Source organism: Pyrus communis, chromosome 15 (assembly GCF_041283825.1).
Source record: "Pyrus communis isolate YQ-2024b chromosome 15, ASM4128382v1, whole genome shotgun sequence".
In the NCBI taxonomy this organism is placed as follows: Eukaryota; Viridiplantae; Streptophyta; class Magnoliopsida; order Rosales; family Rosaceae; genus Pyrus; species Pyrus communis.
The window spans coordinates 34144280-34386240 of NC_142579.1; the positions used below are offsets into that span (position 1 = coordinate 34144280).

Here is a 241961-nt window from a genome sequence, read left to right on the forward strand (position 1 = left end):
TTAGGTTTTATTCACCCCAACCCAACTCAACTCATGCTAAATGTGTGGGCTAAAAGCTAAAAAACCAAATTTCCCCCTATGATTTAACCTAGAAAATGATGTGGGCACCACCAACGGAACTCCATCCACATGGGCATGTCTTACAGGATTTATTGAATCCAACGGCTGAGATCGAATCTAATCAAATTTAATGGTAAAAAAATTATCTAACGGTCCAAATTTAAATTCAACAGCTAAACTAAAAAATATATATATATTTAACTTAAAATTCATCCAAATTTAGTAGTTTTTCAATATTTATCGGAATTTAAATATTTTTAGGTTAAAATGTTCATAAAATTAAATTATGATAGTGTACATAATTAAAAAAAAAATTACTTTAAAGAAAAACTTAGCCTAAATTTATTTTTTAATATAGGCTCTTTAAGGAAAGCCATTAGATTTAACTTTAATGAAATTCTGTAGTTGAGATTAAATTACAGGCCATAAGATCTCAACCACATGATTTCTTTAAAACCAAATCTAACGGTCAAGAGGGTGTCCCTATTTTTTTTTTTTTTGAAAAATGAGGATCCCTTCTCTTAAAGACTTCATTATTTAATAATCTCAGGCTAAAAAATTTAAATGATAAGAGTTGGAGTAGAAAAATGATTTATGAACTAAAAATTTTAGGTTGTAGAGTAAAGGTTAGAGATGTTCCAAACGAAAAGTTGTGCAATTGTGCCGCATAATTCTTCAGAGGGACCATTTTTTATATAAAATATAATATGGAGAACGCTACATAGATTGTGAAAGTACAGTTTTTCTCTTCATCCTTCGTCCTTCAGATTCGCCTGTTTGAACTCACAAATTTTGAAAAAAATACAATAAAAAGAAATGAATTGAAGAGGCGAAAACAACATGTGGCAATCTGCTGTTGGTTGGTAGATTGCCAAATTTGCTGCGGTGTGACGGTTACAGACAGCCACCTGCCGCCGCTTATAGAGCGTTTCATTCTGCTCCAGAGAGGGATGGAGGCAGAGGCAATGTCAGTCGGTTACTGTATTATGTCATTGGGAGTGAGCGAGTCAGTTACAGAGTGACTCAGGCCCCTGGGACCGAGTTAGTGAGTCAGTGAGCGGCTCCACTGCCGGAGTTTGGAGTACTGAAAATAGAAGACGACTTTTTGATTTAGGGACCCGAATGGATCCATTCAGTTGGATGGCGGAGCCGAGTCCTGGTTCGGGTCCGAGTCCGAGTCCGAGTCCTGGTTCGCGTCCGATTCCGAGTCCATTCAGAGGAAGCAGCAAGCGGCCGCGGTCGAGGAAGCAACAGGATTTTGATTTGGAGGGGTGGGGGTCGAGGCGGCTGTTTCAATTTCTGGAATCGATCGGGAGGGACACGACCCACAAAATCTCCCAATACGACGTCGAATCGATCATCACCGACTACGTGAAGCAGCATCAGCTTCAGCACCCGACCAAGAAGAAGAGAATCGTCTGCGACGACCGCCTCTTCCTCCTCTTCGGCCGGAAAACCATCGGCCGCGTCAAAATCTACGAGTTGCTTCAGCAGCATTTCGCCGACAACATGGAGGACGATTCCTCTTCTGACGACGACAGCGACGGTAACGACCGCCCCCTAAACATTAATCTCAATGTCAGTGCAGAACAGGTAGAAGAAGACTACGGCGACGGCAATCATCGGAAGCAGAAGAAAAAAAAGGCCAAGAGATTCACGGAGGAGGGTGGTTTTGGATTGGGATTGGGAATGGGAGTGGGAGTGGGAGCGGGAGCGGGAATGGGACCCCCGAAAAGCTGCTTTGCGGCGGTGATTCCGGAGAACATAAAGTTGGTGTATTTGAAGAGGTCTTTGGTGGAGCATCTTCTCCTCAATGAGGAAAAGGAGAATGAGGGTAAAGTTGTGGGAAGCTTTGTGAGAATCAAGTCGGACCCCAATGACTACTTGCAGAAGAACTCTCACCTGCTACTCCAAGTTACTGCTCTCAACAAGCCGCCCGCCCCCTCCTCCTCCTCCGGAGTTCTTCTGCTTTGCCTTTCCGGCCTCGCCCTCGTCAAAGAGGTCCCAATCTCCCAGCTTTCCAATGATAACTTCACGCAGGTATTCATTTCTTCATAAAGTTCCGGTCTTGCTGAAAATGTAGGAAATGCTAACAGACAATCTCCGAAATGTTTTATTGATCATTTCTGTTGCAGGAGGAATGCGAGGATTTGCGTCAAAGAATAAAAGAGGGCTTGCTCAAGAGCCTTACAGTGGTAACTTTCATTGATTTTTCCCTTTAAAAGTTTATGTTCTGTTGGAGTTGATGAAAATGTAGTCAGTATTCCGGAAACATTGAAGAAACAATGCCCATCAAGAAGCATTCCCCTCCCTCTTCCCCCGGTTAAAGGCCCCATGATTTGCCTTCTTTCAATGCCCCAAAACAGTTGTATTCCTTTGGTTTAATAGGTGTCGCTGGCATACTGATATGAAAATCAGTTGGTCAAATGTACTTTTATCATAGATGTCCCTGAAATCAGAGAATGAGTTGGGCAACATGTCTCGTGTTTCATATTTTTGTCATGTTTAAGTTTCACGTGTATTTAGTGGCTTGTAATAGTCTCGTCTATCTCTAGTCTTGTAGCCTGGCCCTGATGAACCGGACATGGAAACTTTTTGGAAACAAGTGTTGAATGCGCTTAAGGGAGAAACTAAATCATTTATTCTGTTTGGTTTTAAGTGAGGTTAGATGGATGCAAACTGTGCTGAGGATCTTACTAATAGGTTTTTTCATTAATTTTCTGTCTGTCGGAGATTCTTTTATCATTCACTGCAGTAGTTTTTACCACAGTCTTTTGTGGTAAGCTGTGCGTTTCTGGTCCTAGTGGCTAGGAAGATACATTAGAGCTTTTGAACGGTATAACGCTCCATTGTAAAAGCGAAGGCTCATATATTGAGGTGGCTGTTTGAGTGATGAATTAGGGCACCTCTTTTCTTAGCTTACTTTTTGTTAGATTTTGTTTTGAACTTTACCCTTTTGAACTCTAATAGTTTTCTGTATAAGGGAAATTTTTTATTATCCTATTAAAAAGGAAAGAAGGCACTGAATTGGCGAATAATAAAGTTTCTCCTACGAACGCTTCACTATGACATCGAGTCTGACAAACATATTCTCTCTAGTTTTTTTCCTTCTATTCTTTATGTTTCACTACACGTGTAATCTTGTTAATGAGCTTGTTCTACTTTTGACAGGTGGAGCTTCAGCAGAAGGTCCGGATATTGCATGAGGATATAATGAAGCATGTAAGTATTCAATTATAGATAGATTTATGTGTGTCACGGTGTCACCAAGTGAATCTGTCCCCATGAATTATAGCCCATGTGCCACTTTGCCCCATGAATGAATTTGGACTCACTTTGCTCTTGAAATTTTCACCCCATGTTTTAAGTTCTCCCTTTTGTAATATGTCGAAGTTTCCGACAATGTTCATAAATACCCTAAATAAACGATAAACAATAAATACCCTAAATAAATGAAACTCTCCTCTCGCTCGTCCTTCCTTTCTCTCTTTTTTCTTAATGATAATAGATACTTGGGGGGCAATGTGCGCACTTGGGGGCAATGTGCGCTGGTGCACACTTTTGGGCAACCTTATGGAGGAAGAAAATCTCTCCTTCAATGCACAACTCACGAAAAGTTTCCATTTTACACCTTGCAATACCCTTTATTTGTAATGAACAAATGAGGACATCTGATAATGAACACCCGGTTTCCACTAGTGAAAGTTGTGAAACCTAAAAACGGTTTAGATCGTTGGACAAAATTTGTGGTTGGGTGCTAACAATGTCCCTTGTTTTAGCCAAATGAAGGAATCCCTTAATAGAAGGATATGATATACTGTATTCGCATAATAGAGGTTCTAGCATAGCCCCATTAGGGGCAGTCGATGCCCATTGAAATTTTTTAGCGTGAGCTTTTGCATTAATCATGAAATTGTAACATTTAACTATGTTATTCCTACTATTTGTAATACTTTAAAAAACATTGAACTTAGATGGATCAATTCATTGAACCCATTGCAGAGTAGTGGCAGTAGCCCAACAATACAATCCCCTTTGACCTGTTAAGGGACTCCACATACAAACTCTCTCTCTCTCACATACACATGAGAATGTTCTCATGGCGAAACATAAGATTCTTATGAATTTTAGGTTGCCAGATTATGTAACCACCTTTTGTCTCCATACTTTGAATTTGAATCGTTGATCAGGTTGAGTTTTGTCTGAATATGTGACCTAAGCTCGCAACGTCTTTGTGGGTCACACTGTCAGAGCCACCTGAAGTCCAATGTTCCAGGCTGTCTAATGTTTATATCTTTATTTAAGAACCATCCTTGCAAAAAGTTAGCATATTGGAGATTGTTTGATCATCTGATTGTCATCCTTAATATTTATAAAGATTGTGTTCTTCTATCTATTTGTTGATAATTAAATGACTTTGTAGTATTCGATCCTTGAATAGAAATTTAACAAATGCACGGTTCATATCATTGAATCGTATTGATGTTTGAGGTTACATACATCTTTTGAGGTTTCTATGACTATTCTTAAATGGTGGATTCTATCTAAATATATAGCAAGTTGCTGGATATGAATGAATAACCCAGGCTGCTTAACAGAAATTGTGTTTGTTTAATAGTGTGATCTAGTATTCTGAATTAAGTAATTTGGTTGTTATTTAGTTTCAGATTGTGATGAGACTTGTATTCCATATAATTTACCATTTGTTCTAAGGGATATATCTGAGAATGTCTCTTAATTTGGACAATATGTGTTCTGTATATATTAGCTCTACAAAGCATTTTTGCGGTTCTGCTGGGTTCTTATTTCAGCTACTATTCAAAGAAGACTTTGCAGTATTTGATTACCTTTTACTTATTTAATATTGGTGCCTCCTTCGACAAAAAAAAAAAATATTGGTGCCTCCATTGTTGTGCTAGACACTACTCACCTTGGACTTTCTTCTGATGCCTTTGATGTTAAGTGGAGGTTGATTGTGTGAAACTTTCTTCATCTTGTGGTGGATTTGTTTCAGTGGCTTGCGAGAGAACTTGCATTGTTACAGAACCAAATTGATAGAGCCAATGAAAAGGGATGGCGTCGAGAATATCCTTTCAAAATATCTTCTTTTATATTCCATAATATGTTACCTAATTTGCAGAAGTATTGCCCAATCAACCTTTTAACATTGAAATAATTTGCTGATTGAATCCTCAACTTGGTTGATATTTACGCTGTTTGAGTACTTGGAGAGAAGGCAATTGCTTCAGACTCCAGATGAACAGGCACGGTTGTTGCGAGAGGTTCCAGAAGTCATTGCAGATGAACTAGAGATAGAAGATGCACCGAAGGATTGTGCAGATGAAATACAAGAAGAGAACCAAAGTTCAACAAGAGATATCATACAAGGAGCCTCAGAAGCTCCTGTTTGTGATATACCAGCAGAGAAAAATCTATTAACTTGGACTGCAACTGGCATAATTTCTGAAGGTGCGTTCTCGAGAATATGAAAACTTTTATCTTACGTATTCTAAACCATGCATCTCAACGTATCAACTTCTGGGCATCTGCACCCATGGCCAATTGGCTTTGGATTGGATGCTCCAAGTTAACATGGTATAGAAGCAGGCAATTCATCAATATGTCAGGCCCAGATTGGCCAGACATGCCCCACATCTCTCAGTATAACATAATGTTGGACCCATGAATATTAATTTTTAAGAAAGGCTCCAGAAAGTTTGGATCATTTGTTATTGCAATGTCCGGTGGGTTTTTTTTTTTTTTTTTTTTTTTTTTTTTTGGACTAGGAGGCAGATTTATGTTGGTCCATACTGAGACCGTGTAGGGAGCTTAAGTTTTTTGGTGGAAAGAAAAAAGGGGGTAGTGCTAGGGAGGTGTGCTAGGAGGTGGAGTGCTTATGAGAAAGGGTGCGATTTTGGGCTTCTTTGTGCTTTGAAAAGTTATCTTTTCTATTATTTGGTTGGAAAGCCTCTGTACTGTAGGAAAGTGCTCTTTTTCTAGTGGATGCAGTTATTTGTGCACAGCGGTTCTAATCTTTGGCTCAAAGAGTGTTTCCCATCTATCTTTTTGTCACTGTATGTAATTATTATTGGGTGTAGGGTTCAAAAAAGAAGCTAATATTGATAAATATAAGGAAAAAAAAACATTTATAAAAGCAATTAATCATTGATCTTTATCCTCGTGATTATTCTGCAGCAAAAGTGCATGGTATTTCCTGGCAAGAATGGAAGGAACAACCAACAGAGCCCATAAAGACGAGCAACGGTGAGAACAAGCATGGAACTATTGACACCAAGGGCTTTCAGGAACTGGTGGGTAAGCTGGTACCGACATCTCAAGAACAACCAACAGAGTCCATAAAGAGGAGCAATGGCGAGAATAAGCATGGAAGCATAGACACCAAGGGCTTGGATAAGCTGGTACAGGCACCACAGGTAATTGATTTAAGTGACGATGAAGATGAAGAGCGATGCGACGGAGAGAGGATCTTTGCTGACCAGCTGGGAAGCTCGATATGGCATTATTTCGATCCCCAAGGAAACATACAGGGTCCATTTTCAATTGCTTTGTTGAAGGCCTGGAGTGATGCGGACTACTTTCCTCCCGACTTCAAAATTTGGAAGGCAGGTCAGAGCTCAAATCAAGCCGTATTACTGCAACACATTCTTCAGCAGAATTATCCAAATAAAGTTGCAAAATATTAAGATTTGGATATCCATTAGGTCATAGTTCATTTGTTAGTCGTGGTCTATAAGGCATACTGTCACTGAATAATTTAGTTTTGTGTTTTTTTCTTCTGATTTCATGTCATGTAGGGAATGTTCATTAGCAAATTAAATTGATGTTCCAATTTTCTATGCCTTGACATGGTAAATTTGGTTGTTGCCTGTGATGACGATAGAAGGAGCTTCCTGGCTGTCGTCGTGGGTGATGAATTTTTGGGTTTGGATCCTTGTTTGCTGGATATATATAACTGATGACCTTTATGCACTGGGAACTTGTTGAGATTTCAGATGATTTAATTTGTGCGGGTAAAGGTTTTGAATATGCAATGCTAATTCGTTCTATGGAGTTTGACTACAGTACAGTGCTGCATTTTTTTATCATAAGTTTTTTTTTTTGTTGTCAGATTAATTTCGTAATTTTTGTTGATAATTATTGTCCAAAAGGAAATAATTAAACGTATATACTAAGGCCTGGTTTGGTATTGAGGTGATTCTGAAAAAAGCTGGTATCAAAAAAAGTTGGGAGCTGTTTTTGTGTTTGGTAAATATTCAGCTTCAGCTTTTTTTCACAGTTTTGGGTGAAAAAAAGTTAAAAACAAGAAGATGCAAAACCCAGCTTTGAAAAACTGGCTTTTTTTTCACATTTGTTTTACATAAAAGTTTACCAAACACTATAATACTGTTTTTTTTTTTTTTTTCAAAAGCACTTTTACAAAAAAGTTTACCAAACACTCTACTACTTTATTTCACAGCTGCTTATTCTCATAGTATAGCAGAAACAACTTTTTTTCAAAGCACAGCAATACCAAACCAGCCCTAAGTATGGTTTGTTAAACACGCTACGTGATTCAAGAAGGGGGTAATGGCTAGTGTTTTACAAAATGTCCCTCGAGGCGTGCCTAGGTGGCTTTGGAGGCGTGGTCGAGGCACGCCCTTGGGCGTTCTGAGGCGGTTGTAATCCTTGTTTAAAATTTTTAAAGGTTGGACCTCAGCGTTCTGGATTTTTGTTTTTGTTTTTGTTTTTATTTATATATATATTTTTTAATCAATTGCAACGGCAACGTCTTCACTAAAAAGACGATTGCGAAAATGAATATTTTTCTTAAGACTTGACCTGAAACAACATTGTTTTGGCCAAGTCTTTAACTTTTTTTTAAATGACTTGGTCCAAAACGAAGTCTTTCTAACTAAGTCTAATTTTATTTTTTTTATTACCCACAGCAGTCCCTAATTGTTTAGGTCCCCTAAAGCTGGGCCTCAAGCCTGAAGGCTTTCGTTTAGGCGGAGTAATCTATGAAATGTCTTGGTTTCGTTTTTTAAAACATTCGTAATGGACACCAGGATTAAGGGGGTTGAGCAAAAACAGACTATAATTGAGAAGGAACAGAATGCTAAAAGAGAAACAAAAACTGAGAAATTAAAATGACAAATAATTAAGTTGAAATTAAGCATATAAATATTATATAAGGAAACTAATTGTCATTCGTTTTGACTTGATTTGGGAGATGTTAAAGGGAACAAGGTAAGGAGTTCTAGTGGCCTGCCCCCTCTAGGTGATGGATGCATGTAAAATCTCCTCTCTTGGATGGCTTTCTCTTCTTCTTTTTCCTGTTCTTGTTCTTGATGATGAGCATTCATTACTGCTTGATGATGATGATGGTGGTGGTGGTGATCCGACGATCCAGATGTCATCTTTAGCGTCGGTGACGACGACCCTAATAACAACAGTTTGTTTTCTTCAAGTTGTTCCTGCTGCAGAATGGACAGCTTTGAGAACATTGCACTTGGGCTGAGTACTGATGGGGACGGCGGTTTGGAATGGAAGGTGGTGGTTGTGGGTTTAACAATCTCGAGTTTGGGCCTCATCTTCGCACATTGCCTTCTCTCATGGAGTTTGCTTGTCGAAGAAGAAGCCGCCACCTTCCTAGTACTACTGTTATTAATCGTATTGTTGGTGGTGGTGTTCTTGTTCTTCCCTTGTACTTGTGGTGTAGCTGTTTCATGATGATGCTCCCCGCCGCCGCTGCTGCCGCCTGTCAAACGCTGCACTATTTCTCGGAAAGTGTTTGCGTCTGTTTGGACAAATGTGGTCGATGGACTGGTGGTGCTAGTTGCGCGTAATTCTGACGTGGCCATCGACGCCGATGGACTGGATTTGTAAGAAATTAACAATGTTGAACAAGTAGGAATAAAATTAGGGAGAGATTAAGGAGATGTACAGAAGTTAATGTATATAATTATTATATATAAGAAAGAAAGAAATTAGTTGAAGGAAGAGTGCTAAAAATGAAGGCATGGTGTGGCTGGCCTACACTCTGAACAGAAGCCAATTAAGGCAGTGAGGGAAGGAGGACAGGCAAGGCAAGGCAAACAAAACTATCTACCAGATTTGCCTTTGCTTAATTTGTTTTAACATTTTCCATTTTTGGAGGATTTTCCCACTAATCACTCTGTCATGTTGACTATTGACTTGGTTTTTTTTTTTTTTTTTTCATAACCAATTGTTGACTGGTAAAAGAGCAAATGAGTCATGCTTGTTGGTTGGTTCCATTTCCTTTTTTAGTCTAATTATTTACGAAAAATGGACACCAAGAAATTTACGTGATTCTACAATACTTTTGTCCATGGAACAACAATAGAAACTTCTTCCACAATATCAAATAACGGGTACAACAAGAGCTACCCTAGACCCGATGAACATAGGAGAGTACAAGGACAACAATCTCACACACTTATGGCACGTTTGCTAATGCGTGATCGGAATGAAATAAGAAGTGAATTAACAAAAATCTAATTTAAATTAAAATTGTTTACTTAAATTATGTGGAATCAAACTAGGATGGAATTGATTTTATTTAAATTGTTTGCCAATTCACCTTACTCAAAATGGAAACAAATATGATTGCTAAATTGTCGTTATTATATATGGATGTTAATTAATTATTTTATATAATAACTTTTTAGTCATTACATTACATAGTAATTAATAGGGAAAAAAAATCCCATATTAAAATTGGGATAGGAAGAGCTTTAGAGCATATTCAAATGAGATGTCAAAAAGTCTACATCAGCAATAACGGTAAAAAGAGATATCATTAGTGTTTTCCAACCCAAATGTCAATTTCTATGTGGCACGACATGGAAAGACGGCATATGAAGTTGCTGTCAAATTTGATAGCAGCTTCAAATCTATTTTTAGAAATTAATGAATGTTTTTAATAAATTTTGTACTTATCTTTGGTTTTAAAATACTAATTACAAAATTTACAACTATAAAAAGTAAATAATGTAATAAATAATTGTGACGACCTGTCCCAAATTATAATATATTTTATCCTCGAGTGCACTGAAATGACTATTTTGCCCTTGTGGGCCTTGTGACGTGGATATATGTATATGGTCTTCAATCAATTTTCCATCGACATGAGTAAGTGGTATTCGACGTTACGAGAACGTGGATGCAAATTAGGGCCGAGTCGAGTACATAATGGAGATGTTGTAAAAGAATAAAGGAATTAGATTAGATTTAATTGCATGAATCCAAAGCATGTAGCCCAATTAGGGCTTGAGGCCATTTTAATATGGCCAACATGTGGCCACACACACATGCACACACGTGCAACCTGCATCCTCTCTTTCTTTCTTGAATTTTCTTCCCCGTCCGTACAACTGAGAGCATTCACCCTCAAACTAAACCAAAACTCTATGGATCGAACTTGGTGTTTCCAGATTCTTATTCTTCTCGAACCCTAGAACACGGTGATACCTTTTGTTAAGTGGACTTCGCCAACCCGAGACTCCATAAGCTCCGGCGATGGGTGTAATTTTCTCCGACGTGATCGAGAAGGTTTTAGCTAGTTTTGGGACTTAATAAGGTACTATTCTTGCTCCACTAGCAATTTGTAACAATTGTAGAGAAATTTTGACGTTAGGAGACTCGGGTTTATCGAGTTGCAGATTTGGCCGGACTATTGAAGAATTTTCCGACCATATAATGTTGGTTTTAGGACTCTAAACAGGCAAGAACATGTTCTACTCGTTTAGAGCTTCATTTGGTAAAATTTTCATGAAATTTGGTTGAAAAACGAAGAAGATATTAAGGTTTAAGAATTTTCCAGTTTCCGATGACGGAATCCGACGAACCACCAGAGAAAACAGAGCATATTCCGTCAACTTTGACGAAATATTCTTAACGGCGTTAGGTATATTTAACGGAATATCCTATTATTTATCGGCATATTCCCTAACGGCGTTAAGGTTACTGTCAACGTGCCAGGCACGTGACAGCGCGTGGCTCGCATGTATGGCCATGCCTTAGCCGGTGCGTGGGGGTGCATGGGATGTTGGAAAATTATTCTAAAAATATGAGGATGCTCGGGGTGTTGAGTAGGCCACGATAGTATATTCAAACACCCCAATTGAGCAACGTATAAGAAGTTATTTCATAGTGATGGTTATGTATTTAAAAATAACATTAAAATAGTTGTTTCATATATAAGTGAGATGTTTTCAGAGGACAAGTGCAGCCAAGCGAGACTTGGGGGTTACGACCCGGCTACATGTCACATCACGGCCTGGGCCCCCACCACATCCCGATCGACTCCACCGTAGCACGATATTGTCTGTTTTGGGCCCCGATCACGCCCTCACGGTTTTGTTTCTGGGAACTTACACGAGAACTTCCCAGTGGATCATCCATACTAGGATTGCTCTCGCTCGAACTCGCTTAACTTTGGAGTTCCTACGGAACCCGAAGCCAGTGAGTTCCTAAAAGGTATTGTGCTAGGTAGAGATGAGAATATATATATAAGGCTTACATGATCCACTTCCTTGGGCGACGTGGGATGTTACAGTCTACCCCCTCTTAGGGGTTTGACATCTTTGTCGGCACACTTCTGGCCAGGGATTGGTTCTTATACCAAATTGTCACATCCCGCCCTGGGCCCCCACCACATTCCGGGTTCGACTCCACTGTAGCACGATATTGTCCGATTTGGGCCCCGACCACGCCTACACGGTTTTGTTTCTGGGAACTCACACGAGAACTTCCCAGTGGGTCACCCATCCTGGGATTACTTTTGCGCGAACTCTCTTAACTTCAAAATTCCTACGGAACCCGAAGCCAGTGAGTTCCCAAAAGGCCTCATGCTAGTTAAAGATGAGAATATACATATAAGGCTTACAGGATCCACTTCCCTGTACGATGTGAGATGTTATAATACATACCAGTGAGTGGGCTTTTGGGTTATATATATATATATATATATATATATATATATATATATATCTATGTATATATATAAACACACACATACATATTTATGCCTTATGTTTCCCATAAACTGTTTAAATGGTTTTTACGTTTTAAATGCCATGTCGTATGCATTACATATTAGAATATGCTTTAATATAGTTGTGCATATTACTACTCAACGTTGTGGACGCTTAGGTAAGGTTCAGGTGAGTATATAGCGATGGTTGTGATGGTAGTGTATATGATTATGATGAGTTACTTTTAGTGATTTATATCCTGCACCCTGGTGTTAGTGCTTCATCCGAGGGTAGGGCCTAACCTTCACGTGATCGTTCACCTCCCACACCATACACTCACCTTGGATCCAAGGCAGATGCCAGCCTGTCGTACAAACCACATTAGGTGGTTCCGACTCGTAGGTGACTTGCGATACTTCGCACAACCTTCACATGATTGTAGCACTTGAGCGTACTTATTTATACCTAGCCTAACGTACAGACCACATAGGTGGTTCCGACTAGTGTACAAGATTTGATTTAATTGTTGAGTTATAAATTCAACCATACAGGTCGCGTTAGGTGACTCCGGCTGATATGTCACTTTATATTAGTGCAATTCATCTGGCTTACTTATTCATGGTTGAGATGATTGTCATGGCATACACATGGTTTGGTTATTCTCGAGTATAGTTTTCATATATTTTTACAGTATTATTTTTTGGGAAACTTATACGGGTTTTATAGTGAGGGGTTATTACATTTGAAAAGATAAATGGTTTTGAAAGTTTTGTTTTTGCCCACTCACACTTTCTAGTTTACACCCTTCCAGGTTCTAGATAGAAGTTCGTGTCGGTGGCTCTCGAAGACTTCATGACAGTTCTGATAGACATTCACCAGTGTAGGGTTTCTTTTATGATCTGTATTATTAGTAATTAAACTTCTGGACTGCATTCTGATACCTACGCTCTGGTTATGTGTGTCATTTACTCTAAACATTTTCACTCGCACTGTTATGTTAGTCTAGTGTAATTAATTAGCAAGTTTTTATTTATCCGTATTTTCACATCACGTTCACTTTCGCACATCGCACATGGCTATGTCACTCTCACGTAACGGCCAACATGCCTCGATTAGGGTCGGGTTGTGTCATAATGATTTAAATTTGACATATCGGTTAGAGAACAAAATAAATAAAAAAAATCAATGTGCCACATAAGCCTTCAAATTTAAATTTTATGTTTAAAATTTGACATCTTTTTTAAAAATGATCTTATTAATCCAATGTGCATTGTGCATGATGCATCGACCAACAAAAATGCATGAACCAGCCCGACTTCATTCTCCAATGACGCCAATTCTTAATGAAGGAATTTTCCACCGAGTTACTTTGAATTGTTCACGTGTTCCAAGCAGAAACCACTCTTTTATTATCATTCATGTTCCTAGATGAAAAAACAATTATCATAAATTACTAGCAACAGGAACAGACGTAATACGTTAAAATTAGTTTCGAAAAGAAATACCAAATATTGAATAGAGAAACAAATATTGGATAACACTTGCATCATTCATGGGGTAATGCACATATCTCACAATTTGCGAATTATTTATTGACCGTATAAATTTCATATTTTGAACCTTTAAATCTCGTAACTTTTATTTAAAGATATTTTTTTATATAAAAAAATCATTTAAATAAAAAATCATTTAACCATTAACATGTATAAAAATATTAGACGGTTGATGATGTTACTTAGCACTCACACTTTTAATCTGTTTCATACATTTGAATGTATATGCAATCTCCAATTCAAATGTTTATTTGAATTTGTTCAAATAAAAATTAAAAAAGTTTAACAATCTTGATTATTAAATATAGGGAATTGTTTTTGACATTCTAAAAATTTCATTCTACACTCCAAACTTTCTATATTAGGAAAGAAAAATACACTCGTGATGAGGGTAGAGTAAGATTTTTAGAATGCCAATAACACTTCTCTAAATTTATAAGGTGAGAATATGATACAACAAAATGTGAGATACGTATGTTCTACGCGATTATCCAAAAATATTTATAACAAGGAGTCGCAGTTCACGGGGTCCCCAGACAGGTTTTTCGGGAGTTGTTGATCCCTCAATCGTCTCCCCATGTTGTTTTAAAGCGCCCAAACCCAAACCCTACCCTCAGACCAAGGAAGGAAGCAGAGATAGAGATATGGCGACTCCGAGCTCAGCCAACAAGTCGTACGAGAACGCCAAAGCAGAAGGGAGCCGTCGGTAACATGTTGAAGAAGAGAGGGCAGTAGGCGGAGGCCCTCAAGTGGCCAACATCGACCACCATCTTTCTGTCAAGTACTTGTGCCAAAAGTATTTCCTCCCCGCCTGGCGCTTGTCAGTCTATCGGCGAGCTCTATCTTTGCCTCGAGGTTTTCCACACGCTCTTCTTTTTCAGGTATACAATTTTGGCTTATGGCTTTTGGCTTTTCAGTTGCATTCAATCTTCACATATTTTCAGTTATTGAGTTGGGAATTTTGTGGTGGTTTGCGTGCTAAGAAATATGGGGAAACAGAAATGTTTTTAAGATCTTGTAGAGCAGCAAAGAGCGAGTACTCAACTAGGTCGAACCTGTCATAAAATGTTTTTAAGATCCGAGGATGGTCATTACAATGTTCACATCAACGCTCAAATTTATTCTTCATGTTTAACTGCAAATTTATTACCATGAAATATAACTGTATTCTTCATATATAATTAAATTTGTTCCTGCCTTTATTGTGAATTTATTTTTTAGCTCTGTGAGTTTGCAAACATGAAGAAGATAATAGCAAGTGAACTTGATGACAAAGAAAGGGTCAGCGATTCATTTTGGTTAATGAAGAAACATACGAGAAGCTAAGAGAGTTCGAGAAAGCGCTTGAGTGGTACAAAATGAGTTGGAGAGTACCGGTTAATTGGTGACTTGGAGGTACGTTGGCATTTTCGATAACATTGTACAACACGCCTTGTGTTTTGTTCTTTTTAACAAAGAAATATCATAGGTAGGATTAACAAAAATGCTTTTATAATTTTCTTAATGTGAATTAACATGATTTGTACTCTTTTCTGTTTGGTAGATGCTTACGCTTACGCATAATCGCTAATCCTCAGGGGCAAACATTAGCTAAAATTAATACAGGTAATGTTCTTGACAGCACTGACAATCGGCGAGGAACGTTAGAGGCGTACAAAGAAAGCTGCAGGTATGGTTTTTCTAAAGAGTTACTGCATTCATGCTTGTGGTTGTGCATATTTGAAATTGTAAAATACAAGTTGGTGTCTTTCTTTTTTTTATCTGACCTTAGATGTTTATTGTATCAAAAGCTTGTATTTTACAATTTCAAATACGTACAACTGCGAGCACGAATGCAGCAGCTCTTTAGAGAAAACATACCTACAACTTTCTTCATATGCTTCTAACGTTCTTTGCCGATTGTCAGCGTTGTTTAGAACATTATCTGCATCAATTTTAGCTAATGTCTGCCCTAAGAATTAGCGATTATGCGTAAGCGTAAGCATCTACCAAACAGAAAATAGTACATATCATGTTAATTTACACTAAGAAATTATAAAAGCATTTTTGTTAATTCTACCTATGCTATTTCTTTGTTAAAAAGAACAAAACACAAAGCGTGTTGTATAATGTTATCGAAAATACCAACGTATCTCCAAGTCATCAATTAACCGGTACTTTCCAACTCCTTGTGTACCAGTCACAGGCTTTCTCGAACTCTGTTAGTTTATCATACATTTCTCTAATAACCAGAATGAATCACTCAACTTTTCTTTGTCGTCAAGTTCACTTGCTATTATCTTCTCTAATGAACAGCTTGATTCAGGCACAATGTCTCCTCTGTCAGATTTCGAACACCAATCCTCTGGCACATTTTCTTTTTGAAGCTCTTTATTTTTTTGCCGTTTCAATTTGTCAATTAGCAGCTTCACTCTCCCACATGGAGTTACTTTCATTAATGGTAACAAATACTTACATCTTATCGAAAATGAGTATTAACCGTTCGTATTTAGTTTCCTTGGAAGTTAGAACATAATTCCGCTTTAATTTATATGATCAAACGCATGCATCAAGGAATCTTCAACTTTATCAAATCTTATCATGTAGCTATGGTGCGTATTATCTAGACTGGTGATGTTGCTGCTGTAACCTGTTGTTGTGGGCACAATGGTCTCTCGACTTCCTTCATTTCCACACTTCATCACATTCACTGTTTTACAGCGAGATGGTGTCTAGATTGGTGACGTTGCAGCCCGTGTTGCAGGGAGATTTGATAGCAGGCTACTGCAATTCAAGTTGGGCTGTTTCTTGCCATCTGTGAGAGCTCTCTCGGGTCAGCAACTATGGCGTTCCTTTCTGCTGCTCTGAAAACGATTCTCTTCAAGTCAAGAAGAGAGGTAACATGTGCTTATTGAAACCTCCAGTTAAAGAAGTCACCATACTAGCCGACCTGAAGCTCCACAGTGACGTGCGGATGACAGAGCGAGCTGAGTTTTACCATCACATGATATTTAAATACTTGAGCCTTAAGAATATGCATTTTTTCTCTATATTTTCAACCAGTCTCTGCTCAATTGAAAACGGTGATCTCTATTCGGAATATGGACTAACAACTTACATGCAAGAACTAAAACGAAATTAAAATAGTGGAAGCGTTGCATGCACTCCACTTTTGGCCAAGCGAGGTGCTTGGCATGTGTTGGCCCAGGAAATCTTGTAACTAGCTCCGAGCAATTGTTACTTTATCTCCATGGATCAATTGAATAATGGAGTAGCCAGCAAGTGGTGTCTACGTATTTAATTCATTTAATGCTAAAGCGGTAAAGGAGATGAAATCTCAGGATTTTTGGGGTTCACTAAGAGGCTACATAAGAGGGATGAGTATCTTATATAAGCGATCAGACACACAAAAGTAAATTTACATCACACTGTTGTGGAGCATTTTTGCAATCCACGTCAAATGTATACCATTGATGCAACTCAATTTTTAAGATGAATCACTTAAACTTTATAGTTTCTTATTTATTTAACCTTTACCCCGAGTTCCATTGAGGGTTGACTGTACTGGTCTTTTGACTTCCCAATTTTGAGTATTAACAAGAGTACAAAAATTTGTGAATTAACATATTGTATATAGGAAATTTTTTTATAACTATAATCATAGGTTCAATCTAGAATTTCAGAATTTGATCCTAATTTTTGGTAGCAAACATATCAATATGATAGAAGCAAAATCTGTAGACAATGACATTTTAGAATGAACTCACCGGACACCACATAATTTACAAGTAAAATAAAATAAACAACTAAATAAAACACAAATTTATAACACTCACTCAAGAGAAGCAACAGTTAGATTTAGTAATTATAAACAAGTTAATTTAGAAGATGATGAGAGGGAAATTCATTAAAGTGTTAGAATGCCTTTTGATAATCTAGACATTAACATGGTTAAGCAAAATTTTGGTCAAAGTTTATAGAAGATATTGATAAACTGTTAGGATTACGTAAAATATCAAATGAAAAAAATAATTTGAACAAAAGTATGGAACATACTGTAGGAGGAGAAAAAGTATAACAATATTTAGAATTAAAAATAGAATATAACACAACGCATGAAAGTTTTGTAAACAGTGTCCCGATCTAATGAAACTTGTTAATGAGAACTCTTAAATTAAATTTTTATGGATAACGAGTTCGATAAAACGTTATTAAGGCAAACTTATAATGTGGAATAGCCTAAATTTCTTTACAACTTAGTGTAAAATATCATTATGTGAGAGGAATTACAAAAAAAATCATTAATAGTAGAAAGTGGTACATCGATGTAGTTACAAATAAGATGTTTTAAGTTTGAACCTACGAGGAATGCATTTTGGTTTTATGTTTTACGGAATAAAGATCAAGTTGGTGTGTCGTGTGAGCGTTTGGGGTCCGCAATCAAAAGAGGGAGTGGAATTAGAGATTCGCCGAAGCACTATTTCCATGCCCACTTTTTCGGCAGATCATCAAATAATAAACAACTACAAATATCTCTCTCACACTCCATCACGCCTCTACTTCGATCTCACCGATCTCTCTCCCCTCTCCGAAACCTAAACCTCCAACTGAGAAGGAGAAGAAGGAGAAGAAGAAGATGGCGCCGCCAGTGGCAGCGGCAGCGGATGGTCAAGTCCAAGGAGGACAGCAGCAAGGAAGAGGCGGAGGGTTTGGTCAGAGCATCACTGGAATCATACGGATGGCTGTGTTTTGGTACTTCGCTTCCAAATTCTTTTCTCCCAAGAAGGCTCCTTCTGACCCCTCTCAGCTCAGCTCCAATCTCTTCCAAAAGGCTGAACCCCTGGTCTGCATCTCTCTCTCCATCTCTCTTTGTTTTTATTCTTCTAAAAATAAAATCTCTCTTTGTTTTCACCCATCAATTTCAAGTTCCGGCTTTGTTTCCTCAAGAAATTTACAAATTGAAGTTAATATTCATTACTTGCCGGTTGTATCAGATACATATTTGTAGCAGCTAGAGATATGTGTGTGTGTGTGTGTGTGTGTGTGTGGACGTTGAAGTGGAAAGGAAATGAACACATACGTTATGATTGTAGAACCAAAGTGGATATACAGGGAAAGATATACACCCAATGAAAAGTTTTAGTCTTGGTGATTGGTTATGGAAAAGAGAGCATTTTGGGTTTAAATCTTTGACAGTTAAAAGGGTTAAGTCAATACTGCTGCTAAGTGTTATTCTTTTCTGGAGTATGCCTGATTTTGCCTTAATACTATTGTTACTTTTCTTATTATTAGAATTATATTTATTGTAATTTATGTATTCTCCTCAGGATATGTGGTTGTATATTTCCGAACGCGAAAAGTTCAATGAATTCGGCAGTGAACGTGAACTTGTGTGGCATGAAACTAATATCCCGTATGCTGTCTGGGGGCCAGAGAGTACCCGGACTCTGTCTACGAAGTACTATCCATCTGAGGTATTACTTTTAAACTTCTGTAAATTTGACATGGTCCATGTGTTTTCTCGTGTACTAGTGTTTGGTAGGCTGCCAAATTCAAAGGTATAAGTAGAAATATTTATTCTTTCAGGCCTTAAAGCACAATGGAAGTCTCTATGCTCATGTTTTCTTTGCACGCTCTGGATACCCTCCAGACCCAACTGATCCCGAATATCAGCCTCTTGCTGCATTTGGAAAGACACACTGTAAGATTGTCTCCTAGATTTCATTTGTTCATTTTCTTTTCAAATTCTTCCATCTCATCATGAATACTGGACTTAATTTCTCTTTTTGTTGCTGTCAGCTATTGTGACACACCTGCCAAAGTCAAAAGCTGATAAAAAGAGGAGTTTGCTGGGGGGCTCGAAAGATTCTGATGAGAAGGAACCACTTGTTGAGGTACGTTGTATTCTTTTCTATTTGCTATTTACAGAAATTGTTTAGATTACTACGTAGCACCAGTTGCTTCTCTTCTTGACCATTTTTTTATTTTTATTTTTTGCTCCCTCTAGTGCTATTGTTTGTTAGCAATAAAATTGTCTGTATCTCAAATAAAAAGAAACAAAAAGATTACTATTAATAAATGAAATTTGAATACTAGAATCTCTATCTATATGTTTGGTCTTTTTCTTGGGAGAAGAAACAGTAGTTTTATAAAGAATTACACCCTGAACAAGGGGTTGGGTGGGCTAGAAGAGTCCACCTGAAAGGGTCGAAAGTGATATTTGCTGATTTTTAATGGGAACTATGGATACGGATGTAGATATGGACTATTGAGTTCTAGACTTAATGGACCTAGAAAGAGCTTCAACTGTTGGCTTTATCTCATGGTTGGTTGCTAATTTAAAAGTTTTTTGGTATGGGTCACTGTCCGAGTCCTCTTTCTCACTTAAAAGTGGTTATATTGAACTATGGAGATTGGAACATTGTGGACCCAGGGGGTCCCCTGTTTTGGGGGGGGGTGGGGGGGTGGGGGGGGGGGTGGGGGGTGGGAGGAATATTTTTTAGTAGTTCAAGGCTAGAAGGTTGGTGATATTCGATCAAGGGAGTCGGATACTGTGGCTGTTGGTGGGGTGATTGGGAGAATGAAGAATAGCCTAATTTGTTTCTGAACTCTTACAATTACTTTAAGTTTGGTGTCGATTGGTCCTTGACCAAGTTCTTTGTATCTTTGTCTTGGTTTTCAATATATTTGTATTTAAAAAAAAAAAAAAAAGATATGGAGAAGTCAGAACAGCAACTTCAAATTCTCATGATAAGAAACATGAGTTTCCGTCCTTTTTTTATTCTTCTATAGTGCTATGGTTATTTATCCTGATGAAATTTATCTTGGTTACTCTAGGTAGTTGATGATACTCAAGGTGATTCTGAAGATGATGGTCCTGTGGAGTGGGTATCATATTGGAAACCAAATATTACTATTAATTTGGTCGATGATTTTACACGGTATGCTTTCTGAGTATGATGCAACTGTAAGGTTTTGCAAGTTCTTGACAGAATATCTTATTTAGCAGAACTTGCTTCCGAATTCGAAAGTTAAGATATTGTAGGCTAATTTCAATTGTATTTCATTTTGCCAAGTTCCCAAAATAAACTATTTATAAAATTGCAATTGGTGTATTATATTTTAAAGAGAAAATGTGCCTATTTCATATTGCTAGCATTTCTTTCTCCCACGTACAAGCATATTTTTCTCAAATGAATTTTCCATTTTCCATTTTTTGATTCTATTTTTTCCTCTGTAGGTACCCTCATAATGCTGTTCCACCTAATGTTGCCCCTTGTATCCTTCTAATTTGCCATACTGTCTTTCACAGCCATACTTTATGGTCTTTCATGAAATTTGTTTGGCAAAATATCTGTATTGGAATGTTTGTTAATGCAACAGTTCGTTGCATTACATGTTTCTGTGGTGTATACTAATTTGACTGTGAAGTACGTTGTGTTTGTCTATGTGCATGTAAGTACACTCACCAACAAATATTGGCATATTATAGAATCTAGTGCTGTACACTTTTCCCTATTAATTTGGTTGCTGGTGATGGGGATCGATTGGACTACACCATATCATTGAAATTTCTGCATGATTGGTTTCATGATAACACATCTTAGTTCTGGACATTGGCTGAGTAACATGTTTCCCTTATTCATTGTGTCTAACTACATGCTACAACAAAGTTATGCCTGGTGGTTAACAGATACCAGTTAAAAACATCTTAGTTTTCTGCCACTGCACAAAAACTAGACACGTACCAACATTATAATTTTCTTCTGTTTTTTTATTCATTCATTTCTATTTTTGGTTTGCTTTCTGAGTTTCATGTTTTTATGACAAATTACAGCTCCCAATATATATTAAATCCCTGCAGGGGGATGAGGGTTTTAGCTGTGAAATAAAAATTGTATTCTTGGTGGTTGTATGCATAGGTATGGTGCTTTTCAGTATGGAAAAAAATAATTTGGAATTTGTGTTTTTATTGTTAACATCGTCGATTGAAAATATGTGATCTTCATAAGTTCTTTGATTTATGTTTGTCACCTTTGTCTTTTGGTTGTATCAAGCATTAACTTGACTAAAATGTGGGGTGTCTGAGGTAAAACATCCTAAGACTGGAGCTTTGGTTTTCTTAACTTTAGATTGGCAGACTTGAATGTTGAGCCTAGTTCAGGGGACTACTTTCCAACTATTTTCTTCAATGAATTTTGGTTACTTCGAGATAAGTTGATACCAATTAATGAGACGGTGAAAGAATTGCCTCTAAATCTGGAGATAGGTCCCATAAGCATGACCAAATGGCAACTATTCCTGCAGATTGATCAGTCTTTCCAGATTCACCGTAGTTATGGAAGCATGCTCGAGGGTGAGGCTGATGAACTGAAGGTATTGCTTATTTTTGTTACTGTAGGAGATTTCTGGCATTTGCCTTTAATAAATTCAGTTATCATATTTTGATATACTTCCTACAGTGCTTGAAAAATGGTAAATCAGATTATTGTTTTGGTCGATAAAAAAATTGGGGAGTTCAAAAAATAAACAAAAGATATGCAATGTATTGTAATATAAGCATTGTATGAGTCTTCATCCTCTTTCCTATGCACTGATGTGGAATTCTGGGTTTCATATGGATCTTAGTGATGAGGAAATGGGGGAGTTTCCTTTTTTTATTATTTTTATTTTTTATCACAATTAGTGTTAAACTGCGTCCTTCTAGGCAATCTCGGAAGAACTGGAAGTCGGATTTTTCAGGGACATTTCTTGTAAATCTTACTTATGAAGGTTCTTTGCTAAGGGAGGGTGCTGAGAGTGAAGATAATTTGTTTCTGCACTGCCTTGGCTGTTTTGTGCTTATGGTTTAGGCGGTTTTGGTAGCCAAATTTGAGCTGGGTTGTTCCAGGATTGTGTGGCTTTGTAATGCAAGATGCATAAGTTATTTTGGAGGGAGGGGTGTGGTTCTGGGGATATGTGCTGTAGTGTTATTCTTTTTCATGAATCTTGCTGCTTGAGGATGAATTTGTGATATTTATTGGTTTTCTTGTTTTTTTCAAATGCTAATTGATTTATTATGCATTCCAGAGAGTATTCTTGGAAGGAAACCCCTACCTCCTTGTAATCACAATGGTTGTTTCTTTACTTCATTCAGTGTTTGACTTCTTGGCATTCAAGAATGGTAAGTATTGTTCTCTTTTGTTTTTGCTTGCTTAAAAACATATTGAGGATATGTCATGGATTTTTAGTCTAATTTTTCTTTCTCTGCAGATATTCAATTTTGGAACAAAAATAAATCTATGGAAGGACTATCTGCAAAGTCTGTTATTGTGAGCTTCATATGTCAGCTCATTGTCTTCCTCTATCTACTTGATAATGATACTTCATGGATGATACTTGCAAGTTCTGGAATTGGCTGCTGCATTGAGTTTTGGAAAATTGGGAAGGCCATGCACATAGAGGTATCGGATTAAATTTGCATAATGTCACAGAAGTGATTAGGCCAAATAAATCACCTCACTTTGTTTTTTGTATTGTTTCTCCTCATTTTTTGACATTCTAGCTACTCTTTTGGAGTTAGGCTCATGAGTTTGGAATGAGTGTGTAGAACGTTTGTTTGCATCTTCTTTTAAATTTATTCCTGCAAAAGATCAGGAATCCTCGATACGTTTGAAACTCTGCAGATTTGAAACTCAGTCACATAACAAAGCTATTTTAAATAATGATCCTGATCTCTAGCTTATAAGCTTAATATTTGTCTTTTCCATCTCCAGATTGATAGAACCGGGAGGATACCTAAGTTGAGGTTCCGAGACCGTGAGTCATATGCAGGGAATAGGACAAAAGAATATGATGATATGGCAATGAAGTATTTGTCATATGTGCTCTTCTTCCTTGTTGCATGCTCTGCTATTTACTCGCTTAAGTACGAGCGTCACAAGAGCTGGTATTCTTGGATTCTGTCTTCACTCACAAGCTGTGTCTACATGTTTGGTAAGTTCTCGGTTCCCCCCATTGTTTTTATATGCTAATATTTCTCCTTACTGTAGTCGAAAATTGCACAACTTGGTCATCAGTTTAAACCATTTCAGTACTCTGTATGATTGTATCAAAGACGGTATGAGGGACCTCATATTGAGGCTGCACTAATCACTATAATTTATAACTGTATTTCGGGATAGCTTTATATTTTTCACTCTCCAGTGAGAATTAAGTTAGTACTACCATTTTCATTAACTTTGGTAACCCTGGTTTAATTGACTTTGAAAAGAGTCTGCACTTCATAATAATGAGTTGACGACGTAAATGTCAATCTTCCTATATTGCATATATTGGTCGTTAGTCTTATTTGTGGTTAAAAATTGATGATTGCTGGTGTCACACTTGTTTTTAATACATTGTCACTGCAGGTTTTATTATGATGTGCCCTCAATTGTTCATTAACTATAAGCTGAAGTCAGTGGCTCATATGCCATGGAGGCAGATGACATACAAGTTCCTCAACACCATCATTGATGATCTATTTGCCTTCGTCATAAAAATGCCAATGTTACATCGCCTTTCGGTCTTCCGTGATGGTGAGTTGTGGTTTATTTTCTGCAGTAGTCATATACCATAAAATCTGTGCTCTTTTTTGGTCCATAACCTGTGTTTGGGATTAGATTGTTACCTTGTTGAAATTTGAGTTAGTAAACATTGGTTGCAGTATCCTGTTTAGGTTACCATCATGTTGATATGTCAATCAGTGTGACGTAGCTCATAAAAAATAGTTCATCCTTAAAAGCTCTGTGTTGGACTGAAAGCCCAAACAACCCGTAATCTTCTTGTTTGGGAAGCAGTGTGCAGATGCTTAGTTATGATATTTGAAATGCTGTTAAGATTAATCTTTGGAGGGTAAATTGTCAGTGATTTGCATTTGTGTTCTGGATTCTCCTTTTGTAAAACACTGCTACTAAGCTAGAAATTTGTGTCTAGCTTTTTCTTTCTCAAGTTTGAGCGCTGGGAACACGGTGCGGTAATACCCATTGTAATAATAAAATTAGTTGAACACTTGAAAAAAAAAAAAAAGTTTTCCAACCAATTGTATGATTACACTTGGTGGACCGGGCTGTATTCCCGGCACACTGAAAAATTTCTCCTCAAGTTCGCCCATTCTTGCGCCTAGGTTAGCGTGTTACATTTAAGCGACTATCTTATTCTGAATGCTTATTTGAAAGTAGTACGAGAGTAGCTGATTCTGTGTTTGTTTGAATGCTGGTTGGACTTTGGTTCGTATATTTATCTCCCCGTTTTACTGATTTTCATTCTTGGCTGGCAGATGTCATATTTCTGATATACGTATACCAGAGATGGGTCTACCCGGTCGACAAGAAGCGTGTCAATGAATTTGGTTTCAGTGGTGACGATGAGGGCACGGGTGGTGCAGAGGTCACGGATGGTGCAGATGTCACTGCTGTTAAGGAAGAAGAGAAGAAAACCAAATAAGCTGTGATGTTTTATAGATGATTTCGGTTTTGTACAACGAATTGTAACTCAATTAGGGTAAACATTATTCTCAAAATCTTGTTTTCTCCTTTTTGGTTTACGTATTTAAGTTAGGTCTTGTTTTAGTAAAGGTTTGGTTGCAGGCCTTGGCCGGTAGGGTAAGCTTTTCCGAGTAGGTGATCATATTTTGGTCTGGTTGGAGGGAGTGTTCTAACTTGGTCCTTTGTTTGAGCATGTTCACTTTTCTGTCCTATTGATAATGCCACATTTTGAAATTTCATTTTTTTCTGTAATATTTTTCTTACTGGCTCTGCATAGAGTAGTGGAGCATGAAATATTTCATCAATTTTGTGGCATGACTATTAGGTTGATAGGCAAGTTGAATTATTCGATTTTAGTTGTACTTTTTGCCGTTTAGTACATTAGTCTAGTGATATTCCTCTTAATTTGTAAGTGAAAGGTTTTAGGTTCGATTCTCATTGAAGGTGAATTTGAACCACATTATTGCTAGCTCTATGTGAGGTTAAGCCCACCTCCTTCTCGATAATATTGTTTGTTAAAAAAAAAAAAAATTGTACGTTTCAAATCCTTTAGGGTTGCTTATTTTTATGCCATCTTCAACCAAGGGCTAGTCAGAGGGTTTGTTTTAGCCCTCTGGTTCTATAAGATATTAATATTTTAATGAACAGTACAATGTCATATTTGTCTCCATCTCCAACTGAGGGCCAAAGCACCATAGGGTCCGTTTTAGCCCTGTCACAAAAAACCGTATTTAGCCGAGGGCCATAGGGCTAAACATAATTTATTATTGAAAAAATATTGAAGGAAATTTTTGAAAATTTGAAAGAAATATTGCAGATGAAGGAAATATTGAAAAAAATATTGAAGGAAATTATTGAAAAATTGATAGAAACATTGTAGATGAAGGAAATATTGCAGATGAAGTGAAGAATTGAAAGAGCTTCACCATATATTGTGAACACGAAAAATTCCTGAAACAAGAAACAAGAATACGTGTACAAAATAATATTTTTGTGTTTAATGATTTTGGGGTTACGATCTCTCTGAAATTTGGTCCTCTGATTCTATCTTCGTAGGGTGTAGGTTTGTGGATGAGTTGTTGATCCAAAGGGCCGTCGGGGCTTGATCTAAGGATGAACAGTTGATGAACGGATCTTCAAGGGGGCTTTTAGGCTTGATCTTGAAGAATGGGTGTATGGGTTTGTTGAGGTTGTTGATCCAAAGGGCCGTTGGGGCTTGATCCAAAGGGACGTTGGGCTTGATCTTGAAGAATGGGTGTATGGATTTCTTCAAGGGCTTTTGGGCTTGATCTTGAAGGTTGATGGATGAGCAGATCTTCAAGGGCTTTTGGGCTTAGTCTTGAAGAACGATTGGATGTGTGGATTTGTTGAGGTTGTTGATCCAAAGGGCCGTTGGGGCTTGATCTTAGGATGAACGGATGATGAATGATGAACACTTTCTTCAAGGGGCCGTCGGGGCTTGATCTTGAGTTGGTGGGAGTTCTTCAAGGGCCGTTGGGGCTTGATCTTGAAGGAGGATTTGACGAAGAACGAAGAGTGTTTTCTTGATCCTTCGGGATTTTCTTGAGAGCTTTAGAACTTTAAGGCTTCAAGGTTTTGGTCCCCCTTCTTCCTCTTAATGGAGAAGCCTATTTATAGGCTTTGAGAGTGAATCACCACCATCCATTTTTTTGGTGAAGTGAGTGGAGGTTGTAGGTGAAGTAAGTGGAGGTTGTAGGTGAAGTAAGTGGATGTTGTAGGTGAAGTAAGTGTGTGAGGTTGGTGAAGTAAATAAATGTTGTAATTTTAATACATTGGTTAACATTTATTTACTGAAATTTCGATGTCTACATATATATAGAAGAAAAAAAAAGGTTTAAATTCAAAAAAAAAAAAAAAAAAAAAACACGGCTAGCTGCAGTCAGCTAGCCGTTGTATTCAAATTTTTTCATACTATTTATATCAGTTATAACCGACACTATTGCAATTCAAATTACTATTCATGTCGGTTATAATTGACATGAATAGTAATTAATAAAAAATATTCATGTCTAGCCGTAATATTTAAACCACTATTCGTGTTAGTTATAACCGACACTATTGAAATAATCTAAATTATTCTTATCAGTTATAACCAACAGGAAATCCGACACATTTAAGGCCATCTCTAACCGAGGACTGGCCAGAGGGCTCGTTTTAGCCATCTGGCCCTCCAAGATTCTCCAAGATATTAATATTTTAATGAACAGTACAGGATCATATTTGCCTGTCTCCAACTGAGGGCCAGAGGGCTTGTTTTAGCCATGTCACAAAAAACCGTCTCCAACCGAGGGGCAAAGGGTCATAAGGCCAAACATAGTTTATTATTTAAAAACTACAACTTAAATGTTGTTTAAGTTTCATGTTGTTAAATGTTTTTTTTTATATTGTATAATTTTTATGTTGGTTAATGTTATTAATATTGTTTAATGTTGTTTCACTTTACTTAATTTAATTTAATGTTGTATAATGGCTTAGGAGGTTATAGAAAAAAATAGAATTAAAAAAAATACGAAACAAATTTTGTGAAATAGAAGTTATAGGAAAAAATGAAATTTAAAAAAAAAATGAAACAAATTTGTAAAATAAAAGTTATAGGAAAAAAATAGAATTTAAAAAAAAAATATGAAAAATAGAAGTTATAGGAAAATTTTTGTAAATAAAAAATTATAATAAAACTGTTAAAAAAAATATTCAAAGAATTCATATCGGTTATAACCGACAGGAAATCCAACATAAGCAAAAAAAAGATAGCCAGCCCTCTAGCCCTTTCCGATTCCGTGGGGCCCTCTTAGGTTCCAGAGCCCTCTAGCCCAGCCCTCGGTTTGAGACGGTTTTCGGGCTATTTTCGACCCTTTGGCCTTCTGGAGCCTTCAGTTGGAGATGGCCTAAAAAAATTATGGCCAGCCTGGGCTGGCTGGAAGGGGCCAACCCTCTAGCCCTTGGGCCCTTTTAGATTCCGTGGGGCCCACGAGCCCTCTGGCCTAACCCTCGGTTGAAGACGGTTTTCACGCTATTTTCGACCCTCTGGCCCTCTAGACCCTTCAGTTGAAGATGACCTTATTTGATGTCGGACTACCATGTATCGGTTTTTAGAGCATCGAGGGCGTGTCGTGTTGGGAACTCCAATTATTATTTTTATCCAATCTGAAAATTTTGAAAACCATTACTGGGGGAAAAAAAAACAATTTTAGACAATTTTGAATGTCCATGAAACCGTTTCTTTAAGTTCTTAATCCAAACTTTCTTTTTCACAGTTGTAATTTATATTTTCCATTTTCAAATTGCTAACAAATATAAATCAAAATTCCCTTTCTTGGAACCTAAAAACCCCTTCATCTTTGGAAAGGTTTCCCGTCGGATCCTTTTCCTGGGGATCCTAAGGATTCTATAATCGTCATCGTTCATCGTATATGGTCAGTTTTCGTTAGGTACTATTTATATTTAACTTTAAATTTTAAATTTTGAAATGATTTTTTACCGCACGATGTATGATGAACGGTCACGAACCGAGCGAAATTCCTTGGATCCACCAAAAACCCCCATCTTTAACCCCTTCATTTCCTACTCCCATCCCATCACTAGTAAATTCCTTGGATCCACCAAAAACCCCCATCCAAAGTACAAGGAAATAACAAGATTATGATTTATATGATGCGTATGCGACACTTATCATATTTTTCATATCGTATTTCTACCTATTCTCTAGTAAGAGTATAACTCACCGACACATATAAATCTCATCTTTACTAGAGAGGTGTGATGCAAACATGGTGAAAAAATGGGATAAGAGTAGCATTTTTGTTGTACAATTAGCCAAGGAAAAAAGAAACAACACAGAGATTCAAAAACGAAACCACAACAAAAAAACCTAATCAATTAACTCATCCAATTCAAATATCCAAATATCACCACAACGACAAGTTCAATCTACTTAACAAAAGAATAAAGAAGAATTTACATAGGAAGTTACATATTACAAAATAAATTATGTACAACCAAACCCAAACTCGACAAACATTCCAACAGAATCCCTGCCCTCCATCTGAGAGATGCGAATACGAACATCCGAGTATGTGCCAGACGAGCTTTCAGTAGTTATCTTGCATCTCTTCATCAGGCAAAATCATGGTCAGCAGAGAATACTTGACTCGTAGAGATATTTTACCATTCTCAGCGATAAGCCTTGCCCCCGACACAACCCAATACCCAGGTGAATCCTGCGGTCCTCTTGTCATTTCGGTCGTATCCACAAACCTCAATAGTTTAGGTGTCTGTGTTGGCACTGGAGGTCCCCCAGGATACACAGCCGAGTTTATGTTCACATCAGCAGGCTGAGGAGGTGGCTTCTTAGCACTCGAGAAACGGGTGCTAATAAGGGTTGAAATTAATCCAGATTTCTGCGCCAAGCCAGGGGAACCATCCCACTCAGCCTGTCTAACATTAGTCGCACCTATTACTTTAGAAAAATGAAGCCGTAAAAATAAAACTTTCTTCAGGCCAGAGTCTCCAACTTCAAAGTGAGCGCCAGTGACAACGGACAAATCATCATTAGCCTCAACAGGAGCTGTGCAGACATGAGAGAAGCTCTTCCATTGAACCTTTTCGAAGTATCTACGGTCTGATGAAAGTCGAGAGATATTTCCATTCACTGCATCCTGGAGCTGGAAGGTCTTTGGCAGCGTAGAGAGATGCTGCAGGTGAATTGCCAAGCAGTTGCTTCTTTTTCCCTCCAAATACAACCGGAGGCCAGTCACCGGCTTCTTACCCACATCAACCTATTATGTAATTCATCAAAAATCAATCACCATGATGCTAACTAAATGCATAATAAACCATAATCTACCAACATAAGAACTCTGCAATGTCATTTCCTGTAAATTATTTAAACACATTTTCCCGTATCATAAGGAGATAGGGAGGGGGGAAGAGACTAACCGCAACACTCAAGTTTTTGGTATTTTAACTATGAATATGCATTGTTGAGAGAGTGAGGGTTTGGGCCTAAATAGCTGCTAATAATGTAGAGGAATCACCAGTAAAATATCATAATCAAGCTTATGCTAACAGAAAATAATGATCATACATTCCCTAAATTGTTTGTGAATGCTTAATGCTTAATCTATCATCTTTTCGGTCAACTTTAACTAATGGAAAATCCAGGACAATACATCCATTTTTACATGCATTATTAGGACAAAGATCCAAAGAAAACACAGAAAGCTTTTCTATCTTTAAGAAAACACAATACTAATACCATTACCGGATTTTTGTTAACATAAAGCTTAGGACCCATGAAGCTAAACTGTAAAGATGCACCGCTTTGCTGCTGCCTCTGAGGACCAAGAGCAAGCTCACCAAACACCGGTGCCCATTGCCTTGGAAGTTGAAACTCCAAAAATTGATGCAGCTCTTCAATTGGCGGTTTATCTGTGCTTGATGAAAATTGGAAAAGGTAAAACACTTGTACTACATTTTCCTTTATTTCTCGTAAGTTTGTACAAAAAATTAAACAGAAATTTGAGAGAAATTTGGATTAGTATGAAAATGGTAGATTGTCGATTTGCTACTAAGAACCAGGAGAAAATATAAGATAAAGAATCTACCTCTACAGAATTGGATGTTTATACATTTCTGGGATGGAGTCACTAACATAGGTTTAACCTTTATTCTGAAGAAACTCGGCAAATCACAGGAATAAAAATCCAAACACTCGGACTATTATTTATGTCATTCTCTAGAAAGTGCATTCACTAAGATAGATAGTCTTATGTAAAGCATGCTGTTGACAAAATTATGAATACAAAAGCTATTCTGTTATCACAGCTATCCAAGCTTAAGCTGTCAGGAGGAGAACCCGACAAAGCACATGAAGATTACCACAAAACAGGACACCTACATACTCGCCCTCCAATGAGTATTGGATTCAGATGTAACTCACAAAAAAGGACACCTTCATCGCCCTCAAATGAGTACTGGATTCAGATACAACTCACAAAAATGGGCATTATAAAAGCTAAGCATAACTAGGAGAATTTTGAAACTGTAGGGCACAAGTAAATTTCATAAAAAGCCTGTTGTGTTGTGTCATATTGGATATTATTTTTAGAGGATATTAGTTCCCTCGGCAAGCAATTAGAACTTTATAAATAAATTAATTTGCTAAGGAAAGTAGGATTCAGCTTACAACGAAGATAGAGATTAATAGCATGGCTCAAAAATCCACTCCCATGTATCCCACTCAGTAAGGATTGGATAGGAACTAATGACATAGAGATCACATCAGGTTCAGTCTGAACTGTTTGACACCAATCATTGTGAGGCAGATTTTTATACAAGCTTCCACCCTTCCGCTTGCACATGAATTTAATATCCTGAAACTGAATTACAAACCCAAGATTTAAGACATTAAACAAATGAGGCTAGAAGGACATCCCCTGCATAACTGCATACAGTTTTAACCTCTGCACGCTCCAAGATTTAAGATGCTGATGGTATTTGAATTTTATGGTTCTATAACCAGAAGCCGTTACCAACTAGAAGCAAGAAATTATATCAAAAAGCTTACAGCAAGAAAAGATAAGGACATATAACATGTTATGGGTAAACCCAATATGAAAAATATGATTTTGGTAAGCACCACAACATGATGACAATGACAGCATTGTTACTGATACAGATGGTTACAGGAGTGTTCAATAACAATCAGAACCTGCAATGTACACTTGGTCTAAGTTGTACCAAGAAGGATCTTTGACCCAACAAAAGTCCAATTTAAAAAGAGATCTTTCTTATCTTTTCTCACCTCTACAGTAGCATAAGAACTGGATGGGATATTATCCATGATAGCCCTTGACTCCTTGACTAACTGAAACAAATTAAAACAGAGATTAAGTAAGCTATAGAATATGACATGATATAAATCTGGCATTATTTTCATTGTATGAAGGCACGGTAGCAAAAGAAATGCATCTGCTAAATCAAACCAATTCCATTATACATTCAATAGTGTTCTATATTGAGTCTCAGTAACATAATATGTTTGAAACTGTACTCAAATTTAAATTAAAACTTTAGTTTTAAGAAAATTATAATGAACCACCATAAAGAACCATCACAAAGTGACAAGAAACGACCTCTATAGTGAAATCACACATGAAAGCTATTAAAAAGAGAAATGGACAAAATTCACGAATACAATTTGACAGGTTTGAGTAGATATCAACTTAATTAAGTCCAGGCACATAAACATGGTCCAAAATAAATTTCAAGAACCTTCTTACTGTTACAGGTGAAAAAAACAAAGGATGCACAAAACAATAGTCTGCATCTAAATTGATAAACAAAATGTAAATTGTACATCTTCCTCAACAGTGAAACACGAAAACCTCTAGCAATCCAATGATAGGAACAATCCTTTATTCCGGTTCTTCTTCAAGGATCATAGTTTCCACTAGGGTTTCTGACAAAATGGTTTACATGACCTGCAGAAGCATTACTAGTAAAAGTGCTAGGTTTGCTCCTGAGTAAAACCTTCTGGCACAGAAACACTCCCTAAGTGGTTTCTTAGGAAGCACTTTCAAGAGAGTATGTAAAGGCATGTGCGGTTTTAAAAGAAGTTTCTATGTGCTACAACCAAAAGCATGTTTGTTTGAATTGAGTGGTATTAACCGTAGCATAGGATCGAATTGTTCAAACCTTGTCTCTCTCATTCAACTTTGCGGAAGTGAGACTAGAGTGAGCAGTTGCATCTATATACATTTTATCAGCCATGTCCTTCAATTTTTTCTGAACATCAGCAGGTTGGAGAGGCGAGGAGTGCTGCTGCTTGGCATATATGGTATCCTTTCCACCCATTTTGATCCCAACGATGACATGTGTGCCATACTTGTCAATAAACCTGGAAAGAAAGAAAGAAAGAAAGAATGGATGAATGAAATGTTAAATGAGTTTGTTTGTTTGTTTTGTAAAGTCGTGTGGTATGAGCATTCGATGGGAATGGGAGGATTAAGCAATAACCTAGCAAGTGCGGCGGGATCCCAGGAGGAGGGGACAGCGTGTTTGATATGGTCACACAAGGCAACCTGGGATTTATCGAGAGCAACACTGTAGAGGGTGATGGAGACTCCATCAAAAGCAAGTGTTTTGGTGTTGGCAGCGTCCTTTTGCCATCCTCCTGTAAACTCAAAAGCTGTATTGAACTGCCCTGTTGGTATTTTACCTGACACACCCACTTCCTGGTTGAATTGCTCCGACATCTACAATCAATTAACAACTAATTAATTCTCACAAATTCTTATCAAGGGGGTGTATTTAATTGGATTTATAAATCCATGAATTTTGATTGATTTGTAGAGTCCATGTAAAATTTTAGTAATCTTGGGGGAGATGTGAGATTTGTGAAAGCTTAACCTACAACACAAAATCTCTCCAATTTCCTCAAATTCCTAAACCTTTTAAAATTGAATACACCGGAATGTTATAAATTTCTTCAAAATACTAATGGAATACAGGATTTTAATAAACTATCTTATAATCATGATTGAATACACGTTAAATTTCAGAAAATCACTTAAAATACTAATTGAATACCCCATATTTATTAAAAAAAAATCACCAAAATTTCTAAGAATTTTAATAAACTGCCTTAAAATCATGATTGAATAACCGTTAAATTTCATAAAATCACTGATTGAGTACCCTTATATTTATTAAAAAAATTAAAACACCTCATAACCCCAACTGAATACACACCCATTTTCGATTTTCAATTTCTAATTAAATCTCAAGTAAAATGGTGAATCAAACCTGTTGGAAGGAGAGGACATCAGAGGCGAACCGCATGCGCTCGCCTTTGTCGCATTTGATGGACTTTGGGACATTGGGTATGCAAACGCCGCCTGCGCCCGGAACCGCAATCTCTCGAACTTGATCATCATCGATGACGATCAACCGACTATCGAGCCCTGACTGCTGCCTCTTGCAGTACTTGAGCTTCAAGTCCACGGTCAAATCATACCCCAACCCTATCGACTGTATTGCAAGCTCCGCCTCCGCCGCCGCCCTTCTCTTCCCACTCGTCCGACCGCTCATCTCTCTCTGTGTATTTTTCCCTCACTTTCTCATCAACCAAACACCTTTAGCAGGATGGATGGATGGATTGCCAAGCGAACCGGCGGCCGTCTTGTTCGTTTTTCTTCTCTTGGTTGCCTTAGTTTTATCAAAGACTGGTCAACACAGATACAAATATTATTACAGCAATATAAAAATGCATTAGTTATTTATTGGTGGTGTTGTGCATTTGTGTTCATGCATACAGGGTGGGCCCGGTGGGGGCCGGGGTGGGTGGCGTTTGATTAGGTGGAGGCTAGACTAGAGACACCGGTGTGGCTTTCGAGAGAGCAAGTCAAATGTTTTGTGCTGGCGTCTGCTTCTGGGAAGATGCTGCTGCAGCCCAATTAGCTGCCTTTGGAGTTTTCGAGCGGGTCTATCGTTTTGGTAGAAGGAAAGACCATTCATATGTCAAATCTTGGTAAATCAAATTTGAAGGTAATCAAATTTCTCAAAAGAGAATAATTGAAGGTAGAAAAAAGTTTCAATTGGTATATCAATTTTACGTGAATTGACATATGAAAGCATCTTTAAAGTAGATGTTAATTTTTTTTTTATTTTTTATCAAACGATAAATTTTGTTATATTAGGTGTTAGATTAGTCACCGATAAAGTTCAAACTTATGATGTCATGCAAGAGAGCAACATCTTTCCACCACTGTGGTAAAGGACCACTTGCTAAGTAGATGTCAAATTTAAACATCAATATGATATTTGATGGCTTATGTAGCAATTTAACATTTTTTACAATTTTTTGCTCCAACCGATATATTAAATAATAATGTCATTCTATATTTTATTTTTATCTTTTTTTAGAGTTCAATTATTGAGATAACTAATCAAATACTTATAACACACAAAATTTAGGTCCAAATCATCTCTAATGAATGTATTTTGGGATGATAAAAATAGAATTTTGGGTTTAGGGTAGGTATTTATGTCTTTTACCCATCCATTTGTTCTCTAATCCATAAAAATTTAATTTTCTCAACAATTTTTTTGTTCAAATTTTGAATTTTTACATCGAAATGTTTGCAAAAATAAAACAAGATAGATTTTACAAAAAAAATAAATTCAAAATTATTAGAAAAAAAAAAATCAACAAATTGCAAAATCTAACAAATTATAAAGTTGAGGGTGGGAATTATAGGTCCCATCCTGTTAGAGGTAAATACAAGACTAAAATTTGGAATTTCCCACTCTTAGCTTCGAGATAGCCTTGTCCTGGACTCTTGTCTTTTTCCTGCCATGCTTCCACCCTTTTTCCCCCCATATTTTTCTCATGGCTCCTCACCTGCTTTCTATGCTCTAGGAGACTTATTTGTTATCCCACTTACGATTAACGAACATTTATCATTTAAATGGAAATTGTTTGTTCTCTTTATCATCATCTAAATTTTTTTGAATTTGGAAGTCATTTAATCATTTATGTGTGTTAAACCAATAAATTGTTTTGGTAACAAGTAGCATTTTCATGATAAACCGTCAATTTGTTTTTATGCATATGAATAGATAAAAGATCTCTAAATTAAATAATTTTTGGATATATGATCTTTATATAATAATAAAGATAATAAATGATTGTTGGGATGAAGGACATAAGCATTATCCTTCACTTAGACCATCTCTAACCTTTGACTTAAAACCTAAAATTTTTAACCCATAAAATTTAGGTTTTAACTCACAAATAGTTTTTATGTTCCAACTCATCTGGATTAAATTTTTAGCCCAAGATTATTAAATAATGAATTCAGGATAATTTTTTTTTTTGCTTAAAGTAACTTTAAAAAAAAAAAAAATTTATGTAGACCATCCAAATTTAATTTTATGAACATTTTAACCTAAAAATATTTAGATTCCAATAATACCAAAAAAATCACTAAATTGACACCATAAAACTCGTGGAACACAATGAAAGAATATGAAACACATCAAAGAATTTTTTTTATATAATTATTTTAGCAGTTGATTTTAAATTTGGACTGTTAGATCTTTTTTATTACCATTGGATTTGATAATATTAGACCTTAACCGTTGGATTCAGTGAATTTATAAATATAAAAAAAATACACATATATAATGGCCCAACCCACTAATCCAGGGAGAATCTTGGCCTAAATTCGTCCCTAATGAGTTTTAATTTTGGATTAAAACTCCTATTTGACCCAATGGTTAGCAAATTGGGTAGGTTTACAACCTAAAATTTGAGTTTTACTTCAATGATTAGAGTTAGGTATGACTCAATAAAAAAATGAAGCCCAAGAAAAGTTAAATAGCCCATTATTTTTTAAAACAGAAAAAACATAAACATGTGTTAAATTCCATTGGACAAAATCTAAAAGTGAGTAATCACTAATCAGTGTTCAAGTATTATCATAACTTTCTTTGCAGAAGCATGTTCAAGAAATTTGTATGTGTAAATTGTCTTATTTGCAATGCTAGTAGTTTTTTTTTTTTTTTTTTTTTGAAGATTTATGAAACTCAAGTGGATTATCCAGAAGTCTACTCACTTAATCGTAGTGTACTTTTTTCTCAACGATCAGGATTATTTTGTCTCATTAGATTTTTGTTGCCTTCTAGTGCGTTCTAAATACGTTTAGTTTTTATTTGGGTGATGCTTTCCACACACCTATTTTTATCTTACACATACTCCTATCAATTTCTACCCTTCGAATCTAATGAATTCAAGAAGATTAATAGACAAAAATTAACCACTACTCTTTTGACTTAATTCATCTTCTCACTTTTTTCCTTAGTTTATGAGTTTTGTCCTGCCTTGAGTTTTAACACATTCAGGTTTTGTGAAGTTTCCTTCTATATGCATTTTTTCGGTTTGTTTTGAGACTCACCTTTACTCAATGTGCTAATTAGATGAGATGACTTCATCAATTGCGTATACATTATTCAAGAAAATCTGATGCTAAAACTACTTGAGTAATTACACATTCAAAATAAATGTTATGGTATTACTGCCGTCTCTTCCTTCAGCAAAATAGCCCATAACAGTAATAGTAGTATTACTTTGATAAGATTCTAGGAATCCTCAAATTAAGTTCGTTTATTGTATATCGTATGATTAGTTATTTATATTCAATGTTAAATAAAAAAAATTTACAATAATTTCTAATTTTCCGATATACGATAAACTGACGTTATTGGAGGATGCTCTTTCTTACTTTGACAAGTGTAAGAAGAGTAACTTAAATGACAAGATCGTAATAATAAAATAAGAAGGTGGATAAAACCGTCCACATGGCAATGAGCGTGGTCAGCGTTCCAAGTTTGACTATTGACCATTTCTCTGTCTGACTGAAGTTTCACAAGTCTGAGAGCGAGAGAGAGAGAGAGAGGGGACTAGACGGCTGCTGAAATTCGTCTCCTATGATGAATTTGAGTGCGCTGCTGTACCAAATTCTTATGCATTTATTTAATCTTGTTATTTCAAACTCTAAATATAATAATTTAAAACAACAGCCAAGGCTCGGCCTGCTTCTTTGGCTGCAGCCGCTGCTTCTACTTCTGGGCTTCGGCTTCTGCTTTTGCTTTTGCTTCTGCTGGCGGTGGTGGACTTTTTCTGAATTGGGGTTTCATCATCATCAATCACTTGTTCATCTATCAAAGTCCCAATCTCTGTCGTTGCGGTGGTGATCATTAGGAAATTAAGAAGATGGGAGCGGTTTGTTCCAAGAAGTCGAGGAGTACGAGCGTGAAGAGCGCCGGTTGGGATATCAATCGGCAACAAGTTCAAGTTGATCAGCCCAAGTCAAGCCTGAAGACCAGTGGCGGCGTCACTCCGTCCTCGCCTCAGACTCCGCGCACGGATGTGCATTTGCAGAAAGACAAAGAGGAACAGTTATCAGACAAGGAAGACAATGAGATTCAGATTGATAGAATTAATCCTCTTGCGTATGAGTCTGACGATGAATTCTACGACGGAATTCCGCGCTATCCCGCCTCCTTGTCTCAGAAATCCAGCTCCTTTCGCTCTAAGCAGGCCGCCACTAAGGTTACTTGTTCTTCCATTTCTCACACTCTGATATAATACTTACTATTTGTACTGTGTGTGTGAGTTGTAATATTGATTGCTTGCGTCTCTGCTGCCCCTTTTTCGGTATATAGTGAGTAGGGGTTAAATTTCCACTTGAAATTGGTGTTAATGCAAAAAATGCTGCAGGTTTCTGAGGTGAGTTCGCGTTTGGGCAGAGCTGGCAGTGCTGGCCTTGGAAAGGCAGTCCAGGTCTTGGACACACTCGGGAGCAGCATGACAAATTTGAATTCCGGCCCTGGTTTCGCTTCCGCAGCACCTGCCAAAGGCAATGAAATTGCAATCATTTCGTTTGAGATTGCCAACACTATTGTTAAGGGTTCCAATCTAATGCAATCCCTTTCCAAGCGATCTATGCGCCAGTTGAAAGAAATGGTGCTTGTTTCACAAGGTGTGCAGCATTTGGTGTCCAAAGATATGGATGAATTATTAAGGATTGTTGCAGCTGACAAAAGGTGGAAGCTCAATCTAGTGCCAAATTCTTACCATCTTTTTTTTTTTTTTTTTTTTTTTGTTTGTTTCTGCCGATAAGTGAGCTTTATTTTATAACTCATTTGTACAACTTTACCTTTGGTTTATAGGGAAGAACTACAAATTTTTTCGGGGGAGGTTGTTCGTTTTGGAAATCGATGCAAGGAGTCTCAGTGGCACAACTTGGACCGATATTTTGACAAGTACTATAGACTTGCCTTGCATTACTTATTTTAGGAATGCCGTTTTCATTTCTTGTATACCATGACTTTACTTGGTGACGTCTTATTTTGCTCTACAGAATCAGCAGGGAACTTACCCCTCTGAAGTATCTGAAGGAGGATGCAGGTTCGTTGATGCAGCAACTGATGAGTTTGGTCGTGTTTACTGCTGTAAGTATCGTCTTGTTTGAATTTGAGTGGAACAGAGTTCTAAGAATATTCAGATTCGTACATTGTTTCTTTGAGTGATCTTTCTTCAACTAGTTAATTGGATCCACGCTTTGACCCATATAAGTTGTTCTGCGAGTTTGGTTCCCCAAATAAAATGCCACTTTTCATCTGGTTGGTGGTTCATGGGAAAATATTTACTTGTGACTTCCTCCATGAGAAGACCTGTTGTATGTTGTCTTCACAATGGTGTGAGTTGTATAAATAGGAGGGGAAGAGCTGTGACCGTACATTTTTACAGTGCAATTTACTAGGAAAATTTGGGCTGCATTCTTGGAGGTTTTGGATTGTTTGGTAGGAAATGCTTAAGGATCTTTGAGGAAATGGAGTAACTTTGGGATGTGAATAGGATTAAATATTTTATCTTTGCATTGGCGTAAGCATTTTAAAGACAATCTTTCTGATGCGATTCTTCTTGATTTGGGAGTATTGTACTGAGTCTAATATATTTTCTTGTTTGGGGATCTTAAATTAGATTTGACTAAATTCTTTTCCATCTTACCAGTATATTCTTCTTCTCTTGTTGTACAGTTGCGGTCTTACATGGAAAAATAATTAAATAGATGTTGCCATTTTTTCCTAGAAGTGTTTGTTTCCTTTCTCTTGAAAGATGGTCTTCTTTGATTTAGTTATCTTGTCAGAAACTAGTTCCTCATTACTATTCATCATTTGTAAGAGATCTGTTGTGAGTGTTGACTGCTAATCATCTAATTTTTTAAATTAAGCAATCTGATTATTTGTAATTACTAATTACCAATTAGCATAAAATAACAGAAACCATATTTAGTTGTTTGACTGACTAGTAGTAATATTTAGAGCATCAGCTTTGATTATAGTTGACCCATAAAAGCTTAGGAGAGTCCCTTATGAAAGTTTCTTCCATTGTGTCCTCAAATACTGTATCCAACACTGAGCTCAGTGTTCAATTTAAAGTGATCTGACTTGAAAATCAAAACATTTATATTCATCTCTCCGCAGGAATTATACAATGAGTTTCATGCGTTGGACCGATTGGAACAAATCTATGCACGCAAGCGTCAGGAAGAAGGTAATTCAGTTTCCACACAAAGAGGGTGATGAAATGATTTGTTTTCTTTTTTAGGACATTTCTTTATACAGGTTGAACTGTAGGCAGAACCAACTAGATGTATAGACCATTTGAGGAGTGAACACTATACAGGCATTCGAAAATAATAGAATCCCGAAAATGACAAAATATTGCAAGGCATTATAATTGAACCTTGAAAACTAAGTCCCCAAAATACTAAATAAGAAATGAAAATTTTATCCTTATAATTATATGCATGCCTAAAATAAGTATAAATTTCTGCATGCCTAAAATAAGTATAAATTTCTTTGTTGTGTCCATCACAAATAGGATATTGAACGGACATAAAATCTCCTTTTCACATAATTTATCGTCTTGTAGTTCTGTCTTTCCATTTATTTATTATTTGACCACAAAAGTGACTGTAATAGATTTTCTTTTTTTTTTGTATTACGTGTATAGTGATGAACCTTGAGACCCTAGAGTCTATCACCATGTGCTACTTTGTGCATTCATGTGAAAAAGTCGTGATTTATGGTCTGATGTAGAGTAGTCATTATTTTTCCATATTCATTAACATTGCATTAAGTAATGCATGTTAAATAAAGGAACTTTCATGAAAAGGACTTGGGTTAAGTTTAAACTTTAATAAAAAGGACAAAAAACTTAAAATTTTAATGAAAAGGACATAATTTTAATATTAAAAAAAAATATGACTCGTGGGACCCGCTCGTCATCACACATACCGTTTATGAAACTTAACGGTACTACACTGTTTATGAAATTTACTACATTGTTTATGAAACTTAACAGTGCTACATTGTTTATAAAACTTAACGATACTGCATTGTTTATGAAACTTAACGGTACTACATTGTTTATGAGACTTAATGTGCGCTGGGCACACATATTTATATTTTATGTTTTTTTCTTTTTGTCTTTATCATTAAATAAAGTTATTAGATGGTTTTTGGTTAAAATGCAAAGTTTTGAAGCCCTTTTCATTCATTTTCCTGCTAAATAATTCAGTGTTGCTGTTCATCTCATAGGTGACAGCCTTGGAAGCTTGAGGTCAGGATTAAAAAGCCAAAGGAAAATAGTTAAATCTTTAAAGAAAAAGTCGCTTTGGTCCAAAAGTATGGAAGAGGTAAGAGGTAACCATAGGAAAACTTCATCAAGTTTTATTTTTAGGCATTTGTCTTTTCCTGTTACTGCATTTATATATGGCTGCTTTCCTATTATGTGCTGTCTACCTTTAAAAGTTTAAGTCTGTGCAATAGGCAAGATAAATGATATTGCTAATCCATCCAGTGCTAATTAATGTGTAATATTACGAAATTTTAAGTTTACTTTGTAAAATATGTTCTTTTGTTTGTCAGAAATTAATAAGTTATTCAGTACTCTAATCCCCAAAATACAGAGGATGAGCTGGGGCGCATTTTGTAAATGAAAACAAAATAATCTGTTGTTTTTGAATTTGGTTTTTAAGTAAATATAGAAGACATTGATGAAGTTGTCCTTGAACAAAAACTAACATGTGAGGTACGTGACTTAGTTAACAAACAGGAAATGATATCCACACTCTCTTTTTATCCCCTTGCATTCCCCCTCTTGTTTCTTGCAACATGATTGAATATATCAACATTCAACAGTGAATGAAGGGACAAAAACAAGCACAGGAGTGCAGGAGAAGAAAAGAGTAGTGTTAAAATCATTTCCCCTAACAAAAATGTTGATAGGAACGGGACCTAGGTGACATGTTGCAACAAATTTTGGGTCTTACATTGTTATTTTCTTTTTGGTGGGTGGTTGGCAATCACATACCCCTCATATTTCAGGTGGTATGCGTGCAACTTGCCCAAAAGAGAGTATTACTTATCTATTAACATTTCTTGTTTTAAACTATGCCCTCTTTTAGGTAAACTCTGATATGTTTTGCACCATAACTTTAGACTGCTTGTTGCATTCCAGAGCGCAGAAGAAATGTGGAAAAGCTACTAAGGACAGTGAAATAAGTATAAAATTGAAAATCTTAACACATCCAAACAATCTGTCTTCCTGAAAGATCAATTACATGGCCTAGGTTTTTTGTTTCATCTTTTTGGCACTGTATTGTTAATAATATGTTTGCTATATTATGTATCTTTTTTTTGCTATAGATAAATAATTAAAATAAAACCTGAAAATTCATTAAAAAAGGAAAGGCATTTTGTAATTTGGAAAATTTGACATTTTGGAATACAGGTGATGGAGAAGCTTGTTGATATTGTCCACTTTTTACATCTAGAAATACATTCGGCCTTTGGTGGTGCTGGTATGTATCTGTTATGGTTTTTAAACTATGCATATGCCTGCCTTGGTTAATGATTCATCTTCATCTTTAAAGAGCCTAGTGTTTCAGGCTCAAAAGGTTTTCTAATTAATGAAATTCATGATCACATCTAAAAATCTAGAGTGTGTGAAGCGCCACTACAATTTCTCTTTTATCTTGTTTAGAAAATATATTTCACATCGGGTACTTTGCACCATGATATACACTATCCTGGACCTATCTACCCAATTACAATTAGGCGTGCTGAGAATATAAATGTCACTTCAAGTGTGTCAAGTGTTGCACCAAATATGTTATATCTTGGGTGTCCCTACCTATATCCAATTCGTCTGGAGTTGCACAAAGAACTATTAATCACTCTTGCTTTAATAGTTGAGTTTGTGGTTCAACTTAATCTTATTTTGCATATAATTAATCACTTTCTTACTACTTAAAGAGCCATTTTCTTTTTAACTTAAATAAATTAGCTTAAACAGCCTTTAGTTTAGTTAATAGCATTTCATGCTTGGTGTACTTACAAAATAAGAAAGATATCGATACAAAGAATAGATGACTGTTCAACAAGCTTGTTCAGAAGTCTTATTAATAGATTAGTTTGTAGGGTTTAGTCCATTAGCCTATAGATAGGTGCTTAATCCCTTACCCATGCTACTTTTGAAGCTATTTAGAAGGTAGTTTTCTGCCATCCCATAAATTCTCAAATACTCTCTCCCAAATTATTTTCTTCAACTCTGTTCTTTGCCGCTGATAGTCATCGCAGAGATGTTTTATTAAACTGTAGGAATAGTTCTTCAATGAAAGTGAATTGTCTTTAAAGTGTTCTATATAATTCCTCTTCCTTTGAAGAGAGCTGATGGAAACGATGCTTCTTCATTACATATGCAGATAGTCATGAAGCAGTGGAGGGACCTACAAGCAATCATCAAAGACTAGGACCAGCTGGACTTTCTTTACACTATGCAAATATAATCCTCCAAATTGATAGTCTTGTGAGTGTACTACTCTATTCTGTCCTTTTCTTGCATTTCACATGATACTGATGAAAATAAAGAGTTTTACCGTTGCATCATTTACTTGTCTGTTTTTACTCTTTCAGACTTTATCTGGGTGTATTAAACTAATATGAACAATGTTTAGGGTAGCAAATCATAGATATTGGGGGGATTGTTGATGATTCCACAAAACTCAGGCATGAGATGGCCTGAACTTCTGAATAAAAGGATATGCTTTCAATATGAATGTTGAGGGAGGAAATTATCTTTATTATTGTTTGTTCGGGGGCTTTGGCCCTCCTTAGCAATGAGAGAAAACAAAATGTTTCATCATGTTTTGGAGGGAGGTACGATAATTTGGTGCCATATTACTTAGAAAGGTAGGTTGCTTAATCAAAGTTGGTAAGTTGAACAAGGAGACTTTTCTCTTTCTCGTTCTTTCCTCTTTCTTTCAAAAAAAAAAAAAAAAAATCCATTTTGGTCCTTTTTGTGCATGAAATTTGATGGAGTACATTTAGAAACTTGCTTCAGCTTTTCAAAGGCATGTGGAAACATAGAATGGTGGTGCCTGTTACAAACAAAATGGTAGATACCCAGTAATCTGGACTTTGTCTTTGTCATCAAATTTGGTACATACACCAAGGTCATTAGGTCTATACCATTTTGTCTGTATAACTTGTGTCAAAACTTATGCATGACTCTCTAACATATAGAAACATTATCGGTCTAACAGAATATATAATACATTGTAAAGTCAAGATAATATGAAGAGATACTCTGAAGTTCAAACCATAATGTAGACGTCGTTTTTGTTGTTAAAATTTAAATATAGTACACCATAAAGTCAAAATAATATAAAGAGGTACTCTGAAGTTCAAACCATAATATCGACGGCATTTTTTTTTTTTTGTTACGCCTTATATAGTTGTCTTTACGGACTATTATTGGAGATATTTGGTGCAGTCCTAACTTAGCATTCACGCTCCAAGTGGCTTCTTTATCAGGGTTCGAGCGTTGCACTTTCTCATGGTGACCCTAGATGTTTCTCATTGCACTAATGACATATGCATAATCAAACAAATAGATTATGGGGGTTTTATAATCAAGTTATTTAGTTTGGCACGCACTGACATTACGCAATTTATGTAGATTAAATTATGGTATTCTAACAGGTAACTTCAGATCTTTGGGCTCAGCTGCTCAGGGATAAAATTATGGGTATTATCTATTGCAAAAGATATGTATGTTTTTCTGAGTCTGCTTCGGTGTATATAGGTAGCCAAGTCAAGTTCTATGCCTCAAAATACAAAGGATACATTATACCAGAACTTGCCGCCTAATATAAAATCATCCTTGCGCTCCAAATTACAGTCTTTTCATGTTAAAGAAGAGGTAATATCTCATTTCTTTATCTTTAGCTATAAAATATATTCCTAGGCCAATTTTCTCTTGCCTATCAGGTTGGTTCTTGTTTGAATGTGCGGTTCAAATTCAGTTAGGTAAATATGTAATTGTATGGCAAGAGAACTTTACTCTATTTCTATATATATAATTATAATAATGCACCTTGAATATGCATAACATAACTTTTGACTGCTTTTGGTGGACAGCGTTTTGGTACTTTGGTTCTTTTGTTGTTGCAAATCATTCTTGGGAGAGATTTGTGTCCACTAAATTGTTCGACTGAATTTTCTTCTGCAGCTTAGTATTACAGATATCAAAGCTGAGATGGAGAAAACTCTACACTGGCTTGTTCCAGTTGCTACAAACACAGCAAAGTAAGATGGCCAGCTGTTCTGCAAAACATACATATCTTTTGTATCTGTGAAACTCTTTTTGTAGCTGTAAGCTGTAATGTTTCTATGTTATTGATCATGGTTTTGTTGGTTTGGATGCAAAAACTAATAACAGAGCGCATCATGGTTTTGGCTGGGTAGGAGAGTGGGCGAGTTCTGGGTGAGCAACAATATACTGCTTGTTTCGAAGTTTGGCTTTTACAATTTTTTTCATTTTTGTGTGTTTTGAAGGCTTTCACTGTTTCCTTAGTAATTTATACTTCTGCTTTTATAGTTCCCAGTCAAACCGAAAGCCATTGTTGCAGACTGAAGCGATTCGAATTGAGACATTCCATCATGCAGACAAGGAAAAAACAGAAGCCTGTATACTCGATCTAATCTTATGGCTTCACCATTTGGCTTGTCAAACCAAGTCTAGTGCCGATAACGGGGGCATGAAGTCACCTGTCAAGTCCACAACCAGTACAACCCTCGTGAAGACAAATAAACAGCTGCCCACCGGTGTTCAACCAAGCATGCTAACAACTGAAGACGCGGAGATGCTGCAGGATGTGAACAAGAGAAAACGGATTCCAGGTAATAGTAAGAGTCAGGACTTTGACAGTGCCAGCTCCAGTTCAACAGAGGGCCGAAAATTGAGTAAGAGTAACAGCTACTCACACGGGCAAGGAAGTGACAAATTGTTACATTTGAGTAGGCCCTCTTCTGGCGTTGATTTTGGTATCGATAAGGAAAAAGCACTGGATGTTATAGATAGAGCGGACGGACTCACAATCACATAGCTTACAGAATGTTATGTGTTATAGACGTCATTTGGCGGAGACAAGTCAAGTGGTACGTGCGGCAAAGGGGGAGAAATTTACTGTGCATATTTTCACCATGCTTATACATCGTGAATGTTTCGACCAAACATGAAAAAAAAAGGGGAAGGAAAATGTACAGTGTGGATGTAGTGAGTGGTGAGTGACTGATTTTCTGAATGAGGGTGTATAGAGCTCAAGGATGGGTGCTTTTGGGCACAAACATTTATATTTGTTTTGTAGATTTTATTTGTTTATTTTTAAATTCTCTGGATATTGATGTATCTGTGTGTGTTATATTGCACTATTACTAGTACAGTAATTCTAATAGGTGCCATGTTGTTGGGTGGTTTTCAGTATAATAGCAAATTAAACTATTGCGCAAAAATCCTCGACCGGCTTTAATAAAAAAACAATTAATTCATATGACGATGTTAAAGTGGAAGCGAAAAATGATATGTGATATTTATATTCACTTGTAAACTCCGACTATGTTAAGTGGAGGTGAAAAATGAAATGTGATATTTATATTCACTTGTAAATGTCGAGTTGGATATTGTAGCCTAGACTGAAGGAAGGAGAGAGGGTTTGAGAGTAAGTCCGCCGGTTGTGCCATTGGAGGGCAAGGGCTTCGGAACTGCCCCTTGATCCAAAAACATGCTTCTAGTAGGTCATTTTGTGGAGGGCAATTGATGGGCCAACACATGCCCGAGCAATTTGAGCCTGGCCTTATGTCAGCGGGTAAAGCTGACGTCAACATGATATCTGTCATGTTTTGTTGGCACATGTAAATGTAATACACGCGCGAATTGGGTGAGTTGGCTGACAACTTTTGCTGTTGTGGCCCCATTGCTAGAGCTTCAAGAGAATTCCTAACGGCTGCATGACGTGACACGAGGAGCTATTGGACTTCCAACGGTCTGAACCATTAGAAAATTTTTGAAAAAGTTATTATTATGCCATGTGACGCGTTCTGGAACGTCAGATTCAATAATAAGAAAAATCAAACGATCAAATTAATTCAATCGTTAAAAATGATAAAAAGGGTAAAAATAGGAAAGAAATTTAATTTGTTTATTTTATAAATATCCATCTTCTTCATTCGCCTTTTATTTTTAATTAATTATGCTTTTATAATGCTATGTTTTTCTTAACTTTTAATTTACATGCTATTGCATTTGCCTTGTTTTTGTTTTGCCCTTACCCTCCTAAAACGGGGGGCCTTACTCTTAGTTACACAAAGAATAAAAGAGGGTTTGAACATGAGAAGTAATGGGCCAACGAGGAAGAATGTGCATAATTTTTTGGTTCAAGTAAGGAAGTACATGCACCAATTGCTAATGGTTGATATTTGATTTGAATAAAAAGGACGAGAAGAAGAGGTAGTAGAAGATAATGATCTTGTCCTTGTCTTGCCTTTGCCTTATCTTAGCTCTCGCCCTCTTAAAATTGATGGACTTGCTCTAAGTTACAAGAAAAATAAAAGAGCGTTTGGACCCGACAGCAGTGGATTAACCAGGAAGAATAATATTATACAATAAAAGTATAATTTTTTTAGTTCAAAAAAGGAAGAACATGCATGCACCACTTTCTAATGGTTGATATTTGACTTGAATAAAAGAAAGACGAGAAGATGATGCAGCAGAAGATAATGGTTGTTGTTATCAGGTTAAAGCACGCAATAATAACGATTAGTGGGATATGGGATGGGATGCCATGATTTTGATTTGACGGATTCGAATTCTCATTCCACACCCACATCCACACACCCACACCCCCACACACCCAGCAAGCGACCAGTAGCGCACAACTTCATATTCTCTCTACTCTCCAGTCTCCTCTACTCAACCAAATCCCCCTCTTCTTTTTCTGATCGATCGATATATTTTCCTTTTTTACTCCAGTGGGAAGGTTGTGGACCAACCTTTGCACTAACAATCATGATAAGTTATTTTAATTATTGCTGTTACTGGATTATTGGATTATTTAACTTAAGGGAGTACTTCCTCGTCCTTGTCCTTTGGTGTTTCCTGTGGTCTCCTGGTGTGCCACGCCCACGCCCATGCCTGCCTGAAACTAGCAAGTTCTTGTCTTTCCCTCCATTTGTTTTAGTTTTTTATATTCTCTTTTCTTTTATTTATTCATGTTTTGTGTGCGCCATGCCTCTCTTGTTGTTTTATTTCTCAGGTTTTTAGTGGTTGTGTTTGTATTGGGAGGACTACTAAACTACTCTCTCTCATACATATATTTCTGCCTTTTCTTTTCACCCAAGGGATGATTAATTGGCATTATCATCTGATTCTTCTCACCTTAGACAAGGAGGAATGTTTTTTACTTTCTCGATTCTTATTGGCTCGGTTCGGTTTGGTTGAGTTCTTACTTAGCTAAATGAATTTTGATTCTGGTAAACTAGTTGGAAACGTACATGAATTTGAAGGAGAATTATCTAACTCGGAAGAAAAAAACGATCAAATTAGACCTGGGAAGTGGGAACACATACATAATCCTTAAACACAGTTGATTGCAGGGCAAGCAAGCGTCAAATTAGTATCACAACATAATAAGGAAAATTAATGAAAAATGCTTGAAACTTTGAGTTTTAACGATAAGGACAAAATAAAGGGTAAAGTGAATAGTACCATGATTGACTTTTAAGTGTAAAAATGTGATTTTTGAACAATACCGGGAGCTTTTCGTTCAAGTTAAGTTTCTACTGATTCTGGTGAATTTTGATTTTCCCTCTCTGATTGATTTGAACTCTAGTCTGCTCAAAAGGAGGAGGCTAGAGCCTAGAGGTGAAGTCGGAGACATGTCTCGTGCATTTTCTGGCTCGCATCCTTTCAAGCCAATCATAAAATGGTTAATCTTACTCCTTTTGCCAACAATCGGGTTTGCATCTACGGAGCCAGATGTGGAAGGTATATATGCAATGCTAGTGATATACTCTTTAAGCAAGATTTTTTGGTCGTCGGTACATGTTCTGACATTATCGATATGCATGGATGTAGTTTATATTTAAGAACTGCATTCTTCACTTTGATAATGTGCAGTTGAAGCATTGACCGATCTGCTCACCGCGTTGAAAGATTCGAGTGGCCGAATAACAGATTGGAATGATAATTTCGTGAGCCCCTGTTTTAGCTGGTCTCATGTCACTTGTAGAAATGGAAATGTCATATCCCTGTAAGTGCATCTAAATGTAACACATGATTTCCCGGTCTTTAATTTTTGTGATCATTGCTGTATTTGAAAGTGATTTTTCTTTGCAGGAGCCTGGCTTCAAATGGATTTTCTGGAACACTTTCTCCTTCGATTACTAAGCTGAAATATTTGGCTAGCCTGTAAGTAAACTTGTCGACGCACATGTATGATTTTCAGAAATTAAGCTTCTGAAACTTGAAGGCATCTGGAGCTCACTCAAATTTGTGATGGTATACTTTTTTGGAAACATCATCGACTACTATAAATCTGAGTCATGTTCCTCGCCATCACAGAATACATTGCCTATACATCCGAGCAGCAACTGTTCATATCTCCTTTTTTTTTGTGTCCCCTGTAAATAAACCTTTCCTAATTCTCGTCACACCGAGTTCTAAGCCAAGACATAATCACTGACTGTCAATATCCTATTTCCCCTAAATGGTGTCGTCCAGAGTGTGCTAGTTTCTCTTAAATAATCTTGCAATACCAACACCTTTATTATTTAGTTGTTTGCTTAGTTCTGAAGATAGTGTTTTTGCATCGGAGTCATGAATTTTGATAAAACAATTTCGTTTATGCAGGGACTTCCAGAATAATAATCTAACGGGCCTGTTACCCGTTTATCTTGCAAACTTGACACACCTACAGAATCTAAATCTTGCAAATAATAATTTCAGAGGTCCTATACCAAATGCTTGGGGTCAGCTTTCCAATTTGAAGCATTTGTAAGAGCTGCAATTTCTGTTCCTAGTGAGCTTGTATATCATATGCGCAACATTACGTTCTTGTATGTATTCTGTTATATCCGAGTGTTGCACATTCCTGTGTTTGACTCAACTGTAAGCAATTCTTGGTTTAGAACCCTGCTGTTGGTCTTATTCTTTACCGATTCTAAATCTTCTTTTGGCAGGGATCTTTCATCGAATGAGTTGACAGGAAGAATTCCAATGCAATTCTTTACCATTCCAAATTTCAAGTACGATTCCTATCACCAACCCTGATTCTCGATTCCCACAGCTGCATTATACATTGTTAATGCCTCGTTATTAACTGTTTATTTTTTTTTTCCCATACAGTTTCACAGGATCACATCTTGATTGTGGTTCTAGCTTGAAGCAGCCTTGTGTTTCTGGCTCTTCTCTCCGAGGTTTATGCTTTGTTCAACTCTACTGTTTCGGTTTACCAATTATGTTTGAATTGCCTAGGAATAACCTAATACTTCAAAATTTGGCAGCTTCAAACAGGAAATCAAAACTTGGAACAGTTATAACTTCGGCAAGTTGCAGTGTATCAGTAATTCTGTTGATTGGGGCTCTTTTCGCATATCGATACTATCGCATGCACAAACTAAAATATGATGTCTTTGTTGACGTCGCAGGTAAATTTTCCTTACCTTTTAACTTTTGCGATCACTTTTACTCTCTACTAAGCATCGTTATGGAAAATTAAATTGAAATCATCTCAACCGAATTAAGTTAGAACCTATCATGTCCCTCTCACAAGGTAAGAATTGATTTGTACGAGGTTAGTAAATCAGATGAATAAATATTTCTTACCGATAAACTGCATTGAACGTTCCAAATGCATGAAATTCAGGTGAAGATGAGTGCAAAATTTCCTTTGGCCAGTTGAAAAGATTCTCTTGGCGTGAAATTCAGCTCGCCACGGATAACTTTGATGAAAGCAACATAATTGGACAAGGAGGCTTTGGCAGAGTTTACAAAGGTGTCCTCTCAAACGATGTACATGTTGCAGTGAAACGCCTTACTGATTATAACAGTCCTGGTGGAGAGGCTGCATTCCTTAGAGAAGTACAACTCATTAGTGTTGCAGTTCACAGGAATCTTTTACGGTTGATTGGATTTTGTACAACCCCATCTGAGAGAATCCTTGTTTATCCGTTCATGAAAAATCTTAGTGTTGCATATCGCTTGAGAGGTATGTCCCCAAATGAGCACTGCGTTAGTTCAATTTTCTATTTCCTTGTTTCATAAATGAGTGGCTTGGAACACAAGCATGTTTTCAGCCATAATTTGAACTTCTATTTGTGCTTGACTGTTTAATATTTTGATTATACATTTTATCCCTGATATATGTTTCAGATCTAAAACCTGGTGAGAAAGGGTTGGACTGGTCGACAAGGAAGCATATTGCTTTCGGTGCAGCCCATGGTTTGGAGTATTTACACGATCATTGCAATCCAAAGATAATACACCGTGACTTGAAGGCTGCAAACATTCTTCTAGATGATAAATTTGAGCCTGTTCTTGGAGATTTTGGGCTAGCAAAGCTGGTTGATACAAAATCAACTCATGTTACCACTCAAGTACGCGGAACCATGGGGCATATTGCCCCGGAGTATTTGTCCACCGGAAAATCGTCAGAAAAGACCGATGTTTTTGGATACGGTATCACACTTCTCGAACTTGTCACTGGTCAGCGTGCAATAGATTTTGCTCGGCTGGAAGAAGAGGAGGATGTTCTTCTGCTTGATCATGTAAGATTTATTGTCTCTTTTTATAATTTCTCGAACTCTTTCGCCATATGTACAAATACTTCAATGAGATTTTTTTTCCTGTTAAAGTGGTACGTTTTATGGTTTAGGGTTTAGGGTAAATTGTCGTTTTAACTTCAAACTTATTCGGGTTCCAATGCAGCTCTCGATATTTTGGGAACAAGTTTCAACCACATTGAACTCTTTTTTCATATTTAGTGCTTTAATTGTTGCTACTTTCTGTTTATTGTGTTGAATGACCTATATACGATGTCGACAGATCAAGAAGTTGCTGAGAGAAAATAGGCTTGACGACATTGTGGACAGAAACATGAAGATGCATGATCCAAAAGAAGTTGAGACAGTCATTCAGGTTGCGTTGCTGTGCACTCAAAGCTCACCAGAGGACCGTCCAAAAATGGCAGAAGTTGTTAGATTGCTACAAGGAGTGGATCTAGCAGAGAGATGGGCTGAGTGGGAGCAGCTCGAAGGTGTAAGGAATCGTGAATTCTCACTCTTGTCTCACCAGTTTGCTTGGGCTGAAGAGTCTACACATGATCAAGAAGCTATACAGTTGTCCAAGGCAAGATAGTGTTCCTTAATAATTAGATGCTCTAATCTAAATTAATCCAAAAACTTCACTTCATATCTCGAATATTACAAATTATTAATTGTCTCATATCTTAGTAATAATTATATAAATCTGTGTGTAAAGATATATAAGAGAGGAGAAAGGAAAAGAAAGGTGTGGGATATCATATATGCGTTTGGAACATGTTCTTATGGATATGGTCTGTATATGCATGAGATATTTCTTTAGGTGTTGAGTCGGATTGAACCAAGAAACTTGATCATCCATTCATCCTTCCAATAACATCCATTATTCGATTCGATTTGGAGGCAGTTGTTTCGGAAAATTCACTTTTGTGTGTTCGGAATCGGAAACAAAGTAAAGTTTCCCCAAATTGGCATTTTGAAAGAAGATAAATGCTAGTTTATTAACAGTACTAGCTTCAGTTGAACACCTTGTAGTTAGCCACACGTAACAAGTTTCGTTTCGTTCCGTTTAGGTCCATTTACAAGAATATATTAGTCGTAATCCAACTTTTTATTTATTTTATTTTATCTTACATTGATTTTAGAAACTTCAGCGGTACGAAGGAATATTATCGTCGTAAACGAACTTGATCTGTTTGGCTAAAAGTCAGAAGAAAAAAGTTGGCAAACCATCATCACCTTCAATTCTCTGTCAGACTCTTATCTCTTACATGAAACGCATAAAACGAATTTGTCGTTGTAACGCTTGATCCTAATTGAAACCCATAGATTGGGCCGTGTCGCTCTATATTGCGCCAAGGCGCCATATTGCCCCATATCGCTATTTCTGCCATGCAAAATCTTGAAAGCTCCCTTGGTCTATAGCCTATGCCCAAAATGACAATGAGCCAGAGTTGATTAAAGATAGAAATCTTTTTAGGGAGACTGAATTCGGATCCTAGAATCTTGTGACTAAAATCTTAATGGTTTTCAATTTTTTGATCAAAGCAATGTCATCATTAAGGATGTGAGCCTAATTTCCTCTTCTTTTTATCAACACATAACAAATTTCGGTTTCCGAAAGAGGTGGATAACTGTGGCTTGCCACTCGTTGTCCCGCCTTTAAAAAAAAAAAAAATTTTCAACACAACAATTGATTTAGTTACATCCATACCATAGGTGATGCCAATGCAAATCGAGAAAGCAATGTACAATTACAAACAATTTATGGGGACTGGCTATAGTACTTACAAGTACTTAGGGCCCGTTTGTTTGACAGGATTAAGGAGGACTGGACTGGACTGGACTATAGTCCCTTGTTTGGTCTGCTGTAGGATTAGGTTTAATGACCTTATGTGGGACTCGCTCGGATTATACACCTCCTTACGAGGTCTTAACGAGGATCCCCAATTTCGGGCGGACTCGTAAGCCCAGAGAAAATCGTGAAAGAGTGACTTCCTGCTTCACTCCTACCCCCTTCGTCCTCCCATATACCTCTTCCTCGCGTCCCACAACCCATTTCAAACCCAGATCCTGCCAAATCCGAAACAAAAAAGCAACAAAATTTCCCAAGGTTCCCTTTTCAGAACCAGATCCAACTCCCAAAATTCAAATCCAGATAACCCAGAAAACCAAAAAAGAATTTGCAGTGGGATGAGCTTGAAAATTTCACCCAGAAAACCTAAACCAAATCCAACCCTCATCTTCTACCTTCGAGCCAATCACACATGCACCTCGCCTCCTTCAATCTCTTTCTTGCTATGTGTTTTGACTTTTAGATTTGCAACCGATTTTGTGAGAGGAAGTGAAAAGGCACGAGGCAGGAGGTGGAGAGGAATGAAGAAGCATAGAGGATTTGCTTTGGAAATATCGGTCTGTTCTTCAAAAAATAAAGGTTGTTCTTCTAAAATAAAAGTAAAGGCAGCACATGAAACATTAATTAGGTTTTTAGAAGTTAAATAACTACAAATAATATTTTAATATTTGTTGTTTTGTTGTTTTTGAACGCAAAAGTAAATAAATAATAATAAAAAATAATTAGTCTGTAGTTTAGTCCGATACTGCACCAAACGCTTCACTAAGCTAGTCCAGTTTAGTCTAGTCTAAGCCAGTCCAGCTTAGTCCCTAAAGCTAGTCCAGTCCGAGATAGTCCAGTGCAACAAACGCACCCTTAGTACCATCGTACAAGGGGTGATAAGTTGTGAAACATAATTGTAATTCCCTTCAAAAGAGAGAGAAGATATACATAAGGGAAATGTTCGAAACTATTACAATAATTTAAGAGATGAGAGAGTTTCAAATCACGGATACATGAGTAGAAACTCAACACACCATTCACCAGTATAATGCCCCACATGCAATAAGAAAGCTAGACCACCTGAGTGGCACCACTTGATGGATAGTTATGAGGGTGTGACGTATCATCGGAGTAAAGCTCATGCTTGGTAGCATCATACTTCTCACCGTCACCCCACAATGCGTACGCCTCTTCTCCATGCACTGCGTCGTCCCCGATCAGCAATTGTTCCTCCGGCATGCGCAACGGAACTACAAACCTTAAGACGACGCAAATAATGGAGGTGACCACAAGGTTCCATCCAATGACAAACAGCCCTCCTACAATCTGCTTGAGGATTTGCATGCCTCTTCCGTAAACCCCTCCGCGTGAGTTTGTGACCGGTAAAAAGAGTGCACACAGTTGGGGCTCTGCGAAGAGACCCGTTAAGATGCCGCCAAGAAAGCCGGCCACAGCGTGGGTGTGAACTACGCCGAGGGTGTCGTCAACTGCGGTTAACATTTTCCACCTCTTGTCTACGATCATCATCGTGAACCATGGCACACTGCCTGACATAATTCCCATCACTATAGCGGCCCATCCTTGAACAAGACCTAATTCAATAGCATATACATGCGACAATTTTCTATTAGTACTCTATGATAAAAAATAAAATAAGAAAAGAGTATATAAGTCATGGATGCAGGGGGATAACAATCCTAAGGTATGCTTGGGTGAGGGACTTCTAAATTCTAAGACATTTAGGCAAAATGAACAAGAAACGAATCACAAACACTTATGTAGAAGGAATTAGAAAATGCATTATATGAGTATTACAAAGGGACCCGACTTCTTTGCCCTTCTAGTTCCTATACACTCTCATCCCCTTCTATTTTGTACGATCACGGTTAAGTCACGTTAACATTTTATATTGATTTTTTTTTTATAGAGATAATAAGACAAAAAGCAATAGTTATATAAAATGTTGACGTGGCTTAACCGTGACCGTACAAATAGGAGAGGATGGGAGCGTATGGGAACTCGGAAGGCAGAGAAGCCCGGTCCATTACAAAGACATGTAGGAAGAATTTGTAAATGACTCATTCTAAATAGTCATATGCAAATCCCTCTCATGTACCTATTGTAATGCTCATATGATGTATTTCTAATTTTTCTATCATTTAATTTTTTGTGATCTATTTTTTCATCACTATACTTATATCCATTAGAATTTGGAACTTCCTCACCAAAACATTGTACATTATAATCATGATTTTCTTTTTCTGTCTTTCCGCACACACTAACCTAATAACTATTTGATTTAATTACGTTGTGGACTCTTGTAAATAGCTCCAAACCCATAGAAGTGCAAAGTATAAATAGGAAATATTTTAGTTTAAATATTAAATTCAAAGAAAACTTTTAATTAAAATATCATATTTTTAGTTTAAGTACAGTTGGAAAAGTCAACCAAAACAATTCTATACATATTACTATAATGCAAAATAATTACAATGATTGCCACTCAATCCTATTACATTTTCCGACTGCTCAAATATTTTTAGCAACTGAACGATCAAATTTTTCAATCTCAAGGTCACGGTCCAAAAATGACTTAAAAAAAAAATTAAAATGATGAGTTTTCTAATAAGTTATGTAATTTTATTATATATACATGTGAAATACTAATAAATTCACACAACAAACGTAATTGAAGATGAAACAGTTGCACATATTGTTATTTTTTTATACCACTATTGCACAACGACTTAAAATTTTCCGCCAATTGGAAATTTTGTCAACACCAATGACGTTGACTTGCAACAATTTCCGTCATTTGTGCTGGTGGCATATGTGCCATGTGCAATGGGGCAAAATGTATATATTCATATGCATAGGTGTTGGTCTACAAATTGTGACGTATATAATCCAAATAGAATGAGTTGGACTTGATAATTTCATTTTTCCTTAAAACCTATACAATGAATTGATATTTAATCTGAATATTTTTTTTAACAAAGGATGTAGATATGTATGAAATTAGACGAAAAATAAGTGTCAACTTTGCTTAACTTGTTTTTAAGGTGCCTCGCTAGTTATATAAGACATACCTGCACCAGGAGTAATGCAGACGAGGCCAGTGATCATTCCCTGGACAGCTCCGATGACGGAGGGCTTGTCGAAGAAAATGACATCAAGCATAGTCCAGACCAAGAGGCTCGTTGCAGCGCAGATGTTGGTGTTGAGGACGGCCATCGACGAGTCCGTGTTTGCCGCGTACGGATCTCCGCCGTTAAAACCCGCCCATCCCATCCATAGCAACCCGGCTCCTGCCAACACCAGCAGTACATTGTTTGGTGGAAATCTCTCCCTGTCCTTCTTCACTCTTGGTCCTACCTGCATGTCGATTCATACAATACAACCTTATATTGTCAACTCTTACAATACAAAGTTACATGTCCGTCCACATCTCTCAATACTATATTACACATAAATATAAAAAAATTATGACCACGTCCAGGGTCCACCCTTATAATGCTGGTATTAATCTAAACCCTAATTAAGATTCAAAATTAGCACGCAACATCTTAAGCACAAAGCTTGCAATTACGACATATAATACTAATTCATATAGAAATATTTTCTTTTTGTCTATTTGCAATTAGATGTGTTTTTATTATTTTGATGTCCACGTCCACGGTCCAGCAGGGTTAAGTAATTTTTAATCTAAACCCTAATTAAGATTCAGATATCGACATCCAAGCACAAAGCATGCGGCTACAACTTCAAATTAACGCAGCATGATCTGGCCTTCATTCTTTAAGCTCCTAGTCAAATCAATTTTGTCCTTCCAACACGTTATACCATCCATATAGACAATTGTTTTTTATGAGGAGAAAGAACAACTTGTATGATGGAGTTTTGAACATATACTCATTAATTCTTTATTTTTTTCCATGGTTACATGAACATAGCTAGAATGGAAAAACTTGTTGTAATGGAACAGTCTGTATATCTCTAGAGAGTTTGACCCGGCCCATTTTCTTGAAACAGTCTGTATATCTCATCGCCATTAAGATAAACTTGTTGTACAGGAAAAAATGGTTTTATTCTAATTAAGTGCGTAATGATTTTTGAATTTGATGAATTTTTGCAAAGATTAATGAATTAAGAAATAAATATTCAACGGTTGAATTGTCAAAATTCATTATAAATTAGGCCCCATAAGAAATCCCTCAAATAAATTTATTTGCTGAATCCTTCGACGGAATGACCCACGTATGTACAGGAGTCTAACATGTGAAATGACAAACTGTTAATGTGATTCAACAACTATCACTATTAAAATTAATTCTTATTTGAATACAGTGCATAATTGCATGTATGAGAAAGGGAATAAGATTCTCTCTCCCTCCTTTTTTCATCATCTTCCATTTTCTCTTCTTACATTCTCTTATTTTGTCTTTCTTTTGTTATCTTTACTAATTAATGAAACATTTTTTGTCAACCAAAAGATGGTGAAAAAACAAATTAGTTTTATATCACATAAAAAAAAATGATGGGTAATAATATAATTTCACATGTCCAAATTTTAATTTTTTTTTATTAAAGCATCACTACAGGTGATGTTAAAATACCTCTAATATTAAAAAAAACAAAAACCTTCCGTTCCCCCACGTTCTCTCTCTCATTCTCATTTAAAAAAAAACATGTTCATATACATAAAATGTGTAGACAAATACTAATAAAAAATAATATAAGATATTGACGTGGCTTAATTGTGATTGTTCAAATAGAAGAAGAGGAAAAAAGAAGGGAAAGAAAAGAAGAGTGAGAATCCTGTTTCAGGTCAAAGAACTAGTGTGATTGATAGCTATCTAGTGCAACAAAACCTAAAAGACACCGAACGTCAAATCAAATAATTAATAATTTTTGGAAGATACAAAAAGAAATGAACATTTAAGTCTCAACTCAATCATACAAATTAAAGAGTAATGTTACGGAAAATAAAATTTTAAATTAAATAATTTATCTTTAATAGAAAATAAATACGTTAATTAATATTTAAGTAATAATTCAATCATCAATAATTACATCATTTGATTTATAAATTTTATTTAAATTTTTGATCTTCCTAACATTAGTCAAAATTAAAATAAGAAAACAAGTTAAAGGAAAGCCACTATTTCCTGAATGAGATTCTTTTCAGATTCTCTTTGTAAGGATCTTAAAGACCTTTAATTATATCTAATCATCGTATATCGTGTGATAAAAAATTATTTTAAATGTTATATTTAAAATTAAATACAAATAATATCTGATAAAAATTAATCACATAATTTACGATTAAAAGATTCCCTATTCGAAAAAGATCCTCGTTCCATTTTCCTAACTGAGGGAAGGATTAATGGACAAATAATTAATTTAAATAAAGGTAGCTAGACTTTGACTAAATGGGAAGAAATTGGTAAGTTGTGGAAATTTGGTTTTTACAGTATCAAATTAACGTACCCAGTACGCAGTGGTGAAGCCGGCAATCCCGGAAGAAAGATGAATGACGTAACCCCCGGAGTAGTCCATGACACCCCATTGGAACAAAAATCCGCCACCCCACAAGCTGAAAGCACCCACCGTGTACGAAAACGTCAGCCACAGAGGCACGAACATCATCCACGCCTTGAAGTTCATCCTCCCAAGCACCGACCCCGCCAGCAGAATCAGTGTGATGGCCGCGAACACACACTGAAACCAGACCATCGTAGCCATCGGATACCACGGCTCGACCTCAGGGGTTTCGACGCTATGGTTGTTGAAGTAGTGGGTGCTGGCGGGGAGAGCTGCCCGGTTGATGAGGAACTTCTGGCCCAAAGCCGGGCCAGCTTTGCCCCAGAACGGGACGAGTTTGTGCCCGAAGGACATCTTGTAGGCCCAGCATACCCAGCAGAGGACCACAGCGGCAAAAGCGTAGAGAGCCATGAAGGCTGAGTTAACCGCCCATTTCTTTTTAACGATGCTGCCGTAGAGGATGACGAGACCCGGCACACTCTGCAGACCAACGAGGGTGGCAGATACCATTTGCCATGCGTTGTCCCCTTTGTTCAACCATTCTGGCACTGCCACGCCTACCCGGTATGCAATCGGCACTGGGTTGTATGGAGGAGGACTAGCCATCATGCACCAACTGGATAAATCGAGACTACTCCAGTATTTTTGTGTGTAGACTGAAGGGGTTTCGATTATTCAAGATAACACTACAGCACAAGGAAAAGGCGGTTTATATAAATGTAGATACTGCAGATTCTAGTACAATTCGACAAATAAAAAGAATAAACAAAACTTGTAGATAAAGAAGTGGAGATGGGGCTATAAATCATTTTCATAATTGGTGGATGACAATGAAATGAGGAAAAGTCAGGCAGTGTAATTTCGCACAGAAGTGTAAGGTTCTAATTTAAGATACCAATTAGGACGGTTTTTGTCGTATTATTGGGCCATTGGAATTTCTTTCTTTATTAAAAATCAAAATAAATTAAGGACAACTGGTATTGAAGATGCAAGTCGTACCGCGAATCGTCCCGCGAATCTTTGCTCAAAAGTAGCAGAATCTCGTCGCCTGTATCATGAGCTGACACCTGAATATTCAATGAGATATCCCCTTTGCTCTCGCTATGTTAGCGCAAACTAAGATCGCCTACCATGTTCTTTTATTTGGCCAAAAGCCTACCATGTTCTCACGTGAATCATCCTATATGATGCTTCCCATTCTACAATTCTATTTCACATTTTTAAAAGAGCCAATACATTCTTAAAGCAAATAATTAAAGTTTGAAAGAGCTTGAAATTAACTCAATGTATCTACGAAATTTTCTTGATGAACATTATTTGAATTGTCTTGATGAGTAGTTTGATTATGTAAAAATATGACTCCTTGTATTAATTTGTGTAAAGTATTACAATATGTATATATGTGTGTGGTTATGTCAATCTCTATTTAGTATTGAAGTAGGAATCTTACACTAATTCTCAAAAATAATAGGTTGTAAGTTTCTTTTCATTTTATTACATCGGCTTTGTAAGGAGCTCTTTATATTACAAACTATACAACTAATATCTAAAACCATTAACGACATGTTTCCACCTCACTGGACAACATTTCTTGTGAGTAATAATTAACATTGACAATTGCCATGTCCATGTTGACAAACAGCCAGTGGCGGAGCCACTTTAGGACCAGGGGAGTTCCTGGCCTATCCTGGAATTTTTTATTTTGTAGTTTATGTTTGTGTGCTTTTAGTTGGATACTCTGTATTCTTCTATTTATGTATGTTTGCTCTCAGCTAGCTTTATTGTGTTTCTCTATTTAACAAAAAAAAAAAAAAAAAAAAATGTTTTTACAAGTATTGTTATGAAATCAAAGACATATATCAACTAGCCTTCCTTAGTTAGTTCCTTATTTTGCATGATAGAGTGTTGTTTTACAGTGAAACCACACATATTTAGAATAGAGGAAGAATTTGTCTTGAAAGACAATTTTCATAGCTGGTTTTTTGACCCATGGTTATTAATTTTTGTTCAACTTCATTAGGAACTTATAAAGAAGTTCGGTGCTTATGATATAATTATCTCTCAAAAAAAAAGTTTGTGACTTTATTACTCTCTTTTGATTAAAATTTTTTATTCCACTACAAAAAAATGAACCTTTTCCCCCGTTAGTTATATTATAATTTTTTTTCAGTTTCTTTCATATGGCTTAGAGGCCCTTCTTAGCTTCAATTTCTGGCTCCACCATTGCAGACAACAACTTCTTTTGTTGACAATAACATCAGCTCTTGTTGACACTCCCCCTCAAGTTGGTGCATAGATATCATGAATGCCCAACTTGCTTAGCGAGCTGTGAAATACTGTACTTGTGATTGCTTTGGTGAAATGTCTGCTAATTGATCTTCAGATTTTACGAATGGTACTTCAATGAGTCTTGCCTAAAGTTTTTCTTTAATAAAATTTAAATGTCTATCCACCTCCACATGTTTGGTTCGATCATGTTGAACTGGATTGTGAGCAATGTCAATAGTAGTCTTGTTGTCACAATGTAGACGCATAGCATGCTTGGTTCTAGATCCCGAATCTCTCAGTAAGTTCCTTACCCAAAGCAATTCACATACTCCATGTGCCATGCTCCGGTATTCTGCTTCAGGACTTGATCTAGCAACGACCTTTTGTTTCTTACTACGCCAAGAGACTATATTTCCTCCAACAATAACAAAGTATCCTGATGTTGATCATTTGTTAGTTACATCACCAACCCAACCAACATCAATGTAGCCTTCAAAATCTAGATGATCATGTTTTGAAAACATTAATCCATTCCCAGAAGCTGACTTTAAATATCTCAAGATATAGTTTACAGCATCCATGCGTGTTTCACTTGGTGCATGCATAAACTGGCTCACCATGCTAACTGCATATGTTATATCTGGTCTAGTATGTGCAAGATATATTAATTTACCAACAAGTCGTTGATATCTCTCTTTGTTGATAGGTATATGATCAGGATATTCACCAAGTTTATGATCTAGCTCAATTGGGATATCTGTTGGTTTGTTGGTAGCATCTCGGTTTCTGTCAAAATATCAAGAACATATTTTTGTTGTGATAGAAATATTCCTTGTTGTAAGTAGGCCACCTCAATGCCCAAGAAATACTTTAAGGCACCGAGATCTTTCATCTCAAATTCACTTGCTAGATACTTTTGTAGTGTTGCCTTCTCTTCTAGATCATTTCATGTAACCATGTCATCCACATCTACAATAAGAGCAGTAATTTTACCTTTCTTATGTTTTAAGAAAAGATGATCTGAGTTGCTTTGCTTGTATCCCAAAATTTTCATTGATTTGGTAAATTTCCAAACCAAGCTCTTGGTGATTGCTTTAAACAATACAACAACTTTTTTAGTTTAGAAATGTGTTGGTCTAATTGGGATCCAACTTGCATCATAGAGGAAGCTCCATATAAACTTATTTTTCTAAATCTCCATGAAGGAAAGCATTTTTGACATTGAACTGTTGGAAAGGCCAATCAAGGTTTGTTTCTAAGGATAAGAGTGCACGAATAGTGCTGATCTTAGCTACAGAGGCAAAAGTCTCTCCGTAATCAATGTCGTATGTCTGGGTGTAGCCTGTTGATTGTGTTCAGGGGCTGATTGATCGTGTGGTACTGTCGAAGAAGACAATTGCAAGCATTCGGTACTTAATGTTGTTGGATGTGCTTCCATGTCTGTTATTGGACTCGATGATTATGTTTCTACACGTATTGTTTGATTATAATCGTCTGCTGACTTATCAGCATTTTTCTCAGTTTTCGAAATTTCTGCAACAATTTTAATGTTACTAATGTCTTAGGTATCATCTTTAAACATACTATTCTCCCCCTGAAGAGGATACTCAGTGTCTCCCGTTGAAAAATATGTCTATCCCTCTTGAAACTAGACATCCGCAGTGAAATACAGAGTTTAGGTAGGAGGATGAAAGCATTTGTATCCCTTTTTTGTATCAAAATAACCTAAGAATACACAACGGAGGGCACATGGATCAAACTTCCTTCGTTGATGTGGATAAACCTGTACATAAGCCACACACCCGAAGACACGTGGTTCTAAGTTTAGGATAAATGGAATGGTGAAAAGGTGGTTAAGTGTTTGGAATGGTGAGAGTGTTGGATGATGTCTGATTTATGAGATATTTTGCCAAACACAGTGCCTTTCCCCAAAACTTATGATGCATGTTGGCACCATATAAAGATACACGAACCACTTCTAAGAGATGTCGATTCTTCCTCTCTACCACACCTTTTGTTGAGGTGTATAGACACATGTGGTTTGATGAACAATACCATGCTCCTACAAATAGTTGTGCAAAGCATGATTGACATATTCTCCTCCATTATCAAATCTGAGTGTCTGAACTTTTTTGTCAAACTGAGTTGCAACATATTGATGAAAAATAGTGAACTTGGTAGGAATTTCACTCTTGTGCTTCATTGGAAACACCTAAGTCATTCTAGTACAGTCATTTATAAATGTCACAAACCATCCAAAGCCAAAGATGGTAGGAATTCTGGCATGACCCTAAACATGATAATGAACAACCATGAATGGCACATAACTTTTATTTAATCTTAATGGATAAGAAACACGATGACTTTTGGCTAAAATGCAAATTTCACAATGAAAATCCAATTCTTTGAATTGGGAAAAAAGTTAAGGAAATAAAAATTTAAGATAACCAAATGAGGGATGTCCTAATCGCCTGTGCCATAACCAAATCTTCTTCATCCGGGTTGATTCACCTCTACTTACATGATGCACTTGACTCAATCTATTGTTGCATTCTTCCCAAGGTTCTAAAAAACACTAGGCGCTAGTCGGGCATCGGGTTAGCGCCTAGCGCCTAGGTGGTCTAGGCGGATTTAGGTAAATTTCTTGTAGATCTTATAAATAAGTGCATATTGACACTTACAAAAAATTATACTTGTATGAAATCCATGGATAAGATAATATAAGAATGATAAAATGCAAAAAGAGTATCCAACAAGTCCAAAATTTAAAAACACATTTAGCATATATGCCATATAACCGTAGTGAGAAGTATTGTAGGATGACACATGTACAACAAGTTCACAATTTAAAACAACATAAAATGGAAAATAGGAGGAAAATAAGAAAATTTAGTAATGTAAAATACTTATCTTTAGCATCCCGAAATTTAAGTTGATATACAACACACCTATTCTATAAAATTAACAAAATCTCAAGGTATAATTAGAACTTAGACTTCAAACAAATTTCACAAAAAAAAAAAAAAAAAAAAAAAAAAAGCGCCACAAAGCCGCCTAGGGCGTTTTTTAGAACATTGATTCTTCCGTTAAGTCCAAATAATATAGTTTGCCTCTTCTAATACCATAACCAATCACGACCCTGGTGACCAGATCTTGGAAAAGACAATACAGTGGCAAAAAAGAAACAGAGCTGTTGAGATTTGATGATGTGAGGAAAAGTTTGTCCCACATCGGTGAGGGATATGCCTTACTATGAGCTTATATGATCTTGTGCTACTCCTATATTGCTAATTGGTTTTATGGTGGAACCCCAATTTCAATATGGTATCAGAGCATGTTGTCCTACGTGTGAACCCAAACGGCCACATGTGCTTCACATCACCCCGTTGTGTTGTCCACGTGTTAGGGCTTGAAAATTTGCCACATATGAGGGGGCATGTTGAGAATGAGTCCAACATTGATGGGAAGAGGGACCTTGCATGGGCTTATAAGAGGTTGGGCTACTCCCCATATTGCTAATTGATTTTATGGTAGAATCTCAACTTTCTTCATGGTATCAAAGTAGGTTGTCCCTCGTGTGAAAGCCCAAAGGCCACACATGCTCACACATCCCCAGTTGTTGTCTATGTGTAGGCTTGAATAGCGGCCTCACGTGCGGAAGTGTGTTGAGATTTGATGATGTGAGGAAAAGTTGGTCCCACATCGGTGAAGAACATACCTTACTATGGGCTTAAATAGTATTGGGCTACTCCTCATATTGCCCATTGATTTTATGGTGGAATCCAATTTCATCAAGAGCAATTAAAGGAGTTAATAATTCGAGAAACAAATAAAAGATCGTAATCTAGGGATGGTACAACTAAGACATGAACAAGATTGAGTGAGGAAGTTAGTGAAAGAGAGTCGCCTCCGGTAACCGGAGAGATTGAACCAATGGCATTGGTAATAAACGTCTGGTTGCTTGTTTTTAATGAGTGAAGAATGTTAGCATCAGACATCATGTGATCTATGGCACCTATATCAATTATCCACGATCTATTACAAGTATTACCGGATGTAGAATTAGATATACCTGAGGTGTTCAAGGCTTTTCGGACATGGCTAGATGAGCTAACATCCTGAGAAGACTCAGAGGTAGTGAATGATGCTCTGCTGGATTCATTCTTTCGTCCCTTCTGAACCCACCCTTCTGGATAGCCAATAATCTCATAATAGCCTTGAATAGTATGATTTTTCAGTCCGCATTTGGTGCACTGCATAGGTGGTCGATTACGAAATCGATCAGCTGTTGATGAGTTTATATTCTGAAGTTGAGGTCCTTGTTGAGATCGAGAATTTGTGGTAAAGAGCACGGTAGCTTCAGGCATGATGGCACTTTCTGACATGGTTCTTTGTCGGTTGCTTTCACGTTTGACATGAGAGTAGGCTCCTTCAAGACCAGGTTTGGGCTCCATCCTCAAAATCTCACCACAAATTTGATCAAACTTGCTACCTAATCCTGCAAGAAAAATATAGACTCGAAGTCGCTCAATTTCTTGTTGCCTTGATGAGATATCATCTGGGTCCTTCATGTTTGTGGGACTAAGTTGATCAAGTTCTTGAAAATCTCGGTGAGATTGCTGTAATAGTCAGCAATAGGAGCTCCATTTTGCTTCATGGTAAATGACCTTTTATGAAGATCATAAATTTTGGCATCATCAGAGCCATTTGAGCAAGTCTTTTTTATGGCATCCCATGAAAAATTTTTAGTTGTGACAGGAATACGGATGGTACACCACGTGTTTTTATGCAAGTGGTGGAAAATTTTAATTTTTAAATTATTAATTTTTTAACACACATAACTCACTATTTATATAAAAACACATGATGTACCACCTTGTGTGACGATTATACTAAAATATCTCTCGGCATCCCATACTTACGTGGTGGTGTCATAATGGATGAACCGCTTCATCTGATTGAGTGTCATAGCATCAAATAACCAACTTTTGACTTGGCAATTTTCGGCTCGCCACTTGTTATACAGTGGATCTGTAACTGCAGGGTGCTTGGTATCACCGCAAAGATTGCCCGTGTTTTTCTCGACCAGCAATTTTCATCTCTATGACTTGATGCCATAGAGAATAGTCATCATCATCAAGTTTAATTCCTGCAGAGAAATTGGAATTATCACTTTGAATGGTGACAACTTGTGTGGTGGAGTTTGATTCACCTAGTGTGAAGGACTGATTTGGTGGGTTTGATACTTCATCATCACTAGCCATTGTGTAGGCTTAGGATCAGTGAAGTTGAAATAACAGATAAAACTGATATGAGAAAAATGAAGAATAACTTGCTTATGATGGTGATCGAGATATGACTATGGCGGAAGCTTTTTCTGGTTTTGAGGTTTAAGGGTCAGTCATGATCGACTGCTCTGATACCATCTCAGAAATAATGGGTTGCTAGTTTGTTTTCATTTTATTACATTGGCTCCGTCAGGAGCTCTTTATATTACAACCTACACAACTAATATCTAAAATCATTAACTACATGTTCCCACCTCACTTGACAACATTTATGTGAATAGTAATTAACATTGACAATTGCCATGTCCATGTTGACAGACATCAGTTTTTTCTGTTGACAATAGCAGCTCTTGTTGATTAAAAATTACATTCCTATAAAACAAACCATAATTACAGAGAAGATTTTGAATTATTTAATTTTTATTCAACACACACAGCTTGATCAGACAAGTGTAACAAAATTCATCATGCCAAGGCTGATTGATGGAAGAAATATAACAAATTCACCATGACGAGGTTGATTGGTGGAAGAAATATAATTAACTCGATAACTGCCATAAAAAAAGTTAAGGTTTCATCGTAAAATCAATTAGCAATATGAGCTATAGCCCAATTACTTATAAGCATATTCAAAGTCCCTTGTTTCTTCGATACGGAATTCATACTCTCAACACGTCATCTCACATGCGAAGAGTTTTCAATCCTAACACGTGGACAACACAAACAGAATAACGTGGAGCTTGTATGAATGTTGAGCTTCACACGAGAGATAACTTGTTTTATAACGATGTAGAAATATGACTCTTTATGAATTTTGGTAAAGTATTACCATATATAGGGTTACATCAAATCTCTGTTTAAGTAGGAATCATACATTAATTACAATTACAAATTGGATTACTATAATACAAACAACGATTGCGAAGAAGATTCCAAATCAATTAACTTTAGTTTAAAAGATTATATCGAGTAATTAATATAGAGTACAAGTTCAATACGGCGTATTCAAATTTATAAAGGAAAACTACTGAAAATGACTTGAAAACTTTAAATGTTAGCCAAAATTTATCTAATGATTTTATTTAATGGTGAGAACAAAATTCAATACTAAACCAGTCTAATTAAAATGGTCCCAACACTAAGTTCCCAATTTTACCTTGATGGCAAGCTTTTGTCCGATTAATATCCCTCTTCATTTATGAATCTCTCTGTTATTCTGTCTCCTCCATTTCTTACGAAACGACAAGGAAACTGAAATCCCGTCGGCCCTCCCCTTCCTCTCGTCGACTAAGGATCAAAGTGGAGATTTTGATTCTTCTTCTTCTTAGTTAATCTATCAGTAAACAGAAGTTTGTTTCGGCCGTTGATTTCAGCAGCTACTAGTTGGGCGTCGTGGGCGAGCTAAGTTGGGATTCGACAAGATCGATGGCGATAGGGCTGATAACTGACGGGGACTCAGAGATCAACCGTCGCATCTTAGCCACGACGAAGAGATACGTTATCTACGGTGATGAAAATTAAAGAAAATAATAATTTTCAAAAATTCAGATTCTAGAAAACGTGTAATGGGTTGTAAAAGGTATTTTCTGGATGTGACTTTTGGAAAGCATATTTATGTTGCATACCAGCTTGTAAGGTCATCTCCAACCAGGGGCTGACTAGAAGCCAGAAGGCTCGTTTTAGCCTTCTGACCCTCAGGATATTAATATTTTAATGAACAGTATAGGATCATATTTGCCTCCATCTCCAACCGAGGGGCAAATGGCTAAACATAATTTATTATTTAAAAACTACAACTTAAATTCAAATCCAACGGTTAAGTGACGTCAGCTAGCTGTTGGATTTGAATTTTTTTTCTATAAATAGGGTGGATATTGGGTTATAATTCACACAACTTTGAATTCAATCTATTTCAATCTCTTTCAATTCAATTTTGTAATGAATTCCAATTAGGGGTCCTCATCTAATTCCAAATTGGAAGAAAAATGGGCGCAAATGAGACGAGAAGATGAAGAGTCTGATGAAGAAGTTCAAGTAAGGCGCAACAAACAAAATAGAGCAGCAACTATGGCTGCGGTCATGGTGTGTCAACCAACTGAGGAACAACTTCAATGAGGTAGCTCTATTGCTGGTTGCTCTTATAAACCACGAAACAAAGCGATGACGCATGCCAATCTGATGAACAACTACTTCAACCCCAACTCGGTGTACACATAAAAGGATTTCAGACGTCGCTTCCGGATGAGGCATTATGTCTTTGAGCGTTTACTTCGTGATGTCCAGCAGGTCAATCTATACTTTCGACAGAAGCAGGACAGAGCAAGCCGCCCTGATTTCTCACCTCATCAGAAGGTTACTATTGCACTCTGAATGATGGCCTTTGGCTCCTTAGCTGATTCGATGGATGAAACCCATGGTATGTCTAAGTCTACATGCCTTGATAATTTTGAACAATTCTGTAACACAATTGTTCAGGTTTACAAAGACGAGTACCTCTGCAAGCCAAATCAAGAAGATCCAAATCGGCTCATTCGCAAAGCTGAAGACTGTGGGTTTTCGGGCATGATAGGGTCATTAGACTGCATGCATTGGGATTGGAAGAATTGTCCCACCGAATCATAATGAGGCTTTAGCGGAAGGTCGAGAAAACCAACTGTTGTGTCAGAAGCGGTTGCCTCATATGACATATGGATCTGACATGTTTTCTTTGGAGTCCCTGGATCCCAAAATGATATTATAGTTCTTAGGCGTTCACCCATCTTTAATTGCCTAACGGAAGGTAAAACACCTCAGCTTAACTACTACATCAACAGTCGTTAATACAATATAGGGTATTACTTGGTAAATGGCATCTACCCAAAATGGGCGACACTTGTCCAAACAATTCCAAATCCTAGGAATGACGCGGAAAAGTTGTTTACCTTACACCAAGAGGCATACCAGAAAGATGTTGAGATAGTTTTCGGTATTCTACAAGCACGGTGAAAAATCATCAGCGAACCAGCAAGAGGGTGGAGTCGAGAAAATTTGAACTCCATCATTGTAACATCCCACATCGCCCAGGGGAGTGATCCTTAAATGTATATTCCCATCCCTACCTAGCACGAGGCCTTTTGGGAGCTCACTGGCTTCGGGTTCCGTAGGAACTCCGAAGTTAAGCGAGAAGGGGGCTAGAGCAATCCCAGGATGGGTGACCCACTGGGAAGTTGCTCGTGAGTTCCCAAAAACAAAACCGTGAGGGAATGGTAAGCCCAAAGCGGACAATATCGTGCTACGGTAGTGGAGCGGGCCCGGGAAGTGGTCCCGCCCGGGCCGGGATGTGACAATCATGATGTCTTGCATCATATTACACAATATGATAGTGGATGATAAGTGAGATGGGTATATTGATGGAGAGTCCGATGACAACCAAGACGATCCAAATAGGTCAAGAAGGGCTTGTGCAAAAATATATGATGTGCCTAATTTGCCTTTCTATCCAAGAACTGGTAGTATCTCTATAAATGAGTACATGAGGCGCTATAGAATGATACGTTCTCATGCCACAAACAACTACCTATAACAGGATCTTGTTGCACATCTTTGGGCCAAAAGAAGCATGAAATAGGCGTTTAAGTTTTATGTTGTTAAATGTTTTTTTTTTATGTTGTATAATTTTTATGTTGGTTAATGTTATTTAATGTTGCTTCATATTGTGTAATGTTGTTTCATGTTACTTAATTTAATTTAATGTTGTATAATGGCTTAAAAAGTTATGGGAAAAAAAATAGAATTAAAATCTAAAAAAAATATGAAGCAAATTTTGTGAAATAGAAGCTATAGGAAAAAAAAAATAGAATTTAAAAAAAATAGGAAACAAATTTTGTAAAATAGAAGTTATAGGAAAAAAAATAGAATTTAAAAAAATATGAATTTTTTTTTTTTTTTTTTTTGTAAAATATAAGTTATAGGAAAAATTTTGTAAATAAAAAAATAAAATAAAACTGTAAAAAATAAAAAAATAAAAAATAACGGCTAGCTGATGTTAGCTAGTCGTTATATTCAAAATTTTCCATGCTATTTGTGTCGGTTATAACTGACAATATTTCTTTATTTATGTCGGTTATAACCGACAGCAAAACCAACAGTTTTTAAAAAAATTCCAGCCAACCCTTTGGCGCTTTCAAATTCCGTGGGGCCCACAAGCCCTCTGGCCTAGCCCTCGGTTGGAGACGATTTTCGGGCTATTTTCGACCCTCTGGCTCTCTGGACCCTTCGGTTGGAAATGACCTAACTTTTTGCACACGCACATTGATTTCCATATATATGATCGATGTATTTAGTGTGTGTGGCATGGTTGATGTATGCATAATCTTAGTTACTAGCTAGGCCATCTCCAACTGAATAAGGATTAGATGGTTCTTTTTGTCCTTATAGCCCTCCAATAAATTAATATTTTAATGAACAATGTAGGACTATATTTCTTACTATCTTCAACCGAGGGGTCATAAGCCAAATATAGTCCTGTGAAAAAAAATCATCTTCAACCGAAGGCCATAGGGCCAAACATAATTTATTATTTTAATTGAATTACTATGATTACTTAAACTAAATTACCTCAATCATTAAGGAACCAGCAATAAGGTGGAGTCAAGAAAATTTGGACTCCATCATGATGTCTTGCATCATATTACACAACATGATTGTGGAGGATGATCGAGATGAGTATATTGATGGAGAGTCTGATGACGACCCAGATGATCTAAATAGGTCAAGAAGGGCTCGTGCAAAAATATATGATAAGCCTAATTTGCCTTTCAATCTAAGAACTGGTACTATCTCTTTGAATGAGTACATGAGGCTGTAACAACCCAAAATTTATTTCGAAAGATAATTACTAAGATATGCCTGAAATTAAACCCTTGTTTATTTGCTACCAGTCACAACAATTCTTTTATTTGAATTTGATTATTCACAAAATCTTTAACCAAATTTATTTACCAATAACATAAGATTTATTTTTAAATTAATCACCAAATTTCTTTTCTTAGACAAATTTTCAATAAAAGATTATTCTCAGTTATTTTATGGCTACATCTAACCTTCTTGTTAGACTGCCTCTGTACCTTACGAAGGGATCAAGCCAATCGTAATTCACAATTCATTTTTAATCCATTTCCGAAAATATTCAAATAACAAAAATATCCAACATTAGTTTTAATAATCGAAACACATAAAATGGATACCAAATACATATTTAGAATATCAAATTTTGCATAAAAAGGCAGAATCGGCCTGTTAGCCACGCGCCGCCGCAGGTGGCGGTTTCCGAAGAACAGAAATCCAGTTTTCCGACGAACTTCAAAAATTACCAAATTTTATAGGGTTATAGAACACAACAAGGGGAAGAGTTTTTATACCTAGGCCGAAGGATAAGTTGACCAGGAATTACCTGAAATCCGGTAGGGATCACCAGAAAGCCTCGAAATGGGTTCCTTTTGATTCGACAATTTCTGAGCTCCGATGCCTTAAATCCTGGTTGGGATTTGTTACTGAGTTCGAGGTGAATGAACTGATGATGGTGGTTAACGACGGAAAGCACGGAAACGACAGAATCGATGCTGTGGCTTTGAGACACCCATGACGCAAGTTCGTCGTGAAATAAGACCAAATCAGCTCAATTTTAGGTGGAAAATTGAATAGGGAGTAACGCCGTGATGATTGGTGGTCGTAAATCATCTCAATTCGTTGGAAAATCGACGAATTTCACCGGAAAATATACCGTGTCGGAGTGGGGGAAACAGGTCGGCCCGATCACTTGGTTTCCCCATTCCTCATTTCCCTCCTTTCTCCCTTCCTGATTGGCCCGTCCAATCCTTCATTTCCCACATTTCTTTCCTTCCCTCTTCATCACAGCTACACATGTGGCATCTTAGATTTTGTTGGATTTGTAACACCCCGCCTCTGAAATACTTATTTTCGGGAAATAATTTCGATGATAGGCCTAATTTAAACTCTTGTCTAATTTACTACCATTAATCGTTATTCTTTACTTCAATTCCTTAATTCCTCACAAAACTATATCCCTATTTTAATTATCAAAACATATGATTAAATTATCAATTGAATTCCCAAATTTCTTCTATTAAAACAACTTCTCAACAAAATATTAATTGTCGATTGTTTAGGGCTGCATCTAACCTCTATTAGACTACCTACGTACCCTTAAGCGGGATCAAGTCCTTCATAGTTCACCATTCACTTCCTAACTCATTTCCGAAAAACATTCAAGTGACTAACAATCAATAACTAGGTTCAAACAAGGGAGTCACACCAAATGCATATCAAATATGGATTCAGAATATCGAAATTAGCTTAAAAAGACGGCATCAGCTCACTGGCCACGCGTCGCTGCAAGTGGCGGTCGACCGCCTCGACTCTCTGAAAAATTTCACTATTTCTAAAAATTTCCAAAATTTACAGAAATACAGAGAAAGTGAAGGGGAACAACTTTTATACTTGGGCTAAAGTCCAATTCGGCCGGAAAACACCTTAAATTGCCCATGAACCGCCGGAAACCCTTAATTTTCGGTGTTCTTAATTCGACTCCAAAACAGCTCCTACACCTCAACCAATGCTTGGGCCTTGCTTACGGGGTTAAGGGAAGTCTATTGGTGGTGGGGATCGACGGTAATCGTTATCGGAATCACCGAAAAATGGTGAAACCCGCCAAACAAACCGGAATTTTGTGGCTTCGAATTTTAAAATTGGGTTAGAAATTTAGAAATATAACACCTCAGGGACGTTGGGCTCGTCAAGATCTTTCCATGGACACCAAGATCACCCAAAACGAAGATCAGATGAGGGAGATACAGCTGGGTCAAAATTGATGGTTCACGGGTCGAAAACGACCCGTCTCCTCCCTCATTTCCCTCCTTTCTCTCCTTTCCTGATTGGCTCTCTCCCCCTCCCTTTTCTCTCCCGCACTTTCCCTTCCTCCTTCTCCATTGCTGCCATCTGGAAGTTTCTAAAGCTTTTTTTTTTTTAACCTTATTTCTTCTCTCATTTTCTTCTTTTCTAATTGGTACCTTTCCCAAAGTAATGGGAACCCCTAAAGTATCAAATTCCTATTTTATTTAAGAAACTTCTAACGTCCATAACTTCTTTTTTCTGATCTCGATTCACGAACGACATTTGTCTACGCGCTCGTGGTGTCGAGCTCAATTCGAAAACATTAAGAGTGACACCCGAAGGTCTACGGATTTTAAATAATTAATTTTCAATCTTCAAACTTAGTAACTAGTTTAATTAAAATCTAATTTCAAATAAATTAATATAAATTCTCGAAACAAAAATTTAAAATTTCTCAATTCAATTTTTTTTCATGACCATAAATCGATTATTTTCGATTTTCTTCATATATTCATATATTTAAATTTTCAGGCTATTACAAGATCCTTCCATATAAGTGGTCAAATAACCATTTTGCCCTTAATTTTGCTCGTTTATATCTTCTTTGTTATAACTCCGTTTCATGAACGGTTTTCGCCTACACGCTCATGAGATCGAGCTCTATCCAAATATGCCAAGAAATATGACAAAACCTATAAGGATAAAATACATCCTTGTATAATTAAGTTTAGCCAACTAGGGGCATTTTCGTCCTTTCACTTTTCAAAAAATTATTCGCCGTAATTATAAATGTGTCGTAACTACAAATATGACAACCAAAATACTTAATTTAATAATAACATCTAGGAATGAGATTTCACATTTTCCCCCCATTTAAATTTCAATAACCAATTACATACTTCAAATAATCAGGATGTTACAGAGGCGTCATAGGATGATACGTTCCCATGCCACAAACAAATACCTACAATAGGATCTTGTTGCACATCTTTCGGCCAAAAAAAGCATGGAGTAGTCGTTTAAGTTTTATGCTGTTAAATGTTTTTAAAAATGTTGTTTAAGTTTATGTTGTTAAATGTTTTTTTTTATGTTGTATAATTTTTATGTTGTTTAATGTTACTTAATGTTATTTAATGTTGTTTAATATTGTTTAATGTTTTTTCATGTTACTTAATGTTATTTAATGTTGTTTAATGGCTTAGGAAGTTATAGAAAAAAAATAGAATTTTTAATAAAAAAATTTGTAAATAAAAAAAAAAAATCAAATATAATGGCTAGCTGACGTCAGCAGGTTACTGTTGCATTCAAATGTGTTTTGGCCCGGTGGGGTCCATTGGATTGGTTGAGATTTAATCTCAACCGTCCAATCTAAGTTATAGGGTTTCACACTCTCACTCTCTCAAATTTCTCACCGAAGCCTCAACCCTCAACGCTATCATCTCTCTCGAGTTCTCACTTCTTCACCTCTATTCTCTCATCTGCCTCTACATTTCTAAGGTCAGTGGCTATGACTATTGCCATAACAGTTGCCTCTTCATGTTCTGCTGTTGTTGCCCTTTCTTCCCTCTCTTCTTCCTCCTCATTTGTATCTTTTCAATTCCCAAAACCCCAAAATAGCTATTCTTTCATCTGCGTAGTCTTTGCTTAACCCAAATCCTCCATTCCTCGCTACAAGCTTCGCCCACCTGCCATCGCCGCATCGGAGCAAAAACCATCCTTTCAGGTCGTCATGATTAATTATGTGGTTTTTTTTAATGGGTTGTAGTCTTTTCTCAAAAATAAAATAAAATAAAATAAATAAATAAATAAATATAATAATAATAATAATAATAATGGGTTGTAATTTGATTCTTTATTTGATTTGAATTTTGTTTTGGGATCTGTTTGTTTGATCATTTTGAGCTTTTTACAGAATTTTTATTTTTAGTTTTGTTTTGAATTGTAGAGTGATGGTGCAATTTGGCTTCGTATGAATTGGATTTGGGCATGAAGGATCAATCTCGATCCGTCCCAATATCTCGAAACAAATTTTGGGCATCCCGAAGTTCGGGAATCTTAGAAATTCGGTTCGGTTTCGGAATTTGAAATCCAGTTCCGAAATATTTCGGTTTAAAAATCAGGATGGTGGTTTCGGTTCGGTATCCCATATTGAACCAGCCCTAGTCACGTACAATGTCAAACAAAACTCATAAAACTATGGTTTTGTAAAATATAAAATAAAATGAAATATTTTCTTTCTAACGAATACTACTTTAAAAGGTTCCCACAAATTAAAGCATCAACTTAAGAATCTTGCTGGCAATTTTGTCATGGGACAAAAGATAGCAAGCAAGAAACTTGGTGTGTAGTTTAAACTTTAAGGTCTGGCTTTCCTTATCAATGTTGTAATTGTACCACACATGCTTAAATTAGTTTTAGGACATACTTTACAAAAATGGTTGCTATTGTTGGAAATATTCACATCAAGTTTGTGGCACGTCACCTCAAAGGTTTGTTCATGCATATGTATTTCATGTTTAACATATGATGCATTTTGACTAGTGACCTTGTTGCGTCAAAATTTCTCGTTGTTGTCCAGCTAACTGAGCACGCAATTTAAGATAGTCCACACGCAAAATTTCTCATTGTTTGTAGAAATCAAAGGTTTTGTTTTAATAGGGTTAGAGGATTTCATTTCCTTTTTAAAGAGAAAGTTTATAATTTTGTGAGGGTTTGTTTTTCCTCTCCATCTTATATCTCCCTAGGAGCATCAAGCATTCTTTCTAGGTAATATTCTTCTTTGAATATTTATACTTCTTTGAAAATGCTTGTTTAAATCTTCTTATATGCTCAATTGTTTTGGCTAGGAAATTTTACATTTTCAAAGAGTTTTTAAAACCTTGGGTTGCCTCTTGTGTTCTTTATCAGAAACCCTAGCCATAAAACCATCTTCATGCATTAAACACCCAATCATTGCAGAATAGGGTTGCATTGTCATTCATGGTTTTGTTTTAATTTTATGGTCAAGTTCTTCAAGTTTCATCTTTAAACTGACCCGTTTTTGGATTCTTGTGAGTTTCTTCTTTCAACTGTTTGACTGGAGAAACTGACTGGTCATTGAATCCAGATTTGATTAGATCATTATCATCATGTCATTTTGCATTTGTTGGTATTGGTCTCAGTGCCACAAGGTGAAGAGTTCAAGATGAACTGTCATCTTGTGAAGACTAGAGACAACTCCATTTCGGTGCCACAAGGTGATGACCTCATGAGGAGCAACCACTTCGTAAAGACCGAAGGAATCCTTAACTCGTGCAAAATAAGGTTGCACAAAAGTAAAGCTGATCTGTCAATTAGATCTAGAAATTGAGCTTTGTGTGGATTTTTGTATAAACGTTATTTGCATTAGTGTATTTGACTCAATGGAGGATCCCTCATTTTTTTACCTTCCATCTGGTACCAATTTCACATGGTTAGATTTTACCATAAACCAAATGAAATTTAGATGCAAAAGTTTAATTGAGGATGTGGGTTTTTTTAGATCGAACATGAACATGAACATGAACTGTTGGATTTTATGTTGGAAATATTGGCGATACGGATGCTACTTCTCCAACAATAAATCACATAAGATAAATATTAGTTTATGATACTTTTCGTAGCCGCTGTTAATTACTTAAAATAAATGAATACAATAAAATACTCATCTTTTATAGGGTAGAAACCGTTCTTTGTCAATCCTTGATTAGAACAAGATTTTTAGGTTCAAAAGTGTAAATTCATTGTCTTTAAGAGTAGATTTTACTACCCTAAGACAATGTCTCGGTGTAACAGGTTATGGCGCCCATTCCTTCCAGATACAACAACCTATGATCCTCACAATACTTGGATCAAGTGAACGACTTGATTCTTTCCCTTGGCATATAAGAGGTGAAAATTATAATAGCATTTAAGAGAGTACAAGAGATTAGGAAATGAGAGGATGGTAGGATTCTTTTCAACTTGGTGAGGTTTGTAGGAAAGAAAAAAGATTGCTCCACACTAATTCTTAGCTTAAGCTTCAGAGAGAGGATTACATTATATAGGACAAAGTAGGCTATAATTAACAAGGTCACGTTGGCCAAATAATAGGAATTCGAAGAGCATATCGCACAATCAAATGCCAACATTATAAGCCCCTTTAAATGCATCAGTTTTGATTTTACAAATAAAAACTGAAATTAGGACTTTAAAACAAATTGAATAATATTAAAGTGACCAATGACAATGAAGAGTTGTATTTGAAATACCCAGTAAAAAAATTCCAACATTTTATCCTCACCACATACTATGAGTTTTGTATCCAGTGATGAACATGAACCTTTTTTTTAGATTGGAATTTGTGATATTACTAAATTTGGATATATGGGTTTTGTTTTCTAAGTAAAAAATTAATGTGAAGTTTAGTTTTATTTGGCTTTTTGAGCATATATCAAATGATTTTTTGGTTTTTCGAGATTGCATGACAGATTAATCAATGAAGTTTTGGAATTTTTTTTGTTGATATGTTAGTCCCTTGCAACTGCTATTACATTGCTTGTACTCGTTTTTAGGTGAGTGAAAATATCTGCAGGTTGGTTCATTGGAACTGATTATTTTGGTTCTGGCACAATCTGAAATTTAATTTAGTAGTATGTGATACTAATAACTCACACTATTTTTGAAACTAAATCAAAATAATCTACTTTATTTTTAGAACTAACAAAATAACTCACACTATTTATGAAACTGAACCAAAATAATCTACATTATTTTTTAAGTTAAAGCAAAATAACACACACTATTTTTGAAATTGAATCAAAATAAACCATACTATTTTTGGAAGGAAACAAAATAAACACTAATTCTGAAACTATAACAAAATAACAAACACTAATTCTAAAACTGAACCAAAATAACTTATAATATTTATGAAATTATAAAAAAATTACCCACTATTTTTAAAAACTATACCAAAATAACTCAAATTATTTCTAAAAACTGAATCAAACTAACTTATACTATTTTTGAAATTGAACCAAAATAACTTATACTATTTATGAAATTATAGCAAAATTACCCACACTACATCTAAAAATTGAATTAAAATATCTCACAATATTTATGAAATTATAGCAAAATTACCTACATTATTTCTAAAAATTGACCAAAATAACTCACATTATTTCTGATATGAACAAAATAAATAATATTTCTGGAACCACATCAAAATAACAAATACTATTTTTGAAACTGAACCAAAATAATCCACACTATTTCTAGAACTACAACAACATTACACAATATTTTTGAAACAAAATAACCCATAATATTTCTAGAACTACATCAAAATAATCCACACTATATGTGAAACTAAACCAAAATAACTCACACTAATCTGAAACTGAAAGGGAACAAAATAAATATTGTTTCTAAAACTACAACAAAATAACAAATACTATTTTTAAAATAAAACCAAAATAACTTGCCCTATTTCTAATGAAATAACCGGTCTTCGATAATGAAAAGCAAAATGAAGTAAAAGCAGAAACTGGTATTTCGGCCTAACAAAACCTCTCCACACGTAGAACAGCATGAAGGGGCATCTAAATTCCAATCCCGACTGGATGCAAGTGTATCTTAGCAAGCATGAAAGCATACAATGGGAACATACTACCACAATTCTCCCTTTTGGTAGGCCATCACCTAAGGCAAGGTCTAATGTCAAGCAGCTACTAGGAAAAATTTCACAGAATCATTCCTCTTAATTCATAAAATTTAGAGATCTGGATCAGTAAAATTTGATCCAACAATTAAAATTATTATAATTTTTAAAATGATCTCATTTTTGTAACCGTTTAATTAAACTTCAATGATTTAGATCTCTGTACTTAATGAATTAAAAAGAAGAAATGCGGAAATGATCATTTTCCAATTTCACTGCAAAACCACAGAGTTTGAAATAATCTACGTTAATAGCGATGTGATATGACCAGGAGATGAGGAAGCACATAGACCACAGCTCCACCAACACTCCCTTATCCTGTAACCAAATAAACCAAATAAGCTATTTATAAGGAAAACTAATAAGAAAGACTTGAAAACTTTAAGTTTTAACGATAAAGATAAAATAAAAGGTAAAATGAATAGTACTAGGATTGACTTTTTAGTGTAAAAATATGGTTTCTCGTTATAGTAAACAATACCGTGAACTTTTTGTTAAAACTTCTCCATTTATATGATATGACATGATGAATAATTAATGAAGAGATTTTCAATTTTCAATTTTATTTGATATTTAGGTTTTAATGAGGTAGTCACATAATTATAAACTAGACTTCACGCATGTGCTCATGCGCGTGCAAAATGTATTTTTTGAATCACAACGTGTTATGCACGATTTACACGTTTTAAATGTATTTATATATGTAAATTGACAAAAGGAAAATTAAATATTTGAAGTAAATGAATAATTTTCGATAATGCTAGAACAAATCCCTCATAAACCAATTAAAGTCGTTGAATTAACATAATAAAATCGGTTTGTATAAAATTTACATTAGGAATAGAGAAAATAATATTTAATACACAATTGATTGAATTACATTATTGTTAGCTCATTGTGAGGCTAAGCGCACTCCCTCATCTTTAGTATAGATAATATTATTTGTTAAAAAAAAATCATTTGACAATTAATTTAATCACATTATTATCCTCATGTGAAAGATTTTTTTATAAAGAAAAAAATAATCATTTGACAACTAATTAAATCACATTATTATATACGTGCCAGAAACTTTTTTATAACCGGCACTATGCATCTCTTAATTAAAAATTGAGAAATAATATTTAGGGTTAATCTCTATTTACTACCCTAAAATTCCGTAATTTTCAACATTTAGTACATGAAATTTTTTTCATCTTAGAGTCATACCTCAAGTCTTAATTTTGGAATAATTTCATACATCCATTAAGTTTTTCGTTAGAAATTCTGTTAACTGATGACGTGGTGTCGATATAAATAATAATTAGGAACCGCGTGCCAATATGGGCCCATTTCAATATTAAAAAATTCAAAAAAAAAAAAAAAATGAAAAACCATCGTCTCCTCCCTCATCCTCCTGGACCCTCTCCCTCCCTTACCAAACCCCCCACCGCCCCCCCCCCCCCCCCCATCTGCACCCGCCCTCCCCGCCCGCCCGCCCATCTGCACCTCATTTTTTTTCTTGAACTCGACGCCGCCGATTTGCAGTCGGGTGAAGAGGTGAAGCGCAAATCCCTTTATCCGACCCAGGAGCTGGGTGGGACAAAACGATGGCATTTGACTAGTGGAGGACTCCAGATCTGAGAAGCAAATCGAGGTCGCGAAGCTGAATGGAGAGGGAAGACGAAGCCATATCGAGGTCGCTCTGCATCAGGAGCTTCCCGCCGACGACTCGGCGTCTGTACATTGGTCAGCGACGGCAGTGAGGAGCTGGAGAGGAATTGAGGTAAGAGGGTGCGGAGGAGGGGGTTCTGGGCCCGTTGGGGGGAGTCGGAGATGTCAGCTTGGAGTGGAGGGCGGTCCAGCGGCCGACAAAGGAGCGAACGGTAAGGGAGGAGCAGAGGAGGAGGGACAGCGTGGAGTTGATGAGGTCGAGGAGGGTTTGGAGTGGGTTTGCGGTGGCGGGGCGCGATGCATTTGGGAAATAGGGGGCCAGATTAGAACCGGGTCGGGAGGGTGAGTGCGGGGGTATGAGGGAGGAGACGATGGGTTTTTTCCTTTTTTTTTTTTTTGAATTTTTGAATTTTTGAATTTTTTTAATATTGAAATGGGCTCATATTGACACATAGTGCCCAATTATCTAATTATTATTCACGTGGGTATCATATAATCAGTTAACAGAAGTTTTAACAGAAAACTTAACGAATGTATAAAATTGTTCCAAAATTAAGACTTGAGGTATGACTTTGGAATGAAAAAATCTTCATGTATCAAATGTTGAAAACCATAAAATTTCAGCATAGTAAATTGAGATTAACCCTAATATTTAATAAACAATCGTGTGCAAAATGCATTTTTTCAATCGCAGCGCGTTACCCGTGAACTATACATTTTAAATGTTTTTGTCATTTGATTTTTTTTCTCTCTTTCCTTTCATTTTTTTATTCTTTTCTCTCTTCCCACTTGTATTTATATTATATTTTATGATAGTCAAATTATCAAATTACCCTTACTGCATTCAATTTTGCTGTTGTATTTTTTGTGGCTGAGGGGCATTTGGGTCCAACCATGTGTGACGCCAAAATTTTGGCTGCATGTGCACTGTTCATCCTAGTTAAGACAAAATTATTTAAAAATAAATTTACCAAATTACCCTTGGATTATTTTATGCATTCATATTTCATGCTTTGAAATTTTTTTGGCCAAGGTGTATTTTCGTTCAATTTTTTTTGGTCGAAGCCGGTGACACCAAAGTTTTCGTCCGCATGTGCACTGTTTTGCACTGTGCGTTTTTCCATTGGCTTTCTATATATATAATATAAGATAAGATAAGTGCAGGTTTATTTCTAACGGGATGAGGTTTCTGTCAGGGACATGGGTTGGAGAAAAAAATTAGGTAGTACTGTTTATTTTAAAGAAAAATCATATTTTTACACTAAAAAATCAATCATGATACTATTCACTTTATCCTTTATTTTGTCCTTATCGTTAAAACTCAAAATTTTCAAACTTTTTTCATTAATTTTCCTAAAAAATTATTGATTGTTAGGTTTTTAATTCAGCTCGTGTCTTTTAATGTTTGTTGGGCATATGACATATGAATAGTTTTGTTCTTATGATTAAATATTACATTTTTTTTGTTAAATAATAGTTTATGGTGATTTTTGGTTAAATTTAACTTAGTCCAATTTTTTTTTTTATTAAAGCTCCCAATTTAAAGAACTAATGTGAATATTTACTATAATAGGGATGTGCTATTCACACACCCCTTTTTTATTTCTCATACACTTCTTATTAATTTATGTCCTTTAATATTCTTCAATTCACTCAATCCGATGAATAAAAATTAAAAGAATTTGTGAGAAGTAAAAAGGGATGTGTAAATATCACACTCCAATTAATATTAGTCAAAATAACATTATGAAAACCTAAATATATATACAGATGGATGACTTTGTGTTACTAGCTCTAACTTTATGTAGTATACAAATGACTGAAAACAAGAATACATCATTTCGTGATACTATTCTAGTATTTTCCTTAATTATCTATAGGCTAGAGTAAATTAGGATATATCAACGTTGACCAGGCAAAATGAGGACTATGTTTGTGGGCTGGCACCAAATTTTAGTTAGGACTTAGGAGTCAGACAAACCTATTGAATTAATTGTATGCATGAGAACCCCAAAAGTGGTCTATCCTGGATTAAGAAGAATATGGCAACCAAATTAAGCGGAAAATTATACGTTACGGCTAGCTTAGCTGCAGCTAAACAACTAATCAACTAACTGAACTAGTTGCTAAACTCCCGAAACTACAATATTATCATTCAAGTGTACTTCCTATTTAATTAGTATTGAGCGCTTATCTTCGATGCTTTTTCTTTTTCTTTCGTTAGTTCTCTGTGTTTGCTTTTGCCTTGGACCAGTTGCAAAGGATGAAACCCTAGCTAGCTAATTAATCTCTTGAATTTAATTAGAGAACAGATTTCATAGTAATTAATAATGGATTCTCCGGTTCAAGAACATGGGAATGGTTGGGTGGTTCTGGAGGCAAATCTAGAAACTATAAGGGTCTGTTTTAATAAAACGTTAACACACACCACTAGATTGTGGAAGGCTGAAAAAATGCCTTGCTTTCAACTCTTCCTCTCTTCTTCATCCAACAATCTGTCATCATGTCCGTTTGCTACCTTGTCAAGCTTCTCCTTCCTCCTTTCCTCCAACCTCGCATCATTTCTCACATTATTGTAAGTTGTAATTCTCTCTTCTTCTCAATATATTATCTCTACACATGTATGTGTGTGTGTGTTTATCTCTCCTCGATTTTTTTTTTTCTACTGATCTGCATTCACTCTAGATCTGTGGCAGCCGCAAGCTACCAATCTGCATCATTACGTATTCATGCATGCACTTTTCATAATATTAGAGAGATTAAATTTGGAAATTAAATTTGCAAATTAAATGATGTGTCACCAATAGGAATAAGCACGTTTATCAACATTTAAGTAATCAACTAATCATCACCTTCCATGTCCTTTAATTTTCAAAAACTTTGTCTCCAAATTTAATCTCCCTAGCATTACCTTTTTTTTTGTTATGTGACATGCTGATGCAGGTAGTATTATTGGTGCTACCACGTACTTACGCTATCAAAAGATTTAAATTCCTTTCGATAGAAAATTAGCATGTATATAATTTAATGAAAATGAATGAATATACTAAGCACTCATTAATTATATTGAAAGGGTGGTGTGATTTTGGGTCCATCTGTGTTTGAGGAAACAACGTTCTAATGCGACTGTGTATTTCCATTCAAATGCACGATGACCACATATATACTTTTATTTTACGGCGTGCCATGTGGTACATTTTAAGGACTCAAATTTAGTATTTCTAGTATTACAAAAAAATCGATTACAAAGAACCGCATCTGTTTAATTTAGTAAGTTTCACAACAAAGATAGGTTAGGACAGATCAACGTCTTCGTTGACTTGGTAAAATGAGGAATGTACTATGTGTACTTGCCTCTTTAATTAATTTGTATTAAGCTTTCATTAGCTGTCTTTTTGTTTGCTTTTCTCTTCGATCCCAACTAATAAGGAGCTGGCTACGATGAGGAAATAATATTATGGTTATGGTTGGGGTATATGTCTATACCAGTTTCAAATGATGAAAACCTAGCTAGCCGTACGTAGGTAATGGCTGCTCGGGGTCAACGACGGGGCAATGGTTGGGTAGTACTGGAGGCGAATGTAGAAACTATAAGGGTATGTTTTAATAAAACTTTGACACACACCACTGGCTTGTGGAAGGCTGAAAATGCCTTGCTTTCAACTCTTCCTCTCTTCTTCATCCAACAAGCTGTGATCATGTCCCTTTGTTACCTTCTCAAGCTGCTTCTTACACCTTTTCACATTCCTCGCGTTATTTCTCACATTATTGTAAGTTGTAATTCTCTCTTCTTTTTAATTATCTCTAAACGTGTGTGTGTATTTATATATGTCATATATATATATATATATATATATATATATATATATATATTATGCATGAGGCAACATACATATCCTGAAGAAAGTTGAGTTTTCACCATAAAATCAATTGACAATATAGGGAGTAGTCCAACGTCTTATAAGTATTTACAAGGTCTCTCCTTTCACCAATATGTGGATTCTTTTACTTTCACATCCTCATATATCCTACATTAATATGTCATGCATGCACGCACTTTTCATTAATTTCTTTTTCTACATGCTGGCAGTTTGTATTGTTGGTTCTAGTTGTACGTACACTATCAAGAGAAAGTCCTTAATTTAAATAGAAAATTATCATTTTATTTATAAATTTAATGTAAATGAATGAATACTAATTAAAGCACTCATTAATCATATTGAAAGGGTGGCGTGATATTGGGTCCATCTGCGTTTGGGGGCACGGCGTTCGCTCGCAACTACGTATTTCCATTCAAAAGCACGTTGACCATAGAGACAATGGCCAATCTGGGGTTGATTTACTACATGTTCGTCCTGGGTTTACAAGTGGATTTCAAGCCAATATTCCACGCTAGAAAAAAAGTTTTGAGCATTGCCGCTGCTGGTATTCTTTTTCCCCTACCTTTTGGCTATGCCTTGTGCAGAGTCCTAACACGACAGGAGGATGGTCTTACTACTGCTACTAAACTAAAGGCTCGTACGTACGGTCCTATATTCTGGGGCATCATTCTTGCCTCCACTAACTTCGGGGAACTCGCCGGAGTACTTGCACACGTGAAGCTCCTTCACTCTGACGTTGGACGAACGGCCTTGTCTGTAAGCGTTATCAGCGACCTCATCTGTTGGATTCTTCTTGTGGGCACAGTGGCGTCAACAAGTGACGGTTATCAAGTTTATACGGTCTTATCCACCTCCGCATTAATAATATTTTTAGTTTTTGTGGTTCGTCCTACCTTGTCATGGATGTTTTCTAACACCAACAACGCTTCTAACGACAACAGTACTTCATTCTACGACATGGATCCCCAAATAAGCTTCATTCTAGCCGGGGTTTTATTTTTTGGGTACTTAAGTGATGCATGCGGGGCACACTCCATTCTCGGGGCTTTCACAATGGGAGCCATAGTGCCAAAGGGAGAGCTCAAAAACGCAATTATACAGAAGGTTGACGACTTTGTGTCAAACATTATGATGTCCCTCTTCTTTTTAGTGCTTGGGATGAGAACGCATGTCCAAGCAATCATCCTTGACAAAAAAGACATACTATTTGTCTTGCCAGTTATTGTTTTGGCTTCGCTTGCTAAACTTGTTGTAACCTTCGTCACTGCTATCATTAACAAAATGCCAATGCGCGATAGTTTCGCCCTCGGACTTGTCATGAACACCAAAGGCGTACTCTCACTAATAATCCTCAATTCTGGCAGGGACTTAAAGGTATGTACATACATTCGCGCATATATATAACTGGTTATCCTCAATTCTGGCAGCCACTAATTTTAGATTTTTCCTCTTGAGCAGAACTCTTTTTCAACAGGTTTTGATTGTTTACATTAATGCAAGTGTATGGGATTTGATTAATTCCTCTTGTTCATAGAATTTTTATCAATATATTTTTCATATATATGTAGCAATTTGACTTTTGTGACTGGTTTATAGATTATAGGTATAGTGTTTGATTAACGCTGGTACATATATAATCCATTTAATAGGAGTCAAACTCATGAGATGTATTACCCATGTAATACATTTAATAATTCAACTGACCCTTATTATTAGACTCAAATTTTCCGGCTCACTATTTGAATTTTTTACTTCAATTAACGAGAATCAAACTCAAAATTTCTGACCAATTGATGAAGACCTCAAAAAATACTATACAAGTCTCTATTTTCTTATAAAAAAACCCAAGGATTTAGTTTAATATGTGAGAAATAAAAAGGGCTATATCATAAACACTTGAGGTCCAACAACATTGGTGATTGGCGACAATTGTTGATTTGAATTCCTTTTGTGCATTATTTATCAAATTTTAATGTTTGTCCCAGTCAATCTTATATGGCTGCATATTTGAATTTTAGGTTTTGGACCACCACACATTTTCGGTCATGATGGCTGCGGTTTTTGTAATGACTGCTGCGGTTGGACCCATTTTGAACCTGATCTACAAGCGCAATGGGACATCTAAGCAGTACAAGCATAGAAGCATAAGAAGCATTCAACCAAACTCGGAGTTTCGAGTCCTTACTTGCATCCATTCGACAAGCAATGTTTCCGGCGTCATCAACCTCTTGGAGGCTTCAAATCCCACGAAGCAATCCCCAATTTCTGTATTTGCCGTCCACCTGGTGGAGCTAAGAAGTCATGCTTCGGCCATGCTCATAGTGCACGACACATGCAACTTGAATAGGACAACCAGTGCGAGCAGTACAACTAAAAATCAAAATCACGCAAAGCATGCGCACTTTTCGACATCGTCTAACAACATTGTTGCTGCCTTTGAAAAATTTGAGAGTGAGAGTGAAGAAGGCAGCGTGTCTGTCGAGGCACTAACGACGGTGTCTTCTTACACCACTATACACGAGGACATTTGCAACCTTGCCGAGGAAAAACAGGCAGACCTTATAATTGTTCCTTTTCATAAGCAATCCACCATTGACGGAGGAATGGACAGTGGAAACGCTAGTGTTAGAGACGTCAACAGGAACCTTTTAGAGAATGTACCCTGTTCTGTGGCTGTCTTTGTGGATCGTGGCCTCGGCGATTTATCTGAAACTAAAAATGGAAATAACGGTCAAGGGCACCGTCACCGCCGCTGTTCCATGCTTTTTATTGGCGGCCCAGACGACCGCGAGGCATTGGCTTATGCGTGGAGGCTGGCTAGCAATCCTATTCCAAACCCTAATATCAGGTTAACTATTGTACGATTCATTGTCGGTAAGGATGCAACAGTTGGTTCCGATCTCCTTCTCAATAACGATAAGAATAACGGTGACCATCACGAGGAAGAAGACAATAAGATTTTGCAGGACGTAAAGGGAAACGAGAAAGAGAAGCAATTGGATGACCAATGTATAGAGGGCTTTATGCTCAATGCTAAGAATCATCCTTACATAAAACTAATTACGGAGGTAGTGAACAATGGAGAGGAAACTCTCCAACTATTAAGCGACATGGCAAGTGACTATGATCTTTATATTGTGGGAAGAGGGCAAGGAGTTTCCTCACCACTCATCACTTTTGGGCTATCTGAGTGGGGTGACTGTCCAGAGCTAGGACCTTTGGGAGATACGTTGGTGTCGTCTAGATTTGTTGCCAATGCGTCGATTATCATTGTGCATCGAGGTGCTTCTCTTGTGGATGAATCCACTGATCAACATCTTACCCAGCAGTCTATGCATGCATGACACGGCATTTTCTAAAATATATAGTGCATCAAATTGCTTTATCTCGAGTCTTTTGTAAACCCTAAAAGTCGTTGAGTTGATGATATGAAGATGATGGTTTCGACTTTCGAGTGTGTACATATAGCATAAAGGAAGTTTTAATGCAAAGTACTTCAGACAATTAATAATAAGGAAAAAAATAATGGAACGTAACAAATTATTAAGTTGAAGTTTGGGGACACAATGATAGTACAGTTATTAAGTTAAAGTTTCTTCATAATCAAAAATTTATGAAGAAATAGTTTTCGGTGCCACCAAACTTCAATGTATTTACAATACTGCCAATATTTCTTGTCCTTGTGATTAAAGAAAGTTCTTTTTTTAGCAATAATGTGGTTCAAATTCGTCTTTGGCGACTTACAAGTGAAGAGGAATACCACTAGACCATAATACTAAGTGACAGTAAAGAAAGTTTCTCACACCCCAAACCGGGGGACATGAAATACTATAACCTTTTATATCTATGGATGCATCCAACTTCTCCTCACTGTCTAAGAGTTTGAATCATACACACAACATCCCCTACTAAACACGTCTAACAAGAATGGTGATTTAATTCCAGCAAATCACCCTCTAATCTTACAAATACACACAAGTGTAGTATAATCTTGAAATTTACTTGTGTGTTTGTTTTATGCCGTGGCAAAACTCCGTCCTTCTACGATTGTTCTCTGCAAAGTTTTTTTTAATACAAATATCACAAAGAACATACGAAATTCAAATAGAAACCCTTTATTGCATAATAACACAAAATGGGAACAATTTGGGTTTCAGGAATTGAAAATTGAAAGGTCAAGAGGTGGGAGAGACCCGGTGTTTTGGGGGGGGGGGGGGTGGGGGGTGGGGGTGGAAGAATTAACCATTTAATCGATACGTTGAGAGTAGAGTTTAAGATCGGAGAACCTAGCTGTTGGCGTGTGGGGGTTCTTTCCAACTTGGGGGACCGGCTTATGGCTTCACCACAGCAATTCACTTTTTCAGGGGTCGGAAAGACTTATAAAAGCATTTCAACCTTTCGTTGGCCATCCCAGGAATCAAACCCAGGACGTGTAATTCTCACTTCAAATGACATTGTGTTATTGGATCGGGACGTCACAGTGATGATTGTAGCTGGTCCGTCTAAATCCTTAAGTGTAGGTGGATCTATATGGAAGTTTAGCCTTTTTTTTATTAAACACAAATTTTATCCAAACTTTTTTAATTTATGATAATTGTAACTAAAGTACTAATGTTGCTTCTAAAATCTGACGAGGTCCAATTTTACCATTGTGTGATTTATTCCTAGTGTTTCTTTCGGTCTAGAAGACTTAGAGAAAAACGTCTGTAGAGGTGTCTGCATGGCCGTTGGATTAAGGAAGAGAGCTTAGACGAGCGTGGAAGGGAAAAGATAGAAAAGAAATGGGACTTCCGTATCAACTTTTGGCTCAAATGATCATTCATATGTTGGCTACAATTTCTATACAAGAATAGTATTTTGGCTATTCTTACAAATTTTCCAATGTACAATTGTCTACAGATTAATATCCTCAACTAGTATTATACACAAGGTCAAAGCTGATACAAACGTTTAATGCAGCTTTTGCATTGGTCTCGTGGTTTTAAAATGATCATTTAGAAGGAACATCAAGCTGCTACTTCAACCATCAAGCCGCTACGTTGGCCAATACAATCAAATTACAAGCTATAAACTGGAGATGGATCTGTCTGGCTCTCTACGAGGACTGAAACTAAAATCTCGTGCGGCGAGAGAATGAATGAATGAAGAAGTCGCTCCTAAAACTATGGCTATTGACAACTGCACAACACACTGCTCAAAATTTGAATAGAAAGCCGAAAAAATATTGGCAAAACATCTCTGCTTGATTTTGCATGCACAAGCTACTTTACAGTCATGCCAGAGCATTTTTTACAATCCCAGCATACCTACGGTTTTCAAGCTGGAAAAAAGTGATGAATTGAGGTGACCATTTCACACTCAAGTCATGAGATGCAACCAAGAACTCAATGTCGGAAGTTTATTCCATTACTTGAAGTAGTCTTGCCGAAGAACTGTGAGGAAATTAGGGGTTGAGCCATCCTCATCCTTCTGCTTCCATTCCCCGTTGCTTTGTATGTACCATGATACTTTCGGAGATAATGGTGTGTACAAATCTGCAAGTTTCAAGAGAAATGTAAACATTTTTTTACAAAATGCAGACTACTGCATATGGAATTGAAGCCTGCAAAATTTCAATTTAAATGCAAAGAATTCATCCATGACTCATATTCGTGCATGATGGTGCAACACCGCACATTTTACTTTAAAGATGTGCATGAGAATCCTAACCATTTCACCATCACAATCAAAATCATTGCTGGTAAACCACTACACATTGGCCTTCCCATTTGAACTACTAGACCCTGCTGGATGTATACTACCATCTTATAAATAATAGTTAACAAACTGTATATATTAAGACCTGTATTATTGAGTCAATAACCCAATAAATATTTTTTGATAAGAAACAAAATTAACAAAAAGATAAAGAATGTGCACACAGGGGACAAGGAATACCATGACCATTTACCTACCGAAAGAAACAACGGAATAGAAGCCAACTAAAAGTATAAAACACCAAAAGAACAAAACTGAATAACAACAGCATCCCAATTAGAGGAAATAGCATGGAAGGACCAGTCCTTAAAATCTAAAGAAACTACCCCACAGGATGCCAATAACCCCATGGACTGGTGGTATAGTCCTGCAAACATAAGTCTCTCAACTCTGAAACACTAGGGAAAACGAATCCTGACCCTGAGTATGGATCTTATTGAGTACTAGTCCCATATTGGTTGGGATAAGCATTTAACAAAGCTATACATAGCTATTTGGTCTCTCCGCTTAACAGCTTAAGCTTTTAGGTTGAACACTTCAATAGATCTTACACTATTTGGTTCCAGATTTCAACATTTAAACTCAGACAGAAAATAAAGGGGAAAATTTTCGGAGGTAAATGTCAACTAATAGGATAAGGCTCTGCATCATACGTTAAGCAATAGCAGTACTGCACTAAGCTTCCAAATTACAGGTCAGTGCCTATTTAACACTTAAGAATCTCCAAATAGACATGCAATCAGATACACAAGATACAAACCTGTAATTAAAGGTGGATCTGGCTCTCTTGTACTATGCAATATAGCAGTCCCAGATAACACAGTGATGAAACCGCAAAGTTCTGATGCTATGCTGCTCACACTTTGACCCGAATAATCCTACCAAAAGGGTATACGTTTTAGATTTATAACATAATGGTTACTCTCTCTCTCTCTCTCTCTCTCTCTTGCTCACACACAAACACAATTACAAAAACACACCATGTTGACATGATGATACCTTAAACATTATTGCACTGGCAAATATTGTGAAAGATGTGAACATAGCATAATAGATGGGAGAAACAATTGCTGTGTTGAAAGTATCCAACGCCTGCAACCACAAGAGAGTGAAAACCAGCTAAAAAGTTACACATTTATGACCAAAACAGATAAGATAAGCAAGTGGTTTATACAGGTGATGAATGCAGCACTTCATGCATTCACATGCTTACACAAAAAGAAAATATTAGATAAAATTCATGTATAGTTGGAGGGGGGGCAGATTTCATTTATTACCAATCTGATGCAGATAATTTCTGCTCAGACTACCTTTCTTTTATGAGAATGTGAAACAAAGATTTTATTGAATTCATATGTAAAAGTTCAATGCAGAGAACGAGTTGTGCACTGTACACAGCCAAAATTCTAGCAGTCTTCTGGTGAAATCACACAAGAATAACATAACCTCCCCCTCTTAAAAGAACTCTTCAATTTGTACAAAGGGATGTTCAAAAACAAAATTTATCCCACATCATCTCATCCTCTCCCCTTAACTATCAAATATCCTCCTAATTCTTTCCAATCAAACTACCCAAAACATATTCTGTAACTGACGTTGGTTAGCTAACAGTATGTTAACAGGGGATGTTTGTGTTATAAAATTAAAGCATCAAGCAGTTGTACTTTGACTTATGAAGGTGCAGAGTTTATTCTAAATGCATTAAACCTCAGGGTGATCTTCCGTTATTCTAGTTCATGTACAATGGTAGCTTAAGATCCAAAACCCTCATCCTTCGACAATCTATAAATACACAGTTTGCATCCCAAGGTTTAGTAAAAATTAAAAAACCCATTGATTAAGGGCCTAAACATGATAAATAGTCCACACAAAGACTGACAAATTACAAGCATGCAACCACATTTAGAAGCAATCACAATGGCCCACTTTTTTCACGAAAAAAAAAAACCCCAATTAAAAAGTAATAATTGCATTGGGTTAATCCTTATAGCCCAGGGTTTAGCTCACAAATTTTGGGCTCAACCCAAAACCCAAGTTCTAAACCCTAAGCCACAAGCTCTGCCTACCCCCACCCCACCCCAAGGTCCCCAACAACCCCCCACCTTATAGCCTACGGTTTACCTCACAAATTTTGGGCTCAACAACCCAACCACACCACACCACCCACCCCCATCCAAAAAAAGAAAAAAAAAAGCCTTATTCATTATAAAAGAAACACAGATACATACATACATATATATATATATATATATATATATCCGAGACATAATCATTAAAAACACAAAAAAAAAAAAAAAAAAGAAACAGAAATGAAAAGGACACAAAGCTGCCATGATGCAATGTAATAGAGCATACCAAGACAAGACCATGTTTAGATAATTCAATTGAGTGATGATACAGGTAACTGAAACCATTCCAAAAATCCATGTTTGGAAGTATATTAGCTGGTTTGTGCCCTCTAATGTGAGTTTTATTGAATGATGATATAGGTAACTGCAACCATTCCAAAAATAGAAATGACAAGGACACAAAGCTGCCATGATGCAATGTAATAGAGCATAACAAGATACGGACCATGTTTAAATAATTTAATTGAGTGATGATACAGGTAACTGCAACCATTCCAAAAATCCATGTTTGGAAGTATTTTAGCTGGTTTGTGCCCTCAAATGTGAGTTTTATTGCAATCCCAATTGCTTTTACGCTCATAACCTGCAATAGGGATAATTAATCAAATGGGCAAGCCAATGTTACTTTAAAAGTGAAGTAATGTAATTTTTTGTTCATGATGAAGAAACCAAAAATTGATGAAATCATTATATCTGAACTAAAATTTGGCAAGAACTCACTGTTAATGATCCTATTATAGAGCAGATTCCTATATAAATCAGTATATTAGTTTGGCCATAGTGGGGAGCGCAGTACAACATCAGTACTAACATCACAGCTACCACTGAGGCTGTATACAAAAGAAATGCTGAAGGCAAGAAAGCGAACAATTAGAAGAGAAGAAGAAGGAGACGAAATAAGCAGCCATTAGTTAGTAACATTTTAGGAGCATACCAGGTTGTATTGCTAATTCCCAGATTTCTTGGACCGAACTGAGAGATTGCTCTTCAGGTGAATGGAGTACAATCACAGTTGAACCCACTATACATAAAAGACACCCCAACATTCCCATTTTCTGGAGTTTCTCCTTTAACAAAAAATGCGCTAAAACAGCACTACACATATTCATCCATGGTTGAAATTGTCAGAAATATGGTTTGACGATTGAAATGTACAAAAACATAGGTACAATCAGATATGCAATAGAATTGGGAAATAAGGAATGTACCTAACAATAATACTCAATGCACCTAGTGGTGTTACAAGGACAGCAGGTGCGTAAACGTATGCTACAAAATTGGCTAGCTCTCCAATAACCACTGTCAATTGTCCAAAATTACGATGATCATCAACATGCAATATTCAACATCCAACCCCGTCTAGCAGCGGAGAAATGAATTGAATAAAAGAAAGGGTCAAAATTTCCAACTGAAATGAAATAGTGGGAATAAAACTTAACCGCAATCTAAATGAAATTTCGAATAGCATAGCATATCCCAGGTCATAAAAATCTTGAATTTCTTCAAATCATCATAACAGAGCCCTAGAATTAATTAAATTAAGCAGAACAACTGAACAAGGAACAAGGAAAACTTACTTGTTACCATTCCTATCCACCATAGAGGCTCCTTCAGATACCCATATCCTCCCACACCTTTCATACATTAGCAACGAAAGCGAAAAAACAAGGAAAATTAACAATCAGACACAGTCAAATCATCATAAATATAAAAAAGAAAATGCCTTGAGAAAAAAAAAAAAAATTGAAAGAACATACTGGCAGCAGGGCCGTTGACGCTGGCCCGGATGAGACCCTTCTTCTTGAAGATGAAGCTGGAGCCAATGAAGGCGCTCGAGACGACAGCCAAGATGAAGCCTTTCAAATTGCTCGAGTACATTGGCTTGGTAAATATTTTTTATTTTTATTTTTTTGGAGGGGGAGGGTGATAATTTGGAGCTATGAATTCAGAGGAGGAGTAGGGAGTGGAAGGAGTAGTAGGCGGAAGGCAAAATTGCCAAATGGGTGGGGTTGCGAGTGGAAGAGGGAGCCGGAGCCGGAGCGACACTCATTCTACATACAAGAATTCCCACTTACCTAAATCGAAACCCAAAACCTCGAAATTTCTTTCTTTTTTATTCGCCTCGGAACAAGAAGAATTGGGAATTGGGAATTGGGAATTGGGAATTGAATGATGGAATTGCTACACAATTCCTCCATTATTTTTTGATGAGAAAAATACATTTAAAATTTGAATAAAAATTAAAATTTATAAATTAGCACGTACTAATTCTCTTTTTGAATTCTTAAATATAAAAATTTAAAATTTTCAAGTGAAAAAAAAATTGAAATTTGAGACCTCTAATTTCTAAGTTTAAATTCCATGTAAATAGATGTTATTTGCCAAGTTCTATGATCGAGAGCTTAAAAATAACAAATTACGTATTTAATTCTATTGTTCTTTTAGGTTAACCAAACAAGAAAATTCATAAATCCTAGAAAATAAAATTTAGTCAATTCAATTTTTATCATTTTAAAATTCCTTCGTAATTTTAAATTTCTTCGTCTAAACATAATGCTATTGCGGGGTTTGATGCTTTGACAAGACGAGATGCATCTGATTTGTGGGAAATTGTCTCTCTCAAATTTGAAACAAAGAAAGATGCTGTGCTTTCTCAGCTGCAAGTCCTCAGCCCCTCCTGCCCGAATCCCGCCCTGTCAATTGTCATTTCTCAACCGGGCTATATGCCATTGTCGTACCCATTTTATTATTCGGGAGCGATGGTGGTTGAATTTTAGTTTAATTAGAGATTTAGAGGGTGTATTCAATTGAGATTTTAAAGGATTTTAATTCTTTTAATGAATCTAGGGGTATTCAATTAGGATTTTAAATAATTCTCTAAAATTTAATGTGTATTCAATTAGAATTTTAAAATAATTTATTAAAATCTTTAGAAATCCGGATGTATTCAATTAGAATTTTAAAGAAGTTTATAACATTTTCAGGTGTATTCAATTAGAAATTGATTTTAAAGAATTTGAGAAAGTTGAGGAATTAGAGGGAGATTTCGTAGTGTATTTTAAGCATCCACAAATCTCATCTCTCTCCATGAGATTTCGAGGGAATTGAATTAAAATTTTATATGGAATCTTTACAAATCTATTAAACCCTATAAAAATCCGTGGATTTATAAATCCATTAAAGTCTCTCAAATTCTCAATTGAATACACCCCCTTAGGGTGCGTTTGTTGCACCAGACTATCTCGGACTAGACTAGCTTCATGGACTAAGCTAGATTGATTTAGTGAAGCGTTTGGTACTGTGTCGAACTAAAAAGCAAGACTCATATATTATATTATTAAATTTATATTTACAATATTTTATCATTAATTTAATCTATATATACTAATATTTTATTATTAAATTATCATTTTCCTTTCTATAACCATCTTCTGTCTTTTTATTTTGGTCAAGCTTTTAAGGGAAATTTTATTTGAACTCATATAACTTTTTTTTACACCAACTTAAACTTTAAAAGTTAATTATCTTTTTTACCCTAGTACATAATTATCATCAAGTACAAGATGAATTTAATAATACAACTAAAATTTATCAATAAACCCAGACAAACACCAAAGCGCAAACAAATCTACAACAGCAGCAATGGGAGATGCCATGGTGCTGAGATCGTCCAAGGGAGATGCCATAGTGTTGAGGTCAAACAAATCAAATGACATGCAGAAGAGGATTCTATGGCTCGTTCCTTTGTCTCCCCATGCACTTGTACTAGTATATTTCCTATGACATATCGGACGGAACAACCATGAATCGTTTAAGTTGAAAATGCTGAGGGCTTGGAAATCTTGGGGCAGTTAGAGTTTCGAAGAGAATAATTATCTCTTTATCCAACTCACCATCACAAATATATATGATATATCCTCCTACCTTTATTTTCATCCATGAATGCATGTGGTAAATCAAACTCAAAGATATGATATTTCATCCAACAAAATACATCCTAAAGATAAATATTCATATCTAAAAATAGTCAGTTAAATCATGTACTTAATTGATAGATAGTCACAACCAAGAAGGGACTTCAACTTAAACCAAAGAGGGAAGAAAAATAAGAATAAAGAAATAATAGCATTTAGAATTCAGATTCAGACTATTTGAAACAAACAAAAAACCCTTAAACTAGTGCGACAAGCTCTTTTGCAATATGATTGCAAGGACGATCATATTGTTTGTATTAAGAATTTGTCCACTTTTTCATAGTCCCAACTTGAAATGGACTTCTCTTTGCAAATTTTGGGTTTTTATTTCTAAATGAGTGTACGGATAAATCTACAACTTGAATTGGGTTTGTGAGGGTAATTTAGGTAGTAAATATGGGTTTAAAGAGGTATTGATAGTTTAATTAAAGTTAATATGGGTGAAAGTAGTAAGTTGGGTGTAGAAAGAGGTTATATGGGTTCAAATAAAATTTCACAGCTCTTATTCCTTTCTCATTTTTTTTGTCCTCCCACTGCATCCTTCCCCTCTCCCCTTTCTTTGCCATTTTATATGTGCCACTGTCTCTTTCCCTTTTCCCTTTTCTGTCCCGTTTCACCTCCAATCACTTACTCTTGTCTTCCCTATGTTTCCCCAAGTTGCGTTGCTCTTCAAGTTCCCGATTCCCCCAGAAAACCCCAACTCCTCCCTATGAAGCTTAGGATCGCCAATTCGAATGGCGGCCATGGCAAGTTTTCCCGTTCAACTCCCTCTCTCTGTCCCCTTTGATTTTCCGTCCAAATCCCTCTCTCTCTTCCCTCTGCCTCTTTTCCTATCCAACTCCCTGGGTGATAATCTGATTTTGGATGGTCTCAGATTCAAAGATTTTAGGTCGTTGGTGATGCGGTCACTGAAGATGGCTGCTTGAGATGGATTTGGGAAAGACAATAGGGCAACGACAACGTCGACAAGTAGTCATAGCTAATACCATGCTTTCGGACTAGATTAGCTAACAACAGTTAACGAGGTCCTGAGTCGAACGCTGGACTACACTAAATGCTAGTCCAGTCCAGTCCAGTCCAATAAGAGTTAGGGATGTCAAACAAACACACCCTTAGTCTCTTCTATATGGTTCGAAATATGCTAAAGGATTTACACGCATATACCCAAGCAATAAAGAATATGTATGAAGGAGCAAGGAATGTAGCAATAACTCATGAGGGATAAATTGAAAGCTTTCCCATAACTATATGGTTACACAATTAGGCTCAACTTTAAGTCCTTACCTATCTCTATTGGTAATAGATGAGGTAACATGACTATTCAAGATGACATCTCTTAGTGTATGCTTTTTGCAGATGATATAGTGCCTATAAATGAAACGCAAGGGAATAAATGTGAAGCTTAATCTTTGGTGGGAAGTGTTAGAATCTAAAGATCTTAAGTAAGCTAGAGACATAATAGACGGAGAGCAAGTTCAGTGGGAATAGGAGTCCAAATGAGATGAGATTGAGCATAGTAGATTAAGAAGTACTAAAGAGTAAATGCTGCTTTCATTCTCTTAAATTTATCTTGCAAAAAAATAGAGAATCAAATGAAGATCTCAACCATAAAGTACAAGTTGGATGGATGAAATGGAAAAGTGCATCAGGTATGTTGTACAATCATTGTCACCTAAAGCTTAAGAATTTTTTTTATAGGACAACAATAAGATTGTCAATGTTTTATGGCACGTAATGTTAGGGGGTGGGGTCAAAAATCAACGTGTGCAAAAAATGAGTGTAGCATAGATGAGAATGCTTCGTTGGATGTGTGGGCAAACGAGGTAGGATGTGATTAAGAACAACGAGGATATCCGAGGTAATATAGGAGTGGCCGCAATTGAAGATAAGATGAAAGAAAATCGATTAAGGTGGTTTGGACACGTGAATTGAAGACCTACGGATACTCTGATTAGAAGATGGGACTATAAGAGTAAGACTTAGAGCAAAAGGGGTAGAGGAAGACATAGGAAGACTTGGAAAGAGACTTTTATAAAAGATGTGGAGTACCTAAGAACTAACAGAAGACTTGATGCAAAACCAAACATTGTGAAGATCTAAGATTCATACAACCGACCTCACTTAGAGAGATAAGGCTTAGTTGTCATTGTTGTTTTTGGAGCTTTGGTCTTTAAATTTGGGACTAATTGATTGTCTATTATTAGCACTTCAAAAATCTCATTTTGCACTCCTCATAAGTATATTTTTTTACATATTTGCAAAAAACTCTACATCGTGTTCCGCCTTCATTGATTGGTGTTTTAGAAGAGAAAACTACTCTTGTAATAGTATTGTGACTCTATTCATCTACAAAGAGAGAGCTAATTTACAAGATGTTGCAAGCCTATTAATAAGGAGAGAGCTAATTTACATGAAATCATACTAAACTAAGAATCCCAAGATTATATGAATATACTCAAAAGTCAATACTACCCCTCAAGTTGATGCATGTACGGCACATGCCCAAATCGTGTAAGAAACTTGAAAAGTTATAACTTGAAACAGTCTTTGTGAGAATATCTACCAACTGATCTTCCGTGAGGATATCTATCAACTGATCTTCCGTTACTATTGCAAGTACTTCAATTATAAAACAAAAGGCATCATAGAAATGCAGAAAAATGGAGTTTCAACCAAATGTCAGTTATTATCATATCACAACGTTACAAACAAAAATCTCTCTGAGTCTCTCTCTGGGTTTACAAAAAAATCTGTTTCTACAAAAGAAGCAATTCCAAAAATATGTAGGCCACTGAATCAGCCCAAAATACAGGTATGGAAACCGATGAGGACAAAAGAATTGTTAACAAAATTAGAAGACCGGCGAAGAGAAGCAGAGTGAATTAAGTGAGCTGGAGGGCCATCTGCTGGAGAAGTATTTTCTTCTGGGATGCATTGATGATGCCTTTGCACTCGGCATCTAGTAAAACGTCGGTCATAATTGCAGCCGCATGCCCTCTGGGCTCTTCTGAAGCTCTCCTCAACATGAACATCTGAAAATAGAACGACATAGAAGAAGATAACCAGTTCAATGTCCGTCTAATTATAAAGAAAATATAAAGGACAGATATGGGTGTATCCGTTGAGATTCAGCGTTTTCTAGCAATTTAAGGGTTCTGGAATCGATCTTTCTTTCATACACCAGTGTCGAACAAACCCCCTAAGTTCAGACTACAACCACCAAACAAAAAAGCATTCTTTAGTATCCATTAGGGTTCGATTGTGTGCATAACCAAACATTTGGGGTTTGGTATCATTCCCTGGCTATGGTTGGCTGAGAATAACACGAATAACCCTATCACCCCACCAAAATCTGCTAATATTTTGGCGAACCACCTCATGTTGGTAGAATATGGTTACGGCCCATTGATCATGTTCGATTCTTGCCCGAATGTGTGATAGATGTTCCAAACATAATAACACATAGTATACATCTCTAACCAGTCCTACATGATGACGTATATTTGTGTGTACCACAAGACATGATCACAGGGAGCTTCAAATTGTACCTGTCCGTGATGTGTAATCTCTAAGCAGCCAGGTTGTTGTATATATGGTTCTCCATCTATTTGGACTGGGAAAGGACTAGAGGCATGTATTCTTATGACTTTCCCTTGGGCTAGTCTTCTAGCTTGTGAAAGTCCAACCTGTACAGCAAAACAACAAACATTAGCTTCTTCCATTCATTCAATCCACTAGGTTATTCTACTTGTTCAAAAAAGAAACATGACCTCTAGCCCAAAGCCTGAGCCGAAGTGCCCCCTCCCCCGGGTGCCACTTTTGGTGGAAGAACACCACCTTATAACGAAAAGGGAGTAGGTAAAGGATCAACTGCGGACACTCCTGAGAATTGGGCTGCTAGATTTTTTACTTTCTTACTTGAAACCCAGTTTACACCATGCAAAGTTTTTGGTTTTCTCTCTTTTTTCTCCGCTGGTTTTTTTTATTTGTTTTAATTAAATAGAAATTCAGATTACTCCAAATGATGTGGCCGTCCACATCAGCTGCCACCTAAGGTTGTATAAAATTGTTGTACAATAGATAGTAAGAATAGAATTTCCAATGTAAATATACGATGACATGTCAAAGAAAGAATTATGTAAATATACTTGTGCTTTTGATAGTTTAGATTTAAATTATTCTGCAATGGAGGGTGTATGTGTTGAGAATATAAATCCCACATCAGGGAGGGGAGACATTATGAATGAAAAACAGAAATAGACATACTATACAAACCTGAAGTTTTCCAAGGTGCCAAGCTCCACATACACATACAACTTCAAGCATTTTATCGTGCATCAACTGAAGACTGAATTCATCATCATGCTCAATATCGTTTTGCCAAAGATTTACTCCACCCATGTAGCTGCCAATGTTGAGCACAATTAGACCCTCAGAATCCTGGGAAAAGAAGAGAAAAATATGAAAAAGGAGTCACTTCAAAAGTAATGAAAACAGCTTGAAACATAATAACAAAAATTTCATAAATGTAAACCTTTGGAATATCCATGTCTTTCCCATCAACTTCAAGCCAAACTTGCCATGGTAGGTCAGCACAGGTTCGGTCCATTATATCTCTGGCCCCTTCTTTGGCATATCGTAATTTATTTACAAACTGTTCATAAAAGCAACCATCAGTGAAGCCAAATCATGGAAATGAACGATGACAAATCTTTCTCTAAAATTTTGTTGCTTAGGAAAGCATAAATAATGGGTGATAATGAAAGCATCACACCAAATACGAAGGTACCTGACTACTGAACTTCTCAGGATTTATTTCTCGGGTCACATGAAATTCATATGCAACCTTCGCATCACATCCAATACCTTTCAAAGAAATGAGAAAATGTCAAACAGATCCCACAACCATAACTAGGTAATAGTAAATGTAGAGAAATACCTAAATAGTTCATCATATACTTGGACTGAACTTTATTCGGATCAGCTTCTGATTTGATGTTTACCTTCCAGCGATCTAGCATGGTAACTGCAGCATGGTTAATGTCATGCAACAGCGCGGTTAAGCCACCTTGTCCATCAACCATAGAGAAGCCTTTTCCCCATTGCAACACCCTTGACAAATCATTTCCCGTACCTAGGGGAAGAATAGCAACAGGTGGGGGTGATTCAAAATTATGCCTCTCGATCGCATCAAGAACCCATGCAACAGTACCATCTCCACCACATACCAAAACTCTAAAATATTGCACATCATTGAACAATTCCAAACCTGCCTCAGGCCCTTGGGAAGAACTCAGTTCAAAAACCTGCAATTTGGAAATATAGCTTGGCTAGTTACTCCTAAATACCATGATATGAAAAATGCAAAAAAAAAAAAAAAAAAAAAAAATTATAACACACATATCAATCACTGAATTAAAAAACATTGGCAATTTAATAATGGAATACATACTACTAATATTATGATCTCAAACTAGAAGATCCAAACAACTGAATTAAAAAAAAATTAACCAGAATCCAGCATGGGAAAAGTACAAAAACTTTGAATGCAACTCAGACTCTGAGCAACAAGAGAAATTTTATTTTTCTGCATTTTCCTCCTTATGACTATTCTAAGCCTCACATCAAGCTATTAATATCATTTCTTATTTGTTTCATTGTATGAGGGAAAATAAAGACAAAGGAAGAGAGAAGGTGGTCAAGGGTAAACCCCGTCACAATTCTCCTAGGAGAAAGATGCAATGCTGTATCAATATGCTTATATTTCTGGACAAGCAATAGAAGTTACACAAGTGATAATAATGACAATGCAAACTATAGCCCCAAATATCAAACCAACTACATACATTCAAATGAACACGTACGAAGCATGTGACCAACTACACTCATTGTTCCCTTAACTGTACCACAAAACCCACAGCTACTACATTTGGGCAACCTTGTGCCCAGAAAACCATGATGCAACCATGGCATCATATATAATTCGAAAAAGGAAGGGAAACAAAGGCAGACATAATGAATTTTCTCAAGGTCACTAAGTATCAAGTTTCATTCAGAAAACAAAAATATGGATATGAATTACAGCAGACTGTATGCTATCTGGTGCAAATTAAGAGCTACAACACAGCAAGGGAACATTAGACGTCAAAGATCACATTTTGTTGCCCGTCTAAAACAATGTAAAGTTATAATCCATCACAGTGAATGATGCTAAAAAGGCACAACATTACCTGTACAGGATTCAACAGCATGTTCAGCCTTCTCCTTAGAGAAGCCCCACGTTGACCTCCACTTCTGGAATTGATAAAGACCAAAAGAGGTCTTGCATCATGTGGCAAATCAACTACTTTATATCTCTTAATTTGACCATAGGTGACAGTGTCCCCCTTATTCTGAAAAAACCCATTATGGTTGCCCTTCAAACTCAGTGTCCTATCATTCTTCTTTAAGTAGTCAAAACTCTTCTCACTACGGGATCTCTTTATACCAGTAAATCCATTGAACAGATAATCTGGAGATGCATCAGTGGCAGAGTCACCATTAGTTGCCCGACTACCATGCTTACAGTGGTGGCGCTTTCTTCTATACTGGCCACAAACAGATGAGGTTATCATTTCATCTGTGAATGAACTCAGCATTCCACGTCCATTATATTGGCCAACTTCTTTCACACACAGAGGGGATATGATAATCCTCCGAAGACTACCCAAATCGCAAGCATCGCCATATTCTTTTGCCATTTTGTTGTGACATCTGACATGTATGAGGCGCTGACACCATAGGCAATGCCATGTAGGAGAAGCATCGAGGAAAGGAACACCACATGGCTCATCACAATAAAAACAAATGGCCGATATCTCAGGATTATCATGCATATTAACCCATCTTTCTGACCAGTGGTGTTGAACATTGGTAAAACCAGCTTGTGCCATACACTTGCAATCCTTTACTGCGTACTGGGAACAATAGAAATGAGCTGCTACACCACAAACAGAGCAACGATGGACAGGAGTACGCGATGAGGCTTTTGTACCTAGGTATTGAAGAAACACCAAAGAAGTCAAGCAAACACAACATGTGGATGGCTGTTCACCGTTAGTAATATCTTCAATCCACGAATGATGTGATAAAGGAACTTTTAGCTTCTTCCAGACTTTCTTTTTTGCTCTAGCTGCAGCTTTAACCCATTTTAGAGATGTCCTTTTCTGCCATTTAAGAAAAGCAAAGATGATAGCTACAAGCCCGAATGACCCAGTGACCAGCCACCCTAAGAGACATGGACCATAACCATCCGCAGCGGTCACAAACCTAGCAAGTGAAAGGCCCAAATCAACCATCATGACTTAACTCTCCACTTCCAATATCGTTTCTTGTCCCAGATTATAATACAGCTCCTTGTCCAGAACTAAAAACATGAAATTCCTCGGCAACATATAGATTATGTATAGGAAACCTGATTGTGAAAGGAATTGATTTACAAGAAACAAAATGATTAGCAAGCACAGAGAACATCAAGTAAACAAAGCAAGATTAAACTTGGATTTAAGAGTCTAAATGATTGAAGTACAAAACGGTTAGCATACAAGATACAATAGAAGCCACCAGTTCTCCATGATTATATGATGCACGAGAATAATATGAAAATTACAATAAGAACAGCAATAATCCTATTAATCTATCTTTTAAGTTGCCCTATAAGTTATATCTATCTTGTGGGAATGTAGTATCCTTGTAAACAGCGGAACCGGAAAATGTACGTGAACCCAAATGATCCATCAATATGAAAAAACTGGTAACTAAACAATGATCACCAGGTAGCTGCTATACCAGATTTAATGATGAGTGTCAAAATTCTCCACCTATATTGTATTCAATTTTTCCCACAAATAAAGGGCGGCCTCAAGCCAACAAGGCTCCACGCTTTGCAGGGGTCGGAGAAAATGTCCATCTACCCTTGCATTGCAAATAAGCTGTTTTCATGACTCAACATGGTGACCTTTCGGTCACAAAGAATCATAATATTGCAATAATAATTACAAATAAACAATTCAAACAAAAAGTTGATGAAAAACCACCACACCTCCTTCAAGCAGAACGAAAATATGAAACAATGTATTTGCAGGCCACAAATAAACAATTCCAAAAGAAATAAATACATGCTGAGAAATCAACTATCAAACAAAAAATCGATAGAAAAAGAGTGGGATCTAGAAATGGAGGATGCAATTCAAAGAAATCCAATTTAGATCTACAGGGTGAAAGTACCTGAAGAAGGAGACGATGAAACCCTAGCGATTCAGAAAGTGAATTTTTTTTTTTAGAGAGAGAGAGAGATAGAGAGAGGAGAGAGAGAGAGGACTTTCGAGGGTGCGGGAATTGTGGTCGACAACGATCACCTGAGATATCAGAATTGGAGTTGAGAAAGGGAATTGAATTCAGATGTCATATATTATTATTGTAATTTTCACAAAATTATAATATAAAAGTATTAATTTTCTTACGAGATTGGAGGAAAGGAAGTAAATAAATAAATAAATTATATTTTTTTCACAAAAAAAAAATAAGGAAAAAAAAGAACGGACGAAAAGGGGAAAGAAAAGGGCGCGCATTTTCATTTTCGCCTACTGAAAGCAAAGAATGCGGCTTTGCTCTTTTGCCTTTTCGGAATTCAACGCGAACGCACGTAACCCGTGGGAGATGGAGCGTATGCCCCCACCCCACCCCAATTACAAAAATGTTTTTTAGCTTTTGAATTCTTTTTTGAAAGTTTGAAACAACCACTTCCGTTACTGTTTATTTTTAACAAAAACGATATTTTTACTTTAAAAATTCACTTATGGTATTATTTACTTGCAACATCTTTATGTGATTTTGATTAAAATTTAAAACTTAAAGTTTTCAAGCCATTTTCATTAGTTTTTTTTTTATTCCTTTTTGGAACATGCTTTTGGAACTTGGAATTCACCCATCCCTTTTTCTTTTTTTTTTTACATTTTTTATTTCGATTCCAAACAATTAGTAACTAGATTTTTGCTTACTTCGATTCTTAGTTTGTAAACGCCTTTGAGATTCAAAAGTTCTCCACTTTTTTTTTAACAAACAATATTATTTACACTAAGGAGATGAGGAAGTTGGCTAAATCTTACAATAGGTTAACAATAATGTAGTTCAAATTCGCTTTTGTCGATAATTGAACATAAGACCTCTCACTTATAAGTGAAAAGTTATATCACTAACCAAAGTTCTCAACCTTACACCTTTGCATTTGATTTTTAAAATTTTCTTTTTGGATCAATATTTTAAAACTAAAGAGTGAGAGATTTAGACTAAAACACATAATGAGTCAATCATAATAAATTATATCAAACACACCGTTCGTAGAAGTTAAATGTAATAACTGTCACTTAAATGTGGATTGAAATATAACTAGACCAAAATATTAAGTGACTGCATTTGCTTTTATTTTATGTTTTTAATGTAAGGAATATTACTGTATTAATTCACACTTAGCATGTGAAACCCCGTCCCCGAAACTGTTTAAAATTAGGTATTTTGTATTCTTAGTTTTGACGCGTTTATATGTGCGCCGTTTATTTTTTTCTTGAAATGGTTAAAAGACGAAAATGCCTCTCTTGTGCTAAACGGGATTTTACATAGACGTATTTGATTCTTTCATATTTTTCTACTGTTCTTGGCATATTTTGATATTACCATTAACGCATAAACGCAATCGGATTGAAGTTTGAAATTCAAACAAGAAAATTACGAATTTTCTAAATAAAAGGACATTTTGATAAATTCAAGTGGAACTTTCTGGAAGCCAATGGCTTCCTTTTTCTTCTTCCCAGCGTGCAAAACCAGCAGCTCTGCTGCTGTGTTCTTCTCCTCTTTAATTCTCCTTCACTCCAAAAAAACTTCATTTAATCATAGCTTTCTCGTACGGCAACGAAATTACGCAAGGTCAAAGTCTATGTATTCGTAGCGAAGCCCTCTTCAATTTGATACCAAGCCCATATGCTGGAACCAAGCGTGCCCATATATTGAAGCCCAGAAGCTTCGACGGTTTTCGTGGTTTTTTTCGCCGCCGGAGATAGGTCTCGAACCAAGAGAAAAAAATACTCCTCTCTTCATGCGCTTCCAGGATATGTAAGCGGATCTTTCGAATTTCAGGTTTCATTTTCGAATAAGTTTGAGATTTATGTGTTTAACTCGAAATTCTGGGGTTCTTGTTGAGGAGTTGTGGTGGTGACGTTGATTTAAGAGCTTAGTAGCTAAGTGGTAGATGGATGAACAACTTTGGAGGAGTTTGGAGGGCAGGACAAGAACAAGGAAAGGTACATTAATTTTATTGAATTGTTTGTAGTCTTTGGCTAAAAGAGGAAGAATTAAGCATGATATAGGTAAGCTAACACATTGAAATAGAAGTTAATTATGATTCCTGGATAGTTTGGGATCGCCCTGAAATTGTAAATTGGATTAAACGAGTACGGGTTTTACATTGCAGAAAACTTAACCATTTTGCAGAGAGAAACTATGTTTCAATTAGCCTACTTTGGCTCTTGATTTCTATGTCCTTGTGAGCTCCTTTTGATCTAATATTGTGTGTTTTGAAAATAGACATGTCCATGATCAAAACGCATCTGATTTCACTTAATTCCATTGAGTTTTGGTCGACCAAAACTATGTTCAAATTTGAGTCACAAAGCTGCCAGACAGCAAGTTCTGCATATCCATTTTATAGTTGGCATTACTTCCAATTTAGAGCTCCATTTTCTACCAACATTATGTGGTTATAAATTACACAAAACAAGTCTCCAAAAAACATTTAAGTTTGTACCATTTAGTTCAGGATTGAGCGTTCAAAAGTGAGTTTAAATTTTGTTGATCAAAGCAGTTTTTATGCAGCTTTTGTGGAGGAGTATTGTTTCTATAGTACTCAATCATTCTCCTGTTTTTCTTTAAATTACTTTTGCTTTATATTAGTGTTGTTATTTGAAGTATAAGTTGTACTAAAATAATGTCTATGCTACACAAGTTAATAATTTGTAATTACTTACTTCCATGCTTGCTAATATGCGTTTACTTGTGTTTGTTTTCATTTGTTCATGCGTTTGTAAATTGGTTTAGATTCGGATGTTGTGCTAGAAAGTTTGGAGGACTTGTGTTGACAAAGGTAGTCGAACACGAGGTAGGAGGTTCTAGGGAAACTCCCTTATAATTATTATTCTTTATTATTCGTATTATTATGGGATCTAAATATTGTTTGATAATTATTTGGATATGATTGCCAACTGAATACCTATCTGAACTTAGCATTACTACTTAGTGCGAGATAAAGATGAAAGTCAGAGGATGAGTCAGGTACTTTATTAGATTTTTAGTAGAAATAGTAATTAAGGGAATTCCTTGTTTTGTGCTTCATATGACTAGATTCTTGGTTGATACGTGGAATCGATAGCGTGTATGCGTACAATTATGTATAATGTGTGATGAATTTACTGCACCATGTAACAGTGGTACATAGATGGTCTTGCTTGGTATATCCGCGATGGGGGATCATATGTATTTCAGGGGTAATCATGCTTGGTATATCCGCGATGGGTGATCACCGCTTGCACGATTAGACTATGCTTATTGTTCTGCTTGGTATATCCGCGATGGGGACAATACGCATTCTAAGAGTGATCATGCTTGGTATATCCGCGACGGGTGATCACTACCTAGAGCTATAGGATACAGTCCTGCTTGGTACATCCACGATGGGGACTGTTAGGGGTGATCATGCTTGGTATATCATATCTACGATAGGTGATCACTACCTACGTTATTAGACTATGCATATAGTTCTGCTTGGTTTATCCGTGATAGGTGACCATACGCATTATAGGAGTGATAATGCTTGGTATATCCGTAATGGGTGATCACTACCTAGAGTTAGGATGTGGTCCTGCTTGGTATATCCGCGATGGGGGACCATACGTATTACAGGGTGATCATGGTTGGTATATCTGCGATGGGTGATCACTGCCTGCATGCTTAGATTATGCCTATGGTTTTGCTTGATATATCCATAATGAGGGACCATATGCATACCAAAGGTGATGAGGATTTATTGGTACTTGGAACATTTCGGTAGGTGCCATATTTTAGTTGGATTCCGTTGAGTGGTTCGGAATCCTTCCTCTTGCTCATTTTCATAAGTTAGTTTGGAACCCTAGATTTGAGTGAATGGGGATTAACCACACTAGATCTTGTGAATATAAATGAAATTTACCATGTTATTACTTATAATCCAAATAGGGAATTACATAGGGTTCTTTAATTAAATTTATGAAATGATATGTTATTTCATTGATTGATTAACGTAGTCAGATGTTAATATCGTGCATCTTTGATTCTTGGAACTGATTAATGGACATGAATGTGGAGTGTTGTTGGATATGATTGTTATTATTATGAATAGATTAGTAGATCAATGTGGTTTGAGAATAATAATGTGCTTCATTGGTTCTTTGATATGTTACATGTTGTGGATTGAGGTATCATGTTGAAAACTTAGTGATTTATATGATGGATGTAATGGAAATCTTGAATGTCATGTGGGTTTGTCATGCAGCTCTGGACCTAGTAATTTCATGCTTGTCAAGTTCTAATAAATGATTGTGGAATGCTATGCTTTGAATGTCACGTGGGTTTGTTATGCAGCTTTGGACCTAATAATTTCATGCTTGTCAAGTTCTAACAAATGATTGAGGAATGCTATGTTTTTCTACTTGAACGTACTGTGATAAACGTCAGGGTGTAGTGAATGGTGAACTACGAATGTCTTGATCCTTTTTTAGAGTACGTAGGCAGTCTAACGAGGAGATTAGATGCAGCTATAAAGTATACAAAAAATACTACGCAATTCGAATCTTGAATTATGCTTTGTACGTATCCTGGAGGTGGAGTCTGTTGGATTTACGAATACTTGGTGACGTCACGTGTCGATCTTAGACGTATGTTGGGATCGGGGTGTGACATAACAGATGGGAGGATCTAAGCTTGACAAGCTTTGGGTTGAAGATGAAGACTCTAACCACTTGGGACGCAGTGCTTTCATTGTAAAGCAAGTTTTTTTTTCCGTTGGTGTTGGATCGAAATTTCTTACAAGAAGCAATACCTCCACATGTGTATGGACTGAAATCTGCACACTTATAAATCACCCATCACAAAGAACTCTAAATGCACATTTTGAAATTTTGTGTAAGCAGGGGGTGGTTTGTGAATATTGTGGTAGCGAAAATCCATCGTCTTTAGTTTTGATGAAATTGTACCTACAAAACAATTAAGCACATTTGATCAAAGACCAAAACTACGCACCTAAGAAGTGTTGTGGGGTTGGTCAATTGATCTCTAATGCTTAAGTCAGTTTATATGAAAATAAAGAGTTTAAAGCTGAATTGAGTAGCAAAAGCTTACCAAAAATTAGTGTAGAATTGGGTATTTATAGAAGCAAGGGCCAACCATGGTGTAAGGGCACCTCGTATCAGCATCCGGTTAACTAAGGTGTGTCATCTGTTGGATGGAATAGGAAATTATCTTGGATAAATATTAAATTAATCATATATTAGAATTATCTTGTAGAATCCTTGGTTGAATTTGATTCTAATTCCTTGCTTGAAGGAATTAGTCTTCGATGAAGAAAACTTAAAGATATGAATTAATTATTAATTCTCCCCTTAATTCATTTGTCTTATCTCCTTGCCATGTGCAACAGAGCTTGAAGAAACTGTTAAGCATCACAATTCTTCTTGGGTTGAACTGCGCGTGAAAGAATGTGAGTCTCGCCAAATTAATGAGGGTCATTCTCAACAATTCGTGTAGATAAAAATCATGTGTCAGCTCCAGGAATTTTTGAATTATTTTCAGCTCCACAAATATTTTGTTTAAGAATGGGAAAACGAAACAAACTCATAAATTAAAAACAAATAATCAAGACAAATAATACCAAAAAATTTATGTGATTCAACAATGTGCCTATGTATGTCCACAAAGCAACAACAATAAACTTTCACTATTTCAATAGTAAGTACAACAAATAATCTTGACAAGCCTATATTCAATCTTAGGCTCTTCGACTCTAGTTTTGACTTTCGATCTTAGGTCTTCGGCCTTAATTCATTATTGAGTTTGCGATCTTAATTTGACCTTGGATATTGGTCATGGATATTATTTTTCATTTGTAAGTGAGAGGTATTAGGTTTAATTCTCGCCAAAGATGAATTTAAACTACATCATTGTGAGGTTAAACTCATCCTCATAAGTACGTCCTTACCAATTAAACCAAATCATCCCCACACGTTCTTACCAACTGAATCAACTCTCGTTGACAGAGGAATACAGTCTTTTAACATGCGAGGGAAACAGAAAGTTAAAAAATGCGAAATATAAACATGTGAAATCAAATGTGATATTTCTGAAATGAATTGCATTTCATGGGAGTGTCGGCACGTACCGACCTGTTAAGCTCTGCGCCCATGCATTTCTGCATTCAGATGTTTCGTGTTCTATATCGGAGATGATGCTTTAACGTGTCTACCCATTTGAAGCCGAGTAACGGGTGTTTGGACAGTCTTGGCTCTAAATGGTGCGTGTCATTTTCTCTTTGAACCGCACCCCTCCTTTCGATGCCATTCAAAGTTTCAATCACCTTCATATACGATTGCGACACCGAATCAGAAGCCGACGCACCGACTCCTTCCCCACTCTCTCTCTCTCCTCAACCGAAAACTCTAGGGAGTCTAGACTCAAAACCGCCATTCATCATCCAAATTGTAGAAAGAAATCACATCAAAGCAATGGAGGAAGAAGATCCCGTGAAACTCTTCATGTCCCTCGATCAGTGGCAAGACCCTCCGCCCGACGCCGATGACTTTGCCGCTCTTTCTTCCCAGGATCAAGACTCGCAGTCTCTCTCTTCTTCCTCGGACACCTTTATGCTCGGCTTCGTCATCGCCAGCATCGTCGGAATTCAATACTATTCAGGCACCATCAGTGGCCGAGAAATGGTGGGTCTTGTCCGCGAACCCCTCAATCCCTACGATTCCAACGCCATCAAAGTCCTTAATACCGAAACGCGTCAGGTGGGTCACATCGAACGCTCCGTTGCCGCCGTCCTTGCCCCCCTGATCGACTCGAATTTGATTTCCGTCGAAGGCATTGTGCCCAATATGCGCTCTAAGCCCAACAGGTTCAAGATTCCTTGCCAAGTTCACATCTTTGCAAGGTTTGAAGCCTTTCCCTCTGCGAAATCAGCAATTTTGCAATCTGGGTTGCAGCTGATTTCCGATTCCGATGCGTCTTTCACTCTATCCGAGTCAGTGGTTGTCAAGGAGAAGAAGGCTGAGAGGGGTTCCAAGAGTGTAGATGAGATTTTCAAGCTGGTGGAGGAGAGTGCGAGCAGAAAGGGTGCCTTACAAGCATTGGAACCTCCAAAACAAGTGATCAAATCAGAGCTGTTTGTTCACCAGAAAGAAGGCTTGGGATGGTTGGTGCATAGAGAAAATTCTGGTGACTTGCCTCCCTTTTGGGAAGAGAAAGGTGGTTCTTTTTTGAATGTCTTGACCAACTACCACACTGATAAGCGACCGGAGCCTCTAAGAGGTGGGATTTTCGCGGACGATATGGGGTTGGGTAAGACTTTAACTTTGCTGTCTTTGATTGCGTTTGATAAATATGGTAGTTCAGATGTAAGCGTACTAGATGATAACAAAATGGGTGAGGATCAGTCTTTGTCTGTTTCTTTTAGTAAGAAGGGTAATAGGGGTGCCCCAAGTAAAAAAGGTACCGGGTCATTGAAAAAACGCAAAACTGAGGATGCCAGTGCTGGCAGCAATGTGGAAGAAAAATGTTTAAGTGTAGATGATAAGTCTTTGGGGTATTGTAGTACCAAGACAACATTAGTTGTGTGCCCACCTTCTGTATTTTCGACTTGGGTAACACAACTAGGAGAACACACTAGGCCGGGTAGACTGAAGGTGTATATGTACTACGGAGAGCGGACTAGCAATGCTGAGGAGCTTAAGGAGTATGATATGGTGTTGACTACATATAGTATTTTGGCTACTGAAAATTCTTGGACGGAATCCCCTGTTAAAGAGATTGAGTGGTGGAGGGTGATTTTGGATGAGGCACACATGATTAAGAATGTTAATGCTCAACAAAGTCAAGCTGTTACTAGTTTGAAGGCTAAGCGAAGGTGGGCGGTTACTGGAACACCCATCCAGAATAGCTCATTTGATTTGTTTTCTTTGATGGCATTTTTGCGGTTTGAGCCTTTTTCAATTAAGAGCTACTGGCAAAGCTTGGTGCAGCGCCCACTTGCTCATGGCAACCAAAAAGGGCTCTTACGGCTGCAGGTAATTCCATTCTACCTTTATTTTCTATTTGTTTTTTGTTATAGACTATAAACAGATGCAGGCAATGGAAGTTTGCATTACATGCAGTTCTCTCCTTGTGCTGGGACAAGATTTGAACATAATAGATCATTATTATTATTTTCTTTCTACTTGAGACTCATCCTTACGTTATTTATGTTCTCTTCCCACATATTATACAAGGTCTAATGTGGATGTGTATCTGACTTCTGAAGTGTGCCTGGGTTCTGTTTTGAATGTTCTTGACATTGTATTTTATTTCACTTTTTGTTTTAATTTTTATTAAAAGCTTTTGGTAAGATTTGGTTTCGCTCTAGACCCCAAAATACGGCATCTAGATTGAAGTCAAGATGAGTTACTTGAATTGTTCTTTAGCAAATGAACTTTAGTATCTCATTAACTAATATAACCAAACTTCATTAGGCCGCTCACCCGCATACCTTCAATTTGTTATTAGGGGTCTGGGATAGCAAATTTCTTTCCTTTGAAATAAGTACTAGATGATCAGAAAGATATGTTTGATGACATGGTTGATCCATGATTTACCTCCAAGACTTATTTTTCTTTATAAAGGTAATCAAATACCTTAATAGTCCTTGGATTTAATTTTTATACATAACTTTTGGTGCTTTATTTCTTACTTTTTTTTCCCCCTATTATTTAACAGTTAACCGAAAATTAGTTAGACAGAATCAATCACGTTATCTGTCTTATTTTTTATTTTTTTTCCAAAAATCCAAGTTCCTAATACGTTTTGTGATAGTTCAGGTTCTAATGGAAACCATTTCTTTGCGAAGAATAAAAGACAAAGGGCTGATTGGATTACCTCCTAAAACTTTAGAGACTTGTTACGTGGAACTCTCTGGTGAAGAACGTGAACTGTATGATCAGATGGAAGGAGAAGCAAAGAGTGTTGTGAGGAGTTACATTGATGCTGATAGTGTAATGCGCAACTATTCCACTGTACTTAGCATCATCTTACGACTTCGGCAGATCTGTACTGATGTGGCATTGTGCCCTTCTGATCTCAAATCACTTCTCCCTTCGAACAATATTGAAGGTATTTGAAAGGGTGTTATAATTGTGCATCTTGTTTATATTTGCTCTATGCAACTTCACTCACATGCGTAGTATCTTTGGCTCAATGGAACCCTTTCACTGCTATATTTATTTACAGTTCTCTCAGTCATAATTTTTTTTTCATCAGTCAACCTTATTTAAGTTTGTCAGGATTCTGTTCTACTTATTTACCTTCTTGGATTCACCCTCTGTTCAGTACTTGTACACTCGCTTTCCCAAATTGGTAGCTACTGAATTTCACGTCCAACTCTCTTCTTAGGATTATGTTTCCGCCATACCCTTTGGAAACTGGTGTCTGTGTTTGATTTTTAGATTTATTATTCAAATTTATTAGTACTTTGAGCTGCTGCTGCTCAATTTTTATAGTGTCATGTGACTTAGTAAATTTTTATTGTAATGAATGACGCTCACCTGTGCATATGCCACCATATTATTTGTTTCCTGTAATCCTATTAGATATCATATACCTTTCAGATATAAGTATGTATGACGAGTTCGAATAGGAGCTCAATGTTGATATGTTCAGCTACTAATCAAGTATCTTGGGGATATGCATTTTGGTATCAAGTAACATAATTCTTTTAGTGCAATGTTCTGAGTTAATATCAAATTTCTGTTTCACATGTTATGTTATTCTGTACTTAATTCTACGCAGATGCGTCCAAGAACCCTGAGCTGCTGAAAAAGATTGTTGAGGTGCTGCAAGACGGTGAAGATTTTGATTGTCCTATTTGCATTTCTCCGCCAACGGATATTGTTATTACTTGTTGTGCTCACATTTTTTGCCAAGCTTGTATTCTGAAAACCCTTCAGCGCACAAAGCCCTGCTGTCCCCTTTGCCGCCATGCTTTATCACATTCCGATCTGTTCTCAGCCCCTCAAACAGCTTCTGACAGTGACAACACAGCATCCTCGAAAACAACCGTGTCTTCAAAAGTAAATGCTCTCTTAAAACTTCTTGTTGCATCGAGGGAGCAAAACCCACTTACGAAATCAGTAGTGTTTTCCCAGTTCCGAAAGATGCTGATATATCTTGAAGAGCCACTCAAATCAGCTGGTTTTAAGACTTTGCGGTTAGATGGGTCCATGAATGCAAAGAAAAGGGCACAAGTAATCAAAGAATTTAGGATGACGGGACAAGATGCGCCCACGATTTTGCTTGCAAGTCTCAGGGCTTCAGGAACAGGTATAAACCTTACAGCTGCAAGTAGAGTGTATTTGTTGGAGCCATGGTGGAACCCAGCAGTTGAGGAACAGGCTATGGATCGCGTTCACCGGATTGGGCAGAAGGAAGATGTGAAGATTGTGAGGATTGTTGCTCGAGACAGCATTGAAGAGAGGATACTAGAGTTGCAAGACAAAAAGAAGAAACTTGCAAAGGAAGCTTTCCGGGGGAAGGCTGCAAAGGATCGGAGGGACGTAGGGGCCGAGGATCTTCTTGTCCTCATGGGCATGTGAGTTGGTACAAGTGTGCAGGCAAGGCATGGTACATCTTCTCTTTGCACATGTTTTTGCAGTTGTCATTGCGCACAATGTACATATTTATGAAGATAGTTCCTTTTGTTATGCACTCAATGTGAGCAAGCCCGAAAACGTGCTTTGTGCTTTGCTTTCTGAAGCATGAAACTTCATTAAAAAGGGTACAAATGAAGTACGAACACTAGCCGAAGCAAACTAAAGAAAAACTACTGCAGATAGTAAAATGGCTGAAACAAGTTCTGGGAAAACCAACGAAAAAAAAAAAACAAACTTGCAGCAAGTGAAGCAGGGAGACCATCTGGAGAGAACAGAAAACCAGTCCGGTGACCGACTCTTTGCTTCAAGACGAATGCGAAGCCCAGGTCACCACCAAAGGGTGAAGCAAAATCACCATAAAAGTGAAGCCATATCTGGTCTAAGACCATCTCAAATCATTGGGATAGAACTTAATTTAGATATTAAACCAACCCAATTTTTCTCTAAAAGTTAGACATAAAATAAGTTAAGGGTTAAAACTTAAAATTTGGGCTAATTTAACCTACAGTTTAGGTCAGGGTTAAAAGGCCCGCCTATCAAAATTTAGGTTTTTAACTAACTTTCCATTTAATACTACGGTCTACTGATAAGTAAGGGTTTTAGGTTCGATTCTTGCCAAAAACGAATTTAAACTAGATTATTGCTAACCTATTGTGAGACAAAGTCAACCCCTCTCCCTTAAGGTAGATAATATTGTTCATTAAAATAAAAAAAATAAAAAAATAACTAATTCAATTATTTTTCAATGGTTGGGTTTAAAATAAGTTTTAAATTAAAACTTAAAATTTAGATTATTTTAATATTTTAACTACATTAAATTTAAAAGCTAAGATTGAATATAATTAAATGGAACATATCTTAATTAAAATTTAAATTATCTCAGTTAAAAATTAAAAAATTTAATTCAAATATTGAAAATGATCAAAATCGCGTAGTGCGATTAATTAAAAAAACTAAAAATATAAAACTCAAATTTCAGACCCCAAATCCCTCTGCGCTCTTGGGCTCGCCTTTGAAACGCCGCCAAGCCAACTAACGCTAAAAGCACAATCCGTGCCATACCAATGTCGAACCGCTCTCAACCGTAGATTTACACACCATCAACGACAGAAATCCACTTTCACAACATGACGCGGATCGATGCTCTCAAGCCCTCGATGAGCACCTGCATCCAACGGCCAACATCAACCCCGCCAACCTTTCAAAGTTCCAAACCCCTAACCCCCAACAATTTAAATACCCAAAACCGCAACCACCCCACCAAAAATCAAACTTTCTCAACCAAAATATTTTCCCGAGAAAATGACAGGCCGAGGGAAGGGAGGCAAGGGCTTGGGCAAGGGAGGGGCGAAACGACATCGGAAGGTTCTGAGGGACAACATCCAGGGTATCACCAAGCCTGCGATTCGGCGTCTTGCTCGTAGAGGTGGCGTGAAGCGTATCAGCGGTCTGATCTACGAGGAGACCAGAGGAGTGCTCAAGATCTTTCTGGAGAACGTGATTCGTGATGCCGTGACTTACACCGAGCACGCTAGGAGGAAGACTGTGACCGCCATGGATGTGGTGTATGCTCTCAAGAGGCAAGGAAGGACCCTCTACGGTTTCGGGGGTTAAATCGGGAATTTCATGTCGATATTTTGGGAATTAGGGTTAATTGTTTTTCATGGTAGCATTTAGTATTGATGTAATTTGTACCTTTACTTTCAAGTAATATAAGTTCGATTTGTTATAAGGCTTTGTCTTCAATTCTATTTTATGGATCCGTTTTTGTTTTCCTGGTAATTTTTTGTTATGTGATTTCTGTTTGGTTGCTGGGAAAATTGTTCCAGCAGTGGGAAAGTACACTGTACACTCTATGATTATTACGATTTACTTGTTAAATTCGTAGTCCAAAACAATTGAAATCACCTCGCGTCTAGAACTTGGATTTGAATATCGGTATATAATCGTTAGGTAATCAGTTGGAGAAGTATGTTCTAGCTGATCGGTTTCTTAAATTTGGAGACTGAAGGCAACCACCTCCACCAAATCAGTTGGGCCGCCATCGCTAGGCCACCGTTAAAGAAAACGAATGGATGAACGAAAAATAGGAGTGAGGGAGAGCTACTTGTGCGGTCATAAACTTATCAAATAGTGCAAAATGCACTTTAAAATTTCCAAGAATTATTTAGATTCCGAATTGAAAAGTAATCTGATTTTAAAATTTGAAATAAAAATTGAAAGCGTTATTTCGTTATTTTTTAATCCGATTTTTTGAAAATCACCCCTAATTCCTTTTTTTGTTTTTTTTTGGGTCAAATCACCCCTAATTTCTAATTATGATGGGTGGGAAACGAACCAACACTATTTCAGTTATGAGGGAGGCATATCAATATTCTTGATATAAGTGTAATAAGCAACAGCCTTGCTCCTCAACATCAAACCGACCTTAGCTCAGTTGGTAGAGCGGAGGACTGTAGTTGTAATATAACAGAAATCCTTAGGTCACTGGTTCGAATCCGGTAGGTCGGACTATCTTTTTTCCTTTCCTTCTTTTTTACCATGTTTTAACATATATGTCGTCCCTCGACGGTAAAATAAACTTGAAATTTCATATATTTTGTAAAGACTTCAAACAAAGAAAATATAGAATTTCTTCCACCTTTTTCTTCGAAACACACACGAATGGTTCTCATTTTATTAACTTAATTCATAATTATAAACACACAAACACTCACTATCTATCAATACGATTTGGTCTTGGTGTCAATGGTGTGTAAATTACCATTACAAATTGAACAATCTGCTGCTAATTACCTGCCAACTCTTCCTTAATTACAAAACTTAATTATTTTTGTTGGTTCAGCACATCGTAGTAAACTTCCGGCTCTCTGTACTCACAGACGTACAGTTCCTGCAGCGCAAAGGCTATGTGAATAAGCGTTGCCTCAGACCATGGCTTCCCTATCAGTTGCAGACCAATTGGCAGCCCTGCTCTGTCGTATCCAACCTATCAAGGAAACAAAACACAAACACACAAAAATTATCTACTTAATATTATTCTCAAGTAATTAAAAGCTTGTGTATAGTAATGACGAGATGATGCGTGCATGCATGCATACCGGAACACTCACTGCCGGTAGCCCCAGAAAGTTTCCTGCTATCGAGTATCGAACAAGCGCAGCTGCGTAAATGAAAACTGATTAGATTCCGTTGTAAGCGTTTTTGTAATCACATCACTCCACTGATGTTATCAAAACATGAAAGCAGTTGATCGATGGTGCTGATTTAAGTAGCGGATCTGTGACTCTGGGCGTGTAGATTCGTTCATACCTCCATTGATGTAGTCAAGCTCGCCGGTTTGTAGAGCATCATCGAAAATTGAGTAGGCAGTTACCCTGTTATGTCCGTAATTAGATTCAATCGAAAACACATGTTTCAAAATGTCATCTGATGTTTCATGTGTTATCTCATAAAATCAGTCTGTTACCCTGTTGTCGGAGAAACAATCACATCTGCATGAGCAAATATATTCATGTGAAACTGCATCTGCCGGTTCCTGTGGATATACAGAACACTTCTTAAATGAATATATGGGACGTAAATTACGCGTTTGAGGTTTGATTTAGCAGTTCACGATATATTCGAAAGATTACCTGATTCTTTGAGCCTTTATATACTCTTTACTGCTGAAGGAACCGTAGACCGCAAGTGCTACCCTTACATCCCATCCCAACTCTTTGTAATCCCTATTTTTATGAGTTTGTTATGTCAGCATTTTGGATTTCTTGTCTGTTAGAAAAGGATAGTTGAGAGAAAACCGTGGTGGTCAACAACGTACAGATTTTCCAGAGAATTACTAAGCGAAGCGGTACACTCAGATCCGATTGTTGTATAATGTGCCAGGCGCATCACCTCTATCTCTGGTACGGTCACCTCTACAGTCTACAGATGAAGAAGAAGAAAATCAAAAAAATTAGAAAGTAATCGATAGCGGCTCCTGTATTGACTATGTAGTAATCATGGAACAAGTTTTCACAGTGCTTCTGAAGCAAGCAATTGACAGCGAGTACCTTCCATCCGTATTGCTTGTGAACCCTGTCCAGGGCATTAGAACAGCATTCTCTGATATCATCACTGCAATCATTAAACCACTAATTGAGCCAATTAGTGGTTTTGACAATCAAATAAGTGAATGTTAGCGAGAACTCATTTAATACATAAAAACGAGCTATCATTTATCTTTGAAATGTAATTTTTCATCATATATGTGATAAGGTAGAGAAACTGCTGGTCACTTACCTCTCCGTACTTTGCCAATTTTATACCGGATATAGGCTTTGTTGGGTTCAACAGCGGAAAATATACTTTGGGCTGCCGGAACATTTTCAATCAAAAATCACAAGCATGGAAAGAAAAACAACTAAGGTAAGCAAAGGTGAATGCTAAGACTGCTGCGAAAACAATGAGTCTGAAATTGGATACTTAAAGCAAATGCCAATTATCCGATACTAAGTTCACAACAGGAAAAGACGTATATGGTAACGAATAGCTTTAATCAATATGAACATCAGTCTTACTGATACAGTAGGTTGATGTGGCGGAAGTCGCGCACTAATAGCTGCATAGCTGCAGATCGTGAAATGAAAGAGCTGTAACCTCAATATCATAAAAGGCCTCTACAAACACATAGAAAAAGAGCATTACTTACACTATAAATGCATCCTCAATAGTGCCTGCTAGTATTCCAACCATCCCAACCGTCCAATTTAGAGGAAGAACGCTAAAAAAAAATAAAAAAAACCAAATCAGTATGGAATGATGGTAATAAACCTTCAAACAAATGAAACAAGAGAGAGTACTAGATGAATATTGAACAACTAATTTACCCCGAATGAAGTACTCGCCCAAAGGTTGGTTTAAAACCAACAACACCGCAAAGAGATGCAGGCATCCGTACAGATCCTAATCATACGTTACAAATGAAATACACTGTTCAGTTCCAGCACGATACGTATTTATCTCCAACACACACACACACATGCAGGCATGAGGACATAAGTTTTCCAAATTTCCCTACTCCATTGTGTTAACTCTGCTCTCCTTTCACCTTCTGGTTCTACCTAAAAATGGACCCTTTTGCTCTTCTCTCACAACGTTATTAAAATGACGTTATCGATGATAATTAATGTGATAAATGAAAATTATATTACAACATGAACTTCTTCCATGAGAGAAATAAGTTACCTCCTCCATCAACACCAAGAGCAACAGGGCATAATCCGGAAGCCACCACTGCAGCAGATCCGCTAGAAGAGCCTCCAGCTATCTTGCTGCGATCATATGGATTTCTGGTCGCCCTACAGTACAGCAGACTTCAAATAAACATGCTGATAACAGTTGAGAGATCACAGAACTAACTGAGAAAAGAAAATGACAGCAATATTTTTCCGGCAATTAGGGCATGGAGTCTAGTATCTCAGTTGATATTGACTCAGAACAAAACAGATATTTTGATAAAATGGGAAGACCTCTATAGGATAGGAAGAATTCTCTCTGGTAATATAATGTGGAGTATTAGATCGATCTTACCCGTAGTGGGGATTTATCCCACTTGTTCCAGCTCCAAGTTCATGCATATTGGTTTTCCCAACAATTATTGCACCACATAATCTGAGGCACTTAACACAGCATGCATCATCTGTGCAAGGTCTTAGTTTGTGCAGCCATTTTGTACCTCCTAGTAATCGGTTTTCAGATTGTGAAACTGTTACTTAAATTTGAACTAAGGAGACCATGATTATAGATTGTACAATATGAATGTTGGCTGACATGAATTGTCCTGTCAACGGAAAACCTGAAACGTAAGTTACCTGTAGTGGGATACGGTAAGCAATCTATTTCATCCTTGATTGCAATTGGTACCCCATCCAGAGCTGAAATAGGCACTCCTGGAAAGGAAGCGTAATACGGATGATATAAGAGTGTGTAGCAGGATTTGGCAGGGAATAAGAAACAATAGTTGGCCCATACGACTTGGAAAAACCACCAAAGTTTAACATGCTTTCAAAACCGAGGAGTCTTGATTTTTAAGTATCTGCGACTGAAACTTCCCAGTTTGAGAGAGAGAGAGAGAGAGAGAGAGAGATGAAAATCAGTGTAGAAATGCATTTCATTACAAGGTGAGTAGTAAAAAAATTCTCAATTCGACCGCAAATGCTGGTGTATTACCATGTCCTCAAGAATACAATTAAGTCTCCACAAGTACCTCGTTCATACCGAAGAGTGGATTCAGTTGCTTGCTTTAAAATATCTTCAGCATCGTAGTTGATAAAAAATGACATCTGAAATGACGGAGTAGAAGATTCACGGATGGCAGCTATAAGGCGCTCCACAACCTGCAGAAATAGCAGAAAAAAGGCCTATGAGGGTATGGACGTACAGAATACGTTTTATTTTCCATTGTAGTTGGGGATTTATAACTAGGAAACATAAAAACTGAGTCGAAACAAAAGAAAAGGTGAATAAGTGCTAATCTCTTTGGCCTTTGGCTCTGATCAACACAAATAACTATGAAAACAGTATATGAAGTATGCAGAGAGTATTGAAAGAAGAAAAGAACAGTGGCAAAAATATTACATACCATTCGAGGAGTTACATCTCCAGAGTTATAGGCTCTTGAATAATCCGATATTGTCCAATAACGAAAAGAGGTGTTTAAACCATTAAATGTCTTTTGACTCTTTCCTAAGGACTGAGGCAGACATTCCGTTGCCTGCTGAACTAGTTCGGGTGGAGACAAATCAGCCCCTACTTGTTTGACATCTTGTTCTTCTTCATCTGCATTAACAAGATTTTAAAACTAATCTCATTACAAATTGCAAAATGAGACAAAATTCATCACTGTGTAAAAATCATTTCTAAGACAGAGGGTGAAGTTGAAATGGATGCAAGTGCTACTTTCCACAAAAAAATCAATTTCCGCTCAACGGGATTAGGTCAGTAACTCCATTGCCAACCAGCTTTAGCTTATGTAGCAGCTGATTAAAATTTCATTTGTAAGAGTAAGTAGTAATTTGGTACCTTAACATTAGATTATGTACATAATACATATAATTAAAGTCCCGTTTGATGCAAAGTGATAGACTATTTCAGAGGGATTTAGTGGCATAGATAAAGTCAAGAATACATACCGTCAAATGGATGTATGGGAACATACACAGGTGCCTCCTCCATCTCAGCATTTGAGACCAGCTGCAAAGTTCAGAGAGATCGTCAGCAACTGAGAACGGATGATGGGCGTGCAGTGATCAACTAGATATAGTGGCTCCTTCGTTACAAAAATGTTGTGCAAATTCCTTTTAGGGAGTTGCATATAATGAGCAAGCATTTCGGTGGAAACAGAAGAACCTTAATACTGAAGTACAACGGTGACACATCCAACCCGCCCAAACTGACTGATCCAATCCAATTTTAATCGGTTTATTGGATAGGATGGCGGATTTGCTTGTGACAACCGAACGCTTTCATGTTTTTTCCCCTACCAGGCTACCAGATAAATGGAAAAAACAAGAGACATATAAAAAGTGGGTGTGTACCTTATGAATTAGGTTATCTCTTTTGAGTATGTACAAGATCAAGGTTCCAAAGATCCGGGACTCCAAAAACCATGCGAACACCTTGACCAGAAATCCAGCCACACGAGGAGCTACAGAGCAAATGAGATTTACATTACACAAATCGAAAATTTCTAAATTTCACTAAAGCACATGCTTTGAAACAGTAGATTAAGGCAAATCAAGCACAGAAAATCATTGGAGATTTTCTTCAGTGTTAATCCAGTGATTACCAAATTTGAGAAGACTGATAATTAATAGACAACCTGCAGCTTCTTTGACAGTCTAAAACGATATATCGAGTCGATGATCATATACAAATTATAAAAAAAAAATTAAAAGTAAAAAGAAACAACATAATTAAAGTAGCTAGAAAAGAAAAGAAAGAAGATATATACAAGTAGAAGGGGTAGGGAAGGGAAGGGACCTTTGACATTGGCTCGCAAGTAGGTTTGGGAGCTCCCTGCGCTAAGATCAACTTCCTTTGCAGCCTGGTAAACCACTCTACTCTCCTTCTTCATCATATTCATATTAATTCCTCTGTTTTAATTCCCACAATCAATATACCCAAACTATATATATTTTTTTTTTTTCTACAAACACACTTGAAGAATCAAAACACCAACACAACCAGTATATTCCCCAGTTATATACGTATGTGTGTGTGTGTATATATATATTACTGGGGAGGAGAAAAGGAGGGAGAGATGGCGGAGAAGGCAAGAAACTCTAACAACTGGAAAAGAAGATCCCTATGAACTATGAGCCTATGATGATGATGATAATACTTATTAATACGGAGAGGAAAATTGTTTGTAATTATTTATTAATATATAGCGGAGAGGGACAGACGCCAGACTAAAACTGAAAGAGCCTAACTGCCTAACATACAACTACCCTCTTGCTTGCTTTTGTTCACGGTGGAGGATTGCATGATTGCTTGAAAAGGGAGAGGGAAAGTTAAGTATTAGTTAGAGAGAGAGGGGGAGAGAGAGAGAGGGGCAAGGAGAGAGAGCGTGGAGTTAGTAGTACGGAGTTGGAATTATTTATTTCTCCGTCGATGCAATCGAAGACGATCCGACGTTTTTTTACAGTAAAAAGCACATTTTCTCCTCCACCTGCTGTGAACAACTCTTCTATGTGACATTGTGGCGTGGTATTTTATGTCAAAATTAAAAATAAAAACGTCAATAAAAACTTACACGTTATTATTTTATTGGTATGAGACGCTACTGAAACTATGTAGTTGTCATTGAGAATGAATCTCACATTGATGAAATGAGGGATCTTGCATGAACTTATAAGTAGGTTGGGCTACTCCCCATATTGGTAATTAGTTTTATGGCAGAACCCCAACTTTCTTCATAGTATCAGAGTCAGATTGTTCCACGTGTGAAGCCAAACAGCCACACATGCTTCACATCATCCCGTTGAAAATGAATTCTACATTAATGAGAATAAAGATCTTGCATACGCTTATAAATAGATTAAATTACTTCATATATTACAATGATTTTACGACGGAACCTAACTTTCTGTGTCATACCAATCATTGTCTTACTCTCACCTGCTGCCTCCTTTATTTTTTAATTCTTACGTTGATAAAACAATTTAATAATTTTACGTTTGGTTGTCAAGTAAGTACGCAAATTTCCACTTATTAACAATTTTACGTTTGGTTGTCTGGTTAAGTACGCAAACTGCAAAGTCGAAGTACTGATCATAGTGCCTTTTGTGGGAACCTGGCTATTTAAGGTGGAATATCCGCTTCACATGAGCATTTCAAATTTAATGCCTGGTTCGTTTTCTTATTTAGTGTTCGTGTTTATTTATTGGTGCTCAAAATAATACACATCAACGTCCCAGCAAGAAGGTTGTTTCCGTAATTCAGGTCGCATATAGACACTACTGCGAAATTATGTATTAGTGTCGCTATGATAACCAACAAGAAATGTATATTACCGTCGGATATTAAGCAAAATCCGACAGAAAATGGATGTAGTGGCGGATATAATAAGTGATAGAATTGCTAAAGTCAGGAAATGAATTTGTGGACAGAAAATATTCTAAAACCGATAGAAATTGTGTCGGATATAACTAACAGAGAATATATTAATAATGAATAAATAAGAGCATTCTCTGTCGGATAAAACCGACAGAAAATATATAAAACCAACATAACTTGTGTCGGCTATAACCGACATTGAATATATTAATAATAAGTAAGAACCTTCTCTGTCGGATAAAACCGACAACAAATATATTAATAATAATAAAAATATAAAAAGGACATGAGAGCATTCTCCCTTCTCCTCCTCGTTGAGCATTCTTCTCCTCTTGTGTTACTATGAACTTCACATCTTGCACAATCTGTATTCGAGGCAAAGAGCAGATTCAGAACCCAAACTAAAAAAGCCTACACCATGACCCACAATCAACTGGTTTCATGTAGATACCGACTATCTTTCAGTTCAAAAGATGGTTGGACATACTGAAACATATTAGAGAAGGAAAAAAAAAAAAAAAACAGTTTCAATCTGAAACATTTGCATCTGTTATTTTCTGCAAACAGTTATCACCTAACCATAGACATCAATTAGCAGCCTTTGCAATTTACACATGTTTTCAATGTCTTACAGTGCACATCCAATATCAACATCAATCTGCAAATCTTATCGGCTATACCAAGGTGTAACACTAGTTGTTTTAATATATATCAAAATAACCCTTTCAACAGAAGCTATGTTCCAATGTTTTTTGACATAATGTACAACTAACTAGATACTTACATATCCCCCACCACCAATGAAAACGTCCTGAACACTCGCTGATGGTCATGCCGCTCTTGACATCAATGTTAGGAGTGGGGAGGCGTAGCTTTGTGGGGCATTCACTGTCCCTAACCTCCTCCGGATCCAAAGGACAGTCAGCTGATACATAGTCTTCAAGAACAGAGACAGTTCCAGGGAAACATCTCCCATCATCTCATAAGGTTTGGCAAGAAAAACATATAGGTGAACAACAGAAGCAATGCCCATCTGTGCAGGGTGAAAACGCATAACTGTCAAACTAAAATATGTTGCATACATATGGTAAAATGAATAAATCTTATGTCGCGTAACCTATGTAACATTATTGAGAAATGTAAGACAGTGTAATTCAAAATACTAATAGCAGAATAAAATGAGAATTGAGAAGAAAAAAACTATTAGTGACGATTTTGTCGACCAATTAACCCTTAATTTTATAGCAACACCTTTAGACGAGAAATGTGACATCTCACATCGTCCAGGGGAGTTTAAATGTATATTCCCATCCCTACCTAGCACGAGGTCTTTTGGGAGCACACTGGCTTCGGGTTCCGTAGGAACTCCGAAGTTAAGCGAGAAGGGGGCTAGAGCAATCCCATGATGGGTGACCCACTGGGAAGTTACTCGTGAGTTCCTAAAAAAAAAACCGTGAGGGAATGGTAAGCCCAAAGTGGACAATATCGTGCTACGGTGGTGGAGCGGGCCCGGGAAGTGATCTGCCCCGGGCCGGGATGTGACAATTTGGTATCAGAGCCTAACCCTGGCCCCGTGTGTGCCGACGAGGACGTCGGGCCCCTAAGGGGGGTGGATTGTGACATCCCACATCGTCCAGGGGAGTTTAAATGTATATTCTCATCCCTACCTAGCACGAGGCCTTTTGGGAGCTCACTGGCTTCGGGTTCCATAGGAACTCCGAAGTTAAGCGAGAAAGGGCCTAGAGCAATCCCATGATGGGTGACCCACTGGGAAGTTGCTCGTGAGTTCCCAAAAATAAATCCGTGAGGGAATGGTAAGCCCAAAGCGGATAATATCGTGCTACGGTGGTGGAGCGGGCCTGGGAAGTGATCCGCCCCGGGCCGGGATGTGATAAATATCATGCTACGGTAGTGGAGTCGGGCCCGGGAAGTGGTCCCACCCGGGCCGGGATGTGACAAATTGGTATCAGAGCCTAACCCTGGTCGCATGTGTGCCGACGAGGACGTCGGGCCCCTAAGGGGGGTGGATTGTGACATCCCACATCGCTCAGGGAAGTGATCCTTAAATGTATATTCTCATCCCTACCTAGCACGAGGCCTTTTGGGAGCTCACTGGCTTCGGGTTCCGTAGAAACTCCGAAGTTAAGCGAGAAGGGAGCTAGAGCAATCCCATGATGGGTGACCCACTAGGAAGTTGCTCGTGAGTTCCCAAAAACAAAACCGTGAGGGAATGGTAAGCCCAAAGCGGACAATATCGTGCTACGGTGGTGGAGCGGGCCCGGGAAGTGATCCGCCCCGGGCTGGGATGTGACAATTGGTATCAGAGCCTAACCCTGGTCGTGGTGTGTCGACGAGGATGTCGAGCCCCTAAGGGGGGTGGATTGTAACATCCCACATCACCCAGGGGAGTGATCCTTAAATGTATATTCTCATCCTTACCTAGCACGAGGCCTTTTGGGAGCTCACTGGCTTCGGGTTCCGTAGGAACTCCGAAGTTAAGTGAGAAGGAGACTTGAGCAATCCCATGATGAGTGACCCACTGGGAAGTTGCTCGTGAGTTCCCAAAAACAAAACCGTGAGGGAATGGTAAGCCCAAAGCGGATAATATCATGTTACGGTAGTGGAGTCGGGCCCGGGAAGTGGTCCCACCCGGGCCGGGATGTGACAAATTGGTATCAGAGTCTAACCCTGGTCGCGTGTGTGCCGACGAGGACGTCGGACCCCTAAGGGGGGTGGATTGTGACATCCCACATCGCCCAGGGAAGTGATCCTTAAATGTATATTCTCATCCCTACCTAGCACGAGGCCTTTTGGGAGCTCACTGGCTTCGGGTTCCGTAGAAACTCCGAAGTTAAGCGAGAAGGGGGCTAGAGCAATCCCATGATGGGTGACCCACTGGGAAGTTGCTCGTGAGTTCCCAAAAACAAAACCGTGAGGGAATGGTAAGCCCAAAGCGGACAATATCGTGCTACGGTGGTGGAGCGGGCCTGGGAAGTGATCCGCCCCTGGCTGGGATGTGACAAGAAATAATAATCTCTCAAGACCACATCAACTCATAAAGTAAATTACCATTTAAAAGACTACGACAGTAAAAATTGAGTGAAAAGACACAATTATGGCATGCAAACTGTGTTACCCAATGAAAGATTCTAATGAGCAAAAGGGAGGAGAAAGAACAGATGAAGCAACATCACAAAGAATCAGAGAAAGAAAAAAATCCAAAAGCTACATAACGGGAGAAGGGAGAATGCTCAACAAAAAATATAAAAAGGAGAAGGAAATGAGGAAAGGAGAAAAGGGGGAAGGAATGGGGAAGGGAGAAGGCACTGGCACAAGGAAGAGATGGAGGGGTTTTATTTTGGAAATTTTTCATTATTGTCGGTTTTAAAATTTTCATTACTGTTGGTTAAAACTAACGATAACATTTTTTTAAATAAAAACCGACAGAAAATTTTCATTAATATTGGTTATAAACGACAGAAAAAAAAAATGGCTGCAAAAATGCCCCCAAAATTTTGTTACGATTTAAAAAAAATAAAATAATAATTGTTTTGTTTAATAAATAAATAAATAATATATATTTAAATATAATACATTTTAAAATTTAAATAAATAATTGTTTGGTTTAATAGATAATAACTCATGTAAAATATGCGATAAAGAAACAAAAAAATAATTGTACAACGAAAATGCTATCACACAAACTAAATAGTGTCTAATCAATACTTTAAAAACATAAATAAAAATTTAGCACAAATTACTTTTCCCACTTAAAAATTTAGGCAAATTTAACGAAGATATGCATTTTACAAAACTAGTTTTAATGATCTAACCGTCAAACTTATTTGTAAATACTATAAGATCGCATACGTAAAAAATCACAAAAAAAAAAAAATTCAGAAATTAGGTAACAGAACAAAAGTTTTCGACGGTTATAAACGAAAAATTACAATTTAATGGTTATTTTAGCTCTAATTTTTTTGATTTTTTACAGCTACACTCCTCGACCCTATAAGAATGCATTGAACGAATTCGATCTTCAATTTAAAATATTTGCACTAGTGGATACCATAAAATCTTATTTTATACTTGATGGAAGTGTAATATTAACTCTAAGTGTTTGTTTAACCTACCGTTTTGATGCGATATGTATTCTACGAAACTTTTTCCAACAATCCAAAAACTTATTTTTACACACTCCGAGATTGCATACGTAAAAAATCGTAAAAACAAACATTCAGAGATTACGTAACAGAACAAAAGTTTTCAACGGTTATAAACGAAAAATCACAATTTAACGGTTATTTTAGCTTCGATTTTAATGATTTTTTACAGCTACACTCCTTGACCTTATAAGAATGTAATGAATAAATTTGATCTTCAATTTAAAATATTTACACTAGTAGATACCACAAAATCTTATTTTATACTTAATGGAAGCATAACATTAACTCTTAAGGGTTTATTTAATATACCGCTTTGACGCGATACACATTCTACGAAACTTTTTTCAATGATCTAACTGTCAAACTTGTTTGTACACACTTCGATATCGCATACGTAAAAAATCACAAAAAACAAACATTCATATATTAGGTAACAAAACAAAAGTTTTCAACAGTTATAAATGAAAAATCACAATTTAACGGTTAGTTTAGCTATGATTTTGATGATTTTTTTACAGTTACACTCCTCGACCCCATAAGAATGCATTGAACGAATTCGATCTTCAATTTAAAATATTTACACTAGTGGATACTACAAAATCTTATTTTATAATTGATGGGGAAGTATAACATTAACTCTTAAGTGTTTGTTTAATCTACCGTTTTGATGCGATACACATTCTACGAAACGTTTTTCAACGATCCAACCGTCAAATTTGTTTGTACATACTCCTAGATCGCATACGTACAAAATCTCAAAAAACAAACATTCAGAGATTAGGTAATGGAACAAAAGTTTTCGACGGTTATAAACAAAAAATCACAATTTAACAGTTATTTTAACTCTGATTTTGATGATTTTTTTACAACTACATTCCTCGACCCTATAAGAATGCAATGAATGAATTCAATCTTCAATTTAAGATATTTACACTGGTGGATACCACAAAATCTTATTTTATACTTAATGAAAGTATAACATTAACTCTTAAGTGTTTATTTAATCTACCATTTTGATGTGATACACATTTTACGAAACTTTTTCAATGATCAACCTGTAAACTTGTTTGTACACAATCCAAGATCGCATACGTAACAAATCACAAAAAACAAATATTCAGAGATTAGGTAACAAAACAAAAGTTTTCGACGGTTATAAACGAAAAATCACAATTTAACGGTTACTTTAGCTCCGATTTTGATGATTTTTTACAACTACACTCCTCGACCCTATAAGAATGCATTGAATGAATTCGATCTTCAATTAAAATATTTACACTTATTTTGTACTTGATGGGGAAGTATAACATTAACTTTACGTGTTTGTTTAATATACCGTTTTGATGCGATACGCATTCTACGAAACGTTTTTCAACGATCCAACCGTCAAAATTGTTTGTACACACTCTAAGATCGCATACGTAAAAAATCGCAAAAAAAAAACAACCATTCAGAGATTAGGTAACAGAACAAAAGTTTTCGATGGTTATAAACGAAAAATCACAATTTAACAGTTATTTTAGCTCTGATTTGAACTACACTCCTCGACCCTATAAGAATGCAATGAATGAATTCGATCTTCAATTTAAAATATTTACATTAGTGGATAAATCTTATGTTATACTTAATGGAAGGATAACATTAACTCTTTAAGTGTTTGTTAAAATATTTAAATCATGTGTTTATTTATTTATAATCAATATAACATTTTAAAATAATAAAATAGCCAATTTATGTCGGTTATAACCGTCATAATACTAAAATAATAACCGCCAGAAACTAAAATAATAAAATAGTCAATTTATGTCGGTTATAACCGCCACAATTAACTAAAAACCGCCAAAATATGTTAAAAATAAATTTATGTTGGTTATAACCGCCAGAATACTAAAATAATAACATTTAGAAACTAAAATAATAAAATAGTCAATTTATGTTGGTTATAACCGTCACCATTAACTAAAAACCGCCAGAATATGTTAAAAATATTTATTTAAAAAAAAATTCAAAAATACTAGGGGATATAACCTACAGGATTTTATTGTTATCTGACATTAACTGAATGATGTGTCAGATATCTTTTATCCGACATAATGGCTTATTAAACCGCCACCATCATCCGACACCTAAAGCTAATATTGTAGTAGTGCGAACTTATCAAGCATGTATAATAATAATAATAATAATAATAATATTGTGATTGTATTCATGTGATTACAAGTAATGATGGTACAAGAAATCTAAGGATAATAACATTAAGAACAAGGAATTAACAATCTAAAAGTTATAGTCACTTTAGTACTACAATATAGTGGTATTCCTCTTTACTTATAAGATAGATTAATTCTCGCCAAAAATAAATTTAAACAACATTATTGCTGGCTCAATGTGAGATTAAATCCACCTCCTCTCTCTTAATGTAAATGATATTGTTTGTTAAAAAAAATTAAACATCACATACCACAATTAAAATTGGCCCAATTTTCCCGCCTCTACCCAGTAACCCAGTAATTCTTTATCCTTTCTCATAAGCCCAAATAAGAGAGCCAGCACATCTGCCCTCTCGACCCTATGGTTCACCATTTGCTTGGCGCATATATTTTGCCCTCTTGAAAACCTTCTCATATATATATATATATATATATATATATATATATATATATTATATATATATATATGTAGGGTGTGAGGAATTTGGCTAGCCACACAAAATCGCCCACTTACAAGTAGAGATAGATACCATCTGATTGTAATACAAATAGATAAAAACACTCTTTTAATTTTATCAAGAGGCTTATATCTTGAAGTTACAAACAACCATTATAAATGCACATAGAAGCAGTCTACAACTTTAGACCGCGATCGACATGTCTCTTTTAATATTGTCCAATGCCTTATGAAAGCATGTTTGGTCCCTTATTGTTTGCTCTCAACACGTCATCACACGTGTGACAAAGTTTCATACCTAACACACATATACAAATAGGATGGCGAGAAGCACGTGTGATTCACACATGGACCAACATGCACCTCATGCAAAGTACTTTTCCTGGAGTGAGAAACAATGTATTTGGCCTTTATTCAATTCCTTGAAGTTACTGCCTTGAGAGTAAATTTATTACAAAATGTTCCACAATCTAAAACTTTCCACAAACAACCACTTAGTGCTATGATATAGTGGTATTTTTAGGTTCCATTTTAGCTAAAAGTGATTTCGAATCGAATTAATATCGAATGTATTAAAAAAATCCATAAACAATGTGCCTTACAATGTATTATTGTACTGTACCTTGTTTCAACATTACCACCACGTATGTAAATACAAACTGTAGATTGAGGGGCATTGATTCCACAGTTATTGCTATACAATGAATCTTAAAAGACCTAACTACGATTTTCCTCTTACAATTCTCGTTTGCTGCTTTCAAAATCTAGCAAAAAGCTCACTAAATCCATTAAACCCACCAATATTTGAAGGATTTGGCTAATCATCTGCTGTTTTCAAAATTTATACTAGCCTCAGATTTGGGTGTAAATCATGTTGTTCCACACTGTATCCCCGTGCCGATGAGCTCCGATGGCCTTTCAGAGTCCACCAGGAAGTCCTCCAGTGTTGCAAGTGACTTCAACTGTTGGCCAAGAGATGCAATTGTTTTCTGGCACTCTGCATATTTGTTCGCAGCCAATGCTAGCTCTTTCTCCTGCCACAAACAAGAATACAACGTCAAAAACCAACATATCTGAATGATAATCTCTAATCTCTTTTATTGTTCTTACTTTGATTAGATCGCATACCACCTAAGCCTAATTTTATTCTTAAACTATACCTACACCATATATTGTTTCCCGATGAGTCCATAATGTTTAGCTCTCTTTTCTACTCAATCCTACCATCCATCTACCATTCTCATTTCCACTACATATGTATTCCCCTCACTTTTCCTTCTATTCCAACATGCATAGTTTCATTTACTATAATTTGAAAATTGGGTTTAGCGTGTTCAAGAAAACCGACCTGCTTTATCTTCAATTCACCATTAGTACTGCGCAATCGTTGGAGCTCAACCTCACGCTGGAGCTCAGCTTCATGTTTCATACTTAATAGCTCAGTCTCCAGTTTTTGGCATTTGGCTACATTTTCAGCTGATAAATCTCGCTCCTTAGAAACCTCTTCTTCCAGTGAACTAGCCTTTAAAAGCAAGGAGTGGTATTCCTTTTGAACAGCTCTTAGTTGTGACTCTGCAACTTCTCTCATTGTTTGATAGGACTTTACTTCTTCCTGTGCATCATACATCGAGTCATTTGCATGAGCCAACTGTCTTTTAAGATCTTCCAACTTCGTGTCAGCCTCCATAAGTTGACTCTGTGATGTCTCAAGCTGCTTTTGACACTCAGTCAGAGTCATCTCGAGTTCCACTTTTTCTGCTGCCATCTTCTCTAACTTCCCCTCAAGTTCCACAGTCCTTTGTATCATGGTTTCAGGTTCAGTTCTTAAAGGGTTTTCCCTAACGCTAGGTTGACGACAGTCGTCATTTTCTGTAACTGGAGTTGCGGCAAGCCTTTCCATTTCAAGAAAATCATCCATGAGATTGATTTCTACTGAAGGGACATATTTTCCAAACCTCTTCTTGTTCTTAAACTGGCCAGGTTCTGTTATTTGAGCAGGAGCCCGTGAATCTGAATGGCTTGGATCATGCTCCAAGCCACTCACTTTGTGTTTATCCAGATCAATTGCCACTATCCTCTCCCAACTATCTGACTGGCTATCTGTAAAAGATTCTGCACAAACTGAGGATGCAGAAAAGGATTTGTGATCATTAGCCGGTAATGCTTTGCGAGTCAAGACTTTTAGCTTACGGCACTCAGCTTCAAGCTTAGCCACTTTTTTTATGCTCTCTAAATATTGCTTGCTGGCTGTTTCAGCAGCTTGGGTGCTCAAATCTCTCTCAATAGTCCTGACTTCTAGCTCCTTCACTCGAGAAAGAAGCTTAAGTTGAAGATCAGAGTTCTCTTTTTCAGTAGCATCAAGCTTTGAAAGCAAATCAAAATCAATTGAGGCAGCAGCCCCCGATTTAGCAGTTTGAAGTTGTGCTTCGAGCTCAACAATCTGACTCTCAAGCATGGACTTTGAACTTTCCCACTCACGAGTTCTTTTGGCAACGACATCATTGGTATTCTTGTCTTGCTCTTCTCGTGCCTGTCGAAGCTGCCTCACGCATTCTTTCAGCGCTCCATCGAGATGACCAACTCGGTCTTCAAGAGCTGATTTTTTCTTATTTGCAGCCTCAAGTTGCTGTCTTAAACCAACCGCTTCATTTTCAGCCTTCTCCCAGCCTACCATTATAATGGAATAGAGGAACAACTAATGAGACCCTTTTTAAAACAGGGAAATGCAATATAATGTAAAAGTATCGACGACACCCATTGTAGAAATACTTGAAGAAACATTAAGAACATGACTTTCATGAAATTCTTGTTCTTGGAAAACGAAACTGTTTCAGCACAATCCAGTAATGGCAGATTGCATAAGTATGCGAACAACACGGATATATAGTCATTAAATACCATTCATAATAAAATGTGCCTTAAAATAGGAAGAAAACGCAGTTGAGAAACACTTTAGCTTTCTTTTTATATCGTTTACATGTTTTCTCTAATTTCGGTTATTAATTTTGAGATTCGCATCCTTAGAGTTTCTTTTTTCAGAGTAAAGAATACAGATTATGCACAACAAGATTCAAGAAAGTAGCCTAAATTTCAAACTGCAGTAAAATATAGTGGGAGCAAATGGAAAGCAGAAAAGTTAAAACCTGAGACAGCTTCTTCTGCAACTTTAGCATGCTGCTTTACCAAATCATCTTTGGCACTACAGTTAAGAAGAGCAGCGGATAATTTCTCCGTCAAAGCCTCAACACTCCCATTAACTTGTCGATCATCGGGTGGAGCTTTAGAAGTGACTTCTGGCGATAGAATGCTATGAGTTGGATTTGCCTTTGACATCAAAGTAAGAAACATTGGAGTTTGGTCAATAACATTACTTGAACAGAGAAATAATCATGCACTTAGAGGACAAATATTCAGGTGGAACTCAACAACACAGGACAGCTTTTAACTTTTTGACAATGAATTCACTTGCTTTTTTTTTTCACCTTGTTAGAGAGAGAAAGAGAGATGAAAAAATAGTTTTGTGCAACCGAAAGAAACAATGATTTAAGTAACAAAATGTTAAGCAGAAACATTCACATCTGCAACATACATGCAATTCGACAATCCAATCAGTAATCATACTTCAAAATGCAAACTGAACTGTACGAGAACAATTATTGCGAAAGCCATCAACCTGATCATCAGAAAATCTTTCAGAGTGAGAAGATATGGATCCCGAACTCTCAGTGTCGCCGGGACTCTTGTCTGATGACTTCCTTTGCCACAGCCGACTCCGCCTGTCCATCTGGAATATCAGCAATGCCGCAGCATCTCGATCAGAGCCTTGGCCTACATTATCATCAAAGTTTCATGATAATGTTATGCACCATTAGAAAGCAACAGGCCACCTTGACTCGAGACCCCAGATACACTGTTGTGCTTGAAACTTAAGGTTCAAACAAAGATACGATAATTTAAATCAGAACCCAGTTGAGTAACTTGCTGTATAGCAAATGTTCGATCGTCAGCAGAATTGCTTAGAACTCACTTAAAATATACAGTCCAAATTTTGATCCAACCAACCTCCACCAGTATTCCAGCACCAACTACCAAGTTACCAACCCAAACAAAGAAAGAGAGAGAGAAAGACCTAGGACTTTGTCTCTATTTGTATGTAGATTCAAAGTACCCCTTAATTAAAAAGCAATACAACTGGGATGGAACACACTTGCTTAGCTTGCTTGCTGATGCTGATGAATCCTGACCCTTTACCTACCCAACGGCCAAGGATATCCCAAGAAACTGGAAATAGATATACTACCAACTAAACCCAATCCATTTGTAGTCACTTATCAATTACAATTTGCAAGGAATATACATATAAATATTCAAAAGATATTGTTTTCTACAAGTATAAATAAATTGAAAAAAATGAATTGAATGGCAGTAAATAAGTAGAAGACAACCAACCTGCAGATGCTGCACATCTCAGGACTGAGGAGGAGGAGGAGGAGGAGGAAGCAGGGGCAAAGCTTCTTTCTTTATTTCTTTTAATTTTGATTTAATTTACTTTTAATTTTAATTTTAATTTGGAAGAGAGGTTTTCCTTCTTCCAGGTTGAGGTCCATGGAAAAGGACAAATCTGTTTTATCATCATCAACACCTCTGCCTTTGTCTTCTTTCTTTCTTTCTTCTTCCTTGAGCTTAAATGGTGGCGTGTCACCCTCATTCCCGCCCATCAACCTCTCGCTCTCCCGTCTACTGTATCATTCATCCCCTTACTTTCCAGCAACGCCTCACTTTCCCCTTGTTCTCTCCAACCAGTAAGGTCACGCCACTTAGGCCTGGTTTGGTACAGGCGATTCTGAAAAAAGCTGGTATAAAAAAAAGCTGAGAGCTGTTTTTGTGTTTGGTAAACATTCAGCTTCAGCTTTTTTTTCACAGTTTTGGGTGAAAAAAAGTCAAAAACAAGAAGCTGCAAAACCCAGCTTTGAAAAACTGGTTTTTTTTCACATCTGTTTTACATAAAAGTTTACCAAACACTATAATACTACTTTTTTTTTCAAAAGCACTTTTACAAAAAAGTTTACCAAACACTTTGCTGCTTTATTTCACAGCTGCTTATTCTCACAGCACAGCAGAAACAACTTTTTTTCAAAGCACAGCAATACCAAACCAGCCCTTTATCCCTGGAATTCACCAACACACAAGCTATACCGCTATGTCGTCTTCTGCGTCAATGAAATAAGTACACATAGATAAACACTTACATACGTCTCTATTTTACAAAGGAGGATTCCTACCCTTCTAATCTCTATATCCTTCTATGCTTTCCTATTTAAACGGTCACGGTTAAGCCACGATAACATCTTATATTAATTTTTTTATAAAGATAATAAGAAAAAAAAATAATGTATGAGAGGAGGGGATGGAAGTAGATCGAAATAGGAAGGTAGATAATCCTCATCCTTATTTTATTTGTATGTCACATCACTGTAATAGTGTGTTCATGATATATAAGTCCTTCAATGCAACTAGATCCCTCTCTCGTCATAATGATTTATAAGACATGAGTACACTATTATTCTGACATCACATGCAAATGGAAAAAGAACATGTGTAAGTGTTTGTGTATATTTTCTAATTTTATTGACTAGTGCATCCGTGTTATATAAATTTTTTTAATTAAATGATATACCTCATGAAACTGTCATTTAGTCTCATTTCACCCCCATTAAATTGGTTTTGTCTTATTTTTGTCTCATTTGCTCTCAGTTCATTCTATTGTTGTCCATTTTGTCAAGTAAATGTTAAATTACAGGGTAGTATAGACACTTCATTTGTTACATAAGCAGAGATAAGCCACTTTATTGGTCGTGTGGCACTTATATGAGAAATTTGGTTGATCATCACATACTAGGGCGCATGTGAATTGTAACGAGAAAAATTAGGGATACAACTTATAAGGTCGGTGAAAGAGGAGAAAGAAGTTTAGGCTTGAGAATCTAATTCTTGAGTTCTGTTGATGACTAATATTCTTGGCAACAATGACAATTCGTCGTACACTTGGAGAAAATCATGGGTTTGAATTAGAGTTGTCAAAAACGGAAATTAGATTGTTTTAGTGGGCATATTAAGCGCAAAAAGTTGTGTCAAAATAAAATGTTCATACTACTCTGTAATTTAACATTTACTTGACAAAATGAATAAAAACAAGGTGAACTTAGACTTAATGAGACGAAAATAACACTTTCATATTGCATTTGTTGTACCAGATTATCTCGGACTAAATTAGCTTCAGAGATTAAATTGAATTGGCTTGACATGGATTAAGCCGTACTATAATTGTGAAACATTTTGTGCAGTATCAGACTAGTTAGGACTAGATTTTAATTTTCAATTTTTAGTTATGAAAACTTCTGATTGACCTCATGAACTTCCAAGCTACAATCATACTTATTTCAGAAAACCCACATCACACTTATCCCAGAGAACCCAGATCCTAAAATTAATCTAGTCTAGTCTAGTGCAATCTAGTGAGGGCAAACAAACACCTAGCTAAAATGAGACTAAATAACAATTTGAGATCAATCAATTTATAAGTCTAAAAAATAAAAAGAAAACTAATAAAAATGATTTGAAAACTTTAAGTTTTAACGATAATGAAAAAAATAAAAGGTAAGATAAATAGTATCATAATTAATTTTTTAATATAAAAATATAATTTTTCATTAAAATAAACAGTAAAACCGTTTAAGTTTCCAAGCGGCAGTTTTCCCCCGTTTCTCCAGTTCGTTTGCAAATGGGTTGTAACCTTTCCCTATTGCATCAAGTCGTCAACTACCCTGTCATCGGACCCTTAACGTAATTTCCCTCCCTCTCCCCCTCAACCAGTCTCAAGCAGTGCACGTAAACTAGGCTCAAACCACAACCACATTCAGGTCTCTATCTCTCTCTCTCTAACTGCATTTTCGCATTTTTCGTTATTTGGAATTTATATATTTTGCTTTTCTGATGTTGCCTGTTCAATTTCTAGAATTTCTGTGATCAATATCAAACCCCACAATCTCTCTCTCTCTCATATTATTATCATCATCATCATCATCATCATCATCATCACGTATTCACAACTTGTTTGGTGAAAACGTGATTATTAGAATGTGATTTTAACTCGACTGATACTGAGTTTACGGCAGTTGAGAAAATCCAGTTTTTGCTGAAAATTGGTAAATTATGGTTGAGAATAACCCTATTTTCCCGAAATTCCTATTTTCTAGATTCAAAGATTGGATTGCAAAATTTGCAAATGACTACTTGAGAGGAATCATTTGCAATTTGCTTGGGTGGAATTAAGACCAACTTTTATGGACCGTAAAAATGTTAGATAGGAGTGATTAGAAATGCACTACAGTCTACATGAGCGTTACAAAATTATGTAAGAGAGAATTGGAAATTACTAATCCAATTCAACATAGATTTGGAACTTGGAGTGGTAATTTCCAAATCTCTCTTACATAACTTATGAAATGATCACGTTTTGCATTCCTTTCTCGAGATTTGGAAGTCCCTCGCCTAAACATTGGTAGATGATAAATTCTTTGTCAGTATGCAACACTAACACTGCCACTTGTTGAATAATCAATCAATTTCATGTTTTTTTCTTCTCAAATTCTTTCGTTTAATGGTATAAGCCTTCTTTGTTTAGTAATTAGGAATCGGATAACAAAAATGGAAAAAGGAAGGAATCGGAAAACTTAGAAACAGAGGGAGTAAGGAAGGGAATGGGGTCAACTACCCCTAATTGATATGATTCTTGATTTTGAGGTATTTGATTAAGAATTTCAAAAGGAAACCTATAGTTTTCCGAATTCATATGTGTAAGTAAACGCGGGGGAAAGTTAGGGAGTGAAATGCTTCACATACCTACACTTTAGTAAACGCAGGAACTTAAAAAATAAAACGATTACAATTCTTATTCCTTGTAAGTACTAAGTAAACATTGATGTCAAGTGATCAAAATCAAATTCAATTACCTACTGATGTTAGTTAGTGATATCTGAATTTTCTTCCCTTATTATAACTCAATTCATTGTTTGTAAACTTCATCTTTGTTGGAAATGCATGCTTACAGGTTCAGTTCCAGTGATAAAGCATGAATCCTGTGGAACTCTTGGCTGATCTCTATGCATTGAGACAGTTATATGGACTCCTCCAAAATGGCGAAGGCTGGCCGCAACATATAAATTCAAACAATGTAAGTTAGCACTCTATGCTTTTTTGGTTTATAACATGACTTTCTATGTTCTGTTGGTTCCTGATATCATTTTCGTGAAGGTGGAAAAAGCTTTGGACACGAGAGCGCGACAATTGTTAAAAGATCTTCTAGATGATGCTGCTGAAAGGATTTTCAATACTCATTTGAAGGTACTTTTGAGGCATTGGTGCACTTCTGCAGTATTAGCTCTGCTTTGTGATCTTCTTCGTTGCTTCTCTCTTGTGAATTTATAATTTTCTACGACATAGGATTTATGCGGTATAATTAATTCATCCTGTGACTTTTATTTCTAACTTTGTTTCTAATGGTCTTGGTTTTGCAGATGATAACAACTCAGGCAGCTGTTAGTAGCAAACCTGGCCCCTCTCAACCAGAGCAACCCAAGGCTGTGCCTAAGAAGAATTCTCCTATTTCCCCAACAGTTACAGTGAAATCTTCTCCTAACAGAGTCTTGAATGATGATGGAAAGGATTCTAAAAAGTACATGTTCGCTTCTGAGGAGGATGGGTCACTGAAGAAGCTGAAGCCTGAGAGAGAAATTGCGGAGTCTAAAGTAAGCAACTCATTGGACCTGCCTGAACAGAAAAAGAAAGTGTGTCGAATCTGCTTAGAAAACAATCTGAAGAAACAGTACTCAGCCAAGGATGCAAAATTCTCCAATAACAGAGTCGAGGTACCTGATGAAAACAGTGTTAGTCAAGATAAGCAACATGATTGGCGTAGTCATCTCAATGTTCTCGATGAGCATGCTAAAAGATTACAAGAATCTAATTCAAAGTCCACAGAGAGAGCGAATGACATCAGTGAAACTCTTGGAAATCCAAGCATTGTTAGTTTTGGTGTTTGTTCCCCAATATCTCCAACAAGAATGGCTAGCAAGCAAGAAGTCGGTTTGTACCCGATTGGCCAAAGCGAGGAAAAGTCAGATGAGGGCAGTGGTTACTCTAAAGTAGTTGCAAATGCAATCGAACAAATTGAGTTGCGCATTTGGGCTGTGCAGTTGAGTTCTTTTGGGATGGCGAATTCTTTCAACAACGAGACTAATGAACATTATTCTTTCAAGCGTGACATTTCATTTAGTCCTTCTACTCCTACTCCTACAGCGCAGATAGAAGAACAGGTAGCTCCTACTACTATTAGTACTACTATTACTAGAAGAGATCTGAGTGGTATGGACAAGTCTTTTCCTTTGTTGGGTGGAACTCAGTTGCTAACTCGTCAGGCGAGTCAATTACTGTCTCAAGATCCGACTGGGAGGTATGCTTCTAATTCCAGGGAACATGGTTCCTCTAAGGGCCTGATGGAGAGAATTGGATCGCGGAGGTTCCCTCCGAGTCAACCAGTGAATCAGAATGAGAAGATGGCAGGTCATGTGAATGGTTTAAGGGTCCCTACTCCAAATCAGGCTCCTATGCACGTTAAGACACCTGATCAAACATGGAAAACCACTCCAGTCCAAAATGCAACTACTAGAAAAATAGGGGCTGCAAGATCTAATCGGTTCGTGCCACCTGAGTCCATAGCTTCTTCAGTTGGACTTGGACCTAGTTGTAAGAAGTTGATGAGTCAAACTCGGAAAATTAGTCTAGTGACAAACAAGAGACATCATAAAATGACCGTGAAGCCAATTTTGTTAGATGAACACAAGCCTAGTGGGACACACAAAATGTCTTCTGCAGGCCGACAGAAGAGGAGAATGCCACGAAAGCAAGTGTTGGATATGGAGGAGGAGACTAGCTCAGGTTGTACTGATTCCGAAACTTGGTCGACGTGGACAAGTGAGACAAATTCTGAAGCTGAAAGCAGCGCTGGTAGTAATGAATACTCAAAAGAGGATTCCTGGAGTCGAGGCCTATCTAGTAGACGTACTCGTGATATTCATATGAGAATGAGAGGTGATCTCTCTTCCTCAACAAGGTCGATAAATACGGCGGCAGAAGTAAGTGCTTGTAGTAGTTCACGGAATAGTCGCTGTAGCTCATCAATGGAGGAGGAGGAGGATAATCTCTATAGCCGTAAAAGATATCCGGAGAAGTCCGTTGGACGATTTAGGAGGCTCAAGAACAGGTTGGGACTCATATTTCACCACCATCACCATCACCATCACCACTATGACGGAAATGGTAATAGTGGTGATGATCGCGGCCGTTCTGGGTGGAAACACCTACGGAGGAAGATGTTTGACAGCCACAAAAACCCGCATGGCATCCGAGAAAGCAGAGGGAGCAAAAAATCATTGGTGAAAGTGAAAAACATGTTGCATAATAAGCAGGGGGAGGTTGGGCATTTTCATGCGCTGTTGGAAGGGCTGTTGAGGCACATAAGGCATTCGAAGAAATCCAGTAACTACTTGTCAAAGGGAGGAGGAGTAGGAGGAAGAAGAAGTTGCACTATTAGGAAGAAGAAGAAGTTGCATTGGTGGCAAATGTTTCGACGCAGGCGAGTCAAGATGCAGCCTAATAAGGCTAAAAGAGGGCGTGTCAAACTCGGATTCACTGCTAAAAGACGGCCAAAGCTTAAAATCAAGTAATTATAAGTTTGCTACATTCATCCATTGAGATAAATGAAAATATGCACAAGATTTAACAGCTAATTTGTATAGTTGTGTACCTTCATTAATCACATATGTTAGTTTATAACTCGTAATTATATATAATCATTGCTTTGTATGACTTTATTGGGCCTTCTGACAAGAGTCGTTAGATATGTACATTTATTGTCCGTTGTCAAATCCCATAATGGAGGGGATACAATACGAGAACTTTTCAAGAAGCCACCCTATCCTAGTACTACTCTCGTTCAAGCTCGTTTAATTTCAGAGTTTCTGTTAGAATCCGGTTCCAATGCATGTGAGTCGGTACGATTGCATTCGACAATTCATGCCTGGTAATTGTTAAAACCATTGCTTTGGCCATGGTCCATGAACTTTATGGCCTTCCTCTCTACGAGAGCAGCTAGATATTATTATTATTAAATTAATCGGCCATCGTCATATCCCAAGAGCCCCGAGTCCTCGAAACGAGAAAACAAATTGAGTGGTGATATGCCATTTCAATGCCTTATTTCTCTTCCCATTTTATATTTACACTCACCATAAAAAGTGACAAAAATTATTACAAATTAAAAAAAAAAAACAATTATCACTAAATGAAAATACCCATAAACTCTGAATATCACCAACAGCAGCCTACTCCCCAGAAAATTTGCAAAACCGTCACTTCCGACTCCCCAAATCCCCAACACCAAGCGCCCCTCCTCTATTGCCAACCATCGCAGCACTACCACGTCTCGAAAACCGCTACAGTAACCAATTTTTATCGTTTCCAATTTGAATTCAGACCACACAAGAGAGAGTGTGATTAAATTGACACACCCCAACTCAGAATGTCTATTAGGATTCCGAATCGAGCTGTGTTGGCCGACACCTGGAAGGTGACGAAACCATAAAATATATTGATGTGGATGATGTGAATACATTTAAACCTAAAAGTGCCTAAGTATAAGAGTGCGTTGTGAGCGGGAATAAACTCAATTCACACGTGATGACAAAGCATAAGTACAGTACAGTAAAATAGAGTGAGAATTATACTATTGATGATAATCGCCTACACCAAGATTTGCCAATAATTCTCATCGGTACGAAAACTCTGATACTAACACATGAAGGGGCGAAAAATAATGATGAGTGAGCCTAAAAATAAAATTTTAATAAAAACCTTCAACATGTGCTTTATTGTGAGCCTCGAGGCTTTGCTTTGTCAAATCCGAAATCACCCTCTTCCTAATAAGTTTAATTTCTGAACTTCCTTCCCCAGGAAAGCTTGTGGGGTTCATGATATTTTTTTTCTTTTTCTTATTTATGATATTTTAGGTTTTTTTTTTTATATCAGTACAAAAAGAATCAATATAACTAATAATTATGTGGTAGGACATGGTCGGTTGGTCTTTAGGTCTTTAAAGATCATTTTATACTAGGACAAATTTGTCAATAAGAGTATCAATTAATCGTGGGTATGGAAATAAGACACTGGGGTGAGCTTAATAGCACTCAACAAATGAGCCGCTAAAAATAGGCAACAAATTAAGAAAAGTAAAAAATAAATAAATAAAGGGGATGCAACACTAAGATTCTCAAGAGGTTACCTATCCTAATACTACTCCCATCTGAACTTGCTTAAGTTCATAATATGCATGTGAGTTGGTATGATGACATCTGTTAATTTATGCCTCGTAATTGTATACAACCATAGCTTTGGGCATACTCCACAAACCTTATGGCCTTCCTCCCTACAGGAATCGCCAAAACGAGAAAACAAATGAGCCGTAAAAAATGGGAGCATTTTTGCTCACCACCATTTAGTGTGGTGTATGCTCACCACCTTATTTATTAATGTTAGATGAGTTTGAATTTCGAGATTCGTGTGGTGGATAAACACAAATCTTAAAATTCAAACTCATTTAAGAAAGATAAATAGATTAATGAGTATACACCATATTAAATAATGTGAGTAGTAAAAATGCACTAAAAATAGGCAAAAACAAAAAAAACAAAAAAAACATAGAAAAAAAAATACAACACGAAAACTTTTCAGGAGGTGAACCATCTTGACATCACTCTAGTCTCTCGCCCAAACTCCGCTAAAAATAATTTTCTTCTAGTTGTGAGAAAACCCACACCCAAGTTTTTACTTTTTCGAGGAAATATAGAGCCCGATGGGCCCTGGCGGTGCCAATGCTTCGACAACTCCATATATTATATTATATCAATCATTTATCATTAGAGGTGGATTGTATGCTTTCTCATTTTCATACTTTTTTCATATTTTTTTTATTTGTGTGGTTACAATTAAGTCATGTTAATATTTTATATTTTTATTATTTTTTGTTTTATTATTTTTATAAAATATTAATATAAAATATTGATATAACTTAACTGTGATCACATATCATAAGAAGACATAAAAAAAAAATAATAATAAGAGGAGAGACAATCAACCTTTTTTTATCATTTCCATCTTTTTAAGCTTAGGAAGTAAAGTAAGAAGGAAAGACTGGACAAGATTCGTCATCCCACCTCAAGCCCCTCTGGCTATCTAAACTTTTCCTACTTCTTTTAACATTTTCTATCACCTTTTATTTATTTATTTAAATTAAACTTATTTAAGTAAGCTTTGTAATATTATTAAATACATAATTTGTTGTTAATAACAGGAATCAATCATACTATATATGCTCTACTACCAAATCAGTGTAAACTCTGTTCGATTTGATCTGTGTGGGTTTTGGGTACATGGAGAAATGCTTAAGCTCTTGAGGATTTACCAGCTCATCTGCATCTTCTTCCTCTTTCTCTCCCTGTTTCTTTACTGGTAATATATACATACATACATATATATATATATATATATCGTCCTTTTTTTCTTCTTCTTTCGTCTCGGGAGTGAAATCCAAGGGTTTTCCTTCTCCCCCCTTCATTTTCTTCAATTATATTTATTGAATTTAATTGTTTTACTATTGTTCTTAAGAAAAATATGTGAAAAATGTTTCCTTGCAGAGTAGAGTGCCATTAGCATATGAAGTGCCATCAGTTTTCAGGTTGCTGCTGCTGACATTCCAATTCTCCGTCTCAGGTTAATTCTTTTTGATATTTTATTTACTTTTTTATTTCTTATTCAGTATATAAAAATGTATGTGCATATGAATGGGTCGTAGTATTGAAGAAAATTCTTCTAGTTGGTAGGTTGGAGTAATAGTCAATTGAATGGCTGTAGGATCGACTACTTATGACTTTTTCTGTGACCGAAATGCAGTAATTTAGAGTTTGAAGTTACTTTCTTAGGGTCTGGTGGCTGTTCTTTGGTTATGTTTGACTGTTTTGGGGGATAGTATTAGAGCCTTTGTGGGATAAGGTTCCGATCTTTGGCATTCTTATGAAATTCGGCTTCTTCATTGTTTTGGGAAGCACTAAATTTGTTTTTGTTTTTTTTTTTTTTTTTTTTTTTGCAAATTTGGCGGCTTTTGTTTCAGAGGATCTGTTGTTGTAACAAAATTTACTTTCTGAATCATGGAACTTAGTTTGGGTTTCTAGGGGCATCTCGTCCTCTGACATTTCAGACCTACAGTTTTTTACTCTTGAAATTGGATTTTTATAGGAAAGTTCTTTGCATTCTTAGTCCGGGGTTTTATGTGAAGATTGTATGACAATTAGCCTTGTGGCCTAATGAGACAATAATGGATGGTCGTAATGGTCAAAACAGATGGATTTGGTTGGGGGAGGGGGGGCGGGGGGTGAATATTATGGGAGGATAGTTGTGTCCATGTTTATCAATGATATATGACAAATAGACACTTTGTGAAATCACAAGAGGCGTGCAAGTAGGAACAACATAGGATGCATAGGCACTTTTTCCTTGAACTTATACCTCAATGATTGAATTTATCTTTAGTTCCTATTCTTACTTTCTCTTCACTTTTTAAAGTCCAGAACGAACCAAAAGATGGCTGCTGAGCTTGTCAATTCTGCTACAAGCGAAAAACTGGCTGAAATGGACTGGACGAAGAATATTGAAATATGTGAATTAGTTGCGCATGATCATAGGTATAATTTCTAAAAGCTTCCAAATCTCTCTCTCTCTCTCTCTCTCAGAAGAAAGGGTAACACATTATGAATGCATGTGTGCTTGTTATTTTGATTTGTAGTCCTAAGATTTTTCTGAGTTCATTAATTACGACCTTTAATTTTCTTGGGAAGGGGGACAATGTATTAGAAGGTATTTCTGGTTCAGTATAGTGTGAACCGGCTTAATGCCATTTCACCTATCCATACTTTATAGGCGACATGTTTTATATGATGTTGATGTTGCACATAATTTGTTTGTATCTAGGTTACATCATTGTTATTGGGACCTTAGGATATTTAAGTTTGACAAAAAAGGATTGAATTTTTTTTCATAAGCATTTGTAGCTAATCCCTTAAGAACTATACACATTTGTATCTAGGTTTCATCGTTGTATTGGGACTATACGACTTTGTCGAAGAAACCTATGACCTTGAGTTGGAAGGTCTGAATCAACTAATATGTATTATATGTTGATTTGAGTATTGTATCTGGAAAGTTCGTCTCAGATGTTCCCTTTCTAGCCACGTACAAGTTTAATAAATTGCTTTCTCATTACCTACACCTAACAGCTTGGAAATTGAAATTTAAGCTGAAATTACTTTATAAGTACTTATGAATTTTGGGTTGGCGCAGGCAAGCTAGAGATGTCATTAAAGCAATCAAAAAACGACTGGGGAGTAAACATGCAAATTCTCAACTTTATGCAGTTATGGTGAGTAATTGCCTGATTTTGTGATGATATTTGGTTTATGTTACCCATCATGTTGGTTGTTTTTCTTGTACCTTCCTACCCTTCTCTTTTTCCTTGAATTGTGCACATCAAGGGACATTCAAACCTGAGTTTTTATTTTTTATTTATTTATTTATTTTTAAATACTTAAATACTTAAATTTTTCTAATGTTATGTAGTTAGATGTAATATCATCCATTTATGCTTTTATTTTGTAGTTGCTGGAGATGTTGATGAACAACATAGGAGAACATGTTCATAAACAGGTGGTTGATGTTGGGCTTCTCCCTATTCTAGTAAAGATAGTCAAGAAAAAGGTGTAAAATTGTTCTCATTTACTCTATAGCTAACAATTGGCTGATTTCATAATTAATTTATCCAGTTCGCGTGTTTATGTGGTTGCAGTCAGACTTGCCAGTGCGAGAGCGCATCTTTCTACTTCTAGATGCCACACAGACATCCCTTGGTGCTGCTTCTGGGAAGTTCCCACAGTATTATACTGCTTATTATGACTTGGTGGTACGTACAAACAAGTAATATACATACTCAGACTCTCATTTTATGACTGAGAACAAACCAACCTAGAATTATTCCACATGTAGGTTGGTTTAGATTCTTGGCATGTTGTAGCTGGAGAATAGAGTAGATTTTACCAAGTATGTCATGTGAACTTCGAGGTCTATGGATAATAGAGCTCTTTGTTATTTGTTCTTCACAATCAATTGTAAATTGTAATACAAGCATTTGGATGTATTAGTTTCAAATATTTGAAGATTTTGCCATTTTATTATGGGTAGAAATCAAAGTTATGCCATATAATTGTAAGTAATCTTGTTGATGAAGAGACCAATTTTGTGTGTAGCAATTAGGCCATTTTAAGAAAGTAAGGGTTGATGGAATGATCCAGATGAATAAGTTGGATGATTCGGGGGGAAATGGTGCGGAGTGATAGGCTTTTGAGGTGGTAAACTAGTGGTGGTATGATGTTGACGTAAAGTTTCCAGTTGACAACTAATAATACTTTTTCTAAGTTTGAATGCAATCATAAGTTTGCAGAAGATTTTCTTCCTCATGAAAAGTCCAGTTTTGAGTTTAATTTTAACATACAATTGTGTTCTGGAGAGCCCTCATATTTTCAAATCTGTTTTCCTTGCACCAAGCACATGCCAATGTCCAAATAACATCTCTTTTGCTTATGTAATTGATCATATACTGGAAAGATCTCCGGGGACTGCGGATAGCTCACCCGAGGGCCCATTTTGGGTTCAAATATGAATGCTGTCATTTAAATTGTTTAGCTAAATACGCGACCACACACACTGTTTCAATAATTTTCAAAATTACAAGTTGTGAGGCATGCTGCACATGATAGGAAAATGTCTATTTTGGCCTCCTATAGGGTGAAAATTGTTCTGAAACTAGATTAGTGTATTGGTAGGCGTCATGGTTGTAATCTTTCATATAATTGAAACATCTGCTTCTTGGTCGACTTCTAAAGAACATATTTTGCAGTTTTTTTAGTACGGTGTGGTTTATTGGTAAAAGATATTTAGGAAATGACTATATCTTGTGTCTTAAATTTCTGAGTACTTTCACATTAGATGATATCCTAAGTTCTACAGAATTAAATATTTTCAGAGTGCTGGACTAGAGTTCCATCAAAGGCCTCGTCAGGTCACTACGAATTGCCCAACGCCACAATCAGCTAAGAAAAGTTCACCTAATGGTGAATTAGCATCATCTATACATGAAGGGGTTGCTCCTCAAGCAGAGCCACATATTGTTCCTGAATCTAGGTACCATCCACATTTATTTTGAATACACTTGGGCATTCAAATGGTTTGGACTGCACTAGTCAACAGTTTAGAAAAAACCAACATTACTATAGTCTGTCATTCTTGGTTATCCATCTCTTATTATTAAAACTAATGTACATAAATATGTCTTTCCAATCTGGTGACTGAAATTAACCGATGCAAATTGCGAACGTTGGTGCTCTCATGTGAAGCCATTCATTGTTGACCTATTTAGTAGGCCTGTATATTTTCTCGTAATTAATAGTTAGCCCTTCACATTTTTCTTATCGTAATGCAAATGAGAATGTATTCCATTACTCAAAAGTTCTAAAAACCTTACAGCGAGTTGTTCCTTGTGTATCCATTTTTGTTTCTTCTGAATTTATTTGTACCGATGGCTCGATAAATTTTGTGAATGAGGGGCTAAGCATGTTATGATGGGTTTTTTTTTTGCTTAGTGTGTGTAGTTTGATAGCATGTGTTTTGATTTTTCTGTACTTATTTCATGCAGTATTATTCAGAAGGCTAGTAATGCATTAGATGTTTTGAAGGAAGTTCTTGATGCTGTTGATAGTCAGCATCCTGAGGTATGATTGTGGAGTGTAGACTACCGTTTTCTTTTTAACTTCTGGAAAAGATGAGTTGCACACTTGCACAGTGTCTTTCATTGCCATATGACACAAAAGCTGTTACATGTTCATATCTTTCCTTGCCTTTTAAGTAGTCCAGTTTACAATGGTTTAAATTTTTTATCACTTAGCTGGTTTGTTTCTTCTTGATGGTTGACTTGGAAAATATGACATATATAATTACTTGAAGAGTCAAAGTTAGTGCTTGATGATGGGAAGTTTGTGTTAGGAGGTGGTTATCTTATCATAACTGATATTTAGCTTAAAAGTGAATTTCAACCCCAACCTCACATATGGAAATGAACAGGAACCTTGTGCATGCCAAAAGTTGTCTAATGGAATTAATTTATTGCTTTAGTGTGGAACTCTTCCTTGTTAATTTCTAATGTGGGTGGACAACGTAAGCTGCATTGCCTATTCCTTTTCCGTCTCTTACGAAAATCTGTCCCTTTTTTCAAGGATTATTATACTTTTTCCTTGGTTCTGTACTTTGGGGGTACAGTCCAATTAGAGTCCTCGTACTTTTACAGTGTGCCTACTAGGCATGCGTATGGATATATATAGTTCAGGAGAAAGATGTAGATTACTAAAACCACTGTTAGAAAACAACAGTACATGACATTTTACGTTTACATGCAAACAACAGGCATGCATTATATGCAGAAAGTAATAAGCCTTGGGTTAGTTGACTTCCTAAACCTTTAAAATGAAGGAGGCTATACAGCTAAAGGAGTATTGGCGTTGGGAGGTACTTAAAAAGTAGGTGAAAGATGGAAGATGTGAAAGTTGATGAGAGGGATGTGTGACCAGAACAAAGTGAAAGGGGATAAGTTATAGCCTATTAAGTTTAAAAGGAAATGGCACGACTTAAAAAGTATTATCAGGTAGTTGAATCATTGTTGGTTTGGTTTTACAGGTCCCCAGAGTGACCGGTTATCATTAAATGGAGCCGGTTTGTTTGGATTGTGACCCTAGTGCGAAAATTAAGAGAGAACGGAAGAAAACCAACCCGGGTTGTGTTGTTCGGTTTAGCTGATTTGTCAGTAAGGTAGCCCACCCCTACAAACAACTCCCTTCAGCATGGTTTGACCAGTTGAGAACAATAATGGTTACTCATGACAAGACTAGAAGCGGGAGTGAGCATTCAACATTCTTTAAATAGAGAGAGACAGATCATGATATTGCAATTTTGATTGTCTGCGTCGATGACATTGTTATCACTGGGAGTAAGAGTTGGGGCATTCAAGTCTAGTCCTTGATTTTGGGTCAAATTTTCTTACTATAGCATTAAGCTAGCTTTGTTGTTTCTAGGTTGAAGACTTGAAGTTTAAAGATTAATTTAAGGTATTACTTGTCTCAGAGGAAGTCTGTTCTTGACATTTTAATGCGTGCTATCTTGGCTGGAAACTTGTGGTCAGAGATGTGGAGACTATTCAGAAATTAATGTCCGAGTTTGGTGGCTCAGTTGATAATTCTGACATGAATAAAGGCTCATAATGGAGCTAATTTACATGACTATTACTTACCCAGATATTCTCTATGCAGTCATTATGTGAGTCAATCTTGACCAACCACGGTTTGTCACATGAACGCAGTTGTACACATTCTGTAGTATGCGATAGCTATATCAACTAATGTAACGTAGCTGTTCTGCTATATTAAATGGTGACATCATGATCGTCATGTTCTTTTCTGATGTTATGGCGAATTCTTGCAGGGGCCTTGCTTACATTCATGTGAGCCATACAACAAAATATATTGATTTTCTTAGGAAAATGTAAAACAGATGTCACCTCATAACTCTCAAAGGGAATTCATTCATGAAAACTCAATTGTGCAAAATAAGCCATCGAATGAGGATGTGTGGATTCATCTTTGCCATAACCTGGTTGTTCTTAAGCCACATTTAGTCATTTTTCCATTGCATTGTGTCCTCATCTTTCACGTTGGACATGGGGTTACCCCCAGGGGCATGTACCTTGTATTAAAATGAATCAAATGATGATTATCAGATTATGACATAATTACATTGCATGTCTGGTTGGTTGACAAGTTGATGTTTAAAGGTGTCCTTAAATGTTTAAATTATCTTCTGTAATGTTGACTCTTAGATATATGTTTCTCTAGGGGGCAAAAGATGAATTCACACTTGATCTTGTGGAACAATGTTCTTTCCAAAAGCAAAAAATTATGCATCTTGTGATGACTTCTCGGTAAGGCTTCTATTATTCTGTAAAGTATAACAATTTTCCTTTTTTATTGGTTGCATAGCACTGTACTCATACTAAATTTTGTTGATATGGTAATTAAATCTCATTAGGTACATGATAAGTTTAACTCTAGACGGGGCGAGTTTGTTCCCCCAGATACTGAGTTGCTTCAGTTACCTCCTTAGCAATACGTAATTGGATTTTGTTTAAGGATACAGGGATAGCATTACTTTTTAAATGTCACGAGAAGTTTCGCCTGCTTGGGGTGGTGTTTTGATGTTTAATCTAAAGCTGAAGAAATATGTAAAGGCGAATGAAGTTTTTCCAATTAGGTGATCGTAATTGGACTCCATAAATTTCTTGTTGAAATCCATAGTTGCACATTCAAGTGCAGATATATAAAACCTAGATGGCTCAAGAGCCTTGGACGTTGTTAAACTGTATTACTAATTATGCTCATTGACATTTTGGTTTTAGCTCCAAGGGAAGAATCCTATTTTCTATGGTGGTATAGTTGATATTGCAAGACTGGAAAAACTGTGGGATTGAGAACACTTTCCGAATTGTTTTGTTTTCAACTTCGAAGGATGGGATATTGGAATGTGGTCTTAAATATTTGTATGGCTCTAATGGGATTTGTAGTTAGTCCTTTAAAATATGATAGTTTGGTTTAGGGGACAAGTATATGTACAGATGCTGCCCATTCTTGAAAACAAACATGCCTGCATGTATAACCTGTAGTACTTGTAGCTCCAACTGAACCTTGTCTTTAATTTTCCTAGGGATGAGAAGGCAGTTTTTCGGGCTATTGAGTTAAATGAGCAGCTCCAGAAGGTTCTTGCAAGACATGAATTCCTACTTTCTTGTAAGCCTACACCAACTGTTAACCATCTTAACCAAGAGGAGGCTGAGGAGGAAGAGGAGGCTGAGCAGCTTGTCCGAAGGTATGTTCAACTACATGGGCCTAAGGTTTTCCTTGTATAAACATTTTTATTCTTTATGATCACTGCAAACTATGGTTTGAAAAAATATCATACAACTTCGGTATGGGGATGTCTACAAACATGTATGATTTGATGATCTGAAATCAGTTGTCTTTTACTGAAAAACTTTACAGGCTACGGAAAGGAAAAGCTTGTGTAAGGCCTGAGGATGAAGAGCAATCAGCCGAGCGCCCCCACTTGGGCTTGCTTGGATCAACCCAGCCAGCAGAACGGCTGAACCGTCCACTTATACGACCACTTTCGTTAGAGCCATTGCATGAATCAAATGGGCATCTTCCGCCTGCAAATGGGCATCTTCCACCCCCACCTGCAAAACACATTGAGAGGGAAAAATATTTCCAGGGGACCAAGACCGATGGTTCTGGTTTGGCTGGCCATGTGAGGGGTCTCTCATTACATAGACGCAATGCCAGTAGCTCTCGCAGTGGAAGCATGGATTTCAGCGAATGACTGTTGTACTCGAGGGGCCTCTCGTGTATGACCAGGTTTTTATTTTCTCGAGTTTTTTTCTTTATATATTGGTAGTTGATATGGCGATGGTTTCTGATCTGTTAGTGTTGTGGAAAGCTGGAGAACATAGCTGCCATATTTTATCTCATGTTGTCATATGTGATCGTATCTTATGACCTCAGGTTTGTCTTATGAATATACATATATATATATCTATATATGTTATATCTCAACATTTATTAACAGCTTATGTGCCCGCAACTGCCTGCGTCGAACTTATTTTGTTAGACGTACCTACGCATGGGTCCGTGTGTAAGACAATCGGATGATACGCAGCAACAACCACGTCGAAAACATCTTGAAGGATTTCTTTTTATTAGCTAAATAGATGAGCTCAATTAGGTGAATATATCTTGAATGCGAATGTTTAAGCGTCTGAGCCAGACGGAGTGAACAATCATGTGGAAAACATCGTATCTCTTTGGCGGTCCATTCACCAAAAAATGCCGTTGCACTTGTTTCACCCTCCTCTGCATCCGGAGGTACTGTCTGCTCGATATGGCTGTCAATATGGTCTTGATGTCGGATATATTCTTGACCGGAACTTGTACAGAAAACGAGTTCCAGTTCAAAACATCGCTTAATGGAGGAACGTAGCCATCTGAGATCAACACCGGCACACACTCGGCGTAAATTGCTTCCACCACTCTTGGACTCGCTACTTCGTACCCGCTAGGGCATAAGCAAAACTTGCTGCTCTTGAACATGTTCTCGTACGACATTCCCTGAGGAACTTTGTCGTAAACTAACACGTCTTGGTCTTTGCCTTTCCATTCGTTTAGGAGAAGGTACCTGATGTGGCCGTGTAGACCCCCTGCATAGAAAGCTAGTGTAGATCGCTTCGATGGAGGCTGGCCGCCGATTCCTGACATTTCCGATGTTTTCAGATAAATCTCTGGAAGTGACGCATCTTTCGACGGATTAAATCCTTCTGAAGTGTTCGCATTGCACATAACTCTAATGGAGTTGTGGAATAAATCAGGGACGAAGGATGTCGTAATTGGTCCCTGTAAAATGAACAAGGACTCGGTTATATTATCGACCAACTAATACACTCATACCGTCGCTTAGCAATAAGAAAATTAGAAGGAAAAAGAAAGAAGAGATTGAGTTAGGACTAAAATAAGTTTAGAGTTCGATTCTCTTTAATTTAATAAACAAAAACCAAAGTCAAGATAAAAAATTAAAAAAAAACAAAATTCTAAGGGTGCTATTTTTGGTACTTCTACAATCTCATTTCTGCACTTCTCACAAGTGCATTTTTCTAAATACAAAAGCTTAGAATGCATAATGAGATATTTGGAGTGACAATAACATAATTTAAAATTATTGAAATAAAAAAATTCAGGAAATACATAGTAATGACACCATCAGAATGAGCTCTTACAAAAATAGCACAAGATGTAACAACTACAAAATTGACCTGAAGGAGCGATTTAAACAATGTGGAAGACAATATATCAACCAAATATTAACGACATCTTAACAATGTTATTGAAGTATGGATACCAAATATTGATGTCATATCAACAAAATTTATTAAATATCGATGAAATATATACTGATTACTGAATAAGAAAGGGTCATTTTTGTATTTATTTCAACTTGGTGTCATTTTTGTAGGGTACAACACTTGGGTACTGATTAAACATTACCCAATTTACTGACCCTCTTATTGTTAAATTATAGAGAAAGAACTTATAAAGAATTTTATGTTATGTGTTCTTCTCTCTGTGAGGGAATTTTACATTATGTATTCTTATCCCTGTGGAGACATATTTATAGTGATACAATCCCTTGTAGGGCAAGGAAAATAAAACCCTAATCTCTTTACAAAGGAAATAAAATCCTAAGGACCTTCTATGTGCAATAGGAAATCTTCTCATAAAAGGAAAATAAATCACCGTACTAATATTAATGGTTTGGGCTTTGTAGCACCATCGTTTGCTTCAGGCAAAGAAAGTGTCTTTGAGCCAGTGGGGCGCGCTTGATGAGTCATCATCAAAGACTATTGTGATTTTCAATGAGTAAAAGGGTAGTAATAAAATTCAAGAATGTGGTGAAACTTCGCTCTCTACATTGTATATGTTAAAGAAGATATCTCAGATTAATTATAGTATATATTGTAAATCTGTAAATTAGTTATTTGCTTACCTGTTATGGTTTGTTTTCCTTGATTGTAGGCATTAGTTTAGGATCAGGAATGTATCTGTTTCCTATATATCTTGTAACCCTAACTTTCGGTGAATACAAGAAAAACCATTGTACTATATTACGTTTCTAGATGGTATCAGAGCCATCTAATGTCACCACCATCCGAGAGCCTACCACTTTTCTGCAGGCTGTCCACCATCCATAATGGCGTGCTGCCATGCAACACGAAATTGCTGCTCTTCAGGCCAACAATACTTGGTTTCTCGTTCCACTTCCCCATCACAAAAAGCCGATTGGCTGCAAATGGGTGTACAAGGTCAAGCTTAAACCTGATGGGACCATCGAACGTTACGAAGCCGGGTTGGTTGCCAAGGGCTATAGCCAAATAGAAGGGGTTGACTATCGTGAAACCTTTGCTCCGGTTGCCAAGTTAACCACTATTCGTGTGCTCCTTAGTGTTGCTGTTGTGCGTCAGTGGCATTTGCACCAACTCGATGTCAACAACGCCTTCTTGCATGGTAATCTTGACGAGGAAGTGTACATGCAATTACCTCCTGGCTTTGGACGAAAGGGGGAGACTCGTGTATGCAAGCTACACAAATCCTTATATGGTTTAAAGCAAGCCTCAAGATAATGGTTCATCAAACTTTCCACCGCTCTCAAGGCTGCCGGATTTCATCAATCATGGTCTGATTATTCCTTGTTCGTCCGAAGTCAGCAAGGTAACTTCATTGCTTTGTTGGTATACGTTGATGATATGATTCTAGCAGGAAATAATCTGCAAGAAATTGAAGCAACGAAGCTGTTTCTCTAGCAACAATTCAAATTGAAAGACTTAGGCCAACTTTAATATTTTTTGGGGATAAAGGTTGCACGGTCCAAAAATGGCATCACCTTGTGCCAACGAAAATATGCATTGGATATATTAGATGATGCGGGATTTTTGGGTGCCAAACCTTCACGATTCCCTGTGGAGCAAAATGTTTCTCTTACACAGGCAGAATGAGAACTTCTGGTTGATGTTTCATCATATAGGAGACTTGTGGGTAGGCTGATCTACCTGACCATAACAAGGCCGGACTTAGCCTATGCTGTGCACATGTTAAGTCAATTTATGGAAAAGCCTCGACAACCACACCTTGAGGCGGCACACAAAGTTCTCAAATACATCAAGAGTGCACTGGGACAAGGCATATTTTTGCCATCCAAGGGATCCTTGCAGTTAAGGGCATTTTGTGATGCTGACTGGGATAGATGCAAAGACACAAGAAGATCAATAACAGGTTACTGTATTCAACTTGGTCAAGCTCCGATATCCTGGAAAACAAAGAAGCAAACCATTGTCTCTCGTTCCAGTGCAAAAGCCGAGTATTGTTCCATGGCAGCCACATGTTGTGAGAGCAGAAGTCCCCTTTTTTTTTTATCCATTTCTTTAGTGGGAGCCAAAGCTTTCATCGGTGTCATAAGGCGACTTGATCCCGGTGTCTCGTCGATCATTTCGTTCCATTTTTAGTAAAATAGTGAAGGATATTCCATTAGTAATGAAAAAAGGGGTTGAGGGGATCTGTATATGTTGTTCAGGTCGATCAAAAGGCGCAGAAATAGCTAGAGCGCTGCGGGTCTGGTTAAGTAAGAAAACCTCTTTTACTACCTCTTATAAAGATCACATGGTTAAAGAACATTTTAAGAGATTTAAAGGTGATTCATTCACAACCAGTCACGTTGTTTTGTGACGACCAAGCAGCCATATACATTGCTTCGAACCTGGTATTTCATGAAAGGACAAAGCATATAGAGATTGATTGTCATTTGGTAAGAGAGAAGATTCAAGGAGGACTGATTCGTATGGCATACATACGAACAACTGACCAACCAGCAGACATCTTCACCAAACTGTTGAGTTCTACACAGTTTGAAACATTGCTCAGCAAGTTGGGTGTTATTAACATACACCCCAACTTGAGGGGAAGTGTTAAAGAAGATATCTCAGATTAATTATAGTAAATATTGTAAATCTGTAAATTAGTTATTTGCTTACCTGTTATGGTTTGTTTTCCTTGATTGTAGGCATTAGTTTAGAATCAGGAATGTATCTATTTCCTATATATCTTGTAACCCTAGCTTTCGGTGAATACAAGAAAAACCATTCTACTATATTACGTTTCTAGAGTATCTAACATAGAAGGACAAGAAAAATCTTCTCCAATCAAAATTCGGTTGAGCATTACAAACTTCAAAATTGTACTCATTCACAAATTTTGAGGTATTGGAAACAAAGGTTTTGCCAATCATGCTTTCTTCAGGCAAAGAGATCATATACCTTGCTTCATATATATCTCTAAACTACGAATTGCAGTGGTCCTTCATATACATATGCAAATTGAAACAAACATATAGAAAGACAAAATTTGAGAAAAATATAGTAGGGCCAGATTGTGCTACATTGGACTTATGTGCATTTGGAAGCTAATAAACGGTAATTTTATTATGAAGCAAGGAGTTGGTAACTAAAAAGAAAAATCAAGTGATTTTCTTAATGCTTTTTTAGCCACCTATATATTGTATTTACGAGTAAAGGTAAAATTATAAAATATTCAATTTAAAGTGCATATAGCTTATTTAAAAAAAAAAAAAAAAAAATTAGCACACGTAATTAGATGATAACATATGATGTACGTACCCAATCGTGACAGGACAACATGAAATGATCGGCACCGTGGCTTCGGTTCCAGAAGGGATGTTTGTGAGAAATAAGATTGATGTAGTCGACCACAGCAAGCTTCATGCCACTTAGATCAAAGGTTTCAGGCATGTAGATATACTGAACCATGTTAACCACACTGAATGGAAGGAAATAAACAAGTGCCTTGTGAGGGTCTTTTGTACGGTACAATTTGCCCTTCTCCATCTCATGAATAAACCTTCCCTCCGATGAATATATACTCCTGCATGGTCCGTCGTGAAATATTGGAACCTCTCCTTCTTCGTATACGTAGATCTTGAACACATTCTCCATCTCTAGGTAACTCCTGCCAACGTTTCCTTTTATTTCATTTTTAATTATTATATTGTATAACAACAATTAATTAACTAAATATTTGTTAATAATTCCGATTCAGACGCTTAATTTTGTTGTTAGGTAGACTGTAAATCTAAATAATTAATTAATCAAGTCGACTTTAATTTGTCTATATAACGTACCTGTGGAAGGCGTTAGGGTTGTGGTATATGGGGCCTCGAGGAACATAATCAGGGTCTTGATGTGTGGATGTTTTATTCCTAACTTTAGAAGCTTCTCTAATGGCAGACCTTGCTCTACCCAAACTTGCTTCTACTTTATCAAGCTGGCTGCCGCTGATGAACACTGTTCTATTGGCAACAACATTATTATCCACTGTATTAATCACGTCTCCTTCTTCTTTCTGGATTATCGTCTCTTGCAACACATCAGCTGCCTAATTAAAGACAAAACACAAGATTAACTTAAGATATGTATAAAGACATGATTAAGAAATTAACATACAGAGAGAGAGAGAGAGAGAGAGAGAGAGAGAGAGAGAGAGAGAGAGAGAGAGTCACTGATATTTGAGGGGCAGGAGCAGGAGCTGGAGATGGGGCGGCTGTATTTAGGTTATTTATTGAAGAGAAACTAAAAAGTAGAGGTTGTGGTGGTGGTTGAGTGGATGTTAAAGCAGCAAGAGAGTAAGTAATAGTAGTAGTATTAATATCACTACTACTACCACCAGCTGAAGTTGCAGCTACTTTCCATGTTGTCTCTGAAGAAGAAGAAGATGAGGAGGAGGAGGAGGAGGAGGAAGCCCTTGAGATTACCAACAAAGATACTGCCAAAGTTAATACGAGTATTAATCCCACTAAAACCGAGAATAAAGATGAAACTGGTTTGTTACGACTGGGCCTCATTTTTCTCCAGCTGATGATCTCTTCCTATAGTGTCCTAGCTAATTCCTTAAAGGCTAGCTCCATATACATCCACCACACATGCACAGCACTAGTGTCTATATATACATATCCTATCCATAGGTATCTACTAAGACCAACTCTAATGGTTGAGGTTAAATACTAAATTTCAAGCCAAAATCATTGGAGAATAAAACCTATTTTTATGGGTTCAATACTAAATTTTTAGCCTAAAAAATTTAAGCTTTAACCCACAAACACAGTTTTTATCCTCCAATGGTTTTGACATAAAATTTTAGCCCGAGATTATTGAAGAATGAATTTAGACTTTTGTTTTTTGGTAACTTCTTTAAAAATAAAATTTATTTAGATTATCCTATAATTTATTATTATGAACATTTTAACTTAAAAATATTTAGAATCTGATAAATAATGAAAAATTATTAAATATGCTTCAATCTTGCAACAATTACTAATACAAATATTTTAGCCATCTGATTTTGTTTGGAATAGGAAGAAACAGTTTTGGATGTGGGTAGAAAGAAAATGAGAGGGAAAAATACTTCCAGGAAACCAGGACGGATGGTTCTGGTTTGGCTGGCCATGTGGGGGGTCTCTCGTTACTTATATCTTATGACCTCAGGTTTGTATTATGAATATATATCTCTATATAATTATGTTATGTCTGAAAATTTGTCAACAGCTTATGTGCCCGCAACTGCCTCCGTCGAACTTATTTTGTTAGACGTACGCGTACGCATAGGTCTTCGTAAGACAATCGGATGATATATATGCGGTAACAACCATGTGGAAAACATCTTGAAGGAATACTTTTTATTAATTAAATAGATGAACTCAATTAGGTGAATACATCTTGAATGCGAATGTTTAAGCGTCTGAGCCAGATGGAGTGAACAATCATGTGGAAAGCATCGTATCTCTTCGGGGGTCCATTCACCAAAAAAATGTCGTTGCACTTGTTTCACCCTCCTCTGCATTCGGAGGTACTGTCTGCTCGATATGGCTGTCAATATGGTCTTGATGTCGGATATATTCTTGACCGGAACTTGTACAGAAAATGACTTCCAGTTCAAAACATCGCTGAATGGAGGAACGTAACCATCCGAAATCAACACTGGCACACACTCGGCATAAATTGCTTCCACCACTCTTGGACTTGCCACTTCGTACCCGCTAGGGCATAAGCAAAACTTGCTACTCTTGAGCATGTTCTCGTACGACACGCCCTGAGGAAGTTGGTCATAAATTTGCACATCTTGGTCCTTGCCTTTCCATTCGTTTAGGAGAAGGTACCTAATGTGGCCGTGTAGACGCCCTGCAAAGAAAGCTAGTGTGGATCGCTTCGATGGAGGCTGACCGCCAATTCTTGGCATCTCCGATGTTTTCAAATTAATCTCTGGAAATGACGCATCTTTCGATGGATCGAATCCTTCTGAAGTGTTTGCATTGCACAAAACTCTGATGGAGTTGTGGAATAAGTCGGGGACGAAGGACGTCGTAGTTGGTCCCTGTAAAGTGAACAAGGCCTCAATTATATCATCAACCAACTAATACACTCAAACCGTCGAACTTAGCAATAAGAGAACTAGAAGAAACAAAATGTAATATTTCAACTAATAAATTTGATTTAGACCTTAATTAGTTGATGTGTGTTCTATTATAACGACCCAATTGACTGAAGATGTAACAAAAATGAAAGGAAAGGTCAGTCGTGATTAGGGAGGCGGAGTGAAGTAATGAGTTAAGATTAGAATATATTATGGAGTTCAAATATTTGTTTTTTAATTTAAAAAAAAATACAAAATCAAAGATTGCTATTATTGATATCCTAAAAATTGTATTCCACACTTCTCATAAATATATTTTTCTTTATGAATATGAAATGTTTAGAGTGCACAATGAGATTTTTGAGTGTCAATAATAGCACCCAAATCGAAAAAAAAAGAAAAGAAAGAAAGAGGAAATGCACAATCATGACACCTTTAAAACGAGCACTTACAAAATTACATCAAGTTGTACCGACGACAAAAATTACTCGAAGGAGCGACTCAAACGGAGTGCAGGACCTGTTGGAACCAAATATCAACGCGATGACAATTATATTGCGACCAAATATCAACGTTATATTGACTTATAAATATGCAAATAGCGACGCTATATTATCAATATCTACCAAATATTCATGAAACATTTACTGAATATAGATAGCCGTTTTTGTACCAACGTCAGTTTTGTAGGAGCTTATTCAAAAGGTGTTATTATTGTGCATTTCCCACAGAAATTTCGAAGTATAAAAAGAGAAAAAGAAAAACATTGGATACGGAAAAGGACAATGGCCACTAAGGCACTTGCCACTTGATAAAGAAAGTCTCTGTATTGTATTGCTGGTACCACAAACAAACACGTCCTAATTTCTAAAATATGAATTTTGAAAATTTGTTTTGGTAAAGGACTTGCAAATTTGCAACAACCATATAAAAATATTAAAATTGCAGTATCCTAAGGTCGGACCTCTGAAGATCAAATGCATATTAACCTACAAGAGTTATTAGTTTAGATCTATATGTTTAAAATATTTAACAACTTAATAAAGCAAAACAATTAAGAAAATTAGTTTTCTATGGTTCATTAATAATGATAATAATCTATTTCCAAAATAAATAACGATAGTAATCATGAGAGATATTCTATCTTCTATGAAAGAAAAATAATTGAGTGACGATGTTGGGATAAAGACATCGGTTGAGGTCAATAATAATTATATATCTTGTAAGAATTATTGGTATTTTTTTAGCAAGTGTTAAGCGAAAATAAAATTAAAATAAATACTAGATAATAGACACCACATAAAGTCAGAGATATACCAGAAAAGAAACAAAGAAGAATATTATTATTCGATGTATGAAGTGCTCCCCCCACCCACCACATTCGTAAAGGAAGTTTCAACCCTCGTGAAATTGAAGTTTGGTGCCACGTTGACATCGCCATCGCAATTGGACCAGTCACTACTAAATATTAACCATTATACGATCGTATATATGAGAATACTCCAAATGTTTTAAACTTTTGTTTAAAATTAATGAAGATCGGGAATATTCCATACTCTAGAACGACCTAAAACTTTGGTAATTCCTACTTAAGTCTTCCATCATGACTAATTTTTATTTTTTTATCAAAGAGAACCTAATCATGACTAATCATTATGACATAATTACATTGCATGTCTGGTTGGTTGACAAGTTGATGTTTAAAGGTGTCCTTTAATGTTTAAATTATCTTCTGTAATGTTGACTCTTAGATATATGTTTCTCTAGGGGGCAAAAGATGAATTCACACTTGATCTTGTGGAACAATGTTCTTTCCAAAAGCAAAAAATTATGCATCTTGTGATGACTTCTCGGTAAGGCTTCTATTATTCTGTAAAGTATAACAATTTTCCTTTTTTATTGGTTGCATAGCACTGTACTCATACTAAATTTTGTTGATATGGTAATTAAATCTCATTAGGTACATGATAAGTTTAACTCTAGACGGGGCGAGTTTGTTCCCCCAGATAATGAGTTGCTTCAGTTACCTCGTTAGCAATACGTAATTGGATTTTGTTTAAGGATACAGGGATAGCATTACTTTTTAAATGTCATGAGAAGTTTCGCCTGCTTGGGGTGGCGTTTTGATGTTTAATCTAAAGCTGAAGAAATATGTAAAGGCGAATGAAGTTTTTCCAATTAGGTGATAGTAATTGGACTACATAAATTTCTTGTTGAAATCCATAGTTGCACATTCAAGTGCAGATATATAAAACCTAGATGGCTCAAGAGCCTTGGACGTTGTTAAACTGTATTACTAATTATGCTCATTGACATTTTGGTTTTAGCTCCAAGGGAAGAACTTCCTATTTTCTATGGTGGTATAGTTGATATTGCAAGACTGGAAAAACCGTGGGATTGTGAACACTTTCCGAATTGTTTTGTTTTCAACTCGAAGGATGGGATATTGGAATGTGGTCTTAAATATTTGTATGGCTCTAATGGGATTTGTAGTTAGTCCTTTAAAATATGATAGCTTGGTTTAGGGGACAAGAATATGTACAGATGCTGCCTATTTTTTAAAACAAACATGCCTGCATGTATAACTTGTAGCTCCAACTGAACCTTGTCTTTAATTTTCCTAGGGATGAGAAGGCAGTTTTTCGGGCTATTGAGATGAGCAGCTCCAGAAGGTTCTTGCAAGACATGAATTCCTACTTTCTTGTAAGCCTACACCAACTGTTAACCATCTTAACCAAGAGGAGGCTGAGGAGGAAGAGGAGGCTGAGCAGCTTGTCCGAAGGTATGTTCAACTACATGGGCCTAAGGTTTTCCTTGTATAAACATTTTTATTCTTTATGATCACTGCAAACTATGGTTTGAAAAAATATCATACAACTTCGGTATGGGGATGTCTACAAACATGTATGATTTGATGATCTGAAATCAGTTGTCTTTTACTGAAAAACTTTACAGGCCACGGAAAGGAAAAGCTTGTGTAAGGCCTGAGGATGAAGAGCAATCAACCGAGCGCCCCCACTCGGGCTTGCTTGGATCAACCCAGCCAGCAGAACGGCTGAACCGTCCACTTATACGACCACTTTCGTTAGAGCCATTGCATGAATCAAATGGGTATCTTCCGCCTGCAAATGGGCATCTTCCACCTGCAAATGGGCATCTTCCACCCCCACCTGCAAAACACATTGAGAGGGAAAAATATTTCCAGGGGACCAAGACCGATGGTTCTGGTTTGGCTGGCCATGTGAGGGGTCTCTCATTACATAGACGCAATGCCAGTAGCTCTCGCAGTGGAAGCATGGATTTCAGCGAATGACTGTTGTGCTCGAGGGGCCTCCCGTGTATGACCAGGTTTTTATTTTCTCAAGTTTTTTTCTTTATATATTGGTAGTTGATATGGCGATGGTTTCTGATCTGTTAGTGTTGTGGAAAGCTGGAGAACATAGCTGCCATATTTTATCTCATGTTTTCATATGTGATCTTATCTTATGACCTCAGGTTTGTCTTATGAATGTATATATGTCTATATATGTTATATCTCAACATTTATTAACAGCTTATGTGCCCGCAACTGCCTGCGTCGAACTTATTTTGTTAGACGTACCTACGCATAGGTCCGTGTAAGACAATCGGATGATACGCAGCAACAACCACGTCGAAAACATCTTGAAGGATTTCTTTTTATTAGCTAAATAGATGAGCTCAATTAGGTGAATATATCTTGAATGCGAATGTTTAAGCGTCTGAGCCAGACGGAGTGAACAATCATGTGGAAAACATCGTATCTCTTCGGGGGTCCATTCACCAAAAAATGCCGTTGCACTTGTTTCACCCTCCTCTGCATCCGGAGGTACTGTCTGCTCGATATGGCTGTCAATATGGTCTTGATGTCGGATATATTCTTGACCGGAACTTGTACAGAAAACGAGTTCCAGTTCAAAACATCGCTGAATGGAGGAACGTAGCCATCTGAAATCAACACCGGCACACACTCGGCGTAAATTGCTTCCACCACTCTTGGACTCGCTACTTCGTACCCGCTAGGGCATAAGCAAAACTTGCTGCTCTTGAACATGTTCTCGTACGACATTCCCTGAGGAAGTTTGTCGTAAACTAACACGTCTTGGTCTTTGCCTTTCCATTCGTTTAGGAGAAGGTACCTGATGTGGCCGTGCAGACCCCCAGCATAGAAAGCTAGTGCGGATCGCTTCGATGGAGGCTGGCCGCCGATTCCTGACATTTCCGATGTTTTCAGATTAATCTCTGGAAGTGACGCATCTTTTGACGAATTAAATCCTTCTGAAGTGTTTGCATTGCACATAACTCTAATGGAGTTGTGGAATAAATCAGGGACGAAGGATGTCGTAAATGGTCCCTGTAAAATGAACAAGGACTCGGTTATATTATCGACCAACTAATACACTCATACCATCGCTTAGCAATAAGAAAATTAGAAGGAAAAAGAAAGACGAGACTGAGTTAGGTAATGAGTTAGGTAATGAGTTAGGATGAGAATAAGTTTAGAGTTCGATTCCCTTTAATTTAATAAACAAAAACCAAAGTTAGGATAAAAAGAAATAAACAAAATTCTAAGGGTGCTATTTTTGGTACTTCAACAATCTCATTTCTGCATTTCTCATAAGTGTATTTTTCTAAATACAGAAGTTTAGAATACATAGTGAGATATTTGGCGTGACAATAACATAATTAAAATTTATTGAAATAAAAAAATTCAGGAAACACATAGTAATGACACCATTAGAATGGGCTCTTACAAAAATGGCACAAGTTTTAACAACTACAAAATGGACCTGAAGGAGCGACTTAAACAATGTGGAAGACAATATATCAACCAAATATCAACGACATCTTAATAATGTTATTGAAGTATGGATACCAAATATTGATGTCATATCAACAAAATTTATTAAATATCGATGAAATATATACTAACTACTGAATAAGAAAGGGTCATTTTTGTATTTATTTCAACTTGGTGTCATTTTTGTAGGGTACAATACTTGAGTACTGATTAATCATTACCGAATTTACTGACCCTCTTATTGTTAAATTATAGAAATAGAACTTATAAGGAATTTTTTGTTATGTATTCTTCTCTCTGTGAGGGAATTTTACATTATGTATTCTTATCCCTGTGGAGACATAAACCCTAATCTCTTTACAAAGGAAATAAAATCCTAAGGATCTTCTATGTACAATAGGAAATCTTCTCAGAAAAGGAAAATAAATCACAATACTAATTTTAATGGTTTGGGCTTCGTAGCACCATCGTTTGCTTCAGCCAAAGAAAGTGTCTTTGAGCCAGTGGGGCATGCTTGATGAGTCATCATCAGAGACTATTGTGTTTTTCAACGAGTAAAAGGGTAGTAATAAAATTCAAGAATGTGTTGAAATTTTGCTTTCTACATTATTGCTGCAAGAGCATGTTAGAAGCATAGAAGGACAAGAAAAATCTTTTCCAATCAAAATTCGGTCGAGCTTTACAAACTTCAAAATTGTACCCATTCACAAATTTTGAGGTATTGGAAACAAAGGTTTTGCCAATCATGTTTTCTTCAGGCAAGGAAATAACATACCTTGCTTCATATATATATCTCTAAACTACGAATTGCAGTGGTCCTTCATATACATATGCAAATTGAAACAAACATATAGAAAGACAAAAATTGAGAAAAAGATAGTAGGGCCAGATTGTGCTACATTGGCCTTATGTGCATTTGGAAGCTAATAAACGGTAATTTTATTATGAAGCAAGGAGTTGGTAACTAAAAAGAAAAATCAAGTGATTTTCTTAATGCTTCTTTAGCCACATATATATTGTATTTACGAATAAAAGTAAGATTAAAAAATAATCAATTTAAAGTGCATATAGCTTATTTAAAAATAAAAATAAAAATTAGCACACATAATTAGAAGATAACATATGATGTACGTACCCAATCGTGACAGGACAACATGAAATGATCAGCACCGTGGCTTCGGTTCCAGAAGGGATGTTTGTGAGAAATGAGATTGATGTAGTCGACCACAGCAAGCTTCATGCCATTTCGATCAAATGTTTCAGGCATATAGATATACTGAACCATAGTAACCACACTGAATGGAAGGAAATAAACAAGTGCCTTGTGAGGGTCTTTTGTACGATAAAATTTGCCCTTCTCCATCTCATGAATAAACCTTCCTTCTGATGAATATATACCCCTGCATGGCCCTTCGTGAAATATTGGAACCTCTCCTTCTTCGTATACGTAGATCTTGAACACCTTCTCCATCTCTAGGTAACTCCTGCCAACGTTTTCTATTTTATTTTTAATTATTATATTGTATAACAACAATTAATTAACTAAATATTTGTTAATAATTCCGATTCAGACGCTTAATTTTGTTGTTAGGTAGACTGTAAATCTAAATCATTAATTAATCAAGTCGACTTTAATTTGTCTATATAACGTACCTGTGGAAGGCGTTAGGGTTGTGATATATGGGGCCTCGAGGAACATAATCAGGGTCTTGATGTGTGGATGTTTTATTCCTAACTTTAGCAGCTTCTCTAATGGCAGACCTTGCTCTACCCAAACTTGCTTCTACTTTATCAAGCTGGCTGCCGCTGATGAACACTGTTCTATTGGCAACAACATTATTATCCACTGTATTAATCACGTCTCCTTCTTCTTTCTGGATTATCGTCTCTTGCAACACATCAGCTGCCTAATTAATGACAAAACACAAGATTAACTTAAAATATGTGTAAAGACATGATTAAGAAATTAACATACAGAGAGAGAGAGAGAGAGAGAGAGAGAGAGTCACTGATATTTGAGGGGCAGGAGCAGGTGCTGGAGATGGGGCGGCTGTATTTAGGTTATTTAGTGAAGAGAAACTAAAAAGTAGAGGTTGTGGTGGTGGTTGAGTGGATGTTAAAGCAGCAAGAGAGTAAGTAGTAGTAGTAGTATTAATATCACTACTACTACCACCAGCTGAAGCTGCAGCTACTTTCCATGTTGTCTCTGAAAAAGAAGAAGATGAGGAGGAGGAGGAGGAGGAGGAGGAAGCCCTTGAGATTACCAACAAAGATACTGCCAAAGTTAATACGAGTATTAATCCCACTAAAACCGAGGATAAAGATGAAACTGGTTTGTTACGACTGGGCCTCATTTTTCTCCAGCTGATGATCTCTTCCTAGTGTCCTAGCTAATTCCTTAAAGGCTAGCTCCATATACATCCACCACACATGCACAGCACTAGTGTCTATATATACATATCCTATCCATAGGTATCTACTAAGACCAACTCTAATGGTTGAGGTTAAATACTAAATTTCAAGCCAAAATCATTGGAGAATAAAACCTATTTTTACGGGTTCAATACTAAATTTTTAGCTTAAAAAATTTAAGCTTTAACCCACAAAAACAGTTTTTATCCTCCAATGGTTTTGACATAAAATTTTAGCCCGAGATTATTGAAGAATGAATTTAGACTTTTGTTTTTTGGTAACTTCTTTAAAAATAAAATTTATTTAGATTATCCTATAATTTATTATTATGAACATTTTAACTTAAAAATATTTAGAATCCGATAAAGAATGAAAAATTATTAAATATGCTTCAATCTTGCAACAATTACTAATACAAATATTTTAGCCATCTGATTTTGTTTGGAATAGGAAGAAACAGTTTTGGATGTGGGTAGAAAGAAAATGAGAGGGAAAAATACTTCCAGGAAACCAGGACGGATGGTTCTGGTTTGGCTGGCCATGTGGGGGGTCTCTCGTTACTTATATCTTATGACCTCGGGTTTGTATTATGAATATATATCTCTATATAATTATGTTATGTCTGAAAATTTGTCAACAGCTTATGTGCCCGCAACTGCCTACGTCGAACTTATTTTGTTAGACGTACGCGTACGCATAGGTCTTCGTAAGACAATCGGATGATACATATGCGGTAACAACCATGTGGAAAACATCTTGAAGGAATACTTTTTATTAATTAAATAGATGAACTCAATTAGGTGAATACATCTTGAATGCGAATGTTTAAGCGTCTGAGCCAGATGGAGTGAACAATCATGTGGAAAGCATCGTATCTCTTCGGGGGTCCATTCACCAAAAAATGTCGTTGCACTTGTTTCACCCTCCTCTGCATTCGGAGGTACTGTCTGCTCGATATGGCTGTCAATATGGTCTTGATGTCGGATATATTCTTGACCGGAACTTGTACAGAAAATGACTTCCAGTTCAAAACATCGCTGAATGGAGGAACGTAACCATCCGAAATCAACACTGGCACACACTCGGCATAAATTGCTTCCACCACTCTTGGACTTGCCACTTCGTACCCGCTAGGGCATAAGCAAAACTTGCTACTCTTGAGCATGTTCTCGTACGACACGCCCTGAGGAAGTTGGTCATAAACTTGCACATCTTGGTCTTTGCCTTTCCATTCGTTTAGGAGAAGATACCTAATGTGGCCGTGTAGACGCCCTGCAAAGAAAGCTAGTGTGGATCGCTTCGATGGAGGCTGACCGCCAATTCTTGGCATCTCCGATGTTTTCAAATTAATCTCTGGAAATGACGCATCTTTCGACGGATCGAATCCTTCTGAAGTGTTTGCATTGCACAAAACTCTGATGGAGTTGTGGAATAAGTCGGGGACGAAGGACGTCGTAGTTGGTCCCTGTAAAATGAACAAGGCCTCAATTATATCATCAACCAACTAATACACTCAAACCGTCGAACTTAGCAATAAGAGAACTAGAAGAAACAAAATGTAATATTTCAACTAATAAATTTGATTTAGACCTTAATTAGTTGATGTGTGTTCTATTATAACGACCCAATTGACTGAAGATGTAACAAAAATGAAAGGAAAGGTCAGTCGTGATTAGGGAGGCGTACTGAAGTAATGAGTTAAGATTAGAATATATTATGGAGTTCAAATATTTGTTTTTTAATTTAAAAAAAAATACAAAATCAAATATTGCTATTATTGATATCCTAAAAATTGTATTCCACACTTCTCATAAATATATTTTTCTTTATGAATATGGAATGTTTAGAGTGCACAATGAGATTTTTGAGTGTCAATAATAGCACCCAAATCGAAAAAAAAAAAGAAAAAAAAAAGAAAGAGGAAATGCACAGTCATGACACCTTTAAAACGAGCACTTACAAAATTACATCAAGTTGTACCGACGACAAAAATTACTCAAAGGAGCGACTCAAACGAAGTGCAGGACAATGTTGGAACCAAATATCAACGCAATGACAATTATATTGCGACCAAATATCAACGTTATATTGACTTATAAATATGCAAATAGCGACGCTATATTATCAATATCTACCAAATATTCATGAAACATTTACTGAATATAGATAGCCGTTTTTGTACCAACGTCAGTTTTGTAGGAGCTTATTCAAAAGGTGTTATTATTGTGCATTTCCCACAGAAATTTCGAAGTATAAAAAGAGAAAAAGAAAAACATTGGATACGGAAAAGGACAATGGCCACTAAGGCACTTGCCACTTGATAAAGAAAGTCTCTGTATTGTATTGCTGGTACCACAAACAAACACTTCCTAATTTCTAAAATATGAATTTTGAAATTTTGTTTTGGTAAAGGACTTGCAAATTTGCAAAAACCAAATAAAAATATTAAAATTGCAGTATCCTAAGGTCGGACAAGATCAAATGCATACTAACCCACAAGAGTATATTAGTTAAGATCTATATGTTTAAAATATTTAACAACTTAATAAAGCAAAACAATTAAGAAAATTAGTTTTCTATGGTTCATTAATAATGATAATAATCTATTTCCAAAATAAATAACGATAGTAATCATGAGAGATATTCTATCTTCTATGAAAGAAAAATAATTGAGTGACGATGTTGGGATAAAGACATCGGTTGAGGTCAATAATAATTATATATCTTGTAAGAATTATTGGCATTTTGTTAATAAGTGTTAAGAGAAAATAAAATTAAAATAAATACTAGATATTAGACACCACATAAAGTCAGAGATATACCAGAAAAGAAACAAAGAAGAATATTATTATTCGATGTATGAAGTGCTCCCCCCACCCACCACATTCCTAAAGGAAGTTTCAACCCTCGTGAAATTGAAGTTGGTGCCACGTTGACATCGCCATCGCCCTCGCAATTGGACTAGTCACTATTAAATATTAATCATTATACAATCGTATATATGAGAATACTCCAAATGTTTTAAACCTTTGTTTAAAATTAATTAAGATCCGGAATATTCCATACTCTGGAACGACCTAAAACTTTGGTAATTCCTACTTATGTCTTCCATCATGACTAATTTTTATTTTTTCTATCAAAGAGAACATAATCATATAAGGTGGGTGGCTAGCTAGATATCTCTAAACCACAAATTGCAGTGGTGGCCCTTTGCATGTATATGCAAAATGAAAGAGACATACAGAAAGACAAATGAGAAAATGAGAGGATTGTCAGATTGTGTGCTGGTATTGGCCTTATATGCATTTGGAAGCTAATAAACGGTTATTTTACTAATTTTTATGAAAACGATTATTTTACTATTAAGCAATGGGTTGGTAGTTAAAAAGAAAAAAAATCAAGTGACTTTGCATCCCAATATGAAGATGCAGTTATACTTTCATTTGTGAATAACATATCTTGACCGAATAGAATCTACGGTTAGAACTGTTCAGTTTATTAATCTTCATTTGAAGATCAATCTTATAAAAAAAATTTCGGATTCGAGATTGTTTAATCATCTACTTAAATGTATCAAATAAATAGACGGGTTATCATGAATATATTACTTTGTATCTACATTGTCCATTTGTTCCATACACTTTAATGACTAAATGATCTTCTATTGAAATGATTTTGTAGGGGTGGTCTCCAAATAAAGATTAAGAAATTGAACAATTTCGATTATGAAATTTGTACGGTCAAGAATGTTATTCACAATAGAGTATGCAAGTATTATCCAATAAAAATCAAGTAATTTTAAAAAAAAAAATTATTTAGCCTCCCGTATTCATTTACGAGAACACATAAGATTATAAAATATTCAGTTTGGAGTGCATATAGTTAATTATAAAAAGAAGGTAGATATAGTGTATGTAGAAGGTAATTAACAGAGGTAAGATACGTACCCAATCGTGACAGGACAACATGAAATGATCGGCACCGAGGCTTCGATTCCAGAAGGGATGTTTGTGAGAGATGAGATTGATGTAGTCGACCACAGCAAGCTTCATGCCACTTCGATCAAAGGTTTCAGGCATGTAGATATACTGAACCATGTTAACCACACTGAATGGAAGGAAATAAACAAGTGCCTTGTGAGGGTCTTTTGTACGGTACAATTTGCCCTTCTCCATCTCATGAATAAACCTTCCCTCCGATGAATATATACTCCTGCATGGTCCGTCGTGAAATATTGGAACCTCTCCTTCTTCGTATACGTATATCTTGAACACCTTCTCCATCTCTAGGTAACTCCTGCATGCCATTTTCCATTTTATTTTTTATGATATATATAACAACAACTAATTTATTAAGAGTCTGTTTGATAATCATTTCGTACTTTTTACTTGTTTGGTAACTATTTTCGGTTTTCAAAAAACTAAAAATTTAAAACTAAAATTTGAAAACTCAAGAAGGAAGTTTAGTTTTATTATTTTGAAAAACTGAGAACTAAACTTTGAAAACATAAGAAAAAAGTTTTTCACTTTTTGGTTTTCACGTTTGAGTGAAAACTAAAAACGAAATAGTTATCCAATAACTCCTAAATATTTGTTAATAATTTCTTATGCTAGCTTGAGTGTGAATTTGAATTTGAATTACTAATTAATCGAAGTCGATTTTTCTGTAAGTAACGTACCTGTGGAAGGCGTTAGGGTTGCGATATATGGGACCTAGAGGAACATAATCAGGGTCTTGATGTGTAGATGTTTTATTCCTAACTAGAGCAGCTTCTCTTATGGAAGACCTTGCTCTACCCAAACTTGCTTCTACTTTATCAAGCTGGCTGCCCCTGATGAACACTGTTCTATTAGCAACGTCATCATTCTTTTTAGCTGTATAATTAGTTACATCTCCCTCTACTTTCTGGATTATCGTCTCTTGCAACACATCAGCTGCCTAATCAACAAAACACCAGATTAACTTGAGATATATAATTAAGAAAATTGAGAGAGAGAGAGAGAGAGAGAGAGAGAGAGAGAGACTCACTAATATTTGAGGGGCAGGAGAAGGAGCAGGAGCTGCGGCCGCTGTAGTTAGGAGTGGAGGTTGTGGTGGTGGTGGTGGTTGAGCGGATGATAAAGCAGGAAGAGAGTCTCCAGTTGCTGCTGAAGCAGCAGCTACTGTCGACGTTATCTCTGAAGAAGAAGAAGATGAGAAGGCGCTTGAGGTTGCCAACAAAATTACTGCCAAAGTTAATAATCCGAGTATTAATCCTACTAAAATGAAGGATAAAGATGAAACTGGTTTGTTACGGCTGGGCCTCATTCCAACTGATAAGTTTCCTCCTCCAATGCCCTAATGCACAGGACTAGTATCTATACATATATATGTGTATGTATGTATATTAGATGTATATGCATGTGTATATATGTGTGTATGTATATGTATATATGTATCCACTAGCGCTTTGTGCCCTTTTTGGTGATTGACTCAGGAATGAGGGGTATATAGGGTGTGCTAGATTTCCCCTATTTGGATATACTAGGCTCCAGAAAAAAAAGTGTGGAGTAATTCGTACGCAAGAACATTGGTTCTCGTACTCAAGAACATTGGTTCGCCATACATTTTAGGAACCAATTATATTATAAAACACCTTCTAAAAAGTATCTTTTTAGAAAAATCAATTAAAATGTAGTTAATTAATTGTAATAAATAGACAAACAGTTTATTTCTTTTACTAATTTCGACGATCTGTTTTTATCAATTCAATAACTAAATAATTTTATATTTTATTAATTTTTTTGCCAAAATATCTTTGTATAATAAATTATAATATAAACATTTTGTATAGTAAATCCTTCGCAAATAGCAACGGATACAATCAATTAATTACTCATAGTGACAGCGACGTGACCTCTCAAAGTTTAAGGCCAATATAAAATTATTTAGTTATTGAATTGATAAAATTTTAAGGCCAATATAAAATTATTTAGCTATTGCAGATTCCAGACTAGGTAAAGGTAGTTTCTTCGGAATAAGATCATTTCCGAATTTTTTTGTGAAGATCTGAATGATTAATCAATTGTGTTCGTTCGTCGTACATTATGTAATTAAAAATTATTTTAAATTTAAAATTTAAAATTGAATATAAATAATACCTAACGAAAATTGATCGCACGATGTACGATGAACGAACAAAATAATTAATTTTTGGATTCCCACAAAAAGAATTTGAAGATAATCCTTATCCAGTTTCTTCCATCTCGAAGTATACGATAATGTGTGGTTGTAGATCACTCAGCAAGTTTTTCTTGACATCCATGTGACCTCGTTTTCCAAAACAAAGTTTCTCTTTCTGTCTATACTTCGTGTTTTTTTTTCAAAGCAATTTCATTAAATTCTACTGGAAATGCTTACACTGTATGCTAAAGTATTATCCGGCTTAAAGCGATCTTATCTATGGAGGTCACTTTCGCGTAATACAAAATGATCTACAAAATGTGATGTCCTATATTACAAACACATGAATTCTTTGTTTACTCTACTTGACTTTTCACGTAAATTTACCATTCAATTAAACTAAAAATTCAGCTATGATGGTACGTATGAATATTATGTAAGATTTGATTTACAAATATTCTTTTGATATCTATATATAAAATTTAAACGTTAATTTTTCGAACCACTTAATGAAAGAAAGTTTGCAAAACACACTCTAAACATTATAATTTGTGGCAGACTTATGGTAAAAGTCAAGCACCTCATAGGAGAAAAAATCTAAACAGAAAATCTGAATATTTTATAGAGATAATAGGGAGCTTGCATGCATGACGTACATACACTTGAAAGAGTTAGGTTCGCAATCCAAATTTGGGAAAAGAAACACGATGCATGTAGGTCTAAATCGTCACTCCAAATCACCACATGATCCAAGAGCACCATTTGATAGTAAATCTAACAAACAAAACAGCGACACCCTTCGACACAGAGATCTTGAAGAGATCCAAAAATCAAAAGATAGAACCTGAAATTATGTAAATAAACAAACAAACTAGTCAAAAGACCTCCAGCAACACTCATCATGCCAATCCGGCTATACCGTAGCTCTGTTCCGGCTACACCTAACCCAAATCCGCTTTACGATACAACCGAACTTCATCTCCATCTTGAGTTACCTTGTGATGTAGTTTAAATTTGAGACATGAGAGATTAAGGTTTATGATTCATGCTCCACGGAGGTTCTGTGTTTGTGATTTCATTACTGGTGGATTATCTTCTGACTGGCAAAGTGCTCGAGGACGTTTCCCAAAGTGGTTGGGTTTTACCTTGTTAAATTGTTTTGCACTCTAAATCCGTTTCTAGCTGTTGAAGTTGTCAAAACTTTTAAAATTGGTTATGAACTTACGTATAACCTATTCACCCCCTTCTAGATTAATACAATTGACGTGTACGCATAAATGTATAGGGTTTAGGGTTACACTTAGACATCAAGACCCAAGCTAAATGTAATATGCGGTCCAGAACCAGATTTGACTTTAGGCCCATAACTATCTTTAAAACTGGTAGAATTATTCAACCAAAACCCATAAATACATTACCGAGTTGACTTAAGACCAGAACCAGATAATAATATCAACGTAGGTCGGTAGGGGGTGGCTACTACGCGGGCCCAATAAGCCCAAATAAGATGAAGGTTTCGGGTTCGACTCATTTATAGAAACCGGAATACAGAAATTTTCAAGGAAGCAATGACCATAACCTCATAATTTGATCCCTCAGATTGTAGAAATTGAGTATTTGCTCAAATTGAGTATTGAGCTAAAAAATAAAAGTCTGTCTACTTGAAGTGCCAGAGGAATGGATACCAAAAAATTGACAGTAACAAAATAAAACCGCTCCATCCCTATTCCTCTCCTTCCTACTTATCCGTCACCGCTTTCCTTGGCCCCCCCCTCAACTCCAGAGATACTCCCCAAAGCCAAGCAATCACTAGACTAATGGACTCAAAAACCGAAAAGAGAAAAACCAAAAATGGGAGCTCAATTAGTCTTCCTTCCACTTGTTAACGTACTCTAGGAAAGCATTGGCAGGATTTTTCTTCGGTGGGGCTCTTACACGAGAAGATCTTCGCAGCACTGCTTCCTCCAATCCAACCTCTTGAACCAAGTCCTTTGATCTCTTTTCCATTTCCAGGCTGTGAAAAATTGCATTTCAAACCAAAACTATTCAGATAAACGCGAAATATACATGGCTGAATTGCTCCAACTGAAATATCACACTACCGCAGCCATTAATAACAAAAGGGACGGGGCAACAAAACTAGCCGACAACAAAAGTGATGCAATTTAAATTATAATAAAAGGGACAATTTCAAAATATATTTTTCCCTACAGGGTATAACTCCTCAATTCTATTAGTAGTTGTCAATTTTATGCATGACAGTAAGAATAACAAACGTTTCATTATGTGTTCCAACTAATTTGAGGATTCAACACAGCATCCTACCAAAACTATTTGAATTAACAACAGAAAGGTGTGTCTCTTTTATTCTTAACTCATATCTCTCAACAGCCTTAGTGATCAAATTATTGGGGCCGGCCCCAATCATCATTTGCTCTACCTTATCAATTGAACCTTTATGTAATCATTCTTAAATCAGGATTTGAATGTTTGACATTAATCCATCATATACATGCTGACATGCTGGCCATAAATCTCAAAATTTTTCCAAACACAGAAAGGATATTTAATTGAGTGTGTTCATGCCAGGAGCATCCACTGCAAGAGGGAATGAAAACTAACCATATTCTGCTATTGAATTTTTCCAGCTGCTTTTTAAGTGCCCTCTCTCTCTCACCCTTGCAATTCAGCGAGCCGATCAACAAATACAGCTGTTCAAAAATGTCAAGTAGAAAACAAATTTAACAATAAAGAGAGAAAACAAGAGAAACAAACACAACCAATTAGTAAAATATTAACAGCTGAATACCTCTTCCTTACTACTGTAATTCCCCCACTGCTTGGAGTCAGAACTCTCAACAAATATTCTTCCATCACGCTGGAACCACCAATATCTGTTATAATTTCGGTCTTTACCCAAGGAATTGGTACGTATAACCCGCTTCTCAATCTCCCGCTCATAATATTCCTTCTGCAGTAAGCAGTTTCATAAGAAGGCAAGAACAGAAACACAGGCACAGAAAAGAACTGACTAAGGAGATAGATCAAACCCTCTGTTCTTTGCTTTTCATTCCGGTGACTTCCTTTCTATCATCCCTTGACCATTCATGTGGGTCCTTCTCAGATAAACCCTTCCCATTGGGTATTGGGATGTCCACTTCCAAGTTCTGTTTCCTGGCCGTTTTCTTTGGTGCATTGTCAATTTGATTGCTCTCACTATTAGAAATGAAAAAAAGACATTGTTAAACCTGAACCCATAGAAAATCATTATGATACACATACACACGCATATCAATGAAGGCTAGTAGCAGAATCAAGACCTTTTCTCTGATGCACAATTCTGTCTAGATGTTTGGATTTCACCATTTATTTTCTTTACTATGTCTCCGTTCTGTCTCATATGATTACCATCTGTTGATGCACTTCCTTTACTCTCCAAATCCACAACTTGATTGGAATCATACTCTGCTCTCGAACGATCTTTCTCTTCTCTTTTCTTTCTAGCTTCCTCCAATGCTTCCCCCCTTATTGTGGCTCCAAGTGCCTGCCTCTGTTCAACAAACTTAGCCAACTTCTCTCTAAGAGTATTTGTTTCAAGTGCATGACTGACCAATTCTCGCAAGATTAGCAATTTAGCATGAGCATCTAAAATGCCATAATGCCCCCGCTTGATAGTTGCTATGTAACCACGTAACTCAGAACTGTTCACCATATCTAGAAAATCGCACAAATACTCTGTCCAAGTAATTAGAGTTATCTGAAATTAAAAAGAACAATCAAACAAAAAAAATATATAAGAAAGAAATCAGAAGGGCATAAATTCCAAAAAATATATAGCCAAGGAGAAGAACAGGAATAAGAAACAAGGATTCTATTGACATAGATATTTAAATAATAGATTGCAAGTGGCGTATGACCTTCAACTTTCGATTTCTTTTCCGTATGGTTGAAGAATATTCGTCATTGTCTTTCATGAGCAACCGGAGAAGAGCCGAATGAGTTTCCACAAGAAGAATCAAATTGCCCATCTTGTGGCAGATAGCATTCTCAAAATCTTCAAGAGAAAATGGCCACAAGTGCAAAAGCCTACCAAACGAAGAACAAAAATCCCAAACCATCAAAAGGTCACCAACACATTCCATTGGGACATTAAAGTCCGTCAATGGCGAAGGGCGATCCATGAAAACTGGATCATCTGCATCTGGTTGCACCAAAAGGTCATCAATTGGATACTTGATAGGTTCTTCTGCTGGTTCGTCACCTTCTGCGAATTCAAGATACAATAACAGAAAGACGAACTTTACTAGAGTTGCAACATGCAAAACATTTAATTTTAAGAGCAAACACCCAGGTACAGGACTCCACCACTAACAAAAATGTACTCAAGCAAATATTTGCACTATACCTTCTATAGCTGAACCTTCAACTTTTTTCCTTTTAAAATTTTGACGTTCATGTTTTGCTTCCTGGATATAATAAAAAATATAAGACAGGCAGATAATGTCATCACTTCAACAAGTAAATGAATATTATACCTCCTTGTTTTTCCTTCTCTTATTGCAGACTAGTAAACCATCCTTGAAAGAGACTTTGCCCCTTAAGTTCTCCGGAACACTTGTTGAGATTCCATGAATTTGTGCAAGTTTACCATGGAGCACCCAAGGAGCATTTCGGTATGTAGATTCCCGAATAAAAGATTTCAAAAAATTTCTACTAAATGGTGGCTTCTTCTGTCTCAGGTCTTCCCGATTTATTACTGAAGTTTCCATAACTTCCTTATTCCTGTCAAGCCAAGCTACCTCATATTCAACTTTTACAACACTTTCTTCAATAACCCTTAATATTTTGCATGGATACATATCATCACCCTTCCTCCCATACATTTCAGCACCCACATATATGTGATCCTGCAACTTTTTGGCTATGATGTCAGCAAGATCTTTCAACGAAAGCATACCTGTCAGGACAAGAAATTAATGAGTTATGCAGAATTTTGAGAATGTTGCAACTATACAGAAGCATTGGCTCAAGGTCATGATAAGCACGTCTAGCTTATCATGTCTTCATCAGCATCCAGATACACTTCCCAATCATGCACAAAATTCACAATCAACCCCCATGTTACAGGTAAACAGTCATTATTTGCATACATCAAGGTCTACACACTACCCTACTAGTAAGACACAAGACACTAATGCAGGGTCCTTAAAATCCTCAGCTTCACTAAACTGGGACACGACTGTCATGCTAACATTCTTGGAAATGTAAAGAAGGGAAATCGAGATAAAATTGAACCGGAAAGGAGCATAATACCTGTTTAAAAATCTACGTTGCTAATATACATACTTAGAGAAAATACATAACAGATAAGGAAACAATCAAACTGATTTATCATCTCAAGTAGCCAAAGTATGAAATTTGATTACCCCTCACTACCAACATCAGTCTCCGACAAGGTGGAAATAAGAGATTCATCAACCAAACATCTGCCAGCATAACTATAAAACCCTACAGCATATATTCATATTGTCGAACAAAAGGGTACAAAATTCTTATTGAAAAGGGATCTTTTCCACCAACATACTCCCCATCCAAATCTGACAAGAAAAATCTAACAATAAGCACAATTGGTGAGGTTCTCAAAGCAAGAAAAGAAGAAAACCAATGGTCAGGCATGCACCACCACATAAATTCATCCGCAACATGCATGAGGAAGATCATGTATCAGTATTTTGATATATAAGGAACTCAGATGTATGCTAAAATGAGTAATTTATGTTAGAAGGGGAATCCATACAAGATTTCCCCTCCATGTCATAAACAGAAAATTAGAAACTAGCCTATAGACAGACAAAGCTCATTCATATAATGTCACCAAAACTGCACTTAATATCCACAAAAAAAATTATCTGAAACTATTGAGTGGGCAAAACTTAAAGATTATTTCAAAGCATAAGATATTCATTGATCGCAGTCGAGAGTTCTTACTGTATTGGATAATCTGTAGTGCAGGTGCCACAAGCTCCTTGGGAAACTGCTGAACCTTCTCAGTAGCACGTTCTTCTGATAGCAAAGCCTCTTCATAAGTCAAATTAGTTTTTCCAGAGACTTTGCACATCCAAATTCTCTGGCGATACATATTTATCCGGTTCAGATATTCACTGCTCCATGTTAAGTCAGACAAACAAAGGGTTGTGACAATGCAGGAGACTTGAGAAGCTAAAGGGTGTTCTACCAATATTTTAAGAAGTCAAAGACATAACGCACTTTGGTTGACCTTGTTTGCATAAATTCCACTTAATTGCCTCAGAGACCACAGTAATGTACTAAAACTTAGAGAGATCCAAAATAAAAACAAACCTAAAAATAAAAGAAAAGAAAAACAAAAAAACCACACAGCTTTCCAAGGGCTAAAAAAAGGATACCCGTAGTCTCGAAATATCTCTTTTGTAGTTCGAACTTGGTATACAAGCTCATGAGACTCCAAATCATCAGGCAGTTCAGCCAAGGGAAACGGCTTTCTTTTCAATAGAGGCATCCTTATTACTCAGTGTTGATGCAATGCCAAGGCACACAAACTTGCATATGGTTAATTCAGTTCCTGAAACAAGAAAACACACACAACATCCCACATAAAGATATTTCACCACATGAGAAACTAAATCGACTTAAATCATAGGGCTTGAAATTTTCACTTTCCTCGATTTCCTAATAAATGAAGCGGAGCTTAAAGAAAATAAAACCAGAAAAGCAATGTAACAAGATCCCAAGCACATAGACGCATCCCGTTAGAACGAAAAAAGAAAGACAAAGCGAACATCGGCTCATATCAACACAATCCACTCAACCAAACCCAACAATCAACATCCTCAGTAAGCACAGATCAACGCATGGCATGATATATAAGGTACCAAACACACATGGAAAAACGAAAAGAGAAAGCTTTAAGTCCATTCACCCCGAACACCTTCATCAGAAAGCTTATTCATTCAATTTTCGAAAACAAATCAAAACAAAAAATCTCTCTCGCTCTCTCCTTTTCAACACCCAATATTCTCACCAGCCAAACAGACCCAGTTCCGGTAGCCAAACAACAGAAACCCTAGATTCTAGAAACGCCGCGCTTTGTGGACACAACTACCAATTGACCAAACCAGCATGCGATTCACGTTTCATTGACAATTAGACAAATGCATTGAGGCTCAATAGGCAATTGCAGAAAATAATAAAAAATCAAAAGAATACCAGAAAAAGGAACAAATCGGCGGCGACAATGTCGCCAAAAGTGCGTTCCCGCCACAAGCAAAACTCTGAGAAAAAAAAATACACATTAATCGATGAATGCAAAGCGACGGTGCGAGTGTGTTGCGGTGTGGGTGTGGGCGGCTCTTAGCGAGTTAGAGAGAGAGAGAGAGAGAGAGAGAGAGAGGAGAGAGAGTTGGAATCTTACAATGGAGAACTTGACCCGACTGAATGTACGAAGCGGAGAATGGGAGAAGGCCAGAGAGGGAAGGGGCGGTTCTCATTTGTATTGCCTCTTGCTTTTTTTATTTATTTTTCCTTTCCCTTCCCCCCTTGCTCTCCTTTTATATATTTTTTTACGTGTGCCTTTTCCACACCATCCACGTAGGCTTATTTCCAAAATAATGTTTTAATTTTCTCACATTGCAATTCAACGTTTTATAGTAAGATCCGTTTATAATTTTTAAGATAAGTTGATCGTCTAATCAATCGTTAAAAATAAACTTGTAAGCCATTTCCGAGATAGATAATGATTTTGACTTTTGCTTCTCTTATGCTTTGATTTTTCTTTGATTTGTAAAGGGGTAGTTTCAAGCGAAAAGTGATTTTACCAATACAAGCCAATACTTGATGATCCAAATATGTGCGATGCAAGCCTTATGTTTATGGTTAAGAATCAAACCGCGTATACTTGACTCATTAAAGATTACATCCTTGAGCTCGTTATAATCAACTAACCTACTAATAGAGGGTTATTTTCGATTTAGTTTGGTCGGTTCACGATTCAGAAAGAGGAGCATGGGGGCGAGAAAGGAGGCATGGTAGAGTGTTGTTGATTATTTGTGTGTTTTGAGCCCTTGACGCTTGAGGGAGAAGATTTGATCGAGGTAGGGGTAAGCCAAATTCGCATGTCAACAACATTTTACCAAGGACGACAAATCTTACATAATTAGAACAGATATGCCAATGTTACACATTTTATCAAATCAACTAATAAATTTAAGAAATTTATTACTCAAGGCCCAAAACTACAATCCATCGTAATTAAGAGTCTAATGCTCCAATAGTCTATTTTCCTTGATGCTCCACAATAGCAAAAATCTAGATTCACCTTTAAAGGGGTCATTTAAGTAAATCCACAATTTGATTAAATTTAAGACATTTAGTTTTATAAATTTATGAAAATAGAAATTGTGTTGTTATTCACACTCGAAAAAAGTTATTGTGCACTCTAAACTTTATATATTTAGAAATAAAGCATATTTATAAAGATTGCACAATGATTGTTTTAGAGTGCGAACAACATCTTTTAATGAAAAATCATCGGCCAAACGAAAATTATGCAAGACAATGTTGTGAACTCAAAATTAAAAAAAAAAAAAAAAAAAAGATTTGTGAGACAAGCTAGGAACCTAACATGCAAAAATGAATACTTTTAACGAATTACACCACAAACTCTTATAAAAAATTCAAGAGAAAATTTAAAAGAATTCAGTAACAAAAATAAAAATACGGGGACTAAAATGAAATATGATGACAAATTTAGGGGTCCTTGTTGGAATTAACTGGATTTGGTAGCTACAATTTCTAAATTAAATTGGCAAAAGGGAAAAATTAATTCGGTCCCTCTCCCAACTGCACCCGTACCGCGGCACCCCGACTCCACTCGTCACCTCCTGTCTCAGCCGCTCACAGCCCATTCCACCCTCCGTTTTCCCAATTTATCGGCCGCTCGCTGCCTCCCTCCCCTCCCTCGCTCCACCTACTTGTGCTTTGTCTGATGGTTGTGCTGCTACCGGAAGATTAGCGGGAGAAGGCAAAGCGTGAGAATACCAAACCCTCCCGCTCTTTCTTTATTTTTTAATTTTGGTTTCAAGTTCTGTTTGTAGTGGTACCTGTTTAAGTTAACTTCTGGATGTTTATTTGCTAAGTATGGTTGATTTCTGACTCTTTTTGGTGTAATTAGCAAATACGATGAACTAATTAGCCCAAGAGATTAACAATAAGCAAATGTGGCAAACTAATTAGCCTAAGAGATTAATAATAAGCAAATGTGTTGCACGAATTAGAAACTGCGGTGACACACTGACGCACCAGTATCTGGGCGGTTGAAGCGCTTGAATCCCTCCGCGTGATATGGTTATATGTTGTTATTCTTTTATCTCTCTCACATCTCAAACCCTAGCATAGTTTGCTTTTGCCATTAAACTCTAAATTTTGAAACTTTTCTTGTGTTTGATTTGCGTGTTGATATTTAGGAGCTGTAGAGCTGTTCCGATGCGCCACAATCGTTATTCAACCAGTAACTTATGGGAATTAACTACCTGAACTGAAGTGGAGAGAAGGTGCACCCAAAAATGGCTATTACTTCTTGTGGTTTAAATGGTAATCATATTAAAATTGATGGTGCTGGTTCGTCTGATGAGCTTGACTATCTTCCATTGATACAACGGCGCAATTTGTTACTTGTTGGAAAGCAAAATTTGAAGTGAGCTCCTTGTTTCCATTTAATATATATATATATATATATATATGTACATATTATCACATGCATAAATTTTTTGATGTTCATTTGAAGTAATGTTAGTAATATTCTAAAGTTAGTGATGGAAGCTTCGTCTTTGGGGTTTACAGGTCCCTCATTGGTGTTACGGTTAAAGAAGAAGATGAGCTCTCCAAGTCACAAGTAATTTGTTAATCTCTACATTTTAGTTCCACTATTTATTTTCTTATTATCACCGTTAGTGGTATTATATTGTGATGATTAATTTTAGCTCAAAGCATTGAAGAGGTGAATGCTTCAAGCCTTGTCTTATAACGCTGAGTAATATGATTCCAAATTCCTTCTCTTTTGAAATTTACAGTAGTATCATAAGCATTTAATGATAAGATATAGCTAGGCAATAACAAATGGCCCTGCTCTTGACATTGAAGTGGTCTATAATCATTGGAGTAAACAGTTTGTAGTTGATTATCCTTTTAGTCGTTAATTTAGTGTTTGATTGATTATTGTCTTTGATCCATGAAGATATAGATTGCTTGTGCCCATTTGTGTCATCTTCGAATAATAGAGATGATGGGTTGATGCATGATATTTTCTTCTTATGAAGATATAGATTGCTTGTGCCCATTTGTGTCATCTTCGAAGAATCTATGGATTCAATATCGAATTTCTGACAGTTTAATTATCGTTTTAACATTGAAGAATATGGATATTGGAAGTCTATTTGGGCATCTGAAATTAAGAAAAGTATTGAATTTTATATGAAGGGTCTTAGGATGTAATGTTAGGTCATAGAAGTTATGGAGTTGTCATGCGTATGTGCGAAATTATTTGGTCAAAAATCACAAACTCTTTTTGAGTGCAAGGCCAATATTGAGAAGGTATTGCTTATATGCAAAGTATGGGCTACTGGATTTAAACAAATTGTCTTCACTGGCAAAGTTTACAAAGTCTCTGCACATGTGGAGAAAAGTATATTTGCATTTAAATAACATAGAGGAGGTACTAGATTTTAGAAAATTGCTTGATTGGATGGGGTAGAGGTTTAGTTATTGTTATGTTTGTTTATCCACCTTTTCCATATATTGCATTTCATTGCCTATGTACGAACAGGATGAGAATCCAGTTAGAATGTCGTGTAACATAGCAATGTTGTTTGTCTTGTAAAGATTTGAATGTAGCTAGAAGTATACGCAAGACACTGGATAGATTCATGAAAATAAGAGTTTTTGTCGATTTGACATGAGAAGATAAGTGATTCGAAATTAGAATGTACCTAAAACACTGGAAGTATGGGTGAGACACTATAGATGGTCCACAAATCAAAGTGGACCATTCTCATGTTTATGAAAACTATGCTTAAATGTTTGAAGAGAAAAACTCAACTGACATAACTTTGTGAGGCATTTTCCTCGGAAGAGTTTTTGTATATTTTACTTGTATATTTATTTGACGTTTTAGCAATGTGCTTTAGGCTGAAGATAGGGTCAAATTACTGCTTGAATATCGATGAGGCTGGCTGAAATAGGAAGCCGTTTGCCTGGAAAAGATGATTGGAAATAATTTCAGTGCAAGCAGTTTGAGTTGGCACCTATTTTTTGTCTTACCTGATTTTTGTTCTTACCTCTTACCTCTGCCGTTTTCTTTTCTTTTTTGGCATGGTTAATAGAATGTGCTTGTTTTGTAGGATGTTTCATCTTTTCCTTCTGTCAGAGAAGTCGGAGTTGAATTATTGGAAGAAGAAAAAAATCAGTTTTCTATAATTTCTAGCGGAGCTACATCTGAACTCTTAGGCTGTAAAACTGTGGCAGATCCCTCACTTGATCAGCATTTACAACCTGACTCTTGCAGCCAAAATGTGGAAATGCCTGGGGATAGTGACTACACTGGGACAAAAGTAAATACTTTTGTTTCTTCAGAGCAGATCGTCTGTACTGATTCTAATATTAATGTTGCTCAACTAGAGAAAACTGATGTCAATATTTCCAGTCTACCTGAAAGTCCATCACCATTAGAAGTTCATGCCAAAGGAAAGGTTGCTTACTCTGGCGGCTTCTTTTGTTCATCTGGAGGTTGTATGAATGGCTTTGCTGGTTCTTCTGTGTTAGCAGTTCAAGTGAAAAGTGAGATCTCTGATCACTCTACTTATGATCACCTGGACCACATTTCCCTCAAAGAGCGACAAAAGATGCTGCAATCAAGGTGCCAATTCCTCCTTGATGATTTTATGACTTGGCACAATTTTTCTTTTCAAAATTAATTTCCTCACACAATCACACACAAGTTGCAGACCTCAAAACTTCTTACAAAATTCACTGCATTTTGATGAACAATAAAAAATTTCAACTTTTGACTCTTTGACTAGTAAAAGTTGACTTCTGCAAGTTACGGGTCTTAGGAAATGACACGTGCCAACACCTGAGAGGCCAAATAAGTAAATTAAGTCTTCTTTTAATCAAATCAAATTAAATTGAAGAGAATCAAATCAAGGACATATGCAAATAAGGGATTCCTCTTCAGTGAGATAATGTTAAAAGGCCCATTTCTTAAGTTTAGAGTTTGGAAGAAAGCTTTCTGTGCTAAAGACCTGTAAAAAGGTAGTTCAATCAAAAGTTTGATGTTAAGAAAGAAAAAATGGAGGCATAGTCCGTTGAGCTGAAAACCTGAAATGTTTTGTTCAACCAAAGGTCGGGCAAAACCAAACCCTTCAACTGTGTTCTGTCGTGATCTTGCATCATGAGGGTATGTGGGAAGATTTGAGAATTTAATTTTAAAGTTCAGCAACATTATAAATGGTTATTTGTGATTTTTTTTGCATTGGCTAGTGGTCATGCAGTCGACAAATTTTAAAGGAGAGAATTTTCTTGATGGAAAGAAGCATTGTTTCATTAATGTAACTAGAAATTTAAAGCTTGTTAAATGAAGAAACAAGTTAGCAAGTCAAAGGATCAAAAATTGTGGCAAATGCGGGTACAATGACTGTTGAAGGAAAACGGAATTCCAATTCAACAGGCAAAAACTGCTGCATGTGACAAGTATGTGTGTACGTCGTGCATCAAATTGGGAGATATGCATGCATCAACAATTTAGTGAAATATTTTGTTAGAATAAATAGTCACCAGTTCAAGAGTTGGACATTTTGATTTATGCAAGTAATGGATCCGACAGAAAATACACGTGCCACATGCCTCATCAAAATTATTTGTGTGTAGAACTGAGTGGCCAAATTATCATAAATTCTTTTAATCAATTGAGTCAAATCAAATTGAACATCATTAAAATCAATGGCAAAGCCTCATACCCAAGTGTCAATTCTTTCACCTTCACTGTTGAAAGAATGTGTTCTCCACCCTTGATTGAAACTCAACTTTGGAGATCTTATAAAAAATTTATTCTCGTAAAAAAGTATACGATCTAAGTACAAATTTTATTTGTTCAGGTTTTTTTTGTATATTTAATTTCAGTTTGTGAAATTTATAAACATGCCTGAATGTGTTTATGTAATTCATATTACTGTAAAGGGATAAATTCTTAGGTTTTTTTTAGTTATTTTATTTATGGCATTTTGCAGGAAACTTTTCGGGTTTGAAAAAGCACTTATTGAGGTAATATTTTTATCCTTATGTTTATTTTTAGAATTATATGTGTGCATTAATTATTGAGAAGCTTGTGGCTACTGTTGAGCTCAGAAGTAGGGTTTATGAAAAAAATCATGTTAATAGACAATGTCATATCTTACTATACTGTGTTCCTCAAAGGCTTACGAAATGGTACCTGGATGGGAACGATTGACAAGTGAGATAAAGTCGGAATTGTTCCATTGGCAATCAGAACTTGTTGCTTTGCTTTCTATTTCTTAAAGTTGACCGGTGGGGTTTTCCTTTTTTCACGAGAAACAAAATTTTGTTAAAAAATAATAAAAACACAGCACAAGACTCGGTCAACTCGAGGTCCACAATTAATATGGCGTAACTCATAAAAAACAAATATTACTTTGAAATAAAAATTGGATATAATATACTTGAATTTCTTCTGATTATGGAAGTATCTTCTAACATTGTATGATACAGGATATTCCAGGGCCACTGTCAAAAGACCTTATGCAACGGCTTGCTTGTAAAGGACAGGCAGATACTAGTAGTGCCGGTGGAGAAGCTTTAGTGGCTACGAGTTCACTTCATGACAATTCTGGAAGAAATAGTTCAGTTGTTTGTAGAACTTCTATGATTAGTTCACCTCATAATGTCATTGTTGAAGCATTTTCTACAGCCTATCAATATTCAGTTAATTCCAATAAGTCCAATTATGGTGGAAAAGGTTCTGAAAGTGATAAGAAATGGTCATCTGAGAGAATGCCTCCTAATGCCATGGAGTTAAGTTCATGTGGGGGACAGGACTATGTGCCTACATGCACAAGTAGAAGGCATTGTTCAACCCCGTCAACATCCGTTAAAGTAAAGGATGAACCTTGGGATGACGGTGTCTTCCAAAATCCGGACAGAAATGCTGGGGGTAAGTTCTCCTTTGACATACTGTCCATAAAGAATGAACCAAGAGTTTTCAATGAAATTAATGAAGATGAGGTTGACCATATGCGGCTGCGTGATCGGTTGAATCTGTTGGCATCTGGTTATGGCTGTGAATTGAACATATCTAGGAGTCATGGATGTTTTGTTAAAGTTGTGCCTTCTGCCAAGTATAGCCCTATTGCCTCAGAATCTGCTAAGCCAATAAACGTCATTCGTCCACGAAAAAGGAAAAAGACTGCCACGTATGTTGTTATGTTTATGTAGGTCATTTTCCACTTAGTTTTATGTCCACTTTTCTTAAGGATATAGGTGTGAAATTAACTGCAGGGATTCCGTTGAAACGGCGTTGGAGGAAGATGCTCCAGGACTACTGCAGGTACTCCATGTTTCTCACAATTGCATTTTCAGTACCATTTGGATGAAGCCTCCTAAAATGATAAATGGCAGGTATTAGTTGAAAAGGGGGTGCTGGTTAATGAAATCAGGCTTTACGGCGAGATTGAGAGTGAATCCTTATGTGAAGACAACTTTGCGGAGCTTGAAGCTGTAATATCAAAGGTTGGCACAATTCTTGTACTATGAGGTTTCCCTCTTGTCTTAGCCTTGTTACAACAATTTTATGTATTGTTCTTGCAGCTTCCTTGTAGCATAGCCTTCAATCATTCCGGGCTCATTGTTAAGATTAATATTAAAAACATTTACCCCATCATGGTTTGTGATTTTGTTCGCGGGGGGAGGGGGTGGGGGTGGTTGTATTTTGGAATTCTTTTCAAATTCCTAGAGTTCCCCATAAGATCTAGTGCGAACCTCCTATTGGCCAATATTGCTGCTTTTATTAGTACACAACAGATGTGCTACTGCAATTGTGAATTACCTATAAGGAAACTGCCAGGGGTACATTTCTTGAAAAACAATAGTTAATTCTTGATCAACTAATGACGAAGTGAGGGCGTATTTAATAATTTTAACGTATGAAAAGAGGTTCATTTGGACACATTGTTCTATAAAGCAATTGAAAAGAAAACTTGTGGCTGCTTGTGAGAATGATGAGAATTTTTTTAAAACCATCTTGTTACACTTTTTAAGAACTTCTCCTCCTTGTTTGGTTGTTATGAAGCGATTGTCTTGTAGAAGAGATGCTTCAGAAAAGAGGGCAGTGGGTAGGCTTTCCCTTCTCTGTTGTACCGTGTGCAAAGAGTGGGGGAATCTGACAGATCATGTTTTTCTCCACTGTTGGTGGAAGGGAATTTGGATGGGGGGTTTACTCTTTTTGTGTGAAAGGTTTGCACGTTCTTGGCCATTTTCTTGGGTTGTTTGGGTGCACAGGAATAGGAAAATTTCTGAAGATAAGCTCAGATTTTGGTCTTCATTATTGGCCTCCATGTCAACAGAGTTAAAGGATAGCTCCCCTCAATTTTTGTAAGATTGGGAAGCTGCAGTATGCCAAATAATTGGCAGTGGGGTTCATGTGGGTAGCGGATATTGTTTTATATTTGCTTCCTGTTTGTTGTTTGTTATTTTAGTGCATTTGTGGTCCACTGCTATGAAATCTTATTGAGTAATAATTGTTCGTTTCTTCTTAAAATTATAGATAGTGAATATTCTGTATGAGTTCTGTTTTGGATAACATATTATCGGCCAACTTTTGGTAGTTAACCGTCTGTATTTGAATTGCCTTGCACAGTTAAATGTGGTACACCATTGCATTAATATCTTTCTAACGTTAGCATATTCATTTTGGACAGCTTTTCTCACAGCGTCAGCCGTTTTTTAAGTTTGCTCCGATACGATGCACCAAGGGCTCAAGAGCTACTTATTGCTTGGCTTGTCTAATTTCACTTGTGGAGCAGGTAATAGGTTTCTTATGATTAGTTCGTCAGCATGATAACAGGCTAATTATTTCAGTTAACGTTTCCCTATATCTTGCTGCAAGACTTTTATCTTTTTGTTTACAATAAATCCCATTTCATTTTATTATACAGAGCCGTTATCTGCAGTTCAGAAATTGGCCGGTTGAATGGGGTTGGTGCCGAGACCTTCAGTCATTTATATTTGTCTTTCCTAAACATAATAGGTGTGCATGAGTTGCATCTTTTTCTTAAGGTTGGTTTATCCTCTCAACTTGAACTGGAGGATTTGACATTTGATTATCACTTGACTGCAGAATTGTGCTGGAACGACCCGAATATGGATATGCAACATACTTCTTTGAGCTATTAGATTCTTTACCTATTGAATGGCAAATCAAGCGCCTGGTGACTGCAATGAAGCTTACCAGCTGTAGCAGGATTTCACTAATTGAGGACAAAGCATTATCGGTAATGATTTTAAAACCTTTATGAGATGGTTGCTGGCATAAATGTGTCAAACAATGGAGACAGTTGTTTAATGAACTCACAACTTTGATCTATCATTAATTTATGAGTAGACTGCCAAACTACCCCCTAGATTTGTAGATCACTTCAGTTTACCTAAATTTGTAGGTCACATTTTTTATCTACCGTGATCATAATAACTACCTCTGGTTTCAGAGGGTTAGGGATTCCAAGTCAAAACGGTTCAATATGTGATGGGTTTCTGTAGGTTATTCCGTTATCCTTTCATCCCTGCACGTGCAATTTGGTGAAAGGAAGTATCTTCAGTTTTCGATAATTACCTTAGATTTTGCTCTTGGGAGGGTTAGCATGCGATTTGGTTCAGAGGGGAAAGCCTTCTCTTTGTTTTCTTCCTAATGGCGCGTGATGCGCACATATGGATTAGAGAGCGTGAACCAATTGTTCTTGCAATGTCAGGGGGCCAATCTTTGTTAGGCATAGCTGTGATGCAACGGATGAGGAGATGGATTATTTGTCGGAGAATGCCAACTTGGTTTGGGTTTTCTGGGTAGGGAGTGGTTCAAACCATAATCATTGTTCCTGCTGTGCTGGAAACCTACATCCAGCCTGTGGTTTGTGTTGGAATAACAGCTCAAAACTAGCTGTGGAAATGTAGGATTTGGAATTGTTGCTTGAACATCGGGGATAATGCTCAAGTATCCAGAGGGAAATCATGTTACAGCAGTGTTTACACTCAAGCGTTCAGAGTAGTTTTTTGAGATACTGTAGTGCAGGCTTGAGTGTGTTGTTGGTTTTCAGACTGCTGTTGTTTGACACATTTGCTGTGTCCCTTTTGCACCAATCTCCTGGTTGGAGTAGAAATCTAAGACGTTGACAAATTGGTCAAAGGGTTATTATGAGCCTTAAATAGGGTTCTTCAAGTTTTTTAGCTTCCTTTGTGATCATTATTCAGATTTTGATAGTTTTCTCACTCTAGGGTTCAACTTTTGAGAGGGAAATCTGAGTGAGTTTGAATGTTTGCGAGTTTTATGGGGTTGGAAGAGGCTATTTCCTAATCATTGTGATCTTGTTTCTTTATTGGTGGATCGTGATTCCTCCCCATGAACATAACCCAGTTTGGGGTGGAACCATGTTAATAAAGTTATGTTGATTAATTGTTTTATCTGCATCTTCACTCTCAAATTAGTGTTTGTGGTCTTAGACTGGAATTTGAGTCCAAATGTCTAATGGTCGGGCTGTGTTATGACTCGGAACTTTTATTTTACTTTAATAGTTTCTTTTTATCTGAGAAATATTCGAGGGAGCTGTTATTGGCACTCCAAAAATGTTATCTTGCACTCTCTGTTTATTTTCTCCCGTTTGCTTTCATAAAGGAGTGCAGGAGGACTTTTTTGGAGTGCCAAGAACAGTTCCCATTGTATATATTTATAGATTTTTATGCTTAAGAATAACGTGCTATTGTTGAGATAGCCAAATTGGAAGGCCTCTGTATTGTAGTGAAGTGTTATACACACACGTGCTTTTTGGCCAAGTTTGTATTTTGTCTTTTGTTGCCATTTTTTGTGGGCAATTTGTAATCAGTTGGATTCAGCTTTAAGCATGGCTTATCTGGATGAATAGACAGTTTGGGCATTTTGTATTATCATTCTAGAGGGTAATATATCTGATTTGGTTCTAACCGTATCTTTTTCCTGGATTGACCGGTTAAGGTTGGAGAAGACTTGACCGAAGGCGAGGCCCAGGTGCTAGTGGAATATGGTTGGGAACCCAATACTGGTTTGGGAACCATGCTCAAGTACCGTGGCAGAGTTGTTCATGACAGAAGAAATGAAACTGATAGCTCGGAGTGGAGATCAAAAATAGGGAAGTTGCTAATCGATGGCTATAATGGTGGGACTCTGATTACAAACAACATCCCAAAGAAGGTTCTAGAATACAGAGATGCTCAAGGACCAGAAATCAAGTTAGAGCTCTAAACTGAATTATGCTAAGCTTGTAGAAATATTTTTCTCTTTCTCAAGGTCCTGCCAAAGGTCGTTAAAGTTAGGTTATGTCTTTTTTCTCGTCTTTTTTTTTTTTGGGTCTGGAAATTAGGTTTTATGTCCTAGCAGCTATTTAGACATGGTTGATTAGAAAAGAAAGACCAGATTATTTTTATTTGTGTTTAGTGATACTATTTGATATATGGTGAGGCCAACTTCGTTGCTTTGATAGAGCTTTCCGGGGGTCACCTTTCACTGATTCTTAGAGGTGTGCTATTTCCTATCCTTTTTGTATCTATCGGGAATGAACTTTGATTGGCTTGTTGGTGTAATACAAAGGCATTTCTTTGTATTTAAAAGAGTGCACAGGTGAGGCGACGATTTGAGAAAGCTCAGTTTCTCGTTTCTTGACCTTTTTACACTCTTTGCAGTGCCCTGATTTGGTAACTGTTTCCCCAATTCCTACTTTGATCTGATCTAGTTTAGGTGGAGAATCCGGATTGTTCCTTCTTATGTGCTGTGCTTTGGATGGCAGAGCCAGCATGCAGAGGAGCCCTGGTGGATCTGGAAAGCCTTTACACTACTGAACCCAGTCTGTTGTCCAATGTTCCGATTTCTCAATCCCCGGCGCAGGCTGCTACGAGCTTCACAGAGAAGCTTTTAAGTTCTCATTGTTTTGGAAATCCTCAAAATTTTGCTGGTGCTGGATGGGTGGTTAAATTTTGAGTGATCAGTACGCGACAGAGTTTTTAGAATGGATCAAAATGTCAAAAATATCCTAACGATTTGTAAGTAACACAGATTTTAGAGCTGATCCTGTGTTGCCCGCCTTTTGAGTTCAAAGGAAAAGGCTATAAAGCGTTTCGATTATTTGAAATTGTGCTGCTGTCTGTGGAATGGTGCCCTTATGGTGTCGGTTGGACTTCCAAATGATTTCAGGTCATGAATGTGCCCGGAAATTGTTAGATATTCATAGTTACGGGCCACTATCTCACTCTTAACCATCCCGATATTGTTTTAACTTACTACCTATTTCTAGGTGTTGTGTTTTACACAAAAGATCTCGGTGTTGTTAAAATGAAACACCTATGTATTGTATTTTATTTTCTTAGCTCCCCGATGTAGGATTTATATTCAACAAAAACTACTATTGATTTATAACAATGGCTTCCTCTCTCTGTGTTGCTGCAGAAACCCAACATTTATCGAAGTTTCAACTACCACCTCTTGCTCTTGCTCTTGCTCGGGGTAGGCAACGGCTTGCTACTCCCTCCCTTCTTACCCTTTCCCACTTTTACTCCCCTCTCATCTCCTCTACCCCTTTCCCCTCACAGCATCCCACCCCTTCTATGGTCTCGATTACCTCCCTAAGCTTGTTTCAGTATTGGGCTTCATGCTCTTTATCCGACATTTTTCGCCTACTTTTTGTCATTTAACTTTCCTTCCTCCCTTCTCCTTAGTCGTGATATTCCATGCCCACTCATCACATGCTTAGGTATGCGGGTTCCGATCAGAAATTGAATTTTAGATCCACATCCCTCACCTCCCCTCCCTAACCGGCATGCCGGATTCCCATCAAGGCCAAGTGTCCTAGGGCATCCGCCACATTAAGAGTATTTTGCCCCCTTAACCTCATTTTTATCCGTAAGATGCTTTGTTTGTGTATATTTGCAGGGTTTCGTGCGGGAGCTTAGATCATGTGTCTACTTTCTCGGTTCAAAGATTGGCTTCCTCCAAGGATGCAACGGTGGTGGCAATTTGGTTTATGCTGCTTGAGATTATGGTTTTTGTTGTTGTTTGTTTTTGCAGTCTTCAAATCTAAGTATGTGTGGGCTTCTGGTTGCACTTCTCTTCTTGCTTGGGCCTTTTACTGTTTAGCTGGCTATTTTTGAACATTCTACTAGTTTTTAATGTAAGTAATCTTGTTTGACAAAATAAAAATAAGCTTTATAACAAGGTACACTTGCTTAAAGTGGCGTCATTAATTGTCATTAAAACCTCGCCCGGAGTAAACCGAGTGGGGAAGACCTCGAGCGTATAGTATAGTCTCACATCAAATTCATAGTCTAGTACACAATTACGCGCGACAACATACGTAGGTACTTAGGCACTTAGGCCTCTCCTAAAAACTCGTCAATAATTTAGACCGACGGGATCGATGCATGAGATGAAATGATCATGGTTGAGAAGATTGGGCACGGGTAGTGGCGTCTTTCTTTTTTCCCCAGTCATGAAGCCTCAAGTGCAACTCAGCAGCGGCAATCAAGAAATGGACGGCCTGGATTGGAGTCAGAATGTGAGTGATAGCTTTCAGCGTCCTCAGCCGTAGATTATCAGCCCTATGCAGAACCTCCTCCAAACCTTGCTCCTTGGATGCCAGAGCGGATTCCACTCGGGGGTCCTCCTCCGCAACCGGATCATCACCAACGTTACCGGCATCCATCAACTCCGTAATGACGTGGGACAAGCCGACCATGGAGGAGTCAGCGACGGCCTCCTGCCGTTTGGCCATCTTCTCGCTGATGTCCCTCTCTTCCTTAACAGTCCTCTGCTGCATCTGGTCCACTTGCGTGAGCTGATGTGACGACAAATCCGCCAAGTCACCCTTACTACTACTACAAAACCCTCTGATAAACTCCGCGACTCGAACCTCGAGTTGCAATCCCGACTTTGAGTGGAAGAGATGAAAAGCCATGCTTGGTCTCCAGCCGCCAATCCAAAGGAAGGCGTCCTCGAGGGAGCTCAGCCAAGACGGCGACAGCATCCCAAGGACGTCTTGCTTAACCCATCTCGACTTGACCTCGTAGTAATGCTCGTAGTGCTTCACCACGCGCTCCACCAGCGTTCCTAAACTTGTACTGCTAGTATTAATAGCGGCAGTGGTTGTAGGATTAGTAGCGGCGGAGGTGGTGTTATTTTTGGCGGCAGTAAGGAGGTCGTGGAGGTGCTGGTTTTGTTCATCAAGCCAGCACTCAAAGAAACTGTGGAAGCTCTCTCGCTCAACTTCTAAAATGTTGGTGTTTGCCATGGTTGACGACGACGACGACGACGACTACTACTAACTAATACGATACACACTAGCTAGTGCTTATACACACACACACACAAATGGACAAAACCCAGATTCCCAGGTATGGTTTATTTTATATCTGTTCTTCAAATATGATATAATATCATATGAAAAAGGATCGAAGGTGAAGATATTTTTGGATTTGCAAAGGCGGTCTTGTCCTTTTGCTTCAAAGAAAGCCAATAAAGAATAATTCAGTTCAGTGCAGTAAACGACACGCTTAGAGACTCAGATAGCCAGCCATTCATGCAAAATGCAGTGCATCAGATGCGCTGAAACTGAAACTACCCCCTATTTCCTTTGGGCGCTTTGACAAACAAGAAACAAGTTGAATTAGAACAACGAACTGAACTGTCTACTTGCGTTGCGCTCGTAGTACGGCTCCTTGCAAGCGCAACGTGAATTAGTACAACGGACTGAAATGACTACTTCAGTTTGACTTACTATAGTAGTCACTATAGTTAGTGGTGGAGCCAGAATTCTTTGTGAGATATGGCCTTTAATATATGTATAAAGAAAAAATTTTGAATCATAACATAAGTAATTGAAGTAATCTTTGTGGATACAAATTTCCGCCGTCTTCTACTTTAACGAAAATACACCTACAAAATAATAACACCTAAGATTAAGGCCAAAAGCCTTGTGCCCACGCTAAAAGATGGGCTTTGGCCGAAGAATATCCGATGTCAAAGTTAGAATTTGAGAGAGAAAGTGTTTAGAAATTTTTGGGGAGAAAATGGCCTTTCTTTTTTGGTGTGAAGATGGGGCTATATATAGGGGTGTGGCCAGCCCTATTTGGAGAAATAGGGACATGCCACTTATGACAGTATTTTGAATATAATTGCAAGATATTATGTCAAATAATATCTTGCAATTAATTTGGTAATTAATATCAATTTGAAAAAAATTATTGGGAGTTACTTTGTGGGTGAGGATTTGATGAGGAGTGATGAGAGGGTTTTGAATAAATATCATTTTGATCACCTTTGACTCCTTCTTGATTGAGCTGTTATTATCCGTTGCATGCGCGTGAGAATCCCGGTGTGCCTCGAGGGTAATTTTATTCTTTTTACCCTAAAGTACATGTGTTGCCTCCATAATTTTCTTGATTATTTTTTGCTCCACAATCTTCACAAAACCGAAAGACCCATTAAATTTAATAGAGAGAATAAAAAAGAAGTGTATAATACAATTAAGTGGGAGGCAGAGAGCAGTGTAACCAGTAAAAAAAATTGAAATTACAAGAAGAAAATATAAAGTAGTTTGAATCCTTTGACAGAAAAGGAAGGCAAAGAGGAGGGCTGTAAATAATAGTTGATTAGGTTGCTTTAGAAATAACGTTAAGTCGATTTTAAAACGCTATTCTTGAGTTTCACTAAACCACAAAGGCAAAATAAACAAAATTGATAGAAAAATATAAGACATGACATCAGTCGACTCAACTTCTTTACGAGAACAATTCATCTTCTTCTTAAGTCTTACTATTCAACAAGTTTTATTTTACTTCAATAGTTTTTTTTTAACTGAGATAATATTTGAGAAAACTGTTATTGACACTCTAAAAATGTTATCTTACACTCTCCGTGTTTATTTTCTCCCTTGTGCTTTCATAAAGGAGTGCAAGAGGACTTTTTAGTTCCCATTTTATATATTAATAGATTTTTATGTGTAAGAATAACATGCTATTGTTGAGAGATGGCCAAATTGAAAAGCCTCTGTATTATAGTTACGTGTTACGCACACGCACACGCTTTGTATTATCATTCTAGAGAGTAATATATCTGGTTTGGTTCTAACTGTATCTTTTTCCTGGTTAAGGTTGGAGAAGACTTGACCGAAGGCGCGCGAGGCCCAGGTGCTAATGGAATATGGTTGGGAACCCAATACTGGCTTGGGAACCATGCTCAAGTACCGTGGCAGAGTTTTTCACGACAGAAGAAATGAAACTGCAAGTACCAGACATATTTTAGATCTGATCTTGTTTGCCGGCCTTTTTGGTTCAAAGGAAAAGGCTTGGAAGGCGTTTCAATTATTTCAATTAATTGTGCTGCTGGCTATGGAATGGTGCCTTAATGATGTTGTTGGACTCTTCCAAATGGTTTCAGGTTGTGCATGGACCCCAAAACTAACGATGGATTTATAACACTTACTTAAATGGCTTTGTTAAAACCTTCGCCGGAGTAAACCCGGTGGGAATAGCCAGTTTCATAATCGACACTCTATTACGTCAACATGGAGCATGTTTCCAGGTAATACTAGGTTAAGGTTTTGACTGATATCTGAATTATCTATTGCTGAATTATTTTCGTAGGTTAACATTAGGTAAACTATTTTCGTAAAACTATATAGTAGGTAAACTATTTTTGAAAAATTAAACAGTAGGTAAATTATTTTCGGAGAATTAATGTGACAGCCCGTTCCGAAAATTTTAAAACGTACGCGTGAAAAGACGATTTTGCCCCTAGTGCGATTTCTTTACGTTGTGTGGTTGTTGGCTGATGGTGGACCACACATTCCCCCCCACACACACACACTCACCCTTTCCCTGTCCCGTGCCATTTCCCTTCCCATTTCCTATCCAAACGTACAGACACACACACAAACACATCAAATCTTCACAGATCGAAGAAACAAAGTACATATCCATGCTCGTGAGGTCCATTGGAGTCTAACCATACCCATTTTAGGTAAGGATACCTTCGTTTTCACGTCGAACTCGGGATACCCGATTTTTGGTACTGTTCATGCACACGTAAATTCTTATGTTTTTGGGAATTTCAAGCTTGGTGAGGTCCTTAGGAGGCTCGGGGTGGTTCGTTTGAAGGTTTTGGACGTCGGGATCACGAGTTTCGAGGTTGGCCGGAGTTGGGGGTATTTTCCAGGCGAGATTTAATGGATTTTAGCACTTGAAAGTGGTATGATCTTGTTCCTCTCGTTGTAAGCTTCATTTTGGTACCAATTTTGTGAAATTTGGTTGAAAAACGAAGAAGATAGGATGGTTTAAAGATTTCCCGATTTTCCGGCGCCGGAGCCTTGCTGGAGCAGACGACGGAATATTCCGTCAGTTTGGACGGAATATTCCTAACGCCGTTGACAGAATCCGTTAAAGTTAACGGAATATTCCTGACGGCGTTAACTGACGCCGTCAGCGTGCCAGGCACGTGCCTGCGCGTGGCCGGCGCGTGTGGCCGTGCCTTGGCCGGCACGTGGGGGCGCGTGCGACGGTGAAAAATTATTTTAAAAATATGGGGATGTTCCTGAGGTTGAGTAGATCACGTTGGTGTATTCATACACCCCATTTGAGCATTGTATGAGAAGTTATTTCTTAAGATTGGTTATGTGCTTTAAAATTAACGTTTTTGTAGTTGTTTCGCATATAGGTGAATCCTATCGTGAGGACGAGCGTGGTCACTCGAGGCAAGGGGGTTACGACCCTTCCACTTACCAGTGAGTGGGCTTTTGGTTTTCCGTATATACCTATATACTTATATTTTCCCAGAAATTCATTCAGAACATTTATTCGTTATATGCCGTGCCTATAGTTTTTGCCGTTATTTATGCATTGTTAATTGTTTATATATATGTATGTTTGGTGCTGCGGACGCACATGTAAGTGTCAGGTGAGTTGTGATTTATGTTTACATTCAGTAGTGATTTGAGATGCATAGAGAGCTCATAACATGCACCCCCGGTGTTAGTGCTCCCGCCCAGAGTTGGGCACAGTCCTTCACATGATGTTCACCTCCCGCACCACACGCTCAGCTTGGATCCAAGTTAGGTGCACAGTCCTGTCGTACAGACCACTCTAGGTGGTTCCGATTCGTAGGTGACCCGCGATTATTCGCACAGCCTTCACGTGATCGTAGCACTTAAGCGTATATATATGTTACACCCAGGCCTGTCGTACAGACCACTTTAGGTGGTTCCGACTCGTGTGCAGGTCTAGTTAGTGAGATTGAGATTTGAGCTCTAGATTCAGCCGTACAGGTCACGTTAGGTGACTCCGGCTGACAGATTATATGATATTGATGTGTGATTACCTGAGCACTTTTACTTTGAGGTTTTGGCATAACATATTCTTGAGCATGATATTTATATATATGTACTCTATTTTCTGGGAAGTATACAGGTTTTACGGCGAGGGGTTAAAACCTATTTATTAAATGGTTTTCGAAAAGCTTTGTTTTTGCCCACTCACGCTTTTGTTTTGTGCCCCTCCAGGTTCTAGTTGGCTAGCACGTTTGGTGGTTTCCCTGAGGATTTTCTCGGCATATCTGACAGACGATCACCAGCGTAGGACCACCTTCGGGTGTACTTTTGTTGCGTCGTTTTCTCCTGGACTGCTTTAGGCTTTATGCTCTGAACTTAGCGTCACACTTACGCTTGCACTTGTTGTTATTACTTTATGTAAGACTAGTTTTTATTTATTCGTACTATTTACATTATTATTTTATTAGCTTCCGCACTGTGCACATGGTTACGTCACTTCCACGTGACGGCCAGCATGCCCTGATCTCGATCGGGGTGTGTCAATTAAACAGTAGGTAAATTTTTTAGTAAAAAATTATAAAGCAGACAAAACATTTTCGTAAAATATTAAACAATAGATACATTAATCTTGTGATAGAAAGAGATTAATGGATAGACTATTCCACTAAATTAGGTAATATTCAAATTGAAATTAAAAAAAAAAATCCAAATCAATTTTTACATTAGTTGTTGGAACCAGATTTCATGGCTACAAGACCTTGACAAACATGAATGCGCGCGATGAATTACAAAACCTTCCATATTAGTTTCTATATTAATCTATATATTGCTATTAGCTGGGGTGTATTAGGAATTCAAAAATTATAAAAACTGACGCACAAATTTAATTTGGTAAGTTGCTTTGGATTAATCATTGGGTTTTATTCGGATAACAATAATATGATTGATATAGGCTAGAAAAAAAAATGATTACTAATCCTCCGTATTCAATTTTTCTTCAATAGTTTGCGACTATTTAATAGTCTTCGAATGAATGGTGAAAATTGATTGGGTAAAGTACAAAAAAATACCTCAACTATTGGTGTCACGACACTTTCATACCTCATCTTTTAAAATTGACAATGTCATACCTCATTTTTAGAGCACTTCCACCGTGTGCTCCAACCCGAGGGACAGGCGCATAAACTGGGCCAAAGAGCCCGAGTGATGAAGTCCAGCGTGTGCTGGCGAACGAGCCCGAGCAGGCCCAAGCGAGAGCCCAGGTAGGAATCGATAGCCCGAGAGCCTCAGGGTTGTGTGACGTGTGGCTGATGTGCGGCATCGGTGCATGCGCCAACCTTGACATCTCCCCGTCCCCCTTCCCCTCATTTGACCTGGATCTACACACCCAAACCCTCAATTCGAACGAAAAACATCAACTATGCAGAATCAATTTCAAAAAATTAAATTAAACAAAATTTTCCAATAAAACTGCGGTTCTTAAACCACTGCATATAGGATCAAATTCGATCGGCAGCAAAATAAATCAAACAAGAAATTAATAAAAAAAAATCATCGGATTGAACTCACTATTCGGGATTCATGGCTGGGACTTAGAACGAGTCGCAAAAAATTAGGGAGAAATTCTAGTCCCAGCAAGTAGTTGCCGCTATGTGTAGAGAGAAGGGAAGTGGAAGAGGAAGGGAAGGGAATGAAAGCAGAGAAGAGGAGAGATGATGATGGTGGAATAAGGGAAAAAGGTAAATGAGGGGAAAAAGGGAAAGAGGGATAGAAAGAAAAGAGAGAGAGAGGGGGAGAGAGGAAGAACCGATCAAATGAAGAGAAAAAAGGAAAGGGTGATGGGGATGTTTGATGAATTGGGTGAGAAAAAAAATTTAATATTTTATTAGCTATTGCCAGAGTTATTCAAGTGCAACGGTGAAAATGCAAAAGGCAGTTACTGTTCACTGAGTGGATTAAATAGTGAATAGCCTGGGGGAGGGTTTCTCAAGGTGGAAGTGCTCTTAGAATTTGATCCAATATTATACCTGTTATTTGACTGTTTACTTTTCAGTTAAATGTCGACGTGGTTTGATCCGGATCCCACTTTTTATTAAAAAATTAATAAATATTATTAAAAACTAAAAAAAATCATTTAATAATTTTTAAATATTAAAATAATAAAGAAAAGTTAAAATAAAATTTTAAAAAAAAAACCTTTTGTTCGTACCCTTCCCCCACCCCCCGCCCCTCTTCTCTCTCTTCTCCCCCATCTTCATCTTCTTCTCCCTTCCTGCAACCCAGAAAAAAAAAAAAAAAAAAAGGAGGAAGAAGAAGAAGAAGAAGAAAAAAAAAACCGAATCTGCAACCCAAAAGAAAGAAGAAGAAAAAAAACCCGAATCTGCAACCCAGAAGAAGAAGGAGGAAGGAGGAGGAAGAATAAGAAGAAGAAAAGAAAAAAAAACCCAAATCTGCAAAAGAAGGAGGAAGAAGAAGAAAAATATAAAAAATATAAAAAAACCCAAATCTGCAACAGAAGGAGGAGGAAAAGAAAAAAAAAACCAAGATCCCATTAAGGTGGAATCGGGAAACCTTCGTGACCTCCTCCTTCTTCTTCTTCTTCTTCTTCTTCCTCGTCCTCGTCCTTCTTCCTCTTCTTCTTCTTCGGGGAGGGGGGTTGTTACTGAGGTTTTTTTTTTTTTTATTTTTTATTTTGTTTTTACTTTTCTTTTAATATTAAATAATTTTTTTTGTAGTTTTTAATAATATTTTATTACTTTTTTAACAGAAAATGGGCCTCGAATCAAGCCACGTCAGCATTTAACTGAAAAGTAAACGGCCAAGTAACGGAAGGTATAACATTGGACCAAATTCTAAAGATGAGGTATGACATTGTCAATTTTAAAAGATAAGGTATGAAAGTGTCGTGACATTAATAGTTAAGGTAGTTTTTTGTACTTCACCCAAATTGATTTTAAGAAATCAAACAGTAAAAATTGTAAAGTCAGACTCCTTGGTAGGCCGGAGGTGCTTCCAGAATGAGGTGTAGGACTACTCGGCATCTCCAACCCTACTTCAAAACCTGATGTATAAACTTCCTTTAACTATACTCGAAGACACAATTCCCAAAATGTGTTTTTTAGAGTTTCAAATCTACTCCAAATATGGAGTATGAAGAACCATACTCTAAATTTAGAGTATGTACTTTATTTCTCAAATAATGCCTATACTACCCTTTTTTGTTAGGGAAGTGTTATTGACACTTCAAAAATCTCATTCTACACTCCTCACAAGTGTATTTTTCTTTACAAATATAGAAAATTTGGAGTGTAGAATGAGATTTTTAGAGTGCTAATAACAATTCCTTTTTGTTATACTACAGAAATTTTATTTGAAGTTGTTCTGCTGGCTATGGAATGGTCCTTAATGGTGTTGGTTGGACGTCCAAATGATTTTCGGTCATGAATGTACTTGGAAACTGTCAGATATTCAAATAGATGGGCCACTAATTTATATCAACATTAAAACACTTCTAACCTTAATTTATAGTTACCGCAGTATATTCTCTTTGCACATCATTTTCGTTCTCTGAGTTATACATGTTATCGGTGTTCACAACTAAACTCGATTACACAGACCTCATTGCAACCTACAGTGCCACAAATTACCTCACTTTCTGCCAACACTCTGCTTCTTTTTCTTATTATATTTTCTATGTTTAAATAGTATGAACATACTAAAAACCTGTTAATTACAAACTATCCATTACAAGTTTGTACTCCCTGTTTTCTTCTTTTACGTCCAGTAGCTTTTAAGACCCGCAGCAACGCATAAGCACTATTGCTAGTGTATTTTATATTCTTAGTTCCCCAATATGGGATTTATATTCAACAAAAACTACCTATTGATTTATAACAACACTTCCTTAAAGTGGGATCATTGTCATTACATTTCATAATCTACTACACTCTATTACGCGTGACAAGAAGATGCTTACGTACTTAGGCTTCTCCTAAAAACTTGTTATTAATTTAGACGGGATGGATGCATGAGATGAAATGATCATGGTTGAGAAGAGTGGGCATGGGTAGTGGCGTCTTTCTTTTTCCCCCAGTCATGAACCCTCAAGTGCAACTCAGCAGCAGCAATCAAGAAATGGACGGCCTGGATTGGAGTCAGAATGTGCGTGATGGATTTCAGCGTCCTCAGCCGTAGATTATCAGCCCTATGCAGAATCTCCTCCAAACCTTGCTTCTTGGATGCCAGAGCGGATTCCACTCGGGGGTCCTCCTCCGCAACTGGATCGTCACCACAACCGGCATTCATCAACTCTGTAATGACGTGGGACAAGTTGACCATCGAGGAGTCAGCGACGGCCTCCTGCTGTTTGGCCATCTTCTCGCTGATGCCCCTCTCTTCCTTAACAGTCCTCTGCTGCATCTGGTCCATCTGCGTCAGCTGATGCGACGACAAATCCACCAAGTTACCCTTACTACTACTACTACAAAAGCCTCGGATGAACTCGGATACGCGAGCCTCGAGTTGCAACCCCGACTTTGAATGGAAGAGGTGAAAAGCCATGCTTGGTCTCCAGCCGCCAATCCAAAGGAAGGCGTCCTCGAGGGAGCTCAGCCAAGAAGGTGACATCATTCCGAGGACGTCCTGCTTAGCCCATCTCGACTTGACCTCGTAGTAATGCTCGTAATGCTTCACCACGCGCTCCACCAGTTCTCCTAAACTTGTACTGCTTGTGTTAATAGCAGCAGTGGTTGTTGCAGGATTAGTAGCGGCGGTAGTGGTGGCGGTGGTGTTATTTTTTGCGGCAAAAGTGAGGTCGTGGAGGCGCTGGTTTTGTTCATCAAGCCAGCACTCAAAGAACCTGTGGAAGCTCTCGCGCTCAGCGTCTAGAATGTTGGTGTTTGCCATGGCTGACTACTACTACTACTACTACTAACAAATACGATACACATTGCTAGTGTTTATATAAAAGGAAAATTAATAAAAAAAACTTGAAAATTTTGAGTATTATTAATAAAAACAAAATAAAAGTAAAGTGAATATAATACATATTAGCTAGTGATTATATAAAAGGAAAACTAATTAAAAAAATTTGAGAACTTTAAGTTTTAACGATAAAGATAAAATAAATGTAAAATAAATAGTATCATGATTGATTTTTTGATATAAAAATATAATTTTTCGTTCAAATAAACATTACCGAGAAGTTTTCTTTTAAATTCTCTACATACAAATGGACAAAACCCAGATTCCCAGGTCTGGTTTATTATACAAATGGACAAAACCCAGATTCCCAAGTCTGGTTTATTTTATTCATGCATACAGACATGCCAGAACAATGAGATGGGAGAAAAAGAGTTCGGTTGCCTTGTATTAATTACAACTTATCCATATTTCTTGTTTCTTCCCAAATCTGGGATGGGAAGGGTTTATCAGTTATCTTTTTCATCGTAAACAATATCAAAGTCTCTAAGATTGGTAGCACACGGTGCCCTTCGATACTTACTCTATCTTCCTTGTAGGTCACTTCGTACGTCTATCCTTGACAAAGCATCATTGTGAAGATCACTTCACTACTATACACATTGATCCGATGTTATGCATCAATAAAATCAATTTAAATAGTGAGGAATGTGATTCGAATTTAGGAGCTCGAGTATATCTTGACATGCCAATATAATTGCGCCTGCGTCTGTTGAGATAGATGGATGAAATTCCTGAAACAAACAATCAGAAAATGTAAACTAGAGAAAATAAAATCCTTGGTCCTTTGAAAAGGATAGAAACCTACTTACACTTCTCGGTACCATATGATAAAAGATTGAACAGTCACCATTAAATGAAAGGAAAGATATTTGTGGATTGGCAGTCTTTGTCCCTTTGCTTCAAAGAAAGCCAATAAAGAATAATTCAGTTCAGTGCAGCAAACGAAAAGCTCAGAGACTCAGATAGCCAGCCATATATGCAAAATGCAATGCATCAGCATGCGCTGAAACTGAAACGTAAACTACTAGCTATTTCCTGTGGGCGCCTTCACAAACAAGAAACAAGTTCCCGGGGCCCCTGTTTTACGATAAGAACTTTAACAATCCCAACGTCTATTTTTCAAGTTGCACCTCATAAATCATTTCTGCAAAATATTAGTCAAATCGGAAATATTTAAGACATTTAATGGAATTCAAAGAAATTAACGAATACTTTGTTATGTAAAAAATAATAAAATTTTATATTGATAATTAAATAAATAAATAGGTTCGATCGTAAAGTTCGATATGATATGATCCCCACACACACATATATATACATATATATATATATATATATATCAAGTACAACTGTGATGCAACTGGATTTCTTATATTATTGCAATTGTCATTAAATTTAAGAGAACTTTAACGAAAAGTTTTTGGTACTGTTTATTTTAACGAAAAATTATATTTTTACATTAAAAAATCAATCATGGTACTATTCACTTTATCTTTTATTTTGTCCTTATGGTTAAAACTCAAAGTTCTCAAACTCTTTTCATTAATGTTTCTTAAATTTAATGGACTGTAATACAGTTAAGTTTGACCTTTTTTCCATATTCAATGGATTGCATTCCATGCATTGCCGTATTAGCCACCGAAGGCACGGAAAATCCACATGCGTTGCCTCGTAGTACGGCTAATTGCAAGCGCAACGTGAATTAGTACATGGAATTGTATTGACTACTTGAGTTTGACTTATTATAATAGTCATTATAGTTAGTGGTGTGAGCGAGGATCTTTTCATATATATATATATTAAGAAATTTTTTTTGAAACATAGCATGAGCAATTGAAGTAATGTTCATAAAACTAAAAGACCCATTAAATTTAATAGAGAAAATCAAAAGAAATGTATAATACAATTAAGTGGGAGGTAGAGAGCAGCGTACCGAGTAATAAATTTGAAATTATAGGAAGAAAATACAAAGAAATCTAGTTCCAACTGTTGACAGAAAATGAGGGCAAAGAGGAGGTTGATTAGGTTGCTTTAAAAATAATATTAAAGTCAATTTTGAAAACCTATCCTTGAGTTTCACTAAACTACAAGGGCAAAACAAACAAAATAGTTAGAAAAATATGACATGACATCGTTTGACTCAACTTCTTCTCGAGAAATTCATCTTCTTCCTCATGTCTCACAGTTCTGCAATAACAGGCTTGAGGCCGTTGGAAATTTCTTACATAGTGATCAAGACGGGCTCGAAACCACTCTGGTCCCTTAGTGTTTCCGCGGATGACTACAATTTGACGTGCTAAAATAGTCTGTATAGTACTATCTGATGCACATATTAGTTGAATTGTACTAATCTATCCATCAAATAATCTTAATTAACAAAGTCAAACGTTTGATGCAGTGTTTAAACTAAAAATCATCAATGTAGAAAATCATTTGATTTGAAGACGGCTTAGTCATCCAAATGAAACGAGGAAATTGACGGTTCATCAAGAAAATACTATTTTCTATCATAACTATCGACTTGTTCAACAAATTAATATAGATGACTAATGGTCTCAAGTTCGAATGTTTTTTTTTTCTTTCCAAAATGATATTTAGATGATGATGGCAAAGAGAAGGATGTTCCTCCATACTAGGAGCGAGGAAAGCACTATCCTGAATAGTCTATGTGAAATGCAAAGTACCGCATCGTAAACCTTGAAAGATTCATAAGAAGTTGAGTTACTCTCTATATTGTCAATTAGTTTTATAGTAGAATTTTAACTTCTTTTATAGTAAAGGAACAAATTGGCCCACAAGTGTTTTACGTCACCCAATTTATCTTATCCATATGTTAGGGTAAAGTCCCACATCAAAGAAGAAGCAAACCTTGCAAGGACTTACAAGGAGGTATGTCACTTTCCATACTGCGCAATTTTATGATGTTAGCAAGTGCGTCGGTTTTGTGTGTTCAAGTAGCATTCAGTTACTAAACTTCCATAACCTCCATAGTCAACAAAAGCTAATAAAGATTTAACATAAGTCGGATCAAAGTACTCGCATAACTATAGCGCATTCAGCCAGAGCATCATCAAATCAAAAAACTCCAAAAAAAATCGAGTGCAATAGATTGAGGCAACTCCGCCATTGCCTATTTAGATCATCTCCAAAAGACGATTAGTGAAACCATTTTGCATTCACAATTGCACTTTGATGGCTAGTGTGGCATTTTGCATTCACAGTTGTACTTTGTTAGGAGGGACGGCGGGAGACCGGGACGGATGAGTGAAACCATCGCCGTAGTTGGTGCTGTGAAAAGGGGATTGAGGGCGGGCGGAAGCCGGAAGTCGGAGGTGTTTAAAAAGGGTTACGGCACCAACTACCACTTTCTTTTGGATAGGCTGCTGGTGCTGGTGAATCAATTTGAGGTCCGCTGTTCAAACGATCACATGCAAGTGCAACCCAATGCCTATTTGTGAATTAAAAGTTGACTAATTGAAACATAAATTACAAGAAATATTATACACATACATATGTAACGGAGTGTGAGAGTCCCAGTTAAAAGTTGGTGGGGATCTCATCCAAACAAATGCGTTTCTTTCTAATCCCCTACCATCCTTCCTTCCCCTGTTTTCTCTGTTAGTGAGGAATGGATGCTCAAGTACTTAAAGCTCATCGATGCGGCCTTCATACAACTTGTCTAATTACTGTTTTTCTGGCTTAACAGCTAATTTTTACAGAAATTGAGTCACAATTTGTAAGTGTGCACGTTGTGACCTACAGGAGCACCAGTTAAGACTGCGGTAACTGAAATCTTCGTCCCACTGCATCGACCAGCATTTTAAGAATAACCGAATTTCCTCTACAGCATTCTACATCTGACAGAATAACAAGATATTTTGTGTCCTCAATATTTAGACCTGGAAAAACATGAAATGCATGGGTAAGATAAGAAAGAATGAAGGAATTTGAATATAGAATAAAACAAGTTCGGCTGCAAGTTTCTTCACGAATCAAGCTTGTGCATCAACCTTTTTCACAAAGCATCGTGCACATGATTTAGTATTCTCGATTAAAAGATGGTCAAATAAAACAGGTATATTTAAGGAAGTGATGATGGGTACAGGTCCATTCGAGCAGATAATGTATGTTATGGGTCAATAAGACCAGTTGGCTAACGGAGCCGGTAGAAAGGTAAGCCTCATACTAATAAATCCAACAGAGCCTCAGATGCAGAGGGACATCAAAGGTACCAAGAGAATAATTGATAACAAGAGGAGCTTGTGGGGATGAAAAGATGGAACTTGCAGTGTTTTGCTAATGGAAAATGTACGCAAGTATGAGTTCCAGACTTCCAGTTCAGAAATCCCTCAAGACAAAGCTTAAAAAGTATATTTCTTTATCTTCAAAACAACAAAGCCTTATTTTTATGCAACAGTGAGAAGACTAACAAAAATGCAGTCCAATAAATAAAAACGATAGTGATAAGATTGTTGGTTATGGTTGATAGATTGTAATAGATTCTCCCCCTTTTAATTTACAGGATTCTGAATTATTTAGGAAAACTAGTGATTCTTGAGACAGGCAGCGGAAGATGAGAGTTTGAAATCTCAACCCCTCGTCAGTAAGACCAGTAGGAAAAGTCAAAGGAGTTTACCTTCTTTTCATTTTTAATGATGAAGAGATAAAGAACAGTTTTAAAGTACTAGTAGCCTATGAAGCAAAACATCAATAAAAAAACTAACCTTCATGAATTTCAGATCATCCATGGCAATTAAAGTACAATAGGTGCAATATTCCTCAGAAACGTCTGGACTTCTGCTGTGGAGGGTATCCCGGCATCCCCATTCCATTATCTTTCCTTCTCAACTGTATTTGAAAAATAAAATAAAATATAAAACCAGCATGAATTAAGAGAAAGAATTATTCTAAAGGTCAAAACAATCTATACTCATCACAATATACCTGTTGTTGGTGATGGGCCTGTGCTACACCACGCTGCATTGGCATGCCGCCAGGATTCATTGCACCACCGATCCCTGCTTGAGATGCAAGATTATAAGCAGCCATGCCCTGAGGCTGCATTCGTTGCATGTTAACCATAGGCCTGGGTACGGATCTCCCCACATGAGCACCTGACATGTTTCCAGATACTGCATTTCCAGATGATACCTGGTCCAGATAATTGTACGATGAGCAATGCACACATACCATAGTGAACAAAGATTGAGATGTTAAGACTTCCTACGTTTACTATATGCAAACAAGTTATTTTCATGCCTTAACATTCCTCTATGTAGGAAATCACTCGAAGATGAACTTGTTCTATGGGATATAAAGCAGATAAATACTTGAATAAATTCTAACGTAAATTAATTCTGTGTCCTCTGATTAACAATTAAAGAGGAGGAAACCAGATGTGATACAATTATTCATAATGAGTATATCAAGATGGAAACAAAATTAATGTCATTAGTATTGATACATGTCCAACCACATTGATACATCTTACAACAATGGATATGACCAGTTTCACTGAGCAATAAAATTATGATAATCAACCAGGAACTGAAAGAGAAGAAAATGCAAAAAAGGGTGGAAGGGAATTCCAGGTTCTGACAGACGGACCTTGAACTAAACTAAAAGCATCTCCCCTCAACAGTATCATAAAAGATAATGCTTCTTACAAAACTAAAAGTGTGGACGATTTCAACTCAGTGAACAATATTTATCTACTAATAGCAACACTATCGTGATTTCCTGTTCTACATCCAACATGTAACACAAATCAAAATTTGTGATTATAATGTTTTCAAGAATGTATTCTTTTAAAGTATACGTATAACCCCTGAAACAGTAGAGTACACAATTGAGTAGTGCTCCATTATGTTTCTTTACTCTGGCTTTCACTGCTATTTCTAAAATTCCAACTAAATTTTGTACAAACCATGGTTAGCACTTCATTTAAACAGCTGCAGCTTTGGAACAGAAGTCTACTCATTTAGTTGTAAAACCATGAAACATACCGGTTGTGAAGGTTGAATGCTAGTTGTCCCTTCAAAATCTGTGGTTGTGTCTACCGGACGAGTAGGATAATTCACTACTTTCTCTCCTTGGGTAGGCACCAAAGCACTGATCATTAATAATATACCTGTCAATATAAGATATATGGGCGCACTATATGCTTACAATAGCATCTAGTATCTCCATTAGAGTCTTTTCTTTTTCAAACTTTTAGGTGGTATTCATGAAAAGGTGGTCAACATATTGGAAAATAAAGAAACTCAAAACGGTTGGGCATATCACAACAGAAAAGGTCCAAGTCCAATAGGGGAAGTAAAAGTTAATGAAGAAGAGAACCTTACTTGCGACCTGGTAGAGGCTCAATACGAAAATACCTGAAAGCAAAAAATATGAATCTTTTTAGAAAGCAATTATATTTTTGCGCACAACAATTTTTATTTAAGAATATTAAAATCCCGAATCCTGTATTAATTAATTTGTTAAATAATTCATTCACAGGTGATCATGAGGGTGAGGGAAAGGGAAGGATGGAGGAAGAATAATAAGCATAATATGAGAGATAAAAAAGCAAGAAGCTTTACTCATGCTCTAATGCTTGTGCAGCTGTTATACGCTTTCGAGGATCATATCTGCACACAGTTGTTTGGGGAAAGAAACAGACAATTAATTTATCTTCATTAAGAAAAAAGTAATGCAAGATCAACTGCAAAACCTTACAAATTATATGCCACTGTAACTAATTACTACAGAAACATATTGTAAGTTATAGTTCAACACTTTTTTAAGTCAAACAACTGTAAATTTTATCAAAATTTCGGCATTGTATGATATACATGAAGAGACAAAAACAAATCAAATAAAAATTTATTTTGAGTCAGAAGCTCCGACCTTCCCGAATCTTGACAAAAAATTAGTACAAAAATTAGCAAGCACATGGACAAGAAAGGCAACCAATACTAAGAAATGGCGTTTAAATTTGTAGATCCAAATTGACACCTTTAACTGCTTTTCATAATTCATATACAAATTAGCTTGAAATATCTGAATTTACTTGTAGCTTCCGGTTTACAACTTGTGAACAAAAAAGCATGTCCAAACCAGTTCACCACTGATTCACCAATGTGAAAAACCAAACAGTAGACATGGTATCCTCATCTTACATCCATCATCTCCATTATACATCTATAGTTGCTAACAGTTCCTTCAAATGATTTACTAAAGTACAAACTAGCCATCTCATCGAAAAATCCAATTCCAAGTCACCAGCCAAACAATGAAAATATGGGGACTAACATGATCAATCAGCCTCAAACTGTTATATGATTGGTCAGTGAAATCCCAAGGAAGAGAATGTTCCTTTAGTACCCTTCTAATTGTCATTTATCCTGGTACTTGCATGGTAGTAAAGACAATCCAGACAAGGTCTTAAAATACTTTATCTACTGTTATAATCAGAAGAAACTACTCTCTGGAGTGGAAAGAGAGAACCTTACTCTGAAACTTGGATGAAAAGATAGGGATTAAGAACCTTACTATAGTCCACAGAAATCATTCATTTTAGGCCTCTAACTATATTGTGCTCATATCTAATCCTTGAATCTTGAATTATCAGCAAATATCTACACTTCTACAGTCAAAAGACCATGTTCAAAGATTCCGTATGACAATACTCTATTAGCAATTAATAGGGCACTCAATTCATAAATCTTATTAAAACAATTCATGATGTATCATCACTCCAAATTTGTAAGGATAACTTTCTGTACTTTGTAATTAGAATCCTAAAAAATTAGAAAAAAACTAGAAAAATTGGTAAAATGAGAATTACAATTTTTTGGGTACAGTTATGAGTCTCATCCTCTCCATGTGCTCAACAATAACAAAATGAGATTCTTGTAAATTTAAAAGGCACCACTTACTCGAGCATCTTAGATAGGAGGTCATATGCAGGACTTTTTGGAGAGAGGTGAACTACACTATGCAATGCAGTATTATCACTGTCGAAAGCATACAGCAGGAAAAAAGAACTGGTTAGTTTGATCAAGGAAAGGGAGAAAAAAAAAATTAAGCCAAACATGGGAGTTACTAGAGAATGACAAATTAGACAAAAATAATTTCTTCAGATTCCTAGCACAAGGTTTATATTCTTTTTTATATGTTTAACTAAACAAGTTTTACATACATTAGATATGAGAAAGCTTACTATTTATGGCTTTGAATATGTTGCACATCTTGTTGCCAGTGTGGAAGGTTTGCAAGTGCTGGCCACTTTTCTAGTGTCGGATGACCTGATGTGATAATTGTTGACTGTAAGGTAGCTCCATGGAACTTATAAAAGATAAATGGCCAAAAAGGTAAAACATATTACCTAAGACCTTGAATATCTTGTCAAGTTGATCAAGCTGCACATGTGAACTCTATTATTAGAAGATGTGATACAATTACAAAACTTAAAACAGTACTAGTAATAAAAGTGTACAAAAATGTAAATACATTCAACGTTTCACAACCTGAAAAGGATTTGGTATAGCTTTGACCTCTGCACCTTGAAATAATGGCTTCAAAGTCAAAAGCTCGGCAAAGATGCATCCAACAGCCCACATATCTAAATTTCATATTAAGAAAACATTGTCTTTAAAATTAATCTGCTCATATAATTCAATACACCAGAGAACATAATTACATCAACTGAAAATAAAAATATTCAAACAACAAAGAGGCAGGCTTTTAGAAACTATTTAGCATTTAGGTAATCTACGAATGTGCACTCATGATTGTAATCACATGCTAACCACATGAACTTAATACAAATAGGATAAATAACTTGGTGTAGGAGGATACCAACAGCACTTGTGTAGTGCTTAGCCCCAAGGAGCAACTCCGGCGCACGGTACCAAATGGTTACCACAACCTGCAAGTAATATATCTAACGCATTAGAGTCTGAATTATTGTTTCAATGCAAATGGAAAATAGCAATCAATTAGGGGCTGCAAAAAGGTTTAATTCAAAACAATAAGAAAAGGGCATTGACCAAGTACAGTAGATGTAACAGGAAAAAGAAGCTCCAAAAATTTAAAAGATTTAAAAGATCTAACAAACCAATAATGGAAAAAAAAAAATGAGAAGCAAATTACAGAAAAACATATAATGATAAAATGATCAACAAAATGATCATCTTCAATTCAACCACTAAATGCTCAGTGACTTTGAAAATCCTTGCAATTCACCCCACTCTCAGGTGCATCACTAGTCTCTAATAATAATTTAAAGGGCAAGGTGTAAGCCTTGTGGCATTTAGGCCTAAGCTTTCTGAATCAATCATTTTAATTAATAAAAATAATCTGTAAGTATCTATATATAAGTTTTATATATGATATAGATACCCTCGCTGTATTCTACTGTTACACTTTTGTTCAACTCTTCTCATAGAAAGAGTAAAATTACAAGTTAAGCATCCTGCTTTATAGTATTAGTAGTCTTTCAATTTTGATATTCGGGTCTCAAAAGTTTAGTTATGAATCACACAGAAATTTTTTCATAACTAAAATTATCTCCAAGTGGAAGTGTGCTGCACACATACGTAACATTACTTTGCCAGTCGCTACATGGGACCACATCTTTTAATTCTTATACTAAAACACCACAAGCCCAAGACCAGAAAACCCAAAACGAAGCAAAATGAAGCACGGTGATTCAGCAAAGGAAGACCCCCAACTGCAGGACGATACAGTTTCACTTATTTCTTGCGGGGGGGTTCATCTCTTCTTTCAGCCAACACCTTGAGCCACCTCATGGAAGATGGTATGCGCCTCTCGCCGACTTGTCATCAAGGCATGCATTTTTCCTGGCTTTCGCTAAGGACGGTACACCTAAGGTGATTTTCTGTACCTCACTCGACCCACACCTCAAGGCGAGTTTGTAGACAGTGGTAACTAATATAATCATATTGAGATAACCCAATTATTGCCCCAACCAAAGCAGCCTTTTATGGAAACTAAAAGCTCAGTCACATACGTTTTTCTATCCCACTTTATCACATATAATGAATACATACAGGATCACATACTTCCACAGCAAGTGAATGCCAACCTTTAAAAAATTCCATATGGAATAGAAATTGCTTTCCTTGTGGAAGTTATGGTTGTTGTGAAGATATGAATGCATTATTGCCAATGGTAACAAACAGGAGTGTTTCTTAAACCAAAACAAAAACAAACAAAAAAATGAAGAGAAGGAGAATAAAAAGGGAATAAAAGGGGATGCTGATACATAAACCACTAAAAACCAAAAGTTTAATACAGTTAGGGAATGTATAAACTATAATTCACGGTACTGCAGACATTGAGAATGCAGTTATGTGATACAAACATGTCTCCTTACCCCATTGTCAGACAATGACTTCAAAGGAGCTTGATATATCCTTGCAAGTCCAAAATCCGCAATTTTCACAACTCCTTGTTCCTCTGCATCGCCCATAACCTATGAACAAAAAATCGAGTAAACGTAGCAAAAATTTATGATTGTTCACCCTTTGTAAGCAACACAAAGTCAAACAAAGTTGCATCAAGAAGAGAATGGAAAGGTTATGCAAATCATACCAAGATATTAGATGGCTTTAAATCACGATGAATGATCCAATTACTGCAAGGAAGGTTGCACACAAGTAGTCAAACAATAATGTAGATACAGCAAAAGAACGAAACATCAGCGGCGGCAAATGTCAAACAAACAAAGCCATACCTATGGAGATAATTGAGTCCATTGAGCAGCTGCCAGAGCAATGTCTTAATAGTGTAATGATTGATAGCTTGATTAACTTTGTCTCTGTGATGTCTAATGATTTCCTGTGAAGCAAATGTACGCAACCCACCACATTTTCTTCGATCAGCGGAACTCAAGAATCCCATTTCAAATGAACGAAAGAAGAAAAGGAGAAAACATCAGATACTCACATAAAGGTCATGTTCTGCGTAATCGAAAGCCAGATAGAGGGACATGTCTGTGTGATTGATGTGAACATTCACAAGCTTCACCACATTCTCGTGCGATATTTCCCGCAGCAACTGAACAATCCAAAAACATCACCATTTTTCAAATTTATTTTCTTTTAAAAGTAATATTCATGGGAAACCAGGAAAAAGAAAAAACTCTCAATCATTTTTCTTAATGTTTGAACAAAATTCCCAAACGAAATTTCGAACGTTAGGGTCTGCAATTCAAAAGTAAATAAATTGAAGGGAAAAAAAGGGAAGAAGAAGACCATGATTTCGCGGATGGCGGTGGGGGAGACGCCATCGCCGTCCTTGGACTGCTTGAATTTCTTGATGGCGATGGACTTTCCGCGGTTGGAAGGAGACTTGATCCTCACGAGGAACACCAGGCCGTACGTGCCCTCCCCGATCTTCCCTATCAGATCGTACTGTTGCAGCCACTCCGGCTTGTTACTATAACCACCGCCGTGGTTGTGGCCGTGGCCATGGCTGTGGTTGTTGTGGTGGCTGTGATTGTTGTTATGGTCTCTGTTGCCGCTTGCGCTGCCGTCACCCATGCTGGTTGGACTTCCACTGCCACGTCACCTGAATCTGTACGTGCAGTGGTAGAGAAGATAGGCAAATATCTCTTTCTGTGCTCTCTACCTCCTTCCCCCTCCCGGCCGCCGCCCCCCTTTCCAAATTATTATTATTATTATTTGGGATTTGATCTAATTTTTCCAGTCTTTGATTTCGGCGGGACCCACAGCTTTAGTCTTTTCTTCGATTTTTTTCCGCTCTTTTTTTTTTTTTTTTGTCAAAACAACTTTCAATGTCAATCAATACTATAATCTGGTGATATTCATCTTTCCTTAGAAGTGAGCGGTTTCATATTTGAATCTTGTGAATGAAAAATTCGATACTAAATTAGGCTACCTATTGTGTGGTTTTGCTGAACTCTGACTCCCTTTAGTATAAAAATATCGATGTACTAAAAAAAAAAATCTTTCAATATATTAAAAAACTAGAGGTCTCAAGTTCGAATCTCGTATATGCCGAATTTGATACCAAATTAGGCTGCCCATGAACTAGGATTCTCTTATCTCATCTTTCAATCCCCTCTTCTCACTCTCTATTTTGTATTTCTCTTTTTATAAAAAAAATTAATATAAGATGTTAACGTGGTTTAACCGTGATCGTTCAAATAGGAAGGGAAAGGAAAAAAAGAGTGAAGAGAATCCTTCTCCGACTGTCCCTTATGTGGCTTTGCCGAACTATCCCTCCCTTAATGTAAAAATATTGATGTACTAAAAAAAATAATTCCAATATATTTAAAAACTAGTACAATAATACAAGGCTTAAAAGAAACCCAATAAACAAACAAAAAATAAGGTAAAAGATCCAAGCAAAATGAGAGATGCAACCCAAGCCACTATTCTATATGTTATATTTTGGGTTAACTATATTTTACAAATATTGGTTTGTTCTACGTTTTTACTTCTCACACATTTGTCTTAAAAGTTCTTGAAATACAAATACCTTTAAATTTAATAAAAGTATAGACAACCTTAGTGAAAATGACCAATAATACAACACATTGTTAAGTTCAAGCACTAAAGAAACTAATAGAAAGTTGCCACTAAAATTAAATTAGGGATAAGATTCATAAATACTTATTATAATTAAGCCTTAAATTTAATTATAAAAAAAAATGATGTGACATGTACATGTGCTTTTAAAATGATTGAAAGCGTTTTTGGTGAAAATGTTTTTAGAACCAATCCTTAGTAAAAATGCAAGTAAATTCTGAAAAAACACTTAAATAATTTTTGGAAGAAGCACATAATTGGTACTTCTTGCAGAAAGCACTTAAAGTGTTTTTGAAATCCAAAAACATTTTCTCTAAAAACGGCTTTCAGTTATTTTAAAAGTACATCCAAACGAGTCTATAAAAAAACCGAACTCAAAACATCAAATGCAATAATCAATTCCAATGTTTTCCAATTTGGGCATTATGGAGAAAACCTTTATTTTAAAGGAAAACTAATGAAAATGATTTGAAAACTTTAAGTTTTAACGATAACGACAAACTAAAGGGTAAAGTGAATAGTACCAGGATTGACTTTTTAGTGTAAAAATGTGATTTTTCGTTAAAATGAACAGTATCAAGAGTTTTTCGTTAAGTTCCTTCTTTTAAAGCATCTGCCATCGAAACAATTTATTCAACTACACCGTCGATGATCCATTTTCATTTGATAAAATGAAGCTACAAAATTGTAGAGTCTATCGGGGTGATCCACAACGTGCTACTAAAATAACCGATAGCATGATCAACAAGTAATAAAAATGCAAATCAAATAATGAAGCCACACAGAACTCGCGGTTATCCACAACGTGCTACTGAAATAACCGATAGCCTGATCAACGAGTAATAAAAATTCAAATCAAATAATGAAGCCACACAGAAAGTTTCATCTTCTAAAAACACACAGCGCGGAACACCACCGTCAAACTTCTCTTTTCTGGCATCCGGTAATAAGGCCGGGCGCCTCTCTCCCCCATTTCGTTGTAGAGAGTTTTGTTTTCCCCCAGTTTGTGGCCGCGTTTTGTCGAACCCCTGGTTGTTTAGGTACCGGTCTTTGTGACCGGATTTTGTTTCCTATGGGTGTGGATTTTCTCTCCAGTTCGAATTTGGCTCTGATTTGGGTGAAGGTTGGAGTTCACTTTAGATTTGTCTAACTCGTTTTGGGATTTTTACAGATCCTCTGATTACAAACTGAAACATCAAGAGAAGAAAATAAGCTACATGGCTCCTCTTCTGGTGGTGGATCTTCAAAGTTTCGGAACCGAGTCGCATGGGATCTATCTGCCTTCCTGATATGGATAAATTAACTAAACACTCAAGCCTGCTTAACAAACTAATTCCACAGCTAAGAAAATAGGAGATTTTCATGGTTGGCTACATGAGAATGTTCAAGAGCAGGAAATCTACCGATCACCGCTCAAATACAATAGAGTTCCCTTCCAGCACCAGAAGACACTGGCAAACCAAGTTTGAAGAAAGCTGCCAATCCAGAAGAAGATGATCCAAGTCCCACATTTGGAATTAAAACGCCCGCGTCAAGTTCTTCCCCTAGCTCAATCCCAAACTCAGGTCAAATGGTAGATGCTAATAGAGAGGAGATTTACTCTGAGATATTCCAAGTTTCACTACTTTCTGCACTCCAAAACAAGCAAAATATTTGGCATCCTGTGTTATTGAATGTTTCTGATAACATAAATTGTGTAGCTTTTCTTATGGGAAGAAAGCTTCAACAACTCTCCCTGTCATTGTTAAGAGATCATCCAATACATAATAAGCACAGGACTGCTGAGTAGGCTTACGTCAAGCACAACTCTTTAAGTTCTATACATTTGAACTGATACAGTAAGGAGGTGTTGCCAGATGACAAAGTAAACAGGAGGAGGATCAATAATTACGATAAGGTAAGGAGATTTTGGGCTGTTCGATTTCATTTCCAGTTTCGGCTTTCATTTTTTGAGCTAGTAAGCTAGTACCTTAACCGAATAAACACATGTCAACAAGTGACAATTTGAGGACCTTCAAATCCGGAGGCAATCAAAGAGAGAAACAACTATGTGTAGGATAAAACAAGATATCTCACTAATATTTGTCAAATATTAGACTTGCAGTCAATAGTATTTGATGGTAGCAGATAGCAGTACAAAATGATCGGCACATGCCACCGTTAAAAACCACCACCAAAAGACTTTGACCGAGATTTACTCTTACTTGACAACTTCATCAGATTTGCGTGTTCTTCTTCCTCTTCCAGTTTTTTTCTCCTCGCAGCCTCTTCTTTTTGTCTCTGAATCAGCTCCAACTCTCGATACCGTTCCTCTTCTTTGGTCTGCAGTTCCAAAGCTTCTCTTCTCTGAGCCTCTTCCACCCTCCTCCGGTTCTCCTCCAGCATCTTATCAAGCTCTTCTCTCTCTTTCCGAGCTTGTTCCTGAGTAATGTATGGAACCGCATCAAATGATTATGGGGATAATCAATAAAAACATTAGATGATAGAATGTGAAAACATTGACGATAATGGCGTTATTTGATCAAGTTTATTCATTCAACAGCACTATTTTAGGGCCAAAATTCCCAAAGCTAAGACGGAATGTCATATTTGTGTTCACGCGGCAACCCAAATGAAAGGAGATAAAATTAAGGCCAGAAGCCAAGTTGCTTACTTCTTTTCGTCTTGCTTCAACAAGAGCAGCTTCCTTTTCCATATCAAGTTGAGCTTTAACATCCTCAAACAATTTCTTCCGACCTTCTTCTATACGCCTCTCAATCTCTGACTTAACTTCATCTGAAGCCAGCCTCTCCTCCACGTTTTTCCGAATCGCTTCCTCAAGTCTCCTTGCAGTCTCTTCTTCTAACTGTTTGAGTTCGGCCTCCTGCTGCCGCCTAATAGAGATAACGGCATATTCAACAGAAGCAACAAGCACATCACGGTCCGCAAAAGTAAAATCCGCAAACTATCCAAACCGAAATGCTATGCAAAACAACACATTTCATCCAATTCTTGTAACATTATCTAATTCACATATACCAAACATTATCTCACATATACCAACTACCAACACATTAAGAATCGTTTATACAATCAAGAAAATAGACCTGATTTTTTCTTCCTCCTCTTTCTTGAGTTTGTCAGCAGCATTTTTGCGTTCGTTTGAGGTCAGGCGTGGACTGTGAGATTTGGGCAAAGGAGGAGACAAAGAGCTGCTTCTGCTTCTGCTTCTGCTTCTATGTCGTCTATTAGGTCGTCTGGGTGTCGGAGACCGACTCTTGCGTCGCCTGTAACTTGCCGACCGACTCCTACGGCGGCGCGGGGAGGCACTCGAACGATTTCTTCTGTGTTTCCCGATAACCAATTAATCAGAAACTTGTAAATATTTGAAAATTGGAGAGTTTAAGTTGTAAAATATGGGATAATGAGAGTTAAGAAGTGACCTGGAGGTGGAGTAGGGTGAGCGGCTTCGATCTCTCCGGCTTCGACCTCTGCTGTACGACGGCGACTTCGATATGCTCCGTCCCATCTTCTCTTTTCCTTTTTTTCCTTTCTGATCTCTCTCACCTTACTTCTTTAAACAATCATTTACCGCATGAACTATCATCTCCTTACTGATTTACCCCTGAACTATTTTTTTTTTTTCATCCAATTTATCTCTTAAGTATATAAAATTGATGAATTTCCTAAAAGAGAATTTTTTTGAAATGCCATAAGAATTAGCTCATATTTTTCAATTTATTATATAAATTAAAATTTTAAGCAATTTGTCGTATCATTTTTATAAAATCATTAATTTGTCATCTCATCTTAACTCTGTTAAGTTTTACATCTAATACATGTTATGTGCGAGGCACATGACTTGTGTTCAAAGTTATTTAGGTCATTTTTAACATCTTTTCACAAGTTTTTTACTTTTATTTAGTACAAACCCTTAATTTTTTTTTTTTTTTACTTTTCTTTAGCACATATACATCTACAACTCAATTTATGACACAAAACGTCATCTTGTTTCTCATTTATAGAGCCCTTATGAAATTATGTCTTCATGACATGCTAAAATGCAAACTCCCACTCGTGTATCATTACATATTGGGAATAACCAGAAGAAAGTGCATTGCATGATCATTTCATTGCTATCGTATATAAAGTATTGTTCCATTGCCTGAGAAACCCAACAGTTTTTTGTCGAATACAACTTAATAAAAGGGAGGTAAGGTATTAGAATGATCGAAATAACCCTAAACACAAGTCATGTGCAAGCCACATGCACATGACTTATATTGGATGGAAAACTTAACGGAGTTGGGGTTGAGATGACAAATTAATGATTTTATAAAGTTGGTATGACAAATTGCTTAAAATTTTAGTTTATATGACAAATTGAAAAATATGAACAAATTCAATGACATTTCAAAAAATTCCCTTTTTTAAAAGGAACTAGCTAGTGGCTTTGTCACGTCAATCCACTTTTTCGAAGCTTGGACGACTAACATAGGCATTTTATCTTCCCTTGGCCACCATCATGTGATTCACCACCTAAGACGTGTTGTGTGGAATACGGACATGAAATTCATCCCCAACCACGGAGTGACCCCGTATTTACTCCTTATTTTGTGTTTTACATACTTACCCACAATCATAACCAATTTGGATTGAAGTTATATATGAACCGTAATTTCATAAGATTTTAGTTGAGTCTCTACTAATGAGTAGAATAGATTAAAGATTGACAGAAAAATGAATATAATTTAGAGTTATTGACAATTTTCCAAAACGAAATAGCTCAAAATAAAAATAGGGATAGACTAAAGATGAATTTTAGAGTTATTTAATACTACGATCTAGTGATATTCTTTTTCACTTGTAAATGAGAGGTCTTAGGTTCGATTCTCGCCAAGGACGAGTTTGAACCACATTATTGCTAGCCCATTGTGAGACTAAGCCCATCCTCTTCCCTTAAAAGACGTTAGGTGCTAATCGGGCGGTGGGTTGGGGCTTAGTGCCTAGGCGCCTAGGCGGACAAGGCAGATTTAAGTAAATATATTATATTTCATGTAAATAAATATCTGTTTATACTTAAAATATATATGATTACTTCATAAATTACAAAATAGAATGACATATTTATTATGAAGTATTAAAACATAATGAAAACATAGGGAACAAGCATATCATTTGTGTTCATTTTAGTATTCAACAAGTTTCTTACAATTTATTAAAAAAAATAATGCAAAATGAAAGTTATCTATTTTATGTCTAAGTGAGTCGCAACTTAGGTGGATGTCTAGGCGCCATTTCTAAATTTTCAAACGCCTAAACATTAATTGGGGTGGTGATACTCCTTTTTACTTGTAAGTGCTTAGGTTCGATTCTCGCCAGAGGTGAATTTGAACCATATTATTACTAGCTTATGGTAAAGCTAAGCTCATGTCCTTCATTTAATGTCGATGATATCGTTTGTTAAAAAAAAAAATCACTTGTTAAAAAAAAAAATAAATAAAATAAAATCCAAAGGCCAAATGATAGGGGTTGTGGCTCGCTCAAGGACCATACCTTTGCTCAACCTTTGAATTATCCAATATCTACTTGCCGTGGGTCCGGAAGGATGCTGACCGTTCACTTTCTCTCCCTCCCCTCCACACCTCTCCTCTCCTCTCCTACTCACTCTTCCCTCTTTCCTCTACCCAAACATTACCAGTCCTCCTTCCATGGCCACTGCCTCACCCTTTGCCCCGGCATTGCCCCGAAGTTACCACCCTAGTGCTCGTCCTACACCTGCTGCATCTGCATCTGCCCGCCCCCTCCTCACTTCCCAGAAACCGCCGCACAGAAATGCTGCTGCTAATCCAATTCCCGTATCATCATCCGTTACTGTGGGGAATTACCATTCTACCTCTCGGGTAATCCTGACGACGAGGTGCAAGGCGATGGAGGTGTCGGTGGAGGAAGGGTCGGCGTCAGGGGGAGGAGGAGGAGACAACTGGGTGCCGGTGGTGCCGCTGGCAGCGCTGCCAAGGGGGGAGCGGCGGGTGATAATTCAGGATGGGGAGGCCATACTGTTGCTGTGGTACAAGGATCAGGTGTATGCAATAGAGAATCGGTCCCCGGCCGAAGGGGCTTACAGCGAAGGCCTTCTCAATGCCAAGCTCACCCAGGTAGGTAGCAATTATACACTTAGCACATTTTTGTAGTTGATTGAATAACGAATTAAGAGTTAACTATTGTGGGTGCAGGATGGGTGTATAGTTTGCCCATCAACTGATAGCACATTTGATCTGCTCACCGGCGGCATCAAGGAGTGGTATCCGAAAAACCCCGTGCTGAGAGTTCTTACACCCGCTTTGCGGACGCTTTTCGTTTACCCCGTCAAAACTGATGAAGAGAACATTTACATCAGCCTCGGCCCTGCTTCCGTTGATGCTGCCGCTGCTGCCGAGATTGTCTTCAGTGGCAAGGCTCAACCTGGTTTTACAGCCGCTGATGTCAATGTGGATGAGGTACTTTGTTTTTCTTCTTATTGATAACTTGCGGTGCAAGTGCAACGAGCCATTCCTTCTTACAGACAAATCACAGTGGTCTGGTCTGAATTTAACGTGTTCGCGTATGGTGTGCGATGTCAGGTGAAAATGGTGGTGGATGAGGATCTGGACGCGGCGTTCGGCTTCACGGGGAGGAATGAAATAATAAACGGGAAGGCGGCAGTGATCGGGTTCCTGTTGTTGTTAGATTTTGAACTCTTGACTGGGAAAGGTCTTCTTAAGGGGACAGGCTTCTTGGACTTTATTTACTCTGTTTCTAATGCTTTGCAGTAAACGTTTCCAAATGTTAAATTAAATGTTTCTTCCAATTCCCAACATGAAATACACACACACACACACACACACATATATATATAGGTTTTGCCACTTGTTCTTTTCAGTTTGGATGCTTTCTTAGTTTCCATATTATTTGTTATCACATGACTGCAATTTCTTGTTAAATTGTTGAATGTTGGTTGGTTTGGTTGGTATGGTTGGTTTGGTTGTGCTTGGTTAGTGTCTTTCGAATCGACCTAAAAAGGTTGTTGCCAGAAGACTTATTTTAAACCACTTCGTAGATCACATGGTGTGGTCATTGATGGTTGGATTCATTCTCTAAATAAAAATAGAATCCAACCTTCAACCATCACATCATGCGATTCACAAAATTACGACGCCTCAATCGCTCTCCCTCACTCTCGGCATTCATTTTTTGTTTTGGGCATGGGGAGCTCATACAGACTTAAGTAAAAAGACAAAAAGCCCATCCACAAACGGCACACACGACCAATTTTCATTACTTTCATCGTAGTCATGACATTTCTCAGTTTTCATTCGAATTTTAAACCTCTCACTTCTGTCTGCCTGAGTCGCACAGCAGCAGCTACGACCGTATATCACACACTAGTAAAATGATCCAGAAGCACCACTGCCTTTGCATGACTGTTGTGGCGCCGGAGTTTTGTATTAGATCCGATGGGGTTCATGAGACCATGTTATACGTCACATGATGTTCCATTTTCTTTTGTTGTTGGCCATATCATGTAATGTAATTGCAGATGTCTTGTTCTTCAAAAAGGAAAAATTGAAGTAGAGAAAATGCACCCATCAAAGACAGGCTAACAAATAAACCCTGAAATATATATAAATTCTGTTGTGTTGAGTTTCTTTGGAAGACAATGGTTTAACAAACACAAACACAAACAAAAAAGAAAAATCCAAGAAAATTATGTTGTATGGGAACCATGTGTCCGTGACGCCCAGATACCAAAAACTAGAAACCAGAAAACGAATAATATTGCCCAGTAGCGTGCAGGTCCATACTTGATCCTGGTGAGCACAAACTGCAACATATAAAACCAAAATGATTATTACGGTCTCATTCGGTCCATAATGATTCCGGTAGTTGTTGCATAGAATCAAAATTCCCTCAAATCTACGATTGGTTGAAAACGAAGCATAACACAACTTTCTTCAACCTATGAATATCAATTCAAATCTAAGTACAAGGTGGAAGGCAAGGAAATCACAACTTATGGTTCGTTTTTAGTTTTCACTTTTTGTGCTTGAGATAACGGGAAATTATATGGGGGGAAAAGAGGGAGGGTGGTGGGAAGGAAGGTAAACCATAAGGGTTTGTCCATTTTAATAATGTCTAATGAAATCCACACATAGACAGAGCACCATCCAGATTCAATGCAAATAAACATTATAGAGGATAAAATGAAAAACGAGAAAGGTATAATTACTTACAAAGCGAAAGAAAACCACAACTGTCAAAGCACAAATTCCTCCAAGGAGAATATGAAGACCGCTTTTGGCAGTTTTCTGCACAAAAAACTAAAGTTTATCAAATAATGAAATAAATGATGGTGATTAAAGGAAACTATATGGTGTAATACATGATTTATTTCTAAGAATGCCTTAATAGGAAAAGGCGAGGAAGTTGATTAAAGGCCCTTTTGACTTGATACGAAGAGAACTTTATCCTAGGAAGCACTTGTTTTATTTGAAAAAAGAAAGACTGTATTATTAAAAAGAAGGAAAACGAGGAACAAAGAGAATGGTCCACCCCCGAACACAAAACAGAATAAACACAAACAGCTCCAAAAGAGAAGGAAACACCCTAATAAAAACTTTAAGGCTGCCCCCTTCCAATCAAGCCAAATTAGGGAGAGGGAGATTCTCTTGAACTCAGGAGAAACTGAGATCCAATAATTCTACTTAAGACTGCAAGTAACTAGAAAAAGATTACAAATCATAATTCAATCTGTACAATAGACACTACCACAGCCTAAGCAATATAAACCACTGTTCTAAAAATCCCCATCTAGCCCGCCCAAATCCGCCTAGGCACCCGCCTACGTCGCGACTCTCACTTAGACCGAAAATAGATAACTTTCATTTTGCATTTAATTTTTTCACTAAATTGTAAGAGATTTGTTGAATACTTAGATGATGAACACACATTATATGCTTGTTCCTCAAGTTTTCATTATGTTCTAATACATTATTATCTATATATCATTCTATTTTTCAATTGATGTATCCCAATGCAATTGTGTACTTTTTAAGTATAAGAATGCACTTATTTATACGATATTATATATAATAAATTTACTTAAATTTGCCTAGTCCGCCTAGGCGTCCCTAGCCAGCAGTCCAACTAGCGCCTAGCATCTTTTAGAAACTTGGTATAAACCAAAGTCTGAATAAATATTAGTACACAGCTCCTTCCAGTCCATCATTACGCTTTTCACATATGATAGAATAGCAGCCTGCAGGAATCACCCAACTTACAGGGTTCTCCCTATCAAGCTTCAACCACGACATACATGAACCTTAACCATACATAGTCCTGTCATTGTTGAATCTCGCTCTCTTTTTTCTGATTCTTACTTTCAAAGAGTTTAACAGATTGATTACATACCATTCCTTCCTCAGTCTCAAGCTGAAACTCAATCTTTGAACACCGAAGCCATACCTCAATAAACAAAATTTTGTCCCAAAGATCACATATATTCTAAAAATTGTGAAGGTGATCCATAATTTCTCTTAACCTCTAAGATCTTGGTAATGTTGTACTGTGATGAAACACAAACCCTAGGAAGCTAAATATGCGATATTGCAGAATAATATGAACTCAAACAAAACAAGCACACACAACACACAAATCATTGTTGCTGAGGTTCGGCTAACTTTGCCTACTTCCCCATGTGATCCCTTGAAGACGAATAGCACAGATTACAGTAACTAGTTGAACCCTAGCTAAAACCCCAAAGCCGTGCTGACAATCCCTCTCTCACACCATACCTCTCAATACGTAGGCCGTGGGGTTACATATCTTTTCATTTTTCGAAAAGAAGACTAGGTGGTTAAACCTAGTAAAACTAGGATAGTACTCTTTCTTTACTAATTCTACTCCTAGACCACCTAGGAATACCAGAGAAAATAGGTCTTGCAAACCAATCACAACACTTACAATTATGGTTCACCATAGAAGAATAAAAAAGAAATGAAAACAGAGTTCTTCGCCAATACTAATCAATCATCTTGATCAATCAACTAGTTTTGCTAGTTGGTGGATTTCTTATCCACTTGTTGTAATTCCTTCCATTGTTTTAATAAAATTCTATCGTTTTTTCTCAGGACAAAAAATATTCTTAATGTCTGTGAAAAAATTCAAATTTGACTAGATTGTAAAGATCAGTCAATGGTCCAATTAGTTAAGTTTCCACACAAAGCTTGCAGAATTTAAAGGAAAAAAATTCCTATCTGCACCATTCTTTTAATAATTGAATGACACCAAATCTAACGTACCTTCCCAACACGAGGAGCTATAAGCCATGCAAGAGTAACAGTAAGAAGCCCTGTAGCAAGCAGAATTCCAGTACCTTCCACAGCCCATTTGGTTGCAGGATTTTCAGCAGGAACAATGACAGGATTCAAAGGTTGTTCCGATACAACTTGTGAAATTGCAACAGAATTGCTATCTGTATTATTGTTACTACTGCTATTACCATATGGAGTAAACCACAGTGAAATTTCACTCAGTCGTTGCCTTCTGATAGCAGCTACAGCATCAGGATCTATACCTGTACATGTATTGACCTGTGTGACATCGGCTTCCCCTCTAGCAGTTCTTTCCCTCAATGTTTCATACTCCTTTAAGGAGACCATAACCTTATTGAAGTCTGAAGGTCTGATATTTTTTGCAACACGTCCGCAGATTTCACAAACAGTGGATCCATGGTTGACAAACCATTTGAGTGCACAAGCGTAGTGTACCAGAGCAAGGTCATTTTTGCAAGAGCAACCAAGCTCAACTAACATGTCTTCATGGTGACATGAACCAGTCTCTAAATCAGCACTACATATGAAAACCTCTCCATCAGGGCTTATAAACTCCAAAAAACCAGATTCTTTTCCAACATTTTTCTGGGCGGATATATCACATTTAGGGACTACCGTGCTTTGAGGTTTTACTTCCCCGTTGCTTATACATGCTTCTTGTAAAGGAGGAACAATACCCAGAAACCCTAACGCTGCATCTCCCCTTTTGTCCGATTCAGCACAATGGCACACGCGACAAGTTAGCAAGCCGGCCTCGTTGTCAAGACTATGGCATGCTTGAGCATCAATATCATCACTATGTCCAGGTGAGCTATCCTCACAGGCTACAATGCTAGCTTCTGATAAGCTTTCCTTGCCCATCAAGTCAGTTGAGGTTTAATTTCAAGAGCGCAATTTGTGCTATTGAGTTATTGCACCTCTCTATTTTGGTATAATTCCAACATCCAGTGTACAATCATAAGAAACATAAGGCAAGAACTGTCATTCCATAGAATAATGGCAGGTAACAAAAATTCAGTTCCAGCTGTAAACAGAAGTTAACCCTCCAAGCATAATACAAGGGCCGGTAAAGAGACTAAAAAAGCCGGAAACATGAACTCTGCATCTCCTTGTAGCTTCTAATGAGACTTAATCTAAACATTGCTCCCACGTAGAGTCATTACGGTTAGATCCACAGACAAGCAAAAACAGCAGTGCATGGGAAATATGTCAGAGAGGCATGTCGACGACCAAGTTATAATTAACAACATAAGATAAAAGCATGCTAGGATATTAACTGTAAAATAACAAACCTAAGTTGTTATATGAACATATACAATGTGAAGAAACCACAAACCTAAAAAGTAAACAGGAAATAGTTTAAGAATTATAAACCAAATAATAGAAAAAGAAACTATTACTGCAGGACAACCACTAACATGACATCCCACATCCGTATTAAGGTCTCGTTTGGTATAGAGGATTGGATTGGATTGGATTGGATTGAATTGAATGGATAAGCTACAATTTTGTTAAACTAAATTTCAATTCACAGAGCCTCATATCGCAATGCATTGAAAAATCAAACCCCTATTAATAGAAAATCAAAACCCTATAACAATGTATAATTCAGAAAATTAAGTAGATGCAGAAAGAAATTGACAAGCAAAATCGATGAGGGGTGCTTACATTGCTCCTTTCAATTTTGTTGCCGCCGCCGCCACAGCACTAGACTGAAGAAGCAGAGCACAGATATTAAGTGTTTGTGTGTTCGATTGTTGAAGAAAGAGCGGGCAAACAAGAAGGGGATAGGATAGGATAGGATTGGAATTGGAATTGAGGTGTACGGCACCGGAAGCCTGAAGGCGAAGGGGATTGGATTGGATTGATGGTTGAGAACGAAATAGTGGGAGGGATTTAGGGTTTCGGATTGGTAAAGCGAAATGCAAGAGTTGAGTGCAAAACCGTCGGAAAAGAGAGCCGACCTGAGATCGCAGGACTGGACAGTGAAGGGAAGGGATTGGTTGTCATTGTTCAGAAGTTTCAGTGTCCCCTTCATTATATTTACTGCCACCTGTCCCCACATCAGATAGTACTCAACACCGTCTACTTCCAAGTCTCCCTTGTAGAATACAAAGATAAAATAGTTAAACGGGAGGTCTCTGAAATTGGGATTTGGATCCCATCCGAATTTAAATTGTGAGGATTTTAGGGATCCTCAACATAGTCTGCGATCAGAAATCATTTGATTTTTTAATTTAAAATTAAACACAAATAGTACATGACGAAAACTGACTGCATGATATACAGTAAACGGTTAGAATATGAAGATCTCTAAGATTCCACAAAGTAAATACGGAGAGAATCCTCTTCCCTCAAATTGGCCTCCTCTGTTGGTCCGTCAATTTCGACTTCGATCAATTTGTTTCTTTTGTCTATATTTCGTCAATTATGTTATTAATGTGCTAACGTGGCACAAATCATTTCTTGATTTCCTTTTCAATTAAATAATTATTTAGCGAGGATTTTATTACAAGTTTTATGCATTCTTAAACATAAATTAAAAACAATAATTCAATGATATCACATCATATAGATTAAAGAGTTAATCATGGACTTAATTGATTAAATTACGAGGCACACAGTTTAGTCGAAAGGTCAAGGCAGGTGGAAGTCTTTTTGGGATAATCTTAATTTCTTTTTTCTTCATAAACTATCCTAAATATATACATCATAATCGAAACCTAATACTAAAGGATTAGCCACTTGGTACTACGGTTTAGTAGAATTTATCTTTAACGTAGATAATATCGTTTGTTCAAAAAATAAAATACTAAAGGATTACCCTTAACGTAAATAATATCGTTTATTCAAAAAATAAAATACTAAAGAATTATGAGAGTTACAAAAACAGGGTAATAGAAGATTACAACTCCAGGAATAATAAGAGGAAGGAGGCATGCAAGCCCCATTTAATTAAATCTGAAAAAAAAAAATTAAAACCGAAAACAAAACATATACAAGCGTCAAATCATATCCTCATTTTAATATCAACCAATTCACATAACTCAAATTATATAATCTACGATCATCCTTATATTTAAATTCAACAATTAAATTTAATTAAATAACATACTTGAAGAAGAATAAAGATTTCTGTCTCTAGTCAGAATCAAAATTTTCACCAGAGCATCGTCCAAAGTATTTCCCCTTGTGAAAGCATGCTCAATAATTCAAATAAAAAAGCAAAAGCTGTTTGGGCCGAGGTACTGTTTATTTTTTCTTTAAACGAAGGCCCAAAGTTGTTCAGGTTGGTAAGTGGATATTGGCCCAACATAAAATGGCCAACATTAATTTTTTTTTTTTTAAACAAGCGATACTATCAACATTAATGGGGAAGAGTGGACTTAACCTCACAATAGACTAACAATGATATGGTTTGAATTCGTCTTTGGTGAGAATTGAACCTAAGACCTCTCACTTACAAGTAAAGATGAATATTACTAAATCATAATACTAAGTGACAACCTCATTTTTTAGTTCAAACGGTTAGATTTTTTTTATTTCTTGAAAAAGTTGCGGAAGTAGACTTAGTCAGGTTGGGCAGAGCGCGCAATGTACTCTTCTTCTACGCCTAACTCTTTTTCTGCGGTTGAAATGAATTTCGTGTAAAACATTGTTTATAAATAAAAAATGAAAAGGTAAGCCGTGGTTTCGTATGGAACCAAAATGCTGTCAGAGACTCGGATTTTACTTACTGTTGGCATGAGTACCGCGTAAAATCCAATCCAAATGCGTTGAACTTTCCATAAAGACAGCGGTGGCAAGAAAAAGGCACAATATTTGAATCGAATTGACTAGGTCCCATTGGTTTAGTGCAATGCGGGTGCCGCATAATCTATCAACTTTATCAATACAATTACAAACCCACCGGAACACTCATAATTCTTATACCATATTAATATATATGCATATATATATATATATGTATGTATGACATGTTCCTTCCAACTCATTGTTCTTCTTGTTCATAAATTCTTCCTTTCGTTAATCTTTGCTAATTAACATATGGAATTTGAATATTTGGAGCAACCCATCTTAAGAGAAATCCAATACTCCCCTTCCCCTACAGCAATCATCAGCAGCACTGGTACGACGTCAGCTTCTCCTGATCATCAATCATCAGATTCATCACCTTATGACGACTGCAACCGCGGCGGAGAATCGTCATTCTGTGCAACACTTGAGATGGAGGAGGTGCCAAAGAGCGAGTCCGAGCAGCTACGGCTGTCTTGGCTACGCTCTCAAGTCATCGGTGCCGCTGCAGAATTCGATTCTCCTTTCGGGAGACGAGGACTCACCTACGCCGATCACACTGCCTCCGGACGCTCTCTTCTCTACATCGAAAACTTCATCGTCAAAAATGTCCTTCCCTTTTACGGTACGTATATCAACTCTGTATTATATCAAATGTTACGAGTAGTTGGTTGATCTCAAGAACAAACCAACTAATGAACGTGTGTGTTAACATGTTAAAGGGAATACTCACACCTGTGACAGCTTCGTCGGAAACCGGACGACGAAAATGGTGGGAGAAGCAGTCAAGTACTTGAAGAAATGCTTAGGGGTTGGAGCAGATGATGCACTCTTGCTGTGCGGCCAAGGCACTACCTCAGCAATCAAAAGGCTCCAAGAGGTGATGGGCATTGCAGTGCCGTCAACCCTAAGAGATAGAATGCTGAGCAGTGATTTGATAGGCATGGAAGAGAGGTGGTTGGTTTTCGTCGGCCCTTACGAGCACCACTCGAACCTCCTCTCGTGGCGGCAAAGCTTAGCTCAAGTGATCGAGATCGGTCTAGACGAGGATGGCTTGTTGGACATGGAGGCTCTTAGACTACAACTCGAGTCGTACAAGTACGCCAACCGCCCCATTTTGGGTTCCTTCTCGGCTTGTAGCAATGTGACCGGAATTTATTCGGATACACGAGCAATCGCTCGTATTCTTCATCAATATGGCGGCTTTGCATGCTTTGATTTCGCAGCAAGGTAAACCGACTACATCCCACTACTCCTTTTCTTTCATCTTGTTTTTGCATACAAGCGATATCAGGAGACATGAATCGATTGCAGAAGAACCTCAATGCCTTTGTTAAATATATAAAGTCAAATTCAAGTAGAACCTTTGGACATTACGACCTGGTTTAGTACTGAGATGATTCTGAAAAAAACTGCTATAAAAAAAAGTTGAGAGCTGTTTTTGTGTTTGGTAAACACTCAGCTTCAGCTTTTTTTCACAGTTTTGGATGAAAAAAAGCCAAAAACAAGAAGCTGCAAAACCCAGCTTTGAAAAACCGGCCTTTTTTCACATTTATTTTACATAAAAGTTTACCAAACACTCTAATACTGCTTTTTTTTTTTCAAAAGCACTTTTACAAAAAAGTTTACCAAACACTCTGCCGCTTTATTTTACAGCTGCTTATTCTCACAACACAGCAGAAGCAATTTTTTTTCAAAGCACAGCAATACCAAACCAGCCCTTACTTTTATGATTTTTTATCAACTAGTTTGGTATACTGCTACTTGTTCTTGTTTGATTAAATTGAACAAAAAATTGGTCAAATTAATTGAATTAATTTTGTTCTTAATTAATTAAATTCAAAATAAAAATTGATTAAATTAAATTGAACAAAAAATTGGTAAAATTAATTAAATTAATTTTGTTCGTATACAAGCGATGTTGACATGCTGCCCCATGTTGTTATTTAATTAAACTGAAATTTTCTCGTGTTTGTATTGATTTGGTGTGTGACAAATAAATACAGTGGGCCGTACGTGGAAATTGAGATGAGGAGTGGACAGATGGACGGGTACGACGGTATTTTCCTGAGCCCACACAAGTCTGTAGGTGGGCCCGGAACCCCAGGCATACTTGTGATGAGCAAGGCACTGTATCAGCTCAGATCTTTTCCCCCGTCAACTTGTGGAGGTGGGACTGTTGCTTACGTCAATGGCTTCAATACTGAGGTATTCCCTAGTCCAAGTACTAATTTTTGGTTTTGCCAAAAGTTAGGATTAATTGTCAAACGAAAATCATGTGATCTGGTAATTGATTGACCACGCAAACAAGGCAATGTCCTTCTGCTGCTTTATGATTGTTTAATTTACAGATATGTCATTAATTAATGTTTCTGATAATTGGAGCATTGATTCACGTAACATGTTGTTGGTCCGAACTTGTCACAACATAGAGCAACAATCCTACTAGGTAACATCGTTAGAACTTTCATCCAAAATAAAAGGTTAAAAGGGAAAACTAAGAACATGAGTTCGAACAGAGTTATCGAAAAAGATCATCGCTCCACATTATGATAAGTTCAAGTACTAAATACTCACAAATTTTTAATTCAGTACAATTGGATTAAAATTCAACGACCACCCAATTTTCTCTTAATATTACATTCATACATTATCAATGACAGTCATTATTAACAAAAATTAAAAAAGAAATGTTGTTTTCAGGCATTTATTAAATCAATTCTATCATTTATGTGACCATTCAAATTATCGGGCATCAGATTTGAACTCGAGACTTTCTCTAACAGAGCGGTTTAATGGCAACTAATATCACATATGTTGTAGTTTTATCATATATGAAAGTTCATATATTATGTGACAAATGCAGGACACAGTGTACTTCGAGGACATAGAAGAGAGGGAAAATGGGGGTACTCCTCAAATCATCCAAACAATTAGGGCAGCCTTGGCTTTCTGGGTGAAGGAATACATTGGTTATCAAGTCATTGAAAAGCAAGAGCAACTCCATGTTAAAAGGGCACTAGAGAGGCTTCTTCCGAACCAAAACATATGGATTTTGGGAAATACGAGCGCCAAAAGACTAGCCATTTTGTCCTTCCTCGTTTATTCTACGACCAATTGCTCCTCAACGGCTGCCATGAAAACAGATATTGGCAGAGAGGGAGCTGACCAAGGGCTCTACATGTGGGGCGAGACAGGAAACAGCAGAGGCAAGCCCCTTCATGGGGGCTTCGTCGCAGCTCTGCTCAATGATCTATTCGGTATTCAGGCTAGAGGTGGCTGCGATTGTGCTGGACCCTATGGTCACAATCTCCTCAAAATTGATCACACTCTTTCACATGCCTATAGATCTGCCATTCAGAAGGTAATTCCTAATCCCATTCATCTTCAACTTCTACCACACTAAGTTTTCAATGCCCAGGTAATGTTCTCTTGCCAAACTTATGGCGACAGACTGTAAATCTAAATTGCACATCCTGATCTATGGTCAAAATACCCAATTCGGCAAACATAAGATTTACTTATGATGTCATACAGTCTGAAACGAAACATTTTCTTTCAATGTTCAACGTTTAACAGAGAGTTTAAGATTACTATGGGTTCTAAAAAAATTATGTACAGGGCTATCTCGGAGTGAAACCAGGGTGGACTAGAATCAGCTTTCCCTACTACATGCCAAACGATGAACTGGAGTTCATTTTAGCTGCGCTGGAGTTCATAGCTATGTATGGACAACGTTTTCTTCCTTTATATAACTTCAGTTTGAGAAGTGGAAGTTGGACTTACAAGAAGAAGGCACTTCAAGACCTGATTGGGAAGACCAACTTCAACTTCGATGTCAATAGTTTGCCCACCCATGGGGACAATGCTACACAGGGAAAGTCATCTAAAGACGGAAACAATAAGCTGCTCACTAGATTTTCTTTATATCTAGAAACTGCTACAAACATTGCGAATTGCTTGCCCAAGTTTCCTCCTCAGCGTAGGCTTCTGGGAGACATAGACATCAACATGTTGTACTTCAAAGTCTAACAACAATTCTTTCATATATCTGTTAATTTTTATGATACGAAGGGTTTCTTCGTAATATAAAATGTGAACTTCATATTTGTTTATCTAAATTACATTTACAGACCTTGAATTTTGACCACTACTGTATTTGATCCATACAATCTAAAGTTGTGCTCATCCAGAAAATTTTATCCCAAAGTCCAAAGAGAGTAAAAATTCTGACTTCGATTAACTTTACTAATGTGGTCACTTGCTAACCCCATAATCAGATTTAGGGCACCTCATCACATACTATTATATTTACCCACCCCTCTTATCCACTTACGGTTCCTCCTTATTTCAGGCTATTTTCTCAATAACCCCCTCCTAGTCCTACCCGTTCTCATCAACGACTCTTCCCACATTTTCCCCTTTGGATGGTTCCAATGTCACATGTTCTTAAATTAAAATAAGAAGGAAAGTTTGTAATACCTACTCATGGAACTTCCAGGTTCCAAAATGTCATCCACTTACTAAATCACACTTGAAACAAAACCACAAAGCCAAACCAGCAAACACACTTCATTACGATTGAAGTGAAAAACGCAGGCCTATCCTAACCACCTTATCTTTACAATACTAAATTTGTCAACTTGAATCCTAGGTTAATGAGCAATAACATGTCATCATGTTTGGAATACCCAAATCCACATGATTGTACCACAATATTTTAGATTTGTTGTGGCACATAGAGTGAGAGTTCTAATATTTTGGCCCCAGTTTTCCTCTCATTTCAGTCCATTTTCAAACTTCTTGTCCTACTTTTTAAGAAACAGATCCCACATTTTAAAGATCCTTAAAAACCTTTACTAACAGAAACAAGAGAATTTGATACCCACATGATGGCATAAGTAGTTTACGAATGGTGAGGTCTACAAGAAGATAAATACATATAACTGAAACCTCGCCCAATCACAACTATCATTTGAAAATGGTGAAGTTTACTAAAACAAAATTGAAAAATAAACAACTCAATTCAGTGACCCCTCACCAATTCATAATTACAAATGGCAAGGAAAATTATAAAAAACTCCATAACATATTTTCCGATGATTCAAGAAAAGTTAAATAGGTACCTTTGAAGAAAATCATATCTTTTAAGGAATAGACAGGGGTCAATTTTGGTAACCCTTCATAGAGAGGAAGGGTCAAGCTGCCATGAACATCCCTAGAAAGAGAGATAAAGAGTTAGTGAGAGAAAGTAAGATGAGGGAAGGAGATAGCTATGAAAATTTAGCCAATCCAGTGCAGCAAAGAGAGAAAAACAAGAAAAATGAAAAAGAAAGAACTTCTCTGATGGGTTCTTTTTGTATTCTTTTGCCAAACATGGCCATTTTCCTAAACAACTCTCATGGGTTTTCATTTTCATTCGGTTTAGTTCTTCAAGTTGTAAACTAGTTACAATTGTTGGACTGATTATGGCTGCAATCAGTTCACCCCCAGAGACATCGGGTGAGCAAGCATATGTTTTTCTTCATCTTCCCTTTTCCATAGTTTTTTTTTTAATTTTAATTACTGTGCATCCACAGGCTCAAGAGTCATCTCAAGAGCCATGGTACTAGAAACAGTAAGTACACTCATGATATTTCAAATCTCAGGATAAACGAAAATAGAAAATTATAAAATAACCCCCTTCAGCTTTAGTCTCATGTCAATTTGTTCCCAAAACTATGATTTAACCATTGTCACCCTTAAACTATGAACTTGAATCAAGTCAATCTTCCTTCCAAACACAATGCATGAGAAATTTTAAACCGCTGCACCGTCATCCTCAGGCTTAAACTAGTGTCAAGTCAATCTGCCTTCCAAAAACATGATGAGAAATTTTAAACCACTGTTCGGATGCTTGTAAGTTTCAAATGGTGTAATCCTTGAACTCCCGATTCCAATAACACAAAAACAAACTTAATTTTCGTTTCGATTCGGGGGCAAGCCAAGGATGGCTCTTCCTAGACACTTAAATGTTAAAAACACCAAAACAATCCAATTCAAGGCAACGGTGGGCACACATTGGCTAGAAAACTCCAAAAAGATATATGATTCACTGATAATATCTTAGCATAGAATCACTACATACAAAGTATAAGGAGATTACAAGCGACGTTGAAATGAAGAAACAAAACACAAAACCGTGAGAGGTGGCAAGACACACCTTTTTGTTGTTTATGCAAGATAGAAGATATCATCAGTCATAAGAAGAATGTAGTGCAAAATTCTCAAAGGGGCATTCCTAAAATCCAGTGGGGGCAACCTCAACTCCCGAATCCTACACTCCCCGACCGCGCAAGCTCTAACCCTGTTTGTATCCACCTTTCTAAATAGATACACCGGTCTGCCACCGAAAACTCTCCTGTCCCTCGAATCCGTTGCTGGGTTTTCCTTGGTCTTGAAAAGGGTCCATCCCAGTCCCGCTAAAGCCCGGGAAAACCCTTCCATTGTATCAATTCTGTCACCGGTGAGCCGCGAAAACAGCGACATTGAGCTGCAATTCCAATTGCTTTGACTGCCAACGTTATTTGCCTCACTGGGTTTGCAATCGGAGCGCACAAAAACCAGCTTGAAAAGGCCTTTGGAGAGCTTGACAAATGCGCGAAGATGGGAAATTGGGGCGGCGGAGAGACAGGGGAAGGGGAGGGGAACCGCGTCGTCGGGTAAAGACGTTGACGACAGCGACGATGAGGACCTAAACGATGGAAATGAGGACGGCGATGCTGTAGAGGGAGATGAGGAGGAGGACGGCGGCGGAGGCGGGAAGGAGAGAATGATGTGGGAGAGAGATGGGGTTGGATGCAAGTCCATGCCCATGTCTCTGGCTATGGTGGCAAGTCTGTAAGTGTCAGTGACAATCTCTTTGGTTGGGAGGAATAGGAGAAATGGGGTTCTCGATTTGCTGCTGCTTCTGCTTCTTCCTCCGCCGCCCGTTTGTTTGTGACTGCCATTGTCGTCGTCGTCGTCTTGATGTTGGGGAAGACGGAGAGGGTTGTTGTTGATGGTTTCTCCAAACACAAGAGAGCGTACCAGCTTCAGCGGCAGCATCTTGCCTTTACCTTTTCTCCCACTCTTTCCGTCTTAACTCTTTATCTTCCACAAACCGGGTTACTTTTTACCACGGCAAATTTAGTAATTTGTTAAAAACAAAAAAAAAAAAACAAAACAAAACAAAATCAAATTAATGTTTTTTTTTTTTTTTTTTTTCAAAGAATAATGTGATGTCCTTGTCCTCATCTATGTGCATTATATCTTATTTCCACACACCATCTTGTAAAAGACAGAATAAGATTCTTTTTTCTCTAAATTCTCTCATCTTTAGTCCATTTTCTCTCATTTTATTTGAATCCATATAACATTTTTTTACACCTATCTTATTTGAACTCATGTAACTTTTTTCTACATCTAACTTATTTTTTAAACCAATATTACTTTTAATCAAACTATTAATATCACTTTAAACCCAACTTTACTACCTAAATTACCCTCATAAATCCACTTCAATATATAAATTTATTTTTACACCCGTTTAGAAAATAAAAACCTGAAATCAATATTCTAGAACTCGTTCAAGGTGTAAAGAGAGTAATGTCTCTTACCTATTTGTCTCATACTTAATCTCTGTTTCATATTTGCCACTCTAATATACAAAGGTAAGGACCTAGTGGATACTGAAAATGGTGCAGTTCTCGTCACTCTGATATACAATTAAGTCGAGTTTAAATAATTGTATCATTTCGGTGCTAATGTTTGATCTTTGCTCCTGCATTTGTCGAGTTCAAGCTTAATTAATTAGAACTAGGTATAAATTGTATTCAATTAGTTTAGAAATCATAAAAATAGTTTGTTGTGTGTCAATGTTTTGGTCAATTTTCGCTTCTTACTTGCCCAGAAGATTAACTGCTTTCACATAAACAAGCATAAGGGTTTGGATAATACTAATCTATGTTGTAGTTGTCAGCCAAAAGGCAAGAAAATTACATCTCTAGTGTAGGCTATAAATTGAACATTTATTGTTACGGACTTAAACTTAGATTTAGTTTATGGGCAAGTGTAATAGAAAAGGCGTTAATTTTGTTTCTAAATCCTAAAAAAATTGAAATCAAATGAAAAAACGCATAAATCAATTCATACCTTAGTTGGAGGATTCACAACTTTAAAATCATCATCCATTGGTCAAAAGAGCATATTTTTCTCTATGAGAGCGTTTTAAGGGTTTAACTAGAATGAATGTATAATAAATATTACGTGATCGTAAGGTTTGATGTGATGATAGGGTTTGATTATTGAGTGGGTTTATTAATAAATTTTAATTTTATTGTGAATTTCATCTTGTATTTGATAGTAATTATGCAATAGGATAGAAAAGATAATTCACATTTAAAATTTTAAGTTGAGTGTAGAAAGAGGTTATATGGGTTTAAATAAAATTTTCTAAATATCAATACAAAACGTTAACGTGACTGTTCAAATAGGAAATGAATGAAGAGAAGAAATTTGAAGGGGAGATCTTACTTCATAAATGACAAATCAATATAAAGTGGGTGAGAATATATACAGTAGGTTTTTTTTTTCCCCTCTATTCCGATCAAATAGAGAATTTGTAAAACTCAAAAGCGTTCGCCACATAGATGAAAAACATGGTGGAATGAGACATGATCAAAACAACAAAAGACAAGCTGAATGTTCTTAGCTATGGATTGTTCACTTACAAAGAATGGGAATGCAAAGTAGGGGATATCATACAAATGTTTGACAGATGCTTCGTTTACTAAAACACAAGAAATGAATAAATAAGTAGGTTTTATGTTGAGAATAAGTGTTTCCTTTCCAATTTTAACTTTTCGTCCAACGGTTTATAACTCTACTCATTGAACGGCCTCAATTGCACGGCTGATGATATAAAATCGGGTACAAACAGGCTCCAATCAAAAATCATGTTTAGGAATGACTCTTAAGTCTTAACAGTAGCAGTGGTCATGGCTATGTATGAGTTAGGATTGTAATAACCATCATCTCTTAAAAATCTTATTGAATACTTGCCTTATGAGGCATTTCTGGGTTGATCTCATTTGTGAGCCCTTCTAGGCTTGCAAAGTCTTCCTTGGCCCAATGAGCCCACCAACTATGCAAAGTGGGAGTGATCCATCGTATCGAATTACTTGAGTCCATCACATGAGGTGTGGTGTGCACACTAGTCGTTGTTACTTCTATTAGAACATTTTTAGTGAGAGGTTCTATATGAAACCGAAAAAATAGTGGAAATAGCTCATTTTAAAGTTTTGAGGCATCTTTGAGGTTTATAAAAGAATCTCTCTTAATGAGGAGCTATATCTTTCGGGTTCTCTATATTTATTTATGTGGTAATTTGATTAAGCGATGATTTTTTTTTAATTTTTTACTTTTTAGCGTTTCAATCTGTCAGACTTGCTTTTCCCAAGCTAAAGCCTATCTTTACCACCACACGCCAATACTCCTAACCAAACTAGATCACAATCCCATGCTAACCTCTTTGATGACCTTTAACCCATGCATGCAGCAATTGCATGATAT

The 241961-nt window shown here is 36.9% G+C and overlaps 27 protein-coding genes, 4 long non-coding RNA genes, 1 other non-coding gene and 2 pseudogenes across 53 annotated transcripts; 16 read left to right on the forward strand and 18 right to left on the reverse strand.

Moving 5' to 3' along the window:
• The first annotated feature begins 712 nt into the window (after positions 1–712).
• Positions 713–7050, forward strand: LOC137712132 (uncharacterized protein At5g08430). The gene is made up of 6 exons (XM_068451273.2): positions 713–2100; positions 2196–2255; positions 3232–3282; positions 5075–5145; positions 5273–5529; positions 6256–7050. Exons 1-6 carry the CDS (start codon positions 1183–1185, stop codon positions 6762–6764), a joined length of 1866 nt encoding a protein of 621 aa, XP_068307374.2. The 5' UTR covers positions 713–1182; the 3' UTR covers positions 6765–7050.
• A 7109-nt stretch (positions 7051–14159) lies between these two features.
• LOC148690902 (uncharacterized) lies at positions 14160–16869 on the forward strand. Of its 2 annotated transcripts, none has more exons than XR_015956434.1 (2): positions 14160–14490; positions 16196–16869. It is a non-coding gene; the product is annotated as an uncharacterized LOC148690902 (long non-coding RNA). The 2 variants fall into 2 exon arrangements; XR_015956433.1 differs by having other exon boundaries at positions 16310–16869.
• Positions 16870–17951: 1082 nt separating this feature from the next.
• LOC137733564 (uncharacterized) lies at positions 17952–25334 on the forward strand. The gene is made up of 12 exons (XM_068472703.2): positions 17952–18431; positions 18916–19062; positions 19175–19289; positions 19388–19482; positions 20426–20529; positions 20829–20866; positions 21729–21964; positions 22658–22751; positions 22841–23031; positions 23344–23563; positions 23980–24147; positions 24888–25334. Exons 1-12 carry the CDS (start codon positions 18225–18227, stop codon positions 25052–25054), a joined length of 1782 nt encoding a protein of 593 aa, XP_068328804.2. The 5' UTR covers positions 17952–18224; the 3' UTR covers positions 25055–25334.
• Positions 25335–28956: 3622 nt separating this feature from the next.
• LOC137735520 (MACPF domain-containing protein At4g24290) lies at positions 28957–34634 on the reverse strand. Its single transcript, XM_068474951.2, has 7 exons — positions 33922–34634; positions 33133–33371; positions 32812–33013; positions 31919–31981; positions 31301–31493; positions 30377–30543; positions 28957–29891 (listed from the first exon to the last, which is right to left on the reverse strand). The coding sequence occupies exons 1-7, from the start codon at positions 34204–34206 to the stop codon at positions 29205–29207; spliced, it is 1836 nt and encodes a 611-aa protein (XP_068331052.1). The 5' UTR covers positions 34207–34634; the 3' UTR covers positions 28957–29204.
• A 2840-nt stretch (positions 34635–37474) lies between these two features.
• LOC137741551 (protein PSK SIMULATOR 1) lies at positions 37475–46487 on the forward strand. The gene is made up of 12 exons (XM_068481250.2): positions 37475–38230; positions 38399–38724; positions 38851–38943; positions 39042–39132; positions 40168–40237; positions 41287–41384; positions 42482–42551; positions 43455–43558; positions 44837–44953; positions 45263–45339; positions 45473–45517; positions 45632–46487. Exons 1-12 carry the CDS (start codon positions 37892–37894, stop codon positions 46137–46139), a joined length of 1938 nt encoding a protein of 645 aa, XP_068337351.2. The 5' UTR covers positions 37475–37891; the 3' UTR covers positions 46140–46487.
• A 1388-nt stretch (positions 46488–47875) lies between these two features.
• LOC137743177 (Leucine-rich repeat protein kinase family protein) lies at positions 47876–52745 on the forward strand. 2 transcript variants are annotated; one of them, XM_068483070.2, is made up of 11 exons: positions 47876–48240; positions 48921–49075; positions 49208–49340; positions 49427–49498; positions 49940–50083; positions 50269–50334; positions 50435–50505; positions 50593–50736; positions 50955–51296; positions 51461–51855; positions 52133–52745. In XM_068483070.2, the coding sequence occupies exons 1-11, from the start codon at positions 48098–48100 to the stop codon at positions 52442–52444; spliced, it is 1977 nt and encodes a 658-aa protein (XP_068339171.2). In that variant the 5' UTR covers positions 47876–48097; the 3' UTR covers positions 52445–52745. The 2 variants fall into 2 exon arrangements, with proteins under 2 accessions (XP_068339171.2, XP_088541285.1); XM_088685159.1 differs by having other exon boundaries at positions 48094–48236.
• An 801-nt stretch (positions 52746–53546) lies between these two features.
• On the reverse strand, positions 53547–60123 carry LOC137714215 (ammonium transporter 3 member 1). Its single transcript, XM_088686756.1, has 4 exons — positions 59177–60123; positions 56776–57061; positions 54558–55278; positions 53547–53645 (listed from the first exon to the last, which is right to left on the reverse strand). The coding sequence occupies exons 1-3, from the start codon at positions 59837–59839 to the stop codon at positions 54758–54760; spliced, it is 1470 nt and encodes a 489-aa protein (XP_088542882.1). The 5' UTR covers positions 59840–60123; the 3' UTR covers positions 53547–53645; positions 54558–54757.
• Positions 60124–75084: 14961 nt separating this feature from the next.
• Positions 75085–77106, forward strand: LOC148690903 (uncharacterized). Its single transcript, XR_015956305.1, has 2 exons — positions 75085–75400; positions 75623–77106. It is a non-coding gene; the product is annotated as an uncharacterized LOC148690903 (long non-coding RNA).
• An 8265-nt stretch (positions 77107–85371) lies between these two features.
• LOC137736733 (cation/H(+) antiporter 15 pseudogene) lies at positions 85372–88277 on the forward strand (annotated as a pseudogene).
• Positions 88278–89721: 1444 nt separating this feature from the next.
• LOC148690904 (putative magnesium transporter NIPA6) lies at positions 89722–95514 on the reverse strand. Of its 2 annotated transcripts, XM_088686524.1 has the most exons (9): positions 94577–95514; positions 94397–94453; positions 94028–94118; positions 93754–93914; positions 93540–93667; positions 93265–93402; positions 91690–91782; positions 91451–91568; positions 89722–90467 (listed from the first exon to the last, which is right to left on the reverse strand). In XM_088686524.1, exons 1-9 carry the CDS (start codon positions 94695–94697, stop codon positions 90340–90342), a joined length of 1035 nt encoding a protein of 344 aa, XP_088542650.1. In that variant the 5' UTR covers positions 94698–95514; the 3' UTR covers positions 89722–90339. The 2 variants fall into 2 exon arrangements, with proteins under 2 accessions (XP_088542650.1, XP_088542651.1); XM_088686525.1 differs by lacking the exon at positions 93265–93402 and having other exon boundaries at positions 94577–95043.
• Positions 95515–99444: 3930 nt separating this feature from the next.
• Positions 99445–105434, reverse strand: DGK2 (diacylglycerol kinase 2). 2 transcript variants are annotated; one of them, XM_088686356.1, is made up of 9 exons: positions 105295–105434; positions 105059–105189; positions 103024–104246; positions 101733–102099; positions 101583–101659; positions 101328–101447; positions 101069–101233; positions 100342–100479; positions 99445–99825 (listed from the first exon to the last, which is right to left on the reverse strand). In XM_088686356.1, the coding sequence occupies exons 3-9, from the start codon at positions 104131–104133 to the stop codon at positions 99676–99678; spliced, it is 2127 nt and encodes a 708-aa protein (XP_088542482.1). In that variant the 5' UTR covers positions 104134–104246; positions 105059–105189; positions 105295–105434; the 3' UTR covers positions 99445–99675. The 2 variants fall into 2 exon arrangements, with proteins under 2 accessions (XP_088542482.1, XP_088542483.1); XM_088686357.1 differs by lacking the exons at positions 99445–99825; positions 100342–100479; positions 105295–105434 and adding an exon at positions 100505–100630 and having other exon boundaries at positions 105059–105283.
• A 1181-nt stretch (positions 105435–106615) lies between these two features.
• LOC148690905 (uncharacterized) lies at positions 106616–110390 on the reverse strand. Its single transcript, XR_015956799.1, has 2 exons — positions 110255–110390; positions 106616–110109 (listed from the first exon to the last, which is right to left on the reverse strand). It is a non-coding gene; the product is annotated as an uncharacterized LOC148690905 (long non-coding RNA).
• Positions 110102–115866, forward strand: LOC148690906 (putative SWI/SNF-related matrix-associated actin-dependent regulator of chromatin subfamily A member 3-like 1). The gene is made up of 3 exons (XM_088685950.1): positions 110102–113193; positions 113980–114271; positions 114947–115866. The coding sequence occupies exons 1-3, from the start codon at positions 111463–111465 to the stop codon at positions 115747–115749; spliced, it is 2826 nt and encodes a 941-aa protein (XP_088542076.1). The 5' UTR covers positions 110102–111462; the 3' UTR covers positions 115750–115866.
• Positions 115867–117055: 1189 nt separating this feature from the next.
• On the forward strand, positions 117056–117536 carry LOC137715976 (histone H4). Its single transcript, XM_068455358.2, has one exon. It carries the CDS (start codon positions 117109–117111, stop codon positions 117418–117420), a length of 312 nt encoding a protein of 103 aa, XP_068311459.1. The 5' UTR covers positions 117056–117108; the 3' UTR covers positions 117421–117536.
• A 692-nt stretch (positions 117537–118228) lies between these two features.
• Positions 118229–118317, forward strand: TRNAY-GUA (transfer RNA tyrosine (anticodon GUA)). The gene is given in 2 exon segments: positions 118229–118265; positions 118282–118317. It is a non-coding gene; the product is annotated as a tRNA-Tyr (tRNA).
• A 131-nt stretch (positions 118318–118448) lies between these two features.
• On the reverse strand, positions 118449–124067 carry LOC137715965 (fatty acid amide hydrolase). Of its 4 annotated transcripts, none has more exons than XM_088686870.1 (19): positions 123829–124067; positions 123384–123493; positions 122979–123039; positions 122429–122625; positions 122054–122183; positions 121659–121736; positions 121378–121552; positions 121033–121145; positions 120675–120750; positions 120497–120568; positions 120366–120414; positions 120088–120162; positions 119859–119939; positions 119627–119730; positions 119442–119534; positions 119276–119344; positions 119119–119183; positions 118908–118969; positions 118449–118795 (listed from the first exon to the last, which is right to left on the reverse strand). In XM_088686870.1, exons 1-19 carry the CDS (start codon positions 123929–123931, stop codon positions 118634–118636), a joined length of 1875 nt encoding a protein of 624 aa, XP_088542996.1. In that variant the 5' UTR covers positions 123932–124067; the 3' UTR covers positions 118449–118633. The 4 variants fall into 4 exon arrangements, with proteins under 4 accessions (XP_088542996.1, XP_068311438.2, XP_088542997.1 ...); XM_068455337.2 differs by having other exon boundaries at positions 120088–120159; positions 123829–124066; XM_088686871.1 differs by having other exon boundaries at positions 121378–121525; positions 123829–124065.
• Positions 124068–132784: 8717 nt separating this feature from the next.
• Positions 132785–137474, reverse strand: LOC137715955 (filament-like plant protein). 4 transcript variants are annotated; one of them, XM_088686460.1, is made up of 6 exons: positions 137399–137474; positions 136689–137055; positions 135913–136067; positions 135383–135563; positions 133588–134906; positions 132785–133273 (listed from the first exon to the last, which is right to left on the reverse strand). In XM_088686460.1, the coding sequence occupies exons 3-6, from the start codon at positions 136021–136023 to the stop codon at positions 133109–133111; spliced, it is 1776 nt and encodes a 591-aa protein (XP_088542586.1). In that variant the 5' UTR covers positions 136024–136067; positions 136689–137055; positions 137399–137474; the 3' UTR covers positions 132785–133108. The 4 variants fall into 4 exon arrangements, with proteins under 4 accessions (XP_088542586.1, XP_088542588.1, XP_088542585.1 ...); XM_088686462.1 differs by lacking the exon at positions 137399–137474 and having other exon boundaries at positions 135913–136164; positions 136689–136894; XM_088686459.1 differs by lacking the exon at positions 137399–137474 and having other exon boundaries at positions 135880–136067; positions 136689–136823.
• Positions 137475–139016: 1542 nt separating this feature from the next.
• Positions 139017–143279, forward strand: KPL (kokopelli). Its single transcript, XM_088685486.1, has 4 exons — positions 139017–139159; positions 140350–140472; positions 140553–140642; positions 140816–143279. Exons 2-4 carry the CDS (start codon positions 140371–140373, stop codon positions 143021–143023), a joined length of 2400 nt encoding a protein of 799 aa, XP_088541612.1. The 5' UTR covers positions 139017–139159; positions 140350–140370; the 3' UTR covers positions 143024–143279.
• Positions 143280–145521: 2242 nt separating this feature from the next.
• Positions 145522–154175, forward strand: LOC137742906 (ENTH/VHS/GAT family protein). Of its 4 annotated transcripts, none has more exons than XM_068482846.2 (11): positions 145522–145862; positions 146048–146123; positions 146973–147091; positions 147747–147825; positions 148062–148160; positions 148249–148362; positions 149482–149639; positions 150151–150226; positions 152396–152481; positions 153261–153422; positions 153596–154175. In XM_068482846.2, the coding sequence occupies exons 3-11, from the start codon at positions 146991–146993 to the stop codon at positions 153930–153932; spliced, it is 1212 nt and encodes a 403-aa protein (XP_068338947.2). In that variant the 5' UTR covers positions 145522–145862; positions 146048–146123; positions 146973–146990; the 3' UTR covers positions 153933–154175. The 4 variants fall into 4 exon arrangements, with proteins under 4 accessions (XP_068338947.2, XP_068338953.2, XP_068338958.2 ...); XM_068482852.2 differs by having other exon boundaries at positions 145528–145862; positions 146978–147091; XM_068482857.2 differs by having other exon boundaries at positions 145528–145862; positions 146053–146123.
• An 83-nt stretch (positions 154176–154258) lies between these two features.
• On the reverse strand, positions 154259–160138 carry LOC137742899 (putative glycosyltransferase At5g03795). The gene is made up of 4 exons (XM_068482843.2): positions 159726–160138; positions 159348–159601; positions 158827–159175; positions 154259–154999 (listed from the first exon to the last, which is right to left on the reverse strand). The coding sequence occupies exons 1-4, from the start codon at positions 160065–160067 to the stop codon at positions 154331–154333; spliced, it is 1614 nt and encodes a 537-aa protein (XP_068338944.2). The 5' UTR covers positions 160068–160138; the 3' UTR covers positions 154259–154330.
• Positions 160139–160883: 745 nt separating this feature from the next.
• On the reverse strand, positions 160884–162276 carry LOC148690908 (putative glycosyltransferase At5g03795; annotated as a pseudogene).
• A 1036-nt stretch (positions 162277–163312) lies between these two features.
• On the forward strand, positions 163313–165184 carry LOC148690909 (uncharacterized). Its single transcript, XR_015956515.1, has 3 exons — positions 163313–163485; positions 164257–164414; positions 164588–165184. It is a non-coding gene; the product is annotated as an uncharacterized LOC148690909 (long non-coding RNA).
• Positions 165185–165263: 79 nt separating this feature from the next.
• Positions 165264–169395, reverse strand: LOC148690910 (putative glycosyltransferase At3g07620). The gene is made up of 4 exons (XM_088685487.1): positions 168461–169395; positions 168105–168358; positions 167587–167935; positions 165264–166004 (listed from the first exon to the last, which is right to left on the reverse strand). Exons 1-4 carry the CDS (start codon positions 168803–168805, stop codon positions 165336–165338), a joined length of 1617 nt encoding a protein of 538 aa, XP_088541613.1. The 5' UTR covers positions 168806–169395; the 3' UTR covers positions 165264–165335.
• Positions 169396–169619: 224 nt separating this feature from the next.
• Positions 169620–174321, reverse strand: LOC137717348 (putative glycosyltransferase At5g03795). Its single transcript, XM_068456680.2, has 4 exons — positions 173892–174321; positions 173542–173801; positions 172811–173159; positions 169620–170328 (listed from the first exon to the last, which is right to left on the reverse strand). The coding sequence occupies exons 1-4, from the start codon at positions 174168–174170 to the stop codon at positions 169660–169662; spliced, it is 1557 nt and encodes a 518-aa protein (XP_068312781.2). The 5' UTR covers positions 174171–174321; the 3' UTR covers positions 169620–169659.
• A 2258-nt stretch (positions 174322–176579) lies between these two features.
• LOC137746559 (DDT domain-containing protein) lies at positions 176580–182586 on the reverse strand. 2 transcript variants are annotated; one of them, XM_068486581.2, is made up of 12 exons: positions 182476–182586; positions 182271–182335; positions 181451–181626; positions 181014–181186; positions 179561–179982; positions 179431–179491; positions 178943–179289; positions 178346–178782; positions 178076–178241; positions 177835–177996; positions 177648–177736; positions 176580–177039 (listed from the first exon to the last, which is right to left on the reverse strand). In XM_068486581.2, exons 3-12 carry the CDS (start codon positions 181561–181563, stop codon positions 176889–176891), a joined length of 2121 nt encoding a protein of 706 aa, XP_068342682.2. In that variant the 5' UTR covers positions 181564–181626; positions 182271–182335; positions 182476–182586; the 3' UTR covers positions 176580–176888. The 2 variants fall into 2 exon arrangements, with proteins under 2 accessions (XP_068342682.2, XP_068342688.2); XM_068486587.2 differs by lacking the exon at positions 182271–182335.
• A 1280-nt stretch (positions 182587–183866) lies between these two features.
• On the forward strand, positions 183867–198618 carry LOC137715162 (uncharacterized). 4 transcript variants are annotated; one of them, XR_015956803.1, is made up of 14 exons: positions 183889–184090; positions 184526–184755; positions 184902–184953; positions 186458–186972; positions 188342–188375; positions 188841–189541; positions 189627–189675; positions 189747–189857; positions 191045–191149; positions 191282–191373; positions 191464–191617; positions 193345–193598; positions 194809–195112; positions 195292–195573. XR_015956803.1 is itself a non-coding variant. In XM_088685970.1 (13 exons), the coding sequence occupies exons 2-13, from the start codon at positions 184625–184627 to the stop codon at positions 198519–198521; spliced, it is 2214 nt and encodes a 737-aa protein (XP_088542096.1). In that variant the 5' UTR covers positions 183889–184090; positions 184526–184624; the 3' UTR covers positions 198522–198618. The 4 variants fall into 4 exon arrangements, 2 of the variants coding, with proteins under 2 accessions (XP_068310500.2, XP_088542096.1); XM_088685970.1 differs by lacking the exons at positions 194809–195112; positions 195292–195573 and adding an exon at positions 198506–198618; XM_068454399.2 differs by lacking the exons at positions 194809–195112; positions 195292–195573 and having other exon boundaries at positions 183867–184090; positions 193345–193876.
• On the reverse strand, positions 195581–196699 carry LOC137736637 (protein DOG1-like 4). Its single transcript, XM_068475906.2, has one exon. It carries the CDS (start codon positions 196643–196645, stop codon positions 195794–195796), a length of 852 nt encoding a protein of 283 aa, XP_068332007.2. The 5' UTR covers positions 196646–196699; the 3' UTR covers positions 195581–195793.
• A 5917-nt stretch (positions 198619–204535) lies between the features above and the next one.
• Positions 204536–205583, reverse strand: LOC137736533 (protein DOG1-like 4). Its single transcript, XM_068475816.2, has one exon. It carries the CDS (start codon positions 205580–205582, stop codon positions 204719–204721), a length of 864 nt encoding a protein of 287 aa, XP_068331917.2. The 5' UTR covers position 205583; the 3' UTR covers positions 204536–204718.
• A 3528-nt stretch (positions 205584–209111) lies between these two features.
• CDKE;1 (cyclin-dependent kinase E;1) lies at positions 209112–217380 on the reverse strand. Of its 2 annotated transcripts, none has more exons than XM_088685440.1 (16): positions 216925–217380; positions 216617–216727; positions 216405–216508; positions 216263–216305; positions 216045–216143; positions 214505–214574; positions 214174–214268; positions 214032–214065; positions 213867–213951; positions 213583–213660; positions 212245–212292; positions 212005–212037; positions 211666–211771; positions 210605–210811; positions 210385–210508; positions 209112–209517 (listed from the first exon to the last, which is right to left on the reverse strand). In XM_088685440.1, the coding sequence occupies exons 1-15, from the start codon at positions 217210–217212 to the stop codon at positions 210440–210442; spliced, it is 1470 nt and encodes a 489-aa protein (XP_088541566.1). In that variant the 5' UTR covers positions 217213–217380; the 3' UTR covers positions 209112–209517; positions 210385–210439. The 2 variants fall into 2 exon arrangements, with proteins under 2 accessions (XP_088541566.1, XP_068331694.2); XM_068475593.2 differs by having other exon boundaries at positions 209112–209559.
• A 2896-nt stretch (positions 217381–220276) lies between these two features.
• Positions 220277–223133, reverse strand: LOC137708297 (uncharacterized). Its single transcript, XM_068447345.2, has 4 exons — positions 221646–223133; positions 221310–221546; positions 220877–221096; positions 220277–220644 (listed from the first exon to the last, which is right to left on the reverse strand). The coding sequence occupies exons 1-4, from the start codon at positions 221729–221731 to the stop codon at positions 220384–220386; spliced, it is 804 nt and encodes a 267-aa protein (XP_068303446.1). The 5' UTR covers positions 221732–223133; the 3' UTR covers positions 220277–220383.
• A 669-nt stretch (positions 223134–223802) lies between these two features.
• LOC137736668 (Rieske (2Fe-2S) domain-containing protein) lies at positions 223803–225052 on the forward strand. Its single transcript, XM_068475907.2, has 3 exons — positions 223803–224360; positions 224439–224702; positions 224826–225052. The coding sequence occupies exons 1-3, from the start codon at positions 223914–223916 to the stop codon at positions 225015–225017; spliced, it is 903 nt and encodes a 300-aa protein (XP_068332008.1). The 5' UTR covers positions 223803–223913; the 3' UTR covers positions 225018–225052.
• A 770-nt stretch (positions 225053–225822) lies between these two features.
• On the reverse strand, positions 225823–230688 carry LOC137736645 (uncharacterized). 4 transcript variants are annotated; one of them, XM_068475882.2, is made up of 4 exons: positions 230244–230688; positions 228543–229708; positions 226476–226550; positions 225823–226066 (listed from the first exon to the last, which is right to left on the reverse strand). In XM_068475882.2, the coding sequence occupies exons 2-4, from the start codon at positions 229434–229436 to the stop codon at positions 225950–225952; spliced, it is 1086 nt and encodes a 361-aa protein (XP_068331983.2). In that variant the 5' UTR covers positions 229437–229708; positions 230244–230688; the 3' UTR covers positions 225823–225949. The 4 variants fall into 4 exon arrangements, with proteins under 4 accessions (XP_068331983.2, XP_068331990.2, XP_088542269.1 ...); XM_068475889.2 differs by having other exon boundaries at positions 228543–229553; positions 230244–230590; XM_088686143.1 differs by having other exon boundaries at positions 228543–229911; positions 230244–230590.
• A 1861-nt stretch (positions 230689–232549) lies between these two features.
• On the forward strand, positions 232550–236617 carry LOC137736426 (uncharacterized). Its single transcript, XM_088686757.1, has 5 exons — positions 232550–232995; positions 233093–233600; positions 234377–234578; positions 235237–235734; positions 235992–236617. Exons 1-5 carry the CDS (start codon positions 232623–232625, stop codon positions 236400–236402), a joined length of 1992 nt encoding a protein of 663 aa, XP_088542883.1. The 5' UTR covers positions 232550–232622; the 3' UTR covers positions 236403–236617.
• Positions 236618–237293: 676 nt separating this feature from the next.
• On the reverse strand, positions 237294–239498 carry LOC137714458 (uncharacterized). The gene is made up of 2 exons (XM_068453672.2): positions 238573–239498; positions 237294–237588 (listed from the first exon to the last, which is right to left on the reverse strand). The coding sequence occupies exon 1, from the start codon at positions 239454–239456 to the stop codon at positions 238584–238586; it is 873 nt and encodes a 290-aa protein (XP_068309773.2). The 5' UTR covers positions 239457–239498; the 3' UTR covers positions 237294–237588; positions 238573–238583.
• Between the last annotated feature and the right edge of the window lie 2463 nt (positions 239499–241961).

What these genes read in the sequence shown, in the direction of transcription:
- LOC137736668 (XM_068475907.2), top strand. Translation starts at nt 223,914, where the DNA reads ATGGCCACTGCCTCACCCTTTGCCCCGGCATTGCCCCGAAGTTACCAC. An exon ending in TCAATGCCAAGCTCACCCAG is followed by an intron (nt 224,361 to 224,438) that starts GTAGGTAGCAAT and finishes TTGTGGGTGCAG; the next exon opens with GATGGGTGTATAGTTTGCCC. An exon ending in CTGATGTCAATGTGGATGAG is followed by an intron (nt 224,703 to 224,825) that starts GTACTTTGTTTT and finishes GTGCGATGTCAG; the next exon opens with GTGAAAATGGTGGTGGATGA.
- LOC137741551 (XM_068481250.2), top strand. Translation starts at nt 37,892, where the DNA reads ATGGGAGCGGTTTGTTCCAAGAAGTCGAGGAGTACGAGCGTGAAGAGC. An exon ending in GTTTGGTCGTGTTTACTGCT is followed by an intron (nt 39,133 to 40,167) that starts GTAAGTATCGTC and finishes ATCTCTCCGCAG; the next exon opens with GAATTATACAATGAGTTTCA. An exon ending in ACGCAAGCGTCAGGAAGAAG is followed by an intron (nt 40,238 to 41,286) that starts GTAATTCAGTTT and finishes TTCATCTCATAG; the next exon opens with GTGACAGCCTTGGAAGCTTG.
- LOC137715955 (XM_088686459.1), bottom strand. Translation starts at nt 136,023, where the DNA reads ATGGACAGGCGGAGTCGGCTGTGGCAAAGGAAGTCATCAGACAAGAGT. An exon ending in TGCAGAAGAAGCTGTCTCAG is followed by an intron (nt 134,907 to 135,382) that starts GTTTTAACTTTT and finishes TTATAATGGTAG; the next exon opens with GCTGGGAGAAGGCTGAAAAT. An exon ending in GTGAATTGAAGATAAAGCAG is followed by an intron (nt 133,274 to 133,587) that starts GTCGGTTTTCTT and finishes TGTTTGTGGCAG; the next exon opens with GAGAAAGAGCTAGCATTGGC.
- LOC148690904 (XM_088686524.1), bottom strand. Translation starts at nt 94,697, where the DNA reads ATGTACTCGAGCAATTTGAAAGGCTTCATCTTGGCTGTCGTCTCGAGC. An exon ending in GGAATTAGCAATACAACCTG is followed by an intron (nt 93,668 to 93,753) that starts GTATGCTCCTAA and finishes TCTTGCCTTCAG; the next exon opens with CATTTCTTTTGTATACAGCC. An exon ending in AATTAAATTATTTAAACATG is followed by an intron (nt 91,783 to 93,264) that starts GTCCGTATCTTG and finishes TTGTGGTTGCAG; the next exon opens with GCGTTGGATACTTTCAACAC.
- LOC137736426 (XM_088686757.1), top strand. Translation starts at nt 232,623, where the DNA reads ATGGAATTTGAATATTTGGAGCAACCCATCTTAAGAGAAATCCAATAC. An exon ending in TGCTTTGATTTCGCAGCAAG is followed by an intron (nt 233,601 to 234,376) that starts GTAAACCGACTA and finishes AAATAAATACAG; the next exon opens with TGGGCCGTACGTGGAAATTG. An exon ending in ATAGATCTGCCATTCAGAAG is followed by an intron (nt 235,735 to 235,991) that starts GTAATTCCTAAT and finishes AATTATGTACAG; the next exon opens with GGCTATCTCGGAGTGAAACC.
- LOC137743177 (XM_068483070.2), top strand. Translation starts at nt 48,098, where the DNA reads ATGATAAGTTATTTTAATTATTGCTGTTACTGGATTATTGGATTATTT. An exon ending in TTTACCATTCCAAATTTCAA is followed by an intron (nt 50,335 to 50,434) that starts GTACGATTCCTA and finishes TTTCCCATACAG; the next exon opens with TTTCACAGGATCACATCTTG. An exon ending in TTCTGGCTCTTCTCTCCGAG is followed by an intron (nt 50,506 to 50,592) that starts GTTTATGCTTTG and finishes AAAATTTGGCAG; the next exon opens with CTTCAAACAGGAAATCAAAA.
- LOC137714215 (XM_088686756.1), bottom strand. Translation starts at nt 59,839, where the DNA reads ATGATGGCTAGTCCTCCTCCATACAACCCAGTGCCGATTGCATACCGG. An exon ending in GCTTCACCACTGCGTACTGG is followed by an intron (nt 57,062 to 59,176) that starts GTACGTTAATTT and finishes ATCGACATGCAG; the next exon opens with GTAGGACCAAGAGTGAAGAA. An exon ending in CTGCATTACTCCTGGTGCAG is followed by an intron (nt 55,279 to 56,775) that starts GTATGTCTTATA and finishes CTATTGAATTAG; the next exon opens with GTCTTGTTCAAGGATGGGCC.
- LOC148690910 (XM_088685487.1), bottom strand. Translation starts at nt 168,805, where the DNA reads ATGAGGCCCAGTCGTAACAAACCAGTTTCATCTTTATCCTCGGTTTTA. An exon ending in CTCCTGCCCCTCAAATATCA is followed by an intron (nt 168,359 to 168,460) that starts GTGACTCTCTCT and finishes GTCATTAATTAG; the next exon opens with GCAGCTGATGTGTTGCAAGA. An exon ending in TGTTGTCCTGTCACGATTGG is followed by an intron (nt 166,005 to 167,586) that starts GTACGTACATCA and finishes TTCATTTTACAG; the next exon opens with GGACCATTTACGACATCCTT.
- LOC137712132 (XM_068451273.2), top strand. Translation starts at nt 1,183, where the DNA reads ATGGATCCATTCAGTTGGATGGCGGAGCCGAGTCCTGGTTCGGGTCCG. An exon ending in GAAAAGGGATGGCGTCGAGA is followed by an intron (nt 5,146 to 5,272) that starts ATATCCTTTCAA and finishes GTTGATATTTAC; the next exon opens with GCTGTTTGAGTACTTGGAGA. An exon ending in AACTGGCATAATTTCTGAAG is followed by an intron (nt 5,530 to 6,255) that starts GTGCGTTCTCGA and finishes ATTATTCTGCAG; the next exon opens with CAAAAGTGCATGGTATTTCC.
- LOC137717348 (XM_068456680.2), bottom strand. Translation starts at nt 174,170, where the DNA reads ATGAGGCCCAGCCGTAACAAACCAGTTTCATCTTTATCCTTCATTTTA. An exon ending in AACCCTAACGCCTTCCACAG is followed by an intron (nt 173,160 to 173,541) that starts GTACGTTACTTA and finishes AATGGCATGCAG; the next exon opens with GAGTTACCTAGAGATGGAGA. An exon ending in TGTTGTCCTGTCACGATTGG is followed by an intron (nt 170,329 to 172,810) that starts GTACGTATCTTA and finishes TTCATTTTACAG; the next exon opens with GGACCAACTACGACGTCCTT.
- LOC137742899 (XM_068482843.2), bottom strand. Translation starts at nt 160,067, where the DNA reads ATGAGGCCCAGTCGTAACAAACCAGTTTCATCTTTATTCTCGGTTTTA. An exon ending in AACCCTAACGCCTTCCACAG is followed by an intron (nt 159,176 to 159,347) that starts GTACGTTATATA and finishes AAACGTTGGCAG; the next exon opens with GAGTTACCTAGAGATGGAGA. An exon ending in TGTTGTCCTGTCACGATTGG is followed by an intron (nt 155,000 to 158,826) that starts GTACGTACATCA and finishes TTCATTTTACAG; the next exon opens with GGACCAATTACGACATCCTT.
- LOC137708297 (XM_068447345.2), bottom strand. Translation starts at nt 221,731, where the DNA reads ATGGGACGGAGCATATCGAAGTCGCCGTCGTACAGCAGAGGTCGAAGC. An exon ending in TCACCCTACTCCACCTCCAG is followed by an intron (nt 221,547 to 221,645) that starts GTCACTTCTTAA and finishes CGGGAAACACAG; the next exon opens with AAGAAATCGTTCGAGTGCCT. An exon ending in TTGAAGCAAGACGAAAAGAA is followed by an intron (nt 220,645 to 220,876) that starts GTAAGCAACTTG and finishes TACATTACTCAG; the next exon opens with GAACAAGCTCGGAAAGAGAG.
- LOC137715965 (XM_088686870.1), bottom strand. Translation starts at nt 123,931, where the DNA reads ATGAATATGATGAAGAAGGAGAGTAGAGTGGTTTACCAGGCTGCAAAG. An exon ending in ATTGAGGATGCATTTATAGT is followed by an intron (nt 120,415 to 120,496) that starts GTAAGTAATGCT and finishes CACGATCTGCAG; the next exon opens with CTATGCAGCTATTAGTGCGC. An exon ending in ATAAAGGCTCAAAGAATCAG is followed by an intron (nt 119,345 to 119,441) that starts GTAATCTTTCGA and finishes GTATATCCACAG; the next exon opens with GAACCGGCAGATGCAGTTTC.
- LOC137715976 (XM_068455358.2), top strand. Translation starts at nt 117,109, where the DNA reads ATGACAGGCCGAGGGAAGGGAGGCAAGGGCTTGGGCAAGGGAGGGGCG.
- LOC148690906 (XM_088685950.1), top strand. Translation starts at nt 111,463, where the DNA reads ATGCCATTCAAAGTTTCAATCACCTTCATATACGATTGCGACACCGAA. An exon ending in AAGGGCTCTTACGGCTGCAG is followed by an intron (nt 113,194 to 113,979) that starts GTAATTCCATTC and finishes GTGATAGTTCAG; the next exon opens with GTTCTAATGGAAACCATTTC. An exon ending in CCCTTCGAACAATATTGAAG is followed by an intron (nt 114,272 to 114,946) that starts GTATTTGAAAGG and finishes AATTCTACGCAG; the next exon opens with ATGCGTCCAAGAACCCTGAG.
- LOC137736533 (XM_068475816.2), bottom strand. Translation starts at nt 205,582, where the DNA reads ATGGCAAACACCAACATTCTAGACGCTGAGCGCGAGAGCTTCCACAGG.
- LOC137735520 (XM_068474951.2), bottom strand. Translation starts at nt 34,206, where the DNA reads ATGAGCGGTCGGACGAGTGGGAAGAGAAGGGCGGCGGCGGAGGCGGAG. An exon ending in ATGTCCTCTCCTTCCAACAG is followed by an intron (nt 33,372 to 33,921) that starts GTTTGATTCACC and finishes AATTGATTGTAG; the next exon opens with ATGTCGGAGCAATTCAACCA. An exon ending in TTTATGTTAACAAAAATCCG is followed by an intron (nt 29,892 to 30,376) that starts GTAATGGTATTA and finishes ATTACATAATAG; the next exon opens with GTTGATGTGGGTAAGAAGCC.
- LOC137742906 (XM_068482846.2), top strand. Translation starts at nt 146,991, where the DNA reads ATGGCTGCTGAGCTTGTCAATTCTGCTACAAGCGAAAAACTGGCTGAA. An exon ending in TAAAGATAGTCAAGAAAAAG is followed by an intron (nt 148,161 to 148,248) that starts GTGTAAAATTGT and finishes ATGTGGTTGCAG; the next exon opens with TCAGACTTGCCAGTGCGAGA. An exon ending in GCTGAGCAGCTTGTCCGAAG is followed by an intron (nt 153,423 to 153,595) that starts GTATGTTCAACT and finishes AAAACTTTACAG; the next exon opens with GCTACGGAAAGGAAAAGCTT.
- LOC137714458 (XM_068453672.2), bottom strand. Translation starts at nt 239,456, where the DNA reads ATGCTGCCGCTGAAGCTGGTACGCTCTCTTGTGTTTGGAGAAACCATC.
- LOC137736637 (XM_068475906.2), bottom strand. Translation starts at nt 196,645, where the DNA reads ATGGCAAACACCAACATTTTAGAAGTTGAGCGAGAGAGCTTCCACAGT.
- LOC137715162 (XM_088685970.1), top strand. Translation starts at nt 184,625, where the DNA reads ATGGCTATTACTTCTTGTGGTTTAAATGGTAATCATATTAAAATTGAT. An exon ending in TTGAAAAAGCACTTATTGAG is followed by an intron (nt 188,376 to 188,840) that starts GTAATATTTTTA and finishes TGTATGATACAG; the next exon opens with GATATTCCAGGGCCACTGTC. An exon ending in TTGAGGACAAAGCATTATCG is followed by an intron (nt 191,618 to 193,344) that starts GTAATGATTTTA and finishes TGACCGGTTAAG; the next exon opens with GTTGGAGAAGACTTGACCGA.
- LOC137733564 (XM_068472703.2), top strand. Translation starts at nt 18,225, where the DNA reads ATGGCGCCGCCAGTGGCAGCGGCAGCGGATGGTCAAGTCCAAGGAGGA. An exon ending in TCCACCTAATGTTGCCCCTT is followed by an intron (nt 20,867 to 21,728) that starts GTATCCTTCTAA and finishes TTAGATTGGCAG; the next exon opens with ACTTGAATGTTGAGCCTAGT. An exon ending in GGAAGGCCATGCACATAGAG is followed by an intron (nt 23,032 to 23,343) that starts GTATCGGATTAA and finishes TTCCATCTCCAG; the next exon opens with ATTGATAGAACCGGGAGGAT.
- KPL (XM_088685486.1), top strand. Translation starts at nt 140,371, where the DNA reads ATGAATCCTGTGGAACTCTTGGCTGATCTCTATGCATTGAGACAGTTA. An exon ending in AACATATAAATTCAAACAAT is followed by an intron (nt 140,473 to 140,552) that starts GTAAGTTAGCAC and finishes ATTTTCGTGAAG; the next exon opens with GTGGAAAAAGCTTTGGACAC. An exon ending in TTTTCAATACTCATTTGAAG is followed by an intron (nt 140,643 to 140,815) that starts GTACTTTTGAGG and finishes TTGGTTTTGCAG; the next exon opens with ATGATAACAACTCAGGCAGC.
- LOC137746559 (XM_068486587.2), bottom strand. Translation starts at nt 181,563, where the DNA reads ATGCCTCTATTGAAAAGAAAGCCGTTTCCCTTGGCTGAACTGCCTGAT. An exon ending in TGAAAAGCAAAGAACAGAGG is followed by an intron (nt 177,997 to 178,075) that starts GTTTGATCTATC and finishes TGCTTACTGCAG; the next exon opens with AAGGAATATTATGAGCGGGA. An exon ending in ATTACAGTAGTAAGGAAGAG is followed by an intron (nt 177,737 to 177,834) that starts GTATTCAGCTGT and finishes ATTTTTGAACAG; the next exon opens with CTGTATTTGTTGATCGGCTC.
- DGK2 (XM_088686356.1), bottom strand. Translation starts at nt 104,133, where the DNA reads ATGATGGTTGATTTGGGCCTTTCACTTGCTAGGTTTGTGACCGCTGCG. An exon ending in GTATATGATGAACTATTTAG is followed by an intron (nt 101,660 to 101,732) that starts GTATTTCTCTAC and finishes TTTCTTTGAAAG; the next exon opens with GTATTGGATGTGATGCGAAG. An exon ending in AAGACATGGATATTCCAAAG is followed by an intron (nt 101,234 to 101,327) that starts GTTTACATTTAT and finishes TTCTTTTCCCAG; the next exon opens with GATTCTGAGGGTCTAATTGT.
- LOC137736645 (XM_068475882.2), bottom strand. Translation starts at nt 229,436, where the DNA reads ATGGGCAAGGAAAGCTTATCAGAAGCTAGCATTGTAGCCTGTGAGGAT. An exon ending in TAGCTCCTCGTGTTGGGAAG is followed by an intron (nt 226,551 to 228,542) that starts GTACGTTAGATT and finishes TTTTTTGTGCAG; the next exon opens with AAAACTGCCAAAAGCGGTCT. An exon ending in TTGTGGTTTTCTTTCGCTTT is followed by an intron (nt 226,067 to 226,475) that starts GTAAGTAATTAT and finishes TATATGTTGCAG; the next exon opens with TTTGTGCTCACCAGGATCAA.